The following is a 288,358-nucleotide window of genomic DNA, read 5'->3' as shown; positions in this document are numbered from 1 at the left end:
CCAGCACAGCAAATTTCACAAGCCAAAACAAAGAAAACCTAATGCATTTTCTAGCTAGATTACTTACTAACTTTACAGGAGTTGGAGGGCTTGCATCCTTGATCTGTTCCCGGCAAAGGTATCACACAGACAGACAAAAATATTTTTCCCCCCTCCAGATTTGAAAGTATCTTGTCCCCTCATTGGTCATTTTGGGTCAGGTGCCAGCCAGGGTACCTGAGCTTCTTAACCCTTTACAGGTAAAAGAACTTTGCCTCTGGCCAGGAGGGATTTTATAGCACTGTATACAGAAAGGTGGTTACCCTTCGCTTTATATTTATGACAGGGCCACCCTACCATTTTTCTTGCATGGAAAAGCAGCAGAAGAGAGCATAAAATGTATCTTGTTTTGGACCACAGCAGCAATCACTGGAAGATATTCTGGAGAAGGAGCTAAAGAACCTGTATCATTTGGATCTACATCAGTTTGTAACTAGGATCAACCCTTGCAGTCTTAGAACTAGAGAAGAGTTTTTACACTCCACAGCGGCACTAACTCCCATGGCTGAAGGAAAACCCAGTAGTGTGGTCTGTGCAGGCATGCTTGGGAAGGGACACTGAACACATTTATATCAATTCCTTATTCCCCTGAGCAGCCCCTCACCTGCCTTCCATGTTGTGGCTGGCGTTTTCGACACCACTCCATCACCTCCTTTGTGCACTGGGCCAGCAGCCTCAGGATCAGGGAACCAGTGCATAGCTGGTTTATGTAGCCAATGAGACTTATCACACTCTTACTGCAATATAAAACCACCACCAGGATTTGATTGTTTACGTACGAGTTACTAATTGCAGCTTTTCTGAAAAGCAAAGGTCCATTAAAAATCTGCTTAGAAGATGTAAACATTTCTGTATCTTTGGTATAATAGAAACTTTAGAAATACTGATGCTTATGTTTTTCATTTGATATTAATGTTTATGGTGAGAGGCTCTTTGGCTTCATGGCTGTTTTTTCTCAATCTGCATTTCCTGGGATCATTAGAGTTTTAGAGTCAATAAAAAGATGCCATGAGATTTACAGAAAAGCATTAAGCCACTTTTATTCTGCTTTTCTTAGCTGCTGACTTGGGTGGAGATACACTTCTAATACTACTGTAAGCCTCTGAACCCAATTCCCAATTTCATCACTGAAAATCATACAAATGTATTAGATGTATAAATTTCTTCCTGATCCAATTACTCCTAATGGGATACACATAACAAAAATCAATGTCAGAATCTTTTAAGTAATGCATTTAGACGATTTCAGCATTGACCTTTATTTTATTTATAAGTTTTTACTTTTAACTATGCATATAATATTTTCTCTCGTAAGTCATGAAAATCCATCAGCAAGCAAGCATCCTTCTGTAATGTACAGCTACTGAGAGTGAACATGATTAAGCAACAGCCAAGGTGGCAAAGAAAGCATAGTAAAGCAACCTGGGCTCAGTGTTTGCCTGCACATTACTTTTGGTGACACTGGGGTTGGGTGGGGAAGTAACTCTAAACCACCTGTCTACTTTCATGATTCTGGGCCAGCTGAAGGCTGACACAGCCCCTTGCATAATATAGTGCAGCCTAGTGGGTCACGGAATGTAAGGCACTGGGTCACAGTGGCTCTGGTCAGGAACCGCCTACTGTGCTGTTAAAAGTCCTGTTGGCGGTGCTGCCTGGCTGAGGCAGGCTAGTCCCTAGCTGTTCTGACACTGCACTGCACCCTGGAAACGGCCAGCAGCAAGTCCAATTCCTAGGCAGGGGCACCACGGGGCACTATGTGTTGTCTCTGCCCCGAGCACCGGATCCGCACTTCCATTGGCTGGTTCCTGGCCAATGAGAGCTGGGAGGTGCGTGCCTGAGGGTGAGACCCACGTGGAGCCACTTGCACGCCTCTGCCTAGGCAATGGCCCTGCTTCTGGCCGCTTCTGGGGTGCAGTGTGGTCCACAGTGTCAGGACAGGCAGGAAGCCTGCCTCTGCACCCCGGCTGTGCCGCTGACCGCGAGCCACCCGAGGTAAGCCTGTGCCCCAATCCCCTGCCCCAGCTATGAGCCCCCCCAAACCCAGATCCCCTTTCTGCATCCCAACCCTCTCATCCCCAGCCCCAGCCCAGAGCCTGCACCCTCAACCCAGAGCCCTGACCCCTCCTGCACCCTAAACCCCTGCCCGAGCCCAGAGAGCCCTACCACACCCTGAACCCCTCATTCCCAGCCCCACCCTGCAGCCCTCACCCCCGCACCCCAACCCTCTGCCCCAGCCCTGAGCCCCTCCCACACCCCAAACCCCTCATCTCCAGCTCCATTGGGTCACAGGCATCAATAATTTTCTTCAACTGGGTCACCAGAAAAAAAGTTTGAAAACCACTGCTCTACGCTGAGGAGCTGGGGTTGGGAGTAGTCTAAAGCCAGCTATTCTGGCTTTGCACTACCAGAGTGCAGCTCCTTGGCCAGCCATGCAAAGTAGCTGGGGTTGTGGCCAAGGACTGAGTCCTGTTGTTTTAAAAATAGTAAGGTCACATTCTCCATTTTACTCCTCCTGCACTACTTGTTGTGTAACACACACCATTTCAACGTGTGCTTCATTAGCAAAGATGAAGCTGAATTCAGGTTAAGCTGAACAAGTGCAACTTAATTAAACACTGTGACCTGCTCTGCCCATGTGGCTGACTTGTTTTCAGCCTAACTCACACATTCCCTGTTCCCCTGTTGTCCCTTCAATAGCAGCCCCTCCAGGGCACATAGGCCCTCTGGCTCCAGTTACATTGATCATGATACATCTTGTCTGTTTTACAAACATTTTAATATAAACATTAAAAACAAATAATTAATGCCCAAACACTGACCCTGGGTTGCTTCAGCCAGAGGTTGCTAGTGCGTAGCAGAATTGGAGTCTTGTCGTTACTACAGATTCAGCTGGTTACGTAGTCTTTGAAATAATTTGATCTCAACAGGCAACCACACCGGGAGTGACCTATTTCTGTTTTCCTGTCGCCTGTCTCCAAGCCTTGCCAATTAGATGCTGTGGAGTCTTCTCCCTCTCTGTGGGCTTGACCTACTGATGGTTCTCTGGTTCTCCGTTCTGTGATGATCTCTGTATCTCTATGTCACCCAGCTCTTTCTGGGTGTTGTGTCTGCTGGCTTTAGTCTCCTGTTCCTTCCACTTTTTTCTCTTGTATAGTCACCTTGTATGACTTGGGTGCCACTGCAGCCCTCACAGCTGCTTTAGTTCATTCCTTGTGGTGTCTGTCTAATGGCTGGATCCTCACAGGAGTGCCTCTTTCCAGGGCCGATGAGTCCTTGGCTGTCCTGTTGTATTCTAGTGCCTAGTTTCCCTGATTGTTGGCCATCTTCTCTCAGTGGTGCCTCCATCCTTCTGGCTGCTACAGGCCTCATTGGTAACAGGGTTTTGGTCCTTCTTCCCATCAGTGGCTATGCTGTACTGTTGTGGTACTCTGTGTCGGAGTACTCCAGGGTGCCAAAAATGCTACCAAGGAGTCGGAAGCAGAAAAAAAACAGCCTTGTTTTCACAGTTGACTCCACCTTACCATTACTCTGCGGGGAGGAGGTGTAGTGGTCAATCTACCAATCATTGACTTGCTTCTTGTATCAGGCAGGGCATTGACTGCTCAACAAATTGAATAGTAGTCCACTGTAATCAAGTACTGCTTTCCTTGAAGGCAAATAAGTCCACTCCTACCTTTCCCATGGTGGGGTGAACAGCTCATGTGGCAACAGAGTTTCTGCTGGCAGTTATCACATGACTGGCAGGTGTCACACCCTTCTACCAAGGAGTAGATTTGTGTATTCATTCCCGGCCAGTAAACACACTCTCGAGCCCGTCTAAGGCAGCTGTCAATGCCCAGGTGCGAGGCATGTATTTATTGCATGATATCCTTATGTAATGGGGAAGGAAGTACCAAGAAGCAACAACAGCGATAATACAAGTATGTAATGAGAGGTGAGTGTGAAAGAGACTGTGTGTGTGTGCGTGTGCATGTGTGAGAGAGAGATACAGAGACTCTGTGTGTTTTCTGGCTGCTGGGGAAATTTCTGAGAGATGCCGTGTGCTTTCTCTTTAAGGCACTCACTGAACGCTCTCCTGCTCTTTCCTGAGCCCTGTCTCCCTTCCCCTGCTCTGTGGAGATGGGGTACAGGAGTGGGGAATGGGGAGCACCATGACATCAGCACTCCCCTTCCCCAACTCTGCACAACCAGCAGGAGGGTCCCAATCAGCTGCAGGAGCAACATGGCTGCAAAGAAGCAGGGGCGGGACACCTGAACACATGCTACTGGCAGTGTTGTCTCTAATCTTTTCCCACCAATATGCGGAATTAATTTTGTTATGTGCACCAATATGGAGGTGATCTGTGATACATAACAAAATTTATGTGGTGGGGATGGGGCCAAGGGGTTCGGAGTGTGGGAGGGGGCTCAAGGCTGGGTGCAGGGGGTGAGGGCTCTGGCTGGGGGTGCAGGCTCTGGGGTGGGGCTAGGTATGAGGGGCTCTGGGCTGGGGCAGAGGGTGAGGGCTCTGGGCGGGGTGCAGGCTCTGGGATAGGGCCGGGAATGAGAGGTTTGGGGTGCAGGAGGGTGCTCCAGTGCTCTTTCCTCACAGCAGCACCTGGACTGTGGGTGGGAGGGTCGCCTCTCCCTGCTGTGGCAGCTCCAGGGCTGGGGCTGCAGGATAGGCACCCCTCCCCCGACCCCAGTAGGTCCAGACTGTTTGTGTATTGCCTGAAAGTTGCTGATTACAATGTTTTCAAATCTAATTGTTATTCAATTTAGTCAAAGAATAATTTCCATTGTGACTCTTGGATTAAATTATTTGCAAGCAATTTTTACAGGTATTTTATATTCAAATTTTGTGTTGTGTTGGTTAGTTTTGATTGGACCCATGTGTTATATGCTTTTGTTTCTGATTCATCATTGGATGAATGTAAGTCTTAGAATCAGATTTCGAGTGTGAATACTCATGTCTGAGAGTTCAAACTCTTCTTTCCATGATTATTCTCTAGTATTCGCTTAAAATGTTAGTGTTTCAGTGAATACTCCATATAGTAAATATATTCACTGGAACATTACTGAAGGACCCAGATTAAATGTTTCTTATTCATGAAAATATTTACAGGATATATTTTGTGTTTTTTTAATTACTAAGTTCCATTATCAGCACTGTACTGCTAGATTTTTAGAGTTCATTTCATGAGAGGCTCTGCCACAGACCTGTTGTTTGACCTGAGGCAAGTCACTTCACCTCCCTGGGCCTGTTTCCCCTCTACCCTTTGTCTGACTCATGTGGGTAGATTTAACTTTCTGGAAACTGCATTTTCTGTTCAAAAATCATTCTGAAGGAAAATTCCTAACCAGCTCTAATTATTGGAGATAATTAATGGAGATTCTCCTTTGTTTCAACTGGTGAAGGTCTGTGTTTTTGGAGGAAGGGGGCCTGGTTTTTATTCACAATGCTGTACCTGTGCAGGTTAATTAATTACAACGGGGCATTTTATGTAGTAGGAATTCTGGATTCTGGCTACCTGCTTAAGCCCCCACCCCAAATCAATAGCATATGGGCTGAGAGGCAAACTGAGACAAAGGACTTTGCAGGACACAGGCCTTAAACCACTTTTCTCCCTTCTCTCTCTCTCTCATGGTGACTCTGATACACAGCAATCAACTATCATTAAAAGTCCTAGCGTACTCATGTGCTGATGTCTTTATAGTCTGTGGAGACAGATGTAGTCTCCTGAGAAACAATTCCAGATTGAACCTTATCAGAATTTCTGCAGAAATTTGGATCCTGGCTTTTTTGTTCTTCCCAGGTGATTCTCATAAGCCAGTACTTTGCTTATAGGTGTTCCATCTTATTTGAAGAATAAGATGGAACTGGTACAAAATACAGTTGCATTTTCCAGGAAGTTAACTTAATATAAGTTCATCTAATTATGAGCCAGCTGCATTCTCTATCGCCCACATTTGGGACCATCTAGAAAATGTGTTTAAAGAGAAATAGGCTGGTCTTGGGGTAAAAGCACAGGGTGGGGCACTGCCAAGTATGGAATATATTCTGAGCTCTGCCATGGACTTGATGTGTGACTTTGGCAAACCGCTATGTGTTCCAACTTCCTTGTGTATAGAGCGTGGACAGCTCTGATTACATACATAATAGGGATATTGAAAGGCTAGCTTCATTTATGGTTTTTGCTTTGAGATCATGCATGGAAGACACGCAAAATGTGATTCCTTTACAAATAGGGGCCAATATTACTACTCTGAAGTAATGCCTTCTCTCTCTATTGGTTGTCAGCCAAAGCAAACTGAAATGTGTTTCTTTAGATGTTCTCTTATCAGTTGTGCACCTGGTTTATTAATCTAATTTCCTATTGACATCAGAAATTCTTTCCTCTTAAGTTTAAATCTAAGATCAATTTGTTTTTACTGACTTAACTAATTATTAACATTGCTAAATGGATTAACTCTTAATTACAATATTATTATAAAGCACTTGAGATACCTTGGCATGATAAGGTGCAATGAAATGTAGGTTACTCTTTCTATAAAAGATCAAAAAAGTGCCCTCAACATACTTTTTAGATCCCCATTTCAAAAATGCCAGTTTTGCTTTTGATCATTAAGTATTTAATAACAAACCTCACCTTATGGTTACCCATGTGTGAAGGTCTCTGGGTATCTTAATGTAACTAAACTAAAGCCATAAGGGACAACGAACAAGGGACTCTGCCAATAATATTCCAAAATCTGAAAATCCCAAGGGGGCCTTTTGATAAAAGGCCTCCAAGAAAAACCCAGGTGATGCAGGAAGTGGTGATGGCAATTGAGTGAATGGAATTCTATGTCCCGAAACAACATCCCAGCCTGTACGAAGGGCAGAGCAGCAATGAGCTGCTGGAGAGGATGCCTTTTTGAGATGTAAGACCAAAGCCTTGGCCACCTGTTGCAATTAAATATCCCTAGGCACATTTTGCAATAACTTTAACTTTAATTCTGATCAAATTCCAATTTGAGTAATTGTATTCTGCCGACAAGAAACTGCTTCAATAGCTGTTATTAGATCTATTTTTCTCTTGCTGGACTAAACTGTTATGTAGTTTTGCTGTGTGCTGTTAACACTTGCTGAGTTTAACCTCAAGGTTAAATATTTCAGTGATGAATGGAAGTAATTCATTTATGCAAAGTTTTAAAGTTTGGGATCTTTCTAGATGAAAGGAACTATTATGAATATAGGATCATTAATTATTATGGTAGATATGGCTCCAGACACATATCCAGGTAACCATGACTGGTAGATGTCTGTGAATAAAAGATGGAGGGAGCAATTAACTTAATACATGTAAATAAAATAAATATATGAGAATCTCCCCTAACTATTAATAAGGCAACTTTGCTGCTTTGCAATGATATTGGCAGATAGAATGTGATGTGTAATATTTAGCTGTTGAGCAGTGAAGGAAAAGTGCATGCCAACCATTGCCTAGCGAGGTTGGGATTTCCTACAACCCTGGAGCTTTACCATTCCTCCTGTCCTGCAAGCCTGGAGGACCTATTACATGGGTAGAATATTATCTCCAAGGTCCTAATCCTGCATCAGAATCCACTAATTCCTTCCCCCATGTGGAATCACAATGACTTCAGATACTGCCCACACAGAGCTTATTGCAGGAACAGAACCTTAGTCTCCTTCATTCATTTGATATTTTGACTAATTGAGGTATTTGGTTGTGAGACATTGGGCAAATCACTTCACTGCCCTCCACCTCTGTTTCCCTTCTCACGCTTTGTGTACGATGTAAGCTCTTTGGGGCAGGGACTATCTCACTATATGTTTGTACAAGGTGTAGAACAATGAGGTCCCGGGATCCTGGTTGAGGCCACTACACACTATTGTATTACAAATAATAAATTATAGTGACCTTACTAATTAAAACATTAAAAACTTTTAAAATCAGTGTTTCATCAACCAAATGTTGGTCCTCAGCACTAGATCTTGTCCAAATGAGCCTAAGAGAAAAGTTAGAAGACTTTTGGAATTCTGGTGCACATCTTTATTTTTAAGGTGCTTAATTCAAGAATCCCATGCCCAATTTACTTGATTTAATAAAAAAGATTCTACCTCAAATCCAAATCTAGACTACCAACTTTGAGGCTGATACAAAAAAAAAAAAAAAGAAGGGTAAATTAGAGAGTAACAAATTTATAACGGAAACTGAGTGGCAGCCTTAAATATGGAGAGACTGCTGTCTCTATAATAACTATACATAAAATTTCAAACTCTGAGATGTGGCTGTTTTTATGTAGTTTGATTAGCTCAGATTATTGCAAAAAATCACAATCTTCCTCATATATATTTTAGGTAAATGTTGCATTCAGATTCTAAGTAGAATGAGGCTTATCCTGATTCAAAGTGGGATTGGATAACAAAAATATCAAGAATTAAAATAGTTAATGCCAAAAAAGAATACTGAAAGGAATATAAAACCTCATGGTTTCAGGTTTTAAACCCATCTCCAACTATTAGAGATTAGGCTGAGACCTTCGTGGGACAGATTATCCCACATCTGCCTACTGTGGAATTTCTTGCACCTTCCTCTGAAGCATGTGGTGCTAACCACGGTCAGAAACAGGACATTTGATTAGATGGGCCATGGTCTATAACAGTCTGGTAGTTCCTATGTTCCTATATTGAGATGGAGTGGATTGTTTTTTTTCTGATTGTTTTCTCAAGTGCTTCAGTACGTGCACTAGAATTTATGATTTCTAAGACTCTTTTCTTGCTCTACTTTACCAGAACTTTATTAAACTCTTAGTTCAGGGGCCACTGAAATATGGATTTCAATCATCTAGCAGTTGTGGTCATTCTGCCTGTGAAGTCATATTTCTATATTTCAGTGTCCAAGCTCTTAGAGAGTGTTGCAACCAGGGAGTTAAATGATCCATGTGTAGCTCTGATCTTTAATGCTGGATCTGCAAATTGTGCATTTTACTTTACTATATCTGAGCACTCTCACCTTGAATACATGCACTGTACCAACAGGTTAAGAGACTGTAAGAGAGAGGTGTCAGAGGAGCTGTCTGCTCGGACATCTGAGTATTAATGAGAGGCATGATGGGGAATAGAAGAAACGTCTCTAGAGTGAAACACTCCCCTGCAGTGGGAGGCTTGACAGCTGTGCTTAAAAACCCACCTACTGACATATTCACCCAGTTGCTTCCACTGTTCATAATTCCAGTCACCAACTCAAGTGTTTAGTCACAAATTTGTTTTAGAGATTGATGCAAACCAAGCCCTAGATCCAAACATCCCTGAATTCTGGTGATGTTTGAATGCATATCTAAACGGCTAGGCTTTGATCTCATGTTCTTCTATTTTACAGTTTTTCTCTAGCAGTTCTTTCCTTTCATCTATTTATTAAATCATCCCAACTTTCTATTTTCCTGTTAATCCCTTTTTAATGGATGGGACAAAACTACCGGTAAATCTCTAATGTGATCCAGTTTTAAATTTTGAAGCAGAGTTCACATTCAAGGACCCAGATACAAAGCAACTCACGTCAATTTTGGATCCATGCTCGAGGAACAACATGCATGATTGCTTCAGCCTGCCACTTGTTGCTGCAGTGTCACCTGTTCACATTGCGTCATGTCCTAGAGTGCCAGGTGTAGCTGCATGAGTCTGCAGCTTCTCCAGATTAGCAAACTAAGGGACGATATCCTGATCGTCTAAGATATGAGGGTAGAATCAAAAAAGTAATTTAGTATCAGAGAGCACGTTTACCACAGGGACAAGGCTCAAGGAGCAAGGCTTGAATAAAGCCAGAGCCAATACTATTGCAGTTTTTAAAAATTAGCAGGACCATATTAAAATGGATTGTCCAATTTAAGGGTGTGATCTGTAAATTGTTGAGTGCCTCCTAGGAGCAGGTAAGTATATGAGTTGTAGGCACTCAATACCGCATAAGGTTGTGATCTATATGTATTAAAGGACATTAATTTGGGAAACATAAAGGACCAATAAACGCACATAGTTGTTCCCCTTCCCAATAACCAGCTAGTATTTCCTGCGGAATTGTGGGGGAAAGCCTCTGAGTTGCATATTGTTTCTGTTATTATCGTTATTATGTAAGGGTGTGATGGTTGTGGAATTGCTATTTAGTAATGTAAGGGCTTGCCTACACTGGCAACGTTAAAGCGGTGCCGCAACAGTGCTTTAACGTGGCTTTGTAGTCGCAGCAGAGCACTGGGAGAGAGGTCTCCCAGCGCTCTAAAAAAACACCTCCATGAGGAGCGTAGCTACCAGCACGGTCTATACTGGCACGTTACAGCACTGAAACTTGCAGCACTCGGGGGGGGGAGGGTGTTTTTTCACCCCTCTGAGTAAGAAAGTTGCAGTGCTCTAAAGTGCCAGTGTAAACAAGCCCCTGTAAACAAGATTGCAAGATGTGACTTGATCTTGAGGAATAAGGGGTGATCAAAAAGGCAAAGCGGCTTTTAAAGGACTCTGCTACTGACACTGGGAGGGAGAAATGCTTTGTGAGCTAAAGGAACAGACTATACCAGCCTGACCATAGAGATCTTAGGGGGCAAGGTGGGGGGTGTCCGTACAAGCATAGAGCTCCTAGGATCCCCAAGTGGAAGATGGTTAAATACCTGGTAAGTAAGAAATGAATATAGTCCAATTTTATTGGTTTCAGACCTGTTTCCTCTTTAACACTTTTGTCCTAAATAAATAATGCTTTAAGGAGGCAGTTTGGTCACAGTTACCACTGTCATTGTTCCTGGAGGGAACAGAATTGCTGAAGATGAGTCAGATCTGTTGAGGTTATCACTGTTGATGCACGTGCAACTGCAGGCCAGGGCCTGGTCTAAGAGTTGGATAATCAGTGATCATCCCAAGAAAGGTGAGAACTCAAGGCTTGAGACCTGGAAGGGGTGCACTGGAAGAGACCAGGAGGGCTCAGAGGGACAGTGACCCTGGTAACTGTGATGAAAGGCTCCAGTGAGGATTAGGAATTCGGTGTGCTCGACACCCGAAGTGTTTACAGTCTAGGTCCTTGATCCTGCATACATGGTTCCACTTAACTTTATGATTAGCTGCATTCCAATCATGCTCACGGTGTGTAAAATTAATCATATGCATAAGTCTTTACAGAATCAGGGTCTAGATTGGATTATATACATAAAGCATTTTGTGTGTGTGTTAGAACATAGATATTCAGGCCTGCCTGTAAAGGCCTATACTTTAAGAACTTAGATGTATTTTTATCACTTAGGGTACGTCTTCACTACCTGCCAGATCGGCGGGTACTGATCAATCTATCAGGGATCGATTTATCACATCTCGTCTAGACGTGATAAATCGATCCCCGAATCGACACCTGTACTCCACCTCGGCAGAAGGAGTAAGCGGAGTTGACGGGGGAGCCGCCGCGGTTGACTTGCAGCCATGAGGATGGCCAGATAAGTCAAACTAAGATACTTCGACTTCAGCTATGCGAATAGCATAGCTGAAGTTGCGTATCTTAGTTCGAACTCCCACCCCAGTATAGCCCAGGCCTTAGCTAGTTATAGAGGTATAAAACAAAGGATCAAAATTACAAGTCCGCCTGTGTATGGACCTTCTCTCACTAGGATAGTCTGAGGCCTTGTTCTTAGGCTAAGGTCTTTGGCTAAGCAGCAGGGGCAGCCATAAGCTGGGAAGTGTAGGGTACATTCTCATATCCCAAACCAGTCACACTGAAATAAGGTGGTATTGGGTTGTTAGGAAGACGATCCTGTCCTGATTGTGCCCATCACGACCAGATAAAGAAACAGATCTTAAGATGGTTAAAGAAAACTTAGTTTGATAGCATCCTGTCTGGCAAGAAATCACTTATCAATGGTTGTGTTTGTAAAACCCTCATTTCTGTATTGTTTTATCTTTATGGCTCCCACTTTTCTATTGTTAATCTGTCTGGTTCTCTAATTGTTTCTATCTACTGTATAATTAATTTTGCTAGGTATAAATTAATTAGGGTAGTTGGATATAATTGGTTAGAGAATTATGTTACAAAATGTTAGTATTGGTTAGTTACATTTCAGTAAAATGATTGGTTAAGGTATATCTGAGAATATTACTATATAAACTAGGGTCAAACAGGAAGTGGGGGGAAGGGAAATTGGAATCATGTTTGCTAAGGGGGGGAACAGGAACAGGGACACAGGCAAGGCTCTGCGGCATCCGAGTTGGGAAGAGGGACATGGGGTAAATGCTCTGCAGCATCAGAGCTGGGAACAGAACACTGGGGAACAGACTCTATCAGCATATAGAGATAAACCCGACAGGTGTGAAGGGTTTTGGAATATGCTTGCTTAGAAACTAACCCCAATAAACATCTCATTGTCTGCACTTCGAACTTTAGGTCTTTTGCTGCTTGCTTTCTGCATGACAAGAACCAGGGAAGTGGGAGGGTGAAGGGAAAGCCCTCTAACACTGCATACATCTTCCCACTTAACTTTATGAGTAGTTGCGCTCAAGTCATGCTCACAGTGTGTAAAATTCTTTACAGAATCAGGGTCTAGATTGGATTATATAAATGAAGCATCCTGTAACAGATCTTTCGAGACCTCATCAAACCGGCAAAGATCTTTATGGTTCCTGTATATGTTAAAAAATGCTGTGAAGGCCATTTTTCAAACACAATATAATTTTTATGAGAGACTCTTTCTGTCAATGTAGCTCCAGGCCCCCCCCCCAAAGGTGATATAATCCTCTGAAACAAGAAAACATGAGACATGAGTGCATTTTCCCCCATGTGCTTTTTTTTTTCTTTTCTTTTCATATACTTTCCTAGGCTTTTTACTTTAATGACAGCTCCAAACCATTTCCTGTACTTTCGTTCCTCTTTCAGTACAGATCTACTCTCAGCAGACGTCTCCTCTTATTTGCATGCCAGCACAATGTTAAGCCCTTTCAGCCTGATTTGAGTGATTGACAATTTTAGTTCATTTTAGCAGTCTGGAACAACTGATTTACCATTGTGGGTGTAACTGCTTTCTTTCTGACACTGCTAATTTACCAAATGAATTGTGTTCATGCTCCTTTACTAAGCTTAACAGAAAATGGGAGTTAAAAATTATATAAGACAGTTCCAAACTTATTCTGAATACTTCACACAAACTATTTTTCATAACTGCAAAAGTAAGCAAGCTGGATGCATCACCTCTAATAGACAACACGTTATAATTGATTCTAGTGGGTAACACTTTTAGTACTAAATTAAACTGAAAAATTACAACTGAAATATAAAGCTGTTATTGTTGAATGGGAAAATACATATGAATTTGATCTATTCCTATTTTGCAAAGTTCATATTGTTTTTATCACTAATTTCTGATTCTTCATCATTCAGCATAACAACAAATGAAACCAAAACAAAATACCCTCAAATATCAGTCTACACTGAAATTTCAAATTCATGATTTCACTGGAGTTACACTGCTATAAAACTGGAGCAGTACAGTGGTAGTGAATCAGCCCTGTGTGTTTCATTATAGTTTGCTTGGTTTCAAGGATAGAGGGAGAGTGGGTGTGGCAGAGAATGAGACTACTGAATTACATGATGTACCTTATTACATCATTAAATTATTACATAATTTACTCTTAGAATCTTACATGTCTGCAAATCACAAATGCCACTGATGTATGGCCTCGCCCTACCTACCTTGTACTTTTCCTGCCTACGTAATTGCAAGGTGGTCGGCATTAGAGCTAGTCAGGAATTCTTTGATGAAACATATTTGCGTTGAAAAATGCCAGTCCATCAAAACCAAAACTGTTCGAGGGAAAGGGTCTGTTTCAATAAATTTCCTGTTTTGAAAATTTTTTGAAATTGTGAGAACATCCCATATTGACATTTCCTAAATGAAAAACTCCACTTTTCAGTTCAAAATGACTTTTTGTTTAGAAATGTAAGCTATAGTTTTAAAAAGTTGAAATGAAACATTTCAAAATTATCCAAATGAAATGTTTTGATTGACCTGATCTGAATTTTTTTTTTGGATGTTTAGTTCATGAACAATGTTAAGATTTTGACATTTTCTCCCAGTTTGTGACAAGAACATTTTTTTTTAAATCTCAAAAATTCTCACAGGCTGGGAAAAGCATTTCTCACTCATTTGTAGTCTGCAGATCACTTTGTGGAGTATTTTGGATTTTTCTGTAAAAAATCTTCTATTATGTGTGCAGGGGAAGTGGATATTTGGCTGTAAACAGAGAGAGAATTATTTTTCCTGAGGGATTTCTAGAAGGTAAAATTCATTAGTAGTAGGATTAAAATCAAAAGGTGGAATCCCGAAGTCTTTATTCAAGATTTTGCATGTTCCTTATGCTAGCAAAGCTCCCATTGAATTGAATGGAAGTTTGATGGTATGAATAAAAAGTGAGTAAGGTCTTCAGGATTTGGCCCCAAATGCAAAGATTCTGAGTAATAATAACAAATCTTAACACTGGAAGCAGAAAAAGCTAGTGACCTGATTCACCTCTCTGCTACATCTGTGTTACGCTGATGTAACTCCATTGAAATTAGTGAAGTTATAGCAACCTAAATCTGGTACAACTCAGGTCCAATAACTTAGTCATTATCATATACCTCAGCTAGCCAACATTGTACCTTTTCTCTCTTTGGGCAGTTGCTTTCTCTCTTACCAATGTCTGCTGTGTCACTGATGATTTCCCTACCATGCAGTGTGCTACAAGCACACTGCTAAGTGAATGACATTTCCAGAGAAATAGATATGGGCAGTTGCATCTCAGTATAGGGTCAGTTAAAAGGCACACAGCAGAATGTTTTGAAATGGACATCTGGCACGCAGTTAATGCATTTAGGAAGCAATAAACAGCTCATTTTGAATGACTTCTGAAACTGGTTTCAACACAAGCAGTTGGTGGAAAAACAAGCTTTTAGAAAGGTCATTTAGTAGCATATATAACCCATCTCCCTTCCAGTTAAACTATTTAACAGTGTACAAAGCAAATCCCTGCCCAGTTCTGGTCTGATAATTAACTGAGTCTAGCTAGAGTAGTACAGAGAAAGTAAGTATTGTCCTTATCATCTGGACTTAATAATTTACCATTTGAATTGTCAGACAATCTTTGAAAGAAACTGATTGTGGAATGCAAAGTTCAATCCATATGAAATATTATATCTTAAAGATGAACATGAATATCACATGTTTTTAGCCAGTAGTAGGTAGTAACTGTTTATTTATTGCCTTTTAAAGAGGAAAGTAGGCTTTAGCCCATAAGAGTTAATTTGTAATTTTATTTTTGCTGTTCTGCTGAAAGTAAGTAAATAGATAAAGTATTCTTTCATTGTCTAACCTTTGAAAAAGAATGAGGACGTTTGCTTTATTCAGAACCTTAGGTGGAAGATTACAAAAATTACAAAAACAGCTGTGTATGTATTATAAATGTAGATTTTCTATAATCAGTGAAAGAATCGGATTCTTATGCTGGCCAGACAAATTGCCACTGGCACCTGAGGAATAACATACATCACACTCACAGAGACTGCCACATATTGTAGGAGAGACTAGTAATTAGTTAATAAGATAAGAGAGATACATTTGAGGATATTTGGGAATCGTTTCTAGACAATATTGATTTTAAATCTGAAAAGATTGATCCCATACTCGGAAATCAATGGGAGTTTTGTTTGATTTAGGAGAGCCATATCAAGCCTTTAGTGAGCTAACAAAGAAAGGACAGATCACATTTCAAATAGAATATAAAGTGGAGGTGAGGTCTTCAGGGCAAGTACCTTTCATTTTGTGTGTCTGTAAAGTATCAGAAGCACGGTCCTGTCAAGAATTCAGGGCTCCAGCAGAGCTAGTCTCCAGGCAGCCACATCAGTACAGCTGCCCTGCAGCAGGCTGCTTTATTGGCCACACCACCTGATTGGCTGGAGTGATCAGCAGGCTGGCTCTTAAGCCAGCAGCAGCAGCAGCTTTCTGGCTGGTCAGTGCTCATGCCTATGAAGCCTCCTGTGTTACCTTCCTTCTGCTTCTCCTATTCTGTTTTGCACCCAGCCTTCCCTTTGCCTTGAATGCCTGCTATTCTGCTTGCTCCAGGTTCCGATCTCTGGCTTGACCTGTGGCTCTGGCCTCTGGCTTGACGCCTGGCACTGGAATCCAGTTCCTACCCTCAGGTTTGACCTTTGGTCCTGCCTCTGGCTGGACCCTTGGCTTGGGTATCCTCTTACTGACCTCTAGTTTTATCCTTGGCTCCAGCTGATTCTGTCTCTGATCCTAGTTCTTTATTCCTGATGGCTGCTCTGACCACTGGGCCTCACACGTCCTACATATGTGGCTCTGTGTAGATCATGAGTAGCAGTTCATTCCCTTTTTAAGAAGTATTTTTGAATTGTTCTAAAAATACTTTTAAAAGGTTAAAAAGCAAAAGATGTTTTACATGTCCTTTCATGACACAAGGCAGAAACAGTGAAGGTACTGGGGACTCTTGAGGTCTAATCCTGGTTCTGCCACAGCCTCACTGCATGGCCTTGAGCAAGTCACTTCATTTCTCTATCTCAGTCTTCCTATCTTCCCATATGTGGGGAGAGTACATACTCGCTGAACTGCCTCACTGTGGTGTTCTGAGGCTTAATTAGTTCCTATCTGTCTATAAAGAGATACAGATTATAATCATTAAAAGAAGATGGCAATACCCAGTAGTAAGATTTCGGGGGATGAGGGGGTTGGAATTGGTAGTACTTATTTCAGGTCTATCCAGGGACCAAAATAGATGAATATTGCTGAGAAAACAATCAGCACTGAAATAGTTAATGCTATTTTAATTTGTCATAATTAGGTTTGGTAGTTAATATGTCACTGAGGTGAATAGGGTCAGTTGATCTCTCTCAGAACTATTATTTCAAGTAGTTTTTCTGTAGACATAGTGTATTGGCTCTAGTATAGAACTTGATCTGCATAGCCATAAGGACTTTGGTGGAGCTGTACCAGTTTTACACCAGCTCTGAATCAGGCCCTAAGAATCAACATGATATGCAAACACATGCTTATAATGGTAAAAATGTATATATGCTGGTCACAGTAGAGTGCCTTTCTGTTTACTTGTAACCACAATAGGTTAGCACCTTCCTGTGCTCTGACTGCTGCACTTCACTGCAGGGTTGACAAAATGAAGCAGCTCAGACTAAGGATTCATGCCAGAATTTTTACAAGGGATTAGTACTGTTCAAGTGCTAGGGATTGTCAGCCAGTTTGAGGTCACCTGTCTCATTGGTGAAGTTAAGAATTATATGGTATGCTAACATTTGACAGTAATACACGACCAGTTGGTCACTTTAGCCCAGCCATATACCAGATCAAATTAATTAAGCAATCCTGTTTGTTCCCTGTTTTGGAGAAGAGCAGCATGTACAAAATCTGATTCAAAGTGCAGAAAACCAAGAGGTGGGAGTTAATGCAGCCGAAGCAGAATATAAATCAGTTCAGTAGTTCAAGACTTTCTTCTCCGGCTATGTTAAGACTTGAATCATCAGGGGTTCTCTTATTAAGTAAGTGTACTATACAATTCTATGGAATTTTCATACAGCTACAAATCCCATCTGACTATTCTAGCTCTTTTAAATTATCTGGGAATATTTAGAGTTCTTTTGGTGTATCATTTGGAGACCCTAATAGTTTTCAGTTGGGTGTAAAATACATAATTTTAAAAGTGTGTGTGTGTGTGTGTGTGTGTGCGCGTGCAAAATATAGTAATAGCAATATTCTAAATACGTATTTGCAGTAGATTAGCTTCTTCACAATACATATGATATTCTTTCTCTGGCTCAATTGGGGGAAAAAGTTGACTGGCAGATTTATTAGCTGTTAAAAGTCATGTTTATTAGTTTGCTAGATTCTGGGGAGGAGGGAGATTTGTAAAATAAATAAGTACCCTATTTGGTTTCCAGTGCTTTGGAAAAAACCTGTTTCTCTTACATTTGCCCCACATTCAGGTAAATACATTAGCCACACAAATTAGTAGATGAGAACACAGCTGCACATTCTCTTTTCTGCCAAGCAGTGTAATGATGTTGGGCCACAATTATCCCTGCTTTAACCTCACTAATGTCAGCACAGTTACAGATAGGGTTAATTTGCCCCCTGTTTCCTATAGAGTCATGGAGTTTTTTGCCAGAAGGGACTATAAACTCATTTAATCTGACCTTCTGTATATTACAGACCACTAACACCACCTTCCCACCAAGCCCAATAACCAGAATTTGACCAAAGTTTTAACAGCCTTCAGGACATTAAACTATTGTGTGCCACAGACAGTGAACAGGAGCAACCAAGGTGCACAAGTACCTGTGGCCACTGCAAAGGCAAGGAATTGATTACATGAAATATAACCAGATGATCCTGAAAAGTGACCCCCTGTCCCAGGCTGCAGAGAAAGGTAAAAAATCCCCAGGGTCACTGCCAATCTGACCTGGGGGAAACCTGCTTCCGGATCCCACATATGGTGTTCTGCCAGACCCTGATCATGTGAACAAGACCCACCTTCCAAGCACCTGAGAGAAAGAATTCTCAGTATCACCTCCGAACAATAACCCACCATATCCAGTGCCCCATATCTGGCCATGGGCATCTGTGATGCTTCAGAGAAAGAAAATAAAAAACCAGAATACATGCAGGGGAGGAATTCCCTTCCTGACCCCGGCAGGTAACTGACTGGATTCCTGAAACATGAGATTTTTATTGTGAACTCAATCACAAAAGTTAGAGGTGGGAAAGGTCTGTTAAGCCCATCATTTAAAGTAGGTTGAAACAGGAAGGGATGCTCTCACCTCAGCAGCCAAGGAAGAGGGGTATATGTGGGGTAGCACTGCTTTGCCGAGCCAAGGAGACAAATGAAGGTTCACCTCTTCTTTTAGCAGAGGACAGGGAGTTGCTCTTCCAATAATCCCCTCTGCTTTAACCCCTGGTTAGGTCAGACAGTCCATCTCCCAGTCAGTGAAGTGTTGTCCTCTGTTGTTCTGTTGAAAGGTCAACATCTTGTCATCAGGTTACAGAAAGCACTTCTGGCTACTGCTGTTACCTAACCATCTCATAGCAGCTGGGGATCCAAGACTGTGTGAACTTTATTCATCAAAGGCAAGCCCCTAAGGTTAAGCAGGCTGGTACCAACCTTTCTATTGCCCCTGGATGATTCCTCCTGCCAGCCGCCATCACTTCCATCTTATAAGGCTGGAGCATCAGACAACTAGCCCTTACGCAAGCCCCAATCTTGGCTAGAAACAGAGAAAGGTGAGAGATCACGCCATGCACATCTAACAAAGATACAGAGACCTGAATATCTTGCAAAAATGGTGGCATCATGACCCAGACCACCTCTCCAACTTTCCTTGCGGTCTCCTAGAAAGGTTGATCAGCAGAGCTAAGAAAAATGCTGCAATGTCCCATGTGAAAGAATGTGTGTGAAGTTGCAGTTACCCAGCACTAAGCTCTGGATCATTATAGAGAGAACAGAATGAAGCTTCTCTAGTCTTTCCACATATTGCGCCCTCATCAACCATACTTAGTAGTAAACGCAAGAAACAACAGGCAAATGGTGGACAAATATATAACTTGGCAGGTTGGTGTGCATAGGTACAGGCTATGAAACCAGGGAGAAAATGGAGAGTTCAGTGCAGTGTTGAAGGTTTTGGTCCCAAGTTTTACTCCCTCTAAAATCTGCAAAAAAATGCTACATGTTACTGGGCTCTAAATTTACAATAACGACTGGGGGAAAGACCCGAGTGTCACAGTGGACAGCTCAATAAAAACATCTACTCAGGTGTTCAAAAGATCGATCACAATGTTCAGATGCATAAGGAACAGGATGGAAAATAACACTGGCAATATGGTAACTCCAGGCTATAAATCGGAGATTAGCACTCACATTGAATGTGGGTTTCAACTTTGGTCACCATATTTCAAGGAGAATATAGCAGAAGAGAGGATGTATGTGTTTGTGGTGGAGGGAGGTTCAGATAAAGAAAGTGATTAGAGGTAGGGGAAGACTTCCACATGAAGAGACTGAAGGTTTATCAGCATGGGGCAGCTTTCACCAATTATATCAATATAGTTAAATCCCTATAGTTATATCAGTATAACTCCCTGTGTAGACACTCTTATTCTGGAATGAGTGGCTTTTTTCATTTTAGCTTAAACTGTTTCCAAAGGAACATAACTGAAACTGGAAAAAGGCTACTCTTATTTTGGAATAAGAATGTCCAGATAGGAAGTTATACTGGTATAACTATAGTGGTTTAAATTCACACCCTAGCTTACACTGGAATAACTTTCCTGACACTGTTTAGCTGAGAGAGGAGACAAGTAAAAGCATACATGCAAGGGCTGAAGAATGCTCCAATATTAAAATCTAGGACTTGGGAGACCTGGGTTCAGTTTATTGCCACTGACTGCCTGTGTGACCTTGGACAAGTCACTTAGACTCTCTAGTCCTGTGTTCTCCATCTGCAAAATGGGGATAATAGCATTTCCTTACCTTACAGGGTGTTGTGAGGAAAAATATGTTAGAGTGTGAGACATTCAGAAACTATAATGATAGGGGCCATATAAGCAGAGCCCATGTTTTTTGGCAAACATGTAATAAAATGAAAAGCACATCTAAAATGAAATAAAACAAAAAACTCACCCTCTCAGTAGCAGCTCCTGCAGCGTCTGTCCCTCAGGGCTGGGCCTGGCTGCCCACTCTGGGTGTTGTGAGCTGGTGCATGGAGTCGCAGTGCCCTGACCTGTCTATAGGGGAAGAGCCAGCTCTGGCCAGCCTCATTCACATGAATTATAAAGTTGCTTACCCATAGTTCCATACACTGTGTTTTGTTGTGTTAGCTGGAATTTGTCTTTGTTTTGATTGTAGAAAGGTAATAGATTGTGAGTGTAAGATGTACTCATGAAAGAACATAGGAATTGTGCTAAGAAGAAACTTCCTCTATGATCAGGTGTTCTCCACTGTGAGGTTTCTTGCACTTCCCTCCAAGCATCTTGTATTTGTCACTGTAGGAAACAGGATACTGGAGTAGAGGAACCACTGGACTGATCCAATAGGGTAATCCCTTGTTTACAGACCTACATCCCACCAATCTGTGACACGCTGTGCAGAAGGACAGTCCAGGGTGGAGCCTGAGGATCAAAAGGGCGTGGTCCACATATCTGTGCTCATAGGTTGCTGGCCTGGCAGTGGGGACTTTCACTCCTATTGCTTAGGAGAGTCAATAAAGGTGGAGATTCACCTTCTCGCAAAGTGTGCATGTGTTCTTGTTTGCTCTTCCTTGTTTCTAAACTGTACAGCAAGCTAATCTTATCTCTCTCTCTTCTTTTGCTTCCAGTGGGCATCCAAAAACAATGTTGCCACTGTTGTGATCATTGTTTTATCTTTGATATTTACATGTCAAGGATTTGTGAACCTGTTTTAACTTCCTAAATACCTAAATAGTTTAAAAAATAGTGTTGTCAACTCTGATGGGTTATTTGTGAATTTTGTAATATTTAGGGGTTAGGCATCATGGTTGTGGGAAAAAAATGGAAAATGTGAGCTGAGTCCCACAGGTTCAAAAATCAAAAGGCAAACACAAAGAACCAAAAAAGAATTTTAAAAAATGATTTGTAAGCCAATCCCATGATATTTTGGGGGCTAACTCATGATTTTTGAACACTTGAGCTTGGTAATACTGGTTAAATGTGGATTCCTCAGTTCTGGTGTTTAGGAGGGGAAAGAAAGGAACAGGTGTTTTCTTCATTTGGGAAGGAGTTTTTGCAAGATGCAGTCCTAAGGAAAGGAACTAGAACACAATGAAATCCTTACTTGCTATATAAACATTCAGCAATTCTAGTGACAGGCTATCATTTTGGTTATCGTACAATCTTTTAATGAGTATCTGCATGGATACTGTGGCCAGTTAGTGAAAAGACACAGCATGTGAAGGTTTGCAATATTATTTTATACTGCTACTGCAGTTACAACTTGAACCCACCAGGTGGCAGATAGAAATTAATAGCAACGCAATCAAGCTTCAGCCTGCCCACCCCCAGATTTTTTTTAATGTATCTGTAATGAATTAAGACACCATTTTCAAATGTTGTCCCCATTCCAGCTAACTCAGGAACCACATTACCACACTGTAGGATTTGACTATGTGTTACCACTGCTCCAAACCACAGTTACAGTACAGAACTCAGTGTAGGATGTGCACACTTTACAAAGCTTGCCACGTGTCAAGGATTTCAGATAGTGGAAACAGGACAAATGTATTGTCTCCTTGGGGGTGGAGAGGATTTATAATTGGGTTGTGTATTATCACAATCAGCATCTGCCATTATGCAAGCACTGGTGTTTTAATGAATGAAGAACTGCTTTCAAATGTTATTCCCATTGTAGGATACAACCCCTCAGCATTCTTATTCTAGGAATTTCATTTTCCTATTTGAAAAATGGTCTTTTTTAGCAACACATCATTTGCTCAGTTCCTGGAGAAGGATTGTTCTGTTCCCCGTTTGGTCTCTAGGAATGGTTCAGAAGCTGGGAGTTATGTGCTGGGAGTTATCCTGTGAAGAGGGAAGATAGGGGTGAAGAGAAGCAGAGAGCATAGTAATTAACATTAACTGCAGGCACATATGATTAATGTTATTTGTATAATAGCATTTAGCCAACAGCAGAACCCATAACAATAGGTGGTTTGGGGGAATGTTGTGGCAAATGTAAGGAGCTGCTGTTAGTAGATAATAGTGTGTTTCTCAAAACAGACACAGTCCATGATTCATACATTAGAGTAGCAAAAAAACAGAGGAGGAAAATATTAGCTGTTGGGTACAAGTACCAGGCTGGAGTGAACGCAGCCCATGCCACCATGAATTTCACAGGAACCAGAAATTATAACCAATGTGTTTTATATAAGAAAATCTTCAAAATATTTAATAGGGCTAAATCAATCTATGTGCAAGCCTTACACATCTTTTTTCCCTCTGTAATAATGTATACTTGATACAAATCCTCCCAATACTGTGTTTGTAAGAGTTATTCCTCAGAGTTACTTGCTTTAATAAAAATTCTTAAAAGAATGACATTGTCCCTAGGCCTTTTCACAGTACTTAACTATGGCTGGAGAGACAGCCAGCCTCTTTTCTGGGGCGCTAAACTGCTGCTTTTCTCCAGTACACAAGAAGTCATGTCTATGAAGTCACTCTTGTGTATTTTTCTATGGCATGACTTGCTAAAGCCACTTTTCCCTGCTGGTCTTATGGAATATTAGGAACATTCTGCAGACACTCACCATGTGCTGAATTTGATGCACTCTAAAATGTCCAGTTTCAGAGTAGCAGCTGTGTTAGTCTATATCCGCAAAAAGAACAGGAGTACTTGTGGCACCTTACAGACTAACAAATTTATTAGAGCATAAGCTTTTGTGGGCTACAGCCCACTTCATCGGATGCATAGAATGGAACATATAGTAAGAAGATATATATATACATACAGAGAAGGTGGAAGTTTCCATACAAACTGTAAGAGGCTAATTATTAAGATGAGCTATTATCAGCAGGAGAAAAAAACTTTTGTAGTGATAATCAAGATGGCCCATTTGTTGTTTTTTTTACAAAAGTTTTTTTCTCCTGCTGATAATAGCTCATCTTAATAATTAGCCTCTTACAGTTTGTATGGCAACTTCCACCTTCTCTGTATGTATATATAGATCTTTTGACTATATGTTCCATTCTATGCATCCGATGAAGTGGGCTGTAGCCCACGAAAGCTTATGCTCTAATAAATTTGTTAGTCTCTAAAGTGTGTGACAGGGTCGGACCAGATGGCTATAGGAGAGTAATTTCTTTTTTGGAAGCAAAAGATGTTTTTATTTGCATAACACACTTACAAAGTAAAAACAGCAGCATATGCAATGTGTAACACAGCAACCAGTCACAATTGTTTTCTCATTAGCTTCAGGGGAGGGAAGTGTTCAAGCTTGCCTGGGCCCAGAGCGGGGGGCTTCCTCGACTCTCGTGGTCTTCCACCCTTCCGAGTTACCTGGTGGCCCAGAGCGAGGGGGCTTCATCGACTCTCAAGGTCTGCCACCCCCTCGAGTTACCTGGCGCCATGCCCGAGTGTCACCAACAATTCCCTCCTCTGAAAGCACCCAACAAGAGGAGCAGGCTGTGGGGTGGACAATCCGGGGGGGGGGAGCACGTGCACCCACGTGTGAAAGGATCCCTCTAAGGTGGTGGTGTCCGCAGCAGCAATGGCTGGGGCTGGGGTCCCTTACTCTCTCCCCCAATCAAAGGGTCAGACAAAGGGACCCGGACGGGGACACTGAGCAGAGAACCCCGGACAGCGCCCACCGCTCCTCAAAAGCATCAAGGGAGTCGGTGGACGTTGCCCAGAGGAACTCCGCCCGGATACGTGAACGGACCGAGGATTGGAAAACGGCCCCACAGTCACAGGAAACTCCATCAGCCAACCTCCTCTCTCTGGTTTTATAGATGGCCGTTTTAGCCAGGGCCTGGAGCAGGTTAACTAGGAGATCCCCCGACTTTGTGAGGCCACGGATGGGGAGTGCATAAATAAAAAGGTGAGGAGAAAAATGCAACCAAAAACGTAGTAGGAGATTTGTGAGGAGCTGGAACAGGGGCTGCAGCCTGGCACACTCCAAGTATACGTGCGCCAGGGTTTCCCTCACACCACAAAATGGACAAGTATCTGGGATGGGGGTGAACCGCGCCAAGTACGTGCCCGTGCTCACAGCTCCGTGAAGAAGCCGCCAACTGATGTCCCCGACGGGCCTTGGAACCAAGGTGGAATATAGGCTGGCCCACTGGGGCTGCTCACCCTCCAAAGGTGGCAGAAGGTCTCACCACTTTGTGTCGGGGCAGGACACTAGGGTGAGGGCGTGAAGGGTGGGAGCACGAGCATGTACAGATGTTTCCTTGGCGCGGTTTGGAAGCGTACTGGCTGCATTTCATGCAGCCGGCTCGAAGTAAAGGGGTGAGGGGGTCGATAGGGTCTGCGGGGCAGAGGTCCAATTAAAAGCTCCGGCGGGCCTGGGGTAGAGGGTGGGCGGGGTGTGCCCTCAAGCAGGACCCGGTCAAGGTAAGCTCGAGCAGCAGGCAGCAAAGCGGCCTTCATCTCCTGAAGTATGCGCTGGGGGGTACGAGGTCTGGAGAGCCCCATGTGCCGGGCGAGCATCAGGGGATCCAGCCAGTCTCCCCGGTCGTAGTCCAGGAGGTCTCCGACTCTCGTGACTTCTGCCAGGATCAAGCTCTGGCGCACCGAGCGGGACTCCGCCACCTGCACACGGAGCTGGGGGTTGTGTAGCAGGGGCTCCGTGAAGAGATCTACCCCCTCGGTGGCCGCCATGGACCTGGTAGTTAAAAACAGTTTCCAAGTCCGGAGGAGGTCCTGGTAGAAGACCGGCAGCCCGGAGAGGTCTCGCAGAAGACCTCCCAGATGGAGATAAAAGAGCTGCTGGTCATATCGGAGCCCTTGGATGCGGCACAGGATGGCGTGCGCCAGTGTGCTCCACACCGAACTGCCTGCACCATAGAGGAGCCTCTGTAGGCCCTGGAGGCAGAAGACACGGACCTGAGTGTGTAGACACTTCAGGTCCTGTCCTCCTTCCTTCAGGGGTAGATGAAGAACCCCTATAGGGGCCCAGTGCGTTCCTGACCAAAAGAACCCCAGAATCGATGTCCGGAGGTTGGTCAGGAAACCCGGGGCCGGGACCAGGGTGTTGAGCCAGTACCAGAGCATGGGCAGGACTAGTTGATTAAGCACCAGCGCTCTCCCTCGGAGGGAGAGACATCGGAGTAGTCCCGTCCATTTCCGGAGCCACTCTATCACCCCACCCTCTAAATTTTCCCAGTTCTCCGGCAGAGAGGGATGTGTGGCAGAAAGGTAAATGCCAAGGTAGTGCAGCGGACCTGCGCTCCACCGGATGGTCTGAAGCGCGGATGGGAGGGAGCTCGCCTGCCGCCAGTCTCCTACCGCCAAGCCAGAGCTCTTGACCCAGTTGACCCGGGAGGAGGAGGCTCCGAATAGATGGCCTGGCAAGCCTCCACCCGCACCAAGTCGCCGGGGTCCTGGATCACGAGGAGCACGTCATCAGTGTACGCCAGCAGGACCAGCCGCAGCTCCGGCTCCCACAGCACCAACCCTGTCAACCTCCTGCGGAGGAGACAGAGGAAGGGCTCGATCGCCAGAGCGTACAGCTGGCCCGAGAGGGGGCACCCTTGCCGTACTCCTCACCCGAAGCTGACTGGTTCGGTCAGGGTCCAGTTGAGCTTAACCAGACACTCTGCGGAAGCGTACAGTACCCGGAGAAAATCCACAAACTGGGGTCCGAAGCCAAACGCCTGCAGAGTGCTCAGGAGGTACCCGTGGTCCACCCTATCCAACACCTTCTCCTGATCTAGGGACAGGAGGGCGAACGACAGACCGTCTCTACACCCGAGTTCCAAAAGGTCCCGAACCAGAAATAGGTTATCAAAGATACTGCGGTCCAGGACGGTGTAGGTCTGGTCTGGGTGGATCACGTCTGCCAGCACAGACCCTAGCTGCAGCGAGATTGCTTTTGCTACGATTTTGTAGTCCGTGCTGAGGAGCAAGACGGGACGCCAATTTCGTAAATCGCGGAGGTCCCCCTTCTTCGGCAATAAGGCAAGCACAGCTCACCTGCACGAAAGAGGGAGGACCCCGCTCTGCAGAGACTTTGCCCAGACGGTGACTAGGTCTGGGCCGAGGACATCCCAAAACACGCGGTAGAGCTCCATGGTCAGCCCGTCCGTGCCTGGAGATTTATTAGTGGGCATACGACGGAGGGCTTCCAAGAACTCGGCCAGAGTGAGAGGCAACTCTAGTTGGTCTTGGTCGCTTGTGCTGACCGTAGGGAGCTCCTCCCAAAGCACTCTGCAAGCGCAAGGGTCGGTTGGATCCAGGGAGAAAAGACTTGGGTAGAAGGCTCGGGCCCTCCCGCACATCTCCGCCGGTTCCGTGAGGCAGGTGACGTGTTTCTTGGCTCCCCTCGTTTTCTCCAGGGCATAGAAGAAGCGGGTGCCGTGATCCATCTCCCGAAGGAGGCGGATGCGGGATCGAACAAAGGCGCCCCGGGCCCGATGGTCCTCGAGGGCCCGGAGCTCCTCCCACTTCTCCCGGCACACTCCGCAGAGGAACGGGTCCTCGGGGCTGGCGGCCAGACGCCTCTCCAGCTCTAAGACCTCCCATTCCAACTGCTCTATCGCCGCATTTCTCCGTCGGCTGGTGCCCCGGGTGTAGTTGCAGCAGAAAAGCCGAGTGCACACCTTCCCCAGGTCCCACCATTGCCGCACCAAGGGAAAGGCACGCTGCTGCCCTCGCCAGGCCAGCCAGAATTCCCGGAAGGACGTCACGAAGCCCTCATCCTCCAACAGGCTGTTGTTAAAATGCCAATAGGCCAGCCCCGGCCTCGCCGCACAGAGGGAGGCTGTCACGGTGGCTAGGTGATGGTCAGAAAATGGGGCCAGCCGAATGCTGGAGGAGTGGGCTCATGAGAGATGGAAGCGTGATAAATAAATGCGGTCCAATCGGGAGTGGCTCGACCGATGGGCTTCCACCCGGACAAAGGTGAACGTGGAAGTGTCATCCGGGTGGTGGTCACGCCAGATGTCCACTAGGGAGTGATGTTCAACTATCTCCCGGAGGGTGTCCGTGGCGGCCGGGCTCTGCTCGGTCCCTGAGCGGTCTTGCTTCTCAAGGGTGGTATTAAAATCCCCTCCCAGGACCAGGCACTCATGAGAATCTAAGGTGCCGAGGAAGGCGGACTCCTGCTGATAGAATTGCAGCCACTCCGGGCCCGATGTCGGGGCATAGACGTTAACGAGGTTAACCACGAGCCCCTCTATACGGACCCGGAGCAGCAGCCGGGGGGCAGTCACCCTCAGCACTGGAGCCCCCCCTCCCCCAACAGGGGCCCTCCCAGAGCAGCGGGGCCCCAGAAGTAGAGATTTAGTCAGGGATATTTTTGGTAAAAGTCAAAGACAGGTCAGGGGCTGTGAATTTTTATTTATTGCCTGTGACCTGTCTATGACTTTTACAAACAAATACCCGTGACTAAATATTAGCCTTAATATTGAGTAGTACTGAGTGAGTAACTGATTGTTTTGGTTTGCTGGCAGTTCCGAAAAATTAAAAGAAAAAAATGGATCAGGTTGAACGCAAACTGAAGATTCTGAAGTTATTCAATCTGGATTAGATTGATGGAGGAGGAGGAGCTGCCTCCTTTATAAACCAGGAGTGATGGAGAATCCACTATGACCTTTGGTAAATTGTTCCAATGGTTAATTACCCTCACAGCAGTGTTCCTATCAGGGACTCTGGATCTTGAGCCCCAGTCTACAGGGCTTGTGGGAGCTAACAAGTGCCAATCAGATACCTGTTGTGTAACCCTTCTGCCCATCAGAGTTGGCAGCAACAAGGGCCGGGTTCAATATCTAGGGGATCCATTCCAATAACACAATGCAAACCGGCTCGAGCCCCCACCCAGTGACCTGGGACAAATATATACCACCCCCGCTGGGCGCCTTCAAGAGGCAATACTTCCCCTCTCGCAAGCACATAGTCTGAGTGTAGCAAAAAGCCTTTTAATAACAGAGAGAAACAATGTGGCATTATGTTGGGGAAACACCACCAACAGGATTCATAACACAACCCATGAGCAAAAAAAACCCACCCCAAGCAAATTGGGGCATGCCCCTTTCCCTCGGGTTCTTGAGTCCCAGCACCCAAACGTCTCTTGAGTCCAGCAATCCACAAATCACCCAAAGTCCAAAAAGTCCAGCCCCAGAGTTCAAAAGTTCAATTGCATAGTGTTACTCCCCAGTCTGGCTAAAATGTGCCTGTGTGTGGGGGAAAGGGCTAAGGGGCACCTTACGTGTCCTGAAGCTGACTGCCCCATAGGGCTCTACTCTGCTACGCTGTCTCACGAACGGCTCTGCTCCACCACGACCGGCTCCGCTCTGCACAGCTCGCCGTCTCATGAACAGCTCTGCTTAGCTCGCCGTCTCACGAACACACCGCTGTCTCACGAACGGCTCCGCTCCACCACAACCGGCTCTGCTCTGCACAGCTCGCTGTCTCACGAACGGCTCCGCTCTGCACAGCTCGCCGTCTCACGAACACACCACTGTCTCACGAAAGGCTCCGCTCCACCACGACCGGCTCTGCTCTGCACAGCTCGCTGTCTCACGAACGGCTCCGCTCTGCACAGCTCGCCGTTTCACGAACACACCACTGTCTCACGAAAGGCTCCGCTCCACCACGACCGGCTCTGCTCTGCACAGCTCGCTGTCTCACGAACGGCTCCGCTCTGCACAGCTCGCCGTCTCACGAACACACCACTGTCTCACGAAAGGCTCCGCTCCACCACGACCGGCTCTGCTCTGCACAGCTCGCTGTCTCACGAACGGCTCCGCTCTGCACAGCTCGCCGTTTCACGAACACACCACTGTCTCACGAAAGGCTCCGCTCCACCACGACCGGCTCTGCTCTGCACAGCTCGCTGTCTCACGAACGGCTCCGCTCTGCACAGCTCGCCGTCTCACGAACACACCGCTGTCTCACGAACGGCTCCGCTTCACCACGACCGGCTCTGCTCTGCACAGCTCGCTGTCTCACGAACAGCTCTGCTCAGCTCGCTGTCTCACGAACGGCTCCACTCTGCACAGCTCGCCATCTCACGAACCACTCTGCCAGCCTAGCCACGAACAGCACCACTGCACTCTAGATCTTCCGGCTCCCCACTACTTGACACAGTGCTCAGTGATTTCAGCTCATAGTAGTGGGAGCCTTAGTGCTGGTGCACCATAAGGCCAAAGTGAATGCAGCACAGTACCTGTAGTAAGACTCTTAATAGACCCAAAATTAGCTCTGACATTCCACAGTGGAGAAAGACAGAGGTGCAATTGGTGCTCCAGGCCCTCACCAAGGGGCCCACACCACCAGGTACTAATACCTGTCTCAAGTCTCTCTCTATTTACACAGTTTTGGAACCCATGACCCTTGCCTAGCGAGTGCTACTTATTTGATGGTGAGTCCCTCCATCATAACAAAAGGCCAAGTACAGTTCCAAGCACAGTTCCCATAATCAGGGTAATAACAATTTATTCTTCCTGCCCCAATAACAGAGACACTGGGGATCCCACAGCAGCCAAAGTGACCATTAGGGCAGCTATGGCCTCAGTCTAGGCGGGGTGGGTGTGCCTATGCAAATGAGATCGGCCCCTGAAGTTTTTTTTTCCACACTTGCCACACCTCACCACCAGATGTCAGGGTGGAGCTCATCCTGACACTGCTTACAGTTGTAAGAACAGACTCTGCACTCTGATAGAGGACTACAGTCCTGGGATCTGACTGGCAGAACGCTGGGCTTCCTGATCAGTTTCCAGCTTCTATTGAAACCAAGCACAAGAACAGAAAGTTGTCTATGCAAGTGGCTTCTCCCTTTTTAGGATTGCTTCCCCTGTAACCTGCTTCTACTGCTTTCTGCTGATTTCCTGGTATCTTGATCCTACCTCACAGTAGATTTATCCTCTGGCCTCCCTTGGACTCTGACCTCCTGGTAACCTGACCCTGCCTGACTCCTGCTCTGACCACTAGGTTAGCCCACCTATGTCCAGGTCATGACAGTTCCAAATGCACAGGAAGACATAGATTCATAGATCTTAAGGACAGAAGAGACCATTTTGATCATCTATTCTGACCTCCTGTGTAACACAGGCCATATATTTCACTCGGTAATTCCTGCTTCAAGCCCATAACTAGTGGTGGAGCTAGAAGCTATTCTCACAGGAGGGAAGGAGGGAGCAGGAACAGCGCAGCATCCCCAAGCAGTTCCACTCTCTGCAGCACCTGGCCTAGGAAGGAGGGGTGAAGAGCCCCTGGAGTTGCTCCCCCCAAGCCTGGAAGGGAGAGGGGGACCCCATTGCATCTACCCCAGGCCTAGGAGAGAAGGTGAAGAACCCAGGAGGATTAAAGATGAGGTTGTTGCGGGAGGCTGAACAGATGGGGGCAGGGTTGAGTGGGGACTTAACTGACATGGGTACTGGGCGGACAGGATTGATTTGGAGGCTGGGGTTGTGACAGATAGTGCAACCCCATGCAGTATCTGCCTTGCTGGAGCTATCACAGTGTATGACAGGGGTCTGTGTCACCTTAACACCCACAGTCAGAAGGGAGTGGAGCCTGTGTCCCTGCCAGGAGCCAGGTGACAACTGGAGGCCTGAGACCTGACTGGACTCTCCTGAAATGGACCATGGAGTGGGGGATCCAGGTGCAGTTACTATGAAACTATAACAGTGGGAAACAGTAATTGTTTTTCACATACACTGGGAAGGGTCGGAGGAATTGAAAAATCAAAGAGACCAAAAAAACCCACCCACAATGTAATCTTTTTTTTAAAAAAATCTCATGGCTTTTGGAGCCAATCTGATGATTTATTGCATTCTGGATCAGGATATTTGATCTCTTGAGGCTGGTAATGCAGTACTCAGATCATATCTTTTGAAAAGACATGTCCAGTCTTGATTAGAAAACTTCAAGTGATGGAAAATGTTTAGATTCCAGAGGCTTAAAGTGCATGGGGCCCAGTGAAGTCCCTTCACAGCAGTAGCTGAACTGGATTTGTGACAGTTGGTATTTATAAACTGTGATTGAGTCACCTCTTTGCCTTCTTGTGGATAAACTAAATAGATTGAGCTTCTTTAGTCTCTCGCTATAAAGCAGGTTTTCCAGCTCTTGAATCATTCTTGTAGTTCTTTTCTGAACTCTTTCTAAATGGTCAATATCATTTTTAAAGTGTGGGCAGCAGAACTGACACAGTATTCCAGTAATGGTCTCTCTAATGTTTTACAACAGTGGTAATACCACTGCATTATGATATTTCCCTGCTTCTGATCCAAGAATCGCATTAGTTCTCTTACCCTCTTCATAGTACTGGGATCTCACGTTCAGTTGCTCATCCGCCATTACCTTTCAGAAATATAGTCCCCCATCCTATAAGTATGATCTACATATTTTTACCTAGAGATATGGTGTTGTATTTAGCTCTGTTAAAACACATGTTGTTCAAGTAACTCCAGCTTAACAAGTCCTATTTCTCGTTAAAACCATGGTGATTGGCATCAATTATCTATCTTATGTGCTTATCTGGCCCTTAATATTGTAGTATCTCAGCACTTCACAATCTTTAATGCTGTCCTCAAAACACGCCCTTATTTTACAGATGGGGAACTGAGGCACAGAGAAGTTAAATGACTTGTCCAAGGTCACACAGGAAGTCTGGGGCAGAGCAAGGCCCTGAGCCCAGGTCCCCCATGTCCTAGGCTACTGTTCTACACCCTGGATCATCCGTCTTTTCATGTATTATACTCCTGTCCTTTCATTATTTACTCATAACATCTCATGTTAGCCTATCCATGATTTGTTTGGGATAGATGTCAGGCTAACCAGACTAGTTACCTGTTACATCTTTTTTTTTTTTTTAAATATTGTCCCCTGCCCCACAGAGAACAGACCTCTTTCATCACCTTGTCTATCCCACTGCCATTGATATATCGATAGATAGATTATTCCCTACAATTCTATCTATCTAAAATACACTCAGTGTCTTGTTCAGGCTAGTTCCAGTATCCTAAATTACAGAGCATATGTACTTTCCTTGGAGACTGTTCCTTAGTCTGACAGCTCTCACCATCAGGAAGTTTTTTCTGACTACTCAACCTAAATTTTCCCTTTTTCATTTCATTCATTACACCTATTTATATTCCCATGTATAGTCTTAAATAATTCTTCTGTCTTTTTGGGAAGCCATGCAACCCTGCTGTGTGGTGCTACACACAAATGTCAAAGGATTATACTTTCCAATCTCATTCTTATTGAAGTTAATGGAAAATCTCCCACTTTCCTGTCTCTGCAACTGGGTTGGCTGGATGTAGAGAGGGTCTGGGTTGGCTGGATGCAGTGGTGGGCAACCTGTGGCCCGCAGGCCGCACGCAGCCCGTCAGGATAATCCGTCGGTGGCCCACCAGACAGTTTGTTTACATTTGCACGGCCATCCACAGCTCCCAGTGGCTGCGATTCGCCGTTTCCGGCCTTAAACCTCTATTAATGTACCCCTGAAATTCTTTTAGGTATCTGTGTGGTTCTTTCCTTGCATTGTCAATCCAGTCACTAGAGCAAAGAAAGTCCTTCCCTGCCAAAGGAAAACATCCCAAAGAAAATGCAGGGAAACTGTCAGTCACCAGGTAGGAAGTGGGAGCCCTCCAGTTGGGATTTACGAGGTCAGAGGGAGAGACCAGAACAGCCTTGAAGGGGGAAGTAAACTTTTTCCAAAGAAGGAATGGAGTTACCTCCAGGGAACCTGGAGGGGTTGTGGAGAAGACAGCTAATTATAAGCAACCTTTGAAAGTTACAGAGAAGTAGTAGGGGACATCTCTTGAGGTCACTCCTTTCCCCTTAGTCTTGAAACAGCTCCTGCTGTTTTTTCCCTTTCTGAGGTAGTTTCTGGAGCAGGACCTCTCCTGCCTCCTCCATCCTTCAGTGGTTCCTATTGGTCTTTTCTTTTTTTGTTTATCACTAACAAAGCCATCTGGTCAAACTTTCACAAGGCTGCTCAGTACCTCAATGGATAGGACCCCAGGTTCACTTGTTCATGTCAAAACTTTTAGTCACACAGCATTTATAGTTCTTTCTTGTAAAACCAGGAACTTGGAAACAATAACTGGATTCTTTTGTGCTGTTGTAATAAACAGCAGGCCACTACAATAAAACAAGCATGTTACATTAATTAAGCCACACAAAAAAGGTTATACTAATGCTCTGATTTAAACATGCAAAGTAGGGGAAATCAGAGTTAATGTCATCCTTAATACACACTGGCTGAGCCTGTGTATTGCAGAACATATGTATAGAAAATCACACTTTGTTTTGGCATTCCTATGAATTTAAACCATAATCCTCTCTGACTTTTCTAAGGGTGTTGGATTTCAAAGTTGTGCCCAGTATGCTAACCATAGGCTATACATTGACTTCAGTTACATTGGGTTTTACACATATCCAACTGCAGGAGTTAAGGGCATTTAAGTGATATTTTATGCATTGAAATTCTTTCAAGACCAGATCCTGCAGCCTATATTCAGGCAAAACTTGCACTGAGTTCAGTGGGATACTTGCCTGAGTAAGGACTGCAAGATTTGCTGTTATAGCTTTTGTCTTGTTTTGTTTTTAATCATATAGATCAGTGGTTCCCAAACTTGTTCCACTGCTTGTGCAGGGAAGGCTCCTGGCGGGCCAGGCTGATTTGTTTACCTGCTGTGTCCGCAGGTTTGGCCCCTGGGAGTCGCGGCCACTGGGAGCCGCGATCAGCCAAACCTGCGGATGCGGCAGGTAAACAAACCGGCCCAGCCCACCAGGGGCTTTCCCTGCACAAGTGGCGTAACAAGTTTGCGAACCACTGATATAGATATATAACTAAAAGGTACACAAACAAAGCATAGAATAAAATAGAATAAAATTTCTGTGGGGGTGTGTGTGTATGTATATATATATATATATATATATATATATATAACAAGGTGGAAATGGCTGAAAAGGAGAAACTGACCACTGAAAAAGACTTTCCTGAAAAAGTAGGAAATAGACAATAGAGAAACAAGGAGGAATTTACAGCTTTTAAAACCTATTTAATGAATTAAAATAACTATTTTCAGTCACATTAACAATCAATTCTGAACTTGTATATCATGGTGGATTGATTTAAACCAAAGCGATTTAAATCACCAATTTTAATCGGCAAACAAGAAAACTTGTTTTAAATAATTTATTTTAAACATGTTTTGTTTCTGTACTTCTTAGTTATTTTCCCAAAGAAAGGTCGATTCTAATTAGCTGGTAACCATTAAGACATATTATTTGCAACTAAATACAACCTTTACATTTATTCAAGCAATTATATATCTTAACTTACATTTATTCAGGTTCTTTAATGTTTACATTTTTGTTATGTTAAAAATGGTGAATGATGTATTTCTTATTCACTAAATGATTCATTTTTTACATGTGCTTTGTAGCAAGCTCTAGTTGGATGGAAATTTAAATTCAATTAAAATGCACAAAAATTCCATTTTTAAAATTAAATAAAACTACCTTAAGTGCTGGATACTTAAAAAAAAAATATATCAAAAAGTTAATCAAAACGTGTTACATTTAAAACTAACTGATTTATTAAACAAAGGAAGTATTACCTGTAGCTAGTTAACTGAACCAATTGTTTCTAACTACCATATTCTTTATGATTTTAGAACTAGTAGATCTCATCCTGTCACACCCAGATTGGAAAAGGAAAATGAGCTTTCCTGCTTTTTCAATTTCCAAGTGGTTAAGTTTGAATGAACTAGTCATTGAATTGAATTATCTGAATAAACTGAAGTGAAGAAAATATTCTCCCTGCACCTGCAGAAGAAGCTATTGCTGTCAAAAGCTGGTTTAGCATTTCACCAAACTCTGATTCCCAGTATTTAGTCAATGATTTCCACCAGTTCAATGCTTTGACTTACTTGAAAACTTGGCAGAAATCATGAACTGCTTAATATTTTTGGCATTTAATTTAAATTATTTTAATAGATTCTAATAAATTTAGATCTTAATATGGGATGTATCTTTCAAATTTAATTTTAATTAAGTTTGTTTAAAAAAAACCTTGTATTTAATTTAAATTTAAAAAACATCCGTTTTTCATTTTTTAATTTTTTAATAAGTTTCAGTTATTATCCACCTTGATGTATATTTATTTACTCACTACCACTTGGCTACTCTGAAACAAATATTTGGAAGTTCTTGACATCTGGGCATGGAAAAAGTGTTGAGACTGGACAGGAGTAAAAGTAACATTAACCACTTACCGGTCCGGGGGCCCGGCTCCGGACCCCTGGGAGGGGCGGGACCTCAGGCAGAAGGGGCAGGACTACAGGGTCAGCCTTCCCCAGCCAGCCCATCCATGCTGCCTGGCCCGCGCCACCCGGGGCTCCGGCAGCAATTTAAAGGGCCCGGAGCTCCGGCTGCTGCCATGGTAGCAGTGGCGGCGGCCAGGAGCCCTGGGCCCTTTTAAATTGCTGGCCCCGGGAGAGCTGCCCCTTCCCCCCATGTCAGCAGCCCATGGGGGAGGAGAAGGGGGCAAAAGGGGCTTTAATGTCAGCTGCGTACGGGGCACCAGCGGCCACCTTTTACCAGTATGCCATACCAGCCCATACTGGCCTCCTTTCACCCCTGAGACTGGAGCACAGTAACATAGTCATTGACATACTGAATTAGACCTGCAGTCTGTCTCATCCAACATGCTTTCTCAGAATGGTTAGACTAAGATATTTGGGATGAGGATGTAAGATCCTCCACCTTAATATAGAACTATACAATACCATGACTACTCAGTGAGGAACTTTTCTTTCTAACTCCAGATGGTCAGAGGTCAGTTTATATAATGAAAGATGAGGTTTGATATCCCATGTAAATTATTATTTTAGCTAGTATGATTGCAGATATATTATCTATATAAATGTCCAGTGTTTTGTTTGCAGCCAACCTTGGCCTTGCCATCACTATCTTGCTGTGGAGAGTTCCATATGTTGAAATGTGTTAAAAAATCCTCTTGGTATTTTTAAATTTGTACCGTCTTTGCTATTACACCATAAAGAGCTCCAGTATGTCAACAAGCATCATCTCTTCACCACTGACACTCTAAAGCAGTAAAAGCTCCATATTTGTAACCATCAGGAACAGCTTTATTCTGACTGGGTGTCTCCTTAGTCCTGTAGATGAAGTGTCCAATAGACCTTCTCTAACCCTGAATCCTTCCCATGACATCAGATGTTCCTTAGACACAAATGAGGCTTCACCATTCTGGTCTGTCTTGCTGTTTGCTAGAATGGCTACCATGTTTTATTTCTATCTATAACTTTCCTGTGAGGATTGGTTGTTGGCCGATAGGTCAGACCTCAATCTGTGGACCGCTTTTTGTCTCATCTCCACCTTTTGACCTCTCCAGCTTGGGAAAGGTAAAAAAAACCTCCCATTGACATAATTCTTGGTGTCAATGGAATTCACAAGCCTTCCCATTGCATGAAGGTGCAGTCCCCAGGGAAGGTTTCAGAGTGTTAGTCTGTATCAGCAAAACCAACAAGGAGTACTTGTGGCACCTTATAGACTAAATTTATTTGGACATAAGCTTTCATGGGCTAAAATGCACTTCATCAGATGCATGGAGTGGAAAATACAGTAGGAAGATATATATATATATAGATATATATAGATATATAGATATATATAGCAGTACATGAAAATATGGGAGTTGCCTTACCCAGTGCGGGGGGTCGAGACAAATCAATTAAAGTGGGAGATTATCAACAGGTTGAAAAAGTCACTTTTGTAGTGGTAATCAGGGTGGCTTGTTTCAAACAGTTAACTGTCCGGTTTGGCCAATGTACATGGCAGTCTCTACGCAAAAGAATAAATGGTCACAAATCATATATCAAGAATTATAACATTCAAAAACCAGTCAGAGAACACTTCAACCTCCTTGGACACTCAATAACAGTCTTAAAAGTGGCAATTCTTCAACAAAAAAACTTCAAAAACAGATTCCAACGAGAAACCGCAGAACTGGAATTAATTTGCAAACTGGACACCATCAAATTAGGCCTGAATAAAGACTGAGAGTGGATGAGTCACTACAAGAATTAAAAAAACCTAATTTCCCCATGCTAATTTGTCCCTACTGTTACTCACACCTTCTTGTTAACTGTTTGAAATGAGCCACCCTGATTACCACTGCAAAAGTGATTTTTCATCCTGTTGATAATAGCCCACTTTAATTGATTTGTCTTGACCCCACACTGGGTAAGGCAACTCCCATCTTTTCATGTACTGCTATATCTTTCTTCCTACTGTATTTTCCACTGCATGCATCTGATGAAGTGGGTTTTAGCCCACGAAAGCTTATGCCCAAATAAATTTGTTAGTCTATAAGGTGCCACAAGTATTCCTCGTTGTTTCCCCAGGGAAGGTAATCTATACCATTCTTTAGTAGCTTGATCATGTCTCCTTTCTAAGCTAGTAGTTGTAATTGTTTTAGTCTCTCCTCTAACCATTTGGATTGCTCTTCTCATATCAGGTGCTTTTGGGTTTTTGCTGTCTTTTTTTGAGATAGGGTGACCAAAGCAGATCACAGTATTTAATTTAATAATAAAAATATTATGTCATATCCATAGGCTGAAACATTTACTGAATCCACACCTGTTCTGCTGACCACATGGATGCATCAAGTTTTGCAAAGATCAGCTCTTAGCTCTTAACATGTGACCCAATTTTCTGAGATGTTTTCAGTCTCAGAATCCATAGCAAGTACATATTGTGTTTCAGCTATTGTCTAGTTTGATGCCATGCTTTCTTTTGTTGCTGTAAGCTAAGGAATGGAAATCATTATACTGCACACAAGCTTGGGAGCTGAAGTGGTCACTGAATTTAGTGAGTAAATAGGCTACACAAGTGAGCCTACAAACAGCGTGAGACATAGCTTGTGCTTCTCTTAAAGTAAATTCTACATAATGGTATAATGGTTATAAAGCAACATGGGTGTGACCCTTGATTTTATATCATTGGAAAATTGGAACCTCCAGCACCCTAACATGGAACTATGTTATTACTTTGGTACTGAATCAGAGGGAAGACTGCCAGTTACTGAATAATTTGCTCTACTTCCTATAGCACCAAGTTTTCACCTGTCCTAGTCTTAGGTTTTAGTCCGGGATCAAGGCCTCAGTGTTGACTGTACATGCACTTCATGAAAAAAAAACAATCCCTTAAGGTAGCAGAGAATATTATCTCAATTTTTTACAAATGAGGAACTAAGTCATAGAGATTAAGTGACTTGCCCAAGGTCATGACACAGGAAGTCTGTGGCAGAGCTGGGAATTGAACATAGGTCCCTACTCTTGTGATGTAACCACCATACCATCCTTCCTTTCTTCCTGGCCCTCCTTAGCTTATGGGACCCCAACCTGAGGTCAGATGGGTGCACTTTTTTGTTAATTTCTGTTGCAAGATTCCCTTAGATAAGGATGCAAAATTGTTTTATATTTAGGCAATGAAAAGAGCCAATGATAACCATTAAATAAATGCTGCTTTGAAGGGTGAAAATGCTGCAAACACAAGTGAGAGTTTAAACTGTCACATGAAAATGCAGAGCTAACTTTATGGTTATTAAAACCCAGGCCATATTTTCCATGCATTTTTATTTGTGCGATCTCCTTGAAGCAATTTATAAAACTTGGGAACCTAGGCAGCTTTTCTCTGGGGAATATATAACCACAGCAGCTGATACTGGTAAAATAGGTTACACGAAGTCTTAGAAATGACTGCTTGATTTGACCAGAATTTATTGCCTGGGAAATGGACAGAAACAGTAAAACAGAAAAGTAAAGCTTTCCATCTGTACTGCATTATGCCATACGGAAGAACTATTTTTTATTTGAAATGGTGGTAGCCCTTTAGGCCTTCATGCTTTGATATCCTATGCTGCCGCACATGATATGATAGAGTATAAACAGACTGACTATAAATCTGAATCTTTACAGTTTTGAAAGCTGAAACATTCCAGCACTCACTTCCCACCAGCCGTGCCTTCTAAAGTGTATGCTAGGTCAGGTGTTTCCATTTTTTAAAATGGAAAGCAAAGGTTGTTACAGCAGAAAGCTGCAGACAGCTAGAGAAAAAATAGTCCCGATAAGGGACAGGTTCCAACAGCATGGTAAAAATAGATGTCTTTTAAAAAATAACAGTTTGCAACTTTAAAGAGTTAACTTGCGGTTGCTATTCTAAAGCTGATCATTAGGCCGCTTGCCTTCTCAAATGCCATTAAAGCCTCAGCACGAGTGGTGCTGAAGGAACAGTATCCTCCTTTGTCTCTAGCCATTTTTAACTAGAGAGAGCAGGTTAAACCAGATGGCCTTCCATTCTTAAAAGGGATTTTAACAGCTTTTTTGTTTTTGAAAGTTTGATCTTTGGCCAAAAACATCAATTTTTTTTAAGACCATAACTTTTAGGAACTAAATGGACTTTGTAACTTAATCAGCTCTCTGCACTTCAAAACTACCCCTCATTTTTTTCATTAAAAAGATGCATTATGGGTCAAATTTAATGCTGACTTGCACCAGGTATAAATCAAGGGGATTCACAAATTGTAACCAGATTCTAATGCATTTACTAATGCTGAGGAGTGCCTTGGTCTACAAGAGGTCCCAATGACTTCCACAGGGCTATTAGGATGAAAGGTACTATTCATCAGGAGTATGGCTATTGGCATCTGGCCCATAGGCAGCACAAACTAGGTGACATGTATGAAAGGTAAATTAAGGAAGAAAAAAATGTACATATTTATAGATACCACAGTGTTAGTATCCCTCCTGAGTGAAGAAATAAGACAACAGTAATTTGTATATATAAAGGGGGAAACCCAGGTACTATTGTAATATTGTAGCATCACCGTAGTGCTGGTACATAGATATGGTTGACGTGACACTTCTTCCATTCTAACCTCCTATTTTCAGTCACTTTTATTTTCTCAAAAGATTACCTATGGGGATACAACTTCAAATGCTTTGTCTTGTCCAGAAGAGTGTGTGTGTGTGTGTGTGTGTGTGTGTCTCTGTGTGTGTGGAATTAGCCCCAAGTTAATTGCCTCCACCTAAGAGTGGAATTCACAAAAGCCACCAAACTTAGCGGGAAGCCATGTAAGCTAGCCACTAGGAAATGCAGAGGAGAGGCGTAGATCCCACCTCTCAAAGGGACTTAGGTACCACTTCTGGGTCAGAGGGAGGTGCCTATCTCCCCTTGGGATTCTCAGCCATAAACCCTCCCCTGGAGCTCGATGTCTAAGCAATGGCAGCCCTTTCTCTCAGAAACAAGGAGGAGGAGATAGTGCCCTCCATCCCCAGTAACCCAGTGGTCAGAGCACTCCCATGGAATGTGGTAGCCCCAGGTTCAAATTCCGACTCTGTCTGAGTTGGGGCAGGAACTTGGATATCTCACCTCCAAAGTGAGTACCCTAAGGCATTCTGTGGTGGTTCTTTCAATCTCTCCTGTTAAATCTGTTCCACTTTGGCCTAATGATAACCTAAGTATTACAAACAGAGCCAGACTGAGAATTACTCTATAGCCTACTGGTTAGGATGTTCTCATGGGATACTTGGGTTCAAGTCCCTGCTCCGAATTAGACAGAAGGGGGTTTTGAACCCATATTCTGTGTCAGCACTTTAACCAGTGGACTACTACATATAAGCCGCAGTTGTGTATTGTGTGCCTGATCCAGGAGGTGTGTGCTGGTGTGACTTCTGAGAATGCCTATTGGATTGGGTCCTGCAGGCAACATAGGCAGGGAATGCCTAGTTTGAGAATCGCACCGGGATTTAAGTGCTGAGCGGATCGCTGGCATCAGGACTTAGGTGGCTTTGTGCATTCCCACCAGCAGAAGTGTAGACTCCTACAGGGCTAGATGGCAGCTCTGTAATGACCTGACAATCAAAAAGAAATCATACAGAAATTGGAAATAAGGACAAATTGCTGAAAAAACTAGTATAAAAAAAATAACACAAGCATACAAGGACAAAATCAAAAAGGCCAAAGTACACAATGAGTTACATCTAGCAAGGAACATAAAAGGAAATAAAAAGCGATTCATTCTCTTGCATTAGAAGTAAGAGAAGATTAAGGAAAATGTCGGTCCATCACTTAATGGGGACGGAGAGCAAATAATGTATGCCACCAAAGTATTTGCCACCTTTTTTGCTTCAGTCTTCTCTAAAAAGATTAATTGTTATCAGATACTTAACTTAGTTGCTGTTAACAACAAGGTGGAAAGAACAAGGGCTTAAATATAGAAAGAAAAAGTTAAAGAATATTTAGATAAGATAGATCTATTCAAGTTGGCAGGGCCTGAGAAAATTCGCTTTAGGGTACTTAAGGAACTAGCAGAAGCAATCTGAACCATTAGCAATTCTCTGAGAACTCATGGAGGATGGTGAGGTCCCAGAGGACTGAAGAAAGGCAAACATAGTACTTTTTTTCAAAATGGAGGAGGGTATTAAGGAAATTATAGTCCAGTCAGCATAACTACAACAGCTGGAAAAATAAGTAAGTAATAGGCAGCAGGTTTAAAACAAACATAAGAAAGTACTTCACACAACACACAATCAACCTGTTAAACTCGTTGCCATGGGATGTTGTGCAGGCCAAAAGTATACCTGGGTTCAAAAAAGATTTAGAGAAGTTCATGCATAATAGGTACCTCAATGGCTATTAGCCAAGATAGTCAGGGATACAACCCCCATGCTCTGGGTGTCCCTAAATCTCCAACTGCCAGAAGCTGGAACTGGATGGCAGGGGATGGTTCACTTGAAATTGCCTGTTCTGTTCATTTCCTCTGAAGCATTTGGCACTGGCCACTGTTAGAGACAGGATACTGGGCTGCATGAACCAGTGGTCTGACCCAATATGGTTATTCTTACATTCTTATGTTATTAAAATCCATTTGCTCATGTCTGAACATTGGTTTCATCAGAGCAGAATTTTCAGAAGCCTTCTCGATTCATTGCTAGCTTCCAGCACTCATCAGCTGACCTTCCAGTGATCATTCACACAATCCATCTCCTTACTGATCATCCCCTGCTATGGTGACCTACCACCATCTCTTCCATGCTAATTTTCTTGAGGTTATTTCCATTTCTACACCTGATGCGACCTAAAAGGACACTGCAACAAACTATTAATGAATCAGCTTGTTTAAACATAGAGAATAATAAGGTGACAAGTAATAGCCAGCCAGGATTTGTCAAGAATGAACCCTGCCAAACCAACTTAATTTCCTTTTTTGACAGGGTAACTGGCCTAGTGGACAGGGAGAAACAGAAGACATGATATATCTTGACTTTAGTAAGATTTGTGACACAATCCTACATGACATTCTCATAAGCAAACTAGGGAAATACAGTCTAAATGAAACTTCTAACATAGGTGCATAACTGGTTGAAAAACTGGACTCGAAGAGTAGTTATCAAAGGTTCACTATCAAACTAAAAGGACATATAACAAATGGGGTCCTGCAGGGGTGTCTTCTGGTCTGGTGCTATTCAATATTTTCATTAGGCACTTTGATGGAGTAGAGAGTAACTTACAAAATCTGTGGATGACAGAAAGCTTGGAGAGGTTGCAACCACTTTGCAGGATAGGATTAGAAATGAATTCAAGAGATCTTGATAAATTGGAGAATTGGTCTGAAATCAATAAGATGAAATTCAGTAAAGACAAGTGCAAAGTAGTACTGTTAAGAAGGAAAACTCAAATGCACAAATACAAAATGGGAGAATAACTGGCTAGGTGGTGGTGCTGAAGAAAAGAATCTTGGGATTATAAGGGATCATAAATTGAATGTGAGTCAACAGTGTGATGCTGTTGCAAAAAAGGCAAATATTCTAGGATGCAAGTACAGGAGTGTCTGATGTAAGACATGGGAAGTAATTGTTCCACTTTGCTTGGCACAGGTGGGGCCTCTTCCGAAGTACTGGATCCAGTTTGGGGTATCGCATTTTAAGAAAGTTGTGGGCAAAGTGGAGGCAGTCCAGAGGTGAGCAACAAAAATGATAAGAGGTTTAGAAAAGGCTGGGGGGAAAACCTGGGTAATGTTTAATCTTGAGAAAACAGGATTGCAGGGGAATCTGGTCATAGTTTTCAAATATGTTAAGAGCTATTATTGTAAAAAACACCTGCAGAACTAGAACCTGGGATCACAGAGACTCTGGATAGCTGATGCTGCCACATTGCCACTAGGAGCTAACATCAGGTTTTTGCTGGGGGGACCCTGCGAAGCTAGACTCTGCAGGAAGTACCACCCTCCAGGGCCTCAGTTGAAGCCCCCTGATTGGTCCATGCTGGTATATAAACTAGGAAAACATTACAGAAGCTGTCTGAGCAACAATGCAGATTGCCTGCTCCAGACCTTGCCTGACTGTAAACCCAGACTCTGGCTCTTGACCTTGGTTATTCCCCGACTCCACTATTTGCCTCCTGTCTGTAACTTGGTACTCTGACCCAGTTCCACCATGACCCCACTACACATCTCCTAACTGCAATTTGGAAACTGATCAGTACACACTGGTCACCCATGGCCCAGCCCTGACAGTTTTCTCAGACAGCCTTTGCTTCCCAATAGTTGAGATGTTTCATGAAGTATCAGTAGGATAACTAGTCCAAGCGCCTCTCATATGCAGAGTTTCCATATAAACATGCTGATCGTGCTTCTACAGGTCAGAGACCATTCTTAGTGAATTACAGGTTCCACCCCTGTTTTCACCTGGCACTACCAGCAGCCTCCCCAAACGCAGCTGCCACCGAATGGGTCCAATGCATTCATCTCATCTAGGAGGCGCTCAGGAGCTACGTAGAAGAGGTGAAGAAGGCAAAGAAGGCTTACAACAGGTAAATGGACTACCAACAAATGGAAGTTCTGGCATTCACAACAGGCAAAAATGTTTGATGCAAAGCATTTCCAGACTGTCTGACACTCCTGAAAGCTGGACCACCAGTTCCTGAGAGCCTTTCAGATAAGCCAGCAGAAGTCGTATACAGAGAACTCCTTCCCTGACCTGACCAAACTACACCACCATCTCCACCAATCAAAATCCAGGGTCACAAGGAATAAAAGGCGCATGCCATTCTCTATTCCTGCTAGATGTATCTGTACTGGAAAGGCTTCAGCCCCAAAGACCACACCGAGGTACCTGCTTCCTATGTCATCACCCTGTACCTCATGAGGGAATTCCATAGGACTCACCCCAACAAGTCTGGACCAGCACCACTCTGAGCAGGGGCAATATAAGCACTTACAGGAGTCGAATCTGGGACTATAGCAGTTCCGGGATGCTGACACTTCTGCATCATCACCAGGACCTCACGCGGGACTTCTGCTGGGGATCTTGTGAAGCTAAACATTGCAGGATGTACTGCCCAGTGAAGCCTGAGTGGTGGCTCCCTGCAGCCCACTGATTGGCCCATGCCAGCATATAAACCAGGAAACCATCACAGGAGCTGTCTGAGCAATGATGCAGATGACCTGCTTGCTCTTGCACTAGACCTTACCTTACCATAAACCTTAGAATCCAGCTCCTGATCCTGGTTCATCCCCACTTCACTGCTCACCTTCTGCCTACAACTTGGTGCCTGATTTTGACATCCTGGTATCCTGACCTGGCTTGAACCTGACTGTGCTCTACATCTCCTGACCACAACTTGGTAATTGACTAGTGCACGCTGGCTGATCACAGCCCAGGTTAGACAGTTATAAAGAGAATGGTAATCAATTGTTCTCAGTGTCCACGGAAGGTAGGACAAGAAGAAATGGGCTTAGTTTGCAGCCAGCAAAACTTAGAAAAAAAATCTTAATGTGTAACCTAACATATTGATAGTTAAGCGGAGGAACAAGTTACATAAGGTTATTTACAACAGGAAACTAAAATGTCTCCATGTAGCCAATACCACAGTCTTTCTGATATGGCAGCCCAGCAAAGTTCAGTGGCTCCCTTCTGCTATTCCTTAAACATGGATAGCTGGTACTGCCGCAGTAGAGATGGCATGGCCTATTTACATTTTCCATCCACCCGCTATCCTTCTGTTCCTGACAGTTGCTAATAACAGAGAACATTTCTCCATCAAAATATCTCCCTCTGCAATTTCCCTCAATCAGTGAGAGCACCTTACAGGTCGCAAAGTATCAGCCACACAATGAAGGGGGAAATGGTTGTGCTCTGGCCACCCTCCCTATGAAGGGTCTAGGGAGAAGGGATAGAACTGACCCATATACAAAGAGACAAAGCGGGTGAGGGAATATCTTTTATTGGACCAACTTCTGTAAGAGAAGACAAGCTTTCAAGCCACGCAGAGCTTTTCTTCAGGTCTGGGAAAGGTACCAAGAGTGTCCCAGCTAAATACAAGATTGAACAGCTAGTTTAGCATAAGTAGTTAAACACAAGATTGAACTTTGCCATATGCAGAGGGAATTCTCAGCTAGTCATTTTAGATTATTTTAAATGTCCCTCACTCCAGCTGAATAGTGCAAAGCAGACCTAACAGGGCCAAGAATCCAACCCAGAAAGAATAAGCAAAATGATCAAGGTCACACAAGTTTGTGGCAGAACTGGGAATGGAAGCCAGGAGTCAGGACTCTCAGTCCTGCATCTTTCATCACAAGATGATCCTTTTGGGCCATTACCCATCTTCCATAGCTGGAAGGGTTTTTTTTTAATAAGCCAACAGAACTATGAATGGTATGTACAGCTTTTGTGTCACATGAACAACAGGGTAGTTGAGTATCATTACTACTTTCCTTTTTGACCTCAAATTAAACCTGTATTATATCAGCAACAAACAGTAGGATCCTAATTACGCCAAGCTGCCAAAATGCACAGCAAATTATATAAGGGGCTAGTTCTGGAGATTACTAATGAGAGTATAATAAATGCCTTTATGTATATGTGAAAATTTAGTGCTGTACGGCACAAATGGGTGTGCTTTTAATTTTGTTCCTAAACCTAGAATTTAAGAAGCACATTATTCAGGGAATTATAAGTGCGATTAACCAAAATAATTGTGAACCAATGAGTGATTAATGACTTACCATTAACAGCACAAAATAGAGCAACATAATCAGGCTGTACATATTTCGAATTTGCAAAGCATGCATATGCTATACCCATTAAAGCTGACTTAAGTTACTTAACATTCAATTGTGCATTGTGGAGTCAGTCAATCTATTGTCTTGGTAGCCCATGCACTGCCATATGGGGAATTTTCCCTTTCCTAAGCAGATGGAGACTAAGCATGTCACAGACAAAATGTGTTTGGTCTCTGGAGGGAGGATGTTGGCTGCTTTGTTCTTAGACTGTTAGGCTTGCCAGCCCTCCTGCTCAGGTTGGGAGTGTTTGTTTCCCAGTGATATTTAACCATCTATTGAGTAGAGCTGGAGAAGTCAGGAAAAAACAGACTTCCCAGAGACTGTGAACTGGAGCATGACAATTGCCATGCAACCCAGGATGTATCTGGTGGTAAAACAGCAAATTAAATCTTCCCAACTTTGTGGGTGTCCCCTCACAGAGTCCCCCAGGCAGTTCTGTTGAAAGGAGCAAAATTATTCCCTCTCCCCCTAGAATAGGGCATGATGCCTCTCCACAAATCTTGTGCATGGTCAGGTGTGGCCAGGGTCATTTCCACAGATGACCTGGGCCTCCTAGTCCATTCCCAGGCATTCCCTCTGGTAGAAGCTTTCTGGGATCCTGAGACTGTTCTGTCTTTTCTGGGGAATCACTATGAGGCCAGAGCAGACACAATATGCATCCCTCCTGGCTATCCACTGCTGAAGAGGTGGCAAACCCTTCCTCACTTCTGCACATGGTGGGGTCTCCCCCATGCATGTATCTGTGGAGGAGAATGATCCTACACTTGGGGATTATTCTGCAACCCCAGGAGCTCTTGTTCTGAACACTAAAGGAACACACAGAGCAACACAGATGTGTTCATAGTGGCTCATACATGCCAGGATAATACATGGTGTGCAATGTACGGGATATGCAGAGACAGAAGGATACAGGGCCAAGAGCACTTTATGTCCGTGGATATAAATTTTGTATCCACACAGGGCTCTAGAGATCAGAATTGCTCCTCACCAGGGCTCCATAGTGAAGTTAAAGGAAATGGATCTTAGTCCAGTGCTCCTTTTCCTAACCTATGTGGGAAGAAGACCCCAGCATGCCCCATCTCTCCAGTCTGCAAGGTATGAGAGCAAATATGTGTTTGTTTTCCCCTCCTCCCTGGCCCCTGAGGAAGGAGAGGGAAGATCTCTGGCTGGCCAGCAGAGAAGCTAGGCCTAAAGATGAGAGATAAAATAACAGACACTTTCCCCTGGTGCTTTGTAATACAAGGGTTACACACTGCCTGTAGCGGCCCTAGCCCACATTCTCTCTGCTACTGTTGCTTCTTCTATTCCAGTGGTTCTCAACCTTTCCAGACTACTGTAGCCCTCTCAAGGCTGATTTGTCTTGCATACCTCAAATTTCACCTCACTTAAAAACTACTTGCTTACAAAAATCAGATATAAAAATGCAAAAGTGTCACAGCACTGAAAAATTGCTTACTTTCTTATTTTAATCATATAATTATAAAATAAATTGCAACCCCCCCCTCCAGGTTGAGAAACACTGATATAATATAAAGAACAATATGAAGAAGTTATTGTCTATATGAGATTTTTGGTTTGTACTGACTTTGCTAGTGCTTTTCATGTTAGCCTGTTGTAAAACTAGGCAAATATCTAGATGAGTTGACGTACCCCCTGGAAGACCTCTGTGTACCTCCAGCGGTATGTGTACCCATCAAAACAAGAAAATACAAAGTGATACAGTCTGCAGAAACAAATGCTCTTTCAATCTCTGTTTCATACCTCTGTCTGAGGATTTTCTTTTGATTTGCTCTCCATCCACACAGTCTTCCCACTGTGACATTCCATACAAGCAAGCTGACTTGCCCTTGGTCCTGCAGTTTCTCTCTGATCTAGACCCTCCCATGCACATGCATGCACACACTTACACTCATCCCTCTTCACTGTGACCCTACTCTCTTTCCACAGGAAAAGGGTCTCACAGATATGCTGTGCTGACAGTGAAATGCTTTTTTGCTGACAGTGAAATTCATTAATGCAACTGAAAAAATACAATTTTCATGTGTGTGTCCCACTGACAGGAAAAAAGTTCCACGTTACCAATTTAATTTCCCATGTACACTATTATTTTTTCCTTTGTGCACAGTTCTGCTAAAAAAATGGCAAAGAAAGGGTCAGATCCAGATAGTCTCAGATTTGGATAGCACCTGTCTCTCCAATATCCCCATTGAGTTCAGTGCAACAATTTGTAGAGGAAGGTACAATTCAACATGAGTCGAGGTGGACTGGCTCCCAGTCAGCTGTGCCTCCTGTTAACTAATTACTTTACTTTTATAATACAGTAGTATTCTGAAATGGACTTTATTAGCACCCTGTCCTGCAACTAGTTCTGAACAAGCAGACAATCCTGCCTGTGTGGAGCTCCATTGACATCAGTGAAGCTCCACATGGGCTCAAGTATGCATGTACATCCTATTGCAGCACTGGGGCCTCAGGTTGTGAACTTAAGGTCAGGGACTATGGGCTCAATGCAGAGCTGGTATAAATTGGTGTATTCCATTGAAGTAAGTGGAACTACACCAATTTTCACCAGCTCAAGAGTTTCTCTGGCACAAAGTCGAGCATATTGATGTGGTTCCTTCACTAATGAACTGTGCATCTGAATGACAGAGTCAGTGATAAAAGAGAAACAAATTCAGCCTTCAGATGCATGCAAAGACTTTACTCACTTCAATGGGAGCCATACATACTCTCCTAGGAGAGACAATTGGCTCTTGCTGATCCAAAACATTTTTTAGCAAAAGCGGCCTTTTATGTACAAAATGCTATTAGTTACATCACACAGAATGAAATATGTGCTTTGCTTTGAACGCTTGTAAATCTGCTAATGAAGGATCCAATTTATATTTAAATGACTTGTATAGTTGCTGGGGGGGGGGGGAGAGGGCTGTTTTTTTATCTGTACGTTTGTTGGTGCTCTATGAGCAAACAGAATCATCTGAACCTAACTAATTTGTAAATTTTTATTGCTAGCCTTTTTGGTTGCAGTTTTAATGAAGTATTGAATGTACAGCACAGTGTAACACACTGAGGTGTTTAAAATGTGCTAGCACATACTTATATATACACATGTACATTATAAAGAGCTGTTGGAAAACTATGGAACAAAGGGTTATAAGAGAAACAGAGAGATGGAAAGAGAGGCTTTGACCTGGAGCTGGGTTGGATTTGAAATGTATTTTACCCACAGATTCCCTAAGGCACTAACATATCCTCTGCTTTTGGTGTGGTTACCCAACCACCTATTTATGCACAAATGAGAGGTGAAGATCCCCTACCTCCGCTAAATTTCCAATTAAATAGGTCTCATGCTAGGGCTGAAAGTAGAAAGGGAGTTGTAAAGCCTTTGTAAAAAATTATAAAACCACAGCCTCATGGGCCTCTGAAATAGGACAAGAGAAACATGTTATAAAGATGAAACAAAGAAAACTCGTAAAATGTGAGGCATGAATTCTCCCCTTAAGTATACATTTTTAAAAATTTCTTTTCTTTTTAAGTCAATATTGATCTCACGAAAGATGCCAATTTGACAGCTTGGAGAACGGGAATGTATTTACACCATAAGTATAACATGGGCAATTATAGTAGCTTTTTCCCCTAAATGACACATTCACTTTGCTCCAGTCATCACCTAAAGGAACCATGACCCTAGTTCAGCAACATACTGAAACATGAGCTCAAATGCTTTGCTGAATAGGGGATTGATTTAAGCAGGTTCCTAAAGTTAAGCATTTGCTTAAGCACTTTGCTGACTTGGGACCCAAATAACAGGGAGAGAAGGTAATCTGGTGTCCTATCCATCAGTCTTTGACCTCTTAACTGATACTACTAGCAAATGGAATTTCAGATGTTTAATTGACAGCAGTTCTTTATTTGTCATAGCACCAGGAAAGGTCTCATCCCCTGTAGAATCTTCTGTTTTAGAATAGCTGTGAAATCTGAATTACAAACTATACAGTGCTAACAGTTTCTATCATATATTGTACAGAATTGATCTCAAAATTATATATTAATTACTTACAGAAGATGTTAATTTGGTTGTGTATCAATAACCAACAATGAGATTTCTTAATTTTGGCTCAGCATTCATTTCCTTGGGCTTACTACGGTCTAACAAGATGACAGTAAGCAATATGCGGTGGCAGGGTTCCCACTGACACTTAGTGAAATTCTCAGACTTTCATGGGAAACAGAAATCTGAACTCAATACTTGGAATGCCCTGTAAATGAAAGTGAAACTGGTTTTAAAATACCATTTAAAAATATTATCACTTACATTTATTGAGTCTACACATCATGTGGGGACCAGAAAGAGCTTTGTAATTTTTATAAATTTCAGTTCAGCTTCAGATTAGCAGTTGTCTCTCTAATGTGCCAGTCACCAGGGTATGTGTTTGTATAGTGCCTAAACACAGGGGCCTCATTTCCATTGAGATATATGGGTGGTGGTATTACATTATAAATCTATCTAATAAGCATTCTAGTATCCTGCAGGCCATCTTTCTATTTGCACCTGTTAGTTTTATATATTAAATGTAATTGTTTCATAATATGATGCATGGCACTTTTTTGCCTTCAGTTTTTGTTTGAATGTCCCAAGCCATGTGAGTACTGTTCTCAGCGATGTGCAAAGAGTCAGTGTTCCCCTATTGTTATTCATCTCTCTGAAATAATGCTTAGTCTTTCTATTCCCCTTATTGGAAGTTATCACTTCAAAGAGTGGACATTTCAGTTCATTCCAAGTTTTAATAGCCAGTAAAAAGGTTGCAGACCCGTAATTTAGCCGTATCTAATTAATCAAAAGTACATGCTAATTGTATGCTGAACACCTACATGTCTGCTCTGCCAGAAAGAGACCTCTGACTCTGTATCTTGTTGGCTCACAGTTCATTTAACAATGAGAGAGATTATACGGAATGTAATATAAGACACAGAGGGCTCACTTAACTTCTTTAAAAATGTAGATTACCACAATCAGTTAAAATAAGCATCCAAATGTTTTAACCACAGAGAATCAGTTCTGGACCATTGGTTTCCCACACTTTTCATAAGCTTATCCAAACCACTTTGGTCTAGAGCTCAGATGTCTGTTTAAAAAAAGATTTGGATTTAATGGAGAAAAAAACCTTCATGTGTTGTTGGGGCATGGTGCTGACTGGGAAGTGCTGGGCATATGAGCTGCACTAGCCAACATCTATCTAAGTCAATTCTATAGCTGCTATAACTGTAATATTTCAGCACCTCACAATCTTTTAAAGTATTTATCCTCGCAGAACCCCTATGAGATAGGGCAGTGCTTATTATCCGCATCTTACAGATGGGAACTGAAGCACAGAGGCCCAGATCCACACAGATATTTAGGTGCTTAAGTCCCAGATGTAGGCACCGCTGCAAGCCACAAATCTCCAACTCAGCTACCACTGACACCTGTACTCTGTGCCTACGTTTTTGCTGTAAAAGTTCCCTAGGTGCTCACCTTTCTGCCTCTGGCCATGTAAACTGCTGCCTCCCTCCAGGTGTTTGGATGCCTATCTTCCACCTAAGCTACCATGGGATCCATGAACTGTGGGGGAGATGGATATTCCTCTGTCTATCTCATCGTGGCATGCTCAGAGGCCATCTGACAGATCTGGTCCCATTCAAAATCTGGCCAGAAGAGGTTGTGGGGGGTTCCCACCCACCTTCCCACTCACCTTCCCACCCCAGCAGGTAGAGCACACACCTGGGATGTGTGAGATGCAGGTTCAATTCCCCTATATATTTGATGGGCAGAAAGGATTTGAACAGGGGTCTTCCCACCTATCAGGAAAGAGCTCTTACCACTGAACTATGGGATATTCCAATGTGAGGCTTCCCCAGTCTCTCCTGCTGAAACTGTTCCACATTAAATAAATACTTAGTCATTGGTCCAGAGAGAGAGAGAGAGAATGACTCTATAGCTCTGGTGGTTAGGGCACCCACCTAGCAGGTGGGAGACCCAGGGCCCAGTCCCCCATCTCCAATTATTAATTATTTCTACACAGTGGAATAGCTTCAACTGCAGAGACTGAGGGAACCCCACGTCAGATTATCCCATAGATCAGTGGTTAGAGTGCTCTACAGCGAGGTGAGAGAAAAGTTAAAAGGTGAACTGCACCACCTGTTTCTCCTCCAGCTGTTTCGTGTGGAATGAGGAAGGCACCTAAGAAACAACATAAGCACTTAAGCCACCTGACTCCAGCGGAGGGGTTCCTGCCTGTGGGTTCCTAGCAGCTTCCCACCCTGCAGCCCAGACTCTTGCGCCTGTCTATGGGGAGGGATGGGGCTCAGGACACACCCCTTTCATCGGCATCTCCTGTAGGTGGCTCACTGCCTACTGTGCTGGGTTTTGTCGATCATATTCTTAGGTGCCTATCGTTCCATGTTCATTGTGTAGGGAGTCTTGGTGCCTAACTCAGGCTTTGTCGATAGTGTGTTGTCCCTGTGATTGTCTAGTTGCCTATAAGGTAGGCGTTATGATGCCCAAGTCCCGCTGTGGCTCCAGGCCAGAGACACTAAATGACTTGCCCAAGGATGTTTGTGTTGGAATAGAAATTTAACCAGGTCTCCCACAGCTCATTATAACCACTGAACTATCCTTCTCCTGGGCAGCCTTTGCAGCTTTCTGCTGCCCCAGGAGAGGTTGCATTTCTATGATCCAGATATTTTCTTTGTGTCAACCACTAAAACTCCTATCATGGACTTCAGGTATCATAGACTGGGGGAGGCTGTGCCTCCCCAAATAACCTGGAGTTGCCCAACCCATAATCCGCCCCTACGCCCCTCCTGCAGTTCCTTCCCAGTTACCGCTCTTCCACAGCCCAGGCTGGGTAGGGCAGGAGCAGGCTGGCATACTGCCAGGACTCAGGGCAGCTGGCACTGAGGATGGGGCTGCTCTGCCTGCTCAGCACTTGGGGCGCTGGGACCATGCCATCCAGCCACCCAGTGCTCTGGGGCTGGGGTTGGGGGACTCCCCAGAATTCCGGGGCTGGGGGTGAGCTCTGGGCCTGGGAGGGGGGTCAGGCAGCCTGGGGCGGGGATTGGGGGCTGGGGCCGCGGGGTGTGTGTATGTGTGTGTGTGTGCGCGCTCTGGCCTCCTGCGGGGGGGGGGGGGGGGGCAGAAGGGGAGGGTGAAGTGTTGTGCCTCAGGCAGAATGGGAGGGACCAGGGGCTAGCCTCCCGCAACGGCTGGTTCACTGGCCGCCCATGACTGCTATCCAGGCCCTTGCTATCCAAGCCAAATTAAAACTCCCAGTCTGGCCCTCATTAAGTTAACAGGTACCAAAAGGAAGAGAATCTTTAACCTTTGTAACTAGGTATTGTAGACTGTACAGTGAAACTTTTCTTAGCATGAAACTAGAGATTATATTAAAATACTTTTGGTATTACTTTCTCCCATCTAGTTCTTAAATTATCTGCATTTTCTTGTTAAGAGCAACTAAATGTTTTTGACTGAATATTGGGGTATAGGCTGTAACTGAGCACCTTGGAGAGGAGAACCTCTGTCTACAGGAGAAGAAAGGACCAAGTGATGTTCAAAGGTTCCTAGGGTCATAAAAGCAGCTTGGAGGATCTTAGATCTCTGTTTAAGGGGTTTGTGCTGGCACCTTATGGGTGCTGAGATTCAGTAAAAGTGACATCCAATCTCAAGTCTTAATCAGTTTCTCTTACGTTCTTCTCTCCTATTTAAGGAGATGTGTCTCTCTATAATATAAAATCCAAAGTGAAGTCATTAGGCACAGATACAGCTTCAGAGTGGCAAAATCTACAAATGCACCCTAGCCTCCTATTCCCCGCCCACCATGGCGAGTGTATACAAAGACTTGCAGAGTTCCTGGAATGCTGAAATCCTTTGCTCAAAGATGGCCAACTTGTCCGCTCTTGTTCATTCTGGGCCCCTTTTCTTGACCACCCTGCTGCTTTGCCCATTTCCTTCCCTTTCTGCCTACAAGCTTACTCTGCATTTGCTCCCAGACAGTCAGAATAGATCCCTCAACATCCCACCTCAGTCTTCCAAAACAGAACCCAAACCATCATACCCCAGCTAACTTCCCATCCCACCTGCATCTCTGCAGGATGTAGGAGATCCGCACAGAGGGTTCCCTCCATACAGGTAACTGCTGGGGGAATAACCAAAACTAAGCCATGAAAACTGGGGTTAGAGACACCATGGCAGGCAGAAGAGAGCCCCAAATATAAATTAACAAAATTTGAACAAAATTGAGTATGGGTGTTGCATTCTTTTACGGGAGCACAGAGAAACCAGGGACAAAGCTCGGTCACAATCACTCCCTAGATAAAAAAAAAAAGAGTTCAAAAGTCCATGGGCATACTCTAGGTGCTTTAGTTGACACAGAATTTACAGATAACCTGGCAGTCATTGTAGTGCTGCTGCTGTGTAGTTGCACAGCATAGCTAACAAGCCAAGAGACCTCCGAGGACATGTACACAAGTCAGAACTTGACAGCTTCTCAAGGTGAGGGTCTGAGAACAAACATAGTTGCCAGAAACATACAATTTTTTAAAAAATAGGTTTATGGGAAAGAAAATGTGTTTCCATGATCTATATAAAAAGAAAAGGAGGACTTGTGCCGCCTCAGAGACTAACAAACGTATTAGAGCATAAGCTTTCGTGAGCTACAGTAGCTTATGCTCTAATAAATTTGTTAGTCTCTAGGGTGCCACAAGTCCTCCTTTTCTTTTTATGGATACAGACTATCACGGCTGCTACTCTGAAACCTGTCATGATATATATGAGCATCTCTAACCATTTTTATCTCTACTGTTTTTAGAAAGAGGGGGGAAAAAGTCCTAGTGGCAACATCTTTATGTGCACAGAATATGCAGTGTTATTCACCTTTAATAAAAAACACTGCAGACTGATTATTATAATTGCTGTTCTACATTAGAGTTTCTGTTAATTGATTTGCATAAAAGATATCGCTGCTCTGAGCAAAGTACCGTTTTACAATGTGGGTGATGCTATCAGGAGGAAAAAGGCAACTTTATATTCGGTGTGTGTGTGCTCATACACACACCTCTCTATATATTATAAGCAGCGAGAGAAGCAATGCCTAGAGTCAAGGCTACCCAACACTTTCCATTATAAATAGAGCCCTACACGGTTACAAAAATTTGGATCCACATCCAAGCCGCATCCATTATAATTAGCTTGTATATGACCCACGATCTGCACTCCACCTTCTATATGTATCCGTATCCACACCAACACTCTGTCTCACTGTTAGAGCCCTGCATGGATACAAAAATGTGGATCTGCATCCGATCCATGATCTACAAAGATGGTAAGCAATACAACTGCATCCGCATCTGCGGATGCTGATATCGCGGGGCTTTAATTTAAGACTCTGTTTTCAGGTGCTTATAATTTTGCTACATTTTAACCATCCAGGCTGAAATATCCTATGCTGGATATTTGCCCCAGGCTGCTACAGAATATTTTTGTAAAATTTTGGCCAAAATAGTTTAGCCATTTCTCAGAACAATGTTAAGGAAAAATACATTGTTTTAACCGTGTTACTAAAAAAAATAAATACATCCTATAACCGTTTTGTTGAGAAACTCTAGTAACCCCATGCTTTGGAGCAGGGATTTGAAATTTGACAGGGATGTGTTTTCTGCTGTCCCTAAAATTTGTCCAAATTTCGCCAACTTATAAGCCTCTGAAAAATTGCGGAGGACAGCCCAGGGAGTCCCCGGCCATGGAGCAGGGAGCCTAGAAGACCTGAGAGCTCAGTCTCTAGTATGAACAAACTTCTCAATGATCTCAACTAGTTTTTGCATCATGAAAATAAGTTCAGACTGGAACCTAAACCACAAATCGAATCAGAACCAGGCCTCTTTTGAAATATATTATATTTTGGATAACTTTTCATTTTATCCAGTACTTCCTGACTGAACACCACAAGAGAAGCTCTTCATCCAATACCATATTTCCAGCCCAGCTGAAAAAGTAATTGCAGGCTATTTCATGAGATCATGTCCTTATGAGACTTACAAACTTGATGTTTGAATTTCAGATAGGCATCTGAACTTCTGGATGCTTATCTAATCTGAATCTCTGAACATTTTCAGGACTGACCACTGTTAGATTAAATTGGGGATTGGTCCCGCTTTGAGCAGGGGGTTGGACTAGATGACCTGCTGAGGTCCCTTCCAACCCTGATATTCTATGATTCGTAATCCAATATAACCTAGGTTTTAGTCTATACTTTTGTATGCATTGGGTGTTGTCCCAGGTTAGTAATGCTTTGTACTTTTTTTTCTTCATGGTTTCCATTTTGAGATCACTAACTCTCTCAACACCCAGGATGAGGTAGGGAAGTATTATAACAGTCTGACAGAGTGGGTAAACTGAAGAACAGATGAGTTATGTGATTTGTCTATGGTTACATACAGAGTACGTGGTGGTGATGGAATTTAGATGGAGTAAATAGGCTATTAATTTAGATGAAATAAATAGGCTAAAGCTGTTAACAAAACCCAATCACTGTTCAACATCAAACAGTTTGAAACAAGGTTTGGGATTTGGTGTACAGAGACCTCAGCCAGCTTAATACCATGGCAAACACACCATTAAAACTCTTTAACCTTTTATTAAAGATACAGAAAAATAGCAAAACCATTTGAAATGTGAAGAACTATGTCAGGCTTTCATTTTAACATTTCTTGTTCCCTTTCCATTTAGCTGGAGAGAGTTTTAAAAAGGAAACACCCCTTTCCCCCCTTGTTTGACAGTCTCTTAGATGGTATCAAAGCTGCTAATAACCATTGTTTTGGTAAAAGGGAAGTGAGTTGAGATGAGCTGGAGCTGTTGCTGCTGCTACTGTTAAAGTCCAATACCATTTCATCCCAGGTGGTGGTTGGGATTCAGTTGGAGCTGATAGGGGTGATGATGTCATCTGGATCCCTCACTCTGGTCCAGTTTGGTTAGGACATCTATCAGGGTCAGAAGGACAATGTCCCGGGATCCCAGAAAACGGTGGGAGTGGCAGTCACACAGTTTTATGAGATTCCTCAGTAACTCAAGCTTTAAGGCCGGAAGGGACCATCATGACAATCTAGTCTGACTTCCTGCACATTGCAGGCCACAGAGTCTCACCCAGATGGGAAAAAATTCTCTCTAGTAACTCCGAACTCTCCCCATCACCGACCATTGCAGATATTTGCTACTAGCAATCGCAGATCGGCTACGTGTCATTGTAGGCAATTTCATCATAATATCCCCTCCACAAACTTATCAGGTACTCTTCACTATTAGCTTTGGACTCAACTGTCTTCAATAATTTTGTGTCATCTGCAAACTTTGCCACTTCAGTGTTCACTCCCTTTTCCAGATCATTAATGTGTATGTTAAACAGCACAAGTCCCAGTACAGATCCTTGGGAGGTTCTGCTATCTTTTAACCAATTACTGATCCAGGAGTGGACCTTGCCTGTTATCCCATGACTGCTTAGTTTCCTTGAGAGTCTTTGGTGAAGGATCTTGACAAAGGCTTTCTGAAAGTCCAAGTACACTATATCAAATGGATAAACCTTATTTACGTACTTGTTGACACTCGCAGATCCTTCATCAAAGACTCTCAAGGAAACTAAGCAGTCATGGGATAACAGGCAAGGTACTTTTTCACACAAGGCACAATTAACCTGTGGAACTCATTGCCATGGGATGTTGTGATGGCCAGAAGTATAACTGGGTTCCACAAAGAGCTATATAAGTTCATGGGGGATAGGCCCATTGATGCCTATTAGCCAAGATGATCAGGGATGCAGCCCCATGCATGGGATGACCCTAAACTTCTAACTGCCAGGAACCTGGAGGGGATGAAGGGTGGATCTCTCCAAAATTTTCCCATTCTGTACACTCCCCTTGAAGTTCTGGTACTGGCCACTGTTGGAGACAATATACTGGGCTAGACAGACCATTGATCTGACCCAGTATGGCAGTTCTTATATTCTTAATCTCATTCGCAAACCCAAATTAAACTGCCACTTCCATAGTGGCAACTCTCAGACCTACCTCTCTTCTATTTCTATCCAAATTAAAGCCTTAGCCTGTCCTCATGTGAATGTCTAGCCACCAAGTCAAACTCAACATGGCTAAAATAGTGCCCTTAATCCCCCGCACTGCCAACTCCTCCCAGCTACCTCCATTTTTCATCACTGTGGACAACACCACCATCATGCCTGTCACCTGGGCATCATCAACTCAGAACTCCCTCTAGTTCCTCACATCCAGGCTAAATCTTGTTGATTATTTCTGCATAATATCTTGAGATATGTCCTTTCCTATCCATCCACATAGCTAAAACTCTTATCCAGGCTCTTGTCATACCACAGCCTGATTACTGCAATATCCTTCTCTCAGGCCTTGAAAAATACAGTCTTTCCCCACTCATCTCTATTCAGAATGTTCCTGCAAACATCATTTTCCTAGCCAATCACTTTCACCATCTCACACCTAATGTGGCTCCACCTTCTCTATCACACCTAACATTAATGGCGTGTCTCCACTTTCAAGGCTCTTTGTGGTCAATCCCAACCCTATCATCTCTCATTCACTGTTGAATTGTCAACACTTTTGTTAGCCCAGGGTGCCACCCACTTGTTACATTTTCAAACAGGCACCTTCTTCATGCTTTCTCCTATGCTGCCCCTCATACTTGGGAAGAACAACCCATATACATCTACAAACCTCTTTGTTGTTCTTTAAATTCCTCCTTAAAACTCTTTTGCTGTGATGCCTACAAAAACTTGATAATAGTGTGATACAGAAGAGCCAAGGGAGGGTGCTAGAGGGGAAATATATAAGCTCAAGGCTAATTAAGGTGTGGTTCCCTGTAGCCTAGGGAAGGTGGCTGCAGGTTAATTGGAGCACCTGCAGTCAATTAGGGCCCTGTTAGGAACCTAATAAAACCCCCTGCTCCAGGCAGATAGAGGAGGAAGGAAAGAGGACTGGAGCTTGGAGATATGCTGTGAGACTTGGAAAATCAGAGAACTGAAGTAAGGGGGACTCCCTTCCCCAGTATCTAAGGACTGCAGGTACCCTACCCAAAGGGGAAGAGGGTAAGAACCCACAGGGGTGGAGAGGAGCTGGGGCTCACAGTGAGGAGCAAACTCAGACCCCTTCCTGGGCCACTAGCAGGGCCATTGATGCCCCAAGAACAGGGGCAAGGGGTGGCATCTTAGCTCCCCACCAAGAAAAGCATAGGACCCACCAGACTAACTTCAGCCAACTTGTCACAATGGTTAGGTTGCTGGTGCACAAACCCACACAGGTGAATGGGGGTTAAGGAGCAGCTCTGAAGACAGGAGGAGCCATGCAGCTGCACTTGCTGGGTGTCCTCTCAATGGAGGTGGAGCTTCAGAAGGGGCAGCATAGCTCAGCAAGCAGTCAGTGCAAGGGAGACAATGGGCACTGGTAGTTCCTGCAGGAATCCAGAAGATTCCCACACTGCAAGGAAGCTGACCTCAACTTAGAGCTGCAAGCCACTGCAGAAGAGAGAGCACAGTAGCTGCTCATGAGTGGGGAAGGGAATCACCTGTTCCCCTTCTGGGGGAGGGGACAAGAACACTTTGTGAGACAGCCTTTGCCATGCCTCTGGAGAGACTGGGATGTGGTAGGAAGTAGCCCATGGAGTCAGCTGGATGATACCCTAGCTCAGGTTGTGCACCTAAACTGCCTGCACCTGGGCCCTGGGTTGGAACCTGGAGGTGTGAGAAGGCCCAGTTTCCCCTACTGCCAGCCCCCAGACTTGAACCACCAGGTGCTACTGCAAACCCTTCAAACTTAAGCCACTAAGTGCTGCAACCAATGCTGATTTGACCACTGGGTGGTATGGCTAGCCAGTGCTCTGACCACTCAACAATGTGGTCTAAGGAGATGGTTCCCTACCACAACAGGTGGAGAATGTGAGCATTGCCCCAGTCCTCCTACAAGGATGGGGGGGGGGGGGGAATCCAATCTGCAGGGGGAGAATATGGGCATAGGGAAGATGCTCAAATGGATGATCAAAAGCCAACAACAGGACACCCAGCAGTAACAATAGAGTACGCTACTGCAACAAATAGTCGCTCAACAGCATCAGGCATTACAACAGAAGCAGTAGCTCCTATGGCAGCATAATACCAGGAACAGCAACAATGCCTGGCCTAGCACATAGTGACACTCTGGCTGCCCCAGAGGACATCTAGCAACCTGGTGCCAAGACTCCCAGGTGACTACTTGAGCCCCGAGGTTCCAGTCACTCACAAAAACAAGCCCAGAGAATGACCCAGAGTCTTTTTAGTTGCATTTGAGTGGGTGGCTACTGAGCCTCAATGGCTGCCAGAACACTGGGCCATCCTCTTAGACTCCTATTTGACTGGCACCGCCCAAGCAACCTACAGGGGCTTTTACCCCATAAAGACACTGGACTACACTGAAGTGAAAACTGCCATTTTGGACTACACGAACACTAACCCAGAGATGTTCTGCCAGTGTTTCCAGAAGGAGAAATATCCTCCACATGAATCCTGGCTGGTGGTACAGCGCCTGAAAGAGCAGTGATGGTGCTGATTGAACTCTGAGCAGTGGACCAGGGCTCAGGTGACTGAAGACATGGTGCTGAGGAAGTTTATCCAGATTCTTCCACGTGGCTGGGACTGGGTAATATGCCACCAGCTGGTGATGATAGGGCAGGCGGTGACTCTGATGGAGAATTACATGGTGGCTGAGTACCCATTCCCTACAACACTAAGGGACAAGATGGCTCGACCCAGAATACCAGTCCCTACTAAAGGTCGGGTTAGGAGAGGAGGATGGTCTCTGGTGACCTGACAGCCCCTCTTGAGGCTGTCCTCGGCCAGGGGCTGAAACAAGACCCCCCAAGATTGAGCCTTGGGGAGAACAAAGTCCTGCAGAGAAGGGGAAGAATAATTCTGGGAGCGCCACCCTTCCAGGAGAAGGGGCAGCCAACCCCACTCCTAACTAGAGGGGACACTTTTGGTGTGAATGTCCCTTCCTGGATAGCAGTTACAGGTATGTTTAGACAGCCAATGTCAGAGCTCACAAATGGGGCCTGGGCTAAATGATAATACCCAGTGAGGGTCAATGGGGCTAAGGTAACAGGCCTAATGGACTCAGGATGTTGTCAGACATTACTGTGGAAGAGCTTGGTGGAGGCCCAAGACCCACTAGGCACCCCATCTACCTGCAATGTATCCATGGGGGACATGTGTCTATACCCCAGGGAGGCAGTACAGCTGATGGTCGGGAACCACATGGAGATTTGTTATGTGGGATTAACAGCCACTTTGGCATGTTCTATAATCTTAAAGAGGCAGTGAAAGTATTTTGGCAAGATCATGAGGATGTGGGATGGAGACCAGGTGGAGGAAGACAGCCCTGACCTGGGGATGACAAAAACAAGGGAGCGATAGCCACCAGCAATACAGAAGACCCAGAAGAAGGTACCCAGAAAGCTTAGCTCGGTGCCCTACCAACTAAGGGGCACCTGAGGTTATAAATATTTAGTGGCTAATAGAAGATGTGGATTTTTTTAAGCAAACACCAAGAGGACCAGACCCTAAGTCAGGCATGAGGGCGACCATCAATGACTAAGACAATGCCCCCTTTCTACTCAGAAAAGAGTATCTATACCAGGTAACATGGAACCCTCAAACCAAAGAAGTAGGGGTTCCGCTTCTGATCCCCAAGAGATTCTCCAAAAGAGCAATACACCTATCTCACTTGATGACATGTGCCAGGCACTTGGGGAGGGAGATGACCCTCAGATTTTACTGGCCAGTGTACATCTTGAGGGGTGAGATTTTTGCACTTCATGCCCCAATTGTCAACTGGTGGGGCCCAAAAGAACTCCAAAGGCTCCACTGGTCCCCCTTCTGATAGTGGGGTACCCCTCAAATGAATAGGTGTGAACTTAATAGGGCCACTTGAGAAAAATATATGAGGATACTGACACTTATTCATAATAGGGGATTACTTGACCCAGAACTCCAAGGCTATTCTGATAAACATGGTGAATGCACCCACCATTGCAAATGAATTCATGAAGGTCTTTGAGGGTTGAGATACCAAGAGAAATCCTGATGGACTAGGGGTCCAATTTCACATCAAGATTGATAAAGATTAAATCCCTCAATATGTTCATCTGCAGGGGGTAGGCTAACAGGTTAGTAGAGTGGTACAAAGGACCCTGCAGGTAATGCTGAAGAAATTTGTGGCCTTGGACCCCCACCACTGGAACTGACTGTTACCAGCTCCAGTGTTTGTCCCTCAAGCCACCACAAGGTTTTTGCCATTTGAACTACTGTGATGGAGACATCCCTCAGGGAATTGGGACCTCCTTTGGGAAGCCTGAGAGGAACAGGACCCCCAGGACTGCAGGCACAGTGCAATCCATGCTCCAGTTATGGGAGAGGCTAAAAGTGCTTGGGGGTTTTTCAAAGAAAACCTCACTAATGCTCAGCATTGACAGTAATGTGCCTACAATAAGAGAAGCCTGGTTATGCAAGTTCATGCCCAGTAATAGGGTATTATTGTTACTCCTGAGCTCTGAGTCAAAACTGTTGGCCAGAAGGCAAGGATCATTTGAGGTAATAAGATGGATAGAGGCAGTTGAATATGAGACTTGTCAACCTGGGATGCAAAAGGAGATGCAGATACCATGTTAATCTTCTAAAGTCCTAGAGAGATCAGGAGGCCTGCTCATAACACCATATCCACCCGAGCTGGAGTTGGAATGCCAAGCTTTGCAATCTCCAGGCTCTGGCCCAGTTTAAATGGAGGAAGAGCTCAAACCTGAACAATGGTCAAAATTACAATGACTGGTCCAAATATTATCCTTGGTGTTCTCAACCTGGGACAGACACATCTGATCTTCCACCACATTGCAACCAAGCTGGGGCAGAAAGGTTGAGAGCCTCCAGCTTCTGCCAAGAAAGATGTGGAAAGTGGTTCTCAAAATGCTGCAGGCTATGCTAGGCCTGGGATTCATCAAGGAGTCCCACAGCAGGTGGAGGAGGCAGATCATACTGGTACCAAACACAGATCTGTTGACTCAATTTTTTGCATAGATTTTGGGAAAGTCACTGCAATACCAGGAGGAATTGCTGGAAAGGCTGGGGACCACTGAATACATCTTTACCTTAGACCTGATGAAGGGGTACTGGCAGATCCCACTCAGCACAGTCATGTGAAAAAAGGGCCTTCCCAACCCCATTCAGTCTGTACCAAGTTTTAACCAGGTAATTTGGCCTACATGGGTCCACAGCTATCTTCCAGCAACTAATAAACCAAGCATTGCAACTACATGATTTGTATGCAGCCACCTATATCGATAATATACTCATGAATAGTTGCAGCTCGGAGAACCACATTTGGCCCCTTGAGAAGGCAGGGCTCAAAGTAAATCTGGCCAAGTGTCAACTGGGGAAAAGGTGAGATGATGTACCTCAGGCACACTGTGGGGAAAGGTCTGTTACACCTGCTGATTGACAAGTTCAAACACTAGCAAACTACCTGGGGTACTGACCAAGAAATAGTATGATGGTTTCAAGGCTTGGCTTGCTATTATAGGTGTTTTGTACCAGACTTTGCCACAATAGTGGCCCCCATTACCAACCTGTGAAAGGACACTAGCCCCCCAAAATTCAAATGGATGGAAGCTTGTGATAAAGTATTTAAAGCTCTGTCAGAGTGGGCGGACCTGGGTTCCCCTGCTGCTAACCCTCTGAACTTGGATTAGGAGCTGCAACCAACCCTGGGCTTGATCAGTAGGTTGTCTGGCTAGCCAGTGCTCTGACCACTAGGGGACATGGTCTGAGGCTACAGCCCCCATCACAGTGGTCTAGTGAATAGGCTACAACACTAGAAGTAAGAATACCAGGGTTCCACTCCCAGCTCTGCCACTGACCACACAAGTCAGTTCCCTTTTCTGTGCTGCTGTTTTCCCTTTCTTGTCTAGTTAGACTGTAAGCTCTTTGTCCATGGCAAAATGGCAAGAACCTTAATCGGCAGCAGGTTTAAAACAAATAAAGAAGTATTTCTTCACAGAACATACAGTCAACCTGTGCAACTCCTTGCCAGAGGATGTTGTGAAGGTCAAGACCATAACAGAGTTAAAAAAGAACTAGATAAATTCATGGAGGATAAGTCCATCAATGGCTATTAGCCAGGATGGGCAGGAATGGTGTCCCTAGCCTCCGTTTGCCAGAAGTTGGGAATGAGGGACAGGGGATGGATCACTTGATGATCTGTTCTGTTCATTTCCTCTGGGGCACCTGGCACTGGCCACTGTCAGAAGACAGGATCCTGGGCTAGATGGACCCTTGGTCTGATCTAGTAGGGCCATTCTTATGTTTGTGTCAGGGAGTGTCTTTTACTATGTCTGTACAGTGCCTAGCAATATGGTGCCTCTAGGTGCTATCTTAATTCAAATAATATAGTAATAATAATGTGAGCTGAGTTCCCAGTTTGAAAAAAGCCCCTGTCTCTCATACTAAATGAACTTTGTCTTCCCCTTCCCATCTAATATATTCTCCCCACTTCTAGTTCTGAACTAACTCTCCTCTCTGCAAAGTTTCACACACCTCTAATGTTTCTTGCAACTTGGCTGTTTCTCCATCTTCTCTCCTGACTTGTTCCAATTCCGCATCAGAACCTATACTTCTTGGCCTCCTTTTCCTTTCTTTCTACTTCACTTACTTTTATCTGCCTCCATCCTCTTCTTCACTACTGTTAAAATGTTTTTGGGTCAGCACTGGTCAGCCATGCTTCCTCCAGGGTGACTGGACACTTCAGACTCAGCTCGATGGATAGACTTTCCCAAAGCTCCAAGTTACTTTTAGGTTGGGGGAAGGAAGTAGCCTGGCACTGGACCAGATAAATATTTAAATAATGTACTAGAAAATTATACATCAGTTAGAAAATTATGAAGACTGAAATTTTTAGTCAGCTCCAGTTTTCTAGCGGTCTTGATTATCATCCAGGGGTCACTGTTTTACAGGAACAGAAAGAGGTTACATTGAGAGTAAGTTTTAAATGACCCTTAAACTGTTACATTGAAAGAATTTAATTCATAACAAGATTAACTATTTAAGTGACAATTCTGTCCACTTGAACATCCAGTAGCCAATAAAAAAGACCTTCTTTTACACCAGATTAAATTTTACAGATTAAACATTAAATGTGTCTGCTTACAGGGTCATTATTAAGGTTTGTGTCCATAGCAGCTTACTGAAGAAGCTGTATATTTCCTTTCACAAATTTTCCTCCAGATTCTATAAATATTTTTTACTTAAAAAAGAAAGTACTAAAACCTTGGACGTCTCCTCACAGTGTGGTTAATATATATATTATCCTGTCAGGGATCCTGGTTTTACTGTGCATTTGATTTTTTTTTCCACAACATTGGATTTAGCAGAGTTGACCATCGTTTTCTGACATGTCTACACCATGGTTAGATCCTGTCCACACTACACAGTGGAACCATATTGTAATCAGGTCCCGTAGCATGGTTGATCTTTGCAGCATAGAAGGGACCACAATGTACACCTTCAAAATACTGGGCCAGATCTTCAGCTGGTATAGTAAAGCACAGCTGATTTTATTGGAGCTACAAGAATTTACTCTGTCTGAGGATCTAACTGTCATTATCAATTATTGTTTTACAGCACCCAAGTGTGCTAGGTGCCTCACAGTACAAATAAAAAGACAAAATCCCTACCCTGAAGTGCTCACAACTAGAGCTGGCTAAAAATTTTCTAACTTTTGAAATTTGCTGAATATTTTTGGCATAACAAAATGGGAGTAAAAAGATAATTATGGAGGGAACTGGGGAGGAAGAGCTGGGGTTACCGCAATAAAATGATGTGGATGCTCTAACGAAGGCTTGCACGCATCCTATTTGAGGTTTTTATTTGCATGTATGAATATCTATGTTGAGTCACCTCTTGTGGGCATTTTGGTAGTAGTAGATCATCAAGAGGGATTTAAATGAGAGGGTACATAAGAACAGTCATACTGGTAAGACCAATGGTATACCCAGTGTCCTGTCTTCTGACATTGGCCAATGCCAGATGCTTCAGAGGGAATGAACAGAACAGGTAATCATCAAGTGATCCATCCCCTGTCACCCAGGTCTTATTGCCTATGTACAGAATGGCATTCCTTCCATAGGGAAATAGTAGAGCTGGTCAAAATTATTTGTCAAAATGGTATTTGACAAAAAAAATGCTCTTTTGTATAAATTAAAACATTTCAAAATTTTGTTTTAAAAAGGAGTGTTTTGACATTTCCGAACATCTTGATTTTTTTGTTTTGAAAGTGAAAGGTTAGAATTTCAACAAAATGTTTCAATTGTATTGAAACTAAACATTTTGACTGACCCAAAATGAAATGTTCAGAATTTAAATTTAGAATTTTTTTGTTTGCAATGTTTCAAAGTGGAAGACTTTTAGAAATCGCAGAATTCGCCATTCAATGGAAAATTTGGCTCCTTCTCAGCTATAAGAAATAGATACTGCGATAACTGTTACTCTCGTCTCTCTCTAATATTCATATGAATTCACCCAGTTCACACACACCTGATTCACATCTCACTTAAGTCCTTGATTTGACTTAAATGAGCTTCGAGTGGGCCCAGATCTCTGCTAACTTACAATACAACCCTGTTGACTTCAGTGAAAATGTGCTGGTGTAATCAAGAGAAGAACTTAACCAATGTTAAGTATCAGAGGGGTAGCCGTGTTAGTCTGAATCTGTAAAAGCAGCAAAGTGTCCTGTGGCACCTTATAGACTAGCAGACGTGTTGGAGCATAAGCTTTCGTGGGTGAAAGCTTATGCTCCAACACGTCTGTTAGCCTATAAGGTGCCACAGGACTCTTTGCCGCTTGGCCAATGTTGTGCATTTGTTCACTTACCTGTTCAATTCTTTTCAGCAGACAGTACTAAATGTTGAAATTTACATGAATGGTCTTTTCTGAAATGCAGGGCTAGGACAGAATATCGATCTGTATTAAATGTGTGAATTTGATTTATTACAAACAGTAAAGAGGAGATTGTAGATGATATTTAAGTTTCTCTATGTATTATAACACCTTCCTAACATATAACACCACTACAACACTTTCGACCTTGCTTTAGGACAGACTGTTAAAGGTGACAAACTGTATGACAGTCTACGAAATGGATAATACACAGGAAAGCAACACTTAAGATTTTGGCAGCTCATAACTGCTCCTAACAACTGGTCCCCTCCTCACCCCATGAGGGGGTTGTGGCCCAACCCCCTGCGTTCCTTGATGCCCCTCCCAGACCCTTGCCCCATTCGCCCCATCCCCTGACTGCCCCCAGAACTGGGCAGGAGGGTCTCATGGGCCATCATAGTGGGTGCCCAACCTGCCCCTAAGAGCCAGAGGGACCTGCCAGGGGCGAGGTGGGGAGACCCAGCGGTGCTTACCTGGGGCAGCTCCCAGGAAGCATCCGGCAGGTCCCTCTGGCTCCTAGGTGTGGGAGAGCGTAACTAGGGGGGCAGCAGGGGGAGCGGCCGCTCCCCCTACTGATCACATCAAAAGTGGCGCCTTAGGCGCTGATTCTGTGGGTGCTCCAGGGCTGGAGCACCCACAGGGAAAATTTGTTGGGTGCAGAGCACCCACTGGCAGCTCACCTCCGCTCCGCCTCCTTCCCTGGCTTCCTGCGAATCAACTGTCCTCACGGGAAGCCAGGGCGGGCTGAGAAGCTCAAGCCCAGGGAGGTGGAGGTGAGCTGGGGCGGGGGGGCGCGAGGAGAGCCGCCCGCACCACAGCAGGTAACCTGGGGGGGGGGCAGGGGAACCGCTCCCCGCCCCAGCTCACCTCTGCCACCCTCGGCCTGAGCGCAAAGGCGCCGCCTGCTTCTCAGCCCTCCCAGGCTTCCCGCACGAACAGCTGATTCGCGGGAAGCCGGGGGGAGGGAGCGGAGAAGCAGCGCGGGGCGGTGCGTTCAGGGGAGGAGGCGGAGGTGAGCTGGGGCCAGGCGCAGTGTGGGGAGCTGCCGGTGGGTGCTCTGCACCCACCAAATTTTCCCCGTAGGTGCTCCAGCCCCGGAGCACCCACGGAGTCAGCACCTAAGGTGCCACTTTTCGCCGGTTGTTAAATTTAGAAGTCCTTTGAGAACCGGTTGTCCCTCAACTGGTTCTCAGAGGGCTTCTAAATTTCACAACTGGTTCTAGAGAACTGGTGCGAACTGGCTCCAGCTCACCACTGCTTAGGAGTCTCAAGGACCAGATAACAGGACTACAGCAGTGTACTTAGTTTCACTTGGGACTTTTTAGGTAGTATTTACATGTAGGTCTCCTGAGGTGAACAATAAGCACATATCCCACTATGCTTTGAATTCCACTTGGATTCATTAAATTTCAATCTGTTGTATGCTTGCAAGAGCAGAGTAGTTTTGGCACAGAGGGGAATGGGCATTGTATATACATGCACACTTGTGTCATGGGCATGTGCATGAACTGCATCCGGTGAATCATATTTTTGGCCTATCTGATTTGAGAATATCTGAATAACATAATAGCTTGCTAATTTGTAGCAAATTCATTTAGAATAAATCAAATGATTGTTACTTGCAGCATGCTGGGCGTTCTTTAGATGATACGTCACCCTGTTTTTCAGCTGATGCACTTTCTGAGCTGATGCACAGGAACAGCCTCAGAAGCATGGGTTTATCAGCTGTTATCTTTTCTTATACTTTAGAATCATGCATCAAATTTCATTGTGCTCCTTGACACCAGAGAAAATCACGATGACTGTGGGGTTGTCTTTACACCTGTGTAAAAAAGCCTAATAAAACTAAGCAATAATCTATAAGTATGAGAAAGTTACAGTTTGAAATAATGTCCCCTGCTGTGAACTGAACAGTGAAGCAAAGTAAAGGCTTTAGCATTTATAAATGTCAAGGCAACAGAGGAGTACATCTTAACAGCATGAGATGCTTATCACTTGAAAACTTCTTGTACTTATACATTTTGCTATTATGCTATACAGATGACTTCAGAATCTAACCTGAAAGTTTGTGGTCCTGAATTTTAAAGCTGAATGATATCAGACACTTTGTGAAACAACTGACAATACCATTAAACTTCCTATTAACAAAGTTAAAGTAATTTTAGTGCTAAAAAAAGAGGTATATTATTCCATTATATTACATTTTATAATAAAAAAACCTAATTTGTCTGCCAGCTCAGACTTACTGTCTTGAACAGCCTTCTGATTCAAAAACACTCTGACTGGCTAGAAATATCATTTAGCACAAGCTGTATTTTCTGTGTACTTGCTGTCAAGTGACATGGGAAATGTTATGATTAAATCATATAGAGTCACACTGTCATCAAGACATTACACTTTCAAAACAGTGGCGAAATATTTTTACTTAGCCAGAAAGAAATAAGTTTGAAAAAGTGGGAGATGTCATGTCAGCGCCTCCCAGGATTAAATCAGCTGTGGTCTGTATGCCATTTCATTGCTCTGATTAAAACCTTGACACTTTCCTTCCTCTCCCCCTCCCCCATCCGCTCTTCTGAAAAGAATGATGAAAACACTCTATGGTGGCTTCTTCCAGGATGTCACTGCCATTTGGTGATCTAATTGGCCCCACAGGGGTATTTTACCATTTCTATCAAAGACAGAAAAGATTTTATTCCTTCTGCTGCAGTCTGATGGGAGGCATTAATTATGCAAGCATCATGCAAGTGAGAGACAGTAATTTTCAGCTAAATCAACATGCAAAACAGCCATGGAAATTTTCATACAATGACTGCAAATGGAAATGGCAGAAATAAGAAAACAGCTTTAAAAAAAAAACCTCACAGATTTATTGCAAATTCTACAAGCTTGCAAAGGCCTGCACTTGATATTAATTCTTTCATTCGTACTAGGCAGATGACATGAGAAGGCATGATTTAAAATGTAATCACTTTATCACATCTCAAGAGAAAAAAATAATAAAAGCAAGCCAAAGTTTTTTAAAGTCTGTTTTTACTACTTAAAACAATATGAAGCAAAGGTTCTGGAAGATGCACTTCAGATAGTTTGTTTGTTTTTTTTCCCATAGGAACACCTTCTTTTTCAACTTAAAAGACCACAAGTTAATACAACAACATCAGGAAAATTAAAGCAAATAGTGGTTTTTGTCTCAGGAGACAGGACATCAACAGTTAGCTTTCTGTTGGAGAAGAATCTTTTAGATGTAAGTGTTCAAAATCTCAGCAGTAGAACAAAAAAAGCATTTTGGAACACACATCTTTGTTCACATGCCAAGCAATATTAGACAAAGTTTATTTATTCCTTTAAAAAGTAAATTTGATTTTAAAGGGGAAAAACAGCATTGCTGCTGCAGGAATGTTCATAAGAGAAAATATGGGAGAGGTACAGTACAAAGCCCATAGCCTCTAAGGGGAAAATACAGCCACTGGAGGGGAGCCCACAGAAAGTGCGCCATCCGGTGGAATCAGTATGGTATCCATGCACAGGGGGAGAGGTAACATGAAAGCAAGTAGACACCCTGGAACGGACTCTGTGCTTGATCCAAATGGGCTGACCATCATTTTGGCCAACTCCAAAGGTTGAACAGGGGATCACCAGAGCTAAGAGTATAAGTCTCTACAGCTTGAATTTAAGAGCCACAGGCAGTAGCTCAGGCTTTTAGAACATCACATTCTTTCTAGATGTGGCACAGAGCAGGATACATAGAACACATTCCAAACACTGGACTGGAATAGGCTCCATGAAGGGCTGGACCAGTAAACATAAACCATCCCTCACAGGAAGGGCCAGATTTAGGGGCAGGCGACCCACGCAACCATCTGGGATGCCGGACTTGGGAGACATCAGGTTTGGGAGGGGGGTCTGTTTTTGTTGTTAGTGACAAAATGGAAAATAGAATGTTTGAAGTAAAATGTTTCAGGTATTTTGTATGTGGATTCATTTTTCACTAACTTCCTAGAATGTTCTGGACCTTTGTAGACTCTCATGGAACCTTCCAGAATTTCTGAGAACTACATTTTCCTTGAACCTCCTAGAATGTTGCCAGCCATGCCCTCATGGAGTATATACAGGCAGGGCTCTGCCAGTCAGTCAGTGAGATATAAGAATGAAGTGAAAGCCCAACTGTGATATCGTGAACCTTGTTTCACTGTGTAATTGTGAAGGTGTACTTGTGTTTTGACACTTGAAGCGTGTAAGTAGCAACTAATAAAAGATATATTTAATGAGATGCCAGAGATATAAATTGAACCCTTATCTACGCAACAACATAAAAGAAATACTATTGCTATCTGTTTTTCTCCATAGAAAATAAAAGATGCCCCCAAAGAAGCTCAGTATAAGAAGCAAAAAGCTCATTTACGATTTAATTTGCAGCAAGGGGCAAATTTGATTGAAAAATATCTGAAACAGAAACATAGACCAGGATTTAGGCAGTAGTGATAGTCCCAGTGCAGAAGAAATTGAAGAGCAAAGCATAAATGATGGAAGTCCTATTACTAAGGAATTAGCAGATTTACCTGAAGATAAGAAATGGAAATGGGAAAGAGATGGAAAACTGGACAATTTTCTTGGTGGGGATAAAGGAGAGTGATGATAAGGAAGAATGAAAAGGAGAGTAATAACAAAGAAAAATCTGATTTACATGAAAAGAAAAACGATGAAGAATCAGCCTATCACGATGACAGAAACAGCAGTGAGGAAAAATTGCACACCACAAATCGATACATCAGATATTGCTTAATAGCCAGCGATCCTAAACTCTGCCAATATTGATCATACAATTTTGAACGAGCCGGGCAAATGAGCAGTAAATGAGCAGAGGCGACACTTCTCAAAGTCACACTGCGAAAGAGTGCTCGAGAATATGAGAAACTGAATCTGCATTGGCTAGTTTACTTGAAATCAACTGACAAAGTGTCCTAGTTTTGTTGCAAAATATTTTACAAGAATGCTAAATCGTTGCTTGTGCTTTCTGGGTAAAATTGCTGTCATAACTTAGCTGATGCTCTGAAGCAACATAAAAAGTCACCCGGCCATTTTATGGCCTACTCCAAATGGATGGAGGTCGAGCGCAGGGTCAAGCTGAATAAATGCACAGATGCAGAAAACCAGCGCATTATTAGTATAGAAACCCAGCATTTGGAGGAATATACTTGAGCATCTGATATCAATTACCCTCTTCCTTGCAAAGAATAATTTGGCTTTCAAGGGCTCGTCAGATAAGTTGTTCACTGAACATATTGGTAATTTCCTTGGTTTTGTAGAGCTTCTTGGGAAATACAATGATGTTATGTGTGAACGCCTACGTAGAGTAGTCCATAAAGTAGCTATGGGCCATTAGGGCAGCAAAACAAATTGCTTTACCTTATGGTAAGGAAGGTGCTTGACAACATATTGATGCGGCTTGGCAAAGCGAAGTACTACACCATAATAATGGACTGCACTCCTGACATTAGTCACAGTGGAAAAGATGTCATTTACAGTGAGATTTGTTAATGACAAGGATGGCTGTATCCAAGTAAAGGAACATTTTATCTGTTTCCAGTCTCTGGACAACTCTACTGGAAAAGGCCGAACAGAACTATTTATGAACGTTTTGAATGAGAATAAAATAAAGCTTCAGGACTGCCATGGCCAAGACTGTGACAACGGTGAGAACATGACGGGAAGAAACAGTCGTGTCCAGGCAAGGATCCTTGCACTGAATCGTTTTTTCATGTCTTGTGGCTGCCATTCCATTGACCTGGTTGTGTCAGATGCAGCGTCATCTTCTTTAGATTCAGTATCTCTCTCCAGAGTACTGTAAAGGATATACGTCCTGTTTCCAGCACCAACTATCAGGTGGAAGATCCTCACGGACAATGAGGTACCAATTGACTGAGGTTTACGATGCCCTGATGGAACTGGTGTAGTTAAGTGAAGCCACACCTGGAATCTGACATGAGGCGTAAAGCCTGGCAACCCAGATCAGTGATGTCAAATTTCTGGTCTCAGTTGTGGTTTGGCAGGATATCCTGTTCCAAGTAAATGTTGTAAGCAAGGCATTACAAAGTCAGCCTATGGACATTGTGACCACTATTATTTTGATGAGAAACTGCCCTGATTTCCTTGTGGCCTACAGAGACAACGGATTTGAAGACGCCATCATACCCAAAGAAATGGTGGAAAACTTAGGAGTTGAGCCTGTCTTTAAGGAAATTAGCTCTTTGATGCTGCTTGGGTGTCCACCAAAGAAAAGTTTGGACAAATAAAGCACCACCAATGACATGGGGTTTCTTATATGACTTTAGTAAGCTGCCAAGGGACAGAAAAACACTCTTGAACAATTGTACAGCCCTTCACCAGACACTGACACATGAGGAATGTTTGGTTGTCAGTGATAAAGACCTGCATCAAAGTCATGAAATGGGCTACAAATGCAATAACAAATAAGGAATTCAAAAGTTTAACAAATGGGGGGGAGGGGAGGAATTGCTTCTTGGCTGTGGCACCATTTGATCTAGGGCCAGTCCTGCTGACAGGTGTTTGATAACCTGTTCTTAAAAACCTTCAGTGATGGGGATTCCACAACCTCCCTCGGTAACCTGTAACATTTTAACTGTAGTATTGTTTTTCCTTTTTATACCTACCTGTGGGCTTTTGTCACCTGCCTGCTCTGAACATAATTTAAAGCTCTCCTCACTGGGTTAGTGAGTCAGCGAGTCAGTGTTCCAAAATGATCTTCCCCTTTTTAGTCCAGTGAACACCATCTCTTCCCCACCGACCTCCTTCCCAGAATAGTATCCCATAGTCAAGGAAGTTAAAGCCCTCTCATAGACACCATCTGTGGTGCAATGCATTGATGTGCATGTCCCTTCCTGGGCCCTTGCCCTCAACCAGGATGATGGACAAGAACACAACCTGTGCCCTTGACTTCTTCACCTTCGCTCTCAGAGTTCTGTGCTCCCTAGTGATCTGTCCAGGGTCATATTTGGTAGTATCATTAGTACCCACATGAATAAGCAGCATGCGGTAGTGGTCAGAGGGATGGATGAGTCTCAGCAACCGTTCCGTAATGTCTCAGATGCGGGTTCCATGCAGGCACCACACCTCCCAGGATGTCAGGTGAGGTGGCTGATAGATGCTAACATCCCCCTCAAAGGGAGTGACCGACCGCTACCACACTGTGTCTCCTTTTTTTGAAGCAGCTCTGCAGCTACTCCAGGGACTAGGTGAGAGGAATACTGCTGCACACCCCACTCATCTGATCAGCTCCCTATGTGGCTACTTAGGTCAAATGTTGGGCAAAGGATTTGCCCCTTAGTCCTCAACTACCCAGTGATTTCAATATGAGTGTTGGCTGAGTAAGGACTACAAGATTTTGGCCCATATGATTAAATTCTTGAATCCTGCCTAAAGCTGAAGTATTCAGCCTTTTTCAGCTGCTCTGGATGGAAGAGAGACAAAATCCACTCCAATTTGCTGGCTTCTCTGGAATATAGGCTCTTTGGGCCTGTATTCCATCCCTTACCCAAGAGAGGGGAGTTCAGGAGTATCCGCCCAGCAGTAAATTCCTCCGCACACCCCCATGTCTCCTTGTCTGTCTGCCAGATAGAAGGCTGCAGTTTGCAGCTGAGCTCTGCACTTCACAGGATTACACAACTCCTGCACTACTCTCCTGCACACCTTCACCCCCCACCCATAATCCAGTTGTCCCCATTGCACAGCAGAACACATCAGTTCTGCAGAAAAGTGAACCTTCAAAACAGAGGCGTCAAGGACATGGTTTGCCCCAAGGGCCTTTCCTGAAACTGATTGCAGTTTTGCCATTGACTTTGATATGAACAGGAGCAGGTCCTGAGAGTAAGAGTTGCAGGATGGGGCCCAGTGTGCTACTTTCATTGTTCTTAATATGCTTCTAAGGGACAAATCTCACTTTTTTTTTTAACATTTGCTGTCACGCAAAGCTAACTGAAATTGGCATAAGTAACAGCAGGTTAAATCATATAATTTCACAAGTCACAGGATTTTATGATAACATATTTTCATAATGCCAACTAATTTGTCTGCATTGCTATAAGAAACAGATTAAAAAAAATTAATAAAAGCTGATAAATGTAGTTAATATGGCAATATATAGCCAATTGAGCTAAAACATAATAAAGTTAGCATTGTACAATATATACATTGTGCTTTCTGTGGCACAGAATATCTTGTATTGTCTAATGATCAGTAAAATAGCATTCCTAGGTTTCAAAATCCATTTCCTTTAGAAGATAAAGCTTCTTCGTGTAAAAAAAAAAAAAGGGGGGGGGGGAGGAGCAAATGTTTATGTGCCACTTTAGACCCAAATCAGCTCCATGTTATCAAAACATTTAAGAATGTTCTTAACTTTAAGCATGAGTCCCATCCGCTTTATTCAATGGGACTGGTTACATATTTTAAAGCAAAATATGGCGTTAAGTGCTCTGATGGATTGGGATCTAAAAGATTTCTAAGAACACAGCAAGAATATGATTTGGACTCTTAAGTTTTGTAGTAATGGTGTGTAGGAACCTAGGCTATTTCCATTTTAAACAGCAATTTTCAGGATCAGAGGGAAGTAGTTTGCAGTTGAGATTGGGACAGAATCTTGGCTCCAGAGTGAATATTGATTAAATTTTCAGAATGTGGAAAAAATCATTTAAAAGGTCTTTTGGTTTTGAAAGAGGCAGAAAAAAGGTTGCATTGTTTTCAGATTACTTTGGCTGTTACTTCCATATAAACTTCCTAAACCTGAGCTGCAAAACAAATGAAACTTCTTGGTAATACTAGGCAAAAAAAGTGTGGACTGAACTTTTTTTTTTTTTTGCCAAAAAATAGATTCAAGTTGACTGAATTTCAGGTTGAATTCACCAAATTGTTTTGGTTGAACCCATTATGCCGCCCTTAAAAATATGGAAAAAACAATGTTTTGTTTCAACATTTTCAAAATGATTTGATTTTTTTTATTTCAAATTTTGTTTCAAATTTTACTTCAGTTTTGTTTTCTGAAGAAGATAAAAGAAACCTCAAACAAAACAAAATAATGTTTTGTTTCTGGTTGAACTGAACATTTTGTTTGACCAGAAACAATGTCTTCACGTTTTTCAGTGCATCAAAACATTTGAAATATTTTCATTTCAGGTTGATCTGAAACATTTCTTTTGATTGGTCACCAAATGGAAAAATTGTTTATTTGCAATGCTCTACTTGCCAGGCACTTGGGCAGTGATGGTGGAATGATGGCTTGTGATGTCATTGCCTAGGGCACAGATGCCAAGCGGAGTTTTGGATTGGGTTGGATATAAATCAGTGGGACACTGTGCAGGTTCAGGAGCCACCCATGCAGCTTGCTGGTCGGGGCCTAAAATTATCCTCCTCTTGCCCCATCAGGGTGAAACTCCAGCAAGAAGCAACATTGCCTCCCCTAGATCACAGTGAATGTCCCCAGGGAGTAATTTACACCTTCTTTTGCCAGGAGTAGTAAACATGGCTCCACATGTCTATGATAGCAGGACACCATCATGCTTTGGAGTTGACTATTTTTCTCCTATATCTCAAGTCTCTGAAGAGTCTATTGACATGAATGGAAATATTTTTCCAAAGTGCCATATACATAGCACACCACTGCAAAAACCAAAGGAAATTAATTTAAAATAAAATCAGTAACAAATCTCTCTGCAGCATGAGCTCATCCACTAGCATATGAATCACTGTTTTATTCCATACTGTGATGCTATTATAAAAAATATTTTTCCTTTATGTACAGTATATCACTGAATCAACTAAGATGCCACTGAGGCCAGTGTGTTATGCTTGCTTTAGTTCCACATTTTCAGGGTCTTTTGGCTTTTAGCCACACCATTAAGTATTTTAATGTAAAGGTTTTTTTCTTTTTTTTAAACGACATGGTGAAAACCAGTATGACCATGGGTGATCAAGGGTAATGGAATATATTTGTAGTAAATCATTCTCCCCAAACTATGTATCAGATTTCATATATTAAGCCACACCATAATCATAAATTCAAATGGTAATAAAATGTCCTTAGCTTTCGAGATATCAGCTAAAAATTACCATTGTTCTCAGTGTCCTTTTTTTAATTAAATCATTCTCCCAATATTGCTATGTAATTTGTCTAACATTTCAAAGGAGTGATTATAATAATCTGGATCTTGTCAGGCATGTTTTCCTAGAAGATTAGGTAAACTAAATACAATGCGTAGTACTAATGGATACAATGGATTTCAGAAGCCGATGTCCTCACTTTGCTTAGTCTATGAAAGATATGTATTTTACATACCATATGCCAAGCTGTCGGAAAACAACACGGATAGTCAAGAAATAGCAGAGTCTGCCAGTGAGTAAATGTGGAGAATTCCATGTTCATTCTCCTAGATGTCCACTGAAATATACTCTATGCATTTGTTTCTTCTTCATTTCTCTTTTCTCACCCTCAATTATTTTGCTAGAGTTGAGACCTAACCGACCTTAGCAAGCAACCGCACCACTCCTAAAGATCCTGATACTGCAATAACATGTGAACATGAGTAACTTTTTTGCACTTGGAGCTGATCCTAAGCTCCCTGAAGCCAACAGGAAGACTCCCATTGACTTCAGTGAGCTTTGGCGCAGGGAAGGAGGACTGTTTGCACACAGTTAGGTCAGGTCCTAAGCTTGACTTCAAGAGGAGTCAGATCAGGCTCTGAAAAAAGAAGCTTTCTCAGATAGATGAAAGATCTACCATTTTTCACTCAGGCAAATTATATGTAATGGCCCTTTGCTCTGAAAATGTATATTGACATACATTACAATGTCGCTTTTCTAAATGGCCATCAGAAACTTTGGAGGAAATGGTGTTTTAGATAAATGGGAAACACTTGCACTGCCAGAGAATACAGTTGACCTTCAGTAAATGGGAGGGTAGGCGAACAGGTCTATACTTGATTATGAAAATGGAATGATGAATAACATTAAAACTATGAGGGGCTTAACTGGGCCTTTAAGGCACTGGCCTGCTTTGGGGGAGATGAGCAACTACACTCTCTAGGTGGAGCTAAAACTACCATTGTGTTTCAGGGAGACACAAGGGCTCTTGCAGCTCTTTGATATTCAAGGGGAGCACTGCCACCATTATACTTAATAAAGCATGGCATGCCCATGCTCGCTACACTGGTAAGGGTTGGAGTTATGGTTCTGCTTCCTCCTTGCTCCTTTTCTGTTAGCAAGCCAGGAGCAATCCTCAATCTCGGAGAAATGCAAGGAGCGTAGAAGTGTTGCTAACTCTAGCATGTGGGGATAAATAGAGGGAGGTTTCCCTCGCTCCTGCTCCTTGTATTGCGGCCAGAATCTGGTCCTGTGCTTTTAAGGAAATCGAGTATCAAACAACAATACAGGTCATTTTTCGTATCAGAGAACTTGTAATGACAACAATAGAGTGAATTTCTATAGGAACACAGGAATAGCCACACTACATTAGACTCTAGGTCCATCTTGTCCAATATCTTGTCTCCAGCGGTGTCCAGTACCAGGTGAAAAAGCCATGCACTAGCCAGGTGTGGGACAATCTGTCCACCACATAAGGCCTTATCCTGATCTCTAGTAATTAGAGACTGGCTTAAACCCCGAAGCATGAGATTTAATATCCCATCTGAAATTTGTGTTATAATTCATTATGATAACTCTGCGTATTTGTGATATTTGCTAAGTTCTTGGCCTGAACAACTTCCTGTGGCAACATGTTCCATGTTCTAATTACAAATTGTGTGGAAATATTTCCTTTTATAATTTTTGAATTTCTACCTTTTAATTGAATTGAATGTTGAGATGAGGCAGGGAGAACAGAAGTTCCTGATCTATCTTCTCTAGACCATTCTTTATTTTATACACTTATGTCCCCTCTCATTCATCTCCTTTCTAAAGCAAAACAATCATGATCGTTTCAATTAGAGTTGTTCCAGGCTCTGGACCTTTCTCGTCTCTTTTTGGAACCCTCTATTTCAACAAAATCCCTTTAGAGATGGGATGACCAGTACTTCACACAGTCCTCAAGATTATTTATATAAAGTCATTGTAATGTTTTCTATATTAACTAGCACCTTCCATCTGAGGGTCACAAATCACTTCACGAACATGAATAAACTTAGCTTTTTATCACCCTCATGAGATAGGCAATTATCCCCATATTACAGTCTGAATCATAATACAGTTACCTAGCATATGGATAAAATTCCCAGATATGTAATAGATCAGGCATCACGGGTTAGATTTTTTTATTAATAACCAAGTATTTGACTCTTCACACCCATCCTCATTCTGAAACTTAGTTGGTTCTCAGTGCCCTGAGATCACTGGGATTCAGTATTCCCTCTTATATGAATTTTTGCCAGGACTAGGAAAAACCTGTGACAGGTTTCTTTAAGAATGATCCCATCTTGGCCCACCTGCAAGTAATTAATTGCCAAGAAGGCTTGTTCACAGCTAATTGGCTGGATCTGATAAAAGGCTACCAAAGCTCAGCTGGAGAAAGGTGCTCTTAGAGAGAGGAGGCTGCTCCTAGGGAAAAGCAGTGCAAATAGCTGCAGGAAATCCAGCCTGTGAGAAGTTATACGCTGTCAGGGAGCCTTGGCATCAGCCACAAACTGGTAGGAAGCCAAATTCCCTAGGAGAAAGCATTAGAAGGAGTGGCTTTGTGAAAGAGTCCTGAAGGCAGATGAAAGTAGGATGGGGCCCAGGGAAACAGCAACAAGTCTGAAGAAGCATATCTGAACTGCTTGATAGAGGGTCCCTGAACCTGGACTAGAGGAAAGGCCTGGTTTTCCACTGATGACCTTCAGGGAAGGAGATGTAAAAGTCCCCAGATGCCAAGGAAGACAAGAGTGCAATTCAAGATCTGAGATGAGGTCATCAGAATTCTGTTTTGTTGGACTCTTTATTCCGAGACTCAGAGCGGCTGTCAACAGTGGGAGTTAGAGTTGAAGAGGCTGGTATACTATGCCCAGCCATGATGGAGCAGACTGGCTGGTGAGTGACCCCCTCTATACAGGGATTTTGTATATTCTTGAGTAGGCTTAGAATTACAAAGGATATTACTGAAATATCTACCACAGCCATCGTCACACAAACCTTTTGCCCCCACACTCTACGCATACTCTAATAAGCCTTTGCATAGCTTTTAGAGTACCATGGTACTGCAGTTCCTTCTCCTCATATGCTAAAGCACTGTTTATGTTTGATAGAATTCTTAGAGTGCTATCATAGCTCTAGTCAACAAGGGTTGACTGAAACTGTACTGCTATTCACAGAAATAATTCCTTACGGTGTGTGGATTTCAAGATGATCATTTGAATTGGTAGTCAAAACAGAGATACAGTGATTCTTAGCACTGATTACAATGATCCCTCATCTCCGTAAGGATATTTTTTAAACCATGAAGGCTCTAATTCAGCAACGCATTTAAGTATGTACATAACTTTAAACATGTGGTGAAGACTCATTGTTGAATCGGGATAGGATAACTAAGATGCTTAAAGCTAAGCTTATGCTTATGTACTTCAAACTGGGGTTGAAATGCTGAAACTTGACCTGCACTTCACAATTAGAAACTGATTACAGCCCATTTGGCAATACTTCTTTACTCACACTAGCAGTTCCATTAAACCCTGTGTAGGAACCTATGGATTCTGCAGAATCCTAAGATCAGAAGGGACCACTAAATCATATAGTCTGACCTCATGTCTAAAGATATGCCATGGAATTTCACCCAGTTGCTCCTGTATTAAGCGCTTTAACATGTTTAACTAAAGGTATCTTCCCGAAAGATATCCAGTCCCTCCAAAACTTTCTCCTGCAAAGTAGGGTGTGTAAATAAAGAAATGTAATTTGCACACACAGAAAACCTCAACCCTCAAGCACAGTATTTCATATAAAGTAACATCAGCTTCCCATTGAATTGTATCCTATTTGAAGTTGTGAAACATGCCAGCATCTAATCTGTGCTCCATTAAGCTATAGCTTAGTTATCCTCATTTTATAGCACGTCGTCTTCTTCTGGCTTCATACGTGAATTTTGTTGTTTTTCAATCGTGTCTTCTTCCAATCTGTCATGGCCTCATCATTTCAGTACCTTTCGTCACCTATTGCCAAACTTCTGTCGTCATCCCGCAGCAGCTAAATCTCCACTGCTATACAAGCTGCTGCCTGGAATTTAATACCTTACGACTGACTTCAACACCTTTCTTTCATGTTTTATGTCTTTTCCAGTTTTATAGTCATTACACAGCTGCAATAAATGGCTACAAATCAGGGCAATGACTTAAAGTACTGCAGGGGAAAAAATCCCTTGTCTATCCATGCTGTTCTTTCAAAAAGCATGAAGTGCTTATTAAAGTAATAAGTAATAGTGTGACCTGCACAACAACACCTTTCTCACTCTTCCTTGTTGACTGTTTAATATAAATGACTCTCTTATTTCTATAAGCTTTTTTGATGAGAAAATGCTAATAAGCACTACCGGATTTCAGGCTTCAGCCGTTCCTGGGGCAGCTCCAACATGGCTCCATATTGTCCAGGGATCCTCACTGAGTTCAATTGCTAGCCCATTTTCCTACTACAAGGAAAGGATTTAACCCCTAGCTCCAGCTTTCCAGGTTGGGTCTTCTAGCATTATCTTGAAGTTTGTGATGCCTGGCTCCTGCAGTTTGGGCACCTTTGCATTGACTTCAATGGGCATTAGATCAGGCTTTACCTTTTATGGTATACACCATTTTGTAATCAAAGTTAGGCAGACACTTGACTCAATTTTCTGTGCCTGCTCAATCTTTGGTTTCCCTTAACTGATAGTCAATAAGGGAGCCAATTAGTGCCAGTTGCTGTAGTGCTTCTGTTTCTTTTGCTCTGGTTCTTGGGGTTGTTTGTGTGATACTGCCATTTGTCTACTGGGAACTGGTCTGAGACTGGCAAATTCCATTCAAAAAGACCACCTAAGAGCTATCAGGTGGTAGCAACTTCTAGCTGCTACTGATTTGGGCTGGATTTAAGCCAGTTACCTAGCCAACTTCCCATTGCATTACATTTTATCAATGTTGCACATCATTTCTCCTTCCCACTAAATGGGGGGGGGGGGGGGGGGAATTATCTGCAACTTTTTTAAAAAAGGATTATAAACAAAGAAACAGTCTTTGTAAAAATAAAGGTTTCCACTGTACGGTATATGGGGATTCCCACCTTCCCAACCAATAGCACATCAAATAAAATTAATCATGAACACAGAATATTGTACAGTCCTGGAAGAGAATTTTGCCATGGCGGATAAGGGTAGATAGCTGGTGGGAAACAGATCTGATTCAGCACCAGAGTGGAAAATTCTTCACATATGCTTGCCCTGGAATATGAAATCTTCAGAAAAGAGTCCACTTACATTCTTCCCTTTAGACCTAGAGACTTCATTTCTATATTTGTTCGCACGTCATTGGTTTTCAGATTTACCAGGAAAACACAACAGCCAGCACTGATACCATGTGGGCCTGCTGGATTGTTCCTAACTTCAGTGCATTCCTGTAACATGTAGTTGGGGCCCATGAGAGAGGGTAACTCTAGTGTTCTATTTAACTTCGGCTAGACCACCTTCTGTACAGGGCAGGCAATAGGCTGAGACTTCTGTATCGGGAAAAATCATACTGCTTCAGTTGGGAGTAAGCGTGTATGAGTGTCAGAGAGACTTGAAATAACAAGCTGGATAGCCAGAGACAGACTTCTTCATTCTCATTTTACCTCTAAGTCTTTTTCTGACTCAGAAAAGATCTTGATTTTTGTATTTCTCACAGGTAAAAATCAAAGCATTCCACTTCATTTTAAAGGGTATTTTATCTGTCTCAAGTTTTTTTCCAGGACTTTCAAGATATTTACTGTTTGAGGTGGAAAAATATACTAGAGGGTAAGGCAAAGTAGGAAGAAAAGAAAGGGGAGGGAAAAGGATACCTACAGACATTGAAAAGGAATAGTTCAATATAGTCTCTTACTTTATCTAAATTTATTATTCCTGGAAACCCTTAGATTTTCAAAGTGGTGTCCAGGGTTTCAGTCTTACATCTCCTATGGACTTTAACAAGATCAGCACAGGTACAACCTCCCTTGTTTGTGGGGTTATTTATTTTTTTAAAGATTTAGAAGTTACTGTTTGTTGTAGCACTACAAATACTGATAATGTAGCTCTCTGAGTAAATTTTTAAAAGTCAGACCTACCACTTCCTTAGCAGACATGAGTTTGTTGTCCTTCCCTGTTAAACTGCCAATAACATACATTTCCTCAGTTGCACTTACTGCATACTATTTTTCCCCACCGACTTTTCTCTTTCCTTTTACTTACTGTGCACGTGTGTGTGAACACAAACACATACACTCAGACATACACACAGCAAGAGAGCCATCATCACAGATCAGAAGCAAAGAAGGAGTCAAGCCATACAAAATAAATGCAGGAGGAATAAATGCACCCACAAATGTGTCAAGAAAGAAAAAAAAGAGGTTCGTGGAAGCATCTGCTTAAAAAAGCATGTGTACTTCAGAGTGTGCAACGGGCATGAACCTGAGTCAAATGGAGTACAACAGAGCCACAAAGGAGGAGGAAGGTAAAGATGAGGTTATAATAGTAGCCCACCCCTAGTGATTGATAGCAAGCCAAGGTAAAAACAAAACAGCAAGAAACTACTTAACAATGCTGCTATTGTTAGAGTCAGACCAGGGTTACAAGGCAGAGGTCAGCATCAGCTGGCTCCAGTCACTATTACTATTACTCCCTCCTATGGGAGATCTGGGCCTGCTAGCCTAAACTCTTAGGGCCTGTCGACACAAAGTGGGTTAATGCTCAGTACAGGGGTGTGCCTATGTGTTTCACATTAATTGGTCTGTGTAGACCCTGCTGGTGCATGCTAAAGGTTCCCTAATGCATTGTAACATAGTTCTTTTTCGAACAGCGCTACGTTAAAGTGCACCAGCAGGGACTACGTGGACCGATTAATGTGCAACATGTTTGTGTGCTTTAGAAATCATACCACTGTAATGGGCATTAACTCACCGTGTAGACAAGCCCTTAATTTGACTGACTTATCCATGAGAGGTGAGGTTTTGGCTAAGGCCGAGCCATAGACTATATGAGGAGAACCTGACATCACAGCATGAGCTGCAGGCGCTATAAGCAGCATTCACCTTCAAAAAATTAAAGGGGTAGGCCTGAGGAAGGGAATGAGCAACATCTGAGGACCACTGGCTTTTTAGTATTAAAACTGGGATTAATGATATGATAAGAAAGTAGTCTTTGCTTCTTTGAAGGCTACTCTAACTGATGCTGACTAAGGCAGTCCCACAGGGGCCTCTCTGCCAGCTAAGGCTTGCAGTGCACTCCAGCTCTCTCACACACGTTAGTCCCGTCCGGCCTGCCTAGGAGGAATGGATGCCATACCCCCTATCCCAGGTTTATGCCATCCATTCATTTCCCCCATGTTAAGGGACTCTACCACTTGCCCTTTCAGGGCAGCTATCTGTCCCCTTTGCCCTGCAGAACTAGTACAAAGGAGATGGACCCAGGATCTGGCCCCTAACATCAGAACATCCCAATGCCATGGGAGATGGACTCTGCTCACCAAGAATTGTCTAGCATGTTTTCACATCATACCAATGTGTAAATTCTAACATTCTGTCATGCACCATAACTTCAAATGCACATTCACTAGAGCCTGGGGAGGAAAAGGAATATTTAACAAAATGGGGTCCTGTATCAGTGCCTCACCTTTATATTTCAAGCAAGTCCTTCCACATTTCTTCATTAAACATATGGGTGTGCGATATGTAGTCACGTGTAACACAATACTTTTAAGACACCAGGAAAACCTTTATCTGTCCACCTTATATAGAAAGATAGAGATATGTAGGGGGCTCTTATTGGTCATTGCTTTTCACCTTGTGTAGCCAAACCAAAATGTCCTTTTGCACAGGTTTTGACATTGTCACAAGGTACAAGATCATTAGAAATCAAGTCTATGGGCCCTGATTCAGGACATAATCTCTATTTATCACACTACTTCAGCATAGACTTAAATCCCATTGAGTCAATGGACTTTAGCACCTTCTGAAATCTAAGGATATATTTTAGTGCTCTCTTGAATGTGTTGGATTCAAGTATTTTCCTGAATTGAGGCCACAGAACTGAGAACTGAGTGAGTGTTATTCTCAAACTCACAGTATTCGTGTATTATGGACATATTATCAGGGCTTTTAGTAAGATGGCTCATGATCAGCCGCTCATGTAAATCCTTCTGCCAGTTAACTTGTTTACAGTGCATGTTTTCAATGCTGTGTTATGAATGATGAAAGGGACGGTTTTGATACTGATGGACCTGGGTTCAGTCCTTGCTGCTGACAAAGGTGTCTGTATAGGTGCAGACCGTAATATTCACAATGGCGTCAAACGCCAATATTTAGATGATGATATAACACAGCTTTATTGCTTGCTGCCTCTTACACTGAAAATTCACCAAGAATACTCCCTACCTGACCTGAACACATAACTTCCTCAGGCAGCTGGGTGCTACTTCTTGCAAGTATTTCTTGCCAGTTACCAGTTCATTGATAACCTTCTTAAGAAGCGAAAAGATTAAATAAATATGAAAACAAAGACAAACTCTCAAAAGTGCCCTGACTGTTTTGCCTCGGGCTGGATTTAAAATTCCACTAGTGATGTTATCAGTTAATCTTAGAAGATTTAGTCCTCCTGAGGGAACCTGAAATCACAACCTCCTCCCTTGATAGGTTAAAAGAAAACTGTAGGGGGATATAAAAAGATAATCTAATTGCAGCATCTAATTACAAAAAGGGGTGTGTCGCTTTTAAAAAGTTAGAAGCTGTAATTCAAATTGAAATAATCTGTGAGAAATTGGAGTATCTCAGCCAACTAATAAAATGTTTAAAGAAAATGGAATTTAATTTTCCTGTTGCAAAGGTCTGGATCCTGAAATACAGTACCATAGGTTCTTTGACTCTCATTCTCTCTCTCATATATGAATATCTCCAATATAAATACTTATGGCACCTTAGAGACTAACCAATTTATTTGAGCATAAGCTTTTGTGAGCTACAGCTCACTTCATCGGATTCATCTTTTTGCGAATACAGACTAACATGGCTGTTACTCTGAAATATAAATATTGCCCTTAGATGGAGGTTTCAGGGCTGCACACAGTAGCTGCACACACAGTCTATGAAAAGAGGTCAAAGTGGAGGGTGGGGGGAGAAAACAGTGCCGTGTATAGTTGCAATGCTGCAGGAGAAGAGGGAGTAAGGCTCTTGAAAATGATCTGCTTCTGCAGATCACAGTTCCCTCTCTCAGACCTGGGTCTTTCCCAATCACTGGGGTTGTGCCTCTGCTGAAATTACTGCAGCTCTCAATCAGAAGCAACCCCCATGGATAGGCCCATCTAGGAGATATAGGATGTGTTAGGGCTGAATTTTAAACAATAAACAAACTTTGAATTGAGAGGAACAGAGGCTTGCCGGACTGCAGAGGATAGAGAGACCCTACCCCCAGTACGATCAGCTGAGAGCATGAGCTGTCTCCAGTTGTAATTTGATGGACAGAGGCACGGGAAATCCTTTGTCCAATGGGCTGTCGGTGGGGAAAGTGTCAAGCTTGGGCCATGCAGCCTCTTTACCATTCCTTGCTTAGCTGAATGACACCCAGGTTGGGAGGAGCTAGAGAGAATTCCTATGAAATGCCATGGAGAGGTTGGGGAGGCCATAGCAACAGCTGCAGCAGGGACAGGGCTAAGTTATTGGGGACTGACTGTCCTTCTCTCTCTTATCCGGGCTTGTCACTTCATCAGCAGGTTTTCCCTGTTCTGCAGTTTGAGGAGGCAGGAGTAGGCCTGTCGTCACTGGATGGGGTCTTGGTTCCCCTTTCTGGAAACCTCTCCCAAAGTTCAGTATGGCAACAGCACAGAAAGTTGCCAGATCTCTTGCTTGACAAACTCCAGGGCCAAGAGAAAAGCCTGAAAAACCCCAGGAGAAAATACACCTTCTGTGCTCTTCTCCCTTGCAGATTTGCCAGCCAATGGCATTCAGCCTTTTTTTGCTCTTAGAAGCTTATTCCAGCTTCCAGGAGCACCAGTATAAGGTTTGGGCTCTGCCCTTGACAGCACGCTGTTGATCAGTGGGAGACAAGAGCCTCAGCCCTGCTTTGCCTGCCTCCTCCCAATCCAATGTCTCTGGCAACAGCACGGAGCGGAGTAGTAATGTCAGTAGCACTGAGGGACATTCTGCCAGCAGGTCTGCAGGGGGGCTGTGTGCAAGGACAAAACTGCTTAGGCACTTCTGTGGATCTAAGCTCTGGTGGGGCTCTAGCTGCCTCATGTATTAGCCATGGCTGCCTCCACCTCTTCCAATGAAACAGGCCCTGCCCTGCTGCTTACGGGTCTTGCCTCAACCACTATCACCCTCCAGTTTGGAATAAGTGCCTTTCCTTACTTCTCCCCTTCCTCTCTCCAAGCCCTTCTCCTTACCACCCTACTGCATCAGCTCACAGCAGCCTCCTTTGGGCAGTAGAACATCTATTCCTCCCTGCCTCCACCTTCCCAACCACTTCTCCAATCATTTGAAGTGCTCAGATTTCAGCCCTTCCCCTCTGGACCATGTTAAGCTATCTCAATATGAATAGGGAGGCTCTGGGGGCCTCTGAAGAGACAAGAGATTGGAAGGAAATGAGATAATGAAAGCATACAGTTCTGTAACTGGACATAAGCCATGTTTTCCAGACAAAAAGCTATTTTTGTTAAACACTTCTAAACTGATTTTTTTTGTGAAAAATTGACATTTCTAATGAAAAATGTTGACAGTTTTGTTTTTTTTCTTAAAGAATAAATGAAAACATGGTGTAATGGTTTTTCAAAGTGTTTGAAAATATCAGGTTAGGACTTGTTGAGCTACAGCTCACTTCTCACGAAAGCTTATGATCAAATAAATTTGTTAGTCTCTAAGGTGCCACAAGTACTCCTGTTCTTCTTGTGAATACAGACTAACACGGCTGCTACTCTGAAACCTGATATTTTTAGCTTACCCAAGATCGAGGTTTTCAATCAACAAAACTTTGCTATAACCATTTCAATAATGTTGATAAAAATTCTCCCTCCCCAAAAAATCAGGGACAACAAATTGTGAATATTTTCGGAAAAAATGGGTCTGCTTCAAACACTTTGAAATGAAAACAACATTGAAGTTTTAAAATTCTTCACAATAATTGCTGTTCATTTTTTTTTTTAAACCAGCTGTTCCTACATTCCCCTCCATCGCATTTATGGAGAATGTGGAACAGCAGGAGAATACCGAACCCAGCTACGATTTGACAATGGCAAAAGTATCCCTAGACACGTTTCTATTCAGAGAAAAATAGACCTGGACTTAGAGAAGCAGAGACTGGAACAGCCTCCTAACACTGATAAGAAAGAAAATAGTGCCAACAACAGCAGCATGTCCACAGACACAGGCACCACTAAGACAACGAAAAATAGCTTTGCGGTCAGAATTGTGGAAGAAATTACACCAGACCTCACCCTAGCATTGGAACAAGAGTTGGAAGGCTTCCAATCCGCCGTGCATTCTGTCCTAGAAGTGTTTTCTATTTAATTGAAAGACCTGACTTTAAATTGGGGGGTGCTGCACCAACCAGTTACATCAACAGTGGAAAATCAATTGAAGCATGAAAACAATGTGCTGACCCTAGAAAAGACACTACAACAGCTTGAGAAACTAGCAGATGATCAGTGCCTAGCTCAATGGGGCCCTGTTCTTGCTTGGCCTCGAGGCATTTCCATAATATAAATAATAAATAACAGGTGTCACAGGAAAAGTATTTAAATGATGAGACTGCCTGAAGCACCAGATAGTCTAACCTAATTGCATTTTATTAATCCTGGCTTCCAACTTTGGGCTTGCAGCGAAAAAGAATGGGTAACCTCAAGACTGAAAATGTACTTAGCACACTCACGCATGAAGCCCATAGACAGTGATCAGCCACAACATTACATTGGTCCAATTCCGTCACTAGACAGACAGTTTGAAAGTTGTTTTAGCAGCTTCAATTAAAAAAAGATTCATCACATATAACAGAAAAAATGTTTCTGAAGTTCCTATGGATGATCATCAGAGACTTATGGATTGTATTGTGAAAGATTTTTAAAATTTCCCCTTGTGGCCAACTGCCATTGCACCTGAGCTGTTTCTGAAGATGTTGCACTGGCAGCCAGCTTTCAAACAAATGATCTGACTACTAGGATTCATTGTACCCTGTTGTATATAAATATTATTATTATTTAAAAATTGGTGCAGACGCTAAAAGAAGCAGCTTGGCTAGGTGTATAATCCCTGTGCATCAGTAGAAGAAGCATCATATCGGGGTTACGTGCAATACAGAGCTGAGGGACATTTTGTTTTGAAAATGTCATTTCAAAACAAAATGTTGAAATGGTTCATTTAAAAAAATGCACACAAAACATTCTGACACTTCCACATTGTCCCCCTTTTTTCCCAGCCCAAACTATTTGCTGAATTTGACCTGTATTTGTGAATAGTTTTAGTGTTCAGAAAAATGCATTTTTTTTAGTGAATTTACTATTCTGTTTAAAAAAACAATTCAACCTGTTCTACCAAAAACAGTTGGGCCCTAGTCTCCTGTAAGTGTGTATGACCTTCCATTACCTCTACATACCTCTGCGTATGATGTGGGAAGAATAGCCCCCGCATATTAAGGTTTCATAAATTACAAACCCACTTACAAATATTTGCCTTTATAGAAAAATTCTAGAACACACAGAGAGATAATAGAAGACCCAAGAAATTATGGAGATTAAATAATGCTGCATATTTTAAGTATAAAATAGTTCTGTTTGTAAGGATCACACATACAACTGGTAATTTTATGTTTATTATGCCTATTAAATCATAGCATGGATTATTTCTTGCTCTTCTGACTCCTGAACAGTTTTTCCTCTTTGCCACTGAGAGTACATATTGATTGAAATTCATAACGTAGGAGTGTGAGAGAGTATACACTAGTGCAGTCTCAGGCTCCATCCACCATGTGTCCAAGCTCCCCATGAGATATGGAAAGGAAGCCCCAAGCCCCTCAGAGTGGGATGCAGCATTCTGACTTCACAGCTGTCACCATATGCTCTGATTGTCACAACAGTTTAGAATAGATTAGAGAAAGGAGCTTTTGACTGGCATATTAAGAAAATCAGTTGTTATTAGCATACTAAACTAGGTAGGCCTAAACCTGCTAGCTCCCCAGTGGTACCTCCAAGCATGGATTTCTTTTGTTTGATTAATGAATGGTGTTAGCAATTAAAAGCAAAGCACATGATGGGCCTTGTGCATCCTTTACAGGCCAATTTGGTCTTTTTCTGGGAGCTAATGAAGAGTAAACAAGAAGCTGAGATAAACTGGGCTGATAAGCAACAGAGCCCTGTATATCTCCCTGACTTCATTTGCACAACTCCCAGAAATATGTCTGTGGACAAATCACTGAGGCTAGATTTATTTGTTTGCACAACTTGATTAATAATTTTGCACTTTTGACTTAATTTAATGTTTTCTTTACATTTGTCCAGGTATTTGAACCAGATAAGTCGTAAATGACTGCTTAAAAGTCATTAAGTTGACAAATATACAAACACACCCTGCCATATCTGCCTCAGATTTTCAAGTGAATGACATGTGTCACCCTGATCAAAGCAGAAGGATGAAATGATTTACTCTTTGCAAAATAGTATGCAGTCATGTTTGTGTGAGGAGTTGGTTAAATAAATTAGTTTCACTCAGCAGCACTGTGGAAAAATGGTTAAAGTGTTAGACAGGTGGGTTCAGTCAGGCTTTGTGCATTTTCATCTAGTCTTAGAGAAGGGTCAGGAGATCAGATTCTGCCTACAGCAGTAGAAGTTGAGAACTCCCCCTTGTGGAATAGCAAGACTGGTTCTTGAGCCTCAGATTTATAAGTCTGGAGTCAGTCCCCTGAAAAGCATCACATGGATGCTATTCACACTGTGAAGAAAAAGTCTATTGTGATTAAGTTTACACATTCATTACCAACAGCACATTTATGGCTGAAGGAGGGATTCTTTAGGATCCCTGCTCCATTAATAGTAGATAGGATTCATCCATGAAAAACAAGTGTTCAAGAAAGCAGAACACTGCTTTCAAAACCACTGTCTACATCTGCACATGACCAAACAACATGCATTAATGCATCATACAAGTAACTACCTCCCTTGCACCACTTTGAGAATGTATCCCAGCATTTTAAAGTTAGCTTTTACAGAACACTCATTAGCATTGCTGCTATTTCATATGAATAACGGCTGAATCCCACGCTTTGCTAAAGCCTTCACTCCTGTTCTTTCTACCATAGGAAGAGCACTAGTCCTGATGATGGTGAAGTTAATGTCCAGTGATTGAAGTTTCTGGAGACTTACAAATCAATTTTCAACTTACAAATCTTCTGTATGAGCAGTACTGCTCAAGTACAGTATGATTTGAATTGGGGGGAGGAGGGCACAAATGTCTCTTCTTTTAAATCATGTTCCTTCTTGTTTTCGTTAGCATTTTGCCCTGTTGGAAATGTTGGAAAGTTGCGAGTCTGAGTATAAAATAGAAGTGGAGAGCTGTACAGCTTGGATGTGGATTTTGAGATGGAGCTGCACTTCCTGAAAGCTTATCTGTGTTTGGATCTGGGGTTTGGTTAAGGCCTACTCTGGTGGAAACATTTTCCATGTTGAAAATCAGAGGAAAAATAAGTTCCAAGCAGCACCAGGATGTGTGAATGTGACAGTCAGGAGCTAACTTAATAGTTCCGGTGACAGAAATTATTCAAGGTTCCGAGGACCATGCCAAGGACCTTGCCAACACTTAAACATGCATAGGGGCTATGTGGGGCTCCCATTCGCAGAGCAGTCCCCACAGGGGGACCTGCACACCCACTGTGTGCTGTGGGAAAGGTCTCTGTGCCAGACACGTATAGTCCAGTGTGGAAGGCCACACTTGGGCCAGGTGAGAAGAAGTCCACATGTAGGCAGCTCAGTGGCCCAGTACCCAGTGCAACTGGTTCAGAGAATCTTCAGGTGGTATTCCAGCCCATCAGTTAGAATAACAGTTGGGCTGTGGGGAGTTGGATAGAGGGGACTGTGCTGCAGTTTCGCAATGTGGCTCTGGCACAGAGGGGCTACAAATGTTATTCCATCCTTTTAGATGGAAGAATAGGCTTTGGGGGATAGGGGCTGTGCAACAGTCCCACAACTTAACCCTATCCTGGGGGTGAGGTGTGGGCTTCACCTCTCTAACCATCCCACCGTCCATCTGCATAGAGCATGAGGACTCAGTTGTTATGTAGGGGCAGTGTGCACAATACATTACTGAATCAGGCCTCCATTCAGCGAAGCACTTAAAGTTAAGCATGTGCTTATGTCCATCCCTGTTTCAGCACAGCAGGTAAAAGTACATGCTAACCCACTTTGGTGAAGTGGGACCTTGGTAGCTATTAGAATAATCGTACAAATATGGCTGAGAAATAAAATTCTAATTTTTAAATCTCTTTATGAACAAAAAAATCTTACTCAGAAATCCTAAGCAAGCATGTCTTCTGCATTTGCTACTGTTATACACATTCCATGCTTTATTTCTAGAGTAAGGTATTGAGAGAGAAAATTGCAGGTATCCATTATCTTAACTAGAGCTATGAATCATCAATTCAGCTGAAAAATTAATTTTCACAATCAAAATAATGCCAATATATTCTGTAGGTAATTACAGTGCATATGTGGAACAAGCAACAAATTGTTCATTGGCAGGGTCTGCACAGAATTTTTTTCTTTTGAAGCTACTTTATCAGCTGGAGGGATGTAATTGGAAAATGCACAAGTACTGCCTTCACTGTGACTATTAAATATTCATAATATGTTCCAAGCTTCTTGTGCTATATTCAGGCTAAATATTATACAAAGTTCAGGACTGCAGTTGAACCCTTAACAGTTAAGGATAAACATTCAAAGCATTGCTTAGGGATTTGGCCAAGCAATTCCAATTAATATCACTGTACACCCCAGTGCACTGCTTTGAAAATTCAGCCCTGAAGGACTAACCTTCTTGGCCACCCTTTTTAAATTCTTTTTTTCTCCACCACCTCCACTGCTAGGTAACCTCAGCTCACTGCTGCCACCATGTGGCACCAGTTCAAAACCCCATATAAAATAGGCAGCTGTGAAATTATGTAGAGGGAAAGAGGTGAGGGGAGCATGTTATAGATCAGGAAATTTTGGGGCAATCATTCCTGGTCAATGAGACTACATGGAAGGTGCAAACTTTGGAAAATCTAGATTATAATTAGGCTTGTTTGAATTCAATTCTTGGGGTTTTTTATAATAATGTTGGATAATATTGATGTTCATTTTTAAGTGTTTTTGATTTTTTTTATTTTAAATTTCCAAAGTTGTGCAAAATTAGGGTGGGATCAGACAATAGGGAAGTTGGACAATAATTATTTAATGCCAGTAGATGTTGAGGTTCTAAAAGTTAAAGCTTTGTAACCATTAAAACACAAATGATCAACATCACACATCAAAATACACAAAACAAACATCCTTAAATCAAAGTATCACAAGTTCTCAAGCAGTGTTTTTCTTACTTTGCCTATGTGTAAATTTTGACTGTTATCGATGGAAATACATTTGGTCAGGATGTGTGTGTATGGTGCAATTGGTGTTTATCATAAAAATAAAAAATCAAATCCTTCCAAGCCTAACTACTACATTGTGTCAGTCTGCCTGAAATGTGGTAGATAAGTCCAAACCAAATGATTTTCCTTTCTGGAAATCTGTGGAAATTCTTCTGTGGGTTTTTTAGGGTATGGCTGGGCAGGAAAGGCGAGAGATTTTTCATGGCATCAACGCCTCTAAACCCCTGTAAACAATACTGGGAAAGTATCAGAGAGTAGCCGTGTTAGTCTGTATCCACAAAAACAATGAGGTGTCCGGTGGCACCTTAAAGACTAACAGATTTATTTGGGCATAAGCTTTCATGGGTAAAAAACCCTCTTTTTCAGATGCATGGAGTGAAAATTGCAGATACAAGCATAATTATACTGACACATGAAGAGAAGGGAGTTACCTTCCAAGTGGAGAACCAGTGTTGACAAGCTCAATTCAATCAGGGTGGATGTGGTCCACTCCCAATCATAGAATTATAGAATCATAGAATATCAGGGTTGGAAGGGACCTCAGGACATCATCTAGTCCAATCCCCTGCTCAAAGCAGGACCAATCCCCAACTAAATCATCCCAGCCAGGGCTTTGTCAAGCCTGACCTTAAAAATGTCTGAGGAAGGAGATTCCACCACCTCCCTAGGTAACCCATTCCAGTGTTTCACCACCCTCCTAGTGAAAAAGGTTTTCCTAATATCCAACCTAAACCTCCCACTCTGCAACTTGAGACCATTACTCCTTATTCTGTCATCTACTATCACTGAGAACTGTCTAGATCCATCCTCTTTGGAACCCCCTTTCAGGTACTCGAAAGCAGCTATCAAATCCTCCCTCATTTTTCTCTTCTGCAGACTACATAATCCCAGTTCCCTCAGCCTCTCCTCATAAATCATGTGCTCCAGTCCCCTAATAATTTTTGTTACCCTCCGCTGGACTCTTTCCAATTTTTCCACATCCTTCTTGTAGTGTGGGGCCCAAAACTGGACACAGTACTCCAGATGAGGCCTCACCAATGCCGAATAGAGGGGAACGATCACGTCCCTCGATCTGCTGGCAATGCCCCTACTTATACATCCCAAAATGCCATTGGCCTTCTTGGCAACAAGGGCACACTGTTGACTCATATCCAGCTTCTCTTCCACTGTAACCCCTAGGTCCTTTTCTGCAGAACTGCTGCCTAGCCATTTGGTCCCTAGACTGTAGCGGTGCATGGGATTCTTCCGTCCTAAGTGCAGGACTCTGCACTTGTCCTTATTGAACCTCATTAGATTTCTTTTGGTCCAATCTTCTAATTTGTCTAGGTTCCTCTGTCTCCTATCCCTACCCTCCAGCATATCTACCACTCCTCCAGTTTAGTGTCAGGGAATAATTGACAAGGAGGTGTCAATACCAAGAGAGGAAAATTGCTTTTGTGGTGAGCCAGCCACACCCAGTCCCTATTCAAGCCCAAATTAATGATGTTAAATTTGCAAATGAATTGTAGCTCTGCAGTTTCTCTTTGAAGTCTGTTTTTGAAGTTTTTTTTTTTTGAAGTATGGAGACTTTTAAATCTGTTAGAGAATGTCCAGGGAGATTGAAGTGTTCTCCTACTGGCTTTTGTATGTTACCATTCCTGATGTCTGATTTGTGTTCATTTATTCTTTTACGTACAGACGGTCTAGTTTGGCCAAGGTACATGGCAGAGGGGCATTGCTGGCACATGATGGCATATATCACATTGGTAGAGGTGCAGGTGAATGAGCCCCTGATGGTAAGGCTTATGTGATTGAGTCCTCTGATGGTGTCACTAGAGTAGATATGGGGACAGAGTAAGCAATGAGGTTTGTTACAGGGATTGGTTCCTGGGTTAATGTTTCTGTGGTGTGGTGTGTAGTTCCTGGTATTTGCTTCAGGTTGGGGGGCTGTCTGTAAATGAGGACTGGCCTGCCTCCCAAGGTCTGTGAGAGTGAGGGATCATTTTACAGGATAGGTTGTAGATTGTTGATGATGTGCTGGAGACTTTTTTAGCTGGGGGCTGTAAGCGATGGCCAGTGGTGTTCTGTTATTTTCCTTGTTGGGCCTGTCTCATAGTAGGTGACTTCTGGGTACCCATCTCGCTCTGTCAATCTGTTTCCTCACTTCCTTCAGGTGGGTATTGTAGTTTTAAGAATGCTTGATAAAGATACTAGTAAAAATACTGGGAAAGGTAACATTGAACCCATCAACATCTTCTTCTTATGTGAAACTGCCCCTCATTCCCCACTGGATGCAGGTCCTTTGGCTCTAGCCGCACCGTGTCCTAAACGAGCAGGACAGCTCATCTGATGCATCACTGGGAGTACACCTGCTTCTCTTCATGGTTTCTGCCTAGGCCACCTATGCATTGTCACTAGTGTTCTGTATTGTTGTTGTTCAATACTTTTATTCCCAAAGCACGCAGAATCCCTAGTCATGGACCAGGATCCCATTGGTCTGGGTGCTGTACAAACCGAACAAATAGATGCTCCCCACCCCAGAGAGCTTCTAATTCAAATATAAGACAAGAGATTATAGGGGCTGTGCAACAGACTAACAGGGAAATACAAGGAAACACTGAGACAATATTACTTAGCATGCAGTGCACCAGCGACTTACTTGCTGTCAAAATTTTGTAGCTTAGTTTCCAATATCCTTTGCAGGCCCTGTAACCTAGTCTTTCTGTAGCACCATCCTCTCATTGGGCTAATTTTTGCCCTTTTGTGATTTTTTTTTTTTTTTACATGCAAGGGGATGATTTAGTCTTTAGTCCATCCACCTGTCATTCTCTGCGCAGGGACTGACTCCTATGTTTCCTGTCTGTACAACTAATATGAGACCCTGATCGTTCATTGGGATTTCTAGGTTCTGCCTTAACTAGGACCCTACCAAATTCACAGCCAGGAAAAAGGCATCATGGACCTTGAAATCTGGTCTCCCCCCAACGCTGGGAAATTTGGTCTTTTGTGTGCTCTTACCCTATATTATACAGATTTCACAGGGGAAACCAGCATTTCGCAAATGGGGGGTCCTGACCCAAAAGGGAGTTGTGGGAGATGGAAGGGGTCACATCCATCCGAAGAGCAGCAGCTGCTGACCAAGGGCCCAGCTCTGAAGGCAGCATGCAGAAGTAAGGGTGGCAATCCCATACCATGCGATCCTTACCTCTGTGCTGCTGCTGGCGGCGGCTCTGCCTTCAGACCTGGGCTCCAGGCCAGCAGCTGCCGCTCTCCAGCTGCCCAGCTCTGACAGCAGGACGTCCGGCAGCAGCAGTGCAGAAATCAGGGTAGTAGTACCGCAACTCCCCCTACAATAACCTTGTGACCCCACACACGCACACACAACTCCCGTTTGGGTCAGGACCCCTACAATTACAACACTGAAATTTCAGATTTAAATAGCTGAAATCATGAAATTTACTATTTTTAAAATCCTATGACCGTGAAATTGACCAAAATGGACTGAATTTGGTAGGGCCCTAGCCATAACATTGTTATTGTGGGAGTAACCAGGTGGTGCTGTTCCACACAGTCTTACAAGTTCTCCATGTGAGAGCACCATTCAGACTTTGAAGAACCACGGTAATGTTGTTAGTTTTTTATGTACATTTGTGTAAGGAGGCACTCTGGCAAGCAGCAAGGGAATTTAGTCTCTGCCTTAATCTGAATTAAAGCCAGTTATTGAGACATAGTTGCTTCCTGGGAATGAGGCACTAGTGTTTGGTCTGAGATCCCTGAAACAGGGAATTGGCTGTGGGGTGTTTTTGGCTGCCTCTGTTCAAGGACTGGTGTGGTAGAGGGAAAAAAAAACAAGTTACACTAAGAAAATACCAAGACCGCATGTTACTGATTTCTCCTCCAATGGGAAGCCAACCTGAAAGGTCCTGACATCTGCTACTGCTCCGCAGAAGAGTGACCATATCAGTAAACAGTAAGTTAAATTGTGAAAACTAGAGCCTGGGCAATGGTTCAGCACCTTCTTGAAAGATTTGATTCCCCCCTTTCTTAGCAAAACATTTTAAAAATCATCTACATTATGACTCTTCACATCCATATACCAGTCTCAGATCCCTCTGAATTGTGATGCAAGAGGACCAAATCCAAAATTGAAACCCAGATCTCCTCCTTGGCAGTGGGAAAATGGTTTCCCTCTGCACCAAGCTGTCTACTCACAGATTCATAATCAAATTGGCAAATCTGAAGTCCAAAATATGAAAGTCTGACTTTTTAAATGTCCATTATTATTATATCGTTACCATATGTGTACATGGTGCTTAACAGAGGAAGTTTAAATAAGGTCCCTCTCCCAAGGAGTTTACATTCTAGGGGCACAATCTTATATAGCTCTATAACGTCACTGGGACTAATGTGAGTCCAGATCACATGTATAAACGTGTCGGTAGGAACAGGTCCAAGCTTAGATATGATGTAGCACAGGGAGAGAGGAAATCAGGCAAGGAAGAGGAAGGGAGGGAGTCTTTGACATAAGTTTATGTAGTTGCTTGTTTTAGCAAGTTACACTTCATACAACACGGGTCCCTTTTCTTGCTTTTAGTGTTGAGATGACTACTGTGATGGAGAAATGTACAAGACAGCATGAGTAAGGGTGCCACAGCTGGGCCTTCTATTTCATTAGGTTGGCATGGGAGTGTGGATCATTGCAGAAGAGATACAAAACTTGGATTAAAAAAAACATAATGGAACCCCCATTTTAATGTAAAAGCAAGGACAGATACACAGAAAAGCAGAATGACAGACAATTTGGTTTCAACAAATAATGTTTCTTTCGTTTGAAGAGCTGCGTGATAGGTACGTACGTATGCCAGCAGACTGACAGTGTAAGATATTTATCTTTATTTGCAAAAGGCACTCTGTTTTCACAAACCCTTACGAATGGACACACATCATGCACATCTTAGACCATAATCTAATGGCAGGTGCAACTCTTCTGGTAGAGAGTACTTTAGTAAAACCCTAATAATAAGAAAAAGCTTACCCTCCTGTATTACTATGAAAATGTTTCCAATAATCCACTTGAAATGATCAATACATCATTAACAGCATATGCCCACTTGTAGTAAATTGGGCATCTGCTGAAGGCAGATTTGGCTAGAGAGCATAAACATACCTAATCCTTCCCATTCATGGATCATTCGTCTCACATTGCAGCACTGAAATCTAGCATACCACCAATACCAGTTAGCCAAGGTTATGCAATTAGAAATGAAGTAGGCAGACAGATGTTGAGCCAACGTTAAGACATCACCATTCATCATAAACTAGCAGATAGTGCAGCTGGTTGACTACCCCAATTTATTCAGATAGTTTGGCAAACTGTATCTCTGTGCTGGGTTTTACACTAAGGTCGGCCTGTGCATTGTTTGAAATTTAGGGCTGTCTTTTGTAACAATCAAAATGATTAAAAATCGGGCTTCTTACAACCATTCTTGCTTCTCTGTTTGAGTTCTGCTTCTCATCTCAAGATAGCATCATCAACCATGTAAAAGAGAGAGGGCTTTTTGCCAGCTATTAAATTTGATTTCTTTCTCCCATCCTGAGTGTGTTTAGAGTTGTTTATTGAGCATAAAAGGTAAAACTACAGGTCTAACAGAGAGGACCTTAAGGAGCTTCATATGCCCTCCATGTGCAAAGGAGATCAAACAAAGACTTTCTGGAGCTCAGAAACATGTAATCATATGAGGTATTTCTCTTGTCAGCAACATAGCTGCCTCTAATGCACAGCACACTTAGCAAATCAAGAATGCTTCAGGCCAAATTTGGGTAAAAGCTAAAGCTTTGCCTCCCACAGGCTTTATCTACAGCTGCTGAAGCAAACATTTCTACCTCTCTCTGCTCACTGAATAGAAAGATTGTATTTCAGACCATTGTTTTGTGTAGACACTTATTAACCCTGCTGAATTTAGAGCAGGGGATTGCACTCAATATCTATTGATTAGCAGTCAGTGGGGCAGTAATCCTTAGGCCTTGATCAATGCAGGCTGTTGACTAGGCCTAGGTACACAGCAGTGCCCTTTTCAGCAGTCATTGATATGCATGCAAGGATGTACGAGAGGCAGGAGGGAAGGTTAGTGTGAAGTCAAGTGTTTATACATTACAGGAAATTCCTGGTGAGGTGATGGCAGCTTTTATCATAGCCTGAAACAGTCCAGAGCTTAAATCATGCAAGCTTACATCATATAAAAACACTTCTCGAGATGATGCCGGAATACTGAATCCATTGTTCAATGACTGCAAATAATAATAAGCTTTGCCCAGATAGAAATAGACTCAGCAAGTTCCACAGAGCTCGTCTGGTCCAATTACCAGCAATATGATAAACCATCATGGATCGTGCATTTTCTTTCTTTGTTCACTCTTTCTGCTTGAAATTGAACATGATTTGACATAATAACTATTTCTGACAGGAAAGTGCTTTTCCCAAAACAAGAAGTCCATTACATTGTAAGCAAACTACCAAAAAAAAAAAATCTATATATTGAAAGAAAAATAACCCATGTTTGACATGCTCTTCATGTTGTCCTGCTGGTTCTTTTCAGCAATGCCTGAGAAAGTCAAAGTAACAGACAAGATGGTGAAAAATCCCAGATTTTAATTATTATTTTTTTCTTTTAAGGAAACTTTGTGCGGGAACTGTTCCTAAAGCAATCTCAAACATCACAGATATACAGACCTGTAGATAAATAAGATAACATTGGGGTGCATGTTTGAGGATAGGGATAGGGCTGGTGGATGGTTTGTAGTTAAAGACTAAAGAAAATGAGTGGAATCTTATGAATTATGCAATTGCAGGGGTTTCCCCATGATTGGATCTGACTAACACTACCCACTCTGCTGGAATAGCATCATTCTTTTTATATGAAATTAGACTGCTTCTACATTTCTGCCATAAAGAACCATTGTTTGAAACCTCAGTACCCAACCCCCGCACCCCACAACACACACCACCTGAAAATGAGATTGTCTATAGCATTTTATATATCATTATATATATATATACATACACACACACACACACACACACACACACACAGAGGCTTCTTCCTATTCCCACCTTCACACTGGTCTTGAGTAATCAGGATACCCATCTTTACTAAACCAGGGTTCATTGTATTAGCCATGCTCTTTCTGCTTGTTTGCTGACAAAGGGGATTTGGTCCCGATATTTCCCTCTCTTCTGCCCTCTCCCGGCCCCATGTTCACTTTCCATGACCAATGTATTCAATTTCCACTGAAACAGTGCCTTGACATTTGTGCTTCAGTTAAAATGAACCAAAAATGACAGGAATAAATGCCAGACGGATCACTGGATAGGATTTCTTCTCCCTCTATTACACACCAGCCAGTATCTCACTGGACCTCAGACATCATACAAAGAATGATACCCCTTCAAAATATTGTCCATAATAGCAACATATTGCATGACAATAAACCAATTACATGAGACTTCACTCCAACTATAGTTAATGAAATTTAAGGAAATCCATGAGACTGACAATATTAACGACCAGACTGAGGTATTCATATGAACTATTTACATGCAAACAGGTGTTGAAAACAAGTCTTTTTACTCTGAATAGGATTATTTATAGTGTGTGTGTGTGTGTGTATGTACAGAAACAAAGGGTTAAAAATTCCTCACAAACTGGGAGATGTAATTTCTCATTCTTCCATATACTCATATTAAGATTATATATCATATTCCTTATATACTCTTAATTTATAGTCTCTGCTGACCTGCTACTAATTTTTAAATTCAATAACGTGTTGGGGGGGGGAGCTCGGGGAAAGTGGGGAGGAGACTGGAAAACAAACAAACAAGCAAAAGAAAAAAGCTGTGTCAATGCAGTACTTACATATTACGTTTGAATAAATGTTTAAAAGCTGGGCCCTAGTCCTGCAGTTAATGGAGTACTGCCTTAATATCTCACGTCAGCACATACCTACTCATATAACACTGGTATCTATATTCCGTTGACTGATCCAGAGTCATCAAAGGTTTATGCTATTTTACATCGGCATAAATGCTGGCAGAGGGTTCTGGTGATCACTTATCAAGCAAGGAATGAGCTTGTGGCTTCAGAAGAGCACCATAAAATTAGCTGTGAGGTAATATCATCTAGTGAATATGGCTCTGCTAAGTGATCATGGGCAAGTCATTTCAAAACTCTGCACCTCTGTTCACCCTCTCACCCTTTGAATGACTTTTCTACTTTGCTCTTTTGGACAGGGATTGGCTTACTATGTGTAAGTTCAGTGCCTAGTAAAATGGTCTCTCAGTAACATTGCCTGCTCCTGTTCCGGGGTGAATCCATTCTAGAATGCAGGTGGCTTAGTTAGTGAAGAGAAGCGGAAGTTACTTGTCCCAGTCCCATCTCTTCTGAAAGTGGCCAATGTAACAACCCAAATTATGTTATATGGATTTTATGCCACCTTAACTTGATTTCAAAGTGTTCGCACCAATTTAACTGAACTTGCATAGAAAACAATTAGTTAAATTGGTGCCATTTCTGTGTGTAGAGCAGACATGACAATGCCAACAAGTAGGCAAATGAATGTCAATTGTAGTGGTGATTTTTAGGAAGTGGGCTGAGACCCCCCAGGGCTAGCCATTATATGACTTTCTGTCACCACAAATATACTCTATTGGGAATGGTGTCCTATAATGGAAATGAAAAACTTTGCAGCTCATCTAGTCTACTGATATCAGTGACCCTGGTGGTATTGCTGAGTCAGTAAGAGGAAGATGAGCCACACAGCTCATGGGAAGTATTGTCAACAAAGACTTACTCAGCACATTCATTTTCTTTTTAACCAGATGTGTGCGCATTAGGGGAGAAGTTCGTCAATCCACTGCATTTTATAACATGTCCTGTGACTTTACTGAAATCAAGAAGGAAATAGATTCCTGAGATATGGATTAGGTGAAGGCCTCTATATTCCAAAGAAAATTAGAAGTGCTTGATTCTCCTCAAACTTGCATTGGTTATTCAACAATGCAATACCATGAGCTAGTTGGCCTCATTCCTCACTTAAACTAATGTTAGTGAGAGGCAAATTTTGCTTTTGGTTTCTTTTGGTTGTCTTCTCTGATTTGGCTACGCTAGTGTGGATTCTGGGCTCAGTTCTGGGCAGTGCCGGTATGCAATGCTGCAAGAAGAACTTGTTGAATAAATCAGCAAATTATTTATCCAATTCATGTAGGTTTTATTTTCTGTTTGTGAAATATTTGAAAGAGATCTGGAAACCATAAAGATTGTCCTGGACTGACCTGCTATTAGCAGGAATCATCAGTTCTTGAAGACTAATTTATATTTCCCCATTGTGACAGAAGCAGCTCAATGGACCACTAATGAAACAGTGATCTAGACAAACTCTTTTGGGCAGTCACCCCATTCCGGCTCAGCAAGGGTTGAAAGCTAGCCCTTGGCAAGGGCTGGGGCTGAGAACCAATCAGAAAAGGCAGAGAGGCTGCCAGTCAGGGCCATGCTGGGCCCTATAAAAGGGCTGCAGGGCCAGAAGGCAAGGAGTCTTTCTCTAGCTGTGGAGAGAGAAGGACCTGGCTGCCTGGGAGTTCAGGGTACCAGGAATAGAGCAGTGCTGGGGAAAGGCAAGAGGAGCTGGGGAGCTCCAACCTGGCAAATCCCCAGGCTGAGGCCTTGCTAAAGGCCAAAGCAGGTACTGGGGTTGCAGAAGTGCAGCTCAGGGTTAAGCAGAGGCAGCTGGTCTGACCCCCCTGCCAATGATGAGTGGTTTACAGACTGCAGTTTGCCCCAGTGAGAGGGGACTAGATGATGACTGGCAGTAGCCACTGAGGCAAGGCGGGCTTAGAGGGTTGGGGGTTCCCCTGGGAGGGAAGACCCACAGTGTGGGGGTTCTGCTGGGGCAGAACCCCGAGGTAAAGGGACACTGGGGTCTGGGAGGGACACAGGGCCTAAGGTAGGCAAGCCGCCAGCCAGCTGCAGGTGCTCTGGAGCTGAAAATGAGCTGATTACCAGCAGGAGGCACCTTGCCGGTGAATCCACGACTTCACTACAGGCACTTGGCATTTTTACTTCCATAAATTCAGTTTTCAGTAATAGTGACTGTTCACGGTTGGTAATTACCAACATATAATTAAGCTGTAGAACTCAGGAAGTCATTGAGGCCAAGAACACAGTGAGATTCAAAAAGGGAATGGACACTTATATGGTTTTCAAGATTATCCAGAGAAATCACACTTACCAAATATAAACATTTTGGAAAGGATACTAAATCTCATGCTTTGGAGCAATCTCTAGCTATTAGGGATCAGGATGAGATTTATGTTGCCTTCTGCAGGGTTCTGACGCATTCCTCTGAAGCATCTATTTCTGGCTACTGTCCGACAGTATATTAGACTAGATAGACAACTGGCTCCAGTATGGCAATTCCAATGTTCCTAATGTGCAAAACTGCTGTACAACATACAGTGGCTGCCAGTATTAAACCAGCATTCACCCCTGATTAGCTCAGTATTAGAACTGCACTGTTTATTTTTAATAGTTATATACTGGACAGCTAGCAGCATTCTTTTTATTTTTTATTAATGAATATCACAACATTTTACCACCGTAAGGGGAGAGATGGCATTTGTAGTGCAGGGGATACAAAAAAGTGCAGCACGTCAATCACGCTTCATTTTCAGATACTTTCTCATCTCTTTCCTCATCCATTGAAACCACAGACTACAGAGGAAGTCATCTGATGTGATTCACTACTCTAACACGTGCTGAATAGCTCATTGTACTTTTTACTACAGAATGAATAAATTCCTGTGTATTCCGTCAGCCTGTCCACCCATATGAGTGCATCTGTTCTGTGCTGAACAGTAAATTTTACTGTATGAAATAACACATGACAGTCCGACAGCACAATTCATTTCATAAAACTATGATGGCAAAACCTTTTTACAGTCAAAGGAGACAAAATAATTCTGAATCATCGTAATGCTAGACTGCAGCAACGTTGTGCTCAGAATATGCATTCAAACTTACAGATCAGAACAGAGCCAAAAACGTGTAAAGCTCTTGGCTAGTGTACATGAAGCATACTTTCCATATGTCAGAAATAAGCCGAGAACAGTCAAGCTAGTCTAATTTACCAGTATAAATACTTATTATATAATCCATATCAAATGAATGGGCCAACTGCTGAGTATCCATGACTTCTGGTGCCCACTACTCATCAGACATGAGTGTGTGTGTCTTTTTTTTTTTTTAAGAACTATGCAGACTGGGTAGCAGGAGGGGGACAGTCTAGTCCATTTATGGTGATGGAGAGTTTGAGGAGAGAGGTGCTGGAAGGCTGCCATCCCTCCTGGAGCAGAGTTATGACTGTGGCGTGTAGCGTGTGTTATGCACCTCCCCACTAGAAAAGTAACCATATATCACTCAGTGAAGGAGTAGAGGGTAGGTGCTATTAGGTATCTTAACTTTTTCATTTCCATGTGTTTGTGTTAGGTATACAACCTTAACTTGCATACCACATTTTGTGGGTGTGGGTGTCCATCTGACCGTTCTTCCCTCTTAAGTGAGCACTTTATTGGGGGACTGAATGCCTCAGGGCATTATTAATGAGCTACAGACTTTCACCTGTAGGCCACCAGTTTGAATCCAGCACAGCTTGGTGAAAGCTGGTCCCATCTACTAGATGTTTGATGCATCAAGTGAGTTTTGCATCAAACTGACCACCAGGGTTTGCACTAATTGGCAGAGTTAGCTGACAGACCAAGAACTGCAAGGACCATGAAGACTGACCCACCCCTGTTAGAATATGGCCAATCCAAACACTTAAGCATTACAAAATCAGGAGTCAGTTCTCTCCTCCCACTAAAAATCACAAGTTTGGTTTATAAATTATAAGATTATTTTAGAAAATAATAAATTTGAGGTTAATTTTACTTACCTTCTGGATTTGGAGCCTACCTGTAGATTAGGGCTAAGGCAAGCTGGCAGAGCAATGCAAGTAGGAAACTTGCCCTTCTGTTCTCCTGCCAGTAAAGAGTGGTCTCCTCCATTCACCAAGTGAAATCTTGGCCTCATTTGAGACAATGAAGAGCTTTGCCATTGACTTCACTGGGGCTAGGATTTCTGATAAATCTGTTGCTTTTTACCAGCACAATTTCAAAAGCTGGAGTTGTTGATTAAATGCAAAATATATGGAAATATGCAAATCAATTCATTATATAATTTTCATTAAATGTCACACCTGGAGGAATGCAAAACTTAGCAGCAATTATTAAACAGCACTTTCCTATTCTCAGGCCACAGCAAGGCAAAACCCTCCCTTCTTTGAATGTGAGCCTTTGTTCCGTTTTTTGTCTACTTTTGTTTTGCTTTACGCTGTTCACAAGGGAATGCCACCAAAAGGCCACAGTGGAAAATTTTGGCTTAGCTCAATCTTCACAGTGTGACTGCAGGACAGCATGCAGATAGTGAGACGTGATGGAGTGCACAATTAGAAGATTGGAGAGTGGACTGCAATGCCTTTCTACCCTTGATGATGCAGCAGTTAGGTGGCTAAACAGTTTAGATATCCACTTGTGACGCATACAAAAGGAGACTTCACTTCTGATTTTAGAACTCGGAATATACACTAATAATGCCTATAAGCAGGGAAGAACAATGTGTCTTTATTTGACTGGTCTTCAGCAAGTACAAAGGCTGCACCAGCAACCCTGGGAGCTGCATGATTCATCCCTCCGTTTCCCCTATGGGGACCCATACCAGATAAGTGTTATAGCAAAACTCACCTCAGTCTACCCTTGAATAACATGCAAATCTCACTACTTCCACTAATTTCCACCTCTTTTTCTCCTTTGACCTTCTCCCAGAGTTTGAACCAGACGAGAGGTTGCTGATGAGATTTGTTACCAGTAAATCATCACGTATAAGGAAATGTGTGTTTTTACTTCTGAGACAGGATGTCACATAGGAAGAAAAACATGAAGGAATATCCAAATGCTCCAAACCTATCCTGAGAGGGTGGGTAATATCTTTTATTGGACCAACTTCTGTGGGTGAGAAAGACAAGCTTTTGAGCTTATGCAGAGCTCTTCCTGGGACTGACACGGCTGCAACAACACTCCAAACCTATCTATTAATTTTCAAAGCCGGTATAGAAATGCACTTATTTTTAAGATAAGAATTGCATCTTATGCACTCGTAGCATTATATTGGGGTTCTGTTATTCCACTAGCAACCTAGGCACGGAGGGCACTTGTCAAGAATACCACAGTGCACCCTTAATTTTAAGACATGATTAATTGAAAGACATATACCTAGTAACTTCGAGATGTCTGGGACAGTGTGTGAGGTCTATTTCATTTCTCATCATAAATTACTCTACTCATGCACTGTCATGAGGTATTTAGTTTCCTTGGACCTTAATCTTCCTTTTTGTTTAAAAGGGAAATCTCTATTTTAGAGACATCCACATTTAATTATTAAGACTGCCTCTGTCTTGCAGCCTACTTAGCTACTGCATGATTTATTTTGCTAGGTTTCCAAAACCTCAACATCTTGCATCTTTATAGTCTAATCATATTATTTTGATAATCAGATTTTGTTAATATGCATCACTTTTCCTCTTTTCCCAAGCGTCTCAGCACCTTTATTTCAATTCTTACATCAGCTCTTAGTTACTAATCTTCATCTGTTACATCTCTCTCTAAGCTCCTAGTTTTATAAGCTAATTGTCACCGTTCTGGTCCATCAATAACTTTTTGCTTTTAACACCTCTTTAAACGGTGGTCTAGAAGTTTGAGAGTGAGCAACCATCTTTCCCCAATCTAAAATAGATACCCTTATAAAAGTAATTTGATCCTGATTAAAAACAGTATTTATGGCATGATGGATTTTTATTATTTGTATTGCCAGAGTGCTTAGGAGCTCTATTCATGGACCAGTAACCCAATATTAAATAGTATGTGCACCCGTCTACTAAAAGGATAAGAGTAATTGCGCCGTCTGTCCTATCCTCTTGGGGTCACATGGTAGTTTCTTGATAGACAGATGATATACAGAGAGATGTACTGTGTGACACAGCATGACATCCATGAAAAAAAGTTTCAGTTCAAATAACAGCTGGTTTCGAGTTTCAGATCGAATTGCTTGTAAAACAAAATGTGCAAACAATGAGCAATAACCATGCCAAAATTTTGTTTGTTCTGTCATTTGCAAAATTTTATTTTGGAATGCAAAGCCTATAATTTTAATTATACATCCACTACCAGGGGACTATATAAGTGTATATTAAATTAATTAAATGGATTGCCCCAGTTACACAGTGGTTATTAGCAGGAAGAGCTCCCAGTTTTCATATTATGTACATCACTAACTTTCATTGCATTAGACTCGGCTAGGAGAGTTGTTTTAGGAGATATTTCTCCACACAACAATTTCTGTTGGCTCTCTGCCTGCTGCAGCTCCATTTCTAAGGGTTCCCTCATAAATGCTGACTTATTATTTCTGTCTATCATGCTTTAGTAAATACTACCTCATTAAAACTACCCTAAAGTGGTTTCAGTTTTGAAAACTCTATATTAATGTCTCCATGAGGCAACTAGTGCTGGAGGGTTGGTTCTTGCATTCCGGTTAAGAGATAATGAGTGTTATGGAGTATGAATTTGCAAAAGACCAGTCTTTAAGCCAAGATCAGTAAAAAGGATGGACTGTAACATGCTTAGATTTTGTAAGGTTTTATAACTGCCTATGATACTAAAGTACAAAGCAAATTAGTTTTTAAATTATGGTTCACAAGTTTCCGTACACAAGTGTAAAATCAATTAGCTGTCAGCTATTGGTTAATTGTGACTCAGTGACCTGCCTTGCTCCTGCCAGGAGTTCTGAGCAGAGGTTTGTAATAGGGAAGACACAGTATTCTTCTCAGTTACTAATGCATTAGGGACTGAAGTCACTTTATCAGAGCCTCCTGGAAAAATAAGATAATCTCCCTGAAATGCACAGGTATTGGAACTGTCATATTAATAGGGATTAAATCCAAACTTATTCTTAGTGAGATCCCACACTGTTATCCAGGAATCTCAGATACCGTATTAGTATGAGATGTCTTTGGCATGGCAGGGAAGACTCCAAAGAGGTAACCGAGCCAAGGTCATCTCTGGTGGAACTTTAGGGATGAAATTGATCCATCATGTACAAATGCTAAAATTCCAGAAAATGAAATTCAAATTACAGTACAATTGGGGATGTCTGTAAAGATAAGACTATTTCCATTAGAGACAGAGATGACAGATGGGGTAGAATTTCCATGTGCTTAGAGGTTTGAGGGGAGAACATGAATAACACAATGGAGGAGGCCGATAATGACTGAGTAGAGGTTTGTAACTTAACTTTCTACAAAGGACCTGAGAATGTCCTAGAAACCTACAGGGGGTTAAAATACATGGAGGAACAGTAGTGTCATTGTCTTCGGCCCAAGTTCCTGTTACAAAATAAGTGTTTGCCTGAAAAACCCCACCTTGCTAGCAGATATTGATCCTGCTAGGGAGTAAAATAGGTTCTTCAGACTCATTGGGGGCTACATTCATATCTGTGGTAACTATGTTGGCTTCACCAAGATGAATTTAGCCCTGAGGCAAGTGGATGCACCCCAGTTTGGGGAGGAGTTATGAGCTGAATTTTATGTTGTAGTATTGCTCACTTCTAGCTAACTAGGTACATATATGGCCCCATTTCCATAGTATCTAAGCACCTCTCAACCCCACTGAGTAGTAGGAAAGTATTATGTTAACTATTTTACAGATGGAGAACTTAGATACAGAGAAATGAAGTAATTTGCCCAAAGTCACTTAGGAGGTCTGGGACAGTGCCAGGAATTGACCTCACATCTCCAAAGTCCTAGTTCTGTGTCTTTGCCCCCCCTCCCCCCCCCCCCCCCCCCCCCCCAAAAAAAAAGAGAGAGAAAAAAACAACAACCACTCTTCCTTTTCTGTGAGTTTGGTCTCTCCGCAGTCTGTGCACTGTGTTTGAGAACAGGCTAGGAAAAGGACCTCCTCCCAGTCCCATACAGCAGCGTTGTCAGACAGTGCACCAGTGTTAGGTTTTTGCGGGTTTAAATTGGAATCTTTCCTTGAAAGAAATGGTGCTACTGTACTTCCTCTTCAACAAAACTGAAGTATACTTCATTTTAATGTCCATGTTATATAAAAATTACCAGTACAAATAAAAGGATTGTTGTGTTTACTTCTATGCAACATCATTATATAAAATAAACCAAACCATATTCCACAATAGAAATCAGGGTGTCAGATTAGTTTAGTTGTTATACGCGGGGGACAGTATATTTTGGGATGAACTTATTATATAATTTTATAATTAAAACTTTATTTTTTATAAGGAAGAAAAAGTATGCAGAAAAAGGAATAACCTCATTAGTTAAAACCCAAAATATACACATGCACACATTTTATATATATATATATATATATATATATATATATATATATATATATATATATATATAAAATTAAGCAAGGCAGAGGGGATCTGAGAGCCTGGTGTGTTTGCTGAGCCTGTTAGCTGGGTACAGAGGATGTTGTAGTTGCTGAATAGGAATAGATGTTGGAAGGAGCAAATGAGGGGGTCCGGATGCAGGCAAATAGGTGCGGAGGTGAGGTAAGGGTTTGGAGGAAACAGATGGGGTGTTGAGTTGCTGACCCCGGGGGGGATGGACAGGAAACACAAATGTTAGCTTTTGTTCCTCCATTCACTGACAGACATTTGATGTTAATTTAGTACACATAGTAAGCATTTGCAGAATACATACTATACCCTGCAACGTAAGTAATCTGTTCAGAATTTGCTGCCTCAGAAAGTATTAGTAGAATCCATGTTACTGGATTCAAGAAAAATACCTGGTTTCTCAGGATAAATTTGAATTAAATCCTTTATTAGGCTCCCTGACCACATAATGCCAAATTGGGGTCACTACAGATTTTTTCCCCTCACCACATGTTAGCAGATAAAATGGAGTGTTTTCTTTTTTTTTTTTTCTAGGATCAAGTGGGTATTTCTGTGATGGCTTCCCTCTTGGCTGAGATACCTGTTACTCGGGGTTCTTTCAACCCAAAGCTCTTGGTAACTTTTACTCTGTGCAAGGTGGTGTCAAGAAATAAATCAGGGGAGACACGGTCATCCGACCGAAATCTCCCCATACAATACCAGGGATTGAACTCAGACCCTCCAGAGCTAAAATCATGAGCTGTGAAAGCTTGAGCAAAACAGCTATCCCTACGTAGATGGGGACTGTCACAACTTGTTTCTTCTGTGCTCAGCAGAAGGGGGGACATGTCACACAGGCTCACTAGTGGGTTACTTAGCCACACTGTCAACGTCTTGTGATTGCGTTGGTGGGTCTTAGTACTTCATATATTTCTCTCTCTCTAGCTATGCTTTCCTCACTACTACTCCAATTCAATTCACAAGAGGTTAGAAAAGAGCTACTAAACAATGCTTCCTTAGATTTTAAGCACAGACATTGCCAGAAATTACATAGTGCAAACATGCAGGAATGTCTTAGTGAAGTTGGGAGTGAGTGACAGGGGATGGATCACTTGATGATTACCTGTTCTGTTCATTCCCTCTGGGGCACCTGGCACTGGCCACTGTCGGAAGACAGGATACTGGGCTAGATGGACCTTTGGCCTGACCCAGTAGGGCTGGGCCATTCTTATGTTCTTATGTAAAAGAAATGCAGGAAAACAGTCTGGTTCAATGTAAATCATCATAAGTGTTTGAGAGATGCAGTTTTGGCAGTGTTGAATCACTTTTTTCAGATCCATTAAGTTTGGCAGGCCATGGCTCTTTTAACCATTCATACTGATTCCTGATGACACTAACATCTGAACTGTTTATACTGTTAAACTAAGTGTACAGTAAGGCTAACCCTTGGCATTAATACATTACCATTCCAGTTGTACTATAAAATCACTTCACTGACAGCTATGCTGGATCCAATTCTGCTTCCACTGGAGGCAAAGACTAATGACCTTTGGCTTCAGTAGAAGCAGACTTGGTCCCACAATGTCTCTGCAGCTCAGTTGGCAGTATTCTTGTCCAGGAGTCATAAGCTGAATTCCTGTTCCTATCCAATGCTGCCACTGTAGTCCAGCACAAAGGCAACTTCTGCTTTGTAAGAAGTACTTTGCTTTGGAAAACCATTAACCCAATATACTGTCATGCCTAGCTCTGGTAGCTTTCCAGGTGTAGTGAAGGATCCCATAGAACTTGCCTCAGTGGGTAGGGGATAGCCCCTGGCATTCTGGGTAGTATTCTCTCTCTTTCACAGGTTATAATGTCTAAGGTTAATTGCTGAGCATGTAATTGCTTTTGTATTTTTGTCTACACATTCCATTCACTTACTCATTGCTCTGTAATGTGCCTTCCATGCTGGAGGTATCCTATGTTGTAGTATATTTGGAACACAGCAAGAGCAAAGTGCAGCACAGGAGCTGCACAACCAAATCTATAAATGGGTTTACAGATAACTGTTTTCTCCATTTAATCCTTTCAAGGCCCTTTTCACTCATTTGGGTAGAGAGATGCCTACACTGCTTTGCTTAACTTAAGGGCAAGAATAAAACATGTAGTAAAACCTAGTCTGATCTTGATGAATTGAGGTGAGATTAGATTCTTTGTATGTACAAAATATCCCGTCGCTTGTAGCAGTTTATTTTATTGCAAGTAATGTTTGCATACAACCAAGTATCTGATACATTTATTAAGCCTTTATTTTATGTTTAATTTACTAGTGCTGCAGGCACAACATATTTTTGCCAAATCAGTGTTACACAGAGAAAAACACTTATCCCGTATCAGTCTAGGCTCATGGTTATACTTGTACATTCAAAACCCAAGATACATTAGAGCTAATGGATCAGCACAAAGGGACAAATAGAAAGTCATATTTCCCCACCCTCTGTTTTGAGAAATAATTATTTATTTGGCAAATAGAATTAATCTATGTACATGTTCATTGTCTGATTGAATTTCAGAATACTGCTGTCATCAGTTTTCATAATTTCTGCAAAAATGGCCTTTTCTTCACATAGCCTGATACGAAAGGAGACAGACTGATTATTACACCCATATGCCTTCATTCCTCCCTCTCTCTCTCTCTCTCTCTCTCTCTCTCTCAAATACAGACACTGCTTTGGTTTGTGACTCCTCTGGACGTGAGTGCACAGTTAAAGAAGTTTTACAAATCTGTTTCCCTAAGACAATCTGATGTGTTTGGCTTGTCAGTGCACCACAGCAGTGTCACTGGCAAGAGATTATTATTGGGGCCCAACCGGCCTAAATTGGGAAATGTCCTTTCTGTAAAAAAGCATGCTCAGTGGTAATCATATTCTCATCTGATCAGGAAGCGGTCATCACAATAGCAAGGCCCAACAGTTAAAGAGCTTATTTTTCTAAATCCCTTCATCCTTTCTAGAATAGAGGAGCATTGACAGCAAGTTACTTAACTCTGTCCAGCCGCAGCTGTGTGGGTTTTGCATAATTAATTATTTATACCAAGGCAGACACAGTAATTAACTTCCAGCTGAATATGATATTCTGATCAGAAATGCTTTGCATTTCAGCTGTCCCTCAAGCAAGTAACTGTCAAAGCTGTGCTGTTTGACAGAGTAGGGCCTGCTCCAAAACAAAACAAACCCCCACCCAGACATCTGTTTTGAAACAAAAAGAACCGAGTCTCAAAGCAGTGCTTATACATATTCCCTAGTTTCTGTCAGTGAAGAACAATGGATTACTTCTTGGCAAATTCTGGTTAATTTAATCTGGTTTCAAGACACCATACAGAGAGTGTGGGCCTGTCTCTCCTCTTATATACACTAGTGCAAACTGGGAGTTACTCCACTGAGATCAATGGACTTGCACTGGTGTAAAGCAGGTGCGAGTGGGGAATCAAGCATTGTGAATTTAAAATGAGGTTTATTGTCGCCATCACACTTTTTATTTTTTGTTTTGATGAGCTGAAATGTGATATAATAATTAGTAATACTGAGCTCTGTACATACTCGAAGCTTTATTTGACCTCATTTATTTATAATTATTGCTATTGCCTGAAAATATCAGTTTACTTGACCACAAAGACAAAGTTTTTTTTTATAATGCAGCCAAATTCTATGCCGACACATTTTTCCTACTATTCTTTTAAACAAAAAATAATATTAAATGTTAAGGATGTGGCTAACCACATAAAAGCCAAGAGATGCCTAGCATATGGCCAAATGTGGAGCCTTAAAGTTGCCACCTTTTGCGTATGCATTACAACTAGAGCTGGGTGGATATTGCCTTTTATTTCTATCATTTCTATTGCAGAGCCCCATAATCATGGTCCTGTTGTATTCTGTGTTACATGATCTAAAAGAAAGAGGTGATCACCACCGTGAAGAGGTTATGATATAGCTGAGATACACCTCCAAAAACACATACCCACATTGTACCAGTAAAACCTGCATTACCATACCCAAATGGTAAACCATGGCTAGAAAAGCTTGGACACGCAAGCGTTCAAAAATCACTCCAGCTTTAGTCCATCTTTGTTATCCATTAGAGACCAGATTGAGACCTATGTGGGACGTGCCGACTATCCTGACTTTAGGGCTCTTACACTTTCCTTTGAAGCATTTGGTGCTGGCCACTATCAGAGACAGGATAGTGGACTAGACTGATGTTGGGTCTGATCCAGTATGGCAATCTCTACATTCCTAAGGCCTGGTCCAAAGTCCATTGAAGGCAATGGAAAGATTCTCATTGACTTCAATGAGCTATGGATCAAGCCAAAAGGTCTTGTCTATGTTAGAAACATTGATCTAGTTATACTGGTGCAATCTTTAAACTGATTTAATTACACTGATGCAACATATCCAACATAGACAAGGTATTGAAAGCAGGCCATTAGCTATTTCAGTGCCACCATTCTCCATCTCCAGTCTTTTTTAGCTATCTCTGGTGACACTTCTTAAGCTCCAAAGTTCCCTGATGAGAGGTAGTAGAGGGGAAGGTAGTTTGTGGCCAAGATTCAGCTCTGTCTTGTTAAAAGTAGTCAGTTTTCTATACTGTGATCATTAAACAATGATGTGGTTCAGTCATCTAGAGAAACTATCACTTCAATTTTATCATCAAGAACAGGGCAGATTTTGCCTCTTTATGTAATTTGTACTCACAATGCTTCGTACGCTAGTAATTTATTATAATTAACTCCTCTATTTTCCTCTGAATCAGGTGTACCTCTTCCTCAAGTGGCATCTCCCATTGTCCTGCCCACTCCTGACTAGTAGAGTCCCAGTCCTATGGTACTTTTGTGGCTAGGCTTCTGTAGGATAAAGGAAGTGGAAATATTATCCTGCTCCCCACATGCTTCTGGTCCATTCCTCCCTCACATAACAGAGTGGAAGTGAAGACTGGTCCTATAACTTTCAGTTGTCAAGGATTCTGCATAGCCTGAATTTCAAAGCCTAGGGCTACAGTAGACTTTAAAATAGCATTAGGAATAATAATAAATAAAATAATTCTATGTTTTCAATTTCCTGCCACTCTAAGTCTCTTTCAACCTCTAAGGGTATGCCTGCACACCAGAAGCTGTGCATGGACTAGCCTATCTGACCAAGCTTGAACCCAGCTAGTGCAAGTAACAACAGCAGTGAAGGTAGGACAGTGCAGACCTCAGCAAAGTACAAACCCGACATGGACCTTGGGTACATACTCTGCCAACTAGCCTGCTCTGAAGTCTGTGTTTATTGTAACCCATACTAGATGGATTCAAGTTAGTTTGCATAGTCTGTGCATGGCTTTTGCTGTGTAGATGTACCCTACAGCTTTCTTGGGAGGGCTGAAAGAGGTGAGCATTTTAGGAGATACACTTGCAAAACCTTGCACAGGTTTTTTTTTTCCTTTTTACTTTAGTGGGAATCATTTGGCTAACATTCTTGGTAGTGCTTTGAAAATTTATCCTTTATACCTGCTTTTTTTCCTATGCAAGTCAACAGGAAAGAGAAAAAAGATACCAGAAAACAGATTTAATTTCCTGTTTCTTTGTTTTTACCTCTGAATAGTGGTTTAATATCCTGGTTGAGAAAGTTGTGGTATTTCCAGAGAAAGGTCAGGATGATTTCTAGCACATGAGTTCACCTGTTTGATTAAATAATATTTAGAGAGCCTTTACTATCATCCATCAGTCCAGCGGCTCTGCTGCCGGCCTCCTTTTCCAACCATGCTAAGTCAGCACCTTCAGAAGCAGTATGTCCTCTGAATCACTCTGGAGACCATTGTACTGCATGCAGGCAGAGCTGATGATTCAGAGGAGTACCTGAGACTAACTAGCAGGTCAGATTCTCCTCTGACTTATAGGAGTGCCGTTAACTACAATGGAGTCACTCTGGATTTACACTGGTGCAGGTGAGTGGAGGATTAGGCACTGTGTCCAACATGAAAACAGAATAAAATGGTCAGGTATTTAAACAGTATGCGTACAATGTAAAGAACTGAAAGGGAAATCGGTGAGGGAAATACTTCTGTGAAAAACAAGTAGTAATCAGTCAGTAACAGGCCTGGACCTGCCTTATCTTTATAAACTAGCTGTGCTATATTTGGCTGCAGCTGAGGTCAATGGGAGCTGTGCTCTGAACATATGAAGTAGTTTACAATGCTAAGTACTCAGAAAAATTAGGTCCTACTCATCTCACATTAGGCACCCAAAAGGAATGGATACCTTTGACTCTAATCTCTATGCCTCAGTTCCCCATCTGTAAAATGGGGATATTCTACCCCTCACCTCACAGGGCTGTTGTGGAAATAAATTAAGTTGTCTTCTTCGTAGGGATGATGTAGATGTAGAGCAACATCTATAATATTTCATTCAGATGGGTAAGCCAGATAATTGCATCAGGAGAAGCAGATTGTATCATTGTGATACCTCCTTTGTATTTGTGAATTGGGTATTGAGTTGTTATATGTTCCATGGTCTTTTGTGGGTGACCACAGTTGTACACTGGAGAATCTTTAAATTTCCACTTGTATAAATTAAGTGATGTTTGTCAAGCACTCAGATACCATAGTGATGAGCACCATAGAAAAGCAGTTGGGGAAAAATAATAATTTCTGACTTCAGATCTAAGTTTAAATAGTGTGTAGTAAATAAGGCTTGGGGCCACACACTGAGTAACAAGGAGAAAACAAATAAAGATGGAACAGGCAACCTTCATTCTGGCGTTTCCTAACTTTCAGTGTGCGACTTTACAGCCTTAATAAAGTTATTTTAATGTTTTCTTTATCTGTATTATGCAACTGATAGTGCACATGAACTCTTTCCAAGTATAAATCTAAATGCTGCAAATATTTATTGCATTTTTAACCAACTTAACCCAAAATAATCTGGGCCTGATTTCTCCATTGCCTAGAACCTTTGTACAGGCATTGACATTGGTGCAAAGTGAGTATTGAATTCTACAGGCCTGATTCTCATTCATATTAAGGCCCCTTTGCACCACTCTGGGAGTGAAAAGGGGCCTTCTGTGAGCACAGAAAGGGAGTGTAAATAAGAATCATGCACCACCATTCTGATTTGGTATACCCACTTCACATTCTACAATGTTCTCAATAACTAAGCAAGGTGCAGGGCAATGGAGAATCAAGCCTTCTAATTTTAAAAACATAAGGTCTGACTCTGATATCTGTAAATCAGGAGTGACTCCTCTAAAATCAGTGAAATTACACTAGTATAAAATTAGTATGAGACCAGAATAGGGTCTATAGCAGAGGTGGGCAAACTATGGCCCACAGGCCACATCCAGGTCACGGGACCCTCCTGCTAAGCCCCTGAGCTCCTGGCCTGGGAGGCTCGCCCCCGGTACCTCTCCTGCTGTTCCCTCTCCCTTGCAGCCTCAGCTCACTGTGCCGCCAGCGCAATGCTCTGGGCAGCAGGGCTGCGAGCCGTTGCCATGCAGAGCAGCTGCAGAGCCGCGGCCTGACCCGGTGCTCTGTGCTGTGCGGTGGTGTGGCCGGCTCCAGCCGGGCAGCACGGTCGCCTGTCCTGGCGCTCTGGGCAGCGCGGCTGTAGCACCGCCAGCCACCCGTGCTCCAGGCAGCGCGGTAAGGGGGCAGGGAGCAGAGGGGTTGGATAGAGGGGAGGGGAGTTCAGGGTGGTGGTAAGGGGGTGGGGGTGTGGATGGGGTCGGGGCAGTCAGAGGGCAGGGCACCGGGGGGTTGAATGGAGGCAGGGATTCCAGGGGGGCAATCAGGAAGGAGAGGGGGGCTGGAGGGGGTGCCAGGGTTAGTCAGGGGCAGGGGTTTTGGGGGCAGTCAGGGAGAAGGGGGGGTTGAATGGGGCAGGGGTCCCGGGGGGGCAGTCAGGAAGGAGCGGGGGGTTGGATGGGGAAGTGGGGGACAGTCAGGGAACAGGGAGAAGGGGCCCTAACCGGCCCTCCATACAATTTCGGAACCCCAATGTGACCCTCAGGCCAAAATGTTTGCCCACCCCTGGTCTATAGGTTTGATTTTTCAACTGGAACCACTCAAATTGCTTTTGTACTATTGAATCTGATTATTTTTTCTTACATCAATTTGAAAACAATAACTAAAACGACAAAATACTGCTCTTATCTCTAAACGTTCAAGTACATAGTGTATACCTCTCAGGGCTTGTCTACATTACCTGCTGGATCGACGGGCAGCGATCAATCCAACGGGGGTCGATTTATCACGTCTAGTCTAGACACGATAAATCGAACACCGAACGCTCTCCCATTGACTCTGGTACTCCACCAGGGCGAGAGGCACAGACGGAGTCAACAGGAGAGTGTCAGCCGTCGACTTACCGCAGTGAAGACGCTGCAGTAATTAGATCTAAGTACGTTGACTTCAGCTACGTTATTCACATAGCTGAAGTTGCGTAACTTAGATTGATTTCCCCCCAGCCCCCAATGTAGACCAGGCCTCAGTGATAAATGGACAATACATACAACCTTTAAGGGGGGTGGGGGAGGAAACATTTCTGCACAGACCCAATCAAGTACTCATGAGGCTTCCACCCAGGTGCACTGTCTGTCTATCAACATTACAGGCACTCAGGGAAAATAAAGAACAATTCAATGTTGCCATCTCTGTGAAACAAATAAACCCAAACAGCCGAGACAGACAAACAAAGAACACTTGGCATGAGTGGGAGGAATAAGCAATATATCTAGAAATAAATGGCTCTTTTACATTTCAAATCTGGATTCTTGGTTTGGCAAAATAATTTATTTTTGCAGACTTTGAAGATAGTGTTTGAGGACATTTGCTTTTCATTGTAAGCACTGTTGTCTTGATTCATAAGAGAGAGATCAATGTGAATTTCTACCTATAGGGTTGAGACAAAATGTTTTTATACCAGAAGTAAAAAATTCAAAAATGCCTACATGACTTAGGAGCCTATGGCTCATTTTAAAGAGTGACCTAGATACTTAGACCAATATTTTCAAAAGTACTTAGGCATTGCTCCACTCAGGGTTGCAATGCCTAACTCCTACGTGCCCTGCCACCCAATGGAATTCTTAGCCTGGAGTTAGGTGTTTTCCTTGCCACAGGAATGTTAAATTTAATTATACTATGGTGCTGTTACCAAGCGGTCCAGCTATAGTCACCTCTTGGACCTGATCCTGTGCTCCACTTAGGACTAAATCATGAATTGCCTCTCCTCTTGTGGGTTCCAGGACTAGCTGCTCCAAGAAGCAGTCATTTAAGGTGTCTAGAAACTTTACCTCAGCATCCCTTCCTGAGGTGATATGTACCCAGTCAATATGGGAATAGTTGAAATCCCCCATTATTATTGAGTTTTTTATTTTAATAGCCTCTCTAATCTCCCTGAGCATTTCAGAGGCACTAACACCATCCTGGTTAGGTAGTCTGTAATCTAGCCCTAATGTTATGCCTACTGTCATCTGCGAATTTGCTGAGGGCGCAATTAATCCCATCATCCAGATCATTAATAAAGATGTTGAACAAAACTGGACCCAGGACCAACCCCTGGGGCACTCCGCTTGATACTGGCTGCCAACTAGATGTTGAGCCATTGATCACTACCCGTTCAGCCTGACAATCAAGCCAGCTTTCTATTCACCCTATAGTCCATTCATCCAATCCATACTTTGTAAACTTGCTGGCAAGAATACTGTGGGAGACCGTGCCAAAAACTTTGCTAAAGTCAAGATATAGCACATCCACCGCTTTCCCCATATCCACAAAGCCAGTTATCTCATCATAGAAGGCAATCAGGTTGGTCAGGCATGACTTGCCTTTGGTGAATCCACGTTGACTGTTCCTGACCAACTTCCTCTCATCCAAGTGCTTCAAAATGGATCCCTTGAGGACATACTCCATGATTTTGCCAGGGACTGAAGTGAGGCTGACCAGTCTGTAGTTCCCCACGTTCTCTTTCTTCCCTTTTTAAAATGTGGGCACTATATTTGCTTTTTTCCAATCTTCCGGGACCTCCCCCAATTGCCACGAATTTTCAAAGATAATGGCCAATGGCTCTGCAATCACATCAGCCAACTCCCTCAGCACCCTTGGATGCATTAGATCTGGACCCATGGACTTGTGCACGTCCAGCTTTTCTAAATAGTCCTTAACCTGTTCTTTCACCACTGAGGGCTTCTCACCTCCTCCCCATACTTGTTGCCCAGTGCAGCAGTCTGGGAGATGACCTTGTCTGTGAAGACTGAGGCAAAAAAAGCATTGAGTACTTCAGCTTTTTCCACATAATCTCTCACTATGTTGCCTTTGCCATTCAGTAAGGGTCCCACACTTTCCCTGACCTCCTTCTTGTTGCTAACATACCTGTAGAAACCCTTCTTGTTACCCTTCACATCCCTTGCTAGCAGCAACTCCAGTTGTGCCTTGGCCTTCCTGATTTCACGTCTGCATCCTTGAGCAATACTTTTATACTTCTCCCTAGTCATCTATCCAAATTTCCACTTCTTGTAAGCTTCCTTTTTGAGTTTAAGCTCACTGAAGATTTCACTGTTAAGCATGTAGTTAGGTCCCACTGGAGTTAATGAGACAAGCATATGCTCACAAGCTATACTGGACTGGGACCCTTAAAAAGATTCTCATGTATCTGTGCCAAACTGCAAAATGGAAAAAGTAGAATGTGATGGTCTTTTAAAAGGAAAATGAGCTCTGGCAATCTACTCTAGCCTAAGATTAACTGGATTGGTGCTATAGGGAGTCATGGGGCCTTGTGTGCAGTTCTGGTCTCCCATGTTTAAGAAAGATTAATTCAAACTGGAACAGTACAGAGAAGAGCTACTAGGATGATCCGAGGAATGGAAAACCGGTCTTATAAAAGGAGACTCAAAGAGCTTGTCTTGTTTAGCCTAACCAAAAGAAGGTTGAGGGGAGATATGATTGCTCTCTATAAATTTATCAGAGGGATAAATACCACCGAGGGAGAAGAATTATTTAAGCTCAGTACCAATGTGGACACAAGAACAAATGGATATAAACTGGCCATCAGGAAGTTTAAATTTGAAATTAGACGAAGGTTTCTAACTATCAGAGTAAAGTTCTGGAACAGCCTTCCAAGGGAAGCAGTGGGGGTAAAAGACATATCTGGCTTCAAGAATAAGCTTGATAAGTTTATGAAAGGGATGATATGATGGGATAGCCTAATTCTGGCAATTAATTGATCTTCAACTATTAGCAGTATATATGCCCAATGGCTTGTGATGGGATGTTATATGGGATCCAAGTTGCTACAGAGAATTCTTTCCTGTGTGTCTGGCTGGTGAGTCTTGCCCACATGCTCAGGATTTAGCTGATTGCCATATTTGGGGTCGGGAAGGAATTTTCCTCCAGGGCAGATTGGAAGAGGCCCTGGAGGTTTTCGCCTTCCTCTGTAGCATGGGGCACGGGTCACTTGCTGGAGGATTCTCTGCTCCTTGAAGACTTTAAACCACAATTTGAGGGCTTCAATAGCTCAGACATAGGTTAGAGGTTTGTTACAGGAGTGGGTGGGTGAGATTCCATGGCCTGCGTTGTGGAGGAGGTCAGACTAGACGATCATAATGGTCCCTTCTGACCTTAACGTCTGTGATTCCATGTGTTCCTTTTTTGAGATGTTTTCTATTAAATTGGAACCTGTAACATATATGACACTGCTACAGTGATGGGTGCCACACAAGATGACTAACTGTAATTATAATCCATTTACTCAAAGTAGCTCTATAGATCAGTCTAGTACTAACAGCACATTTTGATATAAACAGAATATCCGTATAGAAGTGCAGTATTGGAAGAAACCTGGCACAAAATAGGGATGAAGAGCACAACCTTCTATTTGGAAGTGTTTGTTTGTTTTTAATAGTTTACCAACAATGCTTCTACCCAAACAAATGGGTTCTTTGAAACCTATACTACTAAAACTAAAAGCTGGACAAATGAAAAATTCTGTCTGGTATTTTATTTAAATAGGAAATAAATGGCATCAGTTGGTATGTTTGAATAGCTATTCAAACATGAAACTCTTCTTGTATGTGCAGTGAAATTTTAGAATATTTGTGAGGTCCGACTGGTGGGTGTGGGCTTTTTACCTTTAGTAGAAAATTATCCACAAGATTACAATTCTGGGGGGAAGGTTTGGAGTCATGTTGATTCTTAGCATATAATTTCTTATGTCAATGAACAAATTTAGCCTAAAATAGTGAATTATTTGGGACATAAAGTAGAGCATCTTGTACCTCATGTTCATAGTGTAGTTCACTTGATGTATGTTTGTACATCCGAAAGCATTTAAATGGTTAACTTAATTCATCAACTCAAACTCAGTATATCACTTAAAACAATAATCTTGTTATAATGGCCAGCTGTTTCTGCTGATAATAAGGATTCTGAAATTTCACATGCATGCATGACTTATGAGGGGAAGGAAAGAAATTACAGAAGAAAGGAAAATAAATGGGAGTTTATTATAGTTATTTCCAAATGTGGGTATGAAGTACCTATTATTCCAGTACTTTCTTGTGTATGATCACTAGCCTTTTCTAAAATACCCATCCCCTTTTTATCATTTAAAGTAATATTTCATGTCCAGTGTAACATTCCTTTCAAAAGCATGAGAAGCCATGTGTTCTTTCTAACTTCAGACTTCACGATGGTTTGAGGTAACTCACTGACCCCCAAATTTCTATCTAGCTCATATCTCATTCCCTCAGTGCATCAAACTGATTATTATCTGGTCTTTGATGAAGTGAACAGACTTTCACTTGTCTTTGGAATTATCTCAATTACTGTATCCTCACTCACTGTGGATAATGCCACACAGAGAGTTTTCCAGAGGACAGGGGGTTAAATTATCAGAATGCTGCTGTGATCCTAATGTAAATGAACATTTGGTGGTTTATTTTTTTCTCAGCTTCTGGTTACTACATTATTAGCATAGTTTATGTATTTTGCATCTCAGTTAATAAGCAGTTTTTAGGGAAAAGATTGATGCTTTAGAAGAGGGATTATAGACCATTCTCCTTTATAACAATATCTGGAACATGTGTTTGTACCATTCAGACTAACTGGCTTTGATTTGTAGGCCATATGTACCACTGACTCATTCTAATCTGTGTTCCTGTCTGCTACTTTGGTGTGATAATACTAAGCTATGAGAAATTGGCTCATCAGTTTACAAATTCAGACTATTTCCTTTTTTTGCCAGATCTCCACAAAAAGTTAATTCTGCCTTGGTATTGAAGTCTCTCCTATTACTTTGCATTGCTTCAAGTGTGTTGATTTTAAGAAATTGTATACAGCTAATTTCAAACATATTCAAAACCTTCTTCTGAAAGTCCTTCTTACAGATCAAAGTATTTTGTGATTAAAAAGTACTCTGTTAGAATATTAGGGAGGGAATATATTTATATGGGCCAGATCCTCAACTTTGTCAAAACCAATACATCCCTACAAAACATTTCAACTTTGACTAAGGGGCATATTTTGATGACATGAAATGTATTCGGACCAAATCTTATTAACATGCTTTCAATATAATAAGCAAGTGATGTCCTGTTTTTCTTGATCAAGCTTGGATACTACATGCATGTTGTCAAGCCTCATGGGAGCTAATACTTCTTCTAAGTTGGCTAGTACAGCTGTCAGACTTGGGACAAAGCTGGGTTTCCCTCCCTGAACCTGTCACCTTTCAGGCAGAACATTTTGTAAAAGACAAAATGCTCCATCTACCCTAAAACATAAAGCATCTTCAGGGCAGTGGAAACTAATGTGCTGCTTTAATACAAGCATCTCTTGTGAAGTCTCTCAGTCCTTGTATTCTTTGAACTGCAGAAGGAATATTACATTAATATAAATTAGTAGCACAGCAGTATTCAGAATATGGGACTATAAGAGTTAATGAGATGATGCCCTGCTGCTGGACCCTTGCATACTAAAGACCCACATGGTTTTATCTAAGAGCAAGCCTGCTGAACCTCTCTGCAAAGCCACTGATCATGGAGGACCAGCAGCAACAGAATGGTGCCCCTTTCAGAATAGACTGCTGGAAGCAGCAAGCCTTTCCCATACCAAAACCCTATCCGTGTAGATGGGGGAAGGAATAATAGCTATGATTTACTAGGGAGTAAATCTTGTTCTTTTTTTCTAAAATATGCTCTAGTTTAAACAGGAATTATTTCATAGTAGTTTTATTGCCTTTGTGGTACAGGAGGTCAGACTCGATGACCACAGTCCCTTCTGGCATTAGAATCTCTGAATCTTTGGAACTAAGTAATCATAAATAATGCTATACTCTGAACTGGATGTAGTTGAAGGGGGGGTATACATGTACATGCTGTTGTTCGGTGCTGAAAGCAGGAATGTCATTGTCAGGCTACTCAGTGCTTTTGTCCTTGGAGCTCCAGTGTTATCAGTACTAACAGCTGATAATGCAGCCTACTGATTTAGCAGACCTCAATGTTACTCGTAAAGAAAGACCACAGGCACAGTGACAAAGGCACTCAGCCAGGTTTATTGCCCTCAAGGCACAGTTTTAGTACTCTGGCTCTATGGTTACAGGTGCACTAACACATAAGTGCCCAGTGGCAAGGAGTGGTTCAATCAGCAGTGGGAGTGTCTGCTGTCCCCTAGGCCACACACAGGTTTATAGGAAGCCTTTTATAGGCTGAGACAAACAACTTACACACCACCTTATGTGTTTTATGACGTTTGTTACCTCCCCTTGTTCCTGATATCTAGGACAAAACATCCCTATGCATTGTTCTGTCAAACCATCTTATCTTGTACTAGATTGGGATGTATTTGTACTAGCTGGAATATATTTACATAAGTATCTATTGCCTAGAACAGTAACAACTACTTTGCCAAGTTCACGTACGGGGCAGTGAACTTGGAAGCATCTGTTTTAATACATGGTCTGACTGGTTCACAGCCTGTGGTTCAGCCCTCAGATCTTGCATCAGATCCAGTGCTCCAGTCTCTCTCCCGCTACTACACATACATTCACAAAAGTTAAAAAGGATTTGGTTATTGGGTGCTATATCAAATAGCATTGTGTTCTTTGAGTTTAATGGGCAGTCAGCCTTCACTGGGGCAATGCAGAGCTGCTCCACCCTGGGGGGAAGGGCACCTTGAGCATAGTTCCCCATCCTGCTCAGTGTATCATCCTGCTCAGTAGGTTAGTATAGAGGGAGTGGGAACCATGGGCATGACTCCTCCTACACCCTTTGAGGTACAAAATGCTCCCTCGAGTGCACAAAGAGAACTGTCTCTTCCCTCCCTTGAGCCCAGGGACTGCAGTTGTTTTAAAAGTTCCTATGTGCTGCCCAGGAGCTAAAGGGGGTGGCTCCTGGTGCAGTCTCTCACCTGTTTGCCTTCATAAGGTTCACACAGCATCTGGCCCATTATAAATAACATGCAAAGCTTGTGTGTCAGACATAGGGTCTGTACCTGACACTGTGCTTGAGAGGCCCAGAACTAGAACAGGGATTGGTTGCTACCCAGACCCAGCAGGGCTTTGAAGCACATGGGCTCCAGCAGTTGGGTCTGTTCACAACAGCCTGGTCTCCAGAAAAGAGGACAGAGCCAAGTTGTGACATACAAGGTCTAAAATAAACAATTTGCATCAATAATCCCAAGATCCACATCACTGATTTCTCCTCCAATTGGAAGCCAACCTTCAAAGTCCAAAAATCTGCTGCTTTTCAAGTGTAGGGGCAAAAATATGTTTCTTTCCATTATACTGGACTGTTAACAAAAGTCCTGCCCCGGGAAACAGACTATCCGTCAGAAGATCATCTGCAAATCTAGGAGATACATTATACTATCATACTAATAACAATGCAATTTTTAAATATAAAGATCCTTTATTTTAAAATTTGGAAAGAGTTGAAAGAACCAGATGAAACCTAAACATAACTATTCCACTGAGGTTAGAAATAAGAGTAAACATCATTCTTTTGAACCTATTCTGCTGTAGCAGTATCCATCTCATGTGACTTAGTGTTTGTGATTCAACACTAAAAGCTCGTCACCAACTTCTAAAATAGAAAAACAAGATAAAGAGAGTATTGAAAATGCAAAGAGGAGGTGGTCAATGAGAAGCAATTCTTCATGACCCTAGTCTTACTATGTTCCACATACAACATGAACTTAGGAGGCAAAACGGAGTTAAGGAAAAAGAAAATGTGTTCACTATGTTGGACTATTAGGAATGAAATAAAATACTAAAATTGTCAAATAAGTGTAGAAAAAAACTCATTTTGCAAGCTATTCATCCTTAAAAATGCTCCAGAGATTTTGGCAGTAGAATGGTGTGACAGAATGTAATTTTGAAGTGAAGATAGGAAAGGTTTACTCTGCATCACTTGATATTTTGCCTCAGTTTGAGTTCAAGAAATAGATTTTTAAAAAATTATTCTACTGCCATAAGTATAGGTGCTGACTCTGGCAGTGCTCCGGGGCTGGAGCACTCAAACAAAAAAAAATTGTGGGTGCTCAACACCCACCAACCACAATTATTCACCTCCCTCGCTCATCAGCTAATGGTGGGCAGCACCACCACCACCCAACAGCTGCTGGGGGGGGCACAACCACCAAACAGCTGATAGGGGGCAGCACTGCCACCAAACAGCTGTTCAGAGTCTCGGGGAGGGATTTGGGGGAGGGCAGAGTGCCGCAGGTGAGTGGAGGCCTCAGGGAGGGGGCGGAGTGGGGGCAGATAGAGGCAGAGCAAGGTCGGGACCTTGAGGGAGGAGGCAGAGCAAAAGCAGGGCCTTCGGGGAAGGGGCAGAGTGGGGGCAGAGCAGGGATGGAGCAACCCCAGGGAAAAGGAAAAGTCAACGTCTGTGACCATAAGGTATTTCTTTGTAATCCTTTTTGGCCAGACGAAGCAAGGTCTTAAACTCACCTCGATGGCATTTCTCTGTCTTCCTATTGCATTCAGCAGTAAAAAGCAATAAAGGAAGCAAGAGAAACAGGGGAAAAAGGGAAAAGAAACAAGACACCAGTGGTTGAGGGCTAGTTGTTTGGAACTGGAGTTAGCTGACAAATAAAACATTGATTTGATTATATTTTTGTGAATAAAAACATTAAGTTCCACTTGCTATGAATCATGGGCCCATTTTGTTCGTTGTTCATGTTATTCAGACATCTGTGGGGTAGTATCTGTGAAAGTGTTCATGAGTCTCAAAAGTTTCATGAACAATGATGTGTCCAAATATTCCTTCTGGAAGTGTGTTTGTGGATTGCTATTCAGTCGCCCAGGTTAGGTGGCAGAAATAAAACCATGTGACTTAGATGACCGACAACACAACAGCAGACTAGCAAGTAGTCAGTGAACAATTCATAAACAACCCATGGTTTGAAAATTATTCACCCAAGCTATTCACCAAATACTTGCAATAATCAACAGAGCTGAGGAACATTAGGAACAGTTCACAAATGATTGGCAGGCCAAGGAAAGAGGGTAGATTTGTAGCTAATATTTGGCTAGATTTTGACTCGTTCTAATACAGCCATGTGAGGAGATAGGCCACCTGTCCTGCTGTATTAGGGCTGCTCATGGTGCAGTCTGGTTCCTGTAAGAAGCATAGCCTCAGCATGGCTGTATCTCCCCTCTACAAGCAAATGGTTGGGTTGGGGCAGGAAGTGGGCAGAACTTTTGCTCATTCCCCCTGGATACCCTGGCAGGGTAAAAAAAGGAGCAGAGGAGAAATTGTGACTCTGAGTCATAATCCCTTCATAGGGCTTCTCTGGGGTGGTGTGGGCTTCCTGCCCACTTATGGCTTACTCCATACTGAGCTTAAAGGTCCATTCAAGGCTCAATGTAGCCTATAATTTATTATGTGCAGTTTGTGTTTGGGGTGGTTAAAAGTGAAGTATAGAGGAGTGTACAGGGAAGTATAGAGAAGTATAGGAAAGACTCTAGCCTCATAAAGGGATGGAGAACCATATATCATCTAAAATAGGGGTTCTGCAGCTTTCTCACTGTGTTAGCATCTTATTAGACAGATTGTCTTGTGGCCCGCGCAACCTCCCAGTCATGATAACATGGACTACCTCCCCGCCATTCGCAATCATACGATTCCTGTGGCAACTATAGCAAGTAGTTACCTGGAAAAGTAGGATTAGGAAAGGATTTGATGTGCTCTTTGTTTCTTTTAATTCAATTTAGCAGCTAGAAGCAAGGCAGAGGAGACAGTCAGCACCATGTGGCCAGTCAGCTCTCACAGACCACAGTCAAGTGCTCTGTGGGCCACCAGTGCTCCATAGAGGATGAACTGGGAACCACCCATCTAAAATGTCTTTTCCTACACAAGCCCATCTTGTGGTGGGGTTGCCAAGGAAGAAGGAAAATGTTCCCAGTGTGTACTATACTCCAGCAATCCCCACCAGCATAATGGCCCCCTAGTGGCTGAAGCAGCCCCTAGCATTCCTGGGATCAGGAATGTGGGAATGTAAAAAAGTGGTGCAAAACTACTTTTGCCCCTGCTTATGTGGTGATCACTGTTCTCGTCAACCTGAACTGTAATGGTCACCTTCCATTAGAAGTGAATATTGGATGCATAATACACCTTGGGGTATTCATAATGAACAGAGCAAATGTCCAGATTAAGCCTAATGAGGCTTTGGACGTTATTTGCTGAACACTGACAGTGCTGTTCAGAATGCTGTTCAAGGAAGATAGGATCACTGCTTCAAGATGCTTACAATTTAAGTATAATCATCTGTTCTCCACAAAGAATGAAAGAGGAATCTTGGTGGGGCTTCAGGTTAGCACTAACCAAAGTGATTTTTTTAAACTTCTTTAAAAATGAAGTTTAGATGCTGGGTGTTTGAAACTTCATTGCCTACCAAGACTGTACATAATATCCATAGAAAATCCAGGACTTCAGTGGGAGTTTTGTAAGTAAATTGACAACAGTGTGTATTTTACCTGAGCAAGAACTGTAGGATTTAGTCTCAAGTATGTGGTCATGAGGAGAGCTGTAGAAAAAACAGATTTTTCAGTTCAGCAGCTGAACCAAAATATTGGGGGGGGGGGGGATTTTATTTTGGTCAAACAAAACATTGTGTTCAACCCAACAAGAAATGCTTCTTTTCATTTTTTAGGCTTTTTTAACCTTTCTTTTAAAAATGTTCAATAAAATTTCAGTGAGATAATTTCAAATGGAAAAGTCAAAACACTTGCTTTCAAAAATGTGTAAATGAAACATTGTCAGTATTTGGGGGGATGGGGGTGTTTGGTTGGTTTGTTGCCTTCTGACCAAAACAATTTGGTGAATTTGACACAAATGTGCAAAATGTTTCAGTCAACCCAAATCTTCATTTTTCAGCCAAAAAGAAAAAAAGGTTCCTCAGAAAAATTATTCCCAGCTCTAGACATGAGTACATTAAAAAACAAAAACTCAACACATGATACAGAGTTCCACAGACAGTGTTTTCAAGGGAAAGTGAATGTGTATCCATTTGTATTGGCCAAAGAATGATTGTACTGTTGGAAATGGGGCGTACTGTGTAACAAATTGCGCTGTTCAAACCTGTTAGAACAAGCATCTAGAAAACTTGACAGGAGCACTGAAATTATTTTGACATAAGGATAACAGCCAAAAATGTATCAAGCCAGTTCAAAACTTCTGCATGCAGGTGTATCCACTGCTGACAGGCGAGCAGAGGGGAAGGCCTGGTCTACACTACGAGTTTGTTGGATTTAGCAGCTTTAAATCGAATTAACCCTATAGCCGTCCACACAACGAAGCCATGTTTTTTTACATAAAGGGCTCTTAAAACCGATTTCTGTACTCCTCCCCAACGAGGGGATTAGCGCTGAAATTGACATCGTCGTTTCGAATTAGGGTTAGTGTGCACGCAATTCGAAGGTATTGGCATCCGGCACAGTGCACCATTGTGACCGCACTCTGAACTCAGATGCGCTGGCCAGGTGTACAGGAAAAGCCCCGGGAACTTTTGAATCTCATTTCCTGTTTGGCCAGGCGAGCTCATCAGCATAGGTGACCATGCAGTCCCAGAATCGAAAAAGAGCTCCAGCATGGACGGAACGGGAGGTATTGAATCTGATCGCTGTACGGGGAGAGGAATCCATGCTATCAGAACTATGTTCCAAAAGATGAAATGCCAAAACATTTCAAAAAATCTCCGAGACCATGAGGGAAAGAGGTTGCAGCAGGGACACAACACAGTACCGCATGAAACTTAAGGAACTCAGACAAGTGTACCAGAAAACCAAAGAATCAAACAGACACTCCAGGACAGAGCCCCAGACATGCTGCTCTATGCCGAGCTGCATGCAATTTTAGGGGGGGGCCACCACCACTACCCCACCCCTGTCCATGGACTCCGATGATGAGGTACTCTCTGCCATGCCTGAGGATTTTGCGGACGGGGAAGATGAGGAGGAGGACAAGCTTGAGAAGAGCACACAGCACACCGTTCTCCCTGACAGCCAGGATCTTTTTATCATCCTGACTGAAATACCCTCCCAACCCAAGGAAGCCAGAGAAGGGACCTCTAGTGAGTGTACCTTTTAAAATATTATACATGTTATAAAAGCAAGTGTTTTTTAATGATTAAGTAGGCCTGAGGACTTGGGATGCATTCGTGGCCAGTACAGCTACTGGAAAAGTCTGTTAATGTGTCTGGGGATGGAGTGGAAATCCTCCAGGGACATCTCCATGAAGCTCTCTTGGAGGTACTCCAAAAGCCTTAGCAGAAGGTTTCTGGGGAGAGCAGCCTTATTCTGTCCTCCATGGTAGGACACTTTACCACGCCATGCTAGTAGCAAGTAATCTGGTATCACTGCATGACAAAGCCTGGCAGCATACGGTTCCGGTGTTTGCTGGCATTCCAGCAACATCCATTCTTTATCTCTCTGTGTTATCCTCAGGAGAGTGATATCATTCATGGTAACCTGGTTGAAATAGGGGAATTTAATTAAGGGGACATTCAGAGGTGGCTGTTCCTACTGGGCTGTTTGCCTGTGGCTGAAAAGAAATCCTCCCCGTAGTTAGGCACGCGGTGGGGAGGGGGGCCATTGGCACTGAGCTGTTCGCGTTTGGCTAGCAGGGATCTTCTCTGATACCAGTCACGCGGTGGGGTGATGGGCAAAGCAATCATCCCAGAGAATTGGATGGTGGGGGGTTAGTTTGGTTTCTGCTGCTGCACATTAACAGGAAAACTGCAGCACTAAATGGCTAACTCAACAGAAGCTGAAAGACTACGGCTTACCATGGCTGCCTGCACGCCGAATTCTGATGCCCGGCACTGCGTGTGTGATCTCTAACACCAAAGCCACAGGCACTCAATATAAGATGCAAAATGCTACCTTGTACCAAAATCACATGTGCTATGTAATGTGAATAGTGTTGTTCATCGTGAAAGAGTATAGCCATTGTTCTGTAAAATGTATCTTTTTAAATACTTCACTCCCTTTTTTTCCTCCAGCAGCTGCAAATGTTTCAAGCCTCCCTCTTCTGTCCCAAAGGCTATTTCAGATAAGGCGGCGAAAAAAACGCATGCGCGATTAAATGTTCTCTGAGCTCATGCAGTCGTCCGGCACTGACAGAGCTCAGCAGACTGTGTGGAGGGACACAATAGCAAAGTACAGGAAAGTGGCCGATGAACGTGAGGAGAGGAGGCATGAGGCAACGCTGGGGCTACTGCGGGATCAAATGGACATGCTCTGGCGTCTGGTGGAGGTTCATGAATGGCAGCAGGATCACAAACTGCCGCTGCAGCCCCTGTTTAACCGCCCTCCCTCCTCCCCAAATTCCATCGCCTCCTCACCCAAACGCCCAAGAACGTGGGGGCGGGGAGGGTCCGGGGAGGCAACCACTCCACCCCAGTGGACAGCCCAAGCAACAGAAGGCTGTCATTCAACAAGTTTTAAAGTGGCTTTTTCCTTCCCTCCTACCCTCCTTCCACACCCCACCCGGGCTACCTTGTGAGTTATCTCCCTATTTTTATAATCAATTAATAAAGAATACATGTTTTTTAAATGATAGTGACTTTATTTTCTTTGCAAGCAAGCTGTGATTGAAGGTGGGAGGGAGGGTGGCTTACAGGGAATTTAGAGTCAACCAAGGGGGCTGGTTTTCATCAAGGAGAAACAAACAGAAGTGTCACACAGTCCCCTGGCCAGTCATGAAACTGGTTTTCAAAGCTTCTCTGATGCGCAGTGCTTTCTGCTGTGCTCTTCTAACTGCCCTGGTGTCTGGCTGCGTGTATTCAGTGGCCAGGCAATTTGCCTCAACCTCCCACCCCGCCATAAACATCTCCCCCTTACTCTCACAGAGATTGTGGAGCACACAGCAAGCAGCAATAACAATGGGAATATTGGTTTCGCTGAGGTCTGAGCGAGTCAGTAAACTGCACCAGCAACCCTTTAAACGTCCAAATGCACACTCTACCACCATTCTGCACTTGCTCAGCCTATAGTTGAACAGCTCCTTACTACTGTCCAGGATGCCTGTGTACTGCTTCATGAGCCAGGGCATTAAGGGTAGGCTGGGTCCCCAAGGATAACTATAGGCATTTCAACATCCCCAACAGTTATTTTCTGGTCTGGGAAGTAAATCCCTTCCTGCAGCTGTTTAAGCAGACCAGAGTTCCTGAAGATGCGAGCGTCATGAACCTTTCCCGGCCATCCCACGTTGATGTTGGTGAAACGTCCCTTGTGATCCACCAGTGCTTGCAGCACCATTGAAAAGTACCCCTTGCGGTTTATGTACTGGCTGCCTTGGTGGTCCGGTGCCAAGATAGGGATATGTGTTCTGTCTATAGCGCAACCACAGTTAGGGAATCCCATTGCAGCAAAGCCATCCACTATGACCTGCACATTTCCCACAGTCACTACCTTTGATAGCAGTAGCTCAATGACTGCATTGGCTACTTGCATCACAGCAACCCCCACAGTAGATTTGCCCTCTCCAAATTGATTACTGACTGACCGGTAGCTGTCTGGCATTGCAAGCTTCCACAGGGCTATTGCCACTCACTTGTGAACTGTGAGGGCTGCTCTCATCTTGGTATTCTTGTGCTTCAGGGCAGGGGAAAGCAAGTCACAAAGTTCCATGAAAGTGCCCTGTGACAGGGTCGGGCCAGATGGCTACAGGAGAGTAATAGAAGGCAGATATATTAGCCCCAGGTTAAGTAGGTCATTTTTATAAAGCTTCTTTCATCCTAAAGGACCCCACAGCATTTTAAAGACTTTGGGCCAATTCCTCAGTCCTACTTCTGACACAGAGGGGACTTAAAATTTCCCTAAGTAGGCAGCATGAGGTATCTTCAGTTGGGAAAGAGCCAGCATGGCTCTACATCAGTAGTTCCTGGCTCTTCCAGTATAGACAGCAAGCCATGAGCTGGAGGAAATTGTGTCCAGAGCATGCTGTACTCCAGCAATCCCCACCACTATAATGGCCCCCTCCTGGCAGAACAACCCCAGAATTCCTGGGGATCAGGGAGTTTGGAAAAAGTGGTGAAAAGCTACCTTTGCCCCTGCTTGTATGTTGAGTGCCTGAGAATCTGACCCTTTACAGCAGTGATACTCAGACTGAGGCTCGCAAGCCACAAGTGGCTCTTTAATGTGTCTCCTCCGACTCTTTGCAGCACATATTAAAACACTGTGTGATTTAATTATTAACCAATCTAAGTTATTAACCAGCCATGATGCTCTTACTATGTTATTAACCAACTGTAGCAGATAAAATAATAATACTTGATCAGTCATTTTGCTGTGAGAATTATAGTAAATGAAACAATGAATTCACACTACTGTGGCTCTTTTGGGTAATGCTGATCACTGATTTGGCTCCTAAACCATTGAGGTCTGAGTATCACTGCTTTACATATAAGCCTGCCAACCGTTTAAAATGAAGATATATCTAGGATGGAATGTGATCATATTTAACATTACAATAAACACTGCTCATAGACTTTAAGGTCCGAAGGGACCATCATAGTCATGTAGTCTGACCTCCTGCACATTGCAGGCCACAGAACCTCACCCACTCCTGTAATAGACCCCTAACCTCTGGCTGAGTTACTGAAGTCCTCAAATCATGGTTTAGAGACTTCAAGTTACAGAGAATCCACCATTTACTGTAGTTTAAATCTGCAAAGGCCTATGTGACTCCCTAGCACCCCAATATTCACCACTATCATGTAATTAGGATATGTTTTGTATAAAGTATGCCTTGTGAGATATCATTCTAAAAGTCTTGATCTGCTAGACATTAATATCTCATTGGGTTGTATGTGCTACCGTTGTATGTGAAGTTATGAAGTTTAGCTATGTATGTGTTACTGAAACATCTTGTGAGGTTGAAAACACCCGCAAGCAGCCTTTCAGGTACAACAGTAAAAAGCCCAGACAATGTTAATGGCTTATTGAGGAAATGCACACAAGCACAAGGATTACCCCAGGAACTGTGTACAATAGAAACCTCTCGGAGATAGCACTACACAATGGGAACTGTTTGACTCAGGTCACAGCAAAAGAGCTTTCCAGCAAGTGCGAAGAAGATATAAAAGGGGCAAAATGACATAATGATAGTACCTCACTCTCCCTACAACAACACACCTGGAAACACCTGAGGGGCAAGGACTGAACTGTGGGAAGTGATAGTTCCAGGCTAGAGGGATTTTGAGCCTATGTATGAAAACCTGGGAAAGCCAAGGCAACTTATGCCTTAAGAATCTGCCAGCCTGTTTATCATTCAGGATGAGACTTTGCTAATTCATATCCTACCTATCTAGTGTGTTAAGTGCAGTTTGTGGTTTTATTTATTTACTAAGGTAATCGGATTTGATCTGTTTGCTATAATTTATAATCACTTAACATTTATCTTTTGTAGTTAAGAAACTTGTTTTCTTTTGTGTAAAACCAGTGTGTTTGGAAATTATAACTTGGGGCAGAAAGCTGTTGCATATCTCTCTCCACACTGAGGGAGGGGGTGAATTTTCTGAGTTTACACTGTACAGTTTCCTGTGCAGTGCAAGACGGTATAATTTTGGGTTTACACTCCAGAGGGGTGTGTGGCATGCAACTGGGAGGTGCCTTAGCTGAGCCTTCCCATGCAGAGCTGATCTCAGCATCTGTGTGTGAAGCTGCAGTGGGGTGTGTCCCTATCTGTGCGTATGCTGGTGAAAGAGAAAGCTTGGAGACCTTGATAACTTATCACAGCACCACAGTGTGAAAGGGAGCCCAGGCTAGTGGTCAGGCGGGCTCACTGGTACCTCAGTTCCAAGTGGCACCCTGGGGGAACCCATCACAGCCTGATCCTCCAGCCAGGCTGCTGGGCTTTGTAGCTCACGAATCACATATCAGAGAAACTGAATACCTCTGCCTTCCCACTGAGACTTTAGCACAAATCGTTCTGGATCAGCAATGGCCATTACAACCATCTTATCACCTTCACCCTAATAGGAGAAAATTAAACCATCCAGAGGATAACATAACCAGTTGCAATAAGCAGCTTGAGTTATCAAAAAAGAAAAAAAGATCATGCCACACAAACTTGATTGAAATATTAATAGATGACGACAGTGATATAAAATTTTGTACAGTTGGATTTTTAGTAAACCATTTGATACAGTAGCTTGTGAAATTTTACAGTCAGCATTAATTCAGATGAGTTTAGATATGAAACTGGACTGAAACCAGACGTTAGGGTAATAAACAAAAGACACTGATAAACAATAATAGTGTATTAGGTTGGGAGAAAGTGGCTAATGGGGTTACTGCAGATATTGGAGTTACGTCTTGTCTTATTTAACAGCTTCATGCATGTTATTGGAATTCTCCTATTTTGTCAGGGATGTACATGTGGACCACAGGTGACAGGAAAATGGTCTAGCTAAAAGGGCACTGCACTTCAGGAAACATGGCTTCAGTTCCCAGCTCAGCCACTGACTTCCCAAGAGACGTTGGCCTGTCACTTAACATACCCTGTATATCAATTTTCTGTCTGTAAAAATAGAGAAAGTAATTCTGAATCTCACAAATCTGTTGTGATCTTAGAATCCATTGATGATTGCGGGGTAATCCATCATTATAGTGATGGGAGCCATAGGTACCTAGATAGATAGTGGGGTTTTTTTTACAGGACTGTGAGCCAGGAACCCTTGAGTTCTAATCCTGACACTATCACTGAATTACTGTATGGTCTTGCCAATTTTTGAACATTTCTGAGGGGCTAATTCTTCACAGTCCTGAACCACAGGTAGTCTGTCACCAGAACATATGCACCAAGGTGGGTGTAAAGCACTACCATTTCACACTCACTTTACAGAAGTGTAAATGGCTCAAGGCACTGAAGAATTCATAGAATCATAGAATATCAGGGTTGGAAGGGACCTCAGGAGGTCATCTAGTCCAACTCCCTGCTCAAAGCAGGACCAATCCCCAACTAAATCATCCCAGCCAGGCCTTTGTCAAGCCTGACCTCAAAAACTTCTAAGGATGGAGATTCCATCACCTCCCTAGGTAATGCATTCCAGTGTTTCACCACCCTCCTGGTGAAAAAGTTTTTCCTAATATCCAACCTAAACCTCCCCCACTGCAACTTGAGACCATTACTCCTCGTTCTGTTATCTGCTACCACTGAGAACGGTCTAGATCCATCCTCTTTGGAACCCCCTTTCAGGTAGTTGAAAGCAGCTATCAAATCCCCCCTCATTCTTCTCTTCCACAGACTAAACAATCCCAGTTCTCTCAGCCTCTCCTCATAAGTCATGTGTTCCAGTCCCCTAATCATTTTTGTTGCCCTCCGCTGGACTCTTTCCAATTTTTCCACATCCTTCTTTTAGTGTGGGGCCCCAAACTGGAAACTGTACTCTAGATGAGGCCTCACCAATGTCGAATCGAGGGGAATGATCACGTCCCTTGAACTGCTGGCTATACCCCTACTTATACATCCCAAAATGCCATTGGCCTTCTTGGCAACAAGGGCACATTGTTGACTCATATCCAGAGTCCTCATTATGCCTTGGGTCTCAATTTCCTCATCTGTAAAATGGAAGTATTAATCCTCACCTACTACCTCAGAAAATGAAGTGGGAACTAATATATTAATGATTATAAATCACTATGAGATCCTCAATAGGAGGTACAATTATTTCTAATGGGAAAAGTGCATTTTTCCCATTCTTCTCATAATTCCCAAATGGATGAACTCTTAAACTTTTCAAAAAATTCAGCCAGAGTTGAAACCTATGGAAAGTTATGAGTGACTGAAAAGCAGCAGGTTAAAAATAATGGTATTTTTATACAGGTGGAAAACTTTCCTTTCCCCACAAAAACCTGTTTTTGCTGAAAAATGACAGTTTCTCTCCAGAAATGATAACTTTCTACCATAGGCAAATTCATAAAATCCAGGCTTGAGATTGCTGCCCAGAAAAACTGTTTGTAATTGATTAGATATGGCCAAACTTTATTGTGTATCAAATTTGTGAATCTTCATGAAAATACCAGTTTTCACACATATCTATTTGTAAAATGGAAGCTAGTATTTCCTTCAACTCTAGAGCCCTGATTCAGCCAGGTAAATATTTAGACATATGCCTAACTTTAAGCACTTCAACACAGTCAAATGCATAAACATCTTTCTGAGTCAGGACCCAGAATCAGTGCTCCTGTGAAGTTCTGGCATTCTTTGTGTGCTGATGGTATTTCATTATCCTTGGCAGTTAGTAATACCAGATACACCTGCTTCGAACTGCTTAACACTTCAGTTAAGAAATCAGATATAGTTGTTCTTGGGGATAAAATTACAGGACGTGTATTTACCATGAATCTGTGGAGAGCTGAGTAAATTCCATTTTGCACACAGAATCTGTGAAGCTTGTCCTGGGAGAGTTTATTCTGTTATGCACATAGAGATGGAATTCCTGTTGGTTTAAATCTTTTCTACAACATTAGCGACTAGGTATGGGATAACTGGCAACCAAGGTCTCATTTATCAGGCTATCCACTCTGACAAGGAGGTTAGGTTAATCATTAAAACTTTGCTTCTCCTCTCTCTCCAGGTCTCCTGGGCTTCATTTAATGCTGCAGACAGATGGCACTGAGGAAATTCAGGTGCTGGTTGATGAGATTTTGGGGGTTTTTAAAATGTGGTTCCTAGAATTTTTCAAATAGATTAAGTCCAATTGTAAATCATTCTTGTTCCCGGCCCTGTGTTCTTTATTGGCCCCCTAATGCTTACACAGAAGAATTGATCCTTCAAAAGTAATCACACTTCATGAGGGAAGTTAGTCTTTTGTCATTAGAATGCCAGGCACCATCTGCTGTAATACCATGTCAAAAAGGAAACAAACAGTCAGATGTTGTAACTGGTTAGTTATCAAGTGAAACCTAGTGTAGTTTTTCTGATTAGCATATAATTAGTCATCTACCAAATCTATATTCTTACTGGATTCTCTCACTCTTTTTTTAATTCAAGAGTGAGACACATATCACTATTGCATTTGAGACAAGGCCACAAATATTTTGAGTGAAGAACAACCTAGAATAATTTAATTTCACCACCATTCTTTATTTCTTTTTCTCTCCATTAGCAAATGATCATTTCTGTAGCTCAAATTGATGTGATGTTGTTTTAAAGATAGAGGAAAGGTAAGAAATACAATACAATGTCTCTTCTGTCACACATCATATGGTGGTTGACTGGCCTCCTTTTTCAGTCACACAGACTGGAAATTGGAAATTTGGTGTCCTTGTAATGGGGTTTACAAACCCCATACTGGACAAACAAGGGGATAAGGAGCTGCTCTGGGCTCAGCCAGCTGCACCCCGCCATACCCACAAGACATGCACAGGCTGGAGGAGGAGTTCAAAGGGAAGCAGAACAGCTCACTTGGGGGTAGACCCAGTCGTGAGCTGGAGCCGGTTCGCACCGGTTCGCGCAACCTGGTTGTTACATTTAGAAGCCGGTTTAGAACTGGTTGTTAAAGGGTGGGCAGACTCCAGCCCGCGGGCCACATCTGGCCCGCAGGACCATCCTGTCCTGCCCGCCTGGGCTCCCGGCTGGGGAGGCTCCCCTTGAGAATCCCTTTTTACTCAGCCGGCGGCACTCCGGATCTTCGGCGGCACTTGGGCTGCGGGTCCTTCACTTGCTCCTGGTCTTCAGCGGCACTTCGGCTGCGGGTCCCTCAGTGCCGCCGAAGACCCGGAGTGAATGAGGGACATGCCGCCGAAGACCCAGAGCAACTGAAGGAACCAGTTCTTCAGATTTTGGCAGCTCATCACTGGGTAGACCAAAGAAGAGAACAGACCTTCAATCCTCAGCTCCTGAGAAAAGGGCTGAGGGAAGGTAGGATCTTTCCAACAACCACTGCCGAAGACCCTGCTCTGAGGAAGAGAGGGTCTGATTCCCATATGCCCTGAGAAGGAGGTATTCTCCCCCCAGCCCCCATTTAAGGACAATCCCAGAAAGGGAGAGATTTTGCAGTTACTTGGCTGGAGGTCCAAGTTACAGGAAGAGGCAGGTTATTGCAGAGGCAGAGCTGCCAGGGCTGCAGACCCCAGGTGGGAAGAGAGCTGTCATGCCATCCCTGGCCTGAGGAGTTGCCAAGTGATGAGTTGACCCTTTGCAGTCCTACAGATACATGCTCTTTCCTCAAGTCTCAATCTCTCCTCATGAGCTCTTGTCACAAATTAATCCCTGCTGTTTCTTTTCAGTCTGTCACAAAAGAGTTGTTGTGCATGGTGCAAATGGAGTATGTTTTAGAAGGATAGGTACAACTGGAACTGTAAACTCATTCAGGGTAGAAAACCCAAGAGGAGAATTTAATTAAAGGTTATGTTTTAAAACATCAAAATTAAAAAAAACCTAACCCATTATTGTAGGTAAAAAAAGTGAGAGTGAGGATAAACAAATATTATTTACAGATTAAAGGCAGTCTTTACAAAAAATGGGGAAAACAGGAAAAAATGAGCTGAAGGATTTTATGGCAAAATCCATTCTGGCCCCATTGAACAGCCACTGATTTCAGTTGAGCTGAGATTCCATACTTTGAACTGTATTAGGCCTCATTTACAATGGGATTTCAGTCAGCAGCACAGTTGCTCCACTGCATAAATGTTACCTTTCTTATTTGGGAGCATTTTACTTCAAACTAGCGTACCCGAGGGCAGGGCAACAGAAAAATTAGGCCCTGGTACAGATAGAGTGCACAATGCAACACGTTTTCCACCACTGGAGTGTACACTGGTTCATTTGCAGTGGTGCATCTTACTCCACAGTTTCAAACCAGAGTAAATTTTACTCTTCCAAACCTCACTGCACCAGTACAATCTATTTCCGCTGGGGGTTTGCACTGGAGCAGGTACACTGGCACAGTTATACTGAAATCCTACTGTAGACAAGGCCCCAGTATAATGGATCACTGTCAGAAAGTTTCAGAACTATTTTCTGTTTGATTTGATGTGCCTGGTGATACTAAAAATACTAAGTGCTTGTCAGTATAATTATTTCAGTTTACACAGTGAAGAACCTTTGTACCAGCTTCTGCAATTTTAACTCCATGATATCAGTTTATATAGTGTAGGGCTTAAATCCAGGATGCCACTTTGCGCAGCATATATTTTAACTCCAGGATATCAGTTTATACAGTGGGGAAGTTAGCTACAGGGTAGAGGTAAATTTGAGAGTTGAAATTGACCGTTTTGATATTGCTCAATTTGATAGTGGTTTTATTTACCTTTTAAAAATTATTATTTTAGCCTGTTTTGGTTCTTGTTTCTTCTTTAGGCAACTTGCAAAATGTATTCTACTTTTGTTCTCTAAAGGTGACATGAAGGGATAAAAGTTTCATGTTTATGATCTTTTTGGCTTTCTTATAAAGGAGACTTCCACCTGCCCCAGCCCTCCGAAGTATTTTTTCTGCTTGCTTTATCTATTTGAAACTGGAGAAGTTCTATCAATAATAGCACTGCTGAAATTGTGAAATAGCAAACTACTTCTGTTGAAAAGTGACTATGAAGGAGGCCTTCACATCAGAAATATTGGTTCATTGGGGTTTCACCTGACTTATCCCAGTTTTACAGACGCAAGAGGTTTCGATGTTTGGGATAAGAACAGGACCGGCTCTAGGTGCCAGCAAAGCAAGCACATGCTTGGGTCGGCACAATTCCAGGGGCGGCATTCCGGTCACCCTTTTTCTTTTTTCTTTTTTTGGCTTGGGCAGTTGCGCTCTTGGAGCTTAGGGCGGCAAATTTTTTGCTTGGGGCAGCAAAAAACCTATAGCCAGCCCTGGATAAGAAATGTGCATTATGCCTCCTCGTACCCAGCCCCTGAATGATCCAGTCCTATTGGAACCACTTTATTTCAGAATTTTTTCATTTCTTTGTCCCTGTTTAAATATTGCCCAAGACCGCCAATGTCACAGCTGTGCTGTGAGCAGTCGGACCTAGTAGACAGCACCAGAGTCCATAGTCATGAGACAGGAGTCAAGATTTGGCTGGGTAAAGATACCAGGAGATCAGAACCATGAGTCAGGCTGGGTCATGATGCCAGGGGTCAGAGGCAGGAGAGAAACTGGAGATCTGAACCACAAGTCAGATGCCAGGAGTCACACCAAGTCAGGATGCCAGGAAATCAAGCCAGAACAAACAGGAGCCCAGTTGTTCAGACAGCTTCCTGTTCCTGCTGCTGGCTTAACTAGGACCATAAGGCAAATCAGGGGCTCTGGGATTCTGCCAATTGGACCTTGGGGCAGAGCATCACATTGGGGCTGGGCTTCAGGGGTCCCACGTAAGCAGCTGTCAGCAGGCTGCCAGCTGGAGAGGTGGTGCATGGCCACTCCCATGAACCCGGCAGAGCTGGGTTTGAGACCTGTATGTCATGACATTAAATCTGGTAGCTGTTCTGTACCATACCATGAGAAATAAGTTTCAGCCCAGCAAGTAGCTTTCTGTATCATAGAAACTCAACCATCAATGATATCTGTTAGCACCTCGGTTGGAAATCTCAGCAGAGAGGCCAAGGACTGAGCATGACAACTGAACTGCCCTCTCCACCCTGAAGGTGCTCCCTAGTGGAGCAGGGCAACAAAACCATTTGCAATACAATAACACTAACCACATAATTTGAAACTCGATGGAGAATTTCAGCCATTGATGCTTCCAGTTTGATATTTTTATGAGCACTAAATACTCTTAGAAACTACAGAACAGGAGAAGTAAAAGCATGATTATTCCACCAGGATTTCAAAAAGTTTCAGAGTTAAACTAAAATCTCATCACTACTCTGACAGTAGGTCACTGGCAGAGAGTAGTGGAATAGCGGGGAAAGCAAGACTAGTAGACAACACATCCGCGAGCTGTGAACCGATTTAGGCAGTAACTGTAGTTACATCAGTGATTGCTTTGGCCTTCTACAATGGCTCTTGTTCATACTAAAGTAATGATGTGTTAAGATTGTACAGGATACTGGGGGTGTTTTTTACATTCACTATTCCTCCTGTAAACCTCTTTATATATAGGGAGATCAGTCGAGTTTTCAGGACTCATCCTTGCTAGCTGTCTGTGAGTCATACAATTTGCTACCAGGTAAAACTCCTGTCTGATGGGATTATAAATTAGCTCCTTCCTTTGCAGGAAGATGGCTAGAAAGCAGTACTGGAAAATACAACTGCATTTCTAGACTAGTGTCTTGTATAGAGATTTCAGACATGTTAAACATCCATTGTTTGGTAAATGTGCTAGTCCTAATCCCTCAGATGTTCCTAAACCCCCAGATGCTATTTTGACTGACAGATCACATGACTCACATTCAGACAAACATGGAAAGAATAAACTGAGTGTTTGTCAGATGTTATCCACTCCTACTGAATCAATGCTAGCAAATTTATAAATTCAAATCTGTACAAAGCTCTTTTTAAAAAAAAGAAAATATTTTTAATCTAAATGAAAATTCTGGGTTTTTTCTTTAAATATCAATTCTGTATTCTGCTTGGAGCAAGGTATAGGGGCAACTCAAAAAGGCTGGCCTAAGACTTTCAAAAATACCTATTAATTATGCAGGCCTTCATTTTAGAGTGACACTTAGGGCCTGGTTTTCAGAGGCTGAGCACCTCCAATTCCCATTGTTTCACCTAGGAAAATCAGAGCCAATGTATCTCTTAAGGACGACTGCTGAGAAAGGCATCTTTAACAAATCTAGAGTCCTTAGATAATTTTGTTCCCTGGCAATCTGGTTTTAGGGCAGGGTGTGGCACAGAGCTGCAGTAGTCTTGTTGGATGACAGTGTTCTCCAGCAATGGATGAAAATCAAGTGGCCACGCTGATTTTTCCGGCCCAACCATCTATCAGTAATCTCTTACTGGGGCTCAGTGCAGATCCTAAAGGGGAGAGATGGAACTGCTCTTTGGCGACTCCTTTTGTTTAAGGGAGGAAGCACACAGCAGCTTTAGGCAACTTTTTATCAGCCCTGAGGGCTCCCTTGTGTGCCGTAAAGTCCTATTTGGTCATCCCTACTCATTCAGCATGTATGCGAGGGTGACTACAGCAATATGGCTGAAGCTCAGTCTGGATAAGACTGAGTTTATGCTAGCAGGATGGGGGAAACAAATGGAGGAAAACACATCTACTCCTTCAATTGATGGAAAAATTCTGCCTCTTGTTAGTCAGGTGTGTAACCCGGGGGCTTGTTAGATCTTCATTTGCTCTGGAATGCCCCAGTAACAAAGCTCCTTGTACCACCTATCTGTGCTTTGCAAGAAGGTTGTATGCTTTTTCCTTTAGTTATGGACTTCCTCACAGTGATCTGTGCCTCTGGCGCCTCCAGATCTGATTACTGCAGTGTATGCTACACAAAGCTACATTTGAAGGCCATGTGGAAACTGTAGAACTGCAGAATGTAGATGTTTGCTTGCCTAATGGTGTTGCTTGAAGGCAGGGTGACCAGATGTCTCAATTTTATAGGGACAGTCCCGATATTTGGGGCTTGTCTTATATAGGCTCCTATTACCCACCACCCCCATCCCGATTTTTCACACTCACTATCTGGTCACCCTACTTGAAGGGACAAAATGGCACCTATGCTCCATGGTCTGCCCTGATTTTAATATCAGGGGTCGGCAACCTTCAGCACGCGGCCCATCAGGATAATCTGCTGGCGGGCCGTGAGACATTTTGCTTACTTTGACCGTCCACAGGCACACTCCCCAGCAGCTTCGGTGGCCGCAGTTTGCCGTTCCTGGCCAATGGGAGCTGCAGGAAGCAGTGCGAGCCGCAGGGACATACTGGCCGCAGCTTCCCGCAGCTCCCATTGGCTGGGAATGGCAAACTGTGGCCATTGGGAGCTGCAGGGTGCCGTGCTTGCAGACTGTCAACATAAGCAAAATGTCTCACAGCCTGCCAGCGGATTACCCTGATGGGCTGCATGTCGAAGGTTGCTGACCCCTGTCTAATATGTTTACCTGCTTTATTTAAGATTTTGATTTTACTCATAAAGGTAGAGGCTGCCTCTCTGTTTATGCCATTCTGAGCAGCTGAGGTCAGCACAGGATTTTGACCTAGCAGCCCCCTGCTTTACTTGGAAGAGGTCTGGGAACAGCGTATTTTCAATGAGGAGCATTTGACTTGGATATTCAGTACTCTGACGGAGCTCGAAGCTGCTGTCTTTCTGGGCCAGTTGCAAGGATTGCCCCTCTAGCCCAGGCTTTTGAAGGGTGGATGGAGTAAAAGGGGTAATAGCCGGGGGTAGGGGTGGGGATGTATTAGCCTGGATGAATACAGAGGCTGTAGCGGTTTTTGATCTGGCTAGTGCAGTGTGTAATATCGGGTATATGTTTTTCCTGTAACTCTTTTTACATGTGCCAAGAGGTTGTTAAGCATGTTTTTATAAATATAAATAAATGCCTGATTCCTGCACATCCTACTGCTGCCACTGTCTGACTCTCACCCCTCTGGCTGCTGGTGCCACTGTGAGAATCTTAGGCCCAGACTGGAGCCTCGCATTCTCTGCCGATGGGCAAAGGCGTTTTCTAGTTAATAAACTCAACGTAGCGCTGATTCTTGAAACACTTCAATTCCAGCTAAGTCCATCCACCTCCATTGCTAAACTGAATCTCTGCTTCCCAGTTGCTGAAGTTCCTGCCATGGCTTGACTGTTGTATGGCTTTAAACAGTCCCCTGCCCTATTTTCTAATGTTGCTCTTAGGGTGCAGTCCTGTGTGTATACAAGGTTAACTCCTCTGCATGGGAGGTACTGGACTTTGGTCTAACCTCAAATCATAGTGGTTAGTTTGCTCAATTGGAGCCAGACAATGGTTGAATACAAATATTTACTGACCAGCAGATGGCCTCAATGTGTTTTTCTTGCCATGTCCACTTTTCCAGCAGAGTACAGCTATAACTGATATAATGTTAGATCTTTAGCCCAGCTGTAAATTGGTCGTGTGGTGATTTTTCCTTTTAGCTTCTGAATGACCTTTCAAATTCTAATCTGCCCCACTTTGAGACTCATCAAATTAAAAAATAATGTCTCTATTGCTGGGCTCCTGTCCCATGGCAAAGAGCTGGCTGCTGCTGTTGCTTCCTGAGCTTTTTCCCGCTGAAAGTCTCCAACTATGTCTTTGCTATGGGGAGTATAGAGGCATAGCTCCGGCACTGTAGCTATGCCAGCAGCATAACCCTGTCGTGTGTAGACAGCCCACATCAATGGAAGAGTTTTTTCCATTGTTGTAGGAACACTGCCTCCCTTAGCAACGGTAGCTAGGTTGATGGTAGCATTCTTCCATTGACCTAGCTGTGTGTACACCAGGGTTAGGTCAATATCGCTACAGGGCTCAGGGGTCTGGATTTTTCACAACCCTGAGTTCCATAGCTTCATTGATGTAAATTTTAAGTGTAGACTGGGCCCCTGTTTTGTGTCTCAGGGCTTCCTATTTCCAGGGAAGGAGTAGATTTTTCAAACAGATTGCTCTTTCTCTCAGTTCGCTAAGCTTCAGTTTGTCCACCCATTTGGCCTTCTAAATTGACCCAGTACCTAAATGCTTCTACTAAAATGGTCACCAGTGAAATAGTTAGCACTGGTGATTATATATCATCATCAACATTGTGCTTCAGAGTCAACAGTGCGTTGAAATGAATGGGGACACTTCGCATCTCCTTTAGGTGCTAATCCCCCTGAACAGATCCTGATTTAAAGACCCAGGGACAGGCGGCACAAAGCTAGCATGGAAGTTTTAAGAATGCTTTTTACAGCTCAGACATACAAGGTCTAGGATGCTCAGGGTATATAAGCTTACTAGACTAATGTGAGAGAGTGGCTGATGGGCAGTTTACATTAAAATTGGCAGAAGAAATATGCACAACAATGGCATGTCGAAAGTGCAAGAAATTAGTCTGTTTTCCAACATGATTGAGACACAAATTCCATATAAAATTCTTTCAAGGATGATCTGGTAGCAACTGCTATCTGTTTCTTTATATGACTGCATTCTTTTGAAGTGACGATTTTATATTAAACTAAACTACTCTAGGCCAGATCCCCACTGGATGTAAATCAGTATAGTGTCATTGTTTTCAGTGGAACGACACTAACTTACACCAGATCTGGCCAAAATACAAATTTAAATAACCTTTGAGAAAACATTCCTCCTTTTCTTCTCACTAGCAGCTTTCTTTACAAGCTTAAGTCTTTATTTCTGGATCTACATTTGTAAAGGACTAAGATTTATAAGTCATTCAAAAGTAGAATCAACCTATTTTTAAATCCACAAAATTATCACAGCAAAATGCCTCATGAAAATAAATTGAGAAATGTGGGCACGTTAGCAGTCAGAAGTTTGTCAAATGGCGGAAAAGGAAGATGAGTGGGAGGCTTGAAGGGGACTGTGTTATTCTTATTGCTTCAGTCCTCTTTCTGTAGAGCGATGGAAACATATTCAGTTTTTATTCAGTCTTAGAGTCTGATCCTGCAACAGTCAGAAACATGAGCAAAACTTATGTATGTGAACAGTCCCACTGACTTCACTGGAACTACTCACACGAAGCCTGCAGAAATGAGTCCTAATAACTTAGTTCTGGGTGAATTCAGTACAAATTTTATATTTTATTAATTTATGGGATTCCATTATCACAGCATTGAAGTGCCATTCATAATTGTGAAGTAAGGAGGTATTATCATCCTCTTTTAACACATCATGAAACTAGTGTACTGAGAAATTAGGGGTCAGGTTTTTGATAGAACTTAGCACCCAATGCATTAAGCTCCATTAAAAATATGGCTATAAGTGCCACAATGGGAACTGCTAGGTGCTGGCACTTCTCAAAAACTGGCCCTTATTTAGGTACTTAAGTGGGAGCTGAGCTCTTTAGACACGCTCCCTTCAACTGTGGGTGCCGAACACTAGAGAATTGGGCCCCATGTGACTTCCCCCAGGTTAGACAAGAATTCAGTGTCACAGACAGGGATAGAATTCAGCTCTCCTGAGCCCAAGTCCAGTGCCATAATCACAAGACCGACCAGTGGTGGAGCCAGGTTTTGCAACTGAGCCTTTCATTGGAGATGGGATGGGAAGTGAGCCTGCCTGACACTCACCTGGCAGCACGGCTCCTGTCCCAGGGGGCTGGGCCTGGCTTCCCCTCCAGGTGTTGCAATCTGATGCACAGGGTGGCAGCGCCATTCAGGTTTGGCCCGGGCATCCCTCTGTCATGACAGAGTATCAGCTGGGCCAAATTTGAGTGTGTGGCACTGCAAAATAGTGCACAAGATGACAACCCCACAATCCAGGTGAGTGCAGGGCAGGCTTGCTCTTTAGCTCTGTGTGAAAATTCATGTCATACCCTTCCTTTTGTCAATTGCATAGTATGCTAGAAAAAGGTGCCATACATACACCTAAATGGCTGCTGGGGTGGGGACAGTTGCCTCTGCCACCTTTCTATTAGCTTTGTTGCTGAGAACGCTCTTCCTCTCTATTAGTATATAAACTTGTTAGATTATTAATTAATCTTTATCCCATTAGCACATTAACAGTGGCATTTCGAGTTGTTTTTCTCTAGAGCACTGAGTGCAGATCAGTTAACAAGATCAGGGCTGTGCAATCCACACCAGCCTTCGGTGGTGTGCTTTGGTCATTTCCATTTGTATCGCTGTGTAAATACATTAAAGAGGAGAAATACATTTTATTCATTGTTATTTCAACTGCTGTCTTTATCTTTCCCTGCATGCTCAGCTTTTCTCTCTCTCTCTCTCTCTCTCCACCACATACACGCTTTTGGATGTCTTATCCTTTTCGCTACGTCCCATCTATAATATGTATTCCTAAGTTTTGTATATTTGTTAGGGGGAGATGGTCTTTTAATGCAACATTTTTGTGTGTGATGACTTGTTGCATGATATTATTATGAAATAAAAATTATAACGCTCCCTACCTCCAGTCTTTGATAGCATATAGGTAATGTATTCTATCCAAACAGGGATTGCTGAATGGTAGTTTTGAACACTGGATAGTCAAAGGGATACATCTTCCTTTGAAAGATTCCCATATTAAAAAATGAAGAGTTCCCAGATATCTGCTCTGACAAAATCTGCCATATTTTTAATATCAGTTGGATGAGATATCTGTTGTAACTGGGTCTGGTGCCATGTAATTTGCAACATAATTTCACTGTCTGTTTATCTAGCCATCCATCCGTCCATCCATTCATATGTATATAAAGCAGTCAGAAAATCTGGTGACTGTTGATAGATCATAAATCAGCATCTGCTCTCAACAACATGTGAATACAAATGTGATTAAATTTGACATTCTGCCCATTTTTCAGTTATCAGATTTCAGAATACTGTTTCTTTCCACCCAGCTTTCATAAATAGTACCTTAACTCCCTGTGTACCTAAAAACCCAGTGTCACTTATCAAAAATAAATAAAGTTGTGAAATTACTTTAGAAATGATTCCACAAACAGGTTATCAACTAACCAATAATTCTATAGAAAAATCTTTGCAAGAGTTCATGATACTTGGGAAATTTCATTCAGAATTCATTCATTCAGAATAATGTCTCCCACACACACCACAGAATGTAGCTAAAGCCAGAATCCACATACATTACTGTCCTGGTATCGTGGAATTGCCTGTGGAACTTCTGACTGAGGGTTAGGGATATCAGATATTTATACTCAGCTTTGATCCCATTGAGAGTGTACAGATACTATAGTATATAGATTCTATCCATAATATTACATAAAAGAATATTAACGTTGCACAGTGAAGCACATAGTCAGGAAATACTAATGTGAAGTTTATCTCTGCAGCTGTAACTCTGCCCCATTGTGTGTCATGATTTAAATACATATTAACTGTTTTCCCCTGCAGAACCCTTGCCTCCCTTGGGAAGCAAGTTGGATAGTGCATAATGAATGAGTCATTTGATCAAGATTTATCTTAATCCCAGCTATTCAATCTGTGGCTCCTCCAGCTCATTCACTATTCACCATCTAACAATGGGGCGTTGTTAAGGTTGCGCAGGCAACCCTGACTTTGCCTTTCCTGACTTTTGAATACTTGTTTCTTTGTGTAACCATAACATATTTGTCAAGTATGTTTTTTAATGGAATTTCCAAAGGTTTGTAAATGAAAAATATAAAACAAAGTTATTCCATCACATGGACTGTTTGCTAGACAACAGGAGAAAGAACTCCTCATTAAGTACATGATTTTGAACACTGATTGACACCTGGGCTACATTTTCAAAGGGTGTAGCCTCCCGGTTTGTGGCTGCTATTTGCACCTGGAAATACGAACTATAGAAACAATCAGAGTATTTGCAATTCTGACTTACTGATTTATATCTGCGGTTAGGTTTCTGCCTGTGTAGATGCCTATAAGGTCTTCATTACTGTTGTACCTGAGTGCCTCACAATCATGTAATGGATTTTATCTTCACAGCACCTCCCTATGAAGTAAGGAGGCATTCTCTCCATTTTACAGTTGGGAAACTGACACACAGGAAAGTTGTGGCTCAGGTAGGAATTCAATCCACATTTCCTGAGATCCAATCAGTGGTGCCAAAACTGGGCGGGACCAGGGGGCCATGCCCCCCACTTTTTAACATGGATGTAGTTTGGGGGGCCAGAGCTACACATTTGTGTAGAGCTAATAGAACTCTGAGAGGTCATATACTGAATGTGAATTTCCCTCAACTTATATATGCACAATGGTAACAGAATATTGGAAGACTGTGAGTAAAAAACAATTGTTGCATGAGAGAAACCAATGCACATGTGCAAACCAGATATTTTTTAAACTCTTAAAACCTGGCCAAATCAGCAAAATTTTTCATTAGACGACTGGAAAGCACACTTATAACTAGAGACTATGGCCTCAGTTCAGCAGTAAACCTTTCTTCAGCAAAGCACATGCTTAACTCTAAACATATGCTTAAGACCAGTTGATTTGGTGCTTAAATGCTTTACTGAATTGGAGCCTGTGTCCCGTCCAGATTTTAAGTTTCTACCTAAATCTAAGGCAGTAGAGTTGTTAAACAATAAAGTAAAAAAGTATAATGGTAAAAGTGAATGTTTAGTTCTCTTCCTACTTGAAAAAGGCTGAACCATTTTGCTCAAACTTTCCACAATCTTTTACTATCAATCTAAGATCAGACACTCAAAAATTCCACTGGAAAGGTGAATGATTGAGCAAGTTATAAGCCACTGACCATGACTCTGTAGAATGCAATCTTAACCATCACTCTCTCTATGCACTCCGACTGTAATACAAGCACAGGGTTGTATGCATTCCTTTGGCTGGCAGTCTGGAGAATACCACTCTTCTAATGTTTAACTGCGTCTGAAAGGATTTTTTTTTCCACATTGCACATCCCAAGACATTCAGGGAGTTAACAGCATGACTCAGTTACTATCACCTAAAGAAAAACCATGATTATCTAAACAGAAATGTCCATTCTCAGCCAATCCCTGCACACTAAAGACCTTTGAAAATGTGGAAGAAGGAGACATTGCCCTGCATTTAAATATTAAATTTAGAGTAAAAGCATCTTTTTAAAATGTAAGGCCTTTTTCTCAAGAAGACAGCACTTGCGGGTAAGGATTTGGCTTTGCTCTGGCATCTCAAGTGTGAGAATATTTATGTGCTAAGGAAAACAGACAAAGCCACAAATTAGTTGCCTGGTCACTCACATAGACTTTAAAATGTACGCTTACATGCATTAACAACCTATACTTTTCTGCTCACTGAACATTGGCTCAAAGAAGCCTGCATCCATATGTCACAGTTATCGGTTTACTTTTAAGCTCCAGATGATCTGTTAAATTGCAGAAGAAGTGTGGGAGGACAGATGGTGGGCTAACACTTCTTGTTGTTCTATATCTTTTATTCTGTATAAATCTATGCTTTCATTTGTAATGGTTAACTCAGAAAACCACTACCAGCTCCCCACTACTATTGTAAAGTTCCATGTAGCCATATTTCCGATGAATTGTAAATTGCTTATTAATAGAATATGCTAGCCACAATAAGGAGGATCAGGCTTTGTATGTTGCCCTTTGCCTTGTTTCCAGGAGGGGAGATTCGCATACACACCTTTCTAAACAGCTGTAGTTACTATTTGGTCTTGAAAATCTTATTCCAAAGGCAATGGGGGGAGGATTGCCAATCTTTGCAATAGCATCATTTATTTAGTGAAAAGTGAAATTTTGCAGGTGATAAGGCATTAAGGTAGTATAGTGAATGAGACCCAAGTTCTAGCACTGGTTCTGACATAGATTTCATATTAACCCTACGTACATTACTTACAGAACTATTATCTGAACTTCAGTCTGCTCCACTATTTTTTATGAACCAGACCTTTTACATTTATTGATTTTGTGTGTGTGTGTGTGTGTGTGCGTGTGTGTGTTTGAGGCTCCCTTTAATGAACTGCCTGGACACAAGGCCTGGGCATCAGAGGAAAAATACAGAGGAGAGATGATTGTACATATTGTGCCTCAGAAATAACTTTTGTTTTAAACCTGTACAGTTACTAACATCTACAATGAACTGCATTAAGTTTTCCCTTTGCTTCATGAGCCTTGTATATTTCATATGAAGTGTGTTTGCTCGCTACACAGGATTTCCCAAGTGTTCACCGCTGTATATTTTTTTAAATTGTGCACTGTACTGTAATGTATAGGAAACATAGCACCGTATAGTGTAACAGTAGAGTTCTAAATTTCAAGCCAGGTACATAAATCTGGTATGATTCCTTACATACGGGGTTTGAAGACAGGTGAGAGAATCACCTTTGAAAGGATCTGTTCATCCCTTGATCTGTTTTATGCTTAAACTGCAGATGGGCATTGTGAGAAGACTAGGCTGATAGCTGAGAAGGGATCTCTGCTTAACTTAGTAGTTTGTGCAACTAATACAGGACTTCAGTTTTAATACCTGTACAATATGAGAACACTCATAATGGCTATTAATGTGTTGCATGTACCACAAGATTAAGGGGAAAGGAAAATGGACCCAACTAGAAGAAAGAACAAAAATGTATTTAGTTTATAGTCTCTAAGGTGCCACAAGCACTCCTTTTCTTTTTGCGGATACAGACTAACACGGCTGCTACTCTGAAACCTCTTAGTTTATATGGTGAATCTTGGTATTACATATTAAACTACCAAAAGTAGCAAAGTGTGGAAGTTCAGTGCAGTAATCTATATGTTCGTCCGGGGCAGGTCTGGACCCTCCTCAAGCAGCATAAGCAATACTTGGCATTGCGAGCTAGGGAGTAGCTCCATTCTCAGCTGGCACACAGTTCCAGCTCCCAGCACAGTCAAACTCCATCCCCTCATAATCCCCACTCATAACACCTTCAGCTTTCCTCCTGTGTAGGGTGACCAGATGTCCCGATTTTATAGGGACAGTCCCAATATTTCGGGCTCTTTCTTATATAGGTTCCTATTATCCCCCACCCCCGTCCCAATTTTTCACACTTGCTGTCTGGTCACCCTACCCCTGTGTCAGCCCACCAATCACCTGAATGAACAAGTTTGCTTCCCTCTCATACCACAATGTGCCACAATGAGACAAGCTGACCCCTTTTTATTTCTTCAGTACTTCTGCTAACTCTGTGAGGAAGCCACAGCCACCAACTCCTGTGACTGCCACAGCCTTGTGGGAAGGTTCTTGCTGCCCACTGCTCTCACCTCCATCTTCATTGCACTTACTGGGAAGCCAGAGATGTTGTTTCTCTCTCTGCACTGCCACCTAATTGGATGCCTATGATTTCCTGTTCCTCTTTTCTGCAGGCAGTGCGGGTTCTGGTGGAGGCCACCTGTCTCCAGCTCCATGCCAGCAGATTGCTCCCCTTTCTGTCAGTGGGAATAATTCTCACTTACATTTATGGTCTTTTTTACCCCTAATGGTACCAGGAGCTCAGCTAGTAGTGAGCAGCTGTAGTTTATTGCTGATGATCCATAGCAGCCCTATTGGCTGGTTGTAGAGGCCACGCCCCTTTCCCCACCAGATCCCACCCATTTTCTGGAATGTGCTTTCCAGATCATGCCCTGTGACAGAGTTGATGCTGCAGGTAGCTTGTTCCACTGCCCAGTTCATCATTGGGTGGGGTTTCTGTTACAGCAGCCCTGGGAACAGTGACTCAAGCCCTGCAAAATGTACTGCAGGTGGACGAGGGGGAAATTCTGCATTTTAGCCACAGTGTTCCAGTCATAATTATATTATTATGTCTTCCTGTTGTGCAAAAAAAGCTTACAAATTTAAATAATTGGGAAAGGAGAGAAGGCACGGGAGACCAAAACGAAGGCCACAGAGTAGGCCTGGGGTCACGAGGATTCAATTAAAATGGAACTAATCTAATTAAAGAGATCTGTAAACCTCTGATTCCCTCTCTGCCTCCTCCTTTAATGTAAAAGCTGAGAGACACAATAGGAGCTAAGTATAAGGCACTTGGTCTCACAGACCAGGATTCTCAGTTCATTCATTTTATTTGGAGTCAGTCCAATACGAAGGATCACCTGTACCTTCTTGTTCTCTTGCTTGTTTCCTTGTATTGGCTGAGAGAGGATACAAAAGTTCTTTCCTTCCATCTCTCTCTCTTTCCTTCCTCCCTTCTTTCCTCCCACAAATTTCTGGGGCTCTGAATTAAAGCAGATACCTTGTGAGTGTCTCATGCCAGGTTTGAATAAAGTGGTAAAAAGAAACTGTCATAATAAAGAATTTTTTTTGAATGGCATTTCCATTACAAACCTATTCTCATGGTCATTGATTAAACAGAGCTGCTGTCTGGCCCCCATGCAACGTCATGCCAACAGTAGGCAGCTGACCACCAGAATTCCTGTGCCAGGGCTCAGACTGGCTATGCTCATCAAAGCTATGAGCACCATGTAAAAGCTGTGCTGAATGAATGGTATATAATACATAACATTGTAATTAAGCAACTCATAACAGTGTAACTTTCACTGGGTTTTATAGCATGATTTTTTAAAATCAGAGCTAATAGGAAAATCAGCCACATCAGTAATACGCTGATGCACATTATGCCACTACTGTACAACGATCAAAGTGGGGAGGCATAGGTAGACAATGTGTACCACATGTCCTGCCCACAATTCTCACCACTGCCAGTGAAAAATATAGGGGAGAAAAGATAGAAAAAGGGAGGGAAAGATGAGAAATAGTTAGAGCACACTATGATTTCCCACCCTCTCCTCTTCAGCTTCAGCAATATCAACAGAACATGTATGTAGCCATGCTTCAGGGAAGGATGTAGTAAGAAAGATACCGCCCTACTGGAACAGTGGAAGGAATTCAGAGAAGTGCAACAAAAAATGAGTAAGGCATAAATCCTCATCTTACTACCGAGCTATTTGCATAACACTGGAGACCTCTGGAGAAGAAAGAAAAGCTTCACTTCACCAGACCATGTCAGGGATTTCCCACCACTCTTCCCTTAGCTCAGCTCTGTTCCACCTAGGGTGACCAAATGTCCCAATTTTATAGGGACAGTCCCAATTTTGGGGGCTTTTTTGGTTCTAGGCACCTATTACCCCCCACCCACATCCCGATTTTTTACACTTGCTATTTGGTCACTGTAGTTCCACCCCCAGACCTTCTCTACACTCCCACACACAGGGAGCCCACCCACACTGGGCTCCATGAAGGGCTGTGCACCCCCACCCACCCCAATCTCTTCTGCTGTTGCACAGCAGAATGGTCACATTGCTGCTGTCAGAAAGTCTTCTTCCCATCCTTGCTAAATAGGGGCTAGGACTAGTTCCTAAAGGGCTGCAGAGATAGAATGAGGAAAGATTAAATTTAAGATTAAAATAGTTAAATACATATCACTTGGCTAAGCAATGACTAGAGAACACCAAGGAGGGCGAGGAATCTAGCATGGTAGAACAGAGTCTGATTAGGAGTAACAGGATGTTTTTTTTGTTTGTTTGTTCAAACTAGAAAAATATGGATATGTACCACATGCATGCCCTGAATGGGCTAATGTGGCCTGAAAGGCCAATTAACATATCAGGCTGCACTTGGAGGGGAGAGCCAGGCTTAACTCATCCTGCAGCTAGTTAATATAAAGTAAGGACATTTGTAATAGGCTCTGTGCCACAAAAAAGAAAGAAAGGAAGGGATGGATGGATGGAGGGAGGGAGTGCCTGTCGGCAGGGAGAGAGTCTGCAGTTACTCTCTGGAGATGGAGATATAGTGAGGAGAAAAGCTCTGGGATCCTAACCAGACTAGGAAAAGGTTATGAAGAAAAACTGGACTTCTGGGGAAAGGAGAACCCCTGGGCAGGAGTCCATAAGAGAAGAATAGGACTGGGGTAGGGTTTTGAAAAGAGAATTAAGCCCAGAAAGAGGGGCAAGGCTAGGAAAGCTGGGCTATGGAAGAAGGCTTGGACTAAAGGGGAATGGAATAAAAGAGTGGCTTGTAGGAAGGAGCTTGTACCCTGAGACTGTCCCTGACGGGAAAGGGCAGCTGGGAAGAAGTAGGCTCCTAATGGAGCCTCCAGGAAGAAGCCCTGAATGTCAGTGGCTCAGGAGCCAGTCCCAGGGAGAAGTCCTGTGACATGGTGAGGAGGTACTCTGCAGAGCCCAGGAGTGGGGCAGATAGCACTGAGGATTCAGTCTGGGAAGGATGGGAGAGTTTTTGTTCCTTTCAGTTGGAACATTATCTTCCAGGAAAGGGTGGACAAAATCGTGACCTGGCCTGAGGACTAAGTTGTGGAAAGAGAGACCATGGGAGCAACCATCAGCAGAGGGCGCCAGGTGGGGTTAGAGTCACCATGGCTGGCTAGGAGGAGGTGCTCCTGTGGTAAGTGAACTCTTTCACAGTAGGATAAATATTAAGAAGAATGTTTTGTAACTGGGGCAATGGGGGAACGGGAGGGAGAAGTTCCTTCCCTAGAGATAGTGAAAGTGAGTCTGGACACACAGTACTATGCACTGTTTTTTAAAAAATCCCTGTATGTTATGGAATAGAGGACACATCTATATTCATATTGTGAGCTCTCTGCTGGCATTAGCTCTATGTGTCTGCATAGCACCTATCATATGCTGGTCTTGATCTCAGGTACTACGGTATTACAAAGAATAATGATTTCTATGATCCACTGAAGTGATCCCATGAAGTTGAATCTACATTGTGTTTTAGATACTCCACCTCACTGCCTCAGAAATCTTTAAACACCAAAGCCACATCCTGATACCCTTAGTCCTATTGAGCAGCACTTTACTCTACAAAGTGTCCCATTGACTTAAGTGGGAATACTTGTTCCTCCACTTTGAGCATCACCATTCCCTTTGTTTGATCTTGTCCAATCATTAAATTCCAGGCACTCTAGAATTACTCATTTGCTAAAGATCCATTTCCCCATTTGGAAACCTGGCCTAATAAACTAATTCCTGCAGATGCCAGACTTCTGGCCAGCCATCTGATACTTGTATCTTGCAATACGGTTAGCCCATATGTAACCACGATAATAGCAATAAAAATAAAGATGAATGCAAAAAGTAGAACAGATAGCTGAGCTGTTTGGCACTAAGGTAGTTCTGCTTTCTCTTCAAAGGCAAGTGAAATAGAGAGTTATATACTTCCCATGCAAATCACACAGAAAAACATAAACAAATGTTCAGTTAAAAAATTGAACATGTCATCGAGTCTTTAATGACTCTTTCTATGAAACTCTGGTAAAGTTTTGTCCACTCAAATGGACATTTACAAGAAATAAAGCCAAAGGGTGAAATTCTCTCCATTGAAGTCTTCAGGAATCTGGCCCAAAGTGTTAAAGCTTTCAAAGCAGCTGTAAAAACTTTCAGTGACTGATGCTTACATAGTTCTCTAATCCTCTCTCCCTCCTAACCATTCCAAAAAATGGACTGTGGGTTGTTTATAATCACTCTGCCTCCCACTTCCTCTAAGGAACAGGGTTGCAATGAGACCTGAGTCCGCCTTGGAAGTGGCACAGGCTTGCCCAGCGCCTGACAGCATTCACTGCCCTTCTAGCAGCAGACAGTTAGCAGAGTGCAACATGAGCTATAACATGCAGCCTGTGCTGTCCAGTCAGAGAAGGGTGTAATAAGGATCTGACCCGTAAGAAACTGGACTTGATTTCCTAGCCCCAACCAGGTTGACATAGGTCAATACCCTGGCCACTTTAGTGGCTACTGTTACAGGAAGGCTGATGTTATCTGCCCGAGGGGCACTAGCAGGAAGTATCCAATACACTAAGGAGACACAGTGCAGGAGAGGGAAGGCTTTTTCTACTCTCCTTGCACAAAGATCAGGCACTACCTTTCCCCTAATTTGCTGACACAGAGATTGTGTTATAGTAAAGTTCCATATCATTTCTATCAATTGCAATGTGCAAATTGCAATTGCAGTTATAATAAACTTTTTATAGGGCCGTGGTTTGCAGCTTGTATTTGTAGTTCATCTATCTATCTATCTATCTGTCTATCTATCTATGTAAACACTATAGACAAGCCCATGTTTTAAGGGTTCTCTCAGCATGGAGTTTATTAGGTTTTGAATTCAGGTATGGGAATGTAAATGTTGATTGGATTTCTTGAGTTTTCCGTTTATAATGTAGCAAAATAGTTTGGAAAGGAAAAACAATATAACACATGCTGATCACTCTGGAATTAGCTATACACTTGCCATTTACATATAAAATGCTTTATGCAAATATATTACTAACAGTAAATTGCCTCAAATAAATAATTTTGCTAACACTAAATGACTAACAGTGAATTAGTTTTGTATTCCCCATATAGCTGCATTTTCATATTGACTAGAGAGAGATTATGAGCTAAATGCCAACTATTTATGGTTAGGGCTGCTTCTATATTTAAGTGATGCACACTATAAAATTCATGGGATTTAGAATGCTATCAGTGTTCTGTCTCATGTAGGGGTGACGGACACCCTTAATTTGTAAGCATTAGCAAAATGAGATGCAGTTGCAGAACATGTAATTGGATCATCTTTGTATTTTATGTCAGCATGTCTAAGTACTGTTAAAGTATGCACAGTGCACACAACACAACCTGACAGCAATATAGTAGCTGGTTGTAGGCATGACAAATAATAGCAGACTTCACTTCTCATTGTATTTTTTTTTCTTTCCTAGGCACTATTCATTAAATAAGAAAGCTCTAAGGCTGCCTAGAAGTTTAATGGCTTAAAGATCTTTGTTACATTAATATGTTTCATAATCACAATTCCATTAGAAAAACACAGAAGACTGCCTTTGCTGTAAACCAGGGGAACCGTACGTCAACGGTCCCATCTTTTCTTATTGTCTTGTACTTTTTGTAACTTACAGTATGACAAAATGGAAAAGACTGAGCTAGGCAGTTCATATTATTGAGGCAATAAATAAGCTACCAATGGCAAAAACATGTTATGTATTATTATTATTATTATTATTATGCATTTCTAAGGAACCCATCAGCATAGTGTCTAGGCACCATTGCATACTTTAAAAACTAAATCATCCATTCTTCAGGGGACAGAACATTCTCCCCTTCCACATACATGTAAGCTGCTTATCTATATGAAGTTGCATCTAGGCAACCTATTTCAGGAGCATCTTGAAGGGCCATTCTGCCAGCTTCCCTGTTAGGGAATTGTGCATGAAGAGATGAGTATGATTGGTAACGCCTCGAACTGTAGTAGTGAATTCCACCGACAAAAGTGCTCCACAGAAGAACACTGTGCTGCTTGTAAGTTTGGGTTCCATCAGCCATGTTGTTTCCATGGAATGTGGCTGCCTTGAAAAAGGGTGGAAGAAAACTTTGAGATTGTTTGAGCCTAGCTTATTCAGGATTTGTTATGTAGAGGTGGTAGCCTCTCCATAACTCCAGTGGCCATCAGGTTCCATGGTAACTCCATCTTTTTAGCACCTCCACAAAAAAATCAAGCTATTTCTCTTACTTTCTGGGCCAGAAGAAAGAGACTGATTGTTATTGTTGTCCCCTCAAGTATGTAACAAGAAACACACATAGTATCCTGATGGGGATCCTAGCAGTGGCTGCATGCTAGATATTCCTAGCAGCAATAATAGGTGTTTTGGAGGCAGTTTCAAGAAGAGCTTATCTCATGTTAAGGCTACCAGTCTCAGGGAGCTATTCCAATCCATCATCTGAGTACAGCTATATAAAAATGGTATTTTCTGTGATCTATAATTTTAAATTAACTATTTTTGTTTTGTTGAAAATCATCCATAGGATTTTAACTGGGTTTTATTTTTGAGACTCCCTACCCCTCCATTCTTTCCACTGGAGAAAGAGGGGGTGGGAGAAGTAGAAAAGGAAGAAAATAGGGTACTAGAAAGCCAAAAACTGACAATTTTGGCCCACAATGGGCAAAAGAGAACTCTTTAGCATAAAGCTGGCAAATGCAGCTCCTGCACCAGCCATTTCCGATCCCCCAGAGATGGAGGCATGGCAGAACTCTGCTCTGACTTGCCTATTTTCCACTAGCTGAGGATTCATTAAGGACCCTACACCAGTGGCATAAATTAAAAGTACCTCAGCTGTTTTAACTCTTGCTGCCCCTCAGCTATTGCACCAAATGGAGCTAAAGCACAGGTAAGAATCTGGCCCTCCAAGTGTTTCCCTTTCTTTGTCCTTTTTTTTTAAATCTTGGCTTCTCTTGTGTTCTTTTCTCCCTTTCTCTATCTTTGGACTCATCTTTTCTTGTCTCCTCCCAGCTTTTCCCCTGTTGCTCTTATGCATACTCCTTAGAGATCGAAATGATCCATTCAGTCATCCAGACCACTGCCCTGCCAATGCAGGATTGTTCCCCTACAGTATGTTCTCTGTTCAAGTTTTAAGATCCACTATGTGAATTATTTAAGGGAAGTAGTAGACTTTCAAGAGAAGGACAAGATAATGTAGCAGGTCCTCTGGGACTCCTTTAATGAAGTATTAAAGGAGGCTAATTAATGGCAATTAGGATGGGGTTATGCAAAATAGATCCTGTCAAACTAACTTGATATTCTTTTTTGAGGAGATTATAAATTTGGTTGATAAAGGTAATAGTGTTGATGTAGTGTATTTCCTTTCCTTAAAGAGTTTTGTTTGATGTGGTACCTCATGGTGCTTTGATTAAAAATAACTAGAATGATATACAATGAATATGGCACACATTAACTGGATTAAAAGATGGCTAACTGATAGATTTCAAAATGCAGTGGTAAATGGGGAATCATTATCAAGCAGGTGTGTTTCTAGCGGAGTCATGCAGGGATTGGTTCTTAGCCCTACATTGTTTAAGATTTTTATCAATGACCTGGAAGAAAACATAAAATCATCACTGATAAAGTCTGCAGATGAGACAAAAATTGGGAGAGTGGTAAATAATGAGGATGGGTCACTGATACAGCGTGGTCTGGATGGCTTGCTGTTGATATGGCTAAATGTATACACCTAGGAACAAAGAATGTAGGCTATGGTTACAGCAGTGGTTTTCAACCCATGGCCCAGTCAGCACATAGCTATGGCCCATATGACATCCTCAGGTCCATACTGGGCCATATTATGTAGATGCAGCTCACATAACACATAGAGAGCTACATATGTGGCCCACAGTGGTAAATAGGTTGAGAACAGCTGGTTGATAGGATAGGGGACTCAATCTTGGGAAGCAGTGACTGAAAAAGATTTGGGGCTTATGGCTGATAATCGGCAGAACACGAGCTCCCAGTGTGACACCGTGACCGAAAGGGCAAATGTAATCTTTGCATGCATAAACGGGGAAATCTTGAGCTGGAATAGAGAAGTTTTTACGTCTGTATTTGGCACTGGTGTGACCGCTGTTGAAATACTGTGTGTCCATTTGTGGAACTCGTAATTCAAGAAGAATGTTGATAAATTGGAGAGGGTTCAGAGAAAAGCCACAAGAATGATTAAAGAATTAGAAGACATGCCTTATAGACTCAATGAATTCAATCTATTAAGGTTAAGAAGTGACTTGGTTGCAGTCTATAGGTATCTATATGGGGAACAAATATTTAATAATGGGATCTTCAATCTAGCAGAAAAAAGTATAACAGGATCCAACGGCTGGAAGCTGAATCTAGGCAAATTCAGACTGGATATAACAGTGAGGGTAATTAACCATTCGAACAATTTGCCAGGGGTCACGGTAGATTCTCCATTACAGGTAAGTTTTAAATCAAGATTGTATCTTTAAAATAAGATCTGCTCTAGGAATTATTTTGGGGAAGTTCAATGGCCTGTGTTACAGAGGAGGTCAGACTAGATGATCACAATGGTCCCTTCTGGCCTTGGCATCTGTGAATCATTTCATAGTCTAATAATATTTAGCACTGGCGACATGGTCTAGAATATAGGGTACTGGACTGGCACTCAGACCAGTGGGTCTGTCACTAACCTGCTTTTTGTCCTTAGGCAAATCACTTTGCCTATTCCCCTCCCAACTTGCATCTGTTTAGTTACTTTAGATTGTAAACTCTCTGGACCAGGGATTGTCTCTCACTATGAAGTGCATATGCAAAGTCTGTCGCAATGAATCCCTGATCGAGGCTGAGGGCCCCTTGGAGAGATGCTTCATGGGAAATACCAGAAGAACCACTCTTTCTCCTGGCTTATTAATAGGTAGCATACAAATTCTGTTCACCCCTACCATTCAATAAAATAAATGCACGTATCAAAGCAGTGTGATGCATTTTAGATGTCCAAAGGACAGGATACATGTCCAGAGGGCACGGTTGTGGTGCAATGGACAAGATATAGAAAATAATCCAAGAAATTGGATGCTCAAATCGGATCTTATTTATGAGCATCATAGGTTATGAGAGGGCCCATAGCAGTTTGTCAGCAGAATCTCTTTTAAGAAGCTACAGGAAATTACACTAACTGAAATATACATTTTGTTATAACTCAAAATAGATTTTCTAAGGGAAAGCGGGAGAGGTATAGTAGAACATAGCCAGTATTTTATGGCATACTTTAAGAGCACACAATGCCTGTAGTTAACACATTTAAGTGCTTTTAAGTGCTTAAGTTAACACATTTGGGTGCTTGTCAGATAATTTCAAGACTTCCACAGGTCAGTCAGTGGTTATAAGCCTTGTCATAGAAGGAAGCTCCAGAAACACTGGGCATCTGGGTTTTTATTTATTTATTTATTTTTATTTCAGATGCCCCCAAAAGACATTACATTCTGCTGATATATAACTAAATATTTATAAATATATAAAATATTTATAAAGCACAGCAGAAAGTTGTCAGCCAGACTATTATATTCTATACAGCTACAGTATACGACCCCCCAAACCAGGCTACTTACACTATTAGAGAATTCATTAGAATCCTTTACGTTGAGCTCTTTCTGCCTGTTGAGTTTCTCCTATGGTTGCTGTCTATGGTGGCTATCTTTTTTTGTATCCATCACCACACAATCTAAGAGTTATTTTCTCCCAGCTACAGTACATACACATTACAAGAAATACTTTTACTACTCACAAAAAGATCGAAACTCAGCAGAGACACTTTTTAAAAACAAATTATATAATAATAACAAATACATTGATGAAAAATCACAGAAGCTGAGAAGCTCTCCCCATAGAGCAGTGGTTCTCAGCCTCCATCCCACGGGCCGCTTCCAGTCAGCACAGAGCTGTGGCCCATGTGAGATTCTCAGGACCATACTGGTAGTATTGGATACAACCCACATAACACATTGTGGGCTGCATATGCAGCCCACAATGGTAAATAGTTTGAGAACCACTGCCATAGAGTAACTGGTATTGTCCCCATAGTAAATAGCAGTCTTGGGTTAAAATAAACTTAAAACACTTTTAACAAAATGGCTTTTTGACCAGTAAGCCAGGATTTTTGCCAATATACCTCCTAAAAGCTCAAAGGCCCTATAAAATAGCCATCTATACAATGTCTACATCAATGGTAGACAAACTCTAAAAACTAGAGCTAGCTGGTAATTGGAATTACCATTCTATGGGAACTCTGAAATTTCCAAAAGTCTAAATGAGATTTTTGTCTTGACCTTTTCAAAATGTTTCCGAGGTTCCCTGAGCTGCCTGCAACCCGGTGGGGAGCTGCACAGCACGGGGAACCAGCAAGCTTGGGGTGCTGGGTCTCTCAGAGCTTCTGGAGGCAGGAGAATGGGAGCCAAAGGATTTCCCAACTCTGGCACAGTATCAGGGATCCTGTGAGCCCCAGCTGTGGGGCAGTCCACCTAGCAAGCAGTCCTGGAGCAGAGGAGCCTCGGAGCCCCAACTCCAAGGTGAGCCCCCATGGTGAGCTGCCAAGGAGCCTGGAAGTGTAGGATGAACTGCAATCCTTGCAGGTGGGACTGCCAAGGAGCTGCATGGCTGGAAGCTTGAGAGCCAGAGCTTCCAGGCTCCTGGCTCGCCATCAGCCAGATGGGCAAACTGGCAAGGAACCTTGCCTGGTTTCCATCAGGATTTTGATTCAATCAACATGGGCCTATGGAACATTTTGACTTTTAACAAATTAGCATTTTCTGAAGGGAAAACAGTCAGTCAGAAAGATTCTGCCAGAGTTATTAAAAATACTTTTAAAGAAATACCTAGAACATGGAGAGTGGCCAATTTATAAACATTCACAATTCAGCTTTCTTTATTATTTGTATTGCGGCAATGCCTACTGGCCACAATCAGTGTCAGGTCCCTGATGTGCTAGGCACTGAAAACACACATAATTAAAAAAGACAATCCCTACCCGAAAGGAATTACAGTTTGTAGACCTGAGAGACAACCGGTAGAGCTGTATACAAACAAATGGAGTGGGGAAAGGGAGTAGGACAAGGGAACAGTGAAACCACTATATTTGGCATAGCAAACAACTGTATAGTGTCTTGTAAGCATCACAGCAGAGTTGAGGTTTAAGAATGTATTTGAGGAGGACAATATCATATCTCTGCAGACTTTTAGTGGGAGCTTTTCTCATGCATAAAGAGGAAAATGTAGAGACATTAGTAACTCAGTGAAATGTCCAAATTCCAGTTACGGATGCACTTACTGGCATTTAGGCATGTGGGAGCCCATTTTACACTCCTAAATCCTGATATGAATGTCCAAATATGGGATTTGAAGACTTTAATATAGAATCTGCATTTGGATCCCCAGATCTGTATCTGGGAGGCCGAGAGGGAAGGCTGAGGAGAAGGTGGGGACAGATACAGGCATCATGGATCATTTCCTCCAGCAGCTAACAGCAAATCCATCCATATGTTAATGCAGTTTGAAATTTTATGCAGATTAAGTCTGTATTAACCCTTCATAGAATCTCCTCTCTGCTAAAGACCCCTCCCCTCTGCCAGCCTGAAGGCATTCAAGAAGCAGCAGTGAATGGGGGGGAAACCTAGGAGCATAATTCCATAGAAATCACAGAGCTGGGAGTGAGTTAGAGCAGCATAGGACTTTCAAACAGACAACAGTATTCCTCCAGGAGTTCGGGGTCAAACCTCCTGCTGGTTCCATATACGGACATACCCCACCCCTCCTCTGATAGAACAATCTGGAGAAAAGTCTGCAAGGTTTTACAAAGACTTCCTCCCCTGGCATTTTTTTTCCTGCAGTAAAGATGCCTCTGTGAAGGAGGGAAAAAAGATCCCCTCTTCCCCATCTTTTGGTGTGTATTTTAATACTACTGTCCATCAACAACAAAATTAAGTCACTTAATGCCTCATTCTAATCTCTTAGCTACAATCCTCTCTCTTTCTCTCTCTCTCCCCCCTCTCCTCCCCCCCCTCGCCCCCAGGGTACAGCACTGGTAGAGTGGGGTCACTTTCTTTAGTTCACCTGGGTACTGAGATGACAAAGAAATGAGGAGAGGTGCCCTCGGCATGTGTTACCATATGGGAAAGGAAAGGTACGTGTTTGGAGGGTGTGAGGAGAAAAAGGAGAGTTTGGGTATTTTTTCTCTTTGCAGCTGCTAACAGTTTATAGCACTAAGGGTACATCTACACTAGCGACCGTACATGTCTGTGTGTGGTTATGCCATAATCCCCTCATTGTCCACACCTAAAACCCAGGAGCATGTGTCTGAAGGCAAGTAGAGGGCGAGCAAGCTAGCTCACCTGAGGGGTGCGAGTAAGTACATGCTTCGGGCTGTGGCCTGGCCCCTTACCTATGCCAGTGTGCAGTGTGGACGGGGGTAAGGGGCATGCACCAGGTCTTAAGTTACAATAGTCCTCCAACCCCATTCCCACCATACCTCTTCTGCCTGACCCTTACCCAATCTATAAAGGTCCCTGTCCCCACCATTGTCACTGGCGGTAGCGAGCTGTGCTGACCACATCAGTACAGCTGTCTGCTGCACTCTTCAGGTCAGATGAACATGGATCCTGCTCCGAGAGCAGCTGCCTGGCCCACTGACCACACCCAGGTGCTGATCAATGTGTGGTTAAGGTACAGTGTCCTCCAGGACTTTGCCCAGAGTGGCAGGAACATTGACCTGCCCCAGGAAATTTCACAAAGGCTGGAGCAAGTGGGCACTAAGTGGACTCCAGACCAGTGCTGGAAATGCATCAAACATGTGCAGGAGGGCAAAGGACTCCAACAGTTGCTCAGGGAGGGCTTGCTGTACATGCTCCTTCTACAACGAGTTGGACTGGGTGATGTCAAGGGCTCCCAATACAGAGCTGGAAGTGGCTAATGATGCCTTTGTCAACCTTGCTGGACTTATAGTCTGAAGGGATGCAAGTGATGGCCAGGGCAGGGACTCTGAGGATGCATCAGAAGATCCAGAGGACAAAGAACATCTGATTTTCCACCTCTACCCAGAGGAGCTGGTTGAGAAAGCCCCCATACCCCTTGTCACAGCAGGAGCAAAAACCTGAGGCTGGTAAGTTACAGTGGACTCCCCACTCTCCCTGCCAGTGTCTCTTCTTGCTCTGGTGCTACATTCCTGATATTAAGGTCCAGGGCATTTAAAGGACTGTGTGCTGGCTTTTCCTCACGGGATAATATGCCATGCATTGCTATGTCCCTGAGTCTGAACTGCTGTGCTGAAGCCAGGGCATTGTTATGCCCATACCCTCACCAGACTCCTCCAACTTTCCCCCTCTGTCAGCTCCCACTATGTGCCATCCCAAAATGGTCCCCAAACACCACACAACTAGAAAGCAATAATTTTATTGATGAGCCACTATTATGCATTTGGCTAAAGTGGTGTCTTAAAAACAGATTAACAAAAAAATCACTGCACCCTGTGTCTGTGAATTTCTTGGCCAGCAGTCAAGCAGTAATGGTTCTGGGGACATGTGGACTGGGGATGGGACAGTTGTGTGTAGTTTATATATATATATATACACACACACACGCATGCACATGCACACATATAGAAAGAGAGAGAGAGTTTCTTTTGTCCCTTGGAAGACTACACCATTTCAGTGATTTTCCTGACCCCCTGATCTTACAGTCCACTTACAAACAAAAGCTGTGTTGGACTTGGGAAAAGGAAAGCGGTTTGAGGCAGGAGGTAGGATTCGTTTCAGGACGGGAAAGGGAACACTTTAGTTGTCTGTGGAGAAGTTAGTCCCAGCAGATCTCTCTCCCTTAGAACCAGGGCCGGCTCCAGGCACCAGCGTCCCAAGCAGGTACTTGGGGCAGCACTGTGAAAGGGGCGGCAGTCCGCGGCCGTCAGGGCGGCACTTGTCTGTCCACGGCGACGGCAATTCGGCGGCAGCTTTATTCTGTAGGCTGTGCCACGGTGGAAAATCAGTGGCAGCCCTACTCTGCAGGCTGCCACGGTGGCAATTCGGCGGCAGCTTCTGTCTTCAGACGTCCTGCTTGGGGCAGCAAAAACGGTAGAGCCAGCCCTGCTTAGAAAGTTACAAAATTTGTACCATTCCTGTTCCCGATGTCCAGCCTTTCCCTGCACTGAGCCATGTGGCAACAAACTGGGGGAAATGAGAGTGGGAGAAGGATCAGGTCTTATGGTTGGATAGAAAAAGTGCAGTGTCCCTTTGCTGCAGAGAGAATTGAAAACTTCAGGGAACCAAATAAAAGTTCTGCTATGTCATTCTTTCTCTGTCCATTTCACTGTTGTTAGGCAGGCATGGGCAGGATTTTCTGGTTGTGGTATGTCTTTCTTTCTCTGTCCATTTCACTGTTGTTAGGCAGGCATGGGCAGGATCTGGGGGGCGAGGGGAGGTGGAGGTAGTATTTGTGGTTTGCCTCTCCCTTTGCACATGCTAGCTGTGAATACAGTAAATTTCCAGTTGAATTCCTCCCCCCTCCCCCCAGCCCTGGGAGCATATTTAAGCAAACTTCTGGGGTAAGAGAAACTTCAGCTGGATCTTGGAAAAGCAAATCTGCTTGGTCCATTCATAACTGACCAAACCCCTCAATTCATCAATATGTAGAGGGGTGACCATTAACAGACACACATCTCTGGCACAGATTGCCAGCTCTCCTCCACGGGACTGGAAAGCCTCTTTACTATTCTGGTACTTTGAAAACCACTATGTTCGCCAACTGTTGGCCAGCCTTTAAAGAAGAAATTGCAAATTGGTAACAGCTCCTGGAAGGAACTGCCAGGACTCTGTCCCTTGAAATACGATGAAATATCCATGCTCAGAAATATCTAAAGTCCCAAAGACACATGGGAGGGATGGAGAAAGTGCAGCTAGTGTTATGTGCTTACGAAAAGCACTACGAGTTTTCAGTACAGCAGAACTCCACAGCACAGAGAAGGGGTAGATGAACATTTTTCGGCCTTTGTTCAAGTGCAGAAAATCAAAACACAATTCCAGTAACCATAAAGGCAATGATAGAGTCTGCCATTACCTTTCCGAGTGGTAGCCGTGTAAGTCCGTATCAGCAAAAAAAACCAAAAAAACCCCAAAAAAACGAGGAGTACTTGTGGCACCTTAGAGACTAACAAATTTATTTGGGCATAAGCTTTCCTGGGCTAAAACCCACTTCATCAGATGCATCCAGTGGAAAATACAGTAGGAAGATTTATATACGCAGAGAACATGAAAAAATGGGTGTTGCCATACCAATTGTAACGAGACCAATCAATTAAAGTGGGCTATTATCATCAAAAGGAAAAAAAAAACCTTTTGTAGTGATAATCAGGATGGCCCATTTCAAACAGTTGACGAGAAGGTGTGAGTAACAGTAGGGGGAAAATTAGCATGAGGAAATAGTTTTACTTTGTGTAATGACCCATCCACTCCCAGTCTTTGTTCAAGCCTAATTTAATGGTGTCCAGTTTGCAAATTAATTCCTTAATTTGCAAACTGGACACCATTAAATTAGGCTTGAATCACTACAAAAGGTTTTTTTTTTTCTCCTGCTGATAATAGCCCACCTTAATTAATTGGTCTGGTTACAGTTGGTATGGCAACACCCATTTTTTCATGTTCTCTGTGTATATATATCTTCCTACTGTATTTTCCACTGCATGCATCCGATGATGTGGGTTTTAGCCAACGAAAGCTTATGCCCAAATAAATTTGTTAGTCTCTAAGGTGCCACAAGTACTCCTTTTTTTTTTGCCATTACCTTGTGATTAAATGGTCCCGTTCCTCCCCCGCTCCTGCAGAAACTTTAACCAGTTTCACCCTAGTAGGGATTAATGTTCCATAACAGCCACTCATTGCACTTAGGACTGCTACCAATTAATCATTTAAGAAAAAGAATGGCTGCATATCCTTCTCCACCCTGCCTTCCAAAAAAGCAAATGTTGATAAGGTAGTTAAGAGAGACTGAGTGCGCCTGATAACAGAGGTTGGTAAACAAGGAGGAATAGTGAAGACAAAAGCATTGCACAATGACCACATTACAGCTTGGCCACCAACCTCTGCAGCACAAACCCAGCCCTAAGGTGATAACCCAGTGCAGGTGGCCTGTTATAAATATTTGTGTGTGCAATGTCACAGGAACGAATGCCTAATGACCTTTGGCTATTGGAGAACAAAACCCTCACAAAGCTATGAAGCCCTACCCGTCCGTGTCAGTGTTTTGTCATGTGCTTTTCCAGCAGGTACATAGGATGTGAAGGTGTCCCTTGGCCCAGGCAGATGTCATCCTCTGCCTCCGTGCTGTTCCAAGATGTGCATACATTTGGCATCCCTGACTGCTGTTGCTCATTGGGAACTAGGATCAGTGTGCCCATGGGTGCAATCCAGTCGCCAGTACAAAGATTGTAAACCGCACTTGTCCTGCTCCCATCCCGAAACAGAAGCAGTCCCCTTTTCCCTCACAACCATTATGGAATGTGCACCAGGTGTGATTATACCACATTTGCCACATTGGTATCCAGTTATGTGCATAGGCAGTGCCAATGAGATTTCAGTCTACCAAACATTCAGTCCATGACTATTTTATACAAGCGACTGAGCTTGTAACTTAATTCCCTTTTTTGTGGTAATTGATATTGGGATACATTTAATGAGCCAAGTTCAAAGTGGGGTGTGCAGGGTCCTCAAAAACAACAGTTGGCCCAGACACACTGTACAGAACAATTTTGTTTCTGCGGAATAAAGTCATTTCTTCCAGGTTCAAGTAAAATCCTGCTCTCCTCAGCCTTTGGTTGCCATGAGCCTATTCAGTGTTTCCCACCTTCATATTCCTGAATCTGACTCTGTTTCCCATTAACCTTGCAGTACATAGGAAAAATAACCTCTTCAGTTCACATACTCACTTTCCCCTTATAAAGAAAAGGAGGACTTGTGGCACCTTAGAGACTAACCAATTTATTTGAGCATAAGCTTTCGTGAGCTACAGCTCACTTCATCAGATGCATTCAGTGGAAAATACAGTGGGGAGATTTATATACATAGAGAACATAAAACAATGGGTGTTACCCATTACCATACACCCATTGTTTCATGTTCTTTATGTATATAAATCTCCCCACTGTATTTTCCACTAAATGCATCCGATGAAGTAGGCTGTAGCTCACAAAAGCTTATGCTCAAATAAATTGGTTAGTCCCTAAGGTGCCACAAGTCCTCCTTTTCTTTTTGCCAATACAGACTAACATGGCTGCTACTTTGAAATCTTTCCCCTTATAGTGGCCAAAGTATTGTGATATGGGTGTCATCCAATGCCCCCCCCCCCCCCCCCCCATACACACACACTGTTCAGAAACCTCATCCTCTGAAAACCAGCTATTATTTCCGGGACTTTTCTTATGGCAACCATCTATGGGAAGACCAGTGTTAGTGGCCTCATAAACCTGCACAACTATAATCCTGACAGTGGCCTGTCTAACCCCAAAGTGGTTGCAATGGACCTATAGCTGTCTGGTGTTGCCAGCTTCCACAGGACAACAATTACCCACTCCTGCACCAGTATGGCTTCCCTGAATCAAGAGGTCAGGTGCTGGATGTTTGGTGCAAGAACCTCATATAGCTCCATGAAGGTCTGTTTCCTCACTGAGACATTTGGAAGCCACTACTGATCAGCCACTCCTGATCATCCTGATCATGTGATACCACCAAACTATGCTTGTCCTCTTGCATCAGAAGTGACGTTCCACCCAAGGGCATACAATGGCAATAGCAGCATTCACCATACCTGTATCATGTGAACTGAATGAATTGTTATTGACCCTCAAGGTCAGCCATCTTCAATGGGTTACAAAGTTATGTCCAAATTCAATCCAGCATCTCTCTGATCACCTACTCCACTGCATACCCATTGGTCCTGCAACAGGGAGCAGAAGCAGAACAAGATAATCTTCCCATTGCTCCATGTGTTCCACCCAGTTTGGCAGGGAATAACAGCAAGGGGCAACATGATCAGGAATTTCCATCGGCAGATGTTGTGAAGGCAGGAAACAGTACCAACAACACACAGCAAAGTGGTTCTTAAAATGTCTTCATGACACAGACAACCTAGGGATCCTGCCCCTGAAATGATAGCACTAACCTCATGTACCAGCAGTGTCAGTGTGGATGCAGGTATACATGTGTACACAGTGTTATACCTGTGTTCTGCACAACATAATGTGAACACTCAGTGTGGGGAGCATGCACAAACATGTACATGGTGCAGTGCCCAGGCATGCAAGCCTGTATAGACATAGCCTTAGAAGTGGGGGAGAAGTTATTTTTAATTTAATTTGGAAATAGTGAGGAGTGAGACTTCCAACTCTATTATAAGTAATGATTTCTTTGGCTGTTTTCTATGAGCAGTTTGAGCCTTGAAAGTCCAGTGAACCTTGAGATTTGGAGCCTTTTGCTTCTGGATCACCCGAGACTGACACAAGGTTTCTTATACTGCAAATACAGCTTGAGCAATTCTACTGAGGAAGTCTTACTGCCAGCTAAGGGATTTTGGTCTCAGTGATCAGAATTGGATTGGATCACAAATGAAAAAGATACTGTAGGAACAGAGAGAGCCATGAAACTGCCTAAACATATACACTGGGGATTATATGAAAAGCTAACATCTCTTTTGGCTAGTAATATGACAGTTTTAACTCTGATGCTTAAACCTGATGTTTTTATGGGTTGCATATGAAAAATACTCATTGAAGCGGTTGGCTATGGGGGTTTTCTGTTCTGGAAATTTACTTCCATTGCAGTGTTTTTGGCTGTATCTCAAAGACATCATAAAAATGCCTGATCCACTGAGGTGCTAAATAACTCCTGATTTCTGTGGGAGTGAAGAGAACTCAGCACTGCACAGAACTGAGTCCTCCAAACCCCCAATACTGACTATTCCCAAATGTGGAGATGTTCAAAATATGGATCTGGATCCAAATGTAAGTGGTTTGAACCCATTTTTGATTAAGCATGGGCATGCTAATAATACAGAAGTCAGGGAAATCAAAGGTACAGCATTTACAGACCCATTTCCTTCTGCATACACAGTATAGTATTCCCTAGCCTTCTATAGTATATGGAGTGAGGTTTAATAGTGCATGTGATATGGCCAATTTACAGTTGCAGTTACAGTCAGAACTGGTTTAACATTTGGGGTGGTTAAAATGTCATGTTTCATGGGAGGTAGCAAATGGGGGAATTTTGTGAGGGAGCTCTCCAGGTGAAGGTGGAGTGAGTATGTGACCCTTAGAGTGAGTTTGTTTGTTGTGTGCCTGCTTGATTGAAGTTTATAGTGTGGTCTCTTCTGAGGATTGTGTGCATGGGGCCAAGCAGCCTGCTAGGCAAGGCTGAAAGTTCCTGAAAAGCCTCTAGCCATGGGCGGCAAGTGAATCTTCCCCTTGGGGAGGCTAGCCCCTGCCCCACCTCTTCCGGCCGAGGCCCTGCTCCCAACCGAGCTATCGCGCCCCCCCCGGCCAAACCCTGTGGCATCAGCTGATTATTAGAAATATAGATAGTTGGGTTTGTGATGATCAGGAGAACTGCATGGTAAGTTGCCTGATGGGTGAGATGGTTGCGGACCTCTCGAGACATTTAGATAGGCTTATGCACAGTGCTGGGGAGAAGTAAGTAATCATGGTACATGTAGGTACCAGTGACATAGGGAAAGGTAGAAGAGAGGGCCTGGAGGCCAAATTTAGGGGCTAGGTAAGAGATTAAATTCCAGGACCATCATGTTAGCATTCCCTGAAATGCTTCCATTTCCACCTGCAGGGCCAGACAAGCAGAACTCAAGGTCTCAATATGTGGATGAGATGATAGTGTTAGGAGGATACATTCAGGTTTATTAGGAACTGGGCAACCTTTTGGGAAAGGAGGAGCCTACACAGAAAGGATAGGCTCTACCTAAACCAAAATGGAACTGCATTGCTGGCATGTAAAATTAAAAAGCTCATAGAGAAGTTTTTAAACTAGGGGTTGTGGGAAAGCTGACAGGTGCAAAGGAGCATATGGTTTGGAAAGAGAGAATCCTGTGTGAAAGATTTATTAAATGAATACTCTATATCCTAGTAAGGAGAAGAGGATAGAAGTTGATAAAGTACAGGTCAGAACTGAAAAGAAACAAATGAAAAAGAATCCAATTCATTGACATCACATGAAGGCAGACAACTAAATATTGACACATTTTATAAGTGCATGTATACAAATGCAACAAGTCTAAATACTTAGATGGGTTAACTTGAGTGCCTGAAAAAGAGGATATTGGCATCACAGAAATACAATAGGCATCACAGAAACTTGGTGGAACAATGATAATTGATTGGATACAATAACACCAGGATACAAAATATATAGAAATGACAGAATAGGTCATGCTGGTGGGGGAGTGGCATTATATGTGAAAGAAAATCTGGTCAAATATAGTAAAAACCTTAAAGGAATCAAGTTATATCATAGAATCTCTATGGATAGAAATTCCATGCTTGAATAATAAGAGTAAAGCACTAGGAATAAACTACCTGACCGGGATGGTGATGGTGACTGTGAAGAGCTCTGGGAGAATAGGCTACAAAACCAGAAAACCCAATAATAATGGAGGATTTCAGTTATCTCCATATTGACTGGGAATATGTCACCTCAGGGTGGTATGCAAAGATAAAATTTTTTAGACCCCTCTAATGACTGCTTCTTAAAGCAGCTAGACCTGGAACCCAGCGGGGAGAGGCAATTCTTGAGTTAGTCCTAGGTGGAGCACAGGGTCTGGTCCAGAAATGAATGTAGCTGAACCGCTCGGGAACAGCAACCATAATATGTAAAATTTACTAGCTTTGTAGGGGGAGAGGGGAAATACCAAAGTAGCTCAGCACATTAGCATTTAACCTCTAAAAGGAGAACTGCTCAAAAATGAGGAAGCTAGTTAAATGGAAATTAAAAGGAAGAGTCACAAGTGTGAAATGCCTGCAAGGAAACTATTTAAAAACACCATTTTAGAGACTCAAACTAAATGTATACTCCAAATACAAAAGAAAAAAAAACAGTAAGAGGACCATAGAGTATGAATTTTAAAAGGGGTGGGGTTAGAGGCCCAAGATGGCTGACATGTCGCAAGCTTGCTCTCGCCTCTCCAAACTCCACTGACACTGTTAATTGGATTTTCAGACCAGTGAACACGTATGACACATACTGTGGTTCTATTGGAAAAAGACCTTTATGCCCCTGTCCTCCTAATAAAAATGGGGAGATTTTCCAAAGTACTAAGGGATTTAGGAGTACAAGTCCCATTTGGTTTCCCCTAGACCTCAGTGGGTGTTCGCTTAGGCCCTTGTTGACCTTTAGAACACCAGGACATATTGCAAGACATGCCTGTTTTCCCTGTTTTTTCCTGGATGAGAGAACAGGTGACAGATGGAGGAGATGAATTGTAGTGTTTGGGAGTGAAGATGGAGACTGGGTTAAGCACTTTTAGGAAAAGGTAACAGGATGTCTTTTCTTCTTTTTAAAGCTATGAGTTACCATGTGTGGGTGCCCTGTTTTATTTTTATTAAAAAGTATATTTTATTTTAAAAGTTGATTGAAATGCACTTTGAGTTCTGAGCATACATTTAAATTAAAAGTAATAACTTTCTTAACTCACCTTCCGTTGAAAATCATTTTTCTAGAACTGAGAAAGGACTGTAAACTAAATATTGTTATTTGGATATTATGCAATATTCAGTGAATGTAAATAGTTAAAAGTTCAACATAATGTCAATTAAATAAACTCCAATTTGTAGAGATGTGAGTACCCAAAGTTTCCATTGACTTCCCTAGGAATTGCAGGTTCCTAGTGCCTCTATAAAAAAAGGCCAAACTATTTAATTACCATAGTGTGGACTAAAATCCTGGCTAGACAGGCAGACTTGTTTAGGCAGCTAAATATACCTAACTTTAGGCAGGCACACTTGCAAAGTTTGGCCCAATTATTTTACACTTAACAGACAGTGAACAGTTAGCCATGGGCCATATGCTTAGATGAAAGTCATATTAAATAAAGTCAGAATAATCATATTAAATAAAGCCAGAATAGAGCAAGATAAAAAAAGAAAAGGAGTACTTGTGGCACCTTAGAGACTAACCAATTTATTTGAGCATAAGCTTTCGTGAGCTACAGCTCACTTCATCGGATGCATCGGATGCATACTGTGGAAAGTATTCCACAGTATGCATCCGATGAAGTGAGCTGTAGCTCACGAAAGCTTATGCTCAAATAAATTGGTTAGTCTCTAAGGTGCCACAAGTACTCCTTTTCTTTTTGCGAATACAGAGTAACACGGCTGTTACTCTGAAACCTGTCAAGATAAAGAAGTAAAGAAACAATTGAAAAAAAAGATGAAGGCACCATCAGTTTCTTTCATTTTATTGTTCAACAACCTCACACCAATAATACATTTTCCCCATCTGATTCCAGCTATTGTTTGTGCAAAAAAATCATATTTAAAGAAGGTATAAAGAACTAAAAATTAAGTTTTAAAAGTGAAATAGCACCTTAACATAACAATAGTAACAATAATGAGACTTTCTGATATTTGCATATATCTCAGAATCTCAAGGAGAGTAAAATTGATAGCTTGCTAGTTTATAATATAAGATTAGGGAATGAGTATATGAGAGAGCTGTATACCCACCAGTTAACTCTGTTAGATACTGATTCCTTCTCAAAGCCTGCTGGGGCTTTCCTAAGATATAACCTTACTAGTCAAGTATGCTATAACGTGATTTGGCCTTCCTCCAGCCTGAAACAAAGACACCATAGTTTTACTTTGACCCGTAGGTTAATCTGACTTCACTTTGCCCCATGAAATTTATTCTAAAAACATAAGAAATGAATTTTCCTGATCAGTTGTGCAAATATGATTAATAAAAGACATCTTTTTCTGTTTAAACATCACAGGGCCTTAAGTATCTTTTAGTAGCTTGGAGACACACTTTTGGCAATGGAGTGTATTGTACATCTGAGTGGTTCTGAATCATTGCAGAGACTAACCCATACGTGCACAATTCTGAGTTCACAGGGAAAACTGTTTAACGTTATCTGTTGGTCTCCTGATCTTCACAATCAGTGCATCAGGAAGGGAAACCGGCATCACAGCCCTGACACTGTAAGAAAGGAGTCTGAGGAAGACACAGCTATTCAGTGGCAAAAGGGTGCTATAGAAAATGGGAATCGGATTTCATTGAATGCCTGGATCTTATTAGAACTGCCTATAGCATGATTTTTTCCTTCCATGTAATGTCTGTGCACACACACAAAAAATGTGTAGCACTGCAGGAGGTCATTGCAACAAGTTATATTATGTGATGCCAGCCAGTAAAATGTCTAGTCCTGGAGAATAGACTTCAGATACTTAGACGTATACCAGGTATTACATGTCATGCCATAAGAGCTCTCATAAAAGCTTTTTGTCCAGGCCCATTAATTAAAGGGCCAGCTCAACTTGTGTCTGTCTGTGTGTGTGTAAGTAAAAATGAATTTGGTCACATTTTGTGCAATCTCTGGGGTAAGATTTTCTGAAGCATTCAGTGTTGGTCTAACTCCGCTCCCATTGCAGTAAAAGGCAAAACTCCCATTTGTTACAGTGGAAGTAGTGGTAAACCAATGCTGAGCGCTCTTAACAAACCCACCCCTGGTATGTGTTGTAAAATAAAGGCATACAGCAGTAGCATGGCTGCGAGGAAGGAAAATAATAGAGACCAGAAACAGGGCGTCTCCTAGAGTGGACACTCAATAATCATTAAGAGGGTGGAGGGGAATCAACTCCCAGCCTGCTCAGGTTTCAAGGTTAAATAAATGTGATGTCATCTTTGTGGCAAGAGAGAGAGAGAGAGAGAGAGGGAGAGAGAGAGAGAGGCAGGCATCTTAACAGCAAAGAAGATGAATGAGTGGGGGAAGCTGTGTGTAACAGAGCGGGTCAGAAATGTCCTGGAGGGGGCATCCTTTCAAGGTTTCAGCAGAGAGCAGCTCTGAAGGCATATCCTGTATGTAAGGAATTATTGTAACTTTCCTTTGGTGTAAAATCTCAGCGTTGGCAGTTTTTCACCCTGGATGATCTAATCTCTTTCCAGGCCAGGTTTTTCTGCCCTTAGCTCATTTGTCATACACTTTTAAATATGACACATACTGATACAGTTGAAGCACAGAGAGCTCCTGAAAGGCCTCACGTCATTCCTCATAATGGGCTCATCATACTTCTCAGGAGGAAATTGTTTAAGATCTTGCTAACTTATGTACTGCAGTATGTGTGTAGCTGATATTTTGGTTTGCATGTCCTTTTTACCTGCGAGGAGTCACTAAAGCACTTTACAAAGTATTCAGGAATCACCTCCTTCTGCACTGAAATGCAGACACCCCTAAGGTGAAATATGCCAACTGGTTAAGGCCCAACTTGCAACGGCAACTGTGTGAGCAGCTCCCTGCTCTCTCCTCCTCCCCCTCCTTCTCCCCCCTCCCAGCCTTGAGGTGAATATGTGCAGGGTTCTCCCTCTGAAGTTTGGTTTGCACATTTCATGCCACAGCAACATTACACAATAATTTATGTAGCTACTGGGCTCTTAGGTAGTTATAAGGACCCTTACTCCTTGTGATCTAAGCAATGAACTGAATGCTGAGAGGCATGTGGATGTATATGTACGTACATGTAGTTATTTATTTATGGGTGTTGTTGCTGGGGGTAAGCTTTACAGGAAAGGCATGTTTTACAGCTTTATCCAAACCCCTTGGTCTCAGTCTGATCTCATCTGTCAAGGAATCCTAAAGCTGGAGTCCTACCACTGAGAATGCAGTGTCCCCAAAGCTTGATAGTCTAAACCGGAGTCTACAGAATGAAATCTACTCAAATTTTAATGGTGGCTGCCAGGAAATGTACCGTGTCTCTGGAAAGAGAGTCCTGCAATTAAGATGTGTCTAGACAAAAGACAAGAAATGGGAGAGGAAGTAAGGTGATCTCTGAGCTAGCTAGCTCCATATCCACTAAGAATGGGATTTACTTAATGCACCCAGCATTGCCTTGGCTCTGCTCCTGTTAAAGGCATTGGGAGTTTTACTACTGACTGCAGTGGGAGCAGAGGGAGGCCAATACTGAGCCCTTTAGTGTAGAATTTCAATAGCTTGGCAGATTAGGACCAAGACGTTGGATTCTGCCCCGAAATGAACGGGAAGCCAGTGTATTTTACATAGTACCAGAGGGATGAATTGGCTCCTGCTTATGATATCTGTAGTTCACCAGCTAACAATCGCATGTAGGTCTCTGTGGAGACTGAGTTGCAGTAGTCTCACAGGAGAAGAAGAAAATGTGGCTAGGATCTTGTCTAAGAGCAAAAGGTCTGGTTTCCTGGACAGTCAACTATTGAAGTAGGATATTCCTCACTACACTGGTAATCTATGTGTCCTGTCCTGTATAAGTCCAGTTTGAGCCAGAACTCTGCACCACTTTGACAGTCTATGCCCTTGAGGTCAGGTGTCCCCAGTTCTTCTGCTGGCATAGCCACGCCACCTCCCCGAAGGACACTGTCTACACCAACGGAATCACCTCTCTGCCAACTTGTGTACTTGTATATATACTGCAGGTTTGGTCCCCATAGTTGTGTTAGCTAGGAGGTGTGATTTTTACTCTCCTACCGGACATAGCTATGCCAGCATAATTTAGTGTAGATCAGGCCTCAGAGTCAGACGAAGAGGGCTATAAGTGGTATAACCTGGCTTTCCTAAATCAGAGGTGGGGAATAAACCAGACCTGCCTGAGCTGTGGATGGAGAGGTTAAGCATAGGTAAGGCATGTGTGTGCAGGTCTCTTTGTTGTTTTAAACCCATTTGTCTAGCCCTGCATACCATTTTGGCAAAGCAAATCATGCTTTGTTTGAAGCTGTTTCTATCTCACTGCAAATGTATACTGTTACAGGCTCCTAAAGAGAAACCATTGCAGGGTCCAGTTCAACCTGCTGAATTAGCCTCGGTTTGTCTTCAGGGTGTTGTAACCCAGGTCCTGATCTGAGAGTGGGCCATCCCAGGAGAACTAAAGGCCTGAGGCCTGACACATGTGTACAGGGGGACGGGGAGTGCACCTGGAAAGACCCCGAGAAGGGACAGCGGTGCAACTTGTTGGGTAAACATGGTGACTGCTTAAAGACTTTAATGCAGTGTAACAACTTAAATCACTTTAAAAACCAAAAACTGGTTTATATCCTTAAAGCAGCTTAACACTGCATCTTAAAGTGGTTAAAACTCTTCAGCCACTAGGGCTGTTCCAGCACCATGGTTCAGATCCACAGAACATTTGCTGACCTGCGCAGATGTGCAAGGTTACAAAAGAACCCCAAGCTCAGCCTGATTTGGGGTGGTTTTAAGGTTCCGTTCAGGCATGTTGTTGAAGACTGAAGGCAACCACCATCTCCTTGCAGCAACACCGGGCAACACAAGCCTGCCTTCTCTGCTAGGCCCCTTGCCATCTAGCCCACCCTGTTACTGAGAATCCCTGCTGTCGGGGACACTCAGTGGGCTATATTCCAAACCGTCCCTATGGTTTTCCTCCTTCAGGCAAGAGTTCCCCCAGCTCACTTCTAGGAGCTGAGGTTGTGGTTCAGGCAGTTAGTAACTCCCTCTTTCCAACATGAGTTCCCCTAGCCCTCCGCCCAGAGCTGGGGGTTGTGGTTTATGCCAGCTGCAAGGCGTTAGCCAGGTGCATCTTCTGCTTGGCCCTTTTTCCCAATTACTCCTCCAGCTTAGAGCGTTCAGTAGGCAGTGTCTCGCTGGTGTCTTGCTTCTATGAGGGAGGAGGCTGCATATATGCTGGTCCCTTTCCCAAAGCTCATCCCAGTTGGCTAATAGAGAGAGGAACCTTGCCCCACCCACTCCTAGTCCCAGACCCCTTAAGAAACAGTAATGGGCTTTCCTCTCAAATGCTACTTTATACCCGGGTCTGTTTCCTCTCTCCTAGTTTTGCCTAGGTCCTTGTTTGTCGCACCTGCCAAAATCTTAAAGGATCGTGCTATATAACAGTGGCGGGCTGACCCCTACTCACTGCTAGCTTGAAGGGGCAAATCACCCCATCACAAGCCCTTTTTCAAATTTCCTGTTTGTTTCATCCAGCAAACACATTCAATAGTGAATGTCTTCTGAAGCTTTAGCAATTGTAATCTTTGACTCCTGCATTTTGAATTTGAATTTGATATAAGGATTGTACAACATTTCTGTAAATTAGAGCTGTGACTGCATCTTATGTTTGGGTAATTCTATCACTGGTCAAGCTTTTCATGCCAATGATTTTTCCCTGCAATGTGGCTTTTTGGCTAAATGGAAATATTGACCAAAATTTTTCCTTTTGTCGAGTTTTCAGGTTTTGTTGAAAACAGCAAAACTGAAACTTTTTCAGTCTTTGGCAACCAATAACCAAACTTTTAGGTTTGGGGATAGTTGTTTTTTCAGTGAAAACTTGAAATATTTTGAAGGAATTTTTAATTGAATTGTAATTGAAAATTTGTCAATTACTCCAGTTAATACTTTGTGTTTGGTGACTAAAGTGGCATTATAAGAGAACCCATGTTCAAGGTTTAGAGCTTCTCATTTTCATTCATTTGGGCCAGATCCAACTCCCAGTGAAATCAGTGTGAGTCTTTTCATTGACTTGAATGAGAATTAGACAAAACTCTTTATGCCCTATCACATTGGAAGAGTTTTCTAATGTTTTAGAATGTTTGTACTCATATTGATCTCTTTGTATTTAGGGTTGGGTTTTTTTTTTTTTGAAGAGGGGTGCCTAATGAATTGCACAGGCCTCTTTTGATGAGGTCCTTTGGAGAAGAGGTTAAGAGGGCTACAAAAGCAAAGAGGTTAGAAGGTGAATTTGAAGGATGGGGAAACACAAATTTCCTCTCACAGTTCTTCCAGTACATCTAACTGGTGACTCGCAACACCTGCAAATCGCAGTCCTACATCTCATCCAGACAGATAATCCAGAATTATGTCAAATGTTATAATAAACTGTTTTTGGTTTTTTGCAGTTGATTGATAGCCTCTATGAATTAAGGCACTGACGCAGTTCACATCACCCTTAACAATAAGTGGATGAGAATCTAGCACCCATAAACTGAAAGGTTTATGCATAGAAGCTGAGATTTCAACAAAGTTTAAGAGAGTAAGGCACCTAGAGATTATGGAAATTCAATGGGAGCTGGGTGCCTCATTCCCTTAGTCTCTTTTTAAAATCCTAGGCTAAACCACTATGACTTTCAGGCCTCAACAGCATTATTAAATACATATGAACTAAAAAGGGAAAATAACTCATCTGCAACCAATGAACCAGACCCCTCCTCTTTCTTATTGTTGCCTACCTTTCCGTGCTTAGCAGAAGCCTTCTCTCCTACCAAGATATCAAGTTCCTCTTCCCTTCTTATAGAATTGCCTCCAATTCTAGTTTACTCCAAGTTCTTGCCTCCTATTTGTGACCTCCTGAGCCTATTTATTTTCTTGGCTGCCTGTAATGGCTCCGAAACAGCCCTGAAATCTTTTGAGTGCTTCCCCTGCTATAGTTGACAGGAGCGAAGTCTTCTGGAGTGCAATAGCTATGCAGCAGGCAGGCAGTAGATAAAAAAAATAACGCGTTCAGGAGCTCTGGGAACATTAGTGGTGCTGCACATAAGGAGACAATGGAAAATAAATACAGCTCAGTGAAGGAAAAGATATTTACTTCAGCTCTTCTAAGCTTTGCATTCAGGCAGAAACTCAAGTGGAGCTGGGGTAAGGGTGGAATCCCGATCAGCAAATGGTGCCCCTAGAGCCGCGTATGCTACAGAGCTGAGTCTGAGTATGATTTGGCTCCTACATTTAAGTACCTTAGTCCAATAAAACATTTTTATTACAATATGCAAAGCCAAGTTGCCAACCATCTCTAAATTTACTGAAGGCTATTAATTTCTTTCTTAAATACAATGCATCCCTCCCCAAAAAACTCACTCAACATAAATTTTAAGTTTAGAGAGAGATGTAGTTACAGAAGAACATTTAAAAATAATGCCCACTATTATTCCCTATTTTGGCACCATTTCATACAGCATTTCAACGTATGTATTTTAAAAATGTTTAAATAAAGCTACAGTATTGGTTTAGAAATCCTTTTGTTTTAGCCAGATGACTTTTCCTAAAGATTATTAAAAGTCAGTGTTAGGAAAAAATTGGACCACATCAGTAAAATTTTTGCCTGGTTTTAGTAAGTTAATAAAGGAGGGTTGTTTATTCTGCTATAAAGTGCCAGGTTATGAAAGTCAGTAGATTTCTTACATTCAAGGATGTCAAAATACTACTCCAAAGGGGACTGGACTCAATGACCCAGGAGTTCACTTCCAGTTCCATATCTTATGGTCCTAATGGTGACCATAGAATGGTAGAAGCTTTAGAAAAGTTCAATCAAAATCCCAAGTCCCAAGAAGTTGAAACCAAACAGCCATGTTTAAAAAGAAACAACCAAGCTAGCTTTTGCATGGCTTTCTTGAAATTCAGTTACTATCAATATAATTGAAACCAGAGATTCTACATAATAAGTTATCAATTGCCTTGCAAATAACTCCTAATAGAGCTGTCGATATTCTGCAAAGTAGGTACCATCATAATAAACAGTCACAGATTTCAAGGCCAGAAGGGACTACCAGATCATCTAGTCTTCCCTCCTGTATATCATGGGTCACCAACACTGCACAGTGCCTGCACACTAAACCCAGCAACCAAAATTAGAACAAAGTGTTATAGGCCACAAGAGACTAGACTATTATGTGCCACAGACAGAGAATAGGAGGCTCCAAGGTGCACCAGTGCTTGAGGGCTCTTCCATGGCAGGGAAATGATTAAGTGAGATATACCCAGATAATCCTAGCAAGTGACTTCCACCCACATGTTGGAGAGAAAGGTGAAAAAAAAACCCAATCTGACCTCTGGGAAAATCCCTTCGCAACCACACATACGATGATCAATTAAACTCTGAACATGTAAGCAACAACCAGCCAGTCATGCACCTGAGAGAGACAGAATTCTTCATGCAACCTCAGAGCCCTTGACCTCCTCCTATTTCCCATCTCCAGCTGTGGCCATCCCTGATGCTTCAGAGGAAGAAGATAAATAACATACTAATAACAAAGAGAACTCTGCATTGCTATTGAGCCATGTCAGAATTTCAGCTCTGACTATTATCTGAAACCATTCTATATGTTTCTGCTTGTCCCTATGTTTATTTCCATTATGTGGCGGCTAATTGCTCCAGAACATGAGAACAGCCATATTGGGTCAGACCACTGGTCCATCTAGCCCAGTATCCTGTCTTCCGACAGTGGACAATGCCAGGTGCTTCAGAGGGAATGAACAGAAAAGGCAATCATCAAGTGATCCAGCCCTTCTTGTCCAGTCCCAGCTTCTGCAATCCAGGAAAATCCAGGAGCCAGGAAGGAAAAGTGTCTCCCCTCCATCAGTCATTTATACCAACCACTGCAAGAATTGCTTGGTGTATTAATGGTGTTTTCCACAGAGCCAGTCAAAAATTGTTTGACTGAAAAAAATCAGGCAAAAATGTGTTTTCAATGACAACAGAATTTTTTGTGAAAAAATTTCACTTCTGTGGAATTTTTGATTTTTTTGCTGAAATTTCAAAACAAAAACATTTCAGATGTTTTTAAATCTTGTGTTTTGAAATTGTGAAAAAAAAATCCCCCTCTCTCACACCTTTTAAAACCATTTCCAGATGGAAAGCTAGGGAAAAGTTGACAAAAAAAGAGAGAGAGAGAGAGAGAGAGAGAGCAAGGAAGTGGAAATGGTGGGGGGATTAAAATAAAAAAAAGAGTAGTAATTTTCCCACCAACACAAAATGAAATTGAACAAAACAAATAATCTTTAGTTTACAATAAATGAAAATTAGCAAAACCTAGTTATCTTTTAAAGACCCACTCTGGTTTTCAGTTTGTTTGAAAACATCAAGTATGAGCCATCACCCGATATAATAGTATAATGGTCCTATTTGATGTGGCAAATCCTACGTCCCCAGATAAGCAGGCACAGACTGTCTCTTACCCACCACCAGAGCCACAAACATTGACTCAGAGGACCACTGAGCTAGTCTTACTGGCTTTGCAAAGCTTTAATCTACTTATGTGGATTGCCACATTCCTTTTTTACAATCCTAATCCAATGCATGGTAACAGCTGCATGTGTAGCTAGAGCTGGTTCTTTCATGGAGGCAAAACAAGTGATCACCTATGACATTACAATATTAGGAGCAATTAAGCAGTTTAGTAACTGTTAGTAGTATAAGGGCCCTACCATCAACAAAACCCTAATCCTGCCCCTTGACCCCTTAAACCCTGCCCCTTGATGCCTTAAACCCTGCCCTCCTGTCACTGGAAGTCCCGCCCCATGGGGATATTACTTCCGGGGTCAAGGCGGCCACACGGTGTGTGTGGAAGCAAGGTGTGTCATGTGACCCCTCTAACAACTCCTCCCGCTCCCCTCTACCAATCAGTATGGGCTCCCTCCCGACAGGACCGTCCCGAGAGGAGATTTGACTAATCAGGGCGAGTTCCAGGGCGGAGTGACCTGTCCGGAAGTGGGTTGTATGACCCCTCTAAGAACTCTTCCCACCACCCTCTACCAATCAGGAGGGGTTTCAGCCACTGGGGACCATCCTGAGAGGAGATTTGACCAATCAGGGTGAGTTCTGGGGCGGGGTGACATGACCGGATGCAAGGTGTGTCCTGTGACCCCTCTAAGAACTCCTCCCACTGCTCTCTACCAATCAGGAAGGGTTTTGCCCCCGTAGGACCACCCCGAGAGGAGATTTGACCAATCGGGGAGTTCCACTGCAGGGTGACCTGTCCGGAAGTGATTCGTGTGACCCCTCTAAGAACTCCTCCCACTTCCCTCTACCAATTAGGAGGGGTTTCAGCCTCATAGGACCACTCAGAGAGCAGATTTGACCAAAATAGGGCAGGTTCTGGGACGGGGTGAACCACCCAGAAGAGGGTCGTGTGACCCCTTTGCCAATCAGAGCACAGCACCATCACTCCATAAGTCCCAGCACTGGGCAGAAGAGGCCATCTTTTACCACGAACGCGTATTTTAGAAATCATGGAAACATGGACTCCTTCACCACCCCCGTGAGAACTTCGGACTTTGTTTGAGCCCCGAGGGTCTTTGACAATCCACAGAGAAAGTGGTACGCCAGTGACAGTTCCGAGGAGGAGGAGGGAGCGACTGAGGGGAGCCATTTGGCCCAGCCGTTGATGGATACGCCGGAACCCGAACCCGAAACCCAGCTGCTTGTGAGACACCCCAATGAGCATGGTGGCCTCTTGTTGTACACCCCCCTGGAGGAGAAAGGTGAACGCAGCTCGGGGGAGTCACCAGTTGACAAGGTGAACGGAAAAGACATCCCTCAGGTAAATGAATGATTAAGAAGCGACGGTCGAGGGTGGAGGGTGTAATGGGGCTAGGAACCAGGGATTGTGTAAATTAAAAACAAGCAGTGGGAACTTACACTTGTTTCTTGTCTGAAAATCTCTCGACAGCGCAACGATGCCATTCTAGAGGACCTGGAGGCCCTGGACAGCGTTGCATCAAGCAGCGAAGATGAACCGGGCCCACCTTGTTTTTGCTCAACACCGATACAAATTGTTGAAGAGGACTCCGAGGATGACGACTATGAGGAGTTTACGAGGAGGCTTGGCATGGAACTAACTGAGCCAGTGCCACGTCGTGAGCGTAAAAAAGTTATGCGGACTATTGTACCTGTTGCTGTTTATGCTGTCCTTAACCACTGGTTTAGGGAAAAGCTTTTTGAAAATTGTGAGGGCTGTGTCATAGATGTGCCAGCCTGCCCCATGACTGTGTGACTTGGACTTCAGTGGATATAAACTGCAAGCTCTGGGGCCTGTGTGCTGAGCTGTGTTTGGAAAGCTTATTAAACACTATTATTGCCATAGGTTATGCTATGCAATGTCTGTGCCTAACCCAAGAACATTTAGCGCAAGGGGTGACCTTGATAAATGCTGTGCAATTCAATGGAGACCCTGACCGTGTTTTAAAGAAAATGACCAAACCGGAAGGAGCCTGCTTAGAGCGATATATTGACCGTCTGGTCTGCACAAAAAGTTACAGAACCCTGTTTAAGAAAAAGGCTATTTGTAAGAAATCTAAAAGGATTAAGTTAGAAAATGGTGAGGGGGCCAAACATGCGATATAATACTTGGTAGCTGTAAATTTAAAAAGAAATCTATTGAAAAGGGCTTTGTGATTATCTGTATTTCTGTTAGAAGGTCTCTGGCCCGTAAGTGAGTTAAAAGTGTTTTAATGGAGCATCGTGGTTTGTTTTCAAGGAGCTGTATGTCTTTTAAATAAAAAATAAATTGTTTGTGAGAGCCTAGCTCTTGTGTCTTTTGTGTAAGAGAGACCCATTGACAGCAAAAAGCTGAATTGTATGTTGTGGGAGGGAAAAAATATCCTAAAAATGTGTTTACAATAAAACAAACAGGGATGGTTCAGACATGTGGTTGAGTACAATAGAGCTGACTTATTCTGTTGAACTGAATGGGTTTAACCACACCCCCCCCCACTGAATAGCCAGGGTGACTGTGATTACTCACCCTTGTTGCCATAGGGTTAAATTTGATGGGGGTGCACCCATAGTAAGGGAGCTGGGTGGGTGAGTATGGTGAGTTCTGATTAATATGAAATGAAATAAAAACTCAGGAGTTTACAGATGCTATTGGACAGTTTAAATATAACCACTAGAGTTGGCAGAACTCTATTGGACAGTTTAAATATGACGCCAGGAGTTGGTTGAAGGCTATGGGTCACTTTTTCTAGAAATCACCCCCACCCCAAACTTTAAGCATGAAAGAAACATGTTTTAAAAAAAACACAAAAAGCAAGCCCCAAGATATTCATTGATATCTGCAAAGGACCCCCACTTCCAATGGGTACTGTAAGAAGGCCCTACAGAAAAATGTATTTGAAATAAAAGTGAAAAAAAAGAAGCCCAGCTGTGCAGACCCCAGATCACAAAAGGGAATGCTAGGGAGGGGTGATCCAATCAACCTGCTAACTATTTTGAAACAAAGAGTTAGGATGGTATAAAAACCTCAGGTAGCTTGGAGACCTCTCTTTCAAGAGAAACTCTCTTGGATGGCTGCTGGACTGCAGGAGGAGGTATGCTCCCTGTTTTTAACTCTGAAAATATATATTATATAATGCCATTCTTTGGCCATGCTGTCCGAGTAAATAATGATGCCTATCTTTATTGCAGTGTGATCTGTTTAGCATGGAACCAGTAACTTTAAGCTGCATTTCACCACCAGGAAGAGGTAAAAAACATTTTAAATGTAGTTGTGCTTAATACTGTTAAATTTTAAAAAAACAAACCTTCAGGTATTACACAGGTTGTATAGGGATTTGGGGGTAATACTAGCTAACATTTTTGCTTGTTCTTTAACCCAAAGGCCCAAACACACAACCTCTCTGGCCACTCAGTAAAAGATTTAAGGGTGGCAATTTTGCAACAGAAAAGCTTCAAAAACGGACTCCAACGAGAAACTGCTGAGCTTGAATTAATATGCAAACTAGATACCATTAACTTGGGTTTGAATAGAGACTGGGAGTGGCTGGGTCATGACACATATTGAATCTATTTCCTTAAATTAAGTATCCTCACACCTTCTTGTGAACTGTCTAAATGGGCCATCTTCATTATCACTACAAAAGTTTTTTTCTCCTGCTGATATTAGCGCATCTTAACTAATTAGCCACTCATAGTTTGTATGGTAACTTCCAACTTATCTGTATGTATAAATATATCTTACTATATGTTCCATTCTATGCATCCGATGAAGTGGGCTGTAGCCCACGAAAGCTTATGCTCTAATAAATTTGTTAGTCTCTAAGGTGCCACAAGTACTCCTGTTCTTTTTGTAAAAAAAGGGTTTCACTTAAAAGAAAGAAGCATCTGGTGAAGCGGTCCGGAGGGTTTATCGGACCTCTGTTAAGTTTTGCTATCCCTCTGGCAACGGGGCTTTTAGCTAATCGATAATGGAGTATGCAGAAAAAATGTACCTGGTGCCCAGCGGCTAGTTGGAGCAATTAAGGGCTCCCCCTCCGGCAGAGGAAAATATCAGAACGACCAGAACTCGCTTATGGGATGCTGAAGTGAAGTCTGCTCTTCAAAGAACTGACTTAGCTGAATAGGAAAAGGCTAAACTTTACAGCACCGTGCTTCAAGGGTACCTAACGTATGTGAGGCAGAGCGATGTGGATAAAGGAAAAATAAGTCTGTTTCTACCGGAACAGGAAGAGAGTGTGACTGCCAAACCCTCAGAAACACCAAAGACCTCAGACTCTGTTGCTCAGGAGGTGTTGGATAACATGAATAAGCGTTATAAGAAAAATGCATTAGTATTGCTAAATAAGCTGGGCCAGGATAAAAATATCTCTTCGCGGAATGATAAAGGGGCTTTTGCGTACAAAGGCTCTGTGGTTAATGGTTCTAACATGCTCGACTTAGTCAGGACCATCACCCAGATGCACTCTGTTCCTAGCAGACGTGTACCTAAAGGATGGGATGTGTTTATGAATGCCATGGCGGAACTGAACATACCATCTTCCGTCATGGGCAATGCGGCCAACGGAGATCTTTTGGAACACCTCAAGGCCTCAACCGCCGACACTGGGGTGGATCGAGAAACCGTGACCCCTCTTTCGCCATCTAAAAAATGAAAATTGGCTAAAAGAGCCGAATGGCTCAGTGTGTGATCTTTTTCACGTTCTAAATTGTTTTTTTAAAAAACTGGTAATGTTTTGCTTTAAATAAAACATTTCTATATTTTTTTCTGAATTGGTCATTGTGTTTTTAAAAACCCACCAAACATCAATTGTCTTTAAACCCCTCCTCTGGGGTGCTTTATTGAGTAACATGACTGTGAAAATTGTTGCAAGATACACATCTGGGCTTGTTGAAACATGTTTTGAGCAAGGCTAGGCATGCCCAAGAATTTAAATTTATTTTTTACAAAATTCATCACCATCTGGTCATTTTGCACTAAGTCATTAGAATACAATTTTAAAATCTGGTCAAAAGATAAACCCTTGCTATGATGATGTAAGAAGAACACACAGTGATAGCCGCAGGAGACGCAGCTGGCCTCTTGTAATTGTCTGTTGTGAAACACAATGTCTGTGGCATTTTTTTTTTAATTTCATAATGCTTTTAGGAAACAGCACACTGTTTGGGGGGTGCCCATATGAGTCAAAAAACTCTCCACGGTTACGCTCCACCAGATACAAGGTGAGCCAGTGTTCACCTGGTTGGTTGTGTGGATGCGTGTTGACCACCAAACCTAGGGGTCTCTGAGACAGCTTGCCGCCAGGGAAAAACGTCTAAGAAATTCTTTTTCGTGTAAGGGTCCATTGATAAGACACATGAGAGCTGCCTGGTGTCCATGTTCACATGTAGTCAAACAGAACGTCTCTCCTCGGATTTATCTCTATGACGTTGTCAAAAACCCCATACATGATCATATTGAGGGTAACGGTTAAAGCCTTCCCAAAACATATTTCTGCTCTCAGGTTCCCGTTTTTAATCAGGGAATAGTGATCGGCGCGTTCCTGGTCAGGAGACAGGTCAAAGGCAAACAAGGTGTAACCCTGTGCAAACTCCTCACGGTCGATTAACAGAGAACGATCTTTCATGTGTTTACCAGCTGTCTGTACCAGATTCACGTATTCTCTCATGCAATGTCCTGCCTCGAAGTCTGGTTGCAGAGGCTTGGTTGTATCTGTTCACCATCCAAATACAAGGCCACAAAATTAATATTGTAATGCTTAAAATGAAAGGGATTTTTAGCGTAACTTCCGCTAAAGGCATCATTATCCACAAACCCTAGGACAAGCATTTTGGGTAACTGTCCCAAAAACAGGTTCTCCTGGTTACTGACCTTGCTATCCGCAGGGATGCTAAACACTTTCATTCCCACACGGTCCACGGGTATTTAGCATTAGCGGTAAGCGGTGCCTCAGCGTGCCCCAGTCGAACGCTCGGAGCCACCCGTACTTTCTTCACAAAAAGGGATGCTGATAGAATGGGCAGTTTAAAGCCTTCGGCTGCGCTGCCCATTAAACAAAAAGCATCTTTACTGCGTGTCAGTTTAATTTTCACATCCACTTTGTTCAACAATAGTTTTTCTTGAAAAAAACAGCTCGCTGTGTAGATGACCCATCAGCTGTACCATCCTGCTTTGGGCCGTCAGCTTTGCACACCTCACAAACCCTAAATTCCTGCCATCCAACTCCATTTCTTTGTGTTGTCTGGCAGTGTCTTTGTAAAACAGGCCCGTGGAAAATTGCATGGCGAGGGTGTCGTTGCTGTAATTGAGCACCGATTCTATAAAGGCCCTGTAAGGGTAACAGTTGTTGTTTTGGCTTACAAGGCGGTCTCCCAGAGTGACATCCAACTGACTAAAAATAGAGGCCACGGGGTAATTCATCAGGCCCACCTCGGCATCCGTGGCGAGTTCAGTTCCGTCTCCTTTTACAATCTTGCAACACAGGTACAGCAGCGTGTTGTTTAAATCCATATAATCTATGCCATTCCCTGCTATGAAAAAGTCAATGGGGGCAGACTCCGTAACAGCCGATAGAAGCGGCACATCAATGCAGATGCTTTTCTCAATGTTGGTCTGCGTAGGGGCTATTTGGAACAAGTCTAGTTCGGATTTGGTGCACTCTTCAGACCCGCAGTGAACAAAAGCCATGTTGATTAAAATATATCTCTTTTACCAGGTGGAGAGCGTCTCCTCTTTCGCCCAGGCTTCCTCGTGGACTTTTGCTTATGTCTGGCCCTGCGCGTCAAAGCCCTTCTTTTAAAGGGTTTTGGGGGACTTGTGCGTCTTGGGTATGACACATTTCTCTTTCTCTTCTTCCTTTTAATGTACATCAGCCCCGATCCTTCCTGTGAAGCTGTATTCTCCACCTTCTCCATAACAGCGTGGGAGACACGGCCTACCACGTCTTTAGCTATGTTTTGAGCGGCAATTTTTACGTGGGGTTTATTAATCTCTAGCCCCCTCATCAAAAGTGGTACGGCTTTTTGAAAGAGGCTACGGAATATTCCACCCACGCCCACCCGTACATCATGGGGTCCCCATGATATCCAGGAAGGGCATATCCTGCCTGGGCTTTGTAATAGTTCCTGTAGATGGTGGGGTCGCCGTAATTTTTTAGGATCGCCATAATAGTGTTTTGCTTTTTAGAAACCTCGCTCTATCCGGGGACGCAGGCGTAGCTTGATGATCACCTTTCCAAAGCGAAATGAGACGCTTCTGTTCTGATCTGTCTTTATTTCAATGTTAATGGTGTCGATGTGGTGTTTACTGACAGGGACGTAATGATGCTTATTGTAGGTGATGGTGACAAACTCGTTGTTCCTTCCTCGGATGGGGACACAGCGTAACAGGGGAACAGAAAAGTCCCCCACAAACTGGTGTTCTACGATATCCGTGTACAGATACAAGGAATTAAAACCCCCTGTAATGTCTGCCAAGAAGGGGAATTTTTGGACGCTGCGTTTGGGGCCCAAGCTCAGAATGTTAACTAGCTCTCCGCTGGTAGAAAACATATAAGTAAAATCGGCGGATTTAAGTCTAATTTTTCTACCCCACAGGGTCATAGTTCAATGGCTTTAAGGGCTTTGGATACCTCACCACTCGTCTTGTCTCTTAGGCCTAAGGCCCAGGTATATTTGGATAGAATGTCTATCACTGTTAAGATGTACTTAAAACCGCTGTTGTGTTTGGAGAACCGGTGCATATCCATCAAATCTGCCTGCCATTGCACATCCACATCTGAAACAATGGTCTTGTTTCTTTTAAAACGTATTCAAACTGGTTTGTGTAAAGTGTAAGCATCCTGGTCTGAAAGCCAAGCTGTTATCTGTCTTCTATTTAAAGTTTTACTACGCTTTTTGATCACTTGAAAAAGAGGGTTCACCCCGCCGAAGCTCCCAACTTCCCCGGGGGTGTAATAAATTTTTTTAACAGAGCAGTCTGTGGAGACATGACTGTTATTGGTACCATCTTTTACTAACACAAGTATGGAGGGGGACACATTCATATTAACACATTTAAATAAGTTTTATTAATCGCCTGGTTTAACACAACCTTTTACAGCCACCTGTAAAAATGGACACCATGACTCCTAACATGAGGTAGTCTGAGATGGTTCATTCTTCCATTTTGTCCTTTTCTGGATTTTCCTCTTGAGATCTGTGTCTCAAACATGAGCAAAAACAGCTGATGCACAATACATTTACTCCCACAGGGCTACCGATGTCCGAAGTTCTCATGGGGGTGGTGAAGGAGTCCATGTTTCCACGATTTCTAAAACACATGTTCTTGGTAAAAGATGGCCTCTTCTACCTGGCGCTGGGACTTATGGGGTGATGGTGCTGTGCTCTGACTGGCAGAGGGGTCACATGACCCTCTGCTGGGCGGTTCACCCTGTCCCAGAACCTGCCCAGTATTGGTCAAATCTGCTCTCAGGGCGGTCCTATGTGGCCGAAACCCCTCCTGATTGGTAGAGGGATATGGGAGGAGTTTTTAGAGGGGTCACACGAATCATGTCCAGACGTGGCACGCCGCCCCAGAACTCCTCCCAGTTGGTCAAATCTCCTCTCAGGGCAGTCCTACGGGAGCAAAACCCCTCCTGATTGGTAGAGGGCAGTGGGAGGAGTTCTTAGAGGGGTCACATGACACACCTAGCTTCCGGTCATGTCACCCCACCCTGGAACTCACCCTGATTGGTCAAATCTCCTCTTGGGGTGGTCCCCAGTGGCTGAAATCCCTCCTTATTGGTAGAGGGTGGTGAGAGGAGTTCTTAGAGGGGTCACACAACCCACTTCCGGACAGGTCACCCTGTCCCAGAACTCGCCCTGATTAGTCAAATCTCCTCTCGGGACGGTCCTGTTGGGAGGAAACCCATCCTGATTGGTAGAGGGAAGCAGGAGGAGTTGTTAGAGGGGTCACATGACACAGCTTGCTTCCGGTCATGTAGCCGCCTTGACCCGGAAGTAATATCCCTGTGGGGCGGGTCTTCCAGTGACAGGTGGGCAGGTCTTAAGGGGTCAAGGGGAGGGATTAGAGTTTGATTGACAGTAGAGCCCTTATACTACTACTGTTTATGGTGTGGATGTGAAAACATGGTAGAGTTTGACTTTTTGCAAATGGCTCGAACTATTATGGGGGGAGAACTCATAAAAGTATGTGGACCTTTTTTTTCTGTAGTTTAGATCCATGTTTCTCCCCCACCTTTATCCCCCTCTCCCTGTGCCCCCCGAGTATAGTTCAATTAAAAATAAAGGCATGTTTTCCTACTTGCTAAAGGGAAGCCGGTGTTATGTATTAGAAGCTTGGCTAGCATAAATGGGTGCCCTGTATACAGCATATTAGTTCATCCTGCATTTCGATTTTCCATTAGAATCTCTCTGTCTCCCACTCTGATCTCTTTTCCTCCCTATTTATGGGACTATTTTCTCTAGTCCTCTTCCCATGGTTACCTCTATATGTAACATGAACTCAACAACAATAAACTCAAACCCTCAGTGTTCGAGTGAGTTCAAAATTAAACAAAATGAGGCCATTCACCTGAAGTTTATTCACTGAGAAGTGAATGTGGGCTGTCAGAGCTATCCATGCATTTCCCATTTGGCCCAAGGCACCTCCGGAATAACTGCAGAAACAAACACCACTGCTTCTATCTGATAACAGCCAGCCTGTCTCCTGCTTTCCTCAGCAGCTGCCACTGGGGCTACTTAGACCAGGTCTACGCTCAAAAGCAGGGGTCTCAAACTGGGGGTCGGGATCCCTCAGGGGGTCATGAGGTTATTACACGGGGGGTCACGAGCTGTCAGCCTCCACCCCAAACCCTGGTTTGCATCCAGCATTTATAATGGTGTTAAATATATTAAAAAGTATTTTTAATTTATAAGGGGGGTCACACTCAGAGGCTTACTATGTGAAAGGGGTCACTAGTACAAAAGTTTGAGAATTCCTGCTCAAAAGGGAAGTCTACCCAGCTATATCACTCAGAGGTGTGAAAAATCCCCCCCTCAGCCCTCCCCCCGGATGTAGTTAAGTCAACCTAACCCCCGTGCTAAGTTGCCAGAAGAATTCTTCTGTACACCTAGCTACTGCCTTTTGGGGGTGTGGCTTAACTACGCTGATGGGAGAATCTCTCTTTTCGCTGCAGCGAGTGTCTATCCTGTACTGAAGCAATCCAGTGGCACAGTTATAACACTTCAAGTGTAGACAAGCCTTTAGTTCAGCAGTCCCTAAACTTTACCTTGTGCCCCTCCCCCCCCGTACCCCTGTCTGCATCCCCTCCTCCCCCCGAGCCATGGCTCCAGGAGTTGGGGGTGCAGACACGGCTAAGGGGGCTGAGGCTGGGGCCATATCTGGGGGTGCGGGGTGGGGCTGGGAGTGGAGCTGGGGCCAGGAGCAGAGCCAGCAACCAGGGCCCCAGGTGCAGGGCCAGGAGCCCAGGGTGTAGGGCCGGCAGTCAGGGCCGGGGCCAGGAGTGGAGCTGGGTGTCACTCCCTCCCCATCCTCTGTGGGGCTGGCCCAGGCCCCAGCCACGCCCCCCTGAATATTCCTCCACACAGTTGGGGGACCTTTCCTTTAGTTAGTGTAGTGTTGAGATTCAGGCTACATGCTTTGCCCTGCATTCGGTGATTCTCAAATCTGGTGTTCTCCCCTCTGCTGTTGGAAGTGCATAGCCATTGGGAAGCCTATGTTTTTATTGGAAATAAAAACCCACATCTCTTAATTCAGTTTATTTAACTTAGAACCCCGTCTCATAGGTAGAGCTGGCAGGAAAGAGGGTTTCACTGGAAAATGCCAATTTGTTGAACCCAAAATGTTTTGCTGATACATATCAGGTTTGATGAACTTTTGATGATCCATAGGCAGGGTTCTGACAGAATATCTGCCTAGTTTCCTCCCAGCTCACCTGGCAAGCTGCTGAAGACCTCAGGGCTTCCAGGGTTCCTGCTGTAGAGCCAGGAGCATGGAAGCCTGAGAGCCTCAGCTCTAACCAGGGCTTGGATCCCAGCTCTTCAGCAGGGAGCCTGAAAGCCCTGAGAAGCTCAGATTGAGTCAGGGCTTCCAGGCTCCCTGCCATGGAGCTGGTTGCCTGGAAGCCCTGGCTCTGCTGGGAGCCTGGAAGTTCTAGAGCAGAGGTTCCAGAACTTTTCTTGTTGCATACCCCTTTCCAGATCTACCAGCTGCCCACAAATCCCCTTGCAGATCTACCAGCTGCCTGCATACCCCTCCCCTTCTTTTCACTGATACTTTGTGTGTTCTTTCTTAACACTACCTGTCTTTAACCGTCTGTCCATATTTCACTGTTATGTGCAGATATAGTTACAGTGCGACATATACAACCAAAAATAAACCCCCTAAGTTCTGAGCTCAGTTAGACTGGAGAGTTGCTGGGCAACTGAACCCATGCTGTACAGTGACTGGAGGTGAGGGCTCTGTATGTCAGCATCTCTGTGTATCTGTGTTCTCACTGGTACATCTTGAAGTAAATTAAATGCTGTATTTTATATAACAAACTCTCACAGAGTTTTTAAGCTTTGTCTGAGTAGCCTATTATGAAAATGCAATAAATAAAATAATTAAGAAATAAAATCCACCATTGCACAATTTCTCTTGTCTTGCATACCCCCAGAGGTACACACACCACAGTTTGGGAACCCCTTCCCTAGAGTTTGAGAGTCCTGGTTTGACATGGAGCTTCTGGTACTGGCAGGCTCCCAGCTCTATGGCAGAAAACCTAGAAGCTCTGAGAGCCCCAGCTCAAGCTGGGGTTCCCAGGGTTTCCAGATTTCCTGCCACAGACCTGGGGGCCTGAAATCCTGGAATGGTCTTCCAGGGTCTGTGGCTCCAGGGGTAATCCTGTCTTGAGGACTGCCCTGGGCCAGACACCCCAAGGCTTCCAGACTCTTGAGCCAGCTAACTCTCTGGGCTGCCCAACTCCTGCAGCCTGCTTTGCCAGTTGCCCCAAGCAGCCTGCTGGCCCAGGAGTCTGGAAGCTCTGGAATCACAGCTGACATTCAGTGGTGGTCAACAGTGAACCTGACAGTCATGTCAATTTCACTCAGCAGCTGATGATTCCAGGGAGCAGTTCTCATTTCTGAGTCATCATGTATCAGTTTTGCCAAAACAATGCTTTTTTAATTTCTAGTTTCCAAGAAACTGAAAAATTGAAATTTCCCACAAACCAGAAATTCCAAGTTTCAGCCAGCTCGACTCACAGGTAGTCTTTGTACACATACACACAACTGGCCAGACTCTAAAATTCGCAGGCTGATGATGAACATAAGAAACGCAAGAACTGCCATTATCCTGATCAGATCATGTCTTCCAATTGACGGAGATATACAGTTTCTCCATTATAGGGCAAGCAGAAGTCATCACCAAAGCATTGCCTTGGAAAAATATTAGACCCCCGACAAATTCTGAAACTTGCTAAGGCTTGGTCTACACTGAAAAGTCACATCAACGTAGCTACATTGGCCAGGGTGAAAAAACTACACCCCTGACCTACATAACTGCCGCCATAACCTTCAGTATAGATGCAACTATGCAGATGGAAGCAAGTTTCCGTCAACATAGCTACCATAGTTCAGGGAAGTGATGATCCTTCGCTGATAGAAAAAACCCTTCTGTCTGTGTAGGCTGCATCTATACTACGGGCTGCACTGGGATAACTATGTCTGTTTAGTCTCTGTAGTGTAGATATACCCTAATACAAAACTCTACCTATCTTAGATGTAAAGGAATCAATAAAACACTAACCGCTCCCTGAAGACAGCTTATAGAAAGTCCAACACCTCCCACCTTACTGCCCACACAGATCATCGTGATTTTCAGATAACCTGTATAGGAACAACAGGGGAGAAGTAAATTTGTGCATTGGTGGTAACCCAAGACAGACTCACTCACAAATAGAGCTGGTTGAAACTTTCTGAATTTCAAATAATTGAACATTCAATTTTTGACTAAACCTCCTAAAAATATTCAACAAAAACTGCTGGTATTTTTGACCTGCTCTAGAGATAGTCACATTTTTCAAATCTCCCTATGATATTGACCCTAATTACCTGAGAAATCTCTTCTCCCTCCATGACCTCCCATGGTGGCTATGTTCCACCAGAGCAATGAAATTGTCAGCCAACAGGTGGAAGCTTGTGAGTGTAGGAGAAAGAAATTTCACAGCAGGTGGACCTAAACTGTGCAGCTCACTTTCAGAAGAGAAAAGAATGGTAACGAACATCAGTGTTCTGAACTAAAAACTCATTTCTGCCTTCTAGCTTTCTCACAATATGGTACACACACACACACACAAAATAAACTAATCAAGCTATTTTTCTTTCAAGTCAAGAATGAATAAAGAGAGTGTGTGTGTTGTTTTGATTTCTATTTTTAAGACATTGAGAGGCACTCAGATGCTACTTTGTGAAGGATCAGATAAGTAGGTAGGTCGATCTCAAACTCTGAGGATGTCCCAAAGTTGTGGATCTGAGGTGCAGCCCCATCTCTACAGGAAACTGTTGACCAGAATAGGCGACTAGAAAATCTTTAAAATGTGTTCTTCCTGTGTCATGTTTGTATCAAAATAACAGTAATTTGTTTCTCATCTCATAAAGATAGCAGAATGGTCTCCTGGTTAGGGCATTTCACTGAGAATCAAGAGGCATTGAGTCAACCCCCAGCTCTGTTACAAAATGCATGAGTGACCTTGGGCAAGTCACTTAATTTCTCTGAGCCTCAGGTCCTCATCTATGAAACAGGGATAACAGTACTTCCCTCCTGCACAGAGGGGTTTTGCAGGTAGATCCATACCTACTTGGGAGGCATTCAGCTGCTGAAGTGATGGAGACCATAGAACTAGAAAGAAATTTGTATTTAGCTCTTAATCTGCATGTGTTATTTCCACTGTTCCCTTAACAAACACATGCAGTTGAAGAGTACTGTTTTCTCTACACTATTTCTCTAAAATAAAAATGTAATTCCTTCACATTTTCCTGTCTTGAATGCATAGTATTTTAGTAGAAACAATACAAAATAAATTAAAGGCTGGGATGATTTAGCTGGGGCTGGTCCTGCTTTGAGCAGGGGGTTGGACTAGATGACCTCCTGAGGTCTTTTCCTATCCTAATCTTCTGTGATTCTGTGAAAGCACAACTGAATTACAATAATATAATTTTAGTCTGAACCAAATTAGTTTTTCTGGTCAATGCACAAAGATGTTTCAGGCATACAGTAGGTGTCCTTTCCAAAGATGACTTTGAGTCTCAGAACGGGGGTGACCGGTGATAAACTGAGAATCTTACAAAGAATGGATAAACAAAGGTATTTCAGGAAGTTTAGGAAAAATTGGGAGGAAATAGACACACAATTAAGATATCAGCTGCTCTAAATAATTGAAAGTATCAGGTACAGTATTGTAAGTTAACAATGAAACAGCACAGAAACTGATATACAGATGAGAAGTACTGATATTCCCTAGTCAGGTACATTATTTCATGCAATGAGTGAAGACATTGACTCTGTGTTAGTCACTTCATATTCAAATGTTTGAACTGAAAAGGGAATAGCAAATATAATTCAACTGCATAGATATTATGAATCCTAACCCAGCAGGTTACTGGAATTTCTATAAGTCATGATTGACTGATTAAGCTTTTTGCTGCATATCAAAGACAACAATGCAGTTCTCATCCACTGCCTGGCATGTCTGTTCCACTGGGAGATTTCACATACATCCATTGTTGTGCATTGGCCTCTGACTTTTTGCTTTCATAGAATTTCAAACCATGACAATAAAGCGCAAGAGCTGAAATGTGTCTGTTTTATAGCATTTCTAAAATGGACATCCTAGTTCAATGAGTTCTACTTCATTTTAAAACAGTGAGATTTCATTAATGATAGGAGCTAAAGAGATTGTTGCAGTGATTAAGATCTCATGAGGTAGAACTGATGCTCTGAACAATCCTTTGACAGTGATTATAAGAACCTATTTAGAGCAGTAGCATTACATCGCATGTATATAGATCAGAAGAACAAGGTAAGGAATTATCTGAGAAGGATCTAAACAGGCTTGCAATATCCTGTGAAGTGATTCTTGTTGCCTTGAATTCTTTCTATAATATTTTCTTATAGCACACTAAAGGGAGATTGAAAGTGGAATGTGATACAATACATTGTTTTCTAAAGCTTTTGCCGCTGCAAATCTCTACCAAGAGTTATTATTTGATCAGCACAAAGTAGATGCATATTTACTGTAACGTAAGCTGCTCTGATACAAGAAAATCTATTTTGTTTTTTCATTTCAACCAAATCCTACAATGGTAAAAACAAGGTAGCTGAAATTAATTGTAAATAATGTGTGTGATATTAAAAGCCTACGTAAGGCTGTCTCTTGCAACTTCCCCACCTCCCTGAAAACCCTCCCCCTTCAACTTAATATATTTACACTATCTTGTAATTTATAAAGAAATGCAATTCATATGTTGCCCCTATGGCTCGAGAGATTAGCCAAAATTCAAGGCCCCTGTTAGGATGAGAAATTGGTGATATGATACAGATATATTCTTGGTGTAAACTTGTTTAGTTACACAAAAAATACACAAAGTCCTGTTTCCCTGAACACAGAAGAAACAAACAACAGGCAGTTTCCTTGTTCAGAAATCCCCAGCGTATCACTATAGCAAGTACCATGCCCAAGGAACCCTTTCTCTCTGCTTTCATTCAAAGTCACACTCACATACCATCCCCTGGCTTTCTGCCTCCAACACACATATAGCTTGTACTAATACCCTAGCCCTTGCATTTGCAACCAGGGCAACCCCTATTAATCTACCTGGGTTAGCTCTTGCCGGTCTGTTGCCTTGGGCAGTTACCGCCATTGTCTACAGCTGTTTTTGCTACATAAGGCACTTTATTTCTCCTTCTGTAGAGCCTGAAAGAGTGCTTGGCACACCCATTGGCATCAGCAAGGTTTGTAATTGTCTTTGGAGCTAAGACCCACCTGCTGGCAGCCACTAGCACCTTTCAGAATAACAATATTTTCACCTCCTATTTTTATAGCTATCATGATGCTTATATTTTGTAATGAATGTTTTAGTAGCATGGAGACCTGAGACTGAGAGATGCAAAACACAAGAGAAAATCCCAAAAGTGTATTTGAGTTGTGCAGCAAAATCAGATCACAATTATATTAATTCATCTACATGTGAAGATCCCAAAGCTGACCCAAACCACCATATTCATGCCTTCCTTTATAGTGGACCAATTACTTTATCCCCAATATATTCAATGAGGTTCTGGGCCAGATTTTCAGCTGCTGTAAATCAGCATAGCTCAATTGATTTGAATCGAACTATGCTGATTTACACCAGCAAAGGAGCTGCTCCGGAGTCTCTGGCTATGGCTACACTGGAGAGCTTACAACAGCGCAGCTGCACCGCTGTAATCTTTCTGTAGCCATGCTAAATTGACAGGCAAGAGCTCTCTCATTGGCTTAATTACTCCAGCCCCTGCGAGCGGCAATAGCTATGTCTCCTGATGACCTAGTGCTGTTCACGCCAGTGCTTACGTCAGCATAAATTATGTCATGGGGGGGGGGGCGTATTCACACCCCTGAGTGACATAATTTATGTTGATTTAAGCAGTAGTTTAGCCATTCCCTATCTCCAGCCAGTATGTTCACTGATGGCTGCCACCATCCTCCCACTTTCTCCATTCCTACTTCTCTTATGCACTGAAACAGAGGCTATGGCTACACTACAGAGCTCACAAGAGCCCACTGTATCACTGCGAGTGCAGACATGCTAAGCTGACAGGAAAGAGCTCTCTTCCCTTGATTTAATTACTCCAGCCCCCGTGAGTGGTGGTAGCCATGTCAGTGGGAGAAGCTCTCCTGCCAACAAAGCACTGTCCACACTGGTGCTTAGGTTGGTGTAACTGACGTCGCTCAAGGGGTGGCTAATTCTCACCCCATAAGTGACATAACTTATGTCGACTTAAGCCGTAGTGTGTACATAGCCTACAGCTTTTCTCAGTCACTATGGAAGCATTGCTTTTGGATGTGCTAAGTTAATTCAATGGGACAGACAGATCTATGGCACCTGGCAGCAGATAAAGGAGAGGCTGAAGGTTACAATGTTATTCATGATGAGGATATTTACAGAGTTTTAAAATTCAACTACTAAGTTTACAGTGTGGCAGTGCAACTTGCTGCACCAGTCCAAGCCAGCAGTAAAGAAGCAGTATAGTCCAGAAGAGGCGTATTGAAGATTCTTACTTAATAGGCTCCAAAGACTGACTTACGTGGAGCATATATTCACTGTGCTGGTTGGCAAGTACAAGCTGCCAGATACACATTGCACTCCTCTCCTGGGGCCAATTAGTGACAGAGGCATAAATCGTAGCAAAGACAAATTACCTGTGCTCTGGTTGGGGGTAAGTTCCCATTGAAACACTAGCCATCTACATGTAGATATCATAGAGCTGAAGGGAAATAAGGTGTAAAGAAGGAGGAAAAAAGACTGTGACATAAGCAAGACCCTTTATTACATGGTGATCTATCTCAGGCACTGCTTAATTTGTGCCAAGCCTTGCCGGAGCTGAGCACCAGCACCTCTAGGCTTGGCCGTTGATAGCCCCAGCACCTCAGGGCTTGCAGCATCAGTTATGAAAGTAAAAAAAAATTGTTTGAGCCCAGCACCTAATTGCTTGAGCCCTGGCACCTCTTTCAGTACAAATTAAGCACTGAGCTCCGGGGACTAATGGGTAAAGACGTGCTACTTGTTGACTAGTTTCAGTAGACATTTGGTTGTTGGCAATACTGCACTGCTAGTCAACCTATATAAATTACTATTGTTTTCACTCTTGCTGTTTGAACTAACTCCCAAAAGTTTCAGGTAAACTTGTTTGGTGGGAAAGTGTTTGTGACCAATGGAAGCGTCACATCTTTTTTTAAAGTGTTGGCATGATATGTTAAGTAGAGCTGACTGAACATTGGAATTTCCATCCCAGGAGAATTTGATATCTCAACATGTGTTTTCATCCCAAATTGGGACAAAGTTGAAATATCAAATTTTTTCATGGAATGAAAATAAAAAGATTCCATAATGCTTAAAGATTTTGTTTCAGGTTGGTTTGACATTAAACTGTAGCCACCTGAGCCACCATGGTGTCTCCATTGGTTTCCTTTTATGTTTTCTCAAAGGTATGCTGCATTGTGATGTTTAGCTTTGGACCAGTCATTTCGTAACTTAAACTTATGCAACTTAATTAATATTTGGGATGATTAGGAATTGTTCTTAGACATTTCTTTTTGGATGAAAATTGTGGTCTCTATACAATGGATGTTTTCTGCAGGCACATCTCCCAAGAAACCCCTCATTCTCAAAGCCCAGGAATGGCTTCAGGAAACATCCACATCTCCAGACTTCATCTATCCAGGGTAGAGTGTAAGAAGATTGCGGGTGATCAAAGATTGGTTTGGAGGGCTGCAAATGTGTCTGTCTTCTTCCATCTTCTTCTCCCTGCCTCCCATGCACCGTCAGAGTAGTAATATACAATCTGGCCCCATGTGAGGAGAGGAATCATAGCCCCATTTCCATGTGGAGAAGGAGCAGTTGCAAAGTACATTGGAATGGCTGGGTCATTTGCACTAACCTTTTCAGGGGCATCATTTGCTGCTTGGCTAATCCAGTAGCAATTTAACCCTTTCTGAAACAACATTGCTGTTTGTTTTTCAATAGTAGCTCTGTTGGAGGGCTGGCAACTACAAACACAGATTTGTTATAAATTTACCATTATATTTTAACAGAGCAAAAGCTGATTTCAACTGTGACACATTTATTGGCCCAGGGTTCTCTACTATTGCATCTAACTTGTCTACAGGAGAATGATTACCGTCTGCACCTACACAGTAATACAAATACATTACCGGACTGCAAAAAAAGTTACATTTAGAGCTCCATAACCTCAGGCCATTTTTTTGGCAGGCATTCTAATAATGCAGGTGCTCTTGGTCAGTTTTCCCACTGATTAAAATGTCATCTAAGGTGACAAATGACATTTCTAGACCTCACATGATTTGATCCATTATTCTGCAATTTAATGCAATGGAAGAAACCATACCATAAAGGGGCCAGATGGAATGCAGCTTATTGTGTATTAATTAATGGTCACATATGATTTTGAATGATGAACTAACATAATCTGTTGGTGAATTTGTGTTTTTAAATAAAAATTGCAAATAGACCTAAAATAAATCTGAGAATTTAGTATTAAGCCACATCTAAACATGGATCATTGGTTGCGTTATAATAGCTACACATCATTGGAAGGATCCACACAAAATAAGATCGATCCACTTGCTGTAATCTTTGGAGAGACAGAGTGGAATTGTGACTTGTAAATCCATACCGGGAAAATATCCCCTGTCTTGGTGGTAATGGGTTGACAGCCACTTCTTAAGCCGTGTCGTTCCCTATATCATATTCCATTGCAGGTGCACAGAATCAGAGTCCAAGGTTGTGCATGTTGTACGCACTTAACCAGCCCCCTGGGTTGTCTGCTCATGTGGATCCTGCTGATGGTGAGTCAGCCAGGGATCTGGGAGAGTCAGGAGGAAGGCAGCCTGGCAGCACAAAATCTCAATGTTGGATGAGCCTGGCCCTCCAGGAGACCCCTGTGGACTGTGGGAGATCCCCGGGGCTTGTGGCCTGAACATATTGCCCACTCACTGGAGTAGCAAATGCTCCCCCTGACCCAGACAGAATGATCTGGAGAAAACTCAGTGATGGAAATTTGAAGTGTGCTGCTCCTCCTTAGCCTGCCCAGTAGAACTTTCTGTAGGTTGAGTTGGCCTGGTTCATAATTCCCACAGACTCTAGGCCTGTGTTCTCAAAGGTGCCTGTGGGAGTTAGGTGCCTAACACCTCTAGGCTCCTTTGAAAATCTCAGTCCTAGTTTCTACACTTGCTAGTCTGCACCTTATTTTTATCATTTAGTACATGAAATACCAGCTTGGTTTTAAGGAACTTTGTTACAATTTCAACAACTTTTAATTTAAATTATGTTTTTAATTAACCTGAGTTTATTCATTTCTGAACATTCCCTTCAGGATCAAGCACATTGCAAATGAGAGACCAATTCAACCTCATTTTCTCAACTCATTTTCTGCTTACGTAGCAGAGACAGTCAATTGTCCTTTGTAGCCAACTGTTCTAGGCTTGAAGGTTTACTTTTAAAAGACACTTTCACAACAGCTTTATCCAACAATTCCAAAGTGATTGTGAACTGGCTTTATGCACCAATCTTTAACCCAAGTTAATGGATTTTTAACAGTGGGACCATTTCCCTAAACAGCCAGTCACATACATACTTTTTTGTTCTGCTATAAGACATTGGATGAGCTTCCTACTCCTTTCAATAACGAGGTCAAGTACAGTTTTACAGCGTTTGCCAAGTGTGCAACTACCTCAGGCGCTGTGCATTGTCAGCACCACCCAAACCTCATAGCTCACTGTGACCTACCCCACTTGAAGAACCCTCTCCTCAAAATCCTCCAGGTCCCTTTTCTGAAGTCATCAGTACTGACAAGTGACCCACCCTTCTCTCAACTGCTAATTCTTCTCTGAAACGATCTAGCTGGTCTTCGTGTCTGAGTGCAGAGTACCTAGCAGACTGCTGGTGCTATGCGTGTAACGAAACTCCATTATATCCGTTAGTGATGAGCATCCTTGACATCCCTGGTTTCCAGACATTCCCATCCCAGAAGTATTTTGTGGATTATGAAAACTTGTTGGATTTTGCACAGAGCCCCACAAAAGCTAGGACAGGTTCTCATTTCAGGGGAATGTTTGTGTATTAAAAAAAAATAAACTATTTCTACTGGAATTAAATTTAAACAAGAAACTCCTGGACACATTTTTGTTGTTCTTAGGTTTAATACAAGTGGATCTTTACTGGGCTTAAATTTGGAACCAGATTGGACCTGATTATAAAGTTCTTACTCATTTCTCAGTAACACAAGCCCTCTTCAGTCTGAAATATGTTGCACAGCATTGTATTGATTCCCTATGGGCTATTACTAAGACGAAACCATCTTAGAGTCCTTTTATCTTGCAACTTATCATACTACATTATAGGGAGCCTTCTGCTCCAATGTATGTCTTTCCTCAAGAAACCGGTTCTCTGTTGAAACAGGAGGATCATTAGCTTTCAAGTAGTTATCATGGGGTTTCAAGAGGGAGCTAAAAATAGTCTATTCTGATAACAGCTTCATTTGACAAATGTCAGGCTTTTCTAATGCGCCCCTTTGTAAGTCACAGGGCAAGCCAACCAACATTTTCACAGTTGTCAAGGAACACTCTAAGCTGAAACACACTCGAACAAAACCTGACAGTGAACCACTGCTGCATCTGCGTGCTGGTTATATAAGGTAACATCAGAAAATGAGTGTTTTTCAGATTAACTTTAATGTCAAGCCTGGTAGTATGAATATAATTATGGCTGATATTTTTATGCTGCAGATTGACAGACAGTTAGCAATAAATACGTCGTCTCCTGCAGAAAATGAGCAGTCTTTCGATAACCGAAAGAAGAAGAGCTTTTCCTGTGTCAAGTATTTGTGCAACTTTCACTCTTTCAGTTTTCATTATTACTGCCTTGGAAACCCTCCAGATCACTTTGTAGACTCTCGGTCTCTTCACCTCGCCTTTATGGAGAGACTCTTGACTGTAGAGCTGCTTTCCATTATCTGGCAATGCTTCCTCCAGCTTAGAAAGCAAGGCTTGTGGTCTCCAGGGCAAATGGAGTCAATGAATCATTAAACAGGAAGGGTGATTAAAGTGTTGCAGCTACTCCCCATTCAGTGGAACAGTGTAGTCTGGGGGGTTACACTGAAGATTTGGCCCCATCTAATTAACTCCACAATACACTTAATGCAGAGTGTGGTTCTTCATCCACTTTCTGTGCAGGCCAGAGGAGTGCACCATGCCAGTAGGAGTTCATGGAAGCAGACACAGTGGCCCAGATCCTCAGGAATTAGCCACCCAGTACCACTGCGGTTTCGAGCCAGTGTCTCTGAGAGTGCAGGGAAAGCATTGCCACTGGTGCTGTCTCTGAAAGAGCACAGTATGGTCTCTCTGCCCATCCAGACAAGTGGGCAGAGGCCTTAGAGCCTGCATGTATGGGCAGATGGGGCCTTGATGACCTTGCCCCTTCCCTGCTTACTCTAGGGACTGTAGCACCATCTTGTGTGGTCTTTGCATTCTTTCAGAGTGCAGGAGAAATCTCCTTCCTCACACTCTAGTCTTCTCCCCTTTGCCTACCAATCCAGCAAAGGATATAATGGAGGCCCTAGTCGTCTCCATTGTAATATGAGAGTTTGAGTGGTATTCACACTGGCATCAGTCTTTAACAGTGAAAATAATTAACCATTGGAACAACTCACCAAAGGTGATGGTGGAGTCTCCATCACTGACTATTTTTAAATCAAGATTGGATGTTTTTCTAAAAGCTATGGAAGTATTTTGGTAACATTCTATGTTTTATGCTATTCAGGAGGTCATATTAGGTGATTGCAGTGATCCCTTCTGGCCTTGGAACCTACAAATCTATGAATCAAACTGAAAGAAACCACTAAGAGGCAATAAAACAGGTGAGTCCTGCCCTGCTTCTCCTTCTCCTGTCCCTCTCCTCACCCTTCCCTCTCTTTTAATTTAGTTTATTACAGATTTGTTACATTGACTGACATATTCATTCCTTGAAGAAACTGAATCTGTGTTTCGGAGGCACTACCTCCTGGTGGTCAGACCTAAGACATTAGATTCAGGTTGCTGTTTTAGGGCTGCAAACCTACTACAGAGGTAGGATAGAAGTCTTCCGTCCCAAATTTCCTGATCTTCACCTGGTCTTTTTAATAAGTCCTTCTCACGGGAAAGCAGCACCTTCATTAGCAGAGGTATTGCCTCTACACGTTTTGCCTTGGTGATCATGGAACCCTTCATTCCTCCAGGGCTTTTCTGGGGAAGAGACCTTTGATGCCATAATACTAGTGCCGCTAAAAAGAGTCCTCTGGCTGCTCCTTCCTTCAGGTTGGCTAGTAATATTGTATTTTAATATTTAACAATGAGATTGCTGTGCGTTCAGGGGTGCTGGAACAATTTATATAGTAGGGGTGCTGAGAGCCATTGAACCAAACTGTAAACCCTGTGTATGATGGAAACCACTGCAAGCCAAGGGGTGCGGCAGCACCCGTAGCACCCTTAGTTCCAACAGCTGTGGGTGGGCAAGTACACTGTAACTCCCAAAGAATTCATTGGCCATACTTTCACAGAGACATTCCTCTAGCTAACATAAATTGCAGTGCTTTTCAGGTCGACCTGGACAACTAATTAAAAAATAATTAGCGTAGTTCATAAGCACATTTGTATGTAATTAATCTAAGTAAATGCATGCTAGCTCCTAAGGATTATTAAATATTTTTGTTACAACATGCAATAAAACAGTCATGCCACGTGCTCATTAAAGCTTCAAAATTGCTGACACTACCTTGCAGGCACTTGATGTTTAAAATGCAGCGAGCAGTGATAGTCACTTCTATATGAATAGAGGCTTAGAAATGAGGAATAAGAGGATATCCCTGTGGGTTTGTAGCACCAGCGATTACTGCAAATTGGGAGAACTACTAAAGCATGTTAAGAGCCTAGTTTATACTGCCCTCTTCTGTGCTTTATTGCAGCACAGATATGGATTTCTTTTTCTGCCTTTATACATACTGTTTACGGGGGAGTTCAGATTCCATGAATAATGAAACTGGATTTGGTTCTTCACAGACTACACATTTAAATCCCTATGCTGTAAGTAGGAATGAGTACTTTACACCTTTCAAATTTAATTGACAAATTTCTGCTAGGAAAGTCATGGTGAATACTTTTCCTTCTCCTCTAACTTACATAAGAATGGCCATATTGGGTAAGAACAAAGGTCCATCTAGCCCAGTATCCCGTCTTCTGACAGTGGCCAATGCCAGATGCCCCTGAGGGAATGAACAGAACAGGTAATCATCAAGTGATCCATCCTCTGTCACCCATTCCCAGCTTCTGTCAAACAGAGGGTAGGGACACCTTGGGAAGATGCTTTGGCTCAGTATACTCTCATTAAAGTCCATAGTTATTTTGCCCCTGGCTTCACTGGGAGCAGACACACTAGTTAGGAAGGTGCTTATGTCCCACCTTTTACTTGCACTCAACCCACTAATTGGCCCCATCATGCATAGTGCTGAGTATCCTCAGCTTAGACTATAGGCAGTGGGGGTTGTGGATGCTCAATATTCTGTAGGAGGCACTTAGCACCTAGCAGGATCAGGCCCTATATATATATGACTTGTCTGTTAGATACTGTTGGCTAACATGGTAATACTGCATCTCAAATATCCTTCCAAAAGTATGGCCAAGGCACTTTTCTCAAATTTCTACCAACAAAAATATGAACGTATGTAAGCCCTATGGCCTGAAGCCTCTGAAAGAAGGGAGGTGATTGAATGAGTTCTCTGATGGCATCTGCTGGAGAGCAAGAGGAGTTGACTGGGCAAGGCAGCACCTCATCTGCATATTAACTGCAGGTAGTTAAGGGATGTTATGGCATAATTTGACTAAGTTTTGTACTTGGGGCCAATATTTTTTGAGATTACCCTGTTGGGAACCCACCCGGGCAAAGCCTGGATAATGATATGAGGTCACCCTGATGAAAACTGAGGTTTGCTGAGGTGGGCTAAGAGGCCCTGGAGCATGCTAAAGGGTATAGGGAAAGGAACTGTACTTTTTTGTCTTTTGGTTAGGAATCACTTTCTAGGTGGGGGGACTTGGGTTTCTAAAGTGCTGATCTCCTTGTATCAGAAGGAGTTGAGCTAAGAGCTGTAACTGCCTTATGTGGGCAGAGCTGATAAGAAATTCTAGTTGTCTACTCAGTAGCAAGTAAGAAGTCAGAACCCAGCAGCCATTCTATTCACCGGAGCAGCAGGCAGAGCAAGGCACAGTTGGGGACCCAGTCACAGCTCCTAGCAGGCAGAGCAAAGTGGCAATTGAATTCACCCGCAGGGCACAGCTTCTAGCAGGATTGCTGCAGAACGAGCAGCAGAGTGAGACCAGCTGCATGCCCTATAGTGGGAGTAGAGGAATTCACAGTAACCATCTATGTCAGCCTAGCAATGCTGGTGAGGCCTCCCTGTCCTAACTACTGAAATCACTATAGCAGGACAGTTGGCAGAGCCCCAGAGCTTCCTACAAACCAGGGACCCTGATTTTCCTGGACTCCTGGAACCACAAACTGTAAGTGAGGAAGTTGGGGATCCATGAACTGAGATGGGAGGCTGGGAGGCAGAAAAAAACTGCATCAGCCATTCAGTGTCCAATTGCTTGGAACTGTGATTTATGCACACTGAGGTAAAATGGTGGTGGAAGGTGTTAAATTGTAAATATTTGCCCCATTTCAGCCTGGTCTTTCCCTTTTCTCCCCCTCACTCCCTGACCGCAGTAAAGTTCATTTGTTTAAACCTCTGTGTTTGCAAGTGGGTGCAGATTTGGCTGGCGAAGGCACTCAGAGTGATAATAGTTTCCCAGATTACCAGGTGGGGGCTCAAGACAAAATGGAAGATAATCCCCTAAATAATGACCCATCCCTTGTTTCTGCTGGCGTGTTGGCAGAAGGGTTCCATGTATTTTTACCTGAAATATGCTGTGTAAAGTACTGAGGTGTTACAAAGACCACAGTCAAGTACATGGCAGACTTCTTACACCAATAAGAACAGCTTTGTATTGGGACAGAGCTAAGTGTTCAGAAATCAAACAGTAGATTTCAGGATGGCATAGCTGGAAGTCAACCTGTGGAATTCTTTGTCAGAGGATGTTGTGAAGGCCAAAACTATAACAGGGTTCAAAAAAGAACTAGATAAGTTAATGGAGTACAAGTCCATCAATGGCTATTAGCCAGGATGGGCAGGAATGGTGTCTCTAGTCTCTGTTTGCCAGAAGCTGGGAATAGGCAACAGGGGTTGGATCACTTGATGATTACCTGTTCTGTTCATTCCCTCTTGGGCACCTGGCATTGTCCACTGTCAGAAGACAGGAAACTGGGCTAGATGGACCTTTGGTCTGACCCAGTATGGCCATTCTTATGTACTTATGTCCTGTGTTTTGAGGCAGAGGGACTTGGTGAGTGGTGCATCTGGTCCACCTGTTGTTTGTTCTCTGTAAGGAATGTGTGGCTGGGCTGTGGGCCTCTGAACAGACCAGATGAGACAGGTTTCTGGGCTGTATGGCTGGGACCCTTGCATCTTTGAGCAGACAGTGTTCAACATCTGTGTTGCTAATCCCTCCCTGAGAGTAAGGAAGTAGAGCTGAGCAGCAAGTTTAATGTCAGTTACCAGGCAAACCTCTGAGCAAGTGAACAGGAGTGACAAATGGATGTTTCGGAGGGGGTTTAGAGAGGGAGTGTAGTTCCTTCTGTTTTAGGTATGGCTCTACATCGGGTAGCAGTTAAGGATCAATATCTGCTGTATCCTTCCTTGGATGTGCTATGTTTTCATTTCTGCTGGAAGACAAAAGAGATTTCTGATACATGAAATGCAATCTGGTTGCCATTCCGGAGGTCATCTGGAAGCACAAGTTTCAGCTCTGCACAGCATCCAAGAAAACAGAGACTTCTTGGATAACCACATTAAGAAATCATCACCACAGACACCACAAGGGGAAGGACCAGAAACAAAGGAACTGAAGAAGCAGACTGGCAATTTGTGACCAGGAGAAGAAAGAGACCTAGGTAGGAAGCAGTCAACCCCATTAGAAATACTGAATCGTTTTCAAGTACTTAGTGAGTCAGTTACAAAGGAACCTGTCTCTGGAGGAACACAACAGAAGGCTACAGGGTGCATACCTGATGGGCATGCCTTGGGTATGAAGCAAACAGCGACCAATAGAGGTTCTTCAACCATCTTAGGAAGGGAAGCAACAGTCATTGATAACTCCATATTAAGAACAGCGAACACTGCAAGGAACACAAGGCTGTCTTCCCAGAGTGAAAAATATGAGATGTAACCATAAGATTGGATGGGATTACGAAGTCATCTGTCAAATCTCCCCTGGTGGTGATACACATTGGAACCAATAACTCTGTAACACTTTGAACTATACTAATTATAGAAAATGTGTGGGATCCTGGAAGGGAGCTGAATAAGATGAAATTCTAAGTGATGGTCTCAGAGATACTTCTGTCCCACAAACCAGAGAAGGGAGAGAATACCAGAGGTGAACCACTGGCTGCATCATTAGTGTGAATCTGAACCTATTGGTTTTGTGGACTATTGGGCCACATTCCAGAGGGAGAGGAAGTATGAATAAGATGGCCAGCATCTCAGGGAGGCTTATCTTGGTTGGAAACAAGCTAGAGCAGCAAAGAGGGGATTAAACTGAAACCAGTGGGAGAGTGCTAAGAAGGTAAATGCAGTACAAACTAAATTTCAGCATATTGTGAACAACTTGAACGATGTGACAAAGAACGTGAAGAGAGGAAATGTTTCATTTACTTTATATACCAATGCTTGGAGTGTGGGTAACAAGCAAGAAGAATTTGAAATTATCATTGATGAGAAGAAAATGGCATTGCTAAAAACTGGTGGGACACTTTGGATGACTGGAATGTTAAAATCACTGGCCACAACCTCTTTAGAGTGGGTAAAAGAGGTGTGTGTGGTGGGGGGGATGGCATTCTACATTAAAGACACCATTATTGGTTTCACTGATAACTCAGATCCACACTATCTTGAATGCATTTGGGCCAATGTGTTAGTTAACAAAGTCCAGGAGGAGCGGCTACTGGTGTGGTTCTGTTACAGACCACTAAATCAGATCAGAGAACAGGATGAGTTTTTCCTTAAGTACCTGTCTATAATGTGCGGAAAGAAACACTGTGTTGTTCTGGGGGACTACAGTTTGGGAGACATATGCTGAAGGTCTCATGCAGCCAGTAGCCAATGTTTAGAGTTTCTAAAATGTATAGATAGTAATATTCTAATACAAAAGGTATTGCACCCAACACAAGGTAACTGTATTTTTGACCTCACTGTGACAGATAAAGATGAATCAATCACTGGACTGGAAGTTGGTGGTTGCCTAGGGTCCTTATCTTCAAGGTGCTCCCTGGCCTGGGCTTAGGAGAGCTAAAACACTGCCTACAGCTCCAGGATGAAGACCGTGTTCAACAACTTCACTCCTCTAGCACAGTGGAGCTTCCTACAGTAAGAGTAAAGCTCCTCTGCACTGGAGACAAAACTTTCTTGGGGGCCAGTTCAAGACTATGGAATGAACTCACACAGAAACTAAGGACCATTGCACTCTTCACCATCTTCAACTCCAAGGTCAAGATGCATTTCTTTGACCTTGTCTTCTCTAATATGAATGAGTAGCATATATATTTTAACAACACCACAAAACAAAAAATGTGCCACAACAACACCACAAAAAACAACACACACACACACACACACACCCCTGGAAAGGAAACACGTGCCTACACAAAACACTCCAATTCATGCACTTTTTCTCTCCCTGGGGAGAGAATGAGAGAGCAACCAATGTGTGACTGATGTTGGTCATGTTGTTCAATGCACTGCTGAAAAGTGCTCAGATATTATGGTGATGAGTTCTGTATAAGAACCTATATAGAATGGGAGGACTTGTGGCACCTTAGGGACTAACAAATTTATTTGAGCATAAGCTTTCGTGAGCTACAGTTCACTTCATCGGATGCATTCAGTGGAAAATACAGACTAACACGGCTGCTACTCTGAAACCTATATAGAATAGAATTCTTGCTATCTACCATTTCTATTCAGCAGCTGAATGAGCTACCATAACTCTATCCCATAAACATAGGTGCTAAACTCTGCCTCTGGGCTTCTTGACAGGTAGAAAGAGTTCCTTGAACTTCTACTTCAATCCATCTATATGGCTGTCTCATTTCAGCCACCATTGCATTTGCAATTAATGATTTTTGTTTCAAGGAATGTGATCCCAATTACAATACAAATCTCACCAACAAAGAACTAGATTTTTTTACTGTCTGTTTTACACCGTTCCTAAATAAAGATTGACTACTAGTAACCTGTATTTCTTTCTTTTCTAATGCAGCACTGAAGCACTAATGCATTTCTTTTCATTTCCAAATCATAACAAAACATAATGTTGTGGTCCAGGTTGGCCTAAGCTTGATCTGGGACCAGTGTCATAGAGTATTCGATTTTAAGGTTGGAAGGCACCATTAAAATCATCTTGTCTGACCTCCTGCATAATGCAGGTCGTAGAACCTCATCCAGTAATTTCTACATCAGGCTCAGTAATATAGCTGGGGAATCACTTTTTTTTTAATTTACTGGCAATTTCAAAAAGTGGGGGAAAATCATTTTGGGTCAGACTGAAAACAAAAATGTTTGGAGAACCAAAAAGGCAAAAAAAAAAAAATCATATCAGATTTAATGAAACCTATTTGACTCAAAAAACCGTGCTTCTTTATTATTTCAAGTATTATTTAAACATTTTTAATTAAAAAAAATAAAATTAAAGGATATTTTAAAACAAAAAGTTGTTCCAAATCAAAACATTTCATTTTGAAAATGTCAAAACAAACCATTCTGATTTTGTTCAGATTTATTTTCTAAATGAACACTTCAGTAAAAGCAACATTAATTCTTGCCATGTTTCAATGTCACTGAATCTGCATTTTTTTTTTTTTTTGGACAAAAAATTGTCATTTGAAAGATATCAAACCTTCATTTCAAAACCTTAAAAGATGGAAAATCTGCACATCCCTTGGGAATCAGTTCTAATGGTTAATTACAATCTCTCTCGTAAACATAGACCTTATTTTCAGTCTAAAAGTGTCTAGCTTTAACTTTCAGCCATTGGAACTTAGTTGTGATATTGTTATCAGATTGTTTAAGGAGCTCTCTGGTAACAGATGTCTTCTCCTCATGTAAGAACTTGTCGTTTGTGATGAAATTGCCACTTAACCTTCTCTTCAATAAGCTAAATGCTTGAGATCTTTAAGTCTCTCACTGTGAGGCAGGCGTTCCAGTACTCAAATAACTGTTGTGTCTCTTTTCCGAAACCTCTCCAATTTTTCTAACCCTTTTTAAAAATATGAACCCCCAAACAGGATTATTATGGCAGTGCTTGTCTTTCCAATGCCTATACAGAGTTAATATCACCTCCCAACTCCTTCTCAGTCCTCCTCAGTTTATACATCCAAGGAGCATGTTTGCGCTTGGATATAAGCCAAACACTGTCAAGTCTCAGTGTTCTCGGCAAGCTCCGGAGCTCTCCCAGCACACGGCAGAATGAGAAATGCTGCCCCATTCAAAGGGATGAGGAAGCAACTTTCCCTTGTGCGCTCCAGCAGCTCTTCTGGTGAGTGTGGGAGTGACCATGGCCTGATGTCTTCCCTGTATGGTGTTTTTCACCCCTTGGGGCAATAGGAAAAGAGAACTCGAGAACTGACTGTGATTGTCTCTAGCACTTGGGCAGGGGTCATGTAAGTGATGGATAGGAGAGGAAAGCTATTTTTGCGTTCCTCACCACTGCACACCTAGGCAAGAACCAAGGGCAGTCTAGTCCTATAGATTTTGTAACAGTGCATATCAGTCATCATCTGTTAAGGCAGTCATGGAGTTAAATAGTTACTAAATCATACATGAAAGGAATTACTGATATATGAGTCTAATCCAATGCCTATTGACAGTGAAAGTCTTTCCATTGACTTCAATGAGCATAGGACTGTGCCCTAAAACAGCAGATTTTTATTGTATTTTAACAAATTGAATTTTAATTCATTCAGAATGAGATCAATAATGAGCAGTTCCAGTAATAATTACCAGGACTCTCTAGAAAATTTCATCAATTGTGTTGTGAGCTATATACAGCATGGGCTAGTTTTCTATAAACAAAGAAATTCACGCACTGTTCTCTAACAATAAGCATGTGTGGTAATTATCACTAGAACTACAAATTATTCATTACAATTTGAAAATCTACCCATTTATGCCTCTGCTAAAATTGTCCCTATCTTGCGATATCATAAACAGGCTGCAAGCTACTTATTCAATGGAGATACTCTCTCTGGCAAAGAAACCTCTCTAACCTCACGAGTTCCCTTGCTATTCCAAGGTGAAAACGTTGCCGTTCCCTGCTGCCAATAAGAGCAAGACTAAAACCCAGCTATAATTTTCACTACCTACCACCAGTAAATTCAGACTACTCCAAGTCAGCACTGTTGCCAGTTCTTGCAATGTAGGTTTTCGGAAAGCCCCAAGTCCTGGAGTCAAGTGATTACCTAAGATTCTCAGCTTTCATTACAAAAGTACGTTTCTAGTCTCCATAGTTGTGGAAAAGAACTTGAAAATGTGACCTGAGCACATGCCGAAGGCTCAGAAACCAGAAGGTAAATTGAAAGAACCCAAATTGTATTTTTGTTCCAAAAAAAAAAAAAGCCCTCATTATTCGTAAGCTTATCTCATGATTTCATGAGGCCTGATGTAGGATTTTTGAATGCTTGGGGCTTGCAATACTGACACTGGACGACTGAAAGTGAAACCATAAGATAAAGAGCTATGTGAGATCTGACAGAGTTGTAATGCTGTTCTGAATGTGATTTCCGTTCCCCTGTGTGAATGTGCACCAGAGCCTGGGTATATTAGAGATACTGGTGACAGATCACAGGACAGAAGTGAAGGAAAGGGATTTTCAGAAAGATGTTTCTATGCTGTTCATGTAAACCATCAATTTTGTGCCTGCTGGGACATGCAATTTCACTTGGACACAGTGTAAAATTTTCAGCAGGTAATATGAAGGAGCGAGACACTTTTCCTAAAGAAGAGCACTTCAGCTACAAGTATATGGGGCGGGGGGGGGAGGGGTATACACCTGCATTTTTAAAAATGGATACACTGAAATTTTATTTTCAGTGTGTTCTAATATAAAACATATAATTGACATTTCTGAGTCTACAGCTGGTGGCAGTTGACTTGATTCATTGCATTAAAAATAAGGCTTAAATAATGTATATTATGAGCAACATGTGTGTCCCTTAAAGTCAAACCACTTTTATTTTGGTGTCTAAATTTGACTTCCACCATCTTGGCCAACACACCAAGGATTCAACTGTGGAAGCACCAGAGCTGAAAAGCATAAGTCTTTACAGCTTGAGCTAGAGAGCCAGTGTTTTAAGCTGAGAGCCATAACTGAGATCACTTGGAGATCAGGCACAGAGGGAAAACTGTAACACACACTGACCAGAGTGGGTCATATAAAACATGGATTTAAATGCCTAACTTTGGGCACCAAAGTTTGGAAAATTTAGCCTCGGTATATCAACTCATGATTTACTCTACTAAACTATTAGTAATATGGTTGAAGAACAAGATTTCAAAGCTGGATGCCGACAGTTCATAGAATCATAGAATCATAGAATATCAGGGTTGGAAGGGACCCCAGAAGGTCATCTAGTCCAACCCCCTGCTCGAAGCAGGACCAAGTCCCAGTTAAATCATCCCAGCCAGGGCTTTGTCAAGCCTGACCTTAAAAACCTCTAAGGAAGGAGATTCTACCACCTCCCTAGGTAACGCATTCCAGTGTTTCACCACCCTCTTAGTGAAAAAGTTTTTCCTAATATCCAATCTAAACCTCCCCCATTGCAACTTGAGACCATTACTCCTCGTTCTGTCATCTGCTACCATTGAGAACAGTCTAGAGCCATCCTCTTTGGAACCCCCTTTCAGGTAGTTGAAAGCAGCTATCAAATCCCCCCTCATTCTTCTCTTCTGCAGACTAGTTAGGCTCCTAAATCCATTTTTAGGTACCTTAATTGGAGTGGCTTGATTTTTTAGAGGTATTAAGCGATTCCACTTTAAGCTGAAACTGCCTACATCCTTAAGGGGGAAAAACTATAAGTATACACTGTGCTCTCTTCCTCCTTCACCTCCCCCCACAACCTGTTTTGGGTAGCTAGTAAAGGATAGCCATCCCCTGTGTTAGTGGGTGTGTCAGAAATCCCTTACCCCGTCTTCTCCCTTGTGCACCGGTGCAGGGGCTGACCACAATCTGTCCTTTTCTGAGTAACTCTAAGATTACCTCATTTTAATTCCTCCCTTGCAACTGTTTTAACCAGAACCCTGAGAGATATCACAGTGTGCATGCATTCGGTGAACTAGTTTTAAAATCTTGGTTAATGCACTTACCCAGGTTTTGTTCCCAGACCACATGTGAATGAATCCAAAGCATGAGTTTATGCTGTATCCTCAAAGGACATTATAAAAAGCTCCTTATCACTATTTCTTCATAACCTTCTACTGGAGGATTTGAACCTGTTACCTTCTATACCCATGTCAGCTCTGGTCCTCCATCCACTTGAAGCTTTGATAAAAATACCAAAGAGTTTGGCCAAATTCCAGTGGGGTACAAGTGGATAGAAGGCTGATTTAGATCCCATATTACTTACCTACCAGAAGAAGCTTACTGAGGGCTGTGAATAAGAAATAAACCCATTGATACTGGAGACAAAGCGAATGAATTATTTCAGCTGAGGCTTTTCATACCTTACATGTTCAAACACACTGCCTTTCTTAGATCAATCGAAATCTTACCCATATGCAAATTTCATGGAAATTAGATTTATTGCACTCCATTTGGCTCATTAAAAAAGAGGAGGCATATACACAGACTTTTCTCCCCACAAGCTATAACACCTCCAGTGAAAGGTGCGATAGCTACTATTTGTGATCCTTCCTTAATCCTTTTCCAGCTTGTCTCTATAGAAATGCTATTAAAGGGATATTACCACATTTTAGGATACCTATTTAGTTTCCCACTCCTCAAAAAAAACCCAACCCTACTTGTTGTTGTCTTTTTGCTTTGAATACTGCTTCACATAGTTTTCTTTCCTCCCAGGCATTTTTAACATTCATCATTATTGTTTGATTTTAAATGGGGAGCGTCCCTGTGGCTCAGGAACTGTGTGTTTAAAAGTATATAAATATCATTGCACTGCATGAACTCTTTAGGCAATAAGCCACAGGTAATGATCCCTGCCCTGTGAGGAAAGGGGCGGGGAAGAAATGGGTTTTCCTCCCTCATGTGGAAGTGATGGAAAATGGTGATTTATAACAATCAAATCAAATGTGCAGAGCCTACTGAGGGCTGTTGCACCATCCAGAGTGACCCTGGTTGATGACATTGCACCAGACATCATAGAGTGAAGTTCCCAGATCTGGCTCAATCCAGTGAATCCACAAATCTCTAAGCCTTGAATTATTTTGTATGCTTTTATCATCTCCTTTCTTGTTCATTTCCTAACTAGTGTAAACTATCCCTTTTTTTCAGTCTCTCATCATATGGGATTTTTTCCACGGCCCTGATCATTCCCTTTGTCCACCTTTGAACCCACTCTATTTCTGCCGCTAACTTTCTGAGATGTGTGACCAGCACTTCACACAGTATTCCAGATGAGCCTGTATGACTGATGTTTATAATGGTATAATATTTCCTGTATTATTCTCCCTCCCACTCCTTAAGCATCCTAACATTTTGTTCACTGATTGACTGAAGTCGTACTCTCTTCACTGAACTGTACACAGTGATACCCAGGTGTGTTTTTTTCCTGAGCTGATCAAATTAATTTAGAACCCCATAAGGTGCATGTGTAGTTCAAATTATTCCCTCTAATTAACATTACTGTGCATTTGGCAACATTAAATTTAATCTGCCATCACATTGCCCATTCACTTCCACTGACTTCATTGGGGATTCAATCAGGAGGACTTAAGTGAGTATATATTAGGCACTAGCACATTGACTGGGGATTCATCCCCAGTAAAGAGGAGTCAGTGTTTTAATCTTAGATCTCCTTCATGTTTTCCAGTAGGTACGGACAGCTTTAAAACCCATCATGAGCTCTTTAAGCTTCCACCAGTGGAGGCTGCAAGGGCCTGCTTAGAAATTTTAGACAGCAAATGTAAAGTAGTGTGCATGAGTGTTTGCGCACATAATGGCAGACTGTACATGGGATGGGACTTTGCTCACTATATCAGGAGCAAAGCGGTCCCCAAAACCATAAGCAGTGTCTGGGCATACTGGCAGGTAAATGAGCCATATGAGGATCTGACCACATGCTTTGCAGCTAGGACCAACCATGTACATGAAATTACTTTGTGTCAGTGACTATAGTGGTGATGGTAAATCACATAAGAGTAAATACAATGGATGTACATATTTTACATGAGATGTAATACTGCTGAATACAGCATAAGGCAGGCTCCCCAGAACCTCTTGCCAGAGCCCTATCCTCTTGTTGAAAATCTTATTTAGCCTTTATGATTCACATAAGAGCCCAAAGCTTTAAAATTTGATGTATATAAATTTGGGTAGCTTTGGAGATTGACAGATTTCCACGTTCCTCTTGAAGCATACACGCAACAACATGTAACACTATATATCTGTAGGTGGCTTGTCAGAAGCAGGGATGGACCCTGGAACCTCTGGTTCAAGAAGCCTGAGCTGCTACTACCACAGCTTGACGCCACACCTCTTGGCTAGTCATGGCTATAGTAGGCTCATCAGCATCTCTCTGTGTCTCAGCCAGGATAATCATACAGAGAATGGGGACATTTCAAACATGATGATTACTGTATATTTATGGTGTTATGTATGTTATGTCCTCAGGTTGCTACCATGAAGAGTATTGTAAAAATATTAGTTGTTCCTACTGCTAAAAACTAATGCCAGAGTTTTCAGCTGCACAAATGGCTAGTACACTGATGAATGGTACTGCATGAAATGGTAACCATGAAAAGCAAATTCACAATGAATCACACATAAGAGCATTGCAAAGCTGATTTGTGGGCTGATGTTCTATTTGATGTGTGTTCATAAAATTCATGGCTGCAGCTATCGTCCATTACTGTGCCCTTTGTATCTTCTTCTTGAAAATAACTTGTTCATTAAATTGCAGGAGTGCAAAAAAGTACTATCCGATCTAAAGGAAACCGAGGAGTATTGTGTATAGATGACAGCAAATTCTCAACCAGTGGCCAAATGGTGCATTACACGTCTGGATTACAACTCCTTATTTGCCTAGGTACCCATTGCAATTCAGGGTGACACACACGTTCAGGATTCTGTATGGCATATGTCTCTGAGACCTGGCTGGATGATGCTGAGGGCTAGAGTACATATGGCTCTTTTCAGCTGGAACAGGACAGCTGTGAAAATTCCATGTGGTGTTCAGTGCACAAAGTGATTGGTGGCTGGAGTGAGATTTATCTAAGCATCTGGAAATTTCCAATACCTTTAACAAAGGACCAAATTTATGTCCCTGCTGTTGTATAGGCCATCAGGTTCTATAGGAGAGGGTAGCATTCATGGCTAAATTCTCTGAACAAGTGTCAACGCTGCTGCTGAAATCCTTATAGAATATTCTTCTCAGGAATGTCAGCTTCACACAGACATTGGCACAAGCTGGTTGGCATGTGCCTACCTGTTAGTAATGAACTCACTGAGGTCTTGCCCTAAAAGTGAAGAACTTTCCTCTGCAGGACTGGCCATATGCCTGACCTTCTCTTTATTGTTTTGATTTGGATATTCTGTCACCCTTTTGAGTAGTCTGACCATCATCATTAGACTGATATTTTCAGTGTGGGCTACGGGTGTTGTGTTCTCAGTTTCCTTTTCAAGTTGGACACCTCACCTCCTTTGGCCCCTATGCAAATCCCAGCCATAAAATCAGGGAACAGTCCACATCTGTACCAGCACCAGAACCAATCCGTTATATTTGGGCAGATGGGTTATGTTTTGTCAGCTCTCTTGGTCAGCTTGGTGATGAATGTTTATTGTCTCCAGTACCTTTATGTGCCTTACATTCAAAAGATGAGAAAACATTAATGTCTTGTCTGTATAAAATATGACACTATAATATCATAGAATCATAGAAGATTAGGGTTGGAAGAGACCTCGGGAGGTCATCTAGTCCAACCCCCTGCTCAAAGCAGGACCAACTCCAAATAAATCATGCCAGCCAGGGCTTTGTCCAGTTGGGCCTTAAAAACCTCTAAGGAGGGAGATTCCACCACCTCCGTAGGTAACCCATTCGAGTGCTTCACCACCCTCCCAGTGAAATAGTTTTTCCTAATATCCAACCTAGACCTCCCCGACTGCAACCTGAGACCATTGCTCCTTGTTCTGTCATCTGCCACCAGTGAGAACAGCCTAGCGCCAACTACCTGAAGGGGAGTTCCAAAGATGATGAAGGCTGATATCAAATTCCCCCTCACTCTTCTCTTCTGCAGACTAAATAAGCCCAGTTCCCTCAGCATCTCCTCATAAGTCATGTGCCCCAACCCCCAAATCATTTTTGCTGCACTCCACTGGACTCTCTCCAATTTGTCCACACCCTTTCTGTAGTGGGGGGCCCAAAACTGGACACAATACTCCACAATACTCCAGATGTGGCCTCACCAGTGCTGAATCTTCTGAATAATCACTTCCCTTGATCTGCTGCCAACGCTTCTACTAATGCAGCCCAATATGCCGTTAGCCTTCTTGGCAACAAGGGCACACAATTGACTCATACCCAGCTTCTCGTCCACTGTAATCCCCAGGTCCTTTTCTGCAGAACTTCCACTTAGCCAGTCGGTCCCCAGCCTGTAGCGGTGCATGGGATCCTCCCATCCTAAGTGCAGGGCTCTGCACTTGTCCTTGCTGAACCTCATCAGATTTCTTTTAGCCCAATCCTCCAATTTGTCTAGGTCACTCTGGACCCTATCCCTACCATCCAGCATATCTACCTCCCCCTCCAGCTTAGTGTCATCTGCAAACTTGCTGAGGGTGCAATCCATCCCATCATCCAGATCATTAATAAAGATGTTGAAGAAAACTGGCCCCAGGACTGATCCATGGGGCACTCTGCTTGATACCGGCTGCCAACTAGACATTGAGCTGTTGATCACTACCCGCTGAGCCCAACGATCTAGCCAGCTTTCTATCCACCTTATAGTCCATTCATCCAATCCATACTTCTTTAACTTGCTGGCAAGAACACTGTGGGAGACCGTATCAAAAGCTTTGCTAAAGTCAAGGAATAACATGTCCACTGCTTTCCCCTCATCCACAGAACAAGTTATCTAATCATAGAAGGCAATCAGGTTGGTCAGGCATGACTTGCCCTTGGTGAATCCACGTTGACTGTTCCTGATCACCTTCCTCTCCTCCAAGTGCTTCAAAATGGATTCCTTGAGGACTTGCTCCATGATTTTTTCCAGGGACTAAGGTGAGGCTGACCGGTCTGTAGTTCCCTGGATTCTCCTTCTTCCCTTTTTTAAAGATGGGCACTATATTTGCCTTTTTCCAATCATCCAGGACCTCACCCAATTGCCACGAGTTTTCAAAGATAATGGCCAATGGCTCTGCAATCACATCAGCCAACTCCCTCAGCACTCTTGGATGCATTAGATCTGGCCCCATGAACTTGTGCATGTCCAGCTTTTCTAAATAGTCCTTAACCTGTTCTTTCACCACTGAGGGCTGCTCACCTTCTCCCAGTACTGTTCTGCACAGTGCAGCAGTCTGGGAGCTGACCTTGTCTGTGAAGACCGCGGCAAAAAAAGCATTGAGTACTTCGGCTTTTCTACATCATCTGTCGCTAGGTTGCCTCCCCCATTCAGTAAGGGTCCCACACTTTCCCTGACCACCTTCTTGTTGCTAACATAACTGTAGAAACCCTTCTTGTTACCCTTCATATCCTTTGCTAGCTGCAACTCCAGATGTGCTTTGGCCTTCCTGATTACACCCCTGCATGCTCAAGCAATATTTTTATACTCCTCCCTAGTCATCTGTCCAAGTTTCCACTTTTTGTAAGCTTCCTTTTTGTGTTTAAGCTCACCGAAGATTTCTCTGTTAAGCCAAGCTGGTTGCCTGCCATATTTGCTATTTTTTTCTGCACATCAGGATGGTTTGTTCCTGAGCCCTTAATAAGGCTTCTTTAAAATACAGCCAACTCTCGTGGACTGCTTTTGCCCTCATATTAGCCTCCCATGGGATCCTGCCCATCAGTTCCCTGAGGGAGTCAAAGTCTGCTTTTCTGACGTCCAGGGTCCGTATACTGGAGTCCTCAGAGGAAACCTTGGTATTGCTGTTTACAGTAATTCCTTTCTTCGTGCTAAAGTTATTTACTTTGGAGCATGTATAATTTATATATAAAATATTGCTTTTTATACTGGGGAAAAAAGAAATATAAAATATATTTTTAAAACTCACTGATAGCAAAGCTAGAGCACAATTGTTTTCAAGTGCCAGAATCAGAGGCATGTTCAGAAACTGTACTGGTGTTTTGAATGTTTTGTGCTGTTCCTTACCCAAGTTTCAAGAGCAGAATTGACCTCATAAACTTACTCTATGAAGAAGAAGAACATTTAACAGCCCAGGGACAATTTAACTCTTCCTCTATGATTTTCAGAGAAGGATCTTAAATTCCCATTCCCACAGTCTGATCAGGTACCAAGAATCATATAAAGGAGAATCAGACCTTAAAGGGGAATATAATTTCAGTGGAGCCGAAAAACCCTGGAAAGAAAGATTCAGTGTCTTCTCTGACATCTTCACCTATAGACTTTAAGGGTAATGGAGTTTTGTCAGAGACTCGACAGATTCTGCAGCTCTAAAGTATGAAGAAGGCATCTGTGGAAGTATCCAATAGGCAATCAGGCTGCTGAAAACTGATCTCCATGGCATTGACCCACATCTGGTAAAAAAAAAAAAAATGAAGGATTGAACTAGATTCTTTGGAAACTGATATAGAAATGGTAAGTGTTGATAATGGCTCTGAAATTACCCGTGATGGGCATACATACCCCACACAAAGTCAGGCAGAAAAGTGGTTAATGGTCTGCAAAGAAAACCAAGCAGAGGGCTTGCCCTGCCCCAGCTAAGCTGCTCAGCCTGTCAGCTGGAAAAAGAGGAGGCAAAGATCAGGATTTTCCCAATAAAGCAGAGAATTTGGGTGTCCCAATTTTTGGTGCCCAATTTCAAATACCTTAAAGGGGCCTGAATTTCACAAAGTACTGAGGAGCTATCTTCTGAAAATCAGGCCTCTTGAAGGTGCCTCAAGCTGAATACCCAAAATCGCTCGTCATTTTTTAAATCATAGTCGTGTATTTTATTTCAATTGCATTAAAAATAATAAGAGTAACTGTGATGGGGTGTCCGCTCCACATAAGACTTGAAGGGTTTAAGGTGGCCAGATGGGCCAATTAACTCCCCAGGTTGCACCAGTCAGGGAGCAGGGATTGATTAAATGAGGCTCAGCTGGGCAGGAACAGGAGTGGCCTGTACAAAGCCCAGGAGCTGAGAGCGGAAGGGGGCTGCAGGGAAGTAGTCTGCAGTGACTTTCTGGGAGAAGGGAGTTTGGGTTGGCAAACCCAGATAAGTGGGAGAGCCAGAAAGGTAGGAAAGGCTCAGGGGAAAAGCAGCAAGGGATAAGATAGGACAGTCTTTGGCTGCTGATGAGAGGGTCTCTGAGTTGGAACCTGGAATACAGAGGAAGCCTGGGTTGCCCTATCAGCCACCGGGAAAGTCACAGAGGCCACAGGCTGGAGAATGGACTGGCTTGGACAGTTTTGCCCTGAAAGGCTTTGATACCCCGGGAGGGGAGGGGCATAGTGACCAGGCTGAAGGGCCAAGTCATGAGGAGGAAGCTGCACCTACTGGAGGGAGAGGGCCCCAGTACAAGACAACCCCCTGCCCCAGCCTTGAGTCTCCTCCCACATGCTGAACCCCTTGGCCCCAGCCAAGAGCTCCCTCCTGCACCCCAAACTCCTCATACCCAGCCCAACCCAAGAGCCTGTACCCCCAGCTGGAGCCTTCACCCCCCTCCACCCCAAACCCATTGTTTTTTCTCCATTCATCCCTCAGTGAATAAATATTTCCCTTTCCTATATTTATTGTACTATTCTGGTGGGTGTGTGTTCACTCTGGGGGATTTGGAACAGATGCCCCTGGGGTGGAAGGGACTTTCCCTGTTGCGTTCCTGCATGCACCTTTTCTTGGCTGGAGCTGCCTGCAGAACAGACTCCATCTTGGCCACAAGGGTGCTGAAGTTACACCTATTGTAGATGAGACTGTAAACAATAGCTGCTACTATACAAAATCCTCACTCAGAGCCAGAACTACAATAGCTAATTGGATTAAGAAATGGATTATGACTCCCAAAATAATTTTAATTGATTAATTGGATTAAAATAGATTGAATTGGCCATTTGGATTAAGGGATAATCAAACTTCTCCTCTGACAAAGCATTTGAGTAACAAGTTAAAGGAAAAAAGATAAGGGACAAGAAATGCTTGTCGAAAGGGGCCTGGACTAGAACCCCTTTTCCCAGTCCTATTTAATGAAGCACACATTATCTCTTTCCTACTAGCTGAAATAACATTGTATAGTGGAAATGAGCTCAGCAACAGCTCCGTAGTCATTATAAAAGATAAAAATCCCTAGAAATCTGTTTAAATGTTAATAAATTGGAGAGAAAAAAGCCACAATAAAAGAAGTAGCTAAACATTAAACACCTTACCAGCTATGCAAAACTACCTTGTCTGTACTCCCTCCCATACGCGTTATTGATTTTTAAATTACATTGTCTTTTTATTACTTTTCTCTAAATCTGTCACTGTAAGGACTGACACAAAATCTAATCAAACTGTAAGGAAACCATCCATTTTATCTAGTTATTCAGATGGTTGGTGATCACATCACAGCCCCTGGTTCTATTATAAGTAATGAAATCAAGCAGCGGCTTGTTCTTTCTGATTTTAAAGGTTTTGCTATGGAAGCATTACATATCTAAAGATAACACCTGTTTAGGGATCTGTTAAACAACTGTGTGGGAGAGAAACAAAACAGTACATCAAAAGCAGAGTAATTTTTCATTGAAGCACATCTGTAAATCCAAGGCAAAGAACAGCATTAACGGTCTGATTTTTAAAACCAGCTTCCTGTTTTTGCAACTGCAATTTTGCCTCCACAATCTGTTGCCAGAACTACTTCTTTTAAGGTGTCTTTAAAGCAATGGACATAGTTCCTGTCAGATGTTCTTCAACCGAGGCTCATATAGTCAGAGATCACCAGAGATCACCAGGGCTATGGAAACTGCATTAGACTTCTTCCAATCAGTAACTTCACATCAGGCTAAATGCTGCCTCCCACCCCTACTTCAATGAGTGCAGAAGGTCTTCAGTGCAGCAGAATCTTCATGATTCCTCTTCTCAGTAGGGCAGAGGCTACATAGGGGTAGCACATGCCATGGAGATTTGCTTCATCATAAGGCTTTCAATAGCAGTGTGGAGGGAAGATTAAGCATGCAGTGGGTGAAGGCCTGTGGAAGAAGAAGGAGAGGAGAAGGAGAGTAGCCATTAGATTTGCCACTATTCATAGCCACAGACCCAAACCCTCCCTGTAGGAGAGCCCACAGTCTATGGTCCATATAAGCTAGAGTGGGTAGCTTTGAAGGCACCCCATGCTGAGTTGCCACATTGGAAAGGACAATTCTTTCCTTTTAGGCCTTATTAGGTTTCCTTCACAAAACCAGTTGGGCTTTAGTCAGGATGGGGCATCATTTGACCGCTCAAAAGACAAAAATGCAAGTGTCACTAAAAGTGGTGATAGGGTCACTTGAAGGAGCCTCTCTCCACACCCAGATAGATGATACTTGTACCTTCATAGTTGTGGAAGACTTGAAAGCCCAGAGCTGGATTAATTGGCATACAAGCTGAAGACTACTTGGGTAATTTTTCTATATAATTTGCCCAAGAAAATGCTTCATTCAACAGAAATGTGATGCAAGTTAATTTTGTGTGAAAACCTAAAAAAAACCCATTGTATACTTTTATGGAACACATCAACAAAATTAACAGATAAAGGGGAAGAAAAAGCTACCATAAATCACATGCACTAGTCATAAATCAATGAATATTGTGTTCATCAACTTTTGTCTTTAAATTAGGTTGTTACTCTTTTCTGGGAGTTTTTTCCCCTCTTTTTTTCTTTACCGAAAATGAAATTTATAGGACCATTAAAATTAGAATGGGAAAATAATCAGATATTCATTAATATAGGAGCAAAAACAGCAACAGAATGAGCAAATTCTGGTATATAAACATTTCTTACACATTTCAGAATAATACTAATATTTTATGACAGATTGTGTTTATTAACACTTGAGATTATTACAAGAAAGAGATATTTCAGTTTCAGTTTAAAAATAACAGTAATTTGTAGTAAAGTTTTCTGAATCAAGGTTGAAAGTTTTGGTTCTCTTTACCAGACTGTATGGGTAGAGCACTATATATCTGGAGCAATCTTGCATTTTTGAAAATTAGAAGAATTCAAAACATTTCTTTGAATCACATTTTCTACACACTTTCCCCTTCTTGACATTATTTTTAGCAGCCAGCCCATCTCTGCCATAATAATGCTATACATTGCATTTGAAATCATATACGAGAATAATTCCTATTTTTAGAGAATTTTTCAAGGTTCTGAACTCCCAGCATCCAGGGGAGTTGAAGGGTTCCCTGTATCTCGCAGGATCAAATCCTTAGTCCCCAATCTAGCAAAACACTTTAGCACATGCTTAATTTAAGCATGGGAGTAGTCTTACTGAAGTTAATGGTGTCACTTACATACTGGCATGTATTAAAGTGCTTTCCTGTTTCAGGGGCTACATAAATTGGCCAGAGAGAAACGTACTCCAACATTCTGGGCCTATTTTTCCTTGCTGCATAAGTCTCTCTGGGTACATCGCCAAATATAGCTTACCCTTACCTTAGCCAGACAAGGAGAGGGAAAGAATCATCCAGCATCAGCATAATTATCAGGCCAGAACCATTCATAAAGTGATATTGACTTTGACCTACCCTCTCTCCTACCAGCCCCCCTCTTCCCACATACAGTGAATCTGCCCATCAATCTGCTGCCTCAAGGTGTCAGAAATAAGCTTCTTCATGCTGAAGTAACCAATTAAGTTTTATTGCTTTATTGATGCTGAAGATATAAAGTGTCTATGTACAGCATCTGTCATAAAATACTTGCTTAAAGCTCCCCTTGTTGGAGACATCAGTGCTCCAATAGAAAGATAAAAGAGAGATTTAAAACTTATGATGTTGATATGTTTTAGCAGCTAATTACATGCAGTGGGAACAGATACAAGCATCGTTTGCCATCAGCTGTGCATTGGATCTAAGATGTAGTTATTATCAGTGCTAAAATGTTTTTATAAAACAATCTTATGTGCTGTAGAATTAGTCATTTTTGCATCACGAATTGTTCCTTTTCATTTATTCCTTTTCAAATGAAGTTCCATATTATGTTGAATTCTTATATCCCATGCAGTTGAATTATTTTATAGATAATTCATCAGAGCCCACAAAATATTAAATGCTGCCGCTGACTGGGAAAGTCTATTGTCGGAAGCCATCTCTGATTATAATAATGGCATTAATTTATAGAAATATAAACAATAAACTAGACATGAGGAATCTATGACTGTTATAAACCTGCCACAGATCAGTACAAGTAAACACCATTAAATAGAACTGGACTGTAAATATATTCACGGAACAGCTTGTGACAGAAAAAGTTTACAAAGAAAAAGGGATTGCAATAAAAATAGAAGGGTATCTTTAGCTGATATCTTGAGATATAGCCCACTTCTGCATTTTTCACATAAGAGCTTAAGATGTATTGAATTCTTCAAAGAAAAGAAAGGAAAAGAAAAGAAAAGGAATACGTGTTGCATATCTGATACAGTCAAGCAGCCTGCACAGATACCAGGTATCTAGATTATGAAATCTTTTATATTTAGGCAGCATTGCCACTTGTATTGGCCTTTGTGCACCATACTGGCATATCGCCTTCATTTTGGATTTATAAATAACCTTTAGCATTGAAACAAAACAGTACATCTATTGTCACTCCAGAATAATAAACTCAGATTCATGGAAGGTTCCGTTCAAATGGGAGGTGTGCATGGATCATGTTAACAGGGACTTTATCAATTCTGAATGATTTTCAAGATGCAGGCTTGCTTTGCTGCTAACATTGTAGAGTGCTGCAAATCGAGTGTGCCCTTAAGAAAGGTCAGAGTAAAGATATTTTAAATATCATGGGATTTTTTTTTCTCTTAATACAAAAGGCCAAGCATTATTGAAAAGATTAGGAAAACTGCAATTGTAAATTCCACAAAACATAACTGGTTTTAATGGTACTGAAATGGATGGTATGTTACTTCCTTCATCTGTAAATACAAAAGTGCTGAAAATGTGTTATATAAGTGAACATTAAAACACATTCTTTTTCAGAGAGCCAAGCATTTGCATCATAAATTCATCCTCCTACTTCTGAAAAGCAGGGAGCTGGAACTAAATATTAAACCGACCAAATCTATCCAGCCATATATTCATCGGTATAATCTATTCCCCATCCTTTTTGCCTCTCCTCTCCCCATTTTCTGGATCTATCTGTCTTTCCAATGTCAGAAAGTATCATTTGGGCTAGAGTGAGGGAAAGCCTTCTGTATTCTTTTGTGCTGTTTTCTTCATTTATATAGAGACGGTGAGAGATGGGTGAGTAAAGCTTCAGAACTACTTTATTCAGTAAGAATTGCAAAATTCTTATATATTTGCCATCTTTCATGGCCTGATCCAAACCCCATTGCAACCCTTACAAGCACTTCAAGGGATTGAGCCCTAAGATAGGCAAATGATGGGGAGCGGGGAGAGGATTGTTTTATTTTTTTTTAAATCCTGAAAATCATTGAATATATTATTTTACTATTTTATTTGACCATCTCTCATTATGGCCCCAAATTTCAGATATGTGTGCACAATTTGAATCTAATGTACACGTGGCATTATAGTAATTGCTTGTACACATCAAATAATTTGCCATTTCAGGCCCCAATCTTGGAATTTGGTCCATGCAGACTCATGCACTCATGTAGAGTCCCTGTGATTCCAGGACCTACCATTAAGGTCCACCCACATGAAACAGATTGCTCGCAAGATGCATAACTTGCCACTTGTGTGTGCAAATACCTAACTATACATGCAGTCACTTTAGCAGTATACCACAAATTAAGCACACAATTTGAAAAGCAGGCCTTCTATTCATTTTATACTGGAAGATAATGACTGAACTATCTAAGGGTAGGACACTGTTATGAGGAGCAGGACACGCATCATATCTTGATGCATGGATGAAGTTAAACCATGTCCTCTACCCTTTTATAGGGCCTGATCCAAAGGCTATTGAAATCAATTGAAAGACTTCTATTGACACAGTGGGCTTTGAATCAGGTCCGTAGTGTGTACGAGTACACAGAATTGAAACTCTGAATTCAGAAAGAATTTTTCTTCAGACTGCAAGAGAAGCGAATGTGCATACTAAATATCTGCAGCTGGTGTGATACCTTCTTTCTGTCAAATAAGACCTTGTCTGGCCTTAGATTTAAGGGGCTAGCCAGTAGGATCCATGCAGCACAGAGCATTTATAAGTGTAAATGTCTTGATCTGCCCATGCTATTGGAGATGGATAATGTGAAATAACAGTTCTTATGTTTAAATGAATGGTGCACTTCATAGTGTCCAGCAGGAAAATCTAAGATGAAAGCATCTCTCTCACACTCTCTGTTCCTCTCTCTTTCCCTCCAGGCATAAATTAACATATCAGATACCTATCTATTTAAACTGTCTCAGTGATTACTTACACTTGGAGTATAAAACCTATAATTTAAACACCTGCTTGAATACCGTTTTGTGTTGAATAACTTCCAGGACAATCTGGTGCTTAAGCAAGTGGCAGTTATTTTTGTATTTGTAGTTGCAATAATATAACAATTTTATATTTGCAATATTATTTTAAAATTATTATAAATGAAAGATATATAGATCTTATTGCACTGCTGCTTTGCACTCTGAAGATCACTAGTGCCTTGCATGCTAGAGATTATAACATTAAAGTCACTGGATAGCTTCCAAATCCAATGCACTGTTGCTATTTAGCTATTGTTTTTAAAAAGTTCCAAAGAATACACAGGAATCATTGGGTCAGTAATTCAAATGTATTGAAATGACAAAAACTGGTACACAATTGTAGTTCATCAGACTACTAGACTGAAGCAAGTTTGAAGTGATCTGCTTTTCCATCAGGTTATCAACACATAGGAAAGGTAGGGCTAGTTACACAGCATAGTCTTGTGCTTCGAACACTGAAGTATGATCCAGATATAACATTTAAATCCCACCCCAGCCACAGATTCCTGGGTGACTTTGAGATAGTCACTTAATCTACCCTCTGCCTTAGTTCTCCATCTGTAAAACGGTAATAATTCTGTACCAGAAAGGTGTTATAAGAATAAAACCATAAATAACTATGAGGTGCTCAGGTACTATAATGATGAGGGCCTCAGAAGTATTGCAGCGTGTTTTAATATTTTCCTTATTCCATCCCAGCTTCCTTTCCTCTAGTCCTCAGCTCCAACTTCCTCTTGGAACTCTTGTAGCTGCTAACTAGGGTTGCCAGGCATCCGGTTTTTGACCAGAACGCCTGATCAAAAAGGGACCCTGGCGGCTTCGGTCAGCACTGCTGACCAGGTTGTTAAAAATCCAGTTGGGGCTGGGGCACAGGATGGGGGTTGGGTGTAGGCTCTTGATGGCGCTTACCTCAGGTGGCTCCCGGAAGTGGCAACATGTCTCTCTGGCTCCTAGGCACCGGGGTGGCCCCTAAGCGCCGGCTCCACAGCTCCCATTGGCAGGGAATGCCAATGAAGAAGAAGGGACAGACAGGAAGGACTGTCTGAGGCCCACCATAAATGACCCAGCAGTGCTCCCGCAAGAATGAGCAGTCTGAAAAGAACTGTGGAATTCACCTCAGGACCACTAGGCCAGCTAGCTGTTGGACTGCCCCACTACACAGTCTAATATTGTTTAGTTAGAGTCAAGCTGTGTAGATTATTTCTTGTAAAATTAAAGAGTAGCAAATATTTCTACTAATGAAAGGGTTGGTTTTAGTGTAAAGAAAGGGTTGAATTTTTAACTTTCCAATATCCAGTTCTGCTGTATCTGAGGTCTCGAGCACTAAGAATTGTGTAATGTATTGGTAGCTACTAGTCTGATATTACAAAAACACCATTATGTTCCTTGAGTGACTGGGAGTCTCTGCACAGGAGATGCCCATGGATGAGTTGAACTAAATTTCCCTTTAAACCTTCTGAGGGCTTTCAAGATCAGAATTGAGGTCATTAAGAGGACAATGTGGGGAAACTCACATGGCAGATATCTACAGTGTTTGCAGCTTGTGGATATACAGTAAACTTCACTCTAAAATGTCTCAGTCCATTGATCGTCACAAATACAAATAGTTATAACCCACTAAGAGTGTATTAACCCTATACATAGTGGCTGCTATTGTCTGCCCAAGTGACATTCTCTGTTCAGTTTATTAGCTAGCTTAATAAAGGCCCTGATTCTGAGGTATGTGAAGTCTGCTTTGCACCCTCCCCCTCACACACACACACACAAAACGAATCACACATGGTGCCTCTTGCCCATTGAGTATTCCCATTGTGTTAAGGGTGGCATAGAGGGGTGGTAGACTCCAATGATATTCCTGCTCATAAATGCCAACTCTTGGCATAGCCGGGGGAAAAGGAATAGCTAGGGTGTGTTTACAACCCATGAACTCCAGTTTCTGGAATGGCTTCTGTGGAGGCATGGCATTTAAAGCTACCTTGCCACCCGTCTCCTGAGCTACACCAAGCACTTGTCAGACCCAGCATAAGAGCTGGAGAAGAATATTTACAGTATAGACTTGCACCTTTTGGTATTTTGAAATATTTTCATTTGGCCAAGATATGCTTAATTCTACTCTCTTTCTGTGGATGTGCATCAGTATAGCTACAAGGAGTTCAGTGGCACCTTAAAGACTAACAAATTTATAAGCTTATGCCCAAATAAATCTGTTAGTCTTTAAGGTGCCACCGAACTCCTTGTTGTTTTTGTGGATACAGACTAACACGGCTACCCCCTGATACTTGACATCAGTATAGCTCTGCATTTATACCAGTGTAACTGACATCAGAAATTAGTCCAGTATGTTTACGTTTCAAAAATGGCTACTGCACATGTACAGGGCCTACTTTTCATAAATTGGAGCAGTAATGATACTGATAAGCTGTCGCGGTTGCAGAGCTGATGCATTATGATGTCAGGTGGATTGAATGGAACCACTGTCAATAATGAACTGTCCAAAAAAAAAATACATGTGGCACTGTCACTTTCTAGGCAATTAGTTTCACCATTGAAAATTACCACATCTGCGGTAACATTATGGCAGTGACACAAGCACATCAAGAAAAGACAATACTCTGACAACTACACATCATGGTAATTGCTTGCATGGCAACAGCAGAAGCAACAGAAGGCAGGAGGGAAATGAAAAACCTGGCTAGTGATGGGTCCTTAAGGGAAATGACTTAGCTATATTCTATGTATGGTATATGTAGCTTTTATAGATGCTTGCTTTTTATTTTGCATACTAGCTCCCACATTATGAACTAATACCTAGCTCTTGTGTAGTACTTTTCATAAGTAGATTTCAAAGCACTTTATAAAGGAGGTATCATTATCCCCATTTTACAGATGGGGAAACTACTAACGATAGATCATAGAATCATAGAATATCAGGGTTGGAAGGGACCTCAGGAGGTCATCTAGTCCAACCCCCTGCTCAAAGCAGGACCAATCCCCAACTAAAACATCCCAGCCAGGGCTTTGTCAAGCCTGACCTTAAAAACTTCAAAGGAAGGTGATTCCACCACCTCCCTAGGTAACGCATTCCAGGGCTTCACCACCCTCCTAGTGAAAAAGTTTTTCCTAATATCCAACCTAAACCTCCCCCACTGCAACTTGAGACCATTAGTCCTCGTTCTGTCATCTGCTACCACTGAGAACAGTCTAGAGCCATCCTCTTTGGAACCCCCTTTCAGGTAGTTGAAAGCAGCTATCAAATCCCCCCTCATTCTTCTCTTCCGCAGACTAAACAATCCCAGTTCCCTCAGCCTCTCCTCATAAGTCATGTGTTCCAGTCCCCTAATCATTTTTGTTGCCCTCCGCTGGACGTTTTCCAATTTTTCCACATCCTTCTTGTAGTCTGGGGCCCAAAACTGGACACAGTACTCCAGATGAGGCCTCACCAATGTCAAATAGAGGGGAATGCTCACGTCCCTCGATCTGCTGGCAATGCCCCTACTTATACATCCCAAAATGCCATTGGCCTTCTTGGCAACAAAGGCACACTGTTGACTCATATCCAGCTTCTCATCCACTGTAACCCCTAGGTCCTTTTCTGCAGAACTGCTGCCAAGCCATTCGGTCCCTAGTCTGTAGCGGTGCATGGGATTCTTCCGTCTTAAGTGTAGGACTCTGCACTTGTCCTTGTTGAACCTCATCAGATTTCTTTTGGCCCAATCCTCCAATTTGTCTAGGTCCCTCTGTATCCTATCCCTACCTTCCAGTGTATCTACCTCTCCTCCCAGTTTAGTGTCATCTGCAAACTTGCTGAGGGTGCAATCCACTCCATCCTCCAGATCATTTAAGAAGATATTGAACAAAACCGGCCCGAGGACAGACCCTTGGGGCACTCACTTGATACCAGCTGCCAACTAGACATGGAGCCATGGATCACTACCCGTTGAGCCCAACAATCTAGCCAACTTTCTATCCACCTTATAGTCCATTCATCCAGCCCATACTTCTTTAACTTACTGGCAAGAACACTGTGGGAGATCATGTCAAAAGCTTTGCTAAAGTCAAGGAACAACACGTCCACTGCTTTCCCCTCATCCACAGAGCCAGTTATCTCGTCATAGAAGGCAAGTAGATTAGTCAGGCATGACTTGCCCTTGGTGAATCCATGCTGACTGTTCCTGATCACTTTCCTCTCGTCTAAGTGCTTCAGAATTGATTCCTTGAGGACCTGCTCCATGATTTTTCCAGGGACTGAGGTGAGGCTGACTGGCCTGTAGTTCTCAGGATCCTCCTTCTTCCCTTTTTTAAATGAACCGTAAATTTTTCTTTTTACACTAGAACCCAAACACAAGAACAGTAAAGGCTGAAAGTGGGAAACACCTTCTACTTACTTGCTAAAGAAAACAGTATATCTGCAAGACCTACCTCAACTTTTGTTACATACTGTCATTAGCACAGTGCAACAGCACTATACAGCTTATGTCTGCATTATTGCAGGACCTGCTGATCAACAAGAATTGTCCTCCAAACAGTCACATTAACTAAAGAGAATATGTGTACTCTAGCACCATCTAGAAAAATCACAAGATAACTCACATCCCTATGTTTCCAGAGATCAGACTCTCTCACTGATATGAAATACCTGAGCTGGAAGAGAGTTCTGTCTATTCATAAACAACTGAGCACACCAAGTATCCTATTTTGCTTGGAAGGCAAGGGTGTGCTCAGGCTCTGTTTGTAATATCCACATGATCCTTACACTTGTACTCTGACTGTAGGAGCAGAGCTAGCTCATCTTTTATTGTATCCTGTGGCTTTGTTCCATGTTTGGCTCAAATGAGATGGAAAATATTATCTCATAAAAAGGATTTGTGTCCAAGGGTTTCAAACGTAAATTATTGTTAAATGTACATTTGTCTTACCTTTATCTGAAATGATTGATATAAGGAAGGAACTACTCCTACTTTTCTGAACATAATGCTGGGAGCCAGAAACAACTGAGTCCTAATTCTGGCTCTGACTTTCTCTGTGACTTTAGTCAAGTCACTTAAATTCTCACTTTTGATTTTCCCCATGTGTAAAATGGGAAAATAATACCTACCTTACAGGGATGTTGTGAGAATTAATTCTCTCATGCTGAAGACTGGTTTCTATGCCCAGCTCTGCCACTGGCCTGCTGGATGACCTTGAGCAAGTCACTTTGCCTCTCTGTGCTTAGTTTCCCCACGTATAAAAAGGGATAATGATACTGACCTCTTTTTATAGAGTGCTTTGAGAGCTCCTGATGTAAAATACTATACAGGAGCTAGGTATGCTTATTATTATCTATTATTATTTTATTTATTTAAAATAATATTTGAGCTCAGAATATGTAAATTGTACTATCTCTGGTTTATGATATGGATCTAGTATTTTATTTGCAATTAATGTCTATCTACAAACTTGATGACTAGCTCTTTTTTATGTTTCTCTTTGCACTTTATATTTAATTAAATATATGTCAGAGTGTTAAGGTTTCATAGTTAAGCACTCAAATATACCAGGAAATACCCAAGTTAGGGTTACATGTGCAACCTTAACTCTTCCCTCTCCATTGCAGAGTGACTGAGAATGTTTATTACATTTTTACATATTGTCACAGGGTGAGCTGAGCTTTTAAGGGGAGCTCAAGTCCTCCCCTCCTCCCCAACCTATGCTGGGTTTTCTCCCACATCATGGGAATTTTAGCCATGTGAATGTCACGTGACTGTAAGCTGGAAGCAGGGCATGCTAGGGGATGGGAGGCTATAGAAGAGCTGCCTGAGAATACCACTGAGTAGAGACCAAGCCTGGATAATTTCAGCAAGAAAACTAAAACTTTTAGAAGTTATGAGCAGTCAAAATCAGGGGATCAGAACAGAAATCATTGTACAGTACTAAACACAAAGGTCACTGCTACTTGATTTCAAAACCATAGTCCGTCAGATCCTTAGTTGGCGTGGATCAACATAGCTCCACTAACTTCATCCGAGACTATGCTGATTTACACAAGCTTAGGACCTGGGTCATATTTTCTGGAGAACACAGGCTTTGGAAATCCTTTGGTTTGAAGAAATCTTACTTTCTACAGTCTTTAATTTTGAGATACACAATTATATTGACAAGTTTAGTTCACTAAATAGCAGATGCCCATCAACATCATGAATATGTCACAAAGCATTGCAAACCAACACTTCAGAAAAAGTTAAGCACATTTAGCCTGAGGACAGGTCTACACTTAAAAAGCTGCAGGTCTTCTCCTATTGGCATAGTTAATCCACCTCCCTGATAGGCTATGTCGATGGGAGAATTCGCCCATCAATTTAACGCTGTGTACACCAGGAGTTAGGTCAGTTTAACTGTGTTGCTCAGGGGTGTGGACTTTTCACACCCCTGAGTGATGTCGTTATACCAACCTAATTTCCCAGAGTAGACCTGACCTGAGCTTGTCACTTCTACTGCCCTGGGCCCAGGTTTTAAATTTGTCCAGGCCCAAATAACTTGCTCCATGAATATTTCCTTTTCTTTCATTTTTCTAGTATCATGTTTAGTTGTAAAAGCCAATATTTGTTTTAGATGATCTTCAAAGTGCTAGTATTTCATAGCTACTCATTATGTACCATATTTCAAAATGCTGTTAAACTGGGCAAATTTGGGGAGAAGCGTCTTCATAAGAGAACTTATTTTTCACACAAAATGTTGCTACAACTCTTACAGTGCAGATAACTTAAGGCTGGAAATTTTAAAGCACTTTAATTTTTGTGTGCAGGAAGGAGAGGGTCTCAGAAACTCAGAAAACTTGAATAAGTCACTAACCAAAATGCCTAATTATTTGTGACTGTTAAGCTTCTTTTGTAAGCCTCTTATTGTTCCAGCCATACACTTTTTTGTGTCTCTACTGCTTTAGTCTCAAAGACTTTTGGTGCAGGGACAGGAGAAATTCTGTTTGGGGCTCAATCTGTCCTCTCATATATCTTCTATTCCTGTTTCATTGCATCAGTTGTTCTTTGAAAATCCATAACACTCAAAAGTGCTGTTTTGGGACTTCAGTGCATTTACACAGATGCATTTACATTGATAAATGCAACAGTAGTAAGTCACCAGGACTAGTGGTGTTCACTCAGGAGTTCTGAAGGAACTCAAATATGAAACTTCAGAATGACTAACTGTGAAATGTATACTATTGTTTAAATCAGCCTCTGTACCAGAAGACTAGAGAATAGGTTAATGTAAAACTGTTTTTTTTTTTTTTTAAGTCTCCAGAGGCAAGCCTGGCAATTACAGGGCAGTAAGACTGACTTCAGTACCAGGCAAATTGGTTGAAACTATAGTAAAGAACAGAATTATCAGACACATAGCTGAACATGATTTGTTGGGGGAAAGAGTCAACATCGCTTTTTTAAAAAGAAATCATGCCTCTCCACTCTATTAGAATTATTTGAGGGTGTCCACAAATATGTGGATAAGAGTCATCCAGTGAATATAGTATACTTGGACTTTCAAAAAGCTTTTGACAAGGTCCCTCACCAAAAGCTCATAAGCAAAGTAAGGAGTCATGGAATAAAAGGAAAGATCCTCTCATGGATCAGTAACTGATGAAAAGGTAGAAACAAAAGGTAGGAATAAACAATTTCCATGGTTCAGAGAGGTAAATAGCAGGGTCCCCAAGGATCTGTACTGGGATAGTACTGTTCAACATATTCATAAATGATCTGGAAAAGGGGGTGAACAGTGAGTTGGCAAAGTCTGCAGACAATACAAAATTACTCAAGATAGTTAAGTTCAAAGCTAACTGTGAAGAGATATAAAGGACTCTCACAAAACTGGGCAACTGGACAAGCAAATTGTCAGATGAAATTAATTGTTGATAAATGTAAAGAAATGCACATTGGAAAACATAATCCCAACTATACATACAAAATGATGGGGTCTAAATTAGCGGTTAGCACTCAAGAAAGAGACCTTGGAGTCATTGTAGATAGTTCTCTGAAAACATCTGTTCAATGGGCAGCAGCAGTAAAAAAAGCAAACAATGTTAGGAACCATTAGGAAAGGAATAGATAATAAGTCAGAAAATATCATAAAGCTACTATACAAATCCATAGTAAACCCACACCATGAATACTGCGTGCAATTCTGATCACCCTATCTCAAAAAGACATGTTAGAATTGGAAAAAGTACAGAGAAGGGCATCAAAAATTATTAGGGGTCTGGAACGACTTCCTTATATGGAGAGATTAAAAAGAATGGGACTGTTCAGCCTGGAAAAGAGATGACTGAGGGGGAATATAATGGAGGTCAATTAAATTATGACTGGTGTGGAGAAAGTGAGTAAACCCCTTCACATAACACAAGAAGCAGAGGTCACCCAATGAAATTATAGGCAGCGGGCTTAAAACAAACAAAAAGGAAATACTTTTTACCCAGTGCACAGTCAACCTGTAAAACTTATTGCCAGGAGATGTTGCAAACGCCAAAAGTATAACTGGGTTGAAAAAAGACTTAGATAACTTCATGGAGGGTAAGTCCATCCATGGCTATTAGCCAAGATGGTCAAGGATGTAACCCTGTGCTCTGGGTGTCCCTAAGCCTCTGACTGCCAGAAGATGGACTGGACAACAGGGGATGGCAATTTCCCTGTTCTGTTCCTTCCCTCTGAAACATCTGGCACCAGCCACTGTCAGAAGTCCGGATGCTGGGTAGGTGGACCATTGATCTGATCCAATATGGCCATTCATATGTTCTACACTAATTCTTCCCTGGTAATGGAACTGATGCAGCTCTCCTACACAAGTCGAGCGGGAAGAAGAAACTGGATGTTGGGCCATACAGAGAGTGCTGCAGAGGACTGATTGTGAGATGGATCCCCTAATTTTCACCTTGCCCCCTGGGGTACATTGGAGCTGCAGGGGGCTTCTTCTTCCATTTGGTGGAAGTAACCTTCATGGTGTGGTTCTGCAACCACTCTGTAGATTAGTGGGAGGATTACTTTCCAAGCCTAGGAACCACACTCAGGTTGGGTGTGGATCCATGGTTTTGGCCCAAAATACATTAAAAAATGCAAGTATTGTGTTCTAAGTGGCATTTGAGGACCTCCAGGGGCACTTACAATAAGTTGAATTTGTGCTGGTTGTGTGGGCACAAGTTGTAAAAACATTTGTGAATTGAAGTATGAGGGGAGTTACTTGAAATTGGTTATTCTCTTATACCATATTATACATAACCGAAGCAAAGGTTGTAGCTTCAGGGTAAACCAATGGAAGCATGTCTCAACTCCTCACTTTATTGACACATCATGCCAATGGTATAGAGGTGTTGCCAAACATAGACTCATAAAATCATAGAAGATTAAGGTTGGAAGAGACCTCAGGAGGTCATCTAGTCCAACCCCCTCCTCAAAGCAGGACCAACACCAACTAAATCATCCCAGCCAAGCTTTGTCAAGCCAGGCCTTAAAACTTCTAAGGATGGAGATTCCACCACCTCCCTAAGTAACCCATTTCAGTGCTTCACCACCCTCCTGTGAAATAGTTTTTCCTAATATCCAACCTAGATCTCCTCCACTGCAACTTGAGACCATTGCTCCTTGTTCGGTCATCTGCCACCACTGAGAACAGCCTAGCCCAGCCTCTTTGGAACCCCCCTTCAGGTAGTTGAAGGCTGCTATCAAATTCCCCCTCACTCTTCTCTTCTGCAGACTAAATAAGCCCAGTTCCCTCAGTCTCTCCTCATAAGTCATGTGTCCCAACCCCCAGATCATTTTCGTTGCCCTCCGCTGGACTCTCTCCAATTTGTCCACATCCTTTCTGTAGTGGGGGGCCCAAAACTGGACACAATACACATCCAATATCTATATAGCACATGCTTCATAGTGGTAATAATAAGGTAGATTTTTTTTTGTACAACTGGCCAAATTCAGCTGTGAAAAAGGACCCTAGAAAATCACCTCTGAAAATCAGGCAACTTCTATTTAGGTGTATAAATAGGGATTTCGGTATTTAACTCGAAAGCATCAAATTAGAAAATATTGGTCTTCATGCTTTTAGGGATTGTTGGGGGAGTGAGGGTTGTCTCCTGTCCTAAGACCACTGAAACTCATTGCAGCTGTGTCTTCTCCAAGCTGTCAGACTCACATTAACTGATACTTCATCAATTTGGCCTGAGCTGCATTTGCAACTGAGCCCCAGGGGGAAAAGCAAATGCATTAAATACAGTACATTAGTCTACTAAAAGTCATATTTCCTTCAGTACTAAAGGAGCCTTCCCCAGTCCAGCTACATAAACCACAGGCACCAAGATGGCATACAGTAACTCTTATTATTCCTCTTGAATTTTTCATGAATGTGTCTGCCTATGCATCTCAAAGTCCAGCCTTTACTCCCCTTTACTTATCCTTATTCCTATGACAAGGGGTGAAAAACAAGAATGATCTGGTTCTGCTGCCCATTTGACTACAGGTGTCTGACATTAGGATGTAAGTGTGTCCGATTTTAGTTTAAAAGGAAGGTGTCATTAGGGAATAGTCTTTGGGGGTGGAGGTGAGAATCAGTCAAAATGGACAGATGTTAGTTTGCGACTCCATAGCCCAATGTCTGCAGAATCATGCAGTGCCAGAGGTAGACAGTTTGTAGTTGCACAGATGGTCATGGATGATAAGATTTGCCTCAGGCCGGAGAGCTGTTCTTGCTTACTCTACCGAAATGCAGCCTTAGATATCTGTAGCTAAATTGCTTTGATTTTTTTCTTTAAATGTAAACTCTTCAAGTTAAAAGGGTAAAGCTCAATTTACCAACAATATGTCAAAAGTCAAAGTATAAAAAGCAAGCTTTCCCCAGCCCACTTAAATGCTAATTTCAGAAACAATTTAATTTGAAATACATTTAACTCGAAGCTTACCAATCTCATCTTTTCCCATACAGTTCAAATCAAGGCTCAGCAGAACTTTTTCATTAATGCATCAAAAAATGCAGATGTCCTTTTTTTGCCCCCTTTGATGTGACATATGCTTCAATTTATTTTTAATCTTCTAAGTGATGCTGTAAGTAAAGCCGCCCTGTGTGACATATGAAGTTACTATTTCTTCTTTGCTCTGGATCTGGAGAACCCTGCCAGCAGTGGCTAAACCCAGATTGAATCAGGCTGCTTAACCTAAACACCATAGAAAGAAAACAGGCATTTAATTGTGAAGACATTTACAAAGGTAAACACAATGTATTTGTCCCTTGCATTAAGACATAGAGTATACTAAACCCTTGAAAATCCCACATTTGCACTTTTCTCTACAAGTCACATTTCCACTGCAAGATAGTCTTTCAGCTGTAGCTGTGTGGCGCAATAGTGTCATCCAGTGGTTAGTTGGTTAACCACATACTTTTATTATCTCTAGGTTTCCCTGGGCATACATCCCATGCTTGCTGTGCTTCTTGAGAGATGACAGCCTGAAAATGAGTTGGCGTGAATGACTTGCCCTGTTTGTCACATCATTAAGTAATATTTCACACCAGAGAACTTTCTTCTACGGATGCAAAGCAACCCAAACATTTTGTCTGGTCGGGGACTGGAAAAGAAAGGAAAGGATTCCACTGAAAGCTTCTTGGTGGTTTGCTTTTGGGGGCGTGGGAGGGTTGGCGATAATTATTGGTCTTGCATTGTACAAATATAGCAAACTTTCAGCACTTGTAAACTTGTTTCCTTGGGTGTTTGGAAGTTCTGTGCTTTGTGAATAGTTTTTTTTAGGATTTGAGCCCAAAAACACTGTAGGCCAGTTTGTAAGAGGCCCTTGTGTGAGCAGACATGGACATGGCATGCTAGAAGCCTCTCCCACATAATACGGCTGCACAAAAGCCTCTCACAATAGCAGTCTCTGCACTCTTGGGAGCACAGAGAACTGTACCTCCTCCTGCTTCCCACAGAGGATGGAGATGAGTCAGTAGGGTTGGGGACATTGAGGTTATATCTACACTGCAGCAGGGATCAAACTCCCCACCCAGGTCAAAGGAATCATTCTAGCGGGGCTCAGGTTAGGGCCCTAAAAATAGCAGGAGGTCTGTGCCGGTTCAGGCTGGAGCTCGGGCGGCTAGGTGAGATTCAGCCTGAGCTGCAACACAGTGATCTCTGCATATTGTATTAAATGGGTGTCTACGATCTCTTTGGAGAACGGGTATTCATTCCAAGACTTCCAGTGAGTCTGCAAGAAGATGCTGCCAGGGGAAGAGAAGGCCTGAAGAACAGGGCTTTGGGAAAGCCCAGGCCATAAGACTAAAGCTTATCTTCCTATGAATTCCCAGGCTCACGCTATATCCTCTGTCCCATCCTAGTGCTTCAAATCCCTTTCCCCGGAGTGAAACTTTCAAAGGAAACTCAAGATTGTGATTCTCAGGGAGTCCTCTTTCACCCTATCCTTGATACAGGTGAATTTTGTGGACAGAGAGGGAGATTTTTCAAAATCACCTAAGGGTTTTAGGAGCACGTGGCCTAAATATCTTAGGCCACAGCTACACTGCATGCTTCCTTTGGCAGCCTGCAGGGTTTGCACGCAGGTAGCCCCCCTACCATGGATTTAAGCTTAGGTGTAGATGGTGAGGCATGGCTTAGGCGAGTACAGTACAGACATACCTGACGGGTGTACATGCCCTATTTGCTCAAGATGTGTCTTCCATTGACACTGCTATTTTTAGCCTCCTCGGGTTGCCAGGCATCCAGAACAACCAGTCAAAAAGGGACCCTGGCGACTCCAGTCAGCACAGCTGACCGGGCCACCAGAAGTCTGGCTGGCCACAGCGGCCAGCTTCATGGGGCTCCCAGAAGTGGACAGCATGTCCCTCCGGCTCCTAGGTGCAGGGGTGGGCAGGGGAGCTCTGTGCACTGCCCCTGCCTGTGGCAAAGGCGTCACCCTGAGCTCCCGCTCTGCAGCTCCCATTGACCAGGCGCTTGCAAATGGGGTCAGTGCACGGAGCCCCTGGGCTGCCCCTGCACCTAGGAGCCAGAGGGACATGGCGCCGCTTCCCAGGAGCCACCAGAGGTCAGGGCCACCCAGAGCCCACACCCTGAACCCCCTGCCCCAGCCCTGAGCCCCTTCCTGCACCCCAAACCCCTTCATCCCTGGCCCATGTCCCAGCCTGGAGCCCCTCCCACACTCTGAGCCCTTCAACCCAAACCTGGAACCCCCTCCTGCACTCCAAACCCCTCATCCCCAGCCCCTCCCCAGAATCCACACCGCCAGCCAGAGCCCTCACCCCTAACCCAGCCCTGAGCCCCTTCCTGCACCCCAAACCCCTTATCCCTGGCCCCATCCCAGAGCCCATGTCCCCAGCCGGAGCCCCCACCCCAACCCCCTCCATCAGCCTGGTGAAAATGAACAAGTGAGTGAGGGTGGGGGGAAACCAAGCAACGGAGGGAGGGGGAAATGGAGTGAGCAGTGGCAGGGCCTTGGAGAAGGGATGGGGCGGGGGCAGGGAAAGGGTGTTTGGTTTTCTGCAATCAGAAAGTTGGCAACTCTACTCCCCACTACTGGTGCCCTTCCCTGACAGAGGGCAAGGCTCCACCAGCTGCTGTGGAGCCCTTCGTTTCCACAGGGAGAGGCTGTCAGCTCTACATTGCTGGAGCTCTCCTCCACAGTAGGGAAAGGCTCTGGCAGGGGGGAGGCAGTGCGGACAAGGCTCGCTCTGAGCCCACTGCCTCCCCTCTGCCACAGCCTTTCACTGACACACCTGTAGCTCCAGGCCACAGCGTGGACACAGAGTGCTTTTCACTGCAGCCTGTAGCCACCCATACCCTACATGCTCCTGAGAGTGGTGTGTAGTGTAGAATTAGGCTTAAATGCTTTTAAAATCTCCCCCCAAAAGTTCTGAGCATGTATATGCACGGAAAACAGTGGCCTGCTGGATTCAGCAGGACGGCTAGTGTGAATTAGCCTGAAGCATGTCTTTGATAAACCTAGAAGAAATTGAGATGTTTTATTTTAGCATATAGGCAGTTTTTGCTGCTGCTTGCAAGGCTGGAAACAAACAAAACAAGAGAGGAGATAAGGAGGACAAAGACTAAACAATCTTTTTCTTAAGAACTCTCCATAAGTGCAGCAAAATGTCAAGACGAGCAGGATGGTGTAACCCCAGTAGGAATAATACATCTTTGAGAAAGCCTGAATGTTCCTTGACTAGATTGCTTCTTCCACAACAAAGCTCATGAAATCATCATACTAAGCAATCACAGATAAAACGATGGGGGTAATTGTGAAGGTTTTAGCCATAATACTTGAGATTGGCAAAAAAGCAAGATAAAAGCCATCTGTTCATTACTGATATTAGGTTTCAGTTTGTGCTGAAAATCTATGATATTTTAAGGGGCCTTGAAGCATAACTCAGCTGGAAGGATAATTTCTGTAAGAGCATACGATGAAACAAAAGAGGGCATGTGTGATAGAATCTCTACCAGTCCATCTGGAACTGAGCGCTGGGGTTTGAGGAGCGGGACGAGGAGGTAATATAATGCTCCTCAAAAGGTAACCTTAGCAGGAAAGTTCCCGTGAGTGTTTTGTGGTATGTATATTGAGACTCTAGCTGAAGAAAAGATGGAAGGTTTTATATTTAGCAATATGTAAACAGAGCTTTATCGCTGACTTACATATTCAGGAGCAATAGTTAGCTGTCCTGCTCCAGGGCTGTTGTCCACATGTCTTTGTATTGCAGTGCAACTGAAACTAGCCTGGCCCTACTGTTGCTTTTCAAACACATTTAAAAACAAAGGGCCAGCACAGGTGGTGCATTGCTGCAACCAGCACAGAGCAAAGGATTTCTTTTTTATTAAGATATAGTCTGATTTTAACCTGAAAGCCCTCTCCCACCTTGCATGGAACATGACAGATTGGGAGGAGTTATGGTGGCACAATGCAGCGGTGTTAATAGTCAGCCGGTTGCTGGTGCACCAATGACATAGTGCTGGTGGAGGGAGAGAGCTGACCCACAGGGGAGAGAGTCTGAGACAGGCAGAATGTAGCAACTGAAGCTGTAACACCTTGTCGGAGGGTGAGGGGGGGCTGCTTGTTTCAGGAGGTGGTGTGTGGATGCATGTAAATATATCCCTAATAGTAATGTGCCTGCCTAGAAAGGGTGAAACATCCATGGCAACCCAACAGCAAGGCAATAAATTTCTCACACCTAAATAAAGGGCCTCAGTGTGTTATTCCTTTTGCAGCTCTGGGATGCCTGTCCCATACAGACATTTCCCTAAGGCAGCAAAATACTAGGGCAGTAAAACTGCAGGCTGATGGGGTGAATACTGGCTGGTTTGCCTAGGCCTGTAAAACCCTTAGATCCAGCTCTGATGAAGCTTATGGGTAGCAAGAATATCCTCCCCCCACTCTCTGCCTGTAGCACTGTAGAGCAATTTAATCGAGTGACATCTAGCTCCAGTGAGCAGCAGAGAACAGCCAGAATGGTAATTTTCTTATGATATAGTCTAACAAATGAAATACTCCAGACCACCACAGTGGAGGCTGTAATTCCGTTGAGGGTTTCTGGTGATGTTAGCCAACCTCTTACGCTTTTCTCTTGGTAGAATTACAGCCCTGATATGTTCAATTGGATAGACATTACTGTTTATGTTATTATCATCAGCTCCTGGCTCTGCCTGAAAAGACTGAAGCTTTGTGAGGCAGCTTCTAAAGCTGAGAGATATTTAGAATAATATTTTAACTGGAAATACAAAGAATAGAAGTAACATGGTTAACCCATAGTTCTCAGGATCACCTAGATGTGATAAGTAGCTATAAAAAACCATACTGTGGAATGTACTTTATTGTTTATTTCATCTGTAACCATGAAGCTAAATTGTAGACTCTCTTACCATCTGTGTGCCTGATTCTGATCTTGCTTACACCAGGGTAAATCAAAATAATGTCACTGAAGTCAGTGGAGTTATATTTGTATAAATCCATCTGAAGTGCCAGCAGAATCAGTGCCCTAAATGTGAAATGTAATACTAATTCTAGGACAACTACTGACTGGTGATGAAAACCACCACCGAATTAGGTTATTTCTAGTTTAAAAGTTCTATTTAGACACCACTGAGTGGTGCAGAAGGCTGCAGAACTGGTTTCTGCACTTGCCAATTTTAGTAGCCTAAAAATGTGCTGACAATAAAAGCTTGTTTTTGACAGTTGTGTAGAGGCCTCCAGTGGAGAGATAAATGGCAGGTGGAGGCTCTTGATCCTCCTTCCCTCCCCCACTCAACATCTCCCTTCACCCAATTCAGCTGAGCCAAAAATATGTTCAAAGGCAGAAGTTTTCTTTTGTTTTTGAAAGTTAATCTCCTCCAGAACTGGATTGCCCCTGGCTAATCCCTTTAACCACGGGCACATACATTTGTAACGGATAACTTGCTTGGCATCCTGCCCTCAGCATACACGCTTGAGGTACATACGTGGTCTTTTGGCTGCCCACACTGATGCCCATCAATTAGAAAAAAATTGTGCCTGCTACATCATTTCCTGCCTCCCATTTTATAACAAAGGTTTTTCACTCCATCCTTTCTGGTGTATGGGGCCTTTTACTGCACTGTCATATACTGCAGTCAACATTATAATAGCACCTTTCTATTCCACTGCTTCTGTTCTTCGTTCCACTTTACACTAGCAACCTTTTGCTTCACTGTTTATGACCCTACAGATTGCCAGAAGGACCTTTTACTGCACCATTTATATACAGAGTTCCACATTATAACAGGAGCATTCAACTCAACCCTTTAAATGCTAGGTTGCTGTTTGTTATACCAGCCTGCTGCCCCACGATCTATATACTGCATTTCATATTGTGTTGGAGGTTTTTCTACATAATATTTCTACAATACACCATACTATTTTGTTTATTCACATTTACAAAGCACCTGTCCACTTCTGTAGGTGTTGTGCAAAAATCACTCACAACTCAGCACCTGATGTGCTGAATACTTTCAACTCCTATTGGTCACCTCCTGTGACACTTTCTCAGTGTGTCCAGGGCTGTGAGTCACCATGTTAGACTTCCTCTTGCTGGATAGGAGGGTCTCTTATGGCAGCTGGATGTCAACTCCCTGACACTGCCAGCCCTTCAGCCATTCGAGCATTATCCTCCGGGCTCTGCCACCCCTACTTTGCCTTCCGGGTTAATACGTGGGCTTTGCCTACATTGGAATTTCGTCAGCAAAACTTTTGGAGTTCAAGAAACAAAACACACAGCACAAATGCCAAAAGTTTTACTGGTGAAAAGCATCGGTGTGAACAGCGCTTTTCGTTGGGGGTGGAAGTTTTTTGTCGGCAGGTGATTTTTCTCTCCTGATGACAAACAGTGGGTACACTGAGCTCCTTATAGTGGCATGGCTGTAGCAGCACAGCTATGTCACTAAAAGGTGTGTAGTGTAGACAAAACCATGGTGTACCCCAGTCCCTAAACTCCTCAGAAGCATCCCCCTGTAGGACTGAGCCCCTGTCACTGGATATGAACAGAAATAACCAGGTAAGGTGTTTCTGAAGAGATGGAATTCACACAGACTTGTTTGATTCAGCTGAGATCAGCTCCAACATAACACAATCTTGGAATCTACTTATAGCAAAAGCAAATATGTTCATTTGCAAAGATTAAGATTTAAGAGATAGTGGCAAAGATAATAATAGGTTACATGTAAAACAAAAGGTACAACACTTCTTGGAGTCTACACTTAACTCTAACGGGCTAAAATCTTTGTCTAAAGCAATTTCTCACCTAAAGCACCCTCTGAGCATCACTAGCTCACCCATGTGACCAGGATCAAGCTTTCATGACTGCAAAAAGTACTGTCCTTTTTGCTCCCTCAGTGAAGGATGAGAAAGGGGTCCTTTTTTGTTCCTCTTATTGACCAGTAAAACTTTGAAAGGCCCTTTTGAAATGCACCCCCAGATAAGACTCTTCTTTCTGTTGGTTTCACATCCCCCTGTCAACCTGTTTTTCCTGTTGACTTCTCTTGCAAATGGGGCTTCCGTTGTGCTAGCTTAAATTACATGTGACAGAAAGAGATGTATCTTATCTTCTGTAGGGGGCGGGGGAGGGGGGGGAACTGTTTCTCAACTCTGCCTGCTGCATGGTTTAAAACATATTTCCAGTATATATACATAACTCTCTACATGGTAGGTAGTACATACACTGATTATGAGCACCAGTATGACATAATGTTTTTATTAGATACCTTATGTGATATTCTTTATAGATAAATACTGTGAAAGCAATGTGTGAGGTGTAGTGACAGGTTTCAGAGTGGTAGCGGTGTTAGTCTGTATCACTGGTAAGGCAATTCACATCTTTTCATGTATTTATACCTGCTCCTGTATTTTCTACTCCATGCATCTGATGAAGTGGGTTCTAGTCCACAAAAGCTTATGCACAAATAAATTTGTTAATCTTTAAGGTGCCACAAGGACTCCTCATTGTTTTTGAGGTGTAGTGAGTTTGTCAGCCCTGATAGGAATTTCTCACATAGAGTAGTGAACCCTTTGCCAACTCACACCAATGGGCCTCTGTGTCACATCTCCCCACTGGTCTCTCCAGATACTGTACTTGAATATGTGGGTGAGGGCATAGGCATGGGCATTTAGATTGTAAGGGACCAGGGTTTTGTTATTCATTTTGTAAAGTAGCAAGGAGAATTATGGCACTAGATAAATAATACACTGAGCATACTGAATCAGGACAGCGCATGGAGGTGTTTACATTATCTTTGAATTGTGAACTGGCATTTGGTCTGCACTTAGACATTGTTTTGGGTATCTATTTAGTACAGACCACACCACTTTGTAAAAAGAAAAGGAGTACTTGTGGCACCTTAGAGACTAACCAGTTTATTTGAGCATGAGCTTTCGTGAGCTACAGCTCACTTCATCGGATGCATAGTATTATTACACAAGTATTTGTGTAATAATCATGTAATTACTTTTGTGTACAAAAATAATGTATGCAGTGTAATTGTAGCTATGTAAGTCCTAGGATATTAGCGAGACAAGGTGAGTGAGGTAATATCTTTTATTGGACCAACATCTTGTCTCTGTACAAAAATAATGTATATTCAGAGAATAATAATAGGAATTGCATACTTCTCCATATTCTAAACTCTAAAATTATCCTGAGATCAAATATAAAAAAAATAATCTGGCAAAGTAATTCATCTTTGGGTCACTTAGTCACTGAATAAACGACTGAGAAATCGAGAGAAACATATCAATATGATGTAGTTATAGGGGACAAACCTTGTAATTACAGAGAAGTTACGATACAGAGATTTTTATTAGGAAATGACTGTTGTATACAGAATCCCTGCAGTACCAGTTACTAGTCAATTGATGTGATTTTGGGATACCTTTGGTACAAAAGGCATCACTGTATATAAAATCAAATTCTATTCTATCTAAAATAATTGAAAATTTAGATCAAAGGCATATTTTTCTGACACTTATATTGACCAACTTGGACTTAATCAATTAGGAATATTTGCTAGATTCCTGACTTCATGCTAAACGGAAAATGCAGAAGTGATGATCCTGCCAGTATGTCATATGTGCATCAATTCTGTCTCCTAGGCTGTAACAGAGAAAGAATTTATCACTGCTGTGTACCCAACATGTCCCCAGCTATCAGCCATATCCTTTATCATATGCTTGTGCCTCAATTTCAACAGCAGGTACCAAACATCATGCTTTTATTTACTAGTGTTTGGCTTTGCTGAGACAGAATCCTAGGGCCCAACAGAGGCCCAGAGATGTTGGTACATGTGGTGATTCCCTTGAAATGCTGTAAGGACCCTGAGGCTATCTGAGCCATGGAGGTGCAGATACATGAATGGTGAATCCCTTAAATCCTGTCAAACTGAGGAGAAATATTTTCCATAGGTTGAAGTTTCATTCATGATGCTGTAATAGCTTATGGTAATGGTGCAGTTTGGACCAGCGGGTGGAACCTAACTGGAGTAAAGAGAAAAAAATATATTAAATTTATTAAGGGTGCAGACTTATAACATTCTTAACTTCTTTTCAGGTAACCCTTATAGGAAGTCCTATAGATTAATAGAGATGAAACCAATAAGATTCTATAGAAAGAATAATAAACAGGATTCTAAATAACTCAATAGAAAATGAGATCATTGCAATAGGTTTTTTGAACGAAGCATGGTAGGTAGGAAGGATAGTCTAATGAACATGAAACTTTACTGAGGTATAAGAGAACTAGGATTGACTACTACCTCTACCACAGGTGTCTTGTATGTCCTTCAGCAAGTTATGTAGTCTCTCTTATGCATCAATTTCCCATCTGTAAAATGGGGCTGACACTTCCCTACTTCACAGGTAAACATCCATTAATGACTCTGAGGTGCTGTGACGGGGTGCAACTCACCACACTAGCACCTTCTGCTAGTCATCTTGCGGATCAGCTCCACAGGTCAGTACACCGACTCTCAGTGGTGTCTCACCCAGCGTCACTTCTGCTCCTGGACCCATGTCGCTCCAAGGACCGCGGCATCCTCTTCAGGACACAGCCCTCTGGCTGTGCCACATTCTGTGCTCCCCCCTTCTGGGGGGACAGTACTGCAGTCCAACAGTCCAGCCCTTCCTCAGTGGTGAGTGGGGATGGGAGGGATCTGGGCCCGCCCACTACTCTGGGTCCCAGACCAGGGACCTTGTAGATGGCATCCACGTGTTGCGTCCTCTCCAACCTCTCAGTCTATTTCCCTGGGACCCTCAGTCTATTTCCACCTCCCCGCAGCCCCAGCAGCTTCTTCACCCTTGCCTCGGGGCCTCAGTCTGCAAGTCCCAGCCACAAGCTCTTTCCTAGCTACCCTGGTCCCTGCTAGCAGCACTGCTCTGTCCCGGGTGCTGACTTTCTTCTGCCTACAAGGCAGCTAGTCCTCTCTCCTTGAGCTCTAAGGAGCAACTGAACCTGATCTGCCTGCAGCTCTTCTTATGTGGGCCTGCCTGGCCCTGATTGGCTGCTCCTCACAGCCCCTCTCCTATTGGCTGCTTTCTGCGCAGCCTCCCTAGTGCTCCATTAACCCCTTACAGGCCTGTGTGGGGCAGATGCCCCATCACAGGTTCTCAGATACTATGATGATGAGAGCTACATAAGTAGCTAGCTAGAATCTATAGAATTCTATAGCAGGGATAGAATTATCCATTACATTCTGTATAATAACTTTTCTACAGGTTTTTGAGCTTTTTTATTTTTTGTTAAACTCTATAGGACCCTTCCATAAGGGAAGGTCCCTGAAAAAGAATTTAGATTTACAAATTTGAGTCTTAAGATTCATTTGGAATATTAAACATCTTGGGAAAAATGAAAGTACTTTATTTAGGGTGGCAACAATTGGAGAATTGGTATTTTAAACACTTAGGAATTTCTGTGTTTATTAGCACTTTAGTGGTAAATCAGATTGACTAAAAAACATTTTGGTGGCCCAAATTAGAAGATTTTGACTGTTGAAGATAAGATAAATTCTGCAGGACCACTCCTTAAGTAACAAAACTTGGCTCAAAGCAGTAGTACTAGAAAATTAGCCTTGTTCAGTTACACTCATGTCCATATGTTGTTTTCATGATGGGAAACGGGAAAGAATGTAATTGGGAAGGGTTAATTCCTTTTTTAAACCTCGTATTCTGAGACTCCAAACATTCATCCTGGGAATACATTCAGAGGTGCAGGTTTCAGAGGTACAAACATAGCCAACTATGTTAGAATGAAACAGTTACAAATTATGTTCTCTTAGCTATAAATTCGTAAAGTAACACAATTGCTTTGTGATGTGCTTGTACATTTTTCTACCCCAAGACTGCCAACACATATACACACTGGAGAGCAGTAGAACAATTCATGACAAATAATTTGTCTGGCAAATCTAACTTTGTTTTTCTGTTTGAATTGTTTACAAAGTTTTAAAATTCTCAAATGTATTCATCATTCAAAATGTGCAAATTTCTTTAGGGCCAAATAGTGTTCTGACTTACTCAGCCATATAGGAAAATAAGGGGGCTCAGGTACCTCAAAAAGAGATCATACCGTGGGTAGAGAAAGTAGCCTCTGTGAGGTTGTCGAATCTGCATCTGACTCCCTCGGCAGTGCAACAACATGCTTTACTTGGGGCTCATGGTAAATCCATAATTTAGCTTTTAATGAATAATTCTTGGTCTATAGATCACACCTGAATTGTGAATAGTCACACAGTGATACAGAAGGTACGTAAGTCGCATTGTATTGGTGACTTATATAACTGTCAAACACACCCAAAGTAAGAATTCTGAATATCACAAACATATCACTTAAAATTCTATCGGTGAAATCTCAGCTAGTGTAAACTGGTGTTGCTCCATGGACTTCACATTGCCCACATTATCTGTTAGTTATGTCATTCTATGAAGCAACAGAAACAAAACCATAAGACTTACATAACTAACCAACACAGTGAATTTTGAATGGCCAGTTGTGAATTTTAAAAGCAAATACACATTTCAAAATTCACTTTTTTATAAACACTGATCCCTTGAGCATAGCATTTGCTTTTCCTGAGCATTTTTGTCAGTAAAGCTTCAATACAAACGTGCATAGAAAGTGAATGCAAAAAAAAAGGTCATTAACATGTTCAGATTGAAATTTGGTTTTCAATTCAAATAAATATTTGTAGACATAGTCCACTATTTGTTCACTGCTTTCTCTCTAAACCAGTGTCCTGGCACACACACATTCCTCCAAAGAGATTACAATAACCCTCAGTTATAATTTTACTTAAGCCTTTATGATGTTTTTAATTAAAAAGGTTTTAGTGCTTTTGCAGTATGACATTTGATTGCACTCTAGATAATGCACCCTTGTGAACTCTGGCAAGCAATAAGCATATAGAAAATATATGAAATATTTCTATAAGGAATTTTCTCTTCAGAGGACGCAACACATTCAGATCAAATTTATTCTTTTGAATAAATAACATATGCCAAAGCAAGATAGCTGAAGAATGATTTGCTGTCCAAATCATTGTACATACTCAACTGATTACATTTTCATTCCTTCTTCTCTAGATTCAGTCTTAACTGCTCACTTTACCAAGCTACTGAAATTTACCTGCACTAGTTTAAAACATTGATTGAAATGAAATCAGCTGCAAGTTGCTCATTGCCTATTTGAAAAACCTTTGGCCTGATGCTTCCTTCATTTACACTGTTTTAATTCCTTTGACTCACCAGTGGGAGAAAAGAATCAAACTTATTTGTGTTTTCTCTTGAAGAAATTGTTGGATATGACTTTTTAAAACAATTTCCTATGTCTTATTCTCATGCACTCTTTCTTTATCCAGTTTGGTTGGCAATACTTGCAGTTTACTCAGATATGCTACCTTGCTCACTTTTTACACTGAGCTCTCCTGTTGTGTTCTTTCCTGGAATTATGTAAATCAGAAAGCACCAATTCCTTTTATTACAGATTACAAACCCTCTACCATCATGGTTACGTTTAGAAGTTCAATTAGTAAAATCTTGGCCCCTTTGAAGACAATTGGAGTTTTGTCATTTACTTCAATGGGGCCATGTTTTCACCCAAAATCTTGTAACTTGAACTATGCAGGAACTAAAGTTTCCATTTATTAGGAAATTCTGACATTTTGAAATTTCCCAAAAAGCAAAATTTGGGGGGGGGAAATCATTTTGGGTCACTGGAAATGTTCCATTTTCATAAAATCAAAATGCTTCATTTCTATTCCAATTTTTTAAATTTATATTAGATTCTAACTTACAATACTAAATCTAAATGAAAACTCATTTTGAAACAAAAAATCCAAATGTTCTGTTCAGAAAATGTCAAAATGTTTCACTTTGAGTTTCTGTTTCAAAATGAAATTTCCTCAAAATTGAAACATTCCCACAGAAAGTTTCCATTTCAATAAAATGGCATTTTCTGATGGAAAAACATTCCATCAAATGTTTTGATGAGCTCTACTTTTTAAAACAGGCAATTAGGGCCAGATCCTTCAGTCTTTATTCTGGAAAAAATTCCAATAGATTCTCTGATATATTTCCCGAATAAAGATTAATAGATCATGTCCATGGTATGTCAGATGCAAGTTCCAAGATGGAGAACTTAGGTGACATTTGGTAGGCATGTTCTGGCTGGGGGAAGAGGGGATGGGGAAGTGATAATGGAAGGAGAGGGAGGGCCTGAGTTGAGATTTCACATGTGGAGTTTAGTCAGAAAAAGCAGCAGAAGTAAGTTACCCAGCTGAGAGACCAAAGGGGAGATTTTATTTATTTGAGGGGGCCGGGGGGAGGGGGGGGGGAGAGAATTCGGTTGCATCTCAGACAACAATACCAACATGTCAAAAAGGCATCAGAGAACAAACCTCCTAGAACACTTTTCTAACCCCACTCCACCCCTTCATATCCTCCACACCCTCAATCAACCATCCTCCCAGAAAAAAAGCCTGGGGAAAAATTTTACAGCACATACTGAAGGCCATCAGCTCCAGGATCTGGAAAACCAAGGCAGGAAGTGAATTTCAAAGCCAAGAACCCCTCCCTGCGAATGCCTGTTGTATTAATTTAGATGGAATATGGGCCAAAGATGCTAACATAATTCAGTTACTGTCTAATATCAAACAGTGTTAAATGAAGTCTGGAGTTTGGTATACAGAGATCTCAGCCTGCTTAAGACTCTGGCAAACACATCATTAAAAATCCTTTTTCACCTTGTATTAAAAATACAGAAAGGATGGAAAAACAGTTAAAGCGTTTGAAATGTAAACTATTAAGTAAGGCTTCCATTTTAACAACATCCTGTGTTTCCTTTCCCTTTCCCTGGAGAGAGTTTTAGAAGGAACCCCACCTTGTTTGACAGTCTCTTCGAAGCTGTCCTTTTGAATAAAAGAGAACAAGTTGGTGTGAGCTGGAGCTGTTGCTGTTAGGCCAATCCTATTTCATTTCAGGTGGTGTTAGGGATTCAGCTGGAGCTGGTGAGGGTGGCAATGTCATTGGGGTACTTCTCTCTGGCCCCAGATGGTCAGGACAGCCCTCAGGATTAAGACAATAAAGCTCTAGGGTCCCAGGAGATGGTGGGGGTGGCAGCCATGATGGTGAAGCATGCTACACGAACCTCTGTCTGTTCTTTTCTATTTTCCTCCTGAAGTCTATTTCTTTAAGGACCCACAAAGGGAATGGTGGGTGGGAGAGCCCAGTGCTTAATTTGTGCCAGGGCAGTGCCCTGGAACCTTTAGGCTTGAGGTTCACAGCCCTGGCACCTCTTGGCTTGCCATGTCAGTTATGAAAGTAAAAAAATTGCTTGAGCCCCAGCACTTCGTTGCAGAGGCCCTGGCCCCTCTTTCATTACAGATTAAGCACTGGTATAGGCCATCTCCTGATTATTTTGTCCAGTTCTCCAGGATGGCATTTAACTCTCTTAACAATAAGACCATTCTTCCTTTTCCTGCAACCCTCTGGCCCTCAACCCCTTGTTGGTACTTTCCAACTTTTACATCAAACGGGGCAGGGGTCCTTCACTACAGACCCCTGACTCATTCCCGAAGTACCATATATCCTGTGCACTGCACAAGGCAGGGGTCCAGTGGGAAAACACAGTATGTGATCTTGTAAGTTGAGACTGTATCAATACATAAGCATAAAGGGGCTGAACTAAGGTTGCTCAGGAAATTTTAATACTGGCATTTTCTAACTTTTGAGTTTTTGACTTCACATTCTTTAATATTCTTTTGATATATTTCTTTTTGTTTGTTTTATTGCAACTTCCTAGGTTTTTAAAAAAGCAAACTGAAAAATTAGAAATTCCATCATTTGGAACATTATAGATTCCCACACGGTTCATCATTAGATTTAAAACCTTTAATCTGCTGCACAGATCTCTGCCACTTGAGCTAACAGAGTAACTGATAGCAGTAGTAGGCTATAATCTTCTATGTAGGCCAGTCACTAGAGGGAGATGAGGCACAAAATTTGCCAGTGGGTTTCACAGATTTGCTGTTAGAAAATGAATGTTGAGTCTCAAATCCTGGGTTATATTCCATGTTCTGAGGAGAGTGTTGTCTAATGGTTACAGACCCTTCTGACTCTGGCTTCTCTGCCCAGTCCCAATCTCCCCTTTTTGGCTCTTGGTTCCTCTTTACCTCTCTGCATTTGAGTCAGGAGCTTCCTACTCCTCCTTGCTGCCTAGGAGTAGCAGTCAGGGAATCATTATGAGCATAGGACAGAGTCTCCCTGCTCTCAGTATCAGAGCCCCGCACCACAATGGTCCCCCAGGAGCTGGAAAAAGCAATCGCAGGGAAAGTGCAGCTCAGACCTGGGCTGGAGCATGTTCAAGCATTCTGTGGGATGGCCCCTGTGCAGTCCAAGTTGAATGTAGGTTGGAGCAATGAGAGCGTGGAGCATGCTCAGTGAAGACAGAATCTTTAGAGAATTTTAACAACTCTCTGCTGAGCATGGGCAAACTGAGATTTTTTCCAGAGAATTATAACTTGGCCAGATTTGGGCAATTTTTCTGTGGTGAAAGCCAAAACACATTTGTGACACTATGACAATCCCTCATTGCCCTGACAATTTTCAAATCTCTGCTCCAAATCATGGAGGTGCTAGAGCTTCCCAATGAAACAGTTGTTAGAATTTTTTAACATGAACAAAACAGCTTATATTTTTCCTAATCTCATTTTGAGAAACAGCTGAACTATTTTTGCTGACCCTTTCCAAAAACAGTCTGCCGGGGACAGACACCCACCATGGAAAACTTCAACCACAAGAGTTATGTGTGGCAAAGTCAGAAGCAACTGAAAACAGGGTCTTATAATGAGACATGTCTGGCAACCTTGACTATGGGTGTCAAGAGAGTGTATGTAAAACCCAACTCAATATTAACAGTGGAGCCCTGACCAACACCTCCATAATGAGCTTTTACTACTGCTAAAAGGGCAAATCTCAATGCAGTCTTAACTATGGAGCCACAAGGTTGCTTCCATAACAAAATTTTGTAATATCTTTAACAGAATTAATTCATGTGACTCCTGCGATTATTTGCACCCTGAAAGAAATGCGGGAGGGATGAATTCCTACAGACTTGAAAGATTTTTACGGCTAACATAGTATCAAATGCCATCCCCTTCTTTTCCTTAATGATCCCATTCGGTTGAAAGACTGCTTTAAAGCATTCAGAAATGCTTTAAAAGCAGCAGGTTTTCAAGTACATATGCCCAGTTGCAGCCAAGAGTGAAATTTTATAGCCCATTGAAAAAATAAGATCTGATTATGGAAAATCTGACATGCCTTTAATTATAGCAGCCGGAACGAACCCATTAAAATAAAGCACACTGATAAATAAAGCCACCTTTTGGTGGCACAAAAGGCATTTCTGTAATATGATGTCAGAGCAATGCCGTTTGTACACTGTTTCAGAATTCCAGCAATCCTCGATTTTTAAGTCCCAATAATGTGATTATAACATTGGTTCAGAATGATGACAGGACACTGCGCATCAGCTCAGGCTGCATTTGAATAACGAGAATATAAGTGCCATTAAAAATCAGAGAGACTAGGTGGGTGAGGTAATATGTTTTAGTGGGCCAACTTCTGTTGGTGAGAGAGACAAAATTTGGACCTTCAAAGCTTGTCTCTCACCCACAGAAGTTGGTCCACTCAAATATATTACCTCACCTCCGCACCGTGTGTCTCTAATATCCTGGGACTAGCACGTCTACAGCAATACTGCTTTTTTTTTTTTTAATCGAACTGTCCTAAACTCTGGCCTTACTATCTAAGATAGTTATCCCCCATTACCATACCACGCAGTGCTTATCCTCACAACACCCCTGTGAGATTGGAAAGCACTAATACCTGCATTTACAGATGGGGAACGGAGGCACAGAGGTTAAGTGACTTGCCCAAGGTAGCACACGAAGGCTGCGGCAGAGCTGGGAATTGAACCCAGGTTCGACAGGAGTGTTGTGAGGATCCATACATTAAAGATTGTGCTCAGGTGCTATGATAATTAAGGCCATGTAGGTATCTAAAATAGATAAAGCATGCCCTTCTCCAACAATGGCAGCAGTGAGGGCGGCGTTGGAGCTAACATCCCTAAAGCCATCTCATTATCCACCTTCAAAACCCTCCTCAACAAAAATCTTAACAATGGCTAGGCTGCGGGTGTTTTCAGACCACTGCCCATCATGCTGACCAGTACTGTCTCATTGTTTCCTCGCATTCCCCTGTCTGTTTGTCCGTCTCCACTTGTTGCCTCTTGTCTTATACTTAGATGGTAAGTTCTTAGGAGCAGGGACGGGAACGGGAATTTGTTCCTTTTTTGTACAGCACCTAGCACATTGGGGGTTCTGGTCCATGACTAGGGCTCCTAGACACTATGCTAATACAAATAATAATAATAATAAATAATAAAAATTATAGCTCTACAGCTCCTGAAGACTCCTCCAACAGGGATCTTGCAGGAGGTTTCCACTCCCTTTGTGCTACCGAGGGGCTGAGAGAAGGATCCAGCATTTTTATCAAAAGAAATCAACTGTTTTTAAAAATATCTGTCCCTTCAATCGAAATGGCTTGTAACCTGTCCTTTTGATTTCCATGTTCTAACATAAGCATCTAACTTCTCATTTTAAACCCACTGCTACTCCAACACTTTTTACTTTTATGGTGTATCACTCTAAAGCTGAAGGTGATTATCTTAACAGAAAAACCACCCTTCTTAAATTTAAAATTGTCATAGCGGTCTTACTCCCCCTAGTGGTTTAATTTATTTTCAGAGAATCTATAGAAACGTAAAAAAAAAATAATCATAATCAAATATTGTTGAAAGCTTTGGCCCTAATATAACCTGCTGCAGATTTGCTTTTACACATGAGTGTGTTTATAATTTGATTAGTAAAAATATTTAAGACGTAAAAGGTTCTGACATTGAAGCAGATTTAAGCCCATACACAGAATGAAACATGTGGATCTGAAACCACCATCAAATGGGCAACATTTCTCTGTTTGATGGAATTTATGGCACCAAGCAGCTTGAATTCTGATTACTCATGTAAATTGTGTCCGATCATTTCCCTATGTGGAAAAAATTGTGTAAGAGACAGGAAATTCTATAAGCTTCCCCGAACAGTCTCCACCAGATCGTTTAGTCAGACGGAGATGGTGCTGGCCATCCTGCAGATAAGACCCCATAGCACACAAAGTTCTTCAGATCCACATCAAGCTTGTGGGATCCGTCAGAGACCCCTGTGCTGCATCCCCACCCTCTGCAGTTCTCAGCATGGCTTCAGTGGGTTCAGTATTCTGACTTTCTCTTTTGGCCCAGAACTCTCCTAAAGAGGAGGCTCCACAGCACAGCGGGTCAGAATTAGCATCACAGCAGGAAAATACTCTCAATACCAAGAGGCAGCCCTCCCCTCCTTTGCCAGTCTCCACAGACATCACTGGGGATAATCAAGTTATGTTTGCCTACAGCTGCCACCACTAGGCTAAGGCAGTGCAATTCAAGACCCTTGCTGCTTATGTAGAGAAGGCAAATAGCCTCCAAAAAGGGAAGAGTCTGATTTAAAAATAGGAGGAATGTGTCAGAGGGAAGTGCTGCTGCTACCCTATGCTACTATCCAATAATGTCATTTACACTGGCAGTGTTCTCTTTAAAATGTTTCAAATATTTCACACAGATTTAAGTTGCCCTAAGAATGTTATTCCTCCTATTGAAATACAGGAGGAGAATTATACTTTAAATTTTTTTTCCCCACTTAGGGTAAAATTTCCTTCTCAGATCTGAGCAGTGAATAGGTTCAGAAAGTCTGTTGACTCAACATCTGCACAATTCCTATTAATGCCGAAGAGAGTAGTGGCCATACACAGAAACCAGAATAATAGATTCCACATCCACTTTGGGGATCCCCTGAACTCTGCAGTGGAATTAAATATCAAAGCCCAAAGTGACCATCAGTAATTAGCACAAACCAAAATCCCAGATCCAAACACCCACAAACTTTGAAGACATTCAGATCCAGATTCAAACTTTGACTCATACCATCTCTAGAGATTATGCATGTAGCATTAATATCATTTGGATGAGAGGAGACAGCAGAAAACCACAAACATTGTTGATGCCCCAGCTCTGTGGGATCTAATCAAATTGGATTTTGATCTTTCCCTCTCACATTCAGCCATAACACGAACCTGATGAGGGAGCTTAAGCTGGGAAGCAATTTGCATTTTTTCCACAATGTAGAGAGAGTCTTAATAACTGTGAACTCCCCCTTTCTGTAGCAAGGGGGAAAAAGCCAAATCCAAGCAAATTTCTCCCTTCCCCCAAACAACTGTTTCTTTCTAGGACAGGCCTAGAGATAGGCACATAGGATTTACTGTCGACTCCCTGTGGCTAATCTGCTACATTTATGCCTGGAGGAATTCTGTGCCAAAAAACTTTAAAATTCTGCAAAATTCTGCTTATTTATTTGTCAAAATAATGCAATATAATCACACCAGTTTCACTTATTTTTGTAATTTATTTAAACTACTACACAGAAAAAAATCAAAATAGCTGTTCAGCATTTCCTAAACATATGAAAGTTAAGTTACAAATACTTGGTAACCAATACCCTGCATTCCAGTTATAATCCTGGGTTATCATTGAAATTACCTTACAGAACACCAAACACCAAAATAAAATTACATTCTACTTTACTTTTCAATTGCTCAGACTTTCATATATGAAAGTCATACGGTTTTGCTAATCATTGTCCTGCATTTTTTAAAATGGGTAAGTAAAATACATCCTGAGCTGAGATCCCCATTGTGCCACTCAGACACAGGAAAAAAAAACCAAGAAAGCACATAGATCTTCCTCGCTTTCTTGTTTTTTTCCTGCTTTCCTTTACGTTGCCAGCAAGAGAATGACTTCATAGCCTGGTTGTTAGGTCACGTACCTGGGAGGTGGACTACTCAGCATCCAGTCCCCCTCCTCCCATGACTCTTTGATTGAACCCAGCTCTCCTACATAGCAGGTGAGTGTTCTCACCACTAAGCTAAAAGGTATAAGGTGGGCATCAGTAGCACCACCTCTTCTATTTTGTATAGAATGAAGCAGGTGCCTAACTCATTAGGTGCCTAAGCCTCCTGACCAGGGGAGGGTTCCTGGCTGTGGATTGCGAGCAGAGAAAGGCACCTACCTGCAGCCCTATCTCTGGGGGAGGGGCAGGGCTGAGGACACAATCTTCTCGTCAGTAGCTCTGATTGGCTGGCTTAAATGGCTTCCTGCCTAGCCTGCTGGCTTTTGTGGATCACAGTCTAAGGTGCCTATCTCTCCCCATTCAACCTGGGTTTTGTTAATCACAGTGTCATTCCTGTGATTTTTCTAGGTGTCTCAGGGTTAGGTGTTACAATGCTCAGCATCACAGCACCTCAGTCCCTTTGTGGATCTGGGCCATAGTTCCTTGCTCCTGATATGACATTCCTATTAAGATTTCACTCTGTGTTTGTAGCGCCTAATGTGCATCTTATTACAGAGAGCATGGTGATGAATGGGTGATGTGGTTTTAATTATGTAACCCTTCTGCCAGTCAGAGTTGGCAGCAACAAGGGCTGGGTTCAGTATCGAGGGGTTCCTTTTTAACAATAAAATACAAAACTGGCTCGAGCCCCCACCCAGTGACCTGAGGCAATAGTTCTCCTCTCACAAGCACAGAGTCTGAGTGTATCATAAAAACTTTTATTAAAAGGATGGAAGTAACTCAGCGTTAACTTGGGAAAACATCACAAATAGGGTTCATAAACATAGACCATAAGCAAAAGACTCACCCCCAAGTAAGTTGGGCAGTGTCTTTTCCCCCTCAGGTTCTTAAGTCCAGCAACCCAAAAGTCCCTTTAATGTGCCCATCCCACCTCTGCACCCCACTCACAGTTGCTGTCTTTTATCAGTGCAGACCCAGAGTTCAGAGGTGCATCTGAAGGGTTCACCTCCCACCCTGGGTGGAGGGGTAAGGAGGCACCTTACACACTCTGCTGCTCAGGCATTCACTCACCACTCCTCTCTGCCAGCTGCCCTGCCAACCAATCACCTTGCCTCTCTGCAGGGCTGTGCTCTGGCCCTCTCCACCAGACACCTTGACGATCACCACGCCTCTCCACCCGCCAGCCACTCGTCACTCCTCTCCACCAGCCACCCTGCCAGCCGCTTGCTCACCATTTAACACAGCTCTCAGTGATTTCAGGGAGCCTTACTGCTGCTGCACACTAAAGCAGGCCTAATACTTAGACCTAGGTATCAGTGATTTCAGTTCTACACTGTGTAATAAAATTCTCAATTGAGTCTAAATTATCTTTTTTATTATAAACTAAAAAGAGAAGAGCTCAAAAAGTGTTTGCTACCCTTAAGCAATGCCCAAACTACCTAGATACAAATACCCTCTATCTAATCACTGGGCTTTGGAACTCATGTCCCCTCCTTAGCGAGTGCCATTTAGTTGAGGGTGAGTCCCTCCATAGGGCTATGCCAAGTATTATTCTGCTGCCCTCAATTCACACAACAAGGATAACAATCCTTTATTATTCCTGTCCCAGAAACAAGGAGACTGGGAATCCAACACCAGCCCAAAGTGACCATTCGGGCAAGCAATCCCATCATGCTGAGCACCTACACAGGGTGGGTGTGCCCATGCAAATGAGATCAGCTCCTGAAGTCCTCTTCCACAGCTCATCACTAGATGTCAGCGGAGAGCTCATTCAAACTCTGCTTACAATTAAAATAGCCATGCAGAGCTGGTTCAATTCAACTTTTCATTTCAAACAAAAGGATATTTGCCTGAAATTTTTGATTTTTTCATCAGAAAAGCAGGCACTTTCTGCATTTTTATTTCATCAAAAACACAATTCTCCATCACAAAAAAGATTTGATGGAATTGTTTTTCAACCAGCCCTCTAGCTATATTTTGTATCTGTTTCTCTTACATGGCATTGAGCTTTTTTTTCTGTTTCTAAGCTAAGCCCTATGCCAATCGAAGTAGGGCTCTCTGCAGGAGCCAAAGAGATGGTCTCTGACTCTCTAACAGCTGCAGGGGGCCAGAAGCAGCAGAGTGAACAATGGCAGTGGCAGAGTGAATATCGGTCAATGTGAGCCAGTTGCAGCAGTGGCTGCAGCCACAGAGGTAGTACTCCATGGGGTGGGAAGTGAACTCATGTGAATGCACCTCTGAACTCGAGGTCGTCGCTGACCAAGGACAGCAACTGTGAGTCAGGTGCAGTGGAGGGAGAGGGGAGTGGTGTGTCAAAGGAACATTTGTTTACTGGACTTTCACACCACAAGGTGAGAAATTAGGCAAAGGACACTGTCAGATGTACTCCGGGATGGGTATTTATTTTGCTCATTGGCACATGCTTTAGAATCGTGGTTGTGGTGTTTTCCCAAAGTAATGCAGGGTTCCTGGTCTCTTTTTATTAAAAGTGTTCTTTGCTATGCACAGACTCAGCGCTTGTGAGCCGGGAAGTATCGCCTCTTAGAAGCACCCTGGGGTGCTACTTAATTTTCCCAGATTCTGGGTGGGGGTTTGAGATGATTCTGTTTTGTATTAAGAGGAACCCTTAGATATTGAACCTGGCACTTGTTGCTGCCAACTCCACCAGGCAGAAGGGTTACACAGTTGCTAGCTAAAGGCAGAAATATAAGTGACCTTCCTCCCCTTAAATAGCCAGTTTTCCACTTACTTGCTGTTACATGGACAATAAAACAAACCTCTTAAAACATAGCATTACATACATGACACATACATTATATTATTGGGGAATACTCATCTATGGGACAGTTATGTGCTTGAGTCCAGTAAAAAAAAAATCAAAAACAATCAAGAATGAGAAAGCTCAAATGGTCACAGAGACATTTTTCTAGCTTGATTCATAGTCAGAGCACCTCAATTATGCAATTCTGGTCTCCCATGTTTAAGAGAAATTAATTCAAATTAATTTGCTACTAAGATGAACGGAGGAATGGAAAACCTACCTTACGAAGGAGACTCAAAGAGTTTGGCTTGTTTAACCTAACCAAAAGATGGCTGAGGGAAGATATGATTGCTCTCTATAAATACATTGGCGGGATAAATACCAGGAAGGGAGAGGAGTTATTTAAGTTAAACACCAATGTGGACACAAGAACAATTGGCTATAAACTGGCCATCAACAAGTTTAGGCTCAAAATTAGGTGAAGGTTTCTAACCATCAGAGGAGTGAAGCTCTGGAACAGCCTTCCAAGGGGAGCAATGGAGACAAAAAACATATCTGGCTTCAAGACTGAGCATAATAAGTTTATGGAGGAGATAGTATGATGAGACTGCCTACAATGGCATGTGGCCCATCAGTGACTGCCAGAAGCAAAAATCCCCAACTGTTGGAGATGGGACACTACATGGGGAGCCCTCTGAGTTACTACAGAGAATTCTTTCCTAGGTGTCACTCTGCGGGGTCTTGCCCAAATGCTCAGGGTCTAACTAATCGTATTTGGGTCCGGAAGGAATTTTCCCCTGGTCAGATTGGCAGAGACCCTGGGGATTTTTTGCCTTCCTCTGCAGCATGAGGCATGGTTCATTTGCAGCTTTATACTAGTGTAAATGGTGGATTCTCTGTAACTTGAAGCCTTTAAACCATGATTTGAAGACTCAAGTAACTCAGCCAGAGGTTAGGGGTCTGTTTCAGGAGTGGGTGAGATTTTGTGTCCTGCTATGTCCAGGAGCATATAGGGGATACATAGAGCCTGTGGGGTAAAGTGCCCCCGCAAGATTTCTGCTTGGCCTGCCGGGGTTTGGGGGGAAGGAGACCTCTCTCATTCTCCCGCTGTGCCTGTCCCCTGGCACACCTGGCCCCTGTCCCTGGCAGCCGGGCCCAGGAAGGGAGCAGGACCAGCCACTTCTCACGCCTGCCACTCCAGGTCGCTGTGCAGCGCAACAGCTGCCTGAGAGTGTCCAGCTGGGGAAGGGCCCAGGCCCAGCTGCTGGGGACAGGGGCAGAGCGAGATGAAGTTCCCTCTCCTCCCCTGGGTATGTTTCTGGCTCGCTTGGCCTCTATCCCCGCCAGCTGGGCCAGGAGAGTGCATCAGCCACTTTGTTAGAGGCTCCTGAAATGTATAGTATTTCAAAATCAAAGTCTTGAAGAGCTAAACTCCACCGAAGGTTTTTGTTAGTCTCTTTGACTAAGGACAGTGTCTTCTCAGGATGGATGGCTGTTCACCTGCCAATGTGGCAGTGATGAGACCAAAGAAACATATTTTCTGATTTGTCTCGTAGCAGCAGAAGGCAAAAATACCTCATGGTACACTGGGCTAAGGGAGAATCCTTCCCAGGCTCAGAAAACCTGCCATGGGGCCACCTAGGCTCAAAGGAAACCCTTCCATTCTGTTTGGCCTGTCCAGAAGCTGTTTTTCTTGAGAGTGGGAAAAGCTTGGACACAATAAAATAAACTTGTAACCCCTCTTTTGCTTGCTGCAGCGCTGTGGTGGCATTCCTTCTCGTAAATAACTGGCACAGCAGGGTTCAGTAAGGATCAGTAGTTGAATAGCTCCTACTGCAAGACACACTGATAATTGGTCAGTCGGAGCTGGATTCATTGACTTAATGGGACTATTCACATGCTTAAAGTTAAGCATGTACTTAAGCACTTTACTGGCTCAGCACCTGGCAAGATCAAGCCATAACTGGCGCTCTTGCTGTATCTGTATGGGATTATTGCCTGAGCCTAGGGTTACATAAGTGCTTAAATCAAATCCTGGCCTCTTGCGGTATGTCTATAGTGCAGTAAAACACCTGCAGCTGATCCCTGTCAACTGACTTGGGCTGCAGGACTACAATTGCTGTGTAGATGTCAGAGCTTGGGCTCTGAGGCCCCCTCAGGTCATTAACTTCCCCTGTAAGATGGGGTGGCTGAGCCCTGCGACCTGGTCAAATTCCAAGGTAAACATGTACAACCTACCTATCCCGCAGCCACACCTGGATATTATATTCTTCACTTCCTGTTCTAAATTGTTGTGTAGTCCTACTGCTTCCATACCTGAAGTAGCTGCATTTCAGTGGCTGCTAAAGAGACATCCTTATACTTCTCTCGCCCACCTTATAGGGAGGTTTGTAAAATATAATTAATATTTGTAAAGTGCTTTGGGATCTTTGTAAGAAGAAATTACAGAAATCATCAATAGTCATCAACAATTATCAAGTATCTGTATCATTATCTTTAGCATTCTGGATGGGCCATGTGCAATGGTGCATACAGAACTTTAATTCTATCAAAGTGAAGAGAAAAGAAAGGAACACATTAGCTTGAACAGTCTTGTTTCATTGTACCGCCTGCTATATATCATAAGTATATTAGCTCCAAGGAATGTGAATAGTCCATAAGGGCAAATAAGCTTGTGTGTGTAACTCAGATCTCATTAGCTCCATTACCCTCCTTATCAATACATTCAGGAAAGGCAGAAAGAGAGACAGCCTGGCTTTACTGGAGCTCTGCCTGACCAAGGAGTACTTGCATTCCATGGGCAGAGCATTCACTAGGGTTGGAAGAGGTAAGATTCTGAAAGCTACAGGACAAGTAAACCCCAGTTATCCAACCTGTGATTATCCACATTTGGTTATGCTCTCCACATCTGAAATTCCTTTATCCAAAACTGATTATCTGAACACTTCAGATATCTCCTAAGACAAATGTACAGTATAATCATAATTGTGAGTTCCTATTCTAGGCGTGTGTAGAGGGCCACCAGGCACTAGTGCGATACAAGTAATTAATAATAAGTAAACCAAATAAAATGTAAATTAACTAAATAAAAATGTGTTTGGATGGTTTTCTTCCTATTACACTTTTCTCCCTTGCATACACACACTTTACTGTGATGGAGGTAATGCCATGTTCAGTCATGCTCATGTACACGTTTTTAGAACATTTATTTACAAGAGATATTTATAGAGCAATTATGCTTATTTAATAAAGGAAATTAAATATAAACAAGATTAGAAATAAAATGCCATGTAATGTAGGTTTCCATCTTGAATTTCAGTTAAGCCCTGACCCTGCAAAGACTTACACACATGTTCAGCTTTATGCCTGGTGAGTAGCCCCAATCTGGGTACCCATGTGTATAAAGTTGAGCCTATACATAAGTCTTTGCAGGGTAGAGATCGTGTCCAGCTGCCTCTGCATAAAACATATGAATAGAAACCTCAGTACAGATAAAGTGCTGAAAAAACTGACTAAAATGAACGTTGCAAGTAGATTCTCCTTGTCTTTCTGCTTTACATTAATTCCATCAGAAGGCCAGCAAATAACATTGAGAGAGAACATTAATGCGTTAAAAAATAGGTTGGGGGAAAAATCTATGTAGAAAAATATTCTGTTTATTATTTACAAAATGTTTTATATGTTGATTTCCTCTCAGGTCCCCATTTCTAATGTGCCAGTATGCAGATTCTGCTCTCCTTCCACCTGCCTCTCTTTCAAATTTGAAGGTTTGACCTGCAGTTCAGATCTTTCCTTTTTTTGTATTGATGTGTTTGTATTTATTTACTCAGGGCCTGATTTTTCAGAGCCTATTACTGACGCATGAGCACTCATAGCTTCCACTGACTTCAAGAGGAGTTATTGGTACCCAGCACTTGGGAAAATCAGGCCCTCATTTATTTCACACTTCTGCAAGATGCCCGTCACGCTAATATCCAAATGCCAATGTTAGTAACAACACTGGGACTGTGGTTTCCAGCTTTCTGAATGTTGGATCACTTAATAGCTTTACTGCTGGACTATGTTTCAGATTCTCCTCCTGATTCTGCGTTCCTTGCACACCCAAAACTCACACTGAAGTCAGTTGGAGTTTGGGTATGCAAGGAATGCAGGATCAGGTTTTCTATGCAGTGATAGAATAAAATAACACTGTTAGAAATGCCAGCACATTCCTATCACCGTCTCATATACCTGGTACGTCCCTAATGATTTGTTGGTGGCTGCACCAGGGATGGTGGACAGCATGTGAGTTGTATTTTGCCCTATATACAAAGTACATTAGGCAGCAATGAAAGAGTTAGTATAAAAACACTGTTTAGATTGGGTAGAGGAAAGGGGAGACTCTTCTGCCTGAGAATTCTAGAGCAGCTTATTTGGATGGAAAAGAGCTGAGTGTAGTGCATTTCCAGGGAGGAAAAACAGAGGAAACAAGCAACTCACTGTAAATGCTGCCACACAAAAGCAGCTATAATGAACCACAGTGTTTTTTAATTAGGTGCAAAACAGTCCTCAGAACCTCTTCTCTGGAGGGGCTGGCATCAACTTCTTGGCATCCAGGGTTCTCCATCCTTTTGTATGACTCTTCAACTCTATTTTAAAAAACAATATATAAAAATACAACAAGTGATACATTCTATAACTACAAACGGCCATGAAATGAAAAGGTATATCTGACTGAAAATGCCCTGGCTGCAGAAAAATTCTAGAATGAAGCCAAAAATTAAATATACTGCAGTGTGCCACAAGGCACAACAACAAAACATGAACAGTTATTTATGAAGATGGGATTGACAATATGCACACTCACCGCCAAACCAAGTTCCTGAGACAAAAGAGGGTGCTCATTGCAGGGGATGCTCCTCTCCCCAGGTCTGTTTATTTTGCAACGGAGGGATCCCATAACCCCAGCACAGGTTCCTTTTATTCTGATCTGATTTCAGCTAGGAGCTGCTTGTTCCCATGAGACAACTTTCTCTCACCCTCCATTTATCTTTCTCCCTGCTGCATATGCAAACAGTACTAGGAAAACCTTGCTGCTTGGATGGCAAGCAAGCAATTCTTATAAAACATGGCTCTTCCACAACTAGCCTCTGAGGCATGTATGAGCAATGAAGGTTGTTTTCTCTACTCCTACAAAACGGATCATTTCAAACCCACTCAGGCATCTACTTGAATGACCAACAGAGCAAGATTCTGAAGTCACTCCCAAATCCAGGTGGACTGTATCTAATGAACAGCAATAACTAAGGGCCATATCTAAAGCAAGATTTTGTACAGCCAAGGGCATAATAGAGGGAAAGCCAAACGGCATCATACCACCCTCCCCCCTTCCCCACTCTTTCCCAGATCCTACTGCATGAATTGTGTGGGGCTGGGGCTCTGCATGTGCAGAGGAATGTGGCTGGGTGTGGTTTAGGTCAAAATTGGGATGATGGTTATTCTACCTGGCATTATACACCTCCAGACATGTGGAAGCTCTTGAGGATGTTCCCATGGAAGCTACTGTGGAGTACTGCAGTATTAAGCTCCTCCTCATTTCCCAGCTCTGCAACTTCTATGCCACCAAACCTCCAGGGAAGATGAGTGCTCCAAAAAGCTCCTGGCAGACCAGCTGAAAAGGAAGCTGTGCTGCCAGCGTAAAGAGGGTCCTGGGGAGTGACACAGCTCCATGTAGATACCCAGAGATTTGAACAGATTTCTGGATATCTAATATCTAAGTAATATTTAAGGTGATGCCCCCTTTCCACTCCACTATCGTGAAAACCTCTGGAATAATGCCTACAGAACTCTGTTTTGTGAGTAACTTATTTCTTCTCCCAGGAGAAAAAATTAGCCCAAACCTATAGGCTAGTCTTTGGCACAGATAATTAAGGTATGCAAGATAGTTAACCAGAAAGGAAGTCTAATTAGCTCTCTCATGCTAGGATGAAAAAATGCTTCTGCCACTGCTATACTTTTCCCTGTAGTGTTTGGATTCTCCTTCCAGAGTTTTTTTTAAGTTCATGATCATATGTAATTAATGGAGCATAAAACATCATTTTTACAATTTGGCAAAAACAGTGAGACTTGTGCAGTCTCTTAATACATCCTTGTCAAGGTCAATTTTAGGTTTATAAAATCTAGCTTAGCCCCCAAAATCAGAAAATTAAATTCTGAGAAGTTCTATAACTTTTTTATGAAAATGGTCAACATTGCACACTCATAGAATTTTCCAAAAAAAGAGCTTAAGCTAAATTCTGTAATGAATAATGAGTTTTCAACCTTATGAAATACTTCTGCACATTCACACTTATTCTAATACAACAGAGCATGGTGATGTTGAAAATGCAGTCTTTCACGTGAGATCTAAAACCAAGGTTCTGGCTTCTTGTAGCCATCAAAAATGGGAGTAATTACTAGAGATGGGCCACAACTCTACCTTCACTATGAATTTCTTTGAACTTGGGGGAATAAGGAAGTTATTCACCTCAGGCCCATCAGCACATCCAGTCATTCAAACTGGACGGATATACCCTTGTCGGTCAGTATTACTTGAGCAACAGGACAGTCTAGGCATATGGAAATCCTGGCCCCATTGGAGTAAATGGGAGTTTTGCTATTGATTTTAATTGGGTGAGGATTCCATCTCTGGTCTTATTCATTATTAAGACATACTTTTGGCGAAACAAACTGTTAGCTTCTAGCTCGGTTTCCTCCTCTGTTTTCTCCAGACCTCGTCCCTGCAGTCTCCGGATCCGCTCCTCAGGACTAACTGTCAACAGCAAGACAAGATCAGGCTTGAGCAGGTCCTCAGGCCACTGGTACACCTCATGTTGAGTTGGAGGAAGATTTTGCACTTTTCCACTTATTTCAGTGGCAATTGCATAGGCAGCTGTGCTGTGCCAATATCTGTCAGGAAAAGATACAGGAATGGGATGCATACATGACCATTTGAATAAATACATTAACATGATAAAACCTCCTAATAGAAGGAACCACTTACGTAAAAGAAATCAGTACCCTTTAATAATGCTAGCCTAATACACAGTCACAATGCGTGGGGGACCATTAAGATTTTGTACCCATAAATAATTCATCAAAGTAATAAAACAAAATGTCTAATTATTATTTGTTACTGTTAAGTAAAACATTAGAAAGAGGCTATGTATCATCCTGCTTAATGCTTAGGTGATGCAACAAATTTGGTAAGGAATGTGCAGTCCAGTCCTTAACCACATGTAAAAGCATGTGAACAGAAAGGGAGCATTATTAAAGGTTATTAATTTATTTTATATAAGTGTTTCTCTCCATCAGGGAAACACTTATATAAGTGTTGGATAGAAGGGTGGATAGAAAGCTGGCTAGATCGTTGGGCTCAGCGGGTAGTGATCAACGGCTCAATGTCTAGTTGGCAGCCGGTATCAAGCGGAGTACCCCAGGGGTCAGTCCTGGGGCCGGTTTTGTTCAACATCTTTATCAATGATCTGGATGATGGGATGGATTGCACCCTCAGCAAGTTCGCAGATAACGCTAAGCTGGGGGAAGAGGTAGATTCGCTGGAGGGTAGGGATAGGATCCAGAGCGACCTAGACAAATTGGAGGATTGGGCCAAAAGAAATCTGATGAGGTTCAACAAGGACAAGTGCAGAGTCCTGCACTTAGGATGGAAGAATCCCATGCACCGCTACAGGCTGGGGACTGACTGGCTAAACAGCAGTTCCGCAGAAAAGGACCTGGGGATTACAGTGGATGAGAAGCTGGATATGAGTCAGCAGTGTGCCCTTGTTGCCAAGAAGGTTAATGGCATATTTGGCTGCATTAGTAAGAGCATTGCGAGCAGATCTAGGGAACAGAGTAACAGCCGTGTTAGTCTGTATTCGCAAAAAGAAAAGGAGTACTTGTGGCACCTTAGAGACTAACCAATTTATTTGAGCATGAGCTTTCGTGAGCTACAGCTCACTTCATCGGATGCATACTGTGGAAACTGCAGAAGACATTATATACACAGAGACCATGAAACAATACCTCCTCCCACCCCACTCTCCTGCTGGTAATAGCTTATCTAAAGTGATCATCAAGTTGGGCCATTTCCAGCACAAATCCAGGTTTTCTCACCCTCCACCCCCCCCCCCAACACAAACTCACTCTCCTGCTGGTAATAGCCCATCCAAAGTGACCACTCTCTTTACAATGTGTATGATAATCAAGGTGGGCCATTTCCAGCACAAATCCAGCGCAGTTCCTGCTTGGCAAACAGAGGTGATTACCAATTTTATCGATGGCTTCTTCTCTCCGGGTCTGTTCTTCTTAGCTGATCTGTCTCGGTTTCCCTCAAGACAAGGCCTCAGTTGCCTTGAGACCCCTCTGGTTCACAGTCCTACTCGAACCCACGGAGCAGAGTTTTGGCTACTCTGTCTAGCAGCGTTGCTTCTTTAAGCATTAATTAAGGAATTCCAATAGTAATTTAATTTGCTTGTTTTTTTTTACTCTCTTTCCTCAAAGGAGTCACATGTTTTAAAAACATGCCCAGGGGGTGTGTGATTACTAAATTTTACCTAATTAATACTTTAGGAGGAGACTGCAGAGTGGTGCCAACTGAAAATTACTCCACAGTCACTCCCTCATCAATCATTCACTTCAGCCCCCTGCGTGATGTCCTTCAACAGGGACGACATGCCCTGGTCAGCCAATGCTCCATTCCAGATGTTCTACATGTGTTGTTTGCTTTCAAGTGGACATATTTGCTGACTCAAAGTCAGTATTGATCATACACGCAGCATGGAGCCAGTCAGTTTCACCTCTGGCATCTGCCTGATGGTATGAGAAGGATTCTGCTCCCAGAACCCTCTTTCGCAGTTCAGTCATGTCAAGCCATGTTCTCACCATTCATTCAGTATGGCCACACTAATTTGGCACCATCCCAACAAAAAGAGTACTCATATTTTTAACAGAATTGAGGAAATAAGATTTCTTGACTATGCTAATGAACTAGTAAATCGGACAGATTAGAGGACTCCTCTCCACCTGCATTGCTATCTTTTCATCTCTGTAGGGCTAAATGTGTTTTAAATTCAGTCACTTCATAAGAACATAAGAATGGCCATACTGCATCAGACCAATGGTCCATCTCGTCCAGTATCCTGTCTTCCGACGGTGGCTGTTGCCAGATGCTTCAGAGGGACTGAACAGAACTTTCAAACTTTCAAGAAGTTTTCAAGTGATCCATCTCCTGTCATCCAGCTTCTAGCAGTCAGAGGTCTAGGGACACCCAGAGCATGAGATTGCATCCCTGACCATCTTGTCTAATACCCATGGATGGACCTATCCTCCATGAACTTCTCTAATTCTTGTTTGAACCCAGTTATGCTTTTTGCCTTCGCAACAATCCCTGCCAATGAGTTCCACATGTTGACTGTGCATTGTGTGAAGAAGTGCTTCCTTGTTTGTTTTAAACCTGCTGCCTATTCTTTTCATTGAGTAACTCCTGATTCTTGTGTTATGTGAGGAGGTGAATAACACGACCCCATTCACTTTCTTCACATCATTCATGATTTGATAGACTTCTCTCATATCCCCCCTCACTCATCTCTTTCCCAAGCTGAGCACTCCCAGTCTTTTTACTCTCTTGTCAGGTGGAAGCTGTTCCATACCCCTAATCACTTTTGTTGCCCTACTCTGTACTTTTTCTAATTTTAATATATTTTTGAGATGGGGCAACTAGAACTGCAAGATGTATTCAAGGTGTGGGTGTACCATGGATTTATATAGTGGCATTATCATATTTTCTGCCTTATTATCTATCCCTTTCCTAATGGTTCCTAAAGTTTGCTTTTTTGACTGCCGCTGCACACTGAGCAGATGTTTTCAGAGAACTACCCATAATGACTTCGAAATCTCTTTATTGAGGGGTAACAGCTAATTTATACCCACATCATTTTGTATGTATCATTGGGATTATATTTTCAAGTGTGCATTACTTTGCATTTATCAACATTGAATTTCATTTGCCATTTTCTTGCCCTGTTTCGTGAGATCCGTTTGTAACTCTTCGCAGTCAGCTTTGGATTTAACTCTCTTGAGTAATTTTGTAACATTTGCAGATTTTACCTGTTTACCCCTTTTTCCAGATCATTTATGAATATGCTGAACAGCATGGATCCTACTACCGACCCTCGGGGGACCCCCACTATTTACCTCTCTCCACTGTGAAAACTGACTGTTTATTCTTAATCTTTGTTTTCTATCTTTTAACTAATTACTGATCCATGAGAGATCTTCCCTTATCCCTAACTCCTTTCTTTGCTTAAGAGCCTTTGGCGATGAACCTTGTCAAAGGCTTTTTGAAAGTCCACACACACTGTATCAGCTGTATCTCCCTTGTCCGTATGTTTGCTGAAACCCTCAAAGAATTCTAGTAGATTGATGTGGCATGAATTCCCTTTATAAAAGATGTGTTGACTCTTCCCCATCATATTGTGTTCATCTGTGTGTCTGATAGTTCTGTGCTTTACTGTAGTTTAAACCAATTTGCCTGGCACTGAAGTTAGGCTTACTGACCTGTAATTGCCAGGATTACCTCTGGAGCCTTTTTTAAAAATCCATGTTAAATCAGCTATCCTCAAGTCATCTATCTGGTTATAGAGACAGATTTAAGTTATAGGGTACATATCACATTTGGTAGTTCTACAATTGCATATTTGAGTTCCTTCAGAACTCTTGAGTGAATACCATCTGGTCCCAGTGACTTATTACTGTTTAATTTAGCACTTTGTTCCAAAACCTCTGCTACTGAGAACTCCATCTGGGACAGTTCCTCAGATATGTCACCTAAAAAGAATGGCTCAGGTGTGGGAATCTCCCCACATCCTCTGCAATGAAAACCAATGCAAAGAATTAATTTAGCTTCTCTGCTGTGGCCTTGTCTTCCTTGAGTTCTCCTTTAGCACCTTGATTGTCCAGTCGTCCCTCGGATGGTTTGGCAGGCTTCTGACTTCTGATGTACTTAAAGAAAAACATTGCTGCTAGTTTGTGTGTCTTTTGCTAGTTGCTTTTCAAATTCTTTTTTCATATGCCTAATTATACTTTTACACTTGACTTGCCAGAATTTGTTCCTTCTACTTTCCCAGTAGGATTTGATTTCAAATTTTCAAGGATGTTTTTTTGTCTCTACCTGCCTTTTTTACTTTGTTATATAGCCATGGTGTTGTTTTTGGTCCTCTCACTGTCGTTGTTGGTTTTGGTTTTTTTCGTTGTTTTTTTTTTGTGGGGGGAGTATACATAGAGACTTAAACTATATCATAGTATTCTTAAGAAGTTTCCAGGCAGCTTGCAGGCTTTTCACTCATGACTGTTCCTTTTAATTTCCATTTAACTAACTTCCTCATTTTTGTTTAGTTCCCCTTTTTGAAAGTGAAATGTTACTGTGGTGGGTTTCTTTGGCATTTTCCCTCTACAAGGATGTTAAATTCAATGACATTATGGTCACTATCACCAAGTGATTCAGCTACATTCACCTCTTGGACCAGATTTTGTGCACCACTAAGGACTAAATTACGAATTCCCTCTCCCCTTGTGGATTCCAGGACTAGCTGTACCAAGCAGCAGTCATCAATAGTGTCTAGAAATTTAATCTCTGCATCCTCTTCTGAGGTGACATATTCCCAGTCAATATGGGGATAGTCAAAATCCCCCATTAGTATTTGGTTTTCTAGTTTTGTAGCCTCTCATCTCCCTGAGCATTTCTCTATCACCATGACCATCCTGGTCAGGTGATCGGTATTATATTCCTACTGCTTTACTCTTATTATTGAAGCACAGAATTTCTATTCATAGAGATTCAATGGTACTGTTTGAATCTTACTATATTTGACTCTATGCTTTCTTTCACATATAGTGCCTCTCCCGCACCAGCACAACCTACTCTGTCATTCCTATATATATTGTATCCTGTTATTACTGTGGCCCATTGATTACGATTGTTTCTGTGATGCCTATTAATATCCTCATTTAATAAGTACTTATAAAAATGTTCAATATTTAGTTCTCTGACTTCATGTAATGTAATTGAATGGGACTCTTTTTTTGTTTCACTGTTTCTCTTCCATTCCTACCTGTACTTATCCTCCTCTATCCTCTCCTTTTTACTAGGATATGAAGTATCCCCTGTAATAAATTCTCCCCTAAGGTATGTGTGGTCCTCTGCACCAGTCAGTTTTATCCCAGGCCTTAGTTTAAAAACTCACCTGCAACCTTTTTAATTTTACATCCCAGCAATGTGGTTCTGTTTTAGTTCAGGTGGAGCCCATCCTTCCAGTATATGGTCCTCCTTTCCCCCAAGGGATCACCAGGTACTAATAAATCTAAATCCCTCCTCCAAACACCATCAAATAGTCCATGAATTGTGACCCTGCAGTTCTGTCAGTCTAACTGACCATGTGTGTGGAACTGGAAGCATTTCAGAGAATGCTACCATGATGGTCCTGGAATGTCATCTCTTACCTGGAAGCCTAAATTTGGCCTCCACAACCTCTCCTCTACCTTTTCCTATGTCATTGGTACCTACATGTACCATAACCACTGGCTCCTCCCAAGACCCGCACATAAATCTATCTAGATGTTTCAAGAGATCCGCAACCTTTGTATCTTCAATTTACATTCATCTAAAACAGCCTTACAGCCAGCTGCAATTGGCAGTCTGCGCTCTCTTTAGGTTTGTTGCAACTACGCAGTAGTGTATTAAGGAATCTTGCACAGTACCTGCCTGCGCTATGCCTGGCTACTTGAGAACTGAACTTTTAGCCATTCGCAACATAGCAGCATCACACACAGCAACGGAACTGCTTTGATGTTACAGCATTGTCTTTTGAGACATACAGCTGCCATAATAATCTGGTTGTTGTGCTTCATGACCCAAGTTGATGCTGACGACGGTATTACTGTGGCTAAAACGGCCGATGTGCGAGCGGCAGTCCTTGCCACATGAAGTGCGTCGGTAGCTCGATGCTGAGGAAGAGATCACAATCTGTGCCTGCTGAGTCCACCACCGTTTAGAACTCAGCCTCTGTGCCTCAAGATCCATACGGCAGTTAATCTTGAACTGGGAACCTCATTGTTTACTATTGCTCACCAGCATGATCCATCTGTTGCTGATGACTCACAGCTGTCAGTGTCAGTGCTGCACTGTTTCAAGTTATGCTTCCTCCACTGGCTTATACAAGCTGGTGAGAAGTGCATTCACAGCGTGTCCTTGAAGTGTTTCTTCTGGCTGCCTTGTATGCAGTTGCCGACTTTCAGTTCACCAAACTGCAACTGCCTTGGCATTCTAGTATCATCCATCCTCAATAGGTGACCATCCCAGCATAGCTGTGATGAGATAAGCATGGCTTCAATCCCTGTGGAGTGACTACGTTACAGAACTTCATTACTGGTAACTTTATCATGCCATTTAATGCAGAATATGTCATGCAGAGGTCATAAATGGAACTCTTCTAGAAGCTTAATATGATGTAGCAGGTCCAGGTCTCACACTGATACAAGTTAGACAGCACAATTGCTTTTTAAACTTAACTTGGTTTGAAGCTTAATATGTTGCTGCTAGACTCTGCCTGAAAATCTGTCAAATGATTAACCAGCTTTGTTGATACGACTTGTCAGCTCCTTGTCTGTAGTAACATCATTTGACAATATATTACCAAGATAGTAAAAGTCTGTAACAACATTCCGTTCATTGTGTGTTGCTGACGGTGACTGTTCATTTCATGTAGGGTTCCCCCGGCACAGGTTGATACATGACCTCTATCTTTTTCAGATTGTCAGCCTGTACCTTTCTGCAGACTCTGCGAATCTGTCCCTAATCAATTGTATCTCTTCTGAAGTATGTGCCTCTAGAACACAGTCATCGGCACACAGCAGCTCATGAACAATTGCCTCAAAGACCTTCACAGCGCAAGCCTGCTCAGATTCAATTATTTTCCAGAGGATCGGAAATGTATTCCAATACCAGCATTCAGGTCTCCTATAGCATCACTGAGCATTGCTGCACACAAGAAATTAAACAAGAGCACACCATTTACATAGCACTGTTTAATATCTTTAGTGATAGGAAATGGGTCAGCCAGAATACCATCTACTCATACTTTTTCGAGCACGCCGTCATGAACTATCCTCAGAATGTCGGTGAATTTTTCTGGACAACCAAGCTTATGTAATAGCCCATAGCCCACGTCTCTGTTGATGTCAAATGCTTTAGTCAGGTCAATAAAGACAGCATAAAGGTCCTATTTCTGTTCTCTGCATTTCTCCTGCATCTGATGGCCTACAAATATCATAATATGCCTGGTTAAAGACAATACTATCAAGCTGCCTTTTTTCATATGCACTTAAACCACCAACCAGAATTAAGTAGAAATACATAAATATTTTCCAGGCTACCACCAAAGTAATGCTAACGACAAGAAAGATAACTCAGGTAGCTTTGCTTGTCACATTGAAAGAATGGATGGTCACATTCAAACAACAGGAAAATATTTTTTACAAACCTGTCTACAACCACAGGTGACTCGGTGGATGCTTTTGCTATTTCTGAAGCAACAATGTAGTTGCCCAGAGCATAAAATGCCCTCCTGATGAGTGTTGGTTCATCATCAAAAGTCTTCCTCCACTGGCTGATACAAGCTGGTGGTGACCTTAAGAGAAGTGCATTCAGTGAGTCCTTGACCGACTGGGTTACAGTTGTTTTGCCTACAGTTAACATACAAATAAAAAATCTTTAGACATATAGCATGGCACAACATAACAATTAGCTTTAATTTTTAAAAATGCAAAAGAAAAGTTCTTTTCCTTTAATCTGCAAAACACATTTTGATATATTTATCTAATATCTTACTACGTATCTTGACTGTTGTTATAGGACAGGGTTTTGACTATGCCACAGTATGCTTCTATCTGACTATTTGAGTTCTTATCACAGTTTCTGTGTAGTACCTATAAGAGTTTATCAGAGCTATATTTGCTTGCGGGGTTATCTTTACCTGCACCCTGTCTCTTTAAGGATTTGGAGCTCTGCTGAAGAGATCAAAGGGAATACAGCAGTGACACAAGAAGTGATCCCAGGAGGGTTGTTGTATGTTGTGCTCCAGTGAGACTGAGCTGGTGTGGAACCTGTCCAAGGTGTGGTTTGTTTATTTATATTATAAACCCCCCATTTAAAACACCCATGCTTTGGAAAGGTAATACCTAGTCAGAGTCATTTCCCCCTTTTGCCAGTAGCCTGACTCTATTGCCCTTTAGGCCATCTGCTCATATGGTAACTTTTCTACATTTCAGTTTCAATAACTTTATTGACATGGCAGGGTACACAGATGTTGCCGAATTAATTCCTGGTATCATTCTGTTCACTTCAGTGGAGTGACACCATGATGAATTTTGCTCCCTGTTTAGGCGTGGTTCCCTACAACTGAAAATGCAGAATGCGCAGATCTTCAGAGGCATTTACAATGCTGTTCTGTGAAAAGCAATTACTGGTTGCTCAAAAGTACCTTGATTCTCCCCTTCTCCAAGAGACTAAGGGCTGAACTGTGCACAACAGCTCTTGTTTCCAATATTCTACTTTGCCTACCTGAGTGCTCTTCCAATGACATTAGTAGAAAATTTGCACATGAAGTGAAAAATTGCTTTGGAGTTGAGATCTGCCATGCAAATCTGGGAGGAGAATTTTGATCTTTGTGACTTGCTCTTCTGGGCTCTGCCAACCACTTCTGAAGTCTTATTTTTGAACATCTCATGAGCCTTAAGCATGCACAGAAGTCACATCAGACAATATTTTAACAATTATTCAGTTGTGATTCTATATTCACATTATGCACCTACCTGTTGCATCTAATCCTTCAATAACTATGACAGGAAAATCTCCCTTTTTTGAATGCTTGGGGCATTTATCCACTAGATCAAGGACAGCTGTGGCTTCAGGGATTAACGATGTGCACTGTAATAAATGTAACATTGATTACTCAACGAGCACCTGGTACACAGGTATTTTTCAAAAGACCATATTTAACTGGAAAGGGTAAAGTTTAATAGAGAAGGACAATACAATTTTAAGACAGACATAAGAATCAAAGTCTTTGATTTGAACAATCCCAATCTTTGGTCCAGATATGGTGATTCTGCTCCATCTCTTCTTAAAAACAGGGATATGTTTTCTAAAAAAGAAGATAGTAAGGAAAGGTGGAGTAAACTCCTCAGGTGTAAGGGCTGCTAAAGTTACTCTGAAAAATTATCTGAAAGCAATGGAGCTAGCACTTTAAATAGGACTTCATTAATCATTTACTAAAAGTAACCTGTTTACGTACACGTAACTTCTTATTACACTCAAGTACTTACAAGAAGAAGTATGGCTTATTGGATAGGGCACTGTGCTGGGACGCAGGAGACCTGGCTTTGTCATTGGCCTGCTGGGCGACCTTGGGCAAGTCACTTCACTGTTCTGTGACTCAGTTTCCCCTTCTGTAAAATGAGGATACTCTCACACACCTCATTTGTAAAGCACTTTGAGATCGATTGATGAAAAGTGCTATGCATTATGATTCCACAGCCTGCCGGCCGGTGCCTCATTTCATGTAAGCTGGTGTCATTCAGAAGTAACGTCCACTTAAGTCAGTAGAACGACCCTGGGGTGTGAGTTCAGTTTCAGGGTGTTAGCCGATGGCCAGAGATGTTTGGTGAGGTGCCAGCTATGCCCGTTTTATGCCATCTGTGACTTTAACCGCTAGGATGCACTGTCCCTTCGCGGCGGGCAGCCCGGGCTAGGCTGACGGATGCCCCAAGGTCCTAACCACCCGTGACTTTAACTGCTAGAGCTCGGAGCTCCTTCGCAGCGGGCAGTCAGCACTGACTGACAGGTGCCCCAATGGCAGCACTAAGAGCCTCTCCACACCTGTGACTTTAACTGCTAGAGCTCAGAGCTCCTTCGCAGCGGGCAGTCAGGATTGACTGACAGGCGCCCCAAGAGTTTGCCCCGTGGAGGCGGCACAACTCAACGCTAGGCTCTTAGTACTCTCACCTTATGGCCAGGCTTTATAGCCAAAACGGCTGAGGTTCTTTAATTGTGTTGGCTGCTTTACAGTAAACCAGAGAAACAAGTCAGGCTTATGCACAATGGTTACCAAAATTTATTAAACTAGATTCTAATCATGTGGTTACAAAATTGCTAGTGCCTACTTATTTAAATGTAGAGATGTTACACACACAAACAAGTTACAAAACTGAAGCCACAATCCCAAAGAAAAAGAAACGAAGTATAGAGCTCTATTTCAAAATATGTGTACACTAAAGATAGGAGATCAGGTGTGGGTGCTTCTTACCCTCCTTGCATCTCTCGATTCCAGTGGTGCCAAGCCAGGATCGGTCACTCAATTCCGCGGAAAGACGAATAAGGGACAAGGCTTAGGGACCCTCTTAGCTGCAGAAGCTTTGGGAGGCTGTCACTTATCTGACCAGCAGATAGATAGTGAAAAGCACTCAAAAATCATGGTGCTGTAGGTCCCCTACTTATACCTCTGTACTCCTTTATTCTCTTTCTCCTTTCTATGCCAAATTGGGGCTGGTCTGTCGGGGTGATGCCAGCTCTCCCAAGAGTAGTTCACACTTGCAAGGGAGAAACAATAAGTTTCGACTACTGGACATTCCTTTTATCAGGGTAAATATTTTCCCACCTAGGATGTTGGTGTGTGTGCATCATGCTGTTTTAGTAGGGGCTAAGAGCCATGTCTGTCACAGCGCCTCTGCCTGCTGTGAGCCTAATCGTTGTATATGTTCCCAGAGGCACATTGTAGCAGCACACCTGTGCTTCTCACAGCTTCAAAGGCTGTGCTGGAGTGCCCTGTTGCTTTGGCTCCCCTGTGTTTCCAGCAACGCTGGTCTGAGGGGGGGGGAGGGGGGGGGCTGGCTGTCTGGCTACACAGGGTAAGCGTGCGCCTCTACACAAAAAATAAGACCGTGGGAAAGTAGGATGCAGCATCCTAGGTGAAGACGCGAATTGCTAAGCAGGCCCAGGGCGCCAGGGGTTAAGAAGGGAAAATTGGTCATGGACCCGATCCCCCCAATCCCCATTGATTGGGCGAATGTCAATACAGAGTTGCTATCAAAGGATTGCACTATGGGAAAGGACCAGGCGCAGAGCCCCTGGGGACCTGCCGCCAGGCTGAGCTCCCCAGTGCAGCTTCCTTCATTTCCCTCTGAACGGGCCCCTGCCCGGGATCTCACCTGCTCCACCACGCTGCGGGCGGCCTCCAGGGAGAGGAACACGGCGGCTTGGCGAAGGCCGGGCACTGCGGGGTGCAGCGGCGGCTCCTCGGCGGCCACCACTCGGGCCCTGCGGAGCAGCTCTCTGCCGCCCGCCCCTCGCAGGGCCCACAGGCACTGCCACAGCTCGCCCCGCTCGCCCGCCTCGTACACGCCCAGCGGCGGCGGCAGCTCGCCCTGGCCCCGCAGCAGTTCCTCCAGGGCGCGCTCGGTCTCCGCGCCTCCCTGCGGGTCCTGGATGAGGAAGCCCTTCTCCAGCGCAGCCTGCGCCCCGGGGGCGCTGTAGCAGAGGAGCCCCAGGACCCGGCACCTCCCGAAGGGCCCCTGCCTCAGCCTCTGCTGCAAACGCCGGTGCAGCCTGGCCGCCGGGACGCTAGGGGCGGCGGGGACGCAGAGGGAATAGCACCGCGCCGGAGCGGGCAGAAAGCAGCGGGGCTCGGGGCGGCCGCTGCCGCCTGCGCCCTCGCTGCCGCTGAGGGTGAAGCAGACCAGGTCCGAGCCGGGCCCCTCCACAGCGAAGCACGGTCGCGCCTGTGCGGAGCAGCCCGCGGGAGGCGCCGCCATGGCGGAGAGCGAGCGGGGCAGCAGCAGCGTGAGGCTGGCCAGGCGGCTGCGGCAGAGCATCCCGCACCGAGCGCCCCGCGACAGCTACGCGGAGAAACGAAACCGAGCGGGCGGCAAGGCGTCTCCGCCCCCTCCATGGCAGCTGCGGGGGCAGGGAAACCCGATAAGGCGGCGCGGGGGGGAAACGAAAGCGAGCGGGTAGTTTGTTACCCGCCCAGCCCTCCAGCTATCAGCAGGGCTTGTACTGGAGCTGAAAACCAAAGGTACGGCTATCGTTTGGGCTGTGGGGCCAGCTTTTCTAGCCAGCGGCGGCGGCAGCAGGCTCTTCGCTCTTCTGCAGCCACTTCAGAGAAACCCAGCTCGCTTGCTGCTGCTGGGAAACCACACAAAACAAGAAAAAAAAAGGGGGGGGGGGGACGACTGGGAGGCTATACGGATCTGTTTGCACATTAGGCGATGACAACATCTTTGAAAACAAGCAGTTGTGATGAAAGAAACGAAACTCGTCCAGGTTGCAAGGGATTGGGAGTCCCGTGTTTGCAGCGGGAGTGTTTATGTCCCCAGCTCAGAGGTCTGACTGCATTGGTTGCCAAGGTGCCCCGCCACCCGCCCTTAACCATAGAATCATAGAAGATTAGGCTTGGAAGAGACCTCAGGAGCCTCATCTCGCCCAACCCCCTGCTCAAAGCAGGACCAAGACCCACTAAATCATCCCAGCCAGGGCTCTGTCAAGACAGGCTTTAAAAACCTCTAAGGATGGAGATTCCACCACTGCCCTAGGTAACCCATTGCAGTGTTTCACCACCCTCCCAGTGAAATACTGTTTCCTAATATCCAACCTAGACCTCCCCCACTGCAACTTGAGACCATTGCTCCTTGTTGTGTCATCTGCCACCACTGAGAACAGCCTAGCTCCATCCTCTGTGGAATCCCCCTTCAGGTAGTTGAAGGCTGCTGTCAAATCGCCCCTCATGCATCTCTTCTGTAGCCTAAATAAGCCCAGTGCCCTCAGCCTCTCCTTGTAAGTCATCTGCCCCAGCCCTCTAATCATTTTCTTTGACTTCCGTTGGACTGTCTCCAATTTGTGCACATCCTTTCTATAGTGGGGAGACCAAAACTGGACGCAGTACTCCAGATGTGACCTCACCAGCCGAATACAGGGGAATAATCACTTCCCTCGATGTGCTGGCAATGCGCCTACTAATACAGCCCAATATGCCATTGGCCTTCTTGGCAACAAGGGTACACTGCTGACTCATATCCAGCTTCTCGTCCTCTGTAATCCCCAGGTTCTTTTCTGCAGAACTGCTGCTGAGCCAGTCAGTCCCCAGCCTGTAGCGGTGCATGGGATCTTTCTTCCTAAGTGCAGTATAAAAATATTGCTAGAGCATGCAGAGGTGTAATCAGGAAGGCCAAGGCACAAACTGGAGTTGCAGCTAGCAAGTAGGGTGACCAGACAGCAAGTGTGAAAAATCGGGATGGGGTGGGGGGTAATAGGAGCCTATATAAGAAAAAGACCCAAAAATCAGGACTGTCCCTATAAAAATGGGACATCTGGTCACCCTACTAGCAAGGGATGTGAAGGGTTTCTACAAGTATGTTAGCAACAAGAAGAAGGTCAGGGAAAGTGTGGGACCCTTACTGAATGCGGGAGGAATAGTGACAGATGCTGTGGAAAAAGCTGAAGTACTCTGCTTTTTTTTTGCCTCGGTCTTCACAGACAAGGGCAGGTCCCAGACTGCTGCATTGGGAACACAGCGTGGGGAGTAGGTGAGCAGCCCTCAGTGGTGAGAGAACAGGTTAAGAACTATTTAGAAAAGCTGAACATGCACAAGTCCATGGGTCCAGATCTCATGCATCCAAGGGTGCTGAGGGAGTTGGCTGATGCAATTGTAGATCCATTGGCCATTATCTTTGAAAATTTGTGGCGATTGGGGGAGGTCCTGGATGACTGGAAAAAGGCACTACTGCACTAACGCCAATATTTAAGAAGGGCTCTAGAGGCGATCCTGGCAATTACAGACTGGTAAGTCTAATGTCAGTACCGGGCAAATTAGTTGAAACAATAGTAAATAATAAAATTGTCAGACACATAGAAGAACATAAATTGTTGCGCAAAAGTCAACATGGTTTCTGTAAAGGGAGATCATGTCTTACTAATCTATTAGAGTTCTTTGAGGGGGTCAACAAACATGTGGACAAGGGGGATCCAGTGGACATAGTGTACTTAGATTTCCAGAAAGCCTTTGACAAGGTCTCTCACCAAAAGCTCTTACGTAAATTAAGTTGTCATGTGATAAGAGGGAAGATCCTTTCATGGATTGAGAACTGGTTAAAAGACAGGGAACAGAGGGTAGGAATAAATGGTACATTTTCAGAATGGAGAGGGCTAACTAGTGGTGTTCCCCAAGGGTCAGTCCTAGGACCAATCCTATTCAACCTATTCATAAATGATCTGGGGGAAAGGGGTAAACAGCGAGGTGGCAAAGTTTGCAGATGATACTAAACTGTTTTTCTCATAGGGATGTTATCTGGAACTGGTGGTAAGCCCACGTAGTCAGGAATGGAATGAGACATGGTCCATGAAATCCTTATCTTACACTGGTGTTTTTCTCTTTTGGAGCACTTAGGGAGTAAACAGCATTCACATATGTGAGTGCGCTGTTCATCAGGAGATGCCTCCCAAGCCACCTTTGCTGAGGCTGTAAGGCAGATCACTGGGTACACAATGCATGCATTATTCAAGTACCTTTTCTGGAACATATATTTACTTTCCAATTTTTTTTGTACACTCACCCACCTGCTTGAACATAGCCAGACTTGATCTGAGACACTTTGTGCCCAAGGGACTGATTCTTCCCCTGCAGGATATAAGTAACTTGCACTGAAGTCAATAGGGAGAGAATCAGGCCCCTGGTGTTTAACATTGTCAAAAGTCCAGGTAGTTTTATGCTTTTTTTTTTGAGCCTACACTAGAACATTGTATGCAGAAAAAAGACTATTATAGCCGTTGCTTGCAAAAAACATTTTAGAGAAGTACATTATACACAAAAGTACACTTGTGTTTTTCCTGCATTGCTCATGCATTGGTGAATGTTTGAGCTGGAAGAATGTT

The 288,358-nt window shown here is 42.7% G+C and overlaps 1 protein-coding gene and 2 long non-coding RNA genes across 9 annotated transcripts; 2 read left to right on the top strand and 1 right to left on the bottom strand.

Moving 5' to 3' along the window:
- The first annotated feature begins 117,061 nt into the window (after window positions 1–117,061).
- Window positions 117,062–245,591, top strand: LOC119565746. Of its 5 annotated transcripts, none has more exons than XR_006289383.1 (5): window positions 117,062–117,220; window positions 139,346–139,397; window positions 151,219–151,295; window positions 208,287–208,383; window positions 244,021–245,591. It is a non-coding gene; the product is annotated as an uncharacterized LOC119565746 (long non-coding RNA). The 5 variants fall into 5 exon arrangements; XR_006289384.1 differs by lacking the exon at window positions 244,021–245,591 and adding an exon at window positions 213,852–214,840; XR_005224582.1 differs by lacking the exons at window positions 208,287–208,383; window positions 244,021–245,591 and adding an exon at window positions 204,088–204,985.
- On the top strand, window positions 181,460–189,017 carry LOC122464936. Its single transcript, XR_006289386.1, has 2 exons — window positions 181,460–187,035; window positions 187,165–189,017. It is a non-coding gene; the product is annotated as an uncharacterized LOC122464936 (long non-coding RNA).
- Window positions 245,592–268,961: 23,370 nt separating the features above from the next.
- On the bottom strand, window positions 268,962–285,509 carry CMPK2 (cytidine/uridine monophosphate kinase 2). Of its 3 annotated transcripts, XR_006289382.1 has the most exons (6): window positions 284,641–285,415; window positions 282,247–282,361; window positions 280,917–281,118; window positions 273,055–273,288; window positions 271,208–271,401; window positions 270,837–270,989 (listed from the first exon to the last, which is right to left on the bottom strand). XR_006289382.1 is itself a non-coding variant. In XM_037894118.2 (5 exons), the coding sequence occupies exons 1-5, from the start codon at window positions 285,301–285,303 to the stop codon at window positions 270,866–270,868; spliced, it is 1,338 nt and encodes a 445-aa protein (XP_037750046.1). In that variant the 5' UTR covers window positions 285,304–285,509; the 3' UTR covers window positions 268,962–270,865. The 3 variants fall into 3 exon arrangements, 2 of the variants coding, with proteins under 2 accessions (XP_037750046.1, XP_043398223.1); XM_037894118.2 differs by lacking the exon at window positions 271,208–271,401 and having other exon boundaries at window positions 268,962–270,989; window positions 284,641–285,509; XM_043542288.1 differs by lacking the exon at window positions 270,837–270,989 and having other exon boundaries at window positions 270,999–271,401.
- Between the last annotated feature and the right edge of the window lie 2,849 nt (window positions 285,510–288,358).

The sequence above is a fragment of the Chelonia mydas genome, chromosome 3, assembly GCF_015237465.2.
Source record: "Chelonia mydas isolate rCheMyd1 chromosome 3, rCheMyd1.pri.v2, whole genome shotgun sequence".
Classification (NCBI taxonomy): Eukaryota; Metazoa; Chordata; order Testudines; family Cheloniidae; genus Chelonia; species Chelonia mydas.
The sequence above is the reverse complement of the archived record's forward strand: the minus strand, read 5'-3'. Positions and strand labels throughout refer to the sequence as shown.

Excerpts from the sequence above, each read along its gene's own strand:
- CMPK2 (XM_037894118.2), bottom strand. The coding sequence starts at position 285,303 with ATGCTCTGCCGCAGCCGCCTGGCCAGCCTCACGCTGCTGCTGCCCCGC. Across the intron at positions 282,362-284,640 it reads CCCGCAGCGTGGTGGAGCAG|TGCACATCGTTAATCCCTGA; the intron begins GTGAGATCCCGG and ends CATTTATTACAG. Across the intron at positions 270,990-273,054 it reads AACAGTTTGTTTCGCCAAAA|AGTTGAAGAGTCATACAAAA; the intron begins GTATGTCTTAAT and ends TTTTTAAAATAG.